This window comes from Hemiscyllium ocellatum, chromosome 2 (assembly GCF_020745735.1).
Source record: "Hemiscyllium ocellatum isolate sHemOce1 chromosome 2, sHemOce1.pat.X.cur, whole genome shotgun sequence".
In the NCBI taxonomy this organism is placed as follows: domain Eukaryota; kingdom Metazoa; phylum Chordata; class Chondrichthyes; order Orectolobiformes; family Hemiscylliidae; genus Hemiscyllium; species Hemiscyllium ocellatum.
This window is the reverse complement of record NC_083402.1, coordinates 117,297,978-117,544,945: the sequence shown is the minus strand read 5'-3', so window position 1 is coordinate 117,544,945 and position 246,968 is coordinate 117,297,978. Positions and strand designations below refer to the sequence as shown.

The 246,968-nt window shown below is 42.0% G+C and overlaps 1 protein-coding gene across 2 annotated transcripts; it reads right to left on the bottom strand.

Annotated features, from left to right (window-relative positions):
• Nucleotides 1-8,703: 8,703 nt before the first annotated feature.
• Nucleotides 8,704-202,566, bottom strand: palm2akap2 (PALM2 and AKAP2 fusion). 2 transcript variants are annotated; one of them, XM_060839270.1, is made up of 8 exons: nt 202,248-202,566; nt 161,900-161,980; nt 154,715-154,845; nt 75,585-75,699; nt 70,004-70,025; nt 53,964-54,701; nt 9,771-9,856; nt 8,704-8,778 (listed from the first exon to the last, which is right to left on the bottom strand). In XM_060839270.1, exons 1-8 carry the CDS (start codon nt 202,290-202,292, stop codon nt 8,743-8,745), a joined length of 1,254 nt encoding a protein of 417 aa, XP_060695253.1. In that variant the 5' UTR covers nt 202,293-202,566; the 3' UTR covers nt 8,704-8,742. The 2 variants fall into 2 exon arrangements, with proteins under 2 accessions (XP_060695253.1, XP_060695261.1); XM_060839278.1 differs by lacking the exons at nt 8,704-8,778; nt 9,771-9,856 and having other exon boundaries at nt 53,784-54,701.
• Nucleotides 202,567-246,968: the final 44,402 nt, after the last annotated feature.

The window sequence follows — 246,968 nt, the reverse complement described above, 5'->3', positions numbered from 1 at the left end:
ACCTGCATGTAAAAGGACTGCCTGAAAAATAGTTCTCTTAAAGGTACCTTTATCGATCAGTAACCTATGAAGCAGAATCTCCAAGAAGAAGAAAAGAAGACAGGAATACAGTGAAGAACCGAAAGCTGCCTAGTTTTGAAATAAAAAGTTTTGTTTTGTAAAATCTTAGTTGGGATTTTTATTAGACCAGTATTGTAGAGGGGAAAGTAAAAGGTAGATTAGAGGAATGAGTTGTAAATAGTTGTTAGTTAATTATTCTCAGTTATACCTTACGAAATAAAGTTGTTAATTTTTACTTTAAATAGTTCTTGGCCTTTCCACTTTTCACGGATTACTGCATGGGATAAATCCTTTCTGTGTTGCTGGTTTAAATTAAGCAGGAGGGTTTACCCCATGTTGTAACAGAATTTTACTGAGAGTGCAAAAGGTAAATGAAGGTGGGTGCTATAGTGATAAGTTGGAGAGGAGGGTGGAGCGGTTGATGGGAAGGAAGATGGACAGGTAGGACAGGTCATGAGGACAGTGCCGATTTGAAAGGTTGGATCTGAGATGAGTGAGGGGAGTGGAAATGAGGAAACTGATGAAATTCACATTGATTCGATGTGTTTGCAGGGTCCCAAAGTGGAAGATGAGGTGTTCTTCCTCCAGGCGTTGGTTGGTTAGAGTTTGGCGATGGAGGAGGCCCAGGACCTGCCTGTCCTTGGCGGAGTGGGAGGGGGAGTTGAAGTGCTCGGCCACAGGGTAGTGGAGTTAGTAGGTGTGGTAGAATTAAACCTAGTCCCCTGGTACTAACCGCTGAGCCATTGTGCTGCCCCAATCCCAGAATTCACCAGCATCACTTGTGACCATGCTATTTTTAAAAGGCCATTGTTCACCCAGATAAGGATTGCCAATCTGGAGCTACCTTGCACAGTTATCAATGATTACATTGGATGGAAATGGATGCCCCACTTTGTGGGCAAGTTCTGCTGAATGGTGTGGTGCCAATGTGGGACCTTTTACCACAGGACCAGTGGCTGGTCCAGTCTCAGGACTAACTCAGGTTAATGCTCTATCACTCTCAGTACTGCTGGCAATATCTTCCCCACCTGCTTTCACCCTGACACCATGAACTCTGTATGCCCTCTGCACTGCCAACTGACCCGACTTGGGATGCATCCCCAACAGTAACAGCTGTGCCACTCACTTTCATCCCCTCTAATGCCTGCCTCTCTTTCATTATTTGAGGAAAACAGTTACAATAGGGCAGAGAGAATCAATGTGGGTAGGTGCTGCATGACATTCAGTCCTCACGAGTTTGGAATGGCCCATTTAAGACAGAGATAAGGAGGAATTTTTTTTCTCTAAGATGGCAGTGAACTTGTGGAATTCTTTACTGCAGAAGGCGGACGAAGCTGGATCATTAAGTATTTTCAAGGGTGAGATAGAATGATTTCTAATCATTAAGGGAATTAAGGGTTATAAGGATAAGGCAAAAAAGTGATGTTGAGGATTAAAAGATAAATCATGATCTCAGATTGTTAGAGTGGACACAATGGGCCAAATGGCTGATTTAAGTTTCTATGTCTTATAATCTCATGAGGAGAGCATCCTGATGTTGAGAACTCTGAGCAAGGCCTGGATACCAAAGGCTGCCCTTGACCAACTCTTCAGGGAACCCTTGAGCGAAGACTATCTTGATTTGATTGCTGACAACCCTGACAGGCTAGGCAAAAGTGAGGACTGCAAATGCTGGAGATGAGAGTCAAGATTAGAGTGGTGCAGTAGGTCAGTCAGCATCCTGATGAAGGGCTTTTGCCCGAAACGTCGATTTTCCTGTTCTTCGGATGCTGCCTGACCTGCAGTGCTTTTCCAGCACCACACTAATTTTAACCCTGACAGGCTCCCTGGCTTTTTGTGTGCTAAACGTCAAGGCAAAACTGAAGTGTTATGAGTCTAATGTCTCTGGCTGAGGGAACAATGTGAGAAAAAAGCAAAGCAAGACCATACAAGATAGGAATACTGTGAACATTAAGGGAGGCTCAGAGTGAGAGAGCACTATGAGAGCAAGATACATTTTTGGAGATGTAGCCTGGTCCAGTCCATAAGCTGGGTGTGGGTCCCTGAGTGCACAGTGTCCTTGCTGTAGCATTATAATGTTAGTTGCAGGTGTAGCTGAAGTGCAGAAGCATCCTGGAAGTGGATGTGAGGTTTCTTAGTGGCTGGCATGTTCAGATGCCAATGTGCATGGATGTAGAGGCATGGAGCCAGCTGGTGCATGCCCTGAGATATTGGTGCTCAATGTCCAACATGGATATTGTTTGGAGCATGATAAGCTGGATCCACCAAGTGCTTGATCTGGTTTCCTTGTAGAGGTTTCCTAATACTGATAAGCACATCAGGAAGAATGGAATAGAAAGTTATTTAGATATTCATAGAATCCCTACAATGTAGAAATAGGCCATTTGGCCCAACAAGTCCACACCGACCCTCTGAAGAGTAACTCACCGAGACCCATTCCCCTATTCTATTACCCCTAACCTACATCCCCTGAACACTATGAACAATTTAGCACGACCAATTCACCTAAACTGTACATCTTTGGATTGTGGGAGGAAACTGGAGGAACTGAAGGAAACCCACTCTGACATGAGGAGAATATGCAATCTCCACACAGCTGCCTGAGGTTGGGATCAAACCTGGGTCCCTGGCACTGTGAGGCAGCTATGCTAGCCACTGTGTCACCTGCCACGGTGATTGGATAAGCTCAAGTAAGGTGGTAGGAGGCCTGTGTGAAGCACAAACGCTGCATTAACAAGCATGGTCAAGTGATCTATAAATTCAGGGCCACTTTTCCAAAATTTGCCAGATACATTGTCCTGAAGGCAGTGCCATTTAATGTTCAAAGTGCTCAGCCCTGTTTTCCAAAATTTATCCCCAGAATATCAGCTCACACCTTTACCAGTGAAATATGCTATTGATCTTACCTGAAAGGTAGTCCTGCCTTAAAAACCATATAAATCTGTGATTGTGCACCATGCCCTAGCCTACAGTTTTCACTGACCCTCAGAGGAATCGTTAAGCCCAGTACTGAGCATCAGTCCTTATCACATATTGGGCATATGTTGGGACAAATTGTTCACTGAGAGGTAAAATTGTCCTAGGTCACAGGTCATCTGGCAAGCTCGATTGCAAAATGATATTTAAACCAACTCCTTTATTCCCCTCATGATTTGCTGCCATGGAAATGACCATGATCCTTTACTGTCCTGATGTCATTGGTTTGATCTACCTTGCTGAAAGTTTCCAAGATGACGTTTTTTAGTTCTTGTTCCAAGATAGATGAATTGATCTGCAATACCTGCCTTGTTGAACTGTACTAGGATAGAGACAAAAAAAAACTGTAGTTGCTAGAATCCAAAATAGACAGACAGGAGGCTGGAAGAACACCTTAAGCCAGGCAGCATCAGGAGGTGTAGAAGTCGACATTTCGGGTGTAACTCTTCTTCAGGACTGGGGGTGGGTGTGGTGGGAGCTGCAGATAGAGAGGGTGGCGGTGGTAAGATGGTGTAGTGAGGATAGGTGAAGACAGGTAGAGGGTATGAACTGGTCGGTCAATGAGAGGAATGAATCCGGTTGGTGGCAGGGAGGAGTGGAAGGGAGGGGGAGGGATTGTTTCAGTCTCCTGCCTGTCTACTGTTGTTGAACTGCACAGCAGGCTCAAAGGGCCAAACTGCCGACTCTAGCACATATTTCATGTACTTACAAGATATGGCCAAACACTTGGTCTTAGATGGATGCCTTGAGGATGTGATGGGATCCTACATAAATACAAATTATTTTATTCCAATTGTTCACAATTTTACAGTTTATTGTGCACTGCGTATTATACATGGAGTTTCAGGATAGGCTGCCACCAACAGGAGTTGCAATACTTACTCATCATGCCCCTTCTCTACTCACATATTAGCACTGGGAGAAAGTGAGGACTGCAGATGCTGGAGATCACAGTCAACGTGTGTGGAGCCGGAAAGGCACAGCCAGTCAGGCAGCATCCGAGGTGCAGGAGATTCAATGTTTCGAGCAGAAGCCCACCTTCAACTACCCATCACAGTCCCAGCTATCTTCCTTCTAGCCCCACTCCCACCCCCTCCCATTTATCTCTCAGTACCCTTGGCCATAAGCCTTATTCCTGAGGAAAGACTTATGCTCAAAATGTCAATTCTCCTGCTCCTTGGATGCTGCCTGATCTGCTGTGCTTTTCCAGCACCACACTCTTCGACTCACATATTAGCATTGACTAATTTAATCAGGATTGATTCATCTTTACACTCCAGTCCCTTGACCATATCCTTTCTCAATTGCAGACCATCCCTAAATGTTAACTTTCTGTGATTGGACATACAGGGACAATTAGTTCCCTCTGAATCCTAACATGTTCCAGTCTCTCACCATACAAAAATTATTCTGCATTTTTAAATTTTTCCTACCAAAGTAGATAATGTCACCTATCCTTGCATACAATGTGAAGGTGTCAAAATGTTGTTTGTTTACGCTGCTGTGACTGTTTTTTAAAAGATTAGGACTTCTTTAAAAGGTTGTGTATGTGCAACTGTTGTCAGTACATCAGAAAACGCAACTGGTAATTTGTGCATAGCAAGTTCCCCCCAGCAATAAATGATCGATCATAATATGGGTGGAGAATTCCCCAGTTTTAATGTTCACCTTTACATGTATCTGGGGAATCTCCATTTAACATCTCCTCTGGAACCTGCCATCACTGACAGGTCAGCTTTTTGTTGGCACTGCTCTCTAGAGTGTGGAGTTTGACTCACGTTGAAAGTAAGCAGGAAGGTGGTTTTTGGTATAGCAATTATTGACCAAAGTGTGTAGTCTGATGTTGTATGAATACAAAATAACTTTAATAATGATTTTGTCTTGTGGTTAGCGAAGAGTCCAGATCTGAGTTTGGGCTGTTAAGCTTTTTATGTGTGGATTGGTAAAGTGTTCCAGACATGAGCAGGGTATTGCAGGTATAGAATAATGAGATTTTAAATACTTGTTCCTAGTCCAAGTTAATGGATGTTATACCTTAAGTCAAAGCTACACATACAAACGCTTAGATATTGTCTCCTTCCTGTATTGCCCATTGTATGTTCATCAAATAATCCTGTTGAGGTACCTGGAATATTGCTTGCAGCCTGGAGAACTGCACTGCCTCTTTACAGAAGACCACATGCCATTCAGACTCTCCCCTGGGATCAAACCCCAATGGTTGGCAGCATGACTGGAGGGGATGTGGCTGCTACTGGAAGACATGCTGGATGTCCCAGGATTGTGGAGTATAAGGGTAGTGGCAGGTTCATGTGGTAGGATGTTAAGAGAAAAGGAGAGCAGGGGCTTTGGAACTACGGTGGGGAGTGGGGAGTGGGGAAGCTCCCCAGTGACGTCCTCACACCTGGTGACCAGACCGTCAAGCAGGAACTGAGTGCCATGGATTAAGGGATTCCATAGATTAAGACACATCCTTGTTGTGAACCCTGAATAGGTGATAAGAAGGGGCTGCACAGTTTCAGCTGCTGCACAAAGGCTGTGTGGCCAAAGGTCCACCTTCATCTGGATTATTCGCTGCAGTGGCAGGATGAGGCCCTAACACAGTAATTTATTAGCCTCATCTGGGCATCAGTTGTGGTAGAATTGGATGGTTAACCATGGGCTATCCCGCCCAGAACATAATTCTGATTGGGATGGGAAAATGTTGCAGTGGGTCACTATCTCCCCTTCCTGCCTCCAAGCTCCAGCACAAGGTTTCAGCAACTGAATCGTACAGCCCTAAAGGAGGCCATTTGGGACGGTGGGCACTTTGAAAGTGCTAACCGGCTGTCCCATTCACCCGCTCAGTTTCCACATTGCTGCATTTTCTTTTTCCTTTTTGAAGATTTGTCCAATTTCCTTGTGTCAGTTGTGTTTGAGTTTGCTTCCACCATCATTTTTGGGCAGTGTTTTCCAGATTGTGACAGCTCACTGACTAAAAATGGTAGCTTGACTGTAATCCTGCTTCGAGCCATGAATGTAAAGTTAGTCACATGTAGAGATGGAGAAGACAAGGAGAATTGTTGAACTTGAAAGGCAGCAAATACAGTGATGGGGCAGGGCACGGTTGATATACAGCAGGTGAAATATTTGTTTTGTGTATCAAAGCCACATATAAAACTCAATCCCATATAAACTGAATACAGCCAAGAGGTCCATTTAAACATTCCCATTCATCTCCTCTGGGGAGGATGAGTGGGGAGCATGGTGGTTGGGGCACCAGTGCCTGAGTGAGGGTCTGGCCTTTGGGTGTGAGAATGTTACTAAGAGTAATCATAACATCACTAAACATGGGCTTGTAACAGGTATTTCAAATTTCATTACTACTATACTTGTAATGTATTGCCCTTGTACTTGTAATGAAACAATTTTCTCAATTGTGTTCTGACTGCCACCTGACCAGTGGTAATTAATTATTGAAGGGATGTCATCAAACATGTTTCACTTCAAATCATAAAAAATGGAACTCAACCCATTATCAAAAATAAATCAAGAATGCCTTGGTGGAAGCTAGGTTCCAGCATCTCCGTACGCTTATGGTAGGTTGTATGTAGATTTTAATTCTAAGGTTGCTGAAAACAATATTCCACTAAGTAATTCTGGTACCTGCATGCAAACTTATGAAATGGCTAACAGTAAGCAACAGCATTATGTGTACTACCCCTCTAAGCATACATATAAAATCTATACAGGTTATTTAAGAGTTATGGAACCAATTTCAAGTGAATGGTGTTGATGTGCAGATCAACTATGATATAAGTGAATGGTGGAACAGATTTAAGGGGCTGAATGGCCTTCTATGGGTAGCACGGTGGCTCAGTGGTTAGCCCTGCTGACTTATAGTGCCACCGAGTCAGCTTCAATTCCACCCTTTTTTGACTGTGTGGAGCTTGCACATTCTCCCAGTGTCTATGTGGGTTTCCTCCGAGTGCTCTGTTTCCTCTCACAGCCCAAAGATGTGCAGCTTAGGTGGATTGGCCACAATAAATTGCCCACTGTGACTAGGTGTTGCACGCTAGTTGGATTAGCTGTGGGAAATGCAAGGTCCAGAGGTGAGGGTGGGGTAGGTCTTGGCTGGATGCTCTTTGGACGGTTGGTGTGGACTCAGTGGGCTGAATGGCTTGCCTTCACACCATATGGATTCGATGATTCTTCTAGGATTCTCTGGTACCAAAGCTGCAGAATCCCTGCCATAGCTATATCCACAGCCATTTACATGACCCACATTTTAATAACCTAAATGTCTCTGAATGTATTTTTTCTTCCGTTTTTAAAGAACTTAATTTCAAAATTAGGGTTACAGTTTAAGGAAGCAGCACAGGCTATTTAGGATTGAGATGAGAAATTTATCCACTCAAAGTGGTGAGCTGATGGAATTCTGTGCCAGAGAAAGCAGTTGAGGCCAAAACATGTAATGTTTTCAAGAGGGAACTAAGTACAGTAGGGCTGAAAGGATGAAAGGGTACAGGGAGAAAACAGGAACAGAGTATTGAGTTGGACGATCAGCCATGATCATGCTGGATGGTGGAGCAGGCTTGAAGGGCTGAATGGTCTACTCCTGCTTCTATTTTCTATGTTTTAATGCAAAAGTGAAATTATTTAAGGACAGATGGGGCAAAGACCGGTGGGGGCCAGACCATAATATGGTGACTGTACCGTTTGAAAGGACCAGGGTAGCAGGCGCAAGGAAACACTATTCCCACAAGCTCCTCACCAAGACATATCCCATTGACTTCAAAATACACCATACGCTGACATCACTGCTGGGTCAAGAACCTGGAACACCTACCCCAGTGGTACAGCTGGGGCACCTACACCTCAGTGACAGCAGGGGTTTAAGACAGTCGCCCACCATCACCTCCTCTCAGGTCACTAGGCGTGGTCAATAATGATGGCTCAGCTGACAGAACCCACATCAAAGAATGAATTTTTAAAAAAATAAGCCATAGTCACACAACATTTCCAACACAAAGCATAACTTCAGGAGTAAGTAATGTTTTAAACAGAGATAAAATTTGATAGACATGGAAATTCACATTTGATTAAAAATACAGATTTCTTTTTATTCCATTCCCAGAATATTCATGGGTCAATGACTATCAGGTATGTGCAAATCCATCATATGGTCTGAGTACAATCAAATTTATTTGAAAGATAATCCAACCTGACCTATTTAATACAGGATCATTGGTGCGTGCTGGTTTTTTTAAATGTCCCAGTGGTTTCCTCTTGCTGATCTCAAATACATTATGCTTGAAATCTGTTAGTTGCTGTATTCTTCAAAGATTAAAAAACTGAGCTGTGAGATAGATTCAAAGGACAATCTGCTCCTGCACTCAAGTCAGCTGGCAACCTTGGAGCAGTTCTGTGAAGTAAGGATTGGTTACCTATCAGCCACATCAAAGGTTGCTGAATGAGTCTGCAAATGGGATATGATTAAAATTAAGTTGAATTAGGTTATATTTTGTGCAGTGCTCCAAATCAATTCCTTTGTCACCATGTAATTTTATTAAAAGGTGGGATAAGAGAATTTGATAGCTCCACTGGAAAAGAATCTGGTAGAAGTTTTAGGTAGCCTCCTTGAACCGATGCTTAGAATGAAATAACTCACAAGGAGGTCATTTGGCCCATTGTGCCTGTCCCACTTGCAGAAAGACCTTTCCAATTATCTCATTTCCTTGACAATCTCAGCAGGTCTGGCAGCATCTGTAAGGAGAGAAAAGAGCCGAAGTTTTGAGTCTAACTGACCCTAATTCAAAGCGGATTTGACAAAGGGTCAGTTAGACTCGAACTGTCAGCTCTTTTCTCTCCTTACAGATGCTGCCAGACCTGCTGAGATTTTCCAGCATTTTCTCTTTTGGTTTCAGATTCCTGCATCCGCAGTAATTTGCTTTTATCTCATTTCCTTACTCTTGATAAATATTCCTGTAAGAGTTTCCTTTTTAGGTGGACATAGTTTTGAAAGTTATTGTTGAATCTATTTCTATCATCCATTCAGACTGCACATTCCAGAGTGAAAAAAGTCTGCTTATGTTCCCTCAACTTTCTTCACAAACACCCCTAACACACACACACACAATTCTTTTTGCAAATTATCTTAAATCTCTGATCCCTGGTTACCAACCCTCCTGCTGTGGAAGTTGTTTTGCTATTTACCTTCTCTATCAACAATTTGCCATAATTCTAAATATCTCCTAAAACTTGCCTTAATCTTCGCTGCTGCAAGATTTAAGGGGAAAAGATTCTGAAGCCTAAATGTATCAGTCAGTTGGAGTGATAGTTTTGCTTTGTGTCCTAACTATGTTTGGTCTTTATTAGTATGATGAAAGGCTGGAGAAATTCAACAGGTCAGGCAGCACGTTTCAGGTCATTGACCTTTCATCAGAATTGAATTAAAATTTCAGATGGTTTTTATGCCACAGTACACAATGTTTAAAAAGAGCATCCTTTTTACTATAGGAAAATAAAAGCAGCAGTCAGACTCTTTGAAATTTTAATACCTAAAATGCCAAGATGCTTGACACCACATAACCTTCTGTAAACAGACATTATAAAATTAATACATGTCAGTCATAATTATCCATTAAGCTTGGGAGCAGGTGTTTCAGCTCTCTAATGGCTGTCTGCCTCCCTTTATCCCTTCAGTGATGTTAACAATAAAGAACTTCCGGTAGTTTATAAGGCAGGGATTGACTTACCATTGTGATTTTCTCCATTCCAGTGATGTCAAATACAGCCGATTCAGTTGGCTCTCTGGGTTGGGATGCGACTTTTATTTCTTCCCCTAGAAGACAACAATTTAGAACTTACAAACAAAAATACTCTGCTACAAGTGACACAAGTTGGATCATCTTTTGTGAGGTTGTATTACTTATCTATCTCCTCAGGCCTCAATTTTCCCCCTGCATTTAAGAAGGCAAGTGGGAATATTACATGGAGTCTTGTGGGGCTCTTGAGTCGAAGAACTTGGGCTGACTCACCTGCTAAATTGTGTTAGGGAGTTTCAATCTGCAGGATAGCTCCCTCTGTGTGGACTGCTGTTGCCCCACGTCACTCACCATGAGATTAATCACCATGATGAATAATGCTGGCTAAGGGGTTATTATTCAAATTTGAGCTTTTGTGCTAATATATTGTAAGCTGTTTAATGGAAGAAGCCATTATAGCAAAGCTTGATCCCACCCTTTATCACTTCCTTAATTTGGTTAGGAATATGGGAGTTGTTAAACAAATTGGGACAAAAATCCATCTAATTCTATCATCCTGCAACTTGTATGATATAATGACAATGGAACTGTTCGCCAATCATATCAATCAATTCTATTAAACAGCCCACAAAGACCCTGTCTCTATCTAATGCACTCTGTCAAATGTGCAGAGAACTCGCAACAAGGCCGATGACTTAAAAGCACAAAAAGATGTAAATGGAGATTGTGTAATTACTACTATGGGAACACGGCTGCAGTGTGACCAAGTCTGGGAATTGAATACACAAGGCTGTTCAGCATTTAGAAAGGACAGGGAGAAGGAAAAACAGCTGGTGTTGAGCTGAAACAAAGGATAAGATCAGTGCATTAGGAAGGGAGGGTCTTAGAGTGGAAGAATTAAATGTGAATCTGTTTTGGCTGAACAAAGAAAGTAGGAACAGTGGTAGAAATTTTTCGTAAGTCCCCAAACAGTTGTAATTGTGGAGGGCATTGTATTAATGAGGACACAAGTGAAACATATAGCATGGGTACTAGTATTCACAGGTGACTTTGATCTGCATGTGAACTGTATAAAGCTAATTAGCACAAAAGCTGTGACAGACTAGTCTCTGCAATATGTGCTAAAGATGTTTTTAGAGTCACACTGTCATACAGTGTGGGAACAGACTCTTCAGTCCAACTTGTCCATACTGACCAGATTTACTAAACTGAACTAGTCCTGTTTGTCCGCATTTGGCCCATTTCCCCCTAATTCTGGATCAGTGGTGCTGGAAGAGCACAGCAGTTCAGGCAGCATCCAACGAGCAGTGAAATCATCGTTTCGGGCAAAAGCCCTTCAGATGAAGGGCTTTTGCCCGAAACGTCGATTTCGCTGCTCGTTGGATGCTGCCTGAACTGCTGTGCTCTTCCAGCACCACTGATCCAGAATCTGGTTTCCAGCATCTGCAGTCATTGTTTTTACCCCATTTCCCCCAACCCTTTCCTATCCATGCACCTGTCGAAATGTCTTTCAAGTGTTAGCCATGATGTGGAGGTGCCAGTGTTAGACTAGGGTGGACAAAGTTCAAAATCACACAACACCAGGTTATCATTCAACAGGTTTACTTGGAAGTACAAGCTTTCAGAGCACTGCTCCTTCATCAAGTAGTTAGTGGAACAGGATCATAGGACACAGAATTTATAGCAAAACATCATAGAGTCATACAACTGATGCAGTATATCGAATAAACCTAGATTGCTGTTAAGTCTTTCATCTTTTAGAGTGGGTTGCAGGTTTCAATTCATTAATATGCAAATCCCAGAACTTCTTTTACTTTAGATAATGGAAATTGATGAATATCCTCCAAAATCCTATAGATTTGAGAATAGATCCTTCAGGTTATAAGGCAGCCAGTGTCACCACATTTTTAAGAAGCAAGGATAAAGGAGAACAATGGACCTGTTAGCCTTACTTCAATAGTAGGGAAATGGCAGCATCTATTGTTAATGATGTGACACATGGACACTTGAATAATAATGACCTGATAAGGTATAGCGTGATTTTGTGCAATGAAAATTGTGTTTGATGAAACTCTTGGAGTCTGTTGAGGATATTGCTATCAGAATTTTAGGGGTGTTGGTGGACATAGTATATTTAGATTTTCAGAAGGTTGTTGGTGAAGTCTCCCAGAGGAAGTGGTTAATAAAATTGAAGTACATGGCTGGGGGTTCATGAATTAAGGATTGGAAGAAAATAAAGTAGGAATAAATGGACATTTTCACACTGGCAGTCTGTGCCTGGTTCAACAGGGATCAACTTTTGGGCTCCAGTTGTCCACAATATGTATCAATGATTTGAAGAAGTGGACCATGTTTGTGCGTGACACAGAATGACACAAGAATGTGTACTGTGATAAAGATACAAAATGGCTTCAAGAAGATTTGAACAGACTGAGTGTGTGGGCAAGAACATGGCAGATGGAATATAATGTGAGCAAATATGAGGTTATCCATTTTGGTATGAGAAACAGATTGCGGAATATTTTTAAATGGTGAGAGTTTGGATAGTCTAAATGTACCAAGGGGACTAGGTGCTTTGTCAAAAGGTTACTGAAGGCTAACATGAAGGTACATTGAGCTATTTGGAAGACTAGTGGAATGTAAGCCTTTATCTCTAGATAATTTGAGTGCAAGGGTAGTGAGGTCTTGCTTCAGTTGCTTAGAACATTGGTTAGACTGCCTCTGGAATACTGGGTGCAGTTTGGTCCCTTTGTTATTAATGCCATTGAGAGAGTACAATGAAGGTTCACAGAACTTGACCCCAGGATGACGGGAGTGTTGCACGGAAAGAAACTGGGCAAACTGGCCCTGTATTTTTTCAAATTTTGAAGAATAAGAAGTGACTTCATCAAAACCTACAAAGTACTTAAAGGGATACACAGGCAGATGCAGGCAAGATGTTTCCCCCAGTTAGATGGCAAGAACCAATTAATACAATTTTAAAATAAGAGAAATTCACTTAGGAAAGGGATGATGAGAATTTATTTTATTCAGAATTGTGAACCATTGGAATTCTCGACCACAGAGAGCAGTACAAGCTTAATCTTTGAGTATGTTTGAAGTAGAGACTCAAACATTTCTAAAGACGAATGATGTATAGGGATAGTGGGAAACTGGCAATGAAATAATTGTTTGATCACTGTTGTATTGACTGGCAGAGCAGGTTCAACAAAGTGGGCGGCACGGTGGCACAGTGGTTAGCACTGCTGCCTCACAGCGCCTGAGACCCAGGTTCAATTCCCGACTCAGGCGACTAACTGTGTGGAGTTTGCACGTTCTCCCCGTGTCTGCGTGGGTTTCCTCCGGGTGCTCCGGTTTCCTCCCACAGTCCAAAGATGTGCAGGTCAGGTGAATTGGCCATGCTAAATTGCCCGTAGTGTTGGGTAAGGGGTAAATGTAGGGGTATGGGTGGGTTTCGCTTCGGCGGGTCGGTGTGGACTTGTTGGGCCGAAGGGCCTGTTTCCACACTGTAAGTCTAATCTAAAAAAAAACCTGACTGGCCTCCTTTTCCTGTATATCTCTGACCCAGACATGACGGGATGAAAACCCTAATCCGGAAAGATTTTGGGAGACATTGATATGCCTCAAATTACATGTGATGGTGCTGTGGTGTTACATATCCATCTGCGAGTCTGAGTTGCTGTGGCAACATGCACTTTTGCATATTTGCAATCTGGAACTATGCGTAGCAATGGCAAAGCATTGCTGGCCAAGAGTTTCTCCCACTCTTATCCTGCCAGTGGCATGTATTGGAGCGATTTGAAGGTGGATAATAAATCTGTTTGGCATGAACGTTGCTTTGCCATCACATTCTTGAGTGGGTCTTGAACCCCAGAGCTTCAGGCTCAGAAGCAGACACACTACCCACTTACCACAAGGTCTCCATATAATAATTCACATATCATATTGAAAAATGTAATTTTCTAAAAGAACTGCATCGGGGCCAGAACCCCAGCCTGGTATATGTCTTGCGGAATTGGTGACTACCAGCTAATGGTTGGGTTAGATTGCTGCCACTAATTCCCCATTTTATTTTCAATCAAAAGGTTTGTGTGATAAACAGTGATAGAGGATAAACTTAGTCAGTCTTAGTACAAAGATAAAAATCACACAACACCAGGTTATAGTCCAACAGATTTATTTGGAAACACTAGCTTTTGGAGCGCTGCTCCTTCATCAGGTAGCCGTGCAGTAGGACCGTAAGACACAAAATTTATAGCAAATGATTACAGTGTCATGCAACTGTAATGATATATTGAACAAATCTAGATTGGTGTTAAGTCTTTCATCTTTTAGAATGTGTTTCAGGTTTCGATTCATTAATATGTAAATCCCAGCACTTTTTTAAAGTCACATCCTTGAGATAAACTGAAGGTTTTATTAAAAAAGGTGACATCTCTGCTCAGACAATGCATTAAAGGTGTGAGATTAGAATCTATCTGTATCCCAATCTTGAGTCAGACTGGTTCTGTTTCCAAAGTGGAATTTATGAAGTATTATATGGATTGACTGCCTGCAGATTGTGCACTTTTTGAGCAGAATAGAATATATCTGCAAATATAATTTAGCAAATACAAATTCACCCCATAGACTTACATGTGTGTGTGCTTGCATGAAAGAGAGAGAGTGTAGTGTGTGTGTGTTTGTGAATGAGAGAGAGACAGTGTGTATGACAGAGGGTCTGTGGGAGTGTATGTGTGTATCTGTACTTGCGTGTGCCAAAGAGTGTATAGTGTAGTGCGGTCATCTGTAATGTACATGAACCCAAGGTTCTGGGTGAGGCCATCCTCATGGGTACTGAACTTGGCTATTAGCCTCTGCTCGTCCACTCTGCGTTGTTCCGTATCCTGAAGTCTGCCTTTAAGGATGGTCACCTGAAGATGCGAGGCCAAATGGCCCTGACCGCTGAAGTGTTCCCTGGTTGGGAGGGCACACCCTGTCTGGTGATTGTTGCATAGTGTCCATTCACCATTATCATAGCATCTGTTTGGTCTCACCAATGTACCACGTCTCTACGCATCCTTGCCTGCAGCATATGGGACAGACAACTTTGGCCGAGTCACATGAGTACCTGCCGTGTACATAGTGGGTGGTGTCCCCATGTGTAATGGTAGTATCCATTTCGACACTCTGACACGTATTGCAGTGGTTGCCATGACAGGGTTGTACAGTGCTGAAAATGTGTTGCTGGAAAAGCGTAGCAGGTCTGGCAGCATCCAAGGAACAGGAGATTCGATGTTTCGGGCATAAGCCCTTCTTCAGGGTTGTACAGTGTCGTACTCAGTGTTGTCCTGAAGGCTGGGCAGTTTGCTGCGAACAATGGTCTGTTTAAGGTTTGACGGTTGTTTAAAGGTGAGACGTGGGGACTTAGGGAGGCACTTGGTGAGGTGCTCATTCTCATAGATAATGTGTTGCAGCCTGTGAAAAACATGGCATTGTTTCTCCGCTCCTGGGAATTACTGGACAATGAAGGGTACCCTATCGGTTGCATCCCGTGTCTGTTTCCTGAGGAGGTCACTACGGTTTCTTGCTGTGGCACGTTGGAACTGGCGATCGATGAGTTGAGCATTGTACCCTGTTCTTATGAGGGCGTCCCTCAGCACCGTCAGGTGTCCTTCATGTGGCAGTGCACAAGGATGCCCCCATAAGAACAGGGTACATTGCTCAGTCATTGACTGCTAGTTTCGACGTGCCACAGTGAGAAATTGTAATGACCTCCTCAGGAGACAGACACTGGATGCAAACGATAGGGTGCCCTTCGTTGTCCAGTACTTTCTGGGAGCAGAGACACTACGCCATGTTCTTCGCAGTCTGCAACACATTATCAATGAGGATGAGCACCTTGCCAAGACCTTCCCTAATCCTCCACTTCTCGCCTTTAAACAACCACCAAACCTTAAACAGATCATTGTTCACAGCAAATGCCTAGCCTTCGGGACAACATCGACTACAACATTGTACAACCCTGTCATGGCAACCACTGCAAGATGTGTCAGAGTGTTTTTTAGATTTAGATTACTTACAGTGTGGAAACAAGCCCTTCGGCCCAACAAGTCCACACCGACCCGCCGAAGCGCAACCCACCCATACCCCTACATTATCCCTTACCACTATGGGCAATTTAGAATGGCCAATTCACCTGACCCGCACATCTTTGGACTGTGGGAGGAAACCGGAGCACCCGGAGGAAACCCACGCAGACACGGGGAGAACGTGCAAACTCCACACAGTCAGTCGCCTGAGTCGGGAATTGAACCCGGGTCTCCAGGCGCTGTGAGGCAGCAGTGCTAACCACTGTGCCACCGTGCCGCCCACGGTGTTGACATGGATACCACCATTATAAATGGGGGCACCACCCACCATGTACACAGCAGGCACTCGTGACTTGACCAAGGTTGTCTATCTCACACGCTGCAATTAAGGATGCCCTGAGTCATGGTACATTGGCAAGACCAGGCAGATGCTATAACAATGGATGAATGGATGCTGCGCAACAATCATCATACAGGGATGTTCCCTCCCAGTCGGGGAACACTTCAGCAGTCAGGGACACTCAGCTTCGGATCTTTGGGTGACCATTTTCCAAGGTGGACTTCAGGATACGCAACAATGTAGAGTGGACGAGCAGAGACTGATAGCCAAGTTCAGTACCCATGAAGATGGCCTCAACTGGGACCTTGGGTTCATGTCACACTGCCGGTGACCTTACTACACTATACACTCTCTTACACACACACAAATACACATGCTCATACACTCTTACATACTCACACACTCACGCAGATACACACACACACACACACACACACACACACAGTCTACACCCTCTCACAGGCTTATACTCCATCACACTTACACACACACTTTACCAAGCATGCACACACGCAAACACACACTTGCTCACATGCACACACACTCATACACACGCATATGCACACACTCATTCTCACTCTCTCTCTCTCTCATGCATGCGCACACATACACACACACATATCAGTCTATGGGTGAATTTGTATTTGCAGAATTATATTCACAGGTACGTTCTATTTTGTTCAAAAAATGCACAATCTGCAGGCAGTCAATGCAGACAGTCAATCCATGTAATATTTTATAAATTCCACTTTAGAAATAGAACCAGTCTGACTCAAGATTGGGATACAGACAGACTCTAACCTCACACCTTAAATGTATTGTCTGAGCTGAGATGTCACCTTTTTAATAAAACCTTAAGTTATCTAGAGAATGTGACTTAAAAGAAGTTCTGGGATTTACATATTAATGAACCGAAACCTATAAGCTATTTTAAAAGATGAAAGACTTAACAACAATCTAGGTTTGTTCAATATATAATTTCATTTGCATGACAATGTAATCGTTTACCATAAATTCCGTGTCTTATAGTCTTGCTCCACAGCAACCTGATGAAGGAGCAGCTAATGTTTCCAATTAGCTAATGTTTCCAATTAAACTTGTTGGACTATATCCTGGTGTTGTGTGATTTTTATCTTTGTCCATCCAGTCCAACACCAGCTCCTCCACATCATTAGTGCAAAGGGACTCTTGGCTTGACAATAAGATGTATTTTGTTACATGATAGCACGAAGGTACAACTTATATTGTTGTACTTAGTAGCAAATAATTAAGGAGACCATCAAAAGCCAGGGATGATCTATCTGATCCATCAGAATCTCAAAATTGACCCCTGGCTTTCCTCTCAAAACTGTATGACATCATCAGATTGGGTAGAGCCTAACATTAACCCTTTCAGAACCATTATCTCATACAATGCAGAAATTTACACTCTATCACCACCGAGGTTGTTGAGTGCAACATCTAGACAATGTTGCTGCATTGTTGTGATACCATCTTTCTGATGAGGCATGAACTAAAGCTATGTCTGTCATCTTAGATGGATGTGAGAAATTATATACCACATTATTTTGATGAGCAGGAGAGTTATCCTCAATGCCATAGTCAATATTTTCTCCTCAATCAACACCTAAAACAGATTATCAATTCATTCTCTTATTGCGGCTTGTGGCACTTTGCTTCCTGCACAGTGGCTACTGCATATACTATATTTGAACTCCAATCACATTTCAAAGGAATTTGACTTGGCATCGCAAAGCATTTTACTGAAAGTCAATGTATGAATAAAAGTCTTTCCTTCTCACAGTCTATCCTACATTTATTCACACCATCAAGCTCTAGGCTTTTTCCACTGTATATCTTGTAATTGTTCACACATTGGAAACTTCAACATTATGCCAAAATTGCTTCACAGGATGCAGATTTAGGATGAGATTTTTTTTCTAAAAATTACAAATTCCACTTTCAACGATAGATTGGAAAAGACGTGCGAAAAACTGAGTGAATCTCTTCCAAGCAGCAGCTCTGGAAGAGAGGGTAGAATATGGTGAGAAATGTGTTACTAAGTTAATGAGGTTTGAGCTCCTGCTTTACATAGGAAAGCAAAACTTGAGTGAGAGAGGTGGTGAATCAGAGCGGTATCCTGTATTTTGACTTCACCTGGGCCCAGAGGATTGTGGAGAAGAAAGCAGATGGGGCAGGTAACACCTGCACTTATTAATTCCTACCCCAGGATGTTGCTACTCAAGTTACACTCAACATTTATCTCCCACCCTCATTACAGAACAGCAGAGCTGAGAGCAGAATCCTGGACCATCTGTTCACTGGAGGCCGGAATTGCTTAAGATGAATGATGTGTTAAAGTGAACAAAGGTCTCTTTTGTTTTGTCTGGTTGCTGAAACCGGTTAATACCTGCTCTGGGATCTTTGTACTTCTGTTAGTTATGTAGTATATTGGTGAAAACATTTGTTTGACAGGTTCAAAGGAGAAACCTCCATCGAACCTATGCCAAAGAAGCATAGCAAACCTTCACATGAATTACACAGGTTTAACATTATATTAACAGAAAAGAAACTGACCATTTCACCCAACGGGTCTAAGCCTGTGTTTATATTCCACACAAGCCTCTCATTAAATCGTATCAGCATATTTCATTAACCTTTCTCTGTTAAATGCTATACATCTTTATTATACACCTCAGCCACTCCCTGCGATACCAAGTCCCATATTCTAATATTATGGGTGAAGAGATTTCCTCTGTATTCTGGAATGAATTTATTAGTGATCATTTTATATTAATTTTGTAACTCCCTGATAAATGGAAAAGTTTCCTTTCGGCTCACCTAAATGAATTCCCAAAAATTATCAAGACTTCTGACAAGTCATTTCCTCAGTCTTCTCTCTTTGACAAGAAAGAAGCTCCAATTTGTTCAATGTGAATGGGAAGGTCAGTGACAAAAAAAACTGCTGATGCTGGAATCCAAAGTAGACAGGGCAGGAGGCTGGAAGAACACAGCAAGCCAGGCAGCATCAGGAGGTGGAGAAGTCACCATTTTTGGTGTGACCCTTAACATTGACTTCTCTCACCTCCTGATGCTGTGTGGGGAGGTCAGTGAGGCTGAAAAATGAGGACAAGCTGCACTCGGATATAGGTTAAAGTCACACAGCACCAGGTTATAGTCCGATGGGGCTCCTGCATATTCTTTCCAGGTTGTCCTAAACCTTTCCTCATATTTTGTGACTTCTTCTGTGAGGTTTTTGACAGCAAGCTGTGACTTTTGTCCAATCGGTCTTATGCAGACGATACCCCAGTAACCAGTGTTTTATTGTTGTCCAGCCTGCTTTCAGCTCCTGCTCATACTCTCCAAGAGCACCTTTGATTGCCTCATGGAGGAGACGTCCTTTTCTTTCAGTAACAATCACATTCAAAATTTGTACCTCATCACAGGGATGGGGCACGTATACTCCCTTTAACCGGTCGAGGCTTTCCTACCTCCACATCATGTACTAGGATATGACATTGCTTGTTTCTGGAAGTCTTTGTGGAGACTGAAAGCTCCCCTCTAAAGTCTGCAGGTTAGATCCTAATGTTGTGTGATAGTGCATAAGAGTGATAATGAAGGTTTTACAGCTCGTGCCATTGAAGTCCATGGCAATAATGATAGGGAATGATGAAACATGGGCCTCCCAATCCATTCTCATTCATTCATGCCATGTCTCAAAATCAAGATCAACTCCAGGGAATCTCTTCAGGATTTTGGAGGATTAAAGCAGTGTTGCAAGGCAAATAAAACTGTCTTAGAGTCATGGAGTTTTAGAGATGTGCGTCATGGAAACAGACCCTTTGATCCAACTTGTCCATGCCACCCTGGTATCCTAACCTAATCTAGTCCCATTTGCCAGCACTTGGCCCAAATCCCTCCAAACCCTTCCTATTCATATACCCATCCAGATGCCTTTTAAATGTTGTAGTTGTTCCAGTCTCCACTAGCAGATCATTCCATACATGCACCACCCTTTGCATGAAAACGTTGCCCGTTAAGCCCCTTTTATATTTTTCTTCTTTCACCCTAAACCTATGCCCTCTAGTTCTGGATTCCCCCACCCCTAGAAGAGACTTTCTCTATTTGTCCTATCCATGCCCTTCATGAATCTATAAGGTCACCCCTCAGCCTCCGACGTCCAGGGAAAACAGCTTTAGCCTATTCAGCCTCTCCCTATAGCTTAAATCGTCCAACCCTGGCAACTTCTTTGTAAATCTTCTTTGAACCCTTTCAAGTTTCACAACATCGTTCTGACTTATATGATGTTATCACATAGAAACAACAAAATGGTCTAATGTCCTGTGTTCTCACTTTGTGAACCCATCCTCACCTCCATTAACAAGAGTAAGACCTCATGAATTACGTTATCACTACAACCCAGATCATCTGTTCAATCTCTTCTGCTGCTTGTTCAGCTTTTCCACTCAGCCAAGATTCCCCTCAAGCTCAGATTTACTGGAATGACACCATATCTTTGGACAATGAGGAGAGAAGTTGGGCTTACTTTTTTCAAGCAGAGAAGATTGAAGGGAAGTTTAATCATAGTGTTCTCTATCTCTAGGTATGTCCTGCTCCACTGCCAGGACGCAGCAGAGGTGGACACAGTGGTATACAGTTGAGAATGCCCTGGGCATCTTCAAATTTACTCTCGATGCCAAGAAGTCTTATGGCAAGAGGATAAAGAACATGGGCAAGAAAATCTCCTGCTGAATACAATGGATTACTCTCCTCAGTTGATGAGTCAATATTTCTTTATAATGAACACTACTTGGAGGACATACTGAGGGTGGAAAGAGTGTCGAATGTTTTCTCGGTGGGGAACTTCAAAGTCCATCATCAAGAATAGGATGAATAGTTAAGGTTTTTTTCCCCAGAGTAGGGGGAGTGCAAAACTAAAGGGCATAGTTTGAAGGAGTGAGGGGTAAGATTTAAAAGAGACCTAAGGGGCAGCTTTTTCACGCAGAGGATAGTGCATGTTTGGACTGAGCTGACAGAGTACATTTACAATATTTATATTCATAGAGTGCTTCAGCACAGAGACAGGCCCTTTGGTTCAAACCGGTCCATGCTGACCAAAATGTCTATCCCCGCCAACCCCATTTCCCTGCACTTGGCCAATATCCTTCTAACCCTTTCCTATCCATGTATTTTGTCCAAATGCCTTTAACAATATTTAAATGTACCCACGGAAACTTCTGCTGGCAGTTCATTCTGTATCCATACCATCCTCCGTGTAAAAACGTTGCTCCTCAGGTTCCCTTTTACTCTTTCCCCTCTAACCTTAAATGATGCCTTCTTGTCCTCAATTCACCAATCCTGAGAAAAAGACTGAGTGCATTCGCACTATCCATCCCTCTAATGATCTTATATATTTCTATAAGTTCCCCTCAGTAGTCAGCATGGCTCTGTGCATGGGAAATCATATCTTATGAACTTGATTGAGTCTTTTGAAGAAGTAACAAGGAGTATTGATGGGAGCAGAGTGGTAGAGGTGATCTATATGGATTTCAATAAGGCGTTCGACAAGGTTCCTCATGGGAGACTGTTCAGCAAGGTTAGATCTCATGGAATACAGGGAGAACTAGCCATTTGGATACAGAACTGGCTGGAAGGGAGAAGAGGTTGCTTTTTAGACCGAGATTTGTGACCAGTGGTGTGCCACAAGGATCGGTCCTGGGTCCACTGCTTTTTGTCATTTATATAAATGATTTGGATGTAACCATAGGTGGTACAGTTAGTAAGTTTGCAAATGACACCAAAATTAGAGGTATGGTGGACAGTGAAGAAGGTTACCTCAGAATACAACAGAATCTTGATCAAATGGGCCAATGGGCTGAAGAGTGGCAGATGGTGTTCAATTTAGATGAATGTGAGCTGCTGCATTTTGGAAAAGCAAATCAGAGCAGAACTTACACACTTAATGGTAAGGTCTTGGGGAATGTTGCTGAACAAAGAAACCTTCGAGAGCAGGTTCAAAGTTCCTTGAAAGTGGAGTCGTAGGTAGATAGGATACTTAAGAAAGTGTTTGGTATGCCTTCCTTTTTTGGTCAGAGCATTGAGTATAACAGTTGGGAGGTCATCTTGCATCTGTACAGGACATTGGTTAGGCCCCTTTTGGAATACCGCGTGTAATTCTGGTGTCCCTGCTATCGGAAGGATGTTGTGAAACTTGGAAGTATTCAGAAAAGATTTACAAAGATGTTGCCAGGGTTGGAGGATTTAAGCTATAGGGAGAGGCTGAGTAGGCTGGGGCTGTTTTCCCTGGAGCATCGGAGGCTAATGGATGATCTGACATAAGATCATGAGGGGGATGGATAACATAAATAGACAAGGTATTTTCCCTGGGGTGGGGAGACCAGAACTAGAATGCATAAGTTTAGAGTGAGAGGGGCAAGATATAAAAGGGACTTAAGGGGCAAATTTTTCACACAGAGGATGGTTTGTGTATGGAATGAGCTGCCAGAGAAAGTGGTGGAGGCTGGTACAAATATAGCGTTTAAAAGGCATCTAGATGGGTATGTGAATAGGAAGGGTTTACAGGGATATGGAGCAAGTGCTGGCAAATGGGACTAGATTAGGTTAGGATTTCTGGTCAGCATGGACGAGTTAGACCAAAGGGTATGTTTCTGTGCTGTACATCTTTATGGCTCTAAAGAAAGTAGTCCTAGCTTGTCCAACCTCTCCATATAACTCAGACCACTGAGTTCAGGCAACATCCTTCTAAATTTCTTCTGCACTCCTTCCAGTTTAATAACATCCTTCTTATAATAAGGCGACCAAAACTGAACATAAAATTCCAACTTCAGCCTCACCAATGTCCTGTATAACTGCAACATAACTTTCCCACTTCTATACTCAATGTTCTGACTGATGAAGGCCAGTGTGCCAAAAGCCTTCTTCACTGCCCTGTCTACCTGTGACCTCACTTTCAGAGAACCATGCACCTGAAGTCCAAGGTTCCTCTGTTCCATTACACTCCTTAAGGCTCTACCATTCACCATGAAATTTCTACCTTGATTTGACTTGCCAAAATGCAAGATCTCAAACTTACCATTTGCCATTTCTCGACCCATTTCCCCAGCTGACCAAGGTCTGCTGCAATTTCTGATAACCATCCTTATTGACCACGATTTTAGTGTCATCAGCAAACTTACTAATCAAGCCTTGTACATTCTCATCCAAATCATTGATATCGAAAACAAAGTGTAATGGGCCCAGCACTGACCCCTGAGGCACTCCACTAGTCACAGGCCTCCAGTCCAACAAGCATCCTTCCACTTTTACCCTCTGCTTCCTACCATCAAGCCAATCATGTATCCAATTTGCCAGCTCACCCTGGATTCCACGTGATCTAACCTTCCAGAGCAGCCTACCATGTGGAATCTGATCAAAGGGCTAATTGAAATCCATATGCACTACATCTACTGCCCTGCCCACATTAACCTTCCTGGTCACTTCATCAAAGAATGCTTAATAAATTTTTGAGGCAAGAACTCACATTCACAAAGCCATGCTAACTACACTCAACCAAACCCTGTTATCTCTTATCTCTCAGAATCTTCTCAAATAACTTCCCCACCACAGATGTTAAGCTCACTGGTCTATAGTTCCCTGGCATTTCATGAATAAGGGCATAACATTCACTACCCTTCTAGGCCCTTATCCGTGGCCAATGATGATGCAAAAATATCAGCCAGGGCTCCCGCAATTTCTTCTCTGGTCTCTTGCAGTTTTCTTGGATATATCTGGTCAGGACCAGGAGATTTCTCCACCTTCATACATTCTAATATGTCCAACACTTCCTCTACTGTGATATGGACTGTCTCCAAGATATCACCACTAACCTCCCCAAATTCCCAAGTCTTCATGTCTTTCCTCATGGTAAACATAGAGGAGAAATATTCATTGAGAACCTCACCCATCTCCTGCAGTCCTACATGTCCACTTTAGTCCTTGAGGAGCCCAATTCTCTCTCGAGTTATTCTTTTTCTTTAGTATGCTTAAAGTACCTTTTTGGATTCACCCTAATCTTCTCATCCAAGTCCATCTTGTAACTCCTTTTCACCCTTCTGATTTCCTACTTTAGTAAACTCCTGTATCCTGTATACCTCCAGGGATTCCCATGATCCCAGCTGCCTGGACCTGAGCCACATCTCCTTTTTTCTGGTCAAAGCCTCAATGTCTCTTGTCATCCAGGGTTCCCTATTCCTGCAACCTCATCCTTCACCCTCATCGGAACATGTAGACCTTGAATTCTAGCTATCTCACTTTTAAAGGCCTTCCACTTGCCAGAAGTCTCTTTGCCTGCAAACAAAGTATTCCAATCAACCCCTGCAAGCTCCTGTCTAATTCCATCAAAAATCACCTTGCCCCAGTTTAGTACTTGAACCTGTGGACCAGTTTTGTCCCTCTCCATAACTATTTTAAAATTAATAAAACTATGGTCACTGGTCCCAAAGTGCTCCACCACTGTCACCTCCATCACCTGTCCTTCCCTATTTCCCAAGAGTAGGTTGAGTTTTGCCCCTTCCCGAGTAGAACCCTCTATATATTGCTTGAGGAGCTTTGCTGATTGCAATTAACAAATTGCACCCCATCTAAGCCCTTAATCCTCCAGCAGTCCCAGACCATGTTAGGAAAATTAAAATCCCCTGCTATGACAACTCCATTGCTCCTGCAAGTTTCCCCAATCTCCCTGCATATTTGTTTCTCTAATTCCTGTCGACTATTTGGGGGCCTATAGTGCAACCACAATAATGTCACCACCCCCTTCTTATTTCTTGGCTCCACCCACAAAGCCTCACTGGATGATTCTTCCTTTTTTTTAGATTACCTACAGTGTGTAAACAGGCCCTTCGGCCCAATAAGTCCACACCTCCGAAGAGTAACCCACCTAGTCCCACTTCCCTCTAACTATTGCACCTAGCACTACGGGCAATTTAGCATGGCCAATTCACCTGACCTGCACATCTTTGGACTGTGGGAGGAAACCAGAGCACCCGGAGGAAACCCACGCAGACACAGGGAGAATGTGCAAACTCCACACAGACAGTTACCCAAGGTTTGGATCGAACCTGGGACCCTGGTGCTGTGAGGCAGCAGTGCTAACCACTGAGCCACCATGCTGCCCATCTCTGATTACTGCTGTGATACTCACCTTAATCAAAAATCAACTTCCCCTCCCCTCCTTCCACCACCTCTGTTCTGCCTAAAGCACATGTACCCTGGCACATTAAGCTGCCAGCCCTATCCCTCTGTTAGCCATGTTTCTGTAATGGCTTTAATACCCCAGTCCCACATAGCTATCCACACCCTGAGTTCAATGGTCTTACCTGTCAGCACTCCTGCATTGAAATAGATGCAGTTTCATCCAATTTAGAAGGCATCTGGATGGGTATATGAAAAGGAAGGGTTTAGAAGGATTTGGGCCAAATACTGGCAAATGGCACTAGATTAATGTAGAATATCTGGTTGGCATGGAAGAATGGGACTCGGGTCTGTTTCTGTGCAGTATATCTCTATGACTCCATAAGATTCACTTGGCAGCAGTACTACTGATTGAGCTCAGGGCACAAAAGATAGACTTGGTCTGTGGCAGGTGATCTGAGGCAAGTATACTTAACCTCATCCTGAATAAATTGCCTGCCAGAGATGCATCTGTCCATAGCAGCACTGGTAAAAGTGACAGTGACTGTGAAGATAAAATCATGTCTTCACATTGATACCACCTTACATCATATTGTGTGGTGCTATCAATGTGTTAAATGGTACAGATTTCAAACATACCTAGCATCTCAAGGCTGGTCATCATGAAGTGATGTGGTCCATTAGCAGCAGAACTGTACTCAAACACAATCTACAACCTCATTGCCTGGTATTTCCCCCACTCAACCATTCTTATCAAGCCAGCAGATCAAGCCTGGTTCAGTTAAGAGGCAAAAACATCACTAGGCACACTTAAAAATGAATTGTTAACCTGGTAAATTTACGAAACACGACTATTTGCATGCCTAGCAGCAACAAGTTGACTGACAAGACTGAGCAATTTCTCACCAATGGATCAGATCAAAACTCTGCTGTCCAGCTACATTCAGTTAAACAACTCATTGCAAGAGGACGATCCACAAACTTTGCAATCCTCCTTGATAGTGGAGCTCAATACATCCATGAAAACATTGCTAAAGCTGTTGGAACATACTACTGCCAAAGGTGCTAAGTGGATAATTCAACATGGCCTCCTCCAGATGTCCCTGGCATCACAGATGCCAGTCTTTGGCTAAATTGATTCATTTGGTTCAACACATGATAACAACAAATGGCTAGATGTACTGGATACTGCAAAGTGTCTGGGACCTGACCACATATTGGCAATAGTACTGCAGACATGCCTCCAGAACTCCCCATGCTCCTGGCCATGCTGTTCCAGTACAGCGACATGCACTCAACAATGTAGAAAATTGCCCAGCTGTGTCCTATACACAAAATGGAAGACTTGCTAGCCCAGCCAATCACTGCCCTGTAAGTCTACTCTTGATTATCATCAATGTGATGGAAGGGGTCACCAATGGTTCCATCAAGCAGCATTTACTTAGCAGTAATTTGCCCACTGATGCTCAGTTTGGGTTGTGCCAGAGCCCATCAGCTCCTATTACAGCCTTAATTATAAAAAAAAACAAAGGAGGTAACTTCCGGAGAAGAGGTCAAAGTGACCACCCTTGACATCAAGGCTTTACATGATTGAGTTGACTCAAAGGAGCCCTAGCAAAACTGGAGTTGATGGAAATTGGAGTGGGGCTGGGGGTGCGAGTCATACCTGGCACAAAGAAAAATAGTTGTATTTGAAGGTCAATCATCTCAGTCCCATGGCTCTCTTCAGGACTTCCTTAGAATAGGGACTTTTGGGCCAACGAACTTCAGCTATTTTTATAATGGTCTTTTCGTCATCATAATATCAGAAATGGGAATGTTTGTTGATTGTGTGTTATTCAGCTCTATTTGTAACTCCTTAGAAATTGAAGCAGTCTATGTCCAAATGCAGCAAGACCTGGACAATATCCAGGGCTTGGGCTAACATGGAGCAAGTAACATTTGTGCCATACATGTGCCAGGCAATGACCATCTCCAACAAGAAGGAATCTAATCATCATTTGATGACATTGAATAGTTTACCATTGCTGAATGCCCCAGTATCAATAACCTGGAGGCTACCATTAATCAGGAATGGAACTGGATTAATCATTTAGATAAAATTACATTAGCAAATCAGAGGCTTGGAATTCTGCAGCATGTTACTCATTCTCCAACCACAAGTCTCAAGAGTGTGATGGAATACTCTCTATTTACCTGGATTGGTGCAACTCCAACAACACTCCGGAAGCCTGACATTATCAAGGACAAACCAGCTTTCTTGATTAACACCACACCCACAAACATCCATTCTCTCTACCAATGACACTCAGTAGCAGTAGTGTGAACCATCTACAAGTTGTACTGCAGAAATTAACCAATATTCCTTAGACAACACCTTCCAAGCCTCTACCATCTAGAATGACAATGGCAGTGGATACATGGGTACACCACCCCTTTCAAATTCTCCTCCAAGGCACTCACCATCCAAACTTGGAAATTTATTACCATTTCTTCAGTGGCTTTGGGACAAAATGTTGGAAATCCCTCCCTATTAGCATTGTGGATCTGTCTGCACTAAATGGACTGATGTTTCAAGAAGGCAGCTCAGTATGACCTCCCTAAGGATGACCATGAATGAGCAACAAATACCCACTAAGCCAACGACACCCTCACTTCATGAATGAATAAAAAAGAAGGAAATTTGACAGAGTTAATTGGGAGACACTGTTTCAACAAAGGCAGGCTGGGAACCAAAGCACTTAAGTTTTAAATATTTGGCAAAAAACAAACAAGAATAAATAGAGAAAGACTTTTTTTTGACACATTATTATTATCCAAATGCACTGCCTGAAAGAGGAATTTGATAAATGCTTGAATGGGGAAACTTTTGCAGGGATATTGGGAAAGAACAGGCAAGTGAAATTAGTTGGAATACTCTTTCAATGAACCAGCACAGAAACTGTAGGTTGAGTGGCCGCTGCTGTCTTGTACAATTCAAAATGGAGGTAACACACAGCATTGATGTAGATTTAAATGTACATAGCTTTATTTAAAGGATTTGCAGATGTGCAATTAAATGTTTCTTAAGGTATGGTAATAAATCTAAGAGGCTCAGATGTGATGGTTGTCGTGGAAACAGAATCATATTTAGTCATGTGTGAACAACATGGAGAGTAGAAACTTTCCTGTGGACTTTTGTGCCCCACCTCAGGTGAAATATGGGTCAGAGGTGTGACAAGACTGTGCCTTTAAGAGAGGCATTCTGTACTGTTTCTCTTGCACAGAGTGTTGTCACAGTGGTGCTGAAATGTCTCCCTCAGACAGGCAGTTGGGAAATAGTTTTTGAGTTCTGCCTGGGTGTTACTTTTTAAAAGAGAGAGAAAAACAAATCATGAGTAGGCAGGGTCAGGACTCCCATGTTCATAGAAAGGCTTTTAGTTTTGACAAAGGGTCAGTTAGACTTAACTCCAAACGTCAGCTCTTTTCTCTCCTTACAGATGCTGCCAGACCTGCTGAGATTTTCCAGCATTTTCTCTTTTGCTTTTGGTTCGTTGACTGCAAGAGTGAAATCTTAAACTGTGAGGATTCCTCTTAAAAATCAAAGGGGGCAGATTGCTACTTTCTTCTGAACTGGAAAGAAATCGCACATGAGAATTATAGCTGTTTAGCTGAGTTTCCATTTTTTGCTAAGGGGTGTGCTTATTGGATACTGCCTGTGTTAGAACATGATTAAAGGTTAAACAGTACATTATTTGTTATGTCTTTCGATAGAGTAATGTTATGCCAGATCTTCCTTTTTTGTATTTTAACTGTGTTGTCAGGATAGAATGTGCTTTGATTAAACCCTAGTGGTGGACCAATTAAATCACATCTGGAACACAGCAACATTCACTTATCCTTAAATAAATATAAAAATTATGTTCTAGCCTATCTCCTCACAATGCTTTGGAGGGGCAGGGGTCTGGTCTGGTCCTTATATAAGAGATTTGTGCACGTCTCAGAAACAGTCATTTATTGTGATTTTCCACAGGGATCCACATTAATGGCCAAGTGGGCTTGTCATCTCATTGAAGGTGGCAGGCAGATTCATGGAAGACCAATCAGAGGCGCTTCCTCCATTAAAGGAGGAACGATATGCCGTGGAATGTATGTAAAGGAGAGGGAGCTTCAAAATGGAGGGCCTCTTCTCTCCATTCTCATTAAAGTTTAAATTAAAAAGAAAGTTATTGTGGGCCAACCCCTACTGTGACAGACAGAAAAGGCAGATAGTGTTGAGGTTGGAGAGCTTGAAAAGAAACTTGCAGTTGGTAGTATTTCCATTGTTGCCTTTGTCCTTCATGATGGTAGGGTTCTTGGGTTTGGAAGGTGCTATCTAAGGAGTTTTGGTGAATTTCTGCTGATGCAAACTATGATCACTTCTTCCACCACTAATGCTCAGTGACAATAGTGTGCACCTGCAGAAATTCGCCAAGACTCCTTTAGATAGCACCTTCCAAATCCATGACCGTTGCCACCTAGAAGGGCAAGGGCTACAATGGGAACACTACCTACTGCAAGTTTCTCTCCAAGCCACTCACTATCTGACTTGGCAATATATCACTGTACTTTCAGTGTAAAAGTCCTGCCAATACCTCCCTAATTGCATTGTGGATCTAAGTATTGCAGTGGTTGAAGTATACAGTTCACCACCAGCTCCTTGATGCCCACATCCTTTGACTGAATGAGAAAACATAAGTATTATTTCAGGTGAATTCTTTTTGCAATCTTAACCAATCCTTTGACCTACAATCCTAAAGATTTGTCCAAACTTGCCTGAAAGATCTGATGTAGGGAGATACCGCTTGTCTCGGTTTGTTGAGGAATTGAAATTATGTCCTCAAGACATGTCATGTCAGATTTGAAACATTAATTCTGTTTCTCTCCATGTGCCAGATTTGCTGAATTTCTCCAAAATTCTCTGTTTGTTTCAGATTTCTAGCATCTGCAGTATTTTGCTTTTAATTTGAATTCTGTCAGTTAAATAACTGCAAAATTGGCTAATAAAAAAAAGCAACCATCAGTAATGGTGACCTTGAAACTACCAGATTTTCTTAGAAACTAATTTTGTTCACTACTGATTTTTAGGGATATAGTCTGCTGCCCTTACCTCATCTGTCCTCTGTTTGTCTCCAGTTGCATAACAATATAGGTGTTGGATTTTAATTCTCCTCAGAAATGGCCGAGCAAACCACTCAGTTATATCAAACTCGACAACAACGTATAATCCCTGAGGGAATACTTTCAGCAGACAGATAGTTGCGGTTTAACAATGTGGCTCATCACAAACTTCTGAAGGGCATTTACAGGTGGATAATTTCTATTATGGTGCACGTAATAACTTAAAAGACTTTCAAAGACAGCGCTTTATTAATTCAGGCAAAAGACACATGTTTTATAGCAAGAAGGATCAGAAATTTCCAGACGTATGACCTCCCGAGATGTTCAGACATTGAATAAAAACCGAAAGAACTGCGGGATGCTGTAAATAAGAAACAAAAGCAGAAATTGATGGAAAAGCTCAGCAGGTATTGCAGCATCTGTGAAGAGAAATCAGAGTTAATGTTTAGGGTCTGGTGGCTCTTCCTCAGAACTGATATAGCTATGATAATGTTGGTTTATATGCAGACACATGGGGTGGGGGAGAGGCAAAGGAGTAAATGATAGGGATAGAGCCGAAGAGAAAGAAGAACAGTTGGACAGACAAAGGAGTGGATAATGATCTGGCTGGGAGGGTGAATAGCGGTTAATGGAGACTGTTAGTGGTTAATAAAGGATTGTGTGGAATAGCAGATGATGTGATAACAATAGTCACAGTGTGTAGGAGTGGGAGCTAGGAGATCGGAGAGTTCAAGCCCTAAAGTTATTGAACTCAATATTGTGTCCAGAAAGCTGCAGGGTTCCCAAGTGGAAAGTGAAGTGTTATTCTTCCAGTTTATACTGCAACAAACCTGAGACAGATATTTTGGCCAGGCATCAGGGAGGCGTGTTAACGTGGCAGGCAACTGGAAGCTCAGGGTCATTTTTGCAGGTAGAACGTAGGTGTTCTGTGAAGTGGTCACCCAGTCTATGCTTTGTTTCCCCAATGTACCAGAAGCCACATTGTGAGCAGTGAATGCAGTAGACTAGATTCTGAGATGTGCAGTAAAATGCTGCTTCACCTGGAAGATATGTTTGGGCCCTTGGATACTGAGGAGGGAGGAGGTAAATGGGCAGGTGTTACACTTTTGGCGATTGCAGGGGATGATGCTGTGGGGGAGGTGTTGGAGTGAAGGAAGAGTTGACCAGGGTGTCCCGGATGGTAACCATGGCTTACCAGAGCATGGATGGCTTACCTACCATTCCACCAGCATCCACATCCAGAAGATCATTAGATCCCTTTTCCACCATCTCCAGCTTGATGCCACCACTAGACACATATTCCCCTACCCTCCCTTGTCCACCTCTGCAGGGACTGTTCCCTCCAGGGCATCCTGGTCCACTCTTCCTTCACTCCCAACACCGGCATCTTCCCCTGCAGTCACCAAAGGTACAACACCTGCCCATATACCTCCTCCCTCCTCAGTATCCAAGGGCCCAAACATACCTTCCAGGTGAAGCAGCACTTCACCTGCACTTCTCACAATCTAGTCTACTTTGCAGCAAACTGCCCAGTCTTCAGGATAACATCGACCACAATACCGAACAACCCTGTCATGACAACCACTGCAAGACGTGTCAGAGTGTCAACATGCTTACTACCATTACATGTGGTGACATCTCCCACTAATTACGCTGCAGGTACTCATGTGACTCAGCGCTCATACGCTGCAGGCAAGGATGCTCCAAATTATGGTACATTGACAAGACCAAGCAGACGCTACGATAACGGATGAATGGACACCGTACAACAATTGCCAGACATGCATGTTCCATTCCAGTCAGGGAACACTTCAGCTTACAGGGACATTCGGCCTTGGATCTTCGGGTGACCATCCCAGAATTCAGGATATGCAACAATGCAGAATTGCTGAGCAGAGGCTGATAGCCAAGTTCGGTACCCATGAGGAAAGCCTCAACTGGGATCTTGGGTTCATGTCACACTACAGGTGACCCCGCTATACATTTCAAACAACAAAAGACAAAGAAATTACAACACAGGAATAGGCCCTTCTGCCCTCTAAGCCTGCCCTAGTCCAGATCCTCTATCTAAACTTGTCACCTATTTTCCAAGGATCAATATCCCTCTGCTCCCTGCCCATTCATGTATTTTAAATCTTAAATGATGCTATCTTGTCTGCCTCTACCACTTCCACTGGTGATGCATTCCAGGCACCTACCACCCTCTGTGTAAAGAACTTTCCATGCATACTTCTCTTAAACGTTTCCCCTTTCACCTTTAACTCATGACCCCTAGTAATTGACTCCCCCACTCTGGGGAAAAAAAGCCTCTTGCTATCCTCCCTGTCTATACCCCACATGATTTTGTTGACCTCAGTTAGGTCCCCCCTCAACCTCTGTCTTTCTAATGAAAATTATCCTAATCTACTCAACCTCTCCTCATGGCCAGCACCCTCCTTTCCAGACAACGTCCTGGTGAACTTCCTCTGCAACTTCTCCAAAGCATCCACTTCCTTCTTGTAATGTGGCAACCAGAACTGTACGCAGTATTCCAAATGTAGCCGAACCGAAGTCCTACACAACTGTAACATGGTCTGCCAACTCTTGGCCTCAATACCCCATCCGATGAAGGAAAGCATACCGTATGCCTTCTTGACCACTTTATCAACCTGCATTGTCACCTTCAGGGTACAATGGACCTGAACACACAGATCTCTCTGTACATCAATTTTCCCCAGGGCATTTCATGTAGTTCACTCCAGAATTAGATCTTCCAAAATGCATCACCTCACATTTGCCCAGATTGAACTCTATCTGCCATTTCTCTACTTAACTCTCCAATCTATCTATATTTTGCTGCATTCTCTGACTGTCCCTTTCACTATCTGCTACTCCATCAATCTTAGTATCGTTTGCAAATTTGCTAATCAGACCATCTATACCTTCCTCCAGATAATTTATGTATGTCACAATCAACAGTGTTCCCATCACAGATCCCTGTGGAACACCACTGGTCACAGTTCTCTATTTTGAGAAACTCCCTTCCACTACTATTCTCTGTTTCCTGTTGCCCAGCCAGTTCTCTATCCATCTAGCTAGTACGTCCTGGACCTTATGCAACTTCATTTTCTCCATCAGACTACCATGGGCAACCTTATCAAAGACCTCATTGAAGTCCATGTATATGACATCTACAGCCCTTCCCTCACCAATCGACTTTGTCACTTCCTCAAATAATTCTATTAAGTTGGTAAGACATGAGCTTCCCTGCACAAAACCATGCTGTGTATCACTGATAAGCCCATTTTCTTCCAAATGTAAATCGATCCTATCCCTTAATATCTTCTCCAGCAGCTTCCCTACCACTGACGTCAGGTTCACTTGTCTATAATTACCTGGATTATTCTTGCTATGCTTCTTAAACAAAGGGACAACATCAGCAATTTCCAGTCCTGTGGGACCTTGCCCACATTCAAGGATGCTGCAAAGATATCTGTTAAGGCCCTAGCTATTTCCTCTCTCGCTTCCCTCAGTAACCTGGGGTAGATCGCATCTGAACGTTGGGACTTGTACACCTTAATGCCTTTTTGAATACCCAACACTTCTTTCCTCCTTATGCTGACTTTACCTAGAGTAAGCAAACATCTAACCCCAACCTCAACCTCTCTCAGTGAATACTGACGCAAAGTACTCATTAAGAATCTCTCCCACTGTCTCTGACTCCATGCATAACTTCCCTCCTTTATCCTTGGGTGGCCCAACCCTTTCTCTCGTTATTCTCTTGCTCCTTATATATGAAGAAAAGGCTTTGGGATTTTCTTTAACCCTGTTAGCTAAAGATATTTCATGACCCCTTTTAGCCCTCTTAATTCCTCATTTCAGATTGGTCCTACTTTCCCGATATTCTTCCAAAGCATCATCTGTTTCCAGTCGCCTCGAGCTTAAGTATGCTTCCTTTTTCCTCTTTTTAGTCTCACAACTTTACCTGTCATCCATGCTTCCCTAAACTTCCCATTTCTATCCTTCATTTTCGCAGGGACACACCTGTCCTGCACTCTAATCAACCTCCCTTTAAAAGCCTCCCACATATCAAATATGATTTATCCTCAAAAAGCTGCTCCCAATCCACATTCCCCAGCTCCTGCCAAATTTTGCTATAGTTGGCCTTCCCCCAATTTAGCAATCTTCCTTTAGGACCACTCTCGTCTTTGTCCATGTGTATTCTAAAATTTACGGAGTTGTGATCACAATTCCTGAAGTAGCCCTACTGAAACTTCAACTACCTGGCCCGGCTCATTCTCCAACACCAGGTCCAGTATGGCCCCTTGCCAAGTTGGACTATTTATATACTGATCTATAAAACCCTCCTGGATACTTCGTACAAATTCTGCTCCATCTAAACCTCTAACAGTAAGTGAATCCCAGTCAATCTTGGAAAAATTAAAATCTCCCATCACTATCACCACACACACACACACACAATTACACTCACAGACTCACACAGACCCTTCCTCATAAACTGTCTCTCAGACATACAAACACTCATACTCATGCACACACCCTCTTACGGGTATATACTCCATCACACTCTTGTACACACTCTATCAAGCATGCACACACACCCTCGCATGCACACACACACACAGAGTCACATAGTCTCTCCCACACTCACACTCTTTTTCTCCCTCTTTCACATATGCGCGTGCTCACACACACATAAGGTGATTTTGTAGATACACTCTATTTTGTTGAAAAAGTACACTACCCGTAGGCAATCACTCCACATGACATTTTATAAATTCCTACTTTGGAAATAGAATCAGCTTGACTCAAGATTGGGATGCAGACAGACTCTAACCTCACACCTTTAATGAATTTTCTGAGCTGAGATGTCACTTTTTTTTATGAAAGCTGAAGTTATCTTGGGACTGTGACTTGAAAGAAGTTCTGGGATTTACATATTAATCATTTGAAACCTGCATCCCCATTCTGCATAATTAAAGACTTAACAGCGATCTAGGTTTGTTCAATACTTCTTATCAGTTGTATGACACTTTGAGCTTTTACTATAAGTTCTGTGTCCTATGATCCTGTCCTACTGGTTACCTGACGAAGGAGCAGTGCTCCGAAGCTTGCACTTGCAAATAAACCTGTGGAAGATAACCTGGTGTTGGTGTGCTTTTTAACTTGGTCTACTGTATTCACTGCTCACAATGTAGCCTCCGCTACATTGGGAAAATGAAGCGCAGACTGGGTGACCACTTCATAGAACACCTGCATTCTGCCTGCAAAAAAGACCCTGAGCTTCCTCTTGCTTGTCACCTTAACACACCGTCCTGTTGCGTGGCCAACGTCTCTGTCTCAAGCTTGCTGCACTGTGACAGATACGCTGAGCATAAGCTGGAAGAATAACACCTCATTGTCTGCTTGGGGTCGCTGTAGCTTTCTGGACTCAATATTGAGTTCAATAACTTTAGGGCTTGAACTCTCCTATGTCCTATGTCCTAGCACCCAGCCCCATACACCAGGCCTTGTTATCTCATAGTCTGCTATTACACACTACCCATTGTTAGCCACTAACAGTCTCCATTAACAGCTATTCACCTTCCCAGCCTGGTCATCACCCACTCCTTTGTCTATCTAACTGCCCTTCTCTTTCTTTAGGCTCTATCCCTGACTATTGTTTACTCCTTATCCCCTCCCCCCATCCTATCTTCTGCTTAAAACTGATATTTTTCTAGCGACCATTGGTTCTGAGGAAGTCACCAGATCTAAAACATTAACTCTGATGTCTCTCACTCTTGCTGCCAGACTTAGATTAGATTACTTACAGTGTGGAAACAGGCCCTTCGGCCCAACAAGTCCACAAGAGCAACCCACCCAGACCCATTCCCCTACACCTAACACTACAGGCAATTTACATGGCCAATTCACCTAACCTGCACATTTTTGGACAGTAGGAGGAAACCCATGCAGACATGGGGAAGAACGTGCAAACTCCACACAGACAGTTGCCTAGGCAGGAATTGAACCCGGGTCTCTGATGCTGTGAGTGCAGCAGTGCTAACCACTGTGCCACCGTGCTTGCTGAGCTTTTCCAGAAATTTCTGTTTACGTTCAGACAGTGGTTGCTTTAGTGATTCAAAAGCACAAATGTTTAATTGAATTTGCTGACACACAGCTTCTTTTGCATTTCCAACACCTTTTCTGGGATTCTTATACTTTTGTGAAAATTCCAAAGAAATCTAAATAATACTGTTAAATTTGATGTTGCTAATAGAGTGTTTCTTTACTTCAATGATTGGTATCAAATGAGCTGCACTTTCTTGCAGTTCAACTTTGGGTAGGCAGTATCTGGTCCTCCTGCTTTAAACTCTGTATCTATCTAATCCATTCCATCTCACTGTCTGCTCACTATCTCAGGCTGAACCTGGCTGTTTGCAGCCTCATCGTTCCATTTGGCCCAGAACCAAACTGAGCTTCCAACCACAGATCCTCTTTAGTATCAATTCTGCTAATTTTACCTTTGTAACATTCTTACTCTCTGCCTCTACCTCAGTTCATCAGCATTGTTAAAAAAAAGCTTTTATCATCTCCAGACTCGACATTTCAAATAGTTCAGAGCTCAACCACCCATCTTCCACCCTCTGGAAACTCCGCTCACTTGAAAGCTCTACCTCCTCAATGCTGTAATGCACTTAGTCCCAATTACCCATTTTCCTTGGTATCTCAATTCTTCAATTTCCATTCACAGGATGCAGGCATTGCTGGTATTACTGGCATTGTGTGCTCATGCCCTTGAGAAGGTGGGGTGGAAGGAGTGGGGGGGGGGGGGGGGGGGGGGTGGAAATGCCTTCTTTCATACAACTGAGTGGCTAACTTCTAAGGGTAGTTAAGAGTCAAACATGTTGCTGTTGGTCTGGTATCACACTTAGGTCAAACCTGGTAAAGATGGTTGAGGTTGTACAGGACATTGATGAAGCCATTTTAGGAGTGTTACGTGGAGCCTGGTCGCCCTGCTATCAGAAGGATATCATTACGTTGGAGACGATACAGACATGATTTACCAGGATGCTGCTGGGACTGGAGCGTTTGAGTTATAAGGAGATGCTGGATAGGCTAGGACTTTTCTCACTGGCGTGTAAGAGGTTGAGGGGTGACCTTATTGGGCTTTATAAAATCATGAGTGGCATAGATAAGGTTAATAAGCAGGACACTGGAAAAACACAGTAAACCAGGCAGCATCAGGAGGTGGAGAAGCCAATGTTTCAGGTATAAGCCTTCTTCCCAGTCTTGAAGGAGGGTTATACTTGAAATGTTGACTTCTCCACCTCCTGATGCTGCCTGGCTTGCTGTGTTCTTCCAGCCTCTTGCCTGTCTACTTTGGATTTTAGCATCTGCTATAGATAAGGTGAATAGCAAAGGTATTTTTCCCAGGGGTGGGGGAGTTCAAGACTAGGGGGCCTATTTTTAAGGTGAGAGGAGAGAGTTTTACAAGGGACCTGAACAGCTTTTTCACACAGAGGGTGGTTTGCATGTGGAATGAACTGCCAGAGGAAGTGGTAGATTCAGGTACAGTGATAGTATTTAAAAGACAATTGGGCAGGTACGTCAACAGGAAAGATTCAGAGGGAAATGGACTAAACACATGCAAGTGGGACTAGTTTAATTTGGGAAACTTGGTTGGCATGGATGAGTTGGACCAAAGAGTCTCTTTCCAAGCTGTATAACTTTACGCAAATTTCCCTCTCTAAAGGACAGGATGGGCTTTAACAACAAGCCCATTTTATGGTCATCACTATGGATATCAGACTTGTATTCAATAAACTGAATTTGAATTGTTTTGTTGAATTTAAATTGCCCAGTTGCCTTGGTGGGATTTGAACTTGCCTCTGAATTATAGGCATAAGTCTGGTCATTTAATCATTATGCTACCTTGTACCTCAATTTAAAGTTCTTTTTAAATTCGATCAAGTCTTTGCTCCTGATCATAAGACTGAAGTACACAATTTAATCGTTTAAACAAATTGTCTTTTTATGATTTGGAGTTGCTGGTGTTGGACTTGGGTGTATGAAGTTAAAAATCACACAATACCAGGTGATAGTCTAACAGGTTTTATTTGGAAGCACTAGCTTTCGGAGCGCTGCTGTTTCATCAGGATGAAGGAACAGCGTTCTGAAAGTCTGGTGTTATGTAATGTTTAACTTTGTCTTTTTATAATTGCTTTTTTTTAGTCCAATGTGAAATTGCAAAATTTGACGGTTAATCTTGTGCAGAAACCGTCAAAATGTGGTTGTTAAATAATCTGGTTAAACCACGTGTGGTTGTGAAATAACGTGGTTGAGTAAGCTGTGATAAAAAAAGACACAAGCATTAAGTATTTTGACAACTAAAACATGGGCCTTAATCTTCTGGGTGAGACAAACAGCGAAGGGATTGTTGCTCCGTCTCCTATGTTCTCCATCCTGATATAAAGCATTTCTGAAATGGAATTGCATCTCTCTAGCATTAGATCTTTGGGGAAGTCAAGCCAGCATTCCTTTCTAGGGTATTAATTAGTCTCCATATTTTGGTATGTTCAGTCGTCAAGCACATTGAGAAGCTCTGGGACATTTAAACAGCTCCTCGGTGTGGTAATAAATGTGTGTGGAAGGCAAGTGTATAAGTGGACAAGGTGGGTCAGGTACAGTGTGCAGATTGGCATATGGGCTGAGGTGGTGGGTAGAGTGGTAGGTAGGCTGAATGGTAAATGGCTAAGTTGGCAGCTGGGTGGGATATTGGTGGGTGGGTTAAGAGCAGACAGTGAGAATGTCAGGAGATTAGTGATGCAAAGCCTGAGGCCAACACTCTTGGTACATGAGGTCAGCCCAACTACAGCATCTGGAGGAATTTAAAATTCGAATAGGAGAATGTGGAATTGATAGCTAGTCTCAACAAAGGTGCACCATGCAACCATCATTAATTTTAAAAACCCATTTGGTTCACTAATATCATTTAGGGAAGGAAATCTGCCATCTTTATCTGATCTGGTCTACATGTGACTCAAGACACATACCAATGCAGTTAACTCTTAACTGACCTCGGAAATGGCCTAGAAAACTGTTCAGTTCAAGGAAAGTTAGGAATGGGCAACACTCACCAAATAACACCCACATCCCAAAGAAAAGAAAAAAAAAACAGAGATGGGTGACTGGGTAGTGGGTTATCAGGAGAGGTTGACAAATCAGGGACTAGTCAAGTTGGGTGGAGGGAGGGTTTGGTGTGTTAGAAACTGTCAGATAATTGGTGCAGGGGAGTCAGATGGTAGGGATCAGTTTGTTCCATGGCAGAGTCCAGGGGTCAGGGGTCAGGGAGCGAGGGAATTATCTACTGCAAGTTAAAATTTCCTGGAGAATTCCCATGGAGACAGTTCAATGTGGAGGACTTCGATCAAGGTTTTCTGTCTCTTATGCTGGTAGCAATTGCATAGTTTTGTGGCTTAAAATGTGTTGAAGTTTAAAGAACAAGCCATTATGCTGACAAGCTCATCAAAGATGTAACAAATATATTGCTGTTTATAAAATAAAATATGGTTAATTATCTTGTAAAATGTTTAGAATTGTTGTACTAGAAGACGCTTTGCAATATTATGCAGACTTACGACCTTGGGAATCTTTTGAAAGAACTGTTGAGATGAACAGGAAAACCTCTGAAGGCCTGTGGTCTAAAATGTAAACAGATTATAGATCAGACTAACTTAGATATAAAAGAGAGATTGGGATATGCCTGAACTCGGTAGACCACCAGAAAAGAGGATAAAAGGTAAAATGCTTCGAGACATTTCTACACACCCACAGATGTCAAAGGTAATCATGAATAGACAGAACATTTGAAGAGACGGAGCTACATTTATCTGGGAGGCAAGGACTGGAGTGGCAGAAGACTCGTCTATACACTGCTCCATATGTTACACATTGTCTAGTTTAACTTGTCCTGTTTAATAAATCTACGGCCAATCAATCACAGTCTGTACCCTTGCGGTTCTTCATCAGTCGTGAATCATTTTCAAACCTTTGAATTTAATAAAATTTATCCTAAATATAGTAAATTTTTATGATATCCCTTCAATTTTTAATCCTGCTGACGGGTTGAGATGAAGAGGGGTGGAGTAAACTGATGTGGAACCTAAATACTAGCAGGGGCCAATGGGACTGAATGGCTGTTTGTGCTATAAATGGTTTGTAATTTTGATTAGTATTTCCTTCTTTTCTCGTCCCCATGAGTTGTAAATACTCATTTTGCCAGATTCTTCTGGAATTTGGAAGGGTATTGAATTACTTCAATAGATGTTTGCCTTCAGCCTATTTACTATTGGCCATAACAACCCTTCCTTTCACCCTTCCCCTCAGCTTTTCAGTCCTATGTGCTCCATTCTGAGGAACTGCTGAGGGCCTGACCTTCTCACCCGGCTGTTCAATGGGAGTGACAGCCAAAATGATGAACTTGGATCCAACATCATAGCAATGTAAGGTAAGGCGAATCTCCTGACTGTACTTTTAGTGGACTCTTTTTGTGACAGCGCAGTGTGTTGTTCTATCTGAGTCCCAGTTCAAAGACGTGAGTGCATAATCCCTAAAGCACCTGAGCAGAACATAGGGATGGATACCTGGATCGCTCCCTTAGAGAGACAATGTAACTCGATGGATTTCTCCTGTGCTGTACTGACTCTTTGACTCTAGTTGGGTTGATCTATCAGAGGTCTGTCTCATGGCCATACTGTCAAAGTTGTCACCTTTCAGTGGTGACAGTAAACCTTAGCCCCAACTGCTCTCTGAGATGGATGGCAAAGATTTCCTCCATGATTGAAAAGAGGGCCATAGATACCTTCATAATGTCCTTGACCAACCAACATTATGACACATATTGCCTGGTTATTATCACACCGCTCACTCTATCACCTGACTGTGCAAATTCTGTGCTATGTTTTCCACATTTCAATATTTATGATGCTTCATTTGGGTGTCAAGTGCTTTTCGGCAGCCTAAAGTTGTAAAAGGTCACTGTAATGCTTCTGGTAAATGAACTTCGCTCAGTTTTCCCTGAATAAAATCCATATAAGCCAACATCCAAAAAAGAAAAATAAAACAAGCTCATCCTTAAGGCTGTTACAGTGATAATAGTGACAGTTGCTAGTGCAGAGTGGAAGTTAAGGAGGTTAGTAACCTTTTTAGTGACAGCTGTGATATCAGAGTGATGTGCCCGTCGTTTTCTTTGGAGTCTGGAGTGTTTGAAAAAGTGAGAGTTAGAAAGAAAAGTAGCAGAGACTGTCTTGTGTCGACATTGTGGAGAGCCAGTTTATTCATATTAATTCTGTACAGAAGAGCAGCTCAGGTTACAGCTTGGCCAGTGGCAGTTTCTTAGAACAGAACAGAACAGTACAAGTACACTTCAGGTTACAGAGTACAGCAGAAAATGCAGCAAGTCCTTACCAGTGTTAGCAATCTATTCCCAATCACTGAGCTCTTTTACATTTGTTTGGGTGTAGCACTTGTTAATAAAACCACCGTGTTTGCCTTCTTCGCCAAGCAGCCTTACTCCTCATTGTTTTGGGCATCAGCTTTTAAGTCTAGTTCATGTTTCGAAAACCTGGTTTGCATGGATGAGTTGGGCTGAAGGGAGTGTTTCTGTGCTGTATGACTCTATGACTCTTAAATCATTTACCCCATAGTTTACTTCTTAAAGTATTTTTAGGGAGCTAATGCTCATAAATACATTCACAGGCAAACAACTGAAAAGGTGTACATTTGAATACTATTAAAACACAGATCAATGCAACATTATCCACTTCTGAGGGGGAATGGCAGTAGGAATTATTTTGGGAATAAGACACAGGTAACAATTTGAACAGAATATCATTACTGTCATTTAGCATTGTTAATTAGAGAGGTTTCTTGTGTGGTAAGTTAGATGACATGAGAAGAGGCAGACAAAGGTAATTACTAGTCAAGAGTGTGGTGCTGGAAAAGCACAGCAGGTCAGGCAGCATCCAAGGAGCAGGAAAATCGACGTTTTGGGCACCTTTTCCTGATGAAGGGCTTTTGCCCAAAACATTGATTCTCCTGATCCTCGGATGCTGCCTGACCTGCTGTGCTTTTCCAGGTCAACATTTTCGACTCTAATCTCCAGCATCTGCAGTCCTCACTTTCACCTAAAGACAATTAGCACGTTGTCACTTTTAACCTGTTTATGTGGAATTTTAGAAACCTAAAAGGCAAATCAATAAGTTGCATCTTTTTCATTGTCTGGTACTGAGTGCTGCCCCTGCAGTGTTTGGCTGGAAAAATAAGGTGAAACGTTTCTTCCAGCACTGTTTCCTTATTGCACAAGGTTGAATTTCACTAGAGGAGCATGGCGCATGAAATGATCAAAAGGGAAGACAAGTTTCTCCTTAAATTCCTGGAGGATGACAATGGTAATGCTACCATCTTAAGATCTGTGATTCAAATATAATAGACAGGTTAGACATTATGAGGTCGCTTGCATGGCTGGGAAATCTAAAAAAAAAATCGACGTTTTGGGCAAAAGCCCTGCAGTGCTTTTCCAGCACCACACTCTCGACTCTAATTTCCAGCACCTCACTTTCGCCTGGGAAATCTAAAACACAGCTTCAGCATGAAATGTTTGTCATTTCAGACTGATATGAGGAGTCACTTCTTGACTCAGAGAGTTGTGAACCTTCAGAACTCTCCACCCCAGAGGATTATGCACAGTCTTGAAGACATTTAGATTAGATTAGATTACTTACAGTGTGGAAATAGGCTCTTTGGCCCAACAAGTCCACACCAACCCGCCGAAGCGCAACCCACCCACACCCATTCCCCTACATTTACCCCTTTGCCTAACACTACGGGCAATTTAGTATGGCCAATTCACCTAACCTGCACATTTTTGGACTGTGGGAGGAAACCGGAGCACCCGGAGGAAACCCACACAAACACGGGGAGCATGTGCAAACTCCACACAGTCAGTCACCTGAGGTGGGAATTGAACCCGGGTCTCTGGCGCTGTGAGGCAGCAGTGCTAACTACTGTGCCACCGTGCCGCCAAATGTTAATTTATGGTTAAGATTGAACACTTTTATGGATAGATTTTTCTCAGTGTTTCAAGAGACATGGGGAGTATTTGGACAAGTGGAGTGGAGGTAGACCAGAAATGATCAGATCAAATAGTGGAGCTATTTGAGGACCCAAATGATCTTATGCTTCAAAAGTTACAGAAGTAGCCAATGGTGTCCCATCTTGCTGGCTTTTGACCTCAAAGCCTGGTATAATTACACAATTGGATCAATGTAACATACATTGAAGGAAACCAATGTTACACTAATTATTGGTTGAACAAACAGAGTGATTTAAAATGACATGCATTTATTGGTAGGGAGCTTACTTTTGATTTGCTCCATAAGGGGACAGTAATGTGCTTGGCAAGGAAATGTTTGTTTCTCATTAAACTGAGCATACTTCCTTTCCTGTAATTTTGTCCTCTCCCCCCATTTGCTGCCTTACAATAGCTGGCCAAATTGCTTATCCTTCAGATATGGGCCTCATTGGAAAGTTAGGGTGGTCTATCCCACCATGCGAACCATCACAATGAACTCAATCCGATGGTCACCTGACATGTACACACCTGACTTTTGCAGCTACAGTCAATCGAATGTGATCAACAAACAGGAACTCTTAGTGACTGTTGTCTTGGTCCATTTTTACACTTCTCCTGCTTCCCTGGTTGAAGCTCACTGGCTTCCTGGGTTTGTCTGTCTCAACACTGTGCCATTGACAAACAACCTGAGTTTGTAGCTAATCTATCATCTAAGATGACACTCCAGGTGCTGTACTGACAGAGTGCAACACTGTCAGAGATACTATCTTTTGGAAGCAAAACTAAATTGAGGTCCCATCTGTCCTTTAAGGTACATTTAAAGATCTCATGACAGGAATTTAAAGAAGAATAGGGGAGTTTTCCCATTATCTCTGCCAATATTTATCCCTCAACCAACATCACTGAAATAAACTATTTGTTGCTGTTCGTGGGAACTTGCTGTGTGCAAATTGGCTGCCATATTGTAATGTTGATGATACTTCAAATATACTTTTATTGACTTTGAAGCACTTTGGAATGTCTTGAGGTTGTGAAAGGTGCTATAAAAATGCAAGCCTTTTGATTAATTTTTCTATCCTAGTTTGCAACGGTTTGAAAAGCTGAAAATGCTTGCTGCTAGTTGAATATAAATTAATATATTTTTTGAATGACTTTTATTTAATATGTGAAATTAGGGCTTTATAAAATTCAAAATGAAGATAAATATGTATTTATATTGTACATGTATTGGAATTCTGGCATGAACAAATATGGGGGTTTAGTACTTTAGTGATATAAATTAACAACAAAACTTGAAATATTCTGAAGCCTACGACAACTTTAGCTTTAGATCCAATGACTCGATTGTTAGCTCCAACAAGTATGGCCTTAGTCCCATCACTACAGCTCAGCTCTGCCTGCCACAGAGTTGGCACTGCCTACAACAGCTTTCACTACATTGACTACAATCCTAGTCCCACCCACTGCCACTTTACCATCATGTTATACATACTTAAGCTCATCCACTACCCCTTTACCTCCCACCTCTACTTAATAATTCCCAACCAGTCAAGACCCATTCACTTCCCCCATAGCTCCCACCTCTACTTAATAAATCCAAACCAGTCAAACCCCTTGGTTTTACACTTAAATCCCTGAAGGACCCACACCAACTATTACTGCTTTAGTACATGCTGGTTAAGACAAAGCCCTGGCAAAGGAAAATTATGCAAAGAGGCCATTATCATCAAGGCAAATCTCTTGAACAGGAGAGTTCAGGAGAAAATAGAGTAGGAACAGAAGTCCTATACTGATGCCACTTATTCTATGACTGTGGTTATAGGATAAAACAATGTTACTTAAATAAGGTTAAAAATCAAAATCTGAAATTTGAAGGAACAACACAAGCTCAAAATGCTAGGGCTTGTGTTATTGTAGCTTCTTACATGAACTCAAGCTATACCAAAGTGTTTGGAATTGCTGTGTATCTGGAGATTATGATAGATTTGCATTGACATCCATTCACTACTTGCCTTGGTCCTCCTGCATAAATAAATCATACCATTAAGGAACTTGATACATCTTGTCTTTACACTTCATCAACCATTTCACCACAAATTTCAGCTGGTTAACTATAACATTAATTCCACTGAACGTAACAGAGAAATATGGCAAAATATTCCAAGCAAACCTGAATGGGACAGTGTTAGAAGTTCCTGTGATGTAAGGGCAATGGTATATGTGCCATTGAAATGAAGCTCTCTATTCTCTCCCAGCCATCCCATCAACTAACTGATAACATATTAACCGATTGTGTGAATGTTACTTTTTGGCATTCTGGTAGAGAGTCACAGATATGTTAGGTATTGAATAATGAGGATATTCAATTGGGTATATACTCAAACCCTGGGACCATCTCTCTTTATCATATACTAACTTTAATTGTAAATTTAGACATGTAAATATCAAAGCAACTTGAATTCTAAATATTATTGTTCTGATGAATGACTTTTTGTAAATCAACATTAAAATTGGTAAAGAGTTGGATGGAAATAATTTTATACAATTCCAATTCGTAACATATTAGGAAATATTTATAATTGTACTGCACCCACAATTTTAAATCAAAGCTCTATCTAATGAGTCAAAATGGTCGAGACCAGATCTGAAGCCATTGGGCTCCTCTATAATTTTCACCAGTAATGTCCGAGAATAACAATTTAGCAGGAGATCAGCATCTTCTCTGGGATGATCCTTTATATATACAGTGAGATTTTACCTGCACTAGTCCATGGCTGGGTTATGTAGGAATCTTTGGATTACTTTCAAATGCTAATCTTATTCCTGGTGAGGGATGAGGGGAGGTAGTGAGAAGGCATTGCAATTTTACACAGAGATGTTCCCTTGTTAGGCATAGAGACAAGTTTGCATCAAATTAAGGAGGAGTGGCAGATGGCTCACACATGCAGAAAGTCAACCAGATTCCTCATAGATTGAAAAGAACAGCAGGTTGCAAGAACAGCAGGTAAAAGAGTGGGAGCTTTGATGCAGAGGCTTCCTCACCCTCCAACTGTTAAAAATTTCAGAGACTGGGCCAACACTGTGTTATAGGAGCATGGGGAAAGCCTGGGATGGCCTCTGGCTGCTTCTGTACCTCAGCAGGGAAGGAGAGTCTGGAGGCTGGCTGAAAGACTGCTCCCTTCCTCCCCGCAGGGAGGCCATCACCCAACATCTAAACTGGTGTCGGTCATATGCAAGTGGATACCCTCTCCTGCAGAAATGGCCCAGAGCTGGGATGGAGCTGAGGAACTAGCTTGCTGAGTGGCATAGGCATTTTTAATTCCTGAACCCCATCCCAGACCCATTGCAGGTCAAAGGTCCAGCCCATGGATTATGGTTTTCAAATTTTGTTTTGATCAAGTTTAAACAAGAATGCGTTGCCAGATTGGAGATGCAGTGACATCATTACATTTCAATCAATTGGGGTCACTTAAACTCCATAGCAGCAGAATGGTAATGCCGAGGAACACATGTTACATGGCTAGTGAGGCTCTATGGGACCATCAATCAAAGAGTCAAAGCCCTGAGATATTTTAAGAATGCACCTGTCTCCATTTCAGTGGTCTGCACGTTCCCTTGGGAGCATTAGGAAAAGCCTTTCAGTTCAAACAGTTCAGCAAAGCTATTTCTACTACAGGTGGTGGATCAAAGAACAAGGTTACACATCCCCCATATTTTTAGCACAAGAATTGGGCAGATGACTGAAATTTAATGGCCTGCCAAAAATAAATTACTTGTGGTAATCCATGTGTACATATGGAATTCGCAATGAGTTATATTAAGTCAAATTAGTATGTGCCTTGCTTGTGGTTTCTCCTGGTATGCAGGCTCTCAATGATCACTATCCTATCCATGAGTACACAGGGATTGACCAATAAAAACTGCATTGTCCTACTTCTTATGCATCTGAATAATTTTATATAGAATGGCTACAAACAATACAAAGTTACCCAATAAATCAAGATTTAGCATCTTAAAGCTCCTCGGTCCTTCATTCATGCAAATCTCATTTCATGCATAATATTGATGGTAGTGATTTACTTCTTATTGTCCTTAAAGAGTGGCACGGTGGCTCAGTGGGTAGCACTGCTGCCTCACAACACCAGGGACCCAGGTTTGATTCCAGCCTGTGTGGAGTTTGCACATTCTCTCCGTGTCTGCATGGTTTCCTCCGGGTGCTCCGGTTTCCTCCCACAGTCCAAAGATGTGCAGGTCAGGTGGATTGGCCATGCTAAATTGCCCATAGTGCTAGGTACATTAGTCAGAGGGAAAAAGGTCTGGGTGGGTTACTCTTCGGAGGGTTGGTGTGGACTTGTAGGGCCGAAGGGCCTATTTCTGCACTGTAGGGAATCTAATCTAATCTAAAAAAGAGCTCCATGAATTCAGACCTATTCCTCCTGAGGATGACCTCACTTTTTCTTTTGAGTCCAGATTCTGAGAGGCAAACCTTAATGCTCTTTAGTTGCTTCTTGGAATTCTGCTTGTGCAACCTTGTGAAAAATATCCTCTAATAATTATTTACCCTTCCTCATGCAAATAAATCAGGCTGCAAGTTCTGTCCTATAGGTAATCTTTGGGTGAGAATGCCAGTGGAAGATTGTGATTTGCACCTATTTGGAAGCAGTCTTTATTTTTTCAAATTTTTCAATTACATTATAATTTGTGAGGGAAAGTGTTTAGTAGACATCTGAAATGAATGACCCGAAAAGGTATTGGAAGCAGATTTGTGAGAGGAAGGGAAAACAGAAATATTTGCTATGCTACTGGGAAAGAGATTAATTGGATAGCTTTCTCAAACAGCCAGCACAAATACTATGGGATGAGTGACCTACTCAACATCAATATTCAATTGTTATGGCGCTAAAACCGATGTCACAATGCTTGTGGTATGTGTGTCCAAACAGCTATCTTCAGAATGACAGAAGAGTGGCCACCTAACAAATAATAAAGCAATTTGCAGTTTGCCTATAGACTTTATGATATGGTCATTTGAACGAGTAAAGATAGTCTCCAGAAGTTAAGTACAGGTATTTGCTACATGACATCAATGCAGAAGACCTCAGCTTTGCCCAAGTGGAGGGAGATACCCAGGAAAAAAAATCATTTGGGTTTTACACTGGTTTTCATAAATAACTAGGATTAGTCTCAATACCTGCCTCTTCAACAATAACAGGCTTGTGATATTATTTACTTTTGGTGCTTTAAGCCAGAAGGTGATGGATTCACGTCCTAGTCCAGAGATGTGAGTAGGCAACCTAGGCTGGCACTCCTAGTTCAGTGCTGATGTAGTAATGAGATATCACCTTTTGTTTGCAGGGTGGTAAACAGGATGGCCCAGTTTAAGCTTGTAGCTGGACACTTTGAAATGTGGTTGATTTTAAGACAAGCAAGGGAGTTATCCCTACTGTGCTCAACAATACTCATCCTTCAATTGACATCACAGAAACTGATGATCTTGTCATTAAGACATTACTGCCTATGGGAACTTACTGTGAAAATAATGGCTGCCTTTCCAACATAGAATGACTGACTACACATTAAAAAGTCTTTAAATGACTATTATCACTTTGGGATCTTGCAAAACAGGCAATAAAAATGCATGCCTTTTATTGAGGTATCAAAGATTGGTGATAAATTTTGATAGATGCAATTTGAAAAAGACAGAATTCTAATCTGGGAGAGGTTGGGATTAAATTAATTGAGGTAATTGCATCCTCAGCAGGGCATTCCTAACATTTTTATGTAGTGTAAGCCCTTCAGTGCACATTTTGGTGAGGAGTCTGTGAAAACTGCTTAGGTAGTAATGTTCTTGAGGAGTGAACTAACTGTTCTATACCCACATTTACAGTTGGCAGGTTGAAGTCAGAATTCCTTCAGCGTTTTTCCTCAGTTCTGCACTGTAGAGATTTAGGAGCTTCGATTACACTAATAATCCAGAAGAACTAGACGAGACATCTTTGTGACATCAGTTCAACTGCAGAGGAATGTGCATTAGACTAATTAAGTAATTTTGGAGCACCAAGCTTATATTAGTAATGGTAACCACAAAACTGCTGGGTTACTGCAGGAAGTGTATTTGGTACCTTAATGTCCTTCCAGAAAAGAAACCTACTACTCTCATTGGCTCTACTTGCACCTCTAGAACCACAGCAATGTGGTTAAATGTTAGCTGCACTTTGAAATGGCCAACCAAGCTACTCATCACCACCTTGGCATGTGCAAATACAGATGGGCCATAAAGGCTAGCATTGCCAATGATGATAATAAAAACAAAAACAAGTTTTAAAATTACATGAAATTTCATCTGATATTTTACATCAGAAGCCCAATATTTGAATGTTGGTAGGGTTCAAAGGAATAATTATTTGAGTCGGTTGGGAGAGTGTGGAATAAGCTGCTGTCACTGAACAGGATGGGATGCTTGCGAAAGTTGCAGTGGGTGCTTGGTGGTATTAAGGCTGAGTGTATGTAAAAGAGCTCTTTGGGATTGGCACTAAAAGGAAAAGAGCATAGAGAACAATAACTGTACATTGCGTCAAACCTTTAAGAACCAGCAAGAGTTACTATGTTATGCTCTGGAATATAATGCTTTCTTAAAAAAAGGAAAGAAATGAAAAGTAGAAATATCATATATAAACTGCAATAGAACAAGGTACAAAATGGTCACTTCAAAGACGCCCTTTAGATAAAACAACCATGTTAGTTGCTATGCAAATATGTTCCAGAAAAAAATGATCATACAGTAGAATCAGAATTGCGTTTAAAAGTAGGAAATTCACAACCTTTAGAGAGGTGAAGATGGGGAAAAGACCATCCTCATTAACAAGATATTAGTTGACAACCATTTTATAATATATAATTGTACATTCAAATACAGTGGTTACCTTAATAAAATTGAAACTTGGCAAAACCCTTTATCTTGTGAGGAAGGAAAGAAAATAGGCACAGTCACTAAAAGGCATCATAGAAAATCAATGGCTGCTTCTCATTGTTAGTTTTTCCTCAATTGTGCTCAGTAAAAGCTTCTGCAATCCAGACAGTGTGAACTGGGAGGGGCTCACAGGGAGAACCAACCATACTCTACAAGATGCCCTATATAAGCAGACTTATAAACCCCCATTCTACCTCTGCAGGCAGCTGATCCGATCTCAGTCACATTAGCCTTGCTGTCCATTCTCACTGATCCAGGACCCTGGGATCACACTGCAAAGCACTGCACACCAGTTGGCACAATTGAGGTCGGTGGAAAAAGGCACTATGATTCTAAAAAAAATGACTTTTTTCACTTCTTATCACTATAAAACCCTTACAAAATCAAGAGCAAGACTGATTCACAAATTGTTAAATGGAATCCAGAAAAGGGAAAAATAAAGGTTCAGACTATCCTTTTAGAAAACCCAAAATAACTTTTCGGATCGAGCAGCTTGCATAGAATGGTTGGATAGCTGGGATCTCAAGAACCCAATGGACTGGGATATTGAGATAGCAATGGTTGAGGGCAGGATGGAGATCAAGGGTAGATTTTGACTTTGTGCCAGAGCCTGAAGGGGCTGTTTTACATCTCGCCCCATTTTATGACAATGACTTTTCAATGGAAGCAGTCAATTTCCTATTACCGGATGTACAGGTTGCTCCCCCATCACTTTACACTGCATTGCAATTAAAAACCTCAAAGGCAGAGATAAGTATTTGTATTTATTGACGAGCTTAACCATGACAGACACTGTGTACTTTATGAAGAGAACTCTGTGCATAAACCCTCATTGTGATAGCTGGCTTCCCCTGTGGTTATGTTGTCTACATTTTAATATTCTTTCAAAATTTATTACCAAGTCACCAGATTTGAATGTCTTCCTCCTCAAACCTCTGTCCTATCAGCTGCTCTGACTCTGATCAAGTCCCATTTGCACATTGAAGGAGAATCTCCAACCTACTTTTCAACCCTCTTCTTATCCACCCTCTTTTTGTGGTCTCTGCACAATGGAATTATGTGACTCTACAGTTAAGTGTGTCAGAAATGTAGCTTGTAAAATGTTTTCGCTAATACGTTTCTGATATATTACTGCAGATATCCATCTAGTGGCTCTTAAGAATTAAACTTCAGTTGAATGTAGGACAGCTAGTGGCAGTTTTCTGAGGTTGCTGATGAATATATTAATTGTATAGTAATTACCCATAGGGACCTTATAACAAAATGTTCACTTTCCTAGGATTTTACCTGCAGGCTTTCTTTGATAATGGATAAAATTTGCAGCATATGTCACTTCTGGGTCTATTGCTAAAAGAGATTTTGGAACGGATTCTTCACGCCTGATAAACATATCTGGTGTGATTAATGCCCAGAGATGCTCCATTATTTGTGTCACATTATTTTGTATACAATAGGTAGTTTTTATAACATGATAGTGGCCGCAATGATCCAGCACATATATTTGGATTAGTTTAAGGATCGATAAGAAGTGGAGTGTTGTCAGTACACTGCTGTGCAACAGTTGATGCATTACGCATTACCTACTCACACTCAGTGAATGGTATTATTTGTGTAATAGTGTAAGATGCATGATATAGAATTGACAGCCTACTCTCTATCTCTCCTGACTGTTTTTATTCCCTTCAGCTGTTGACTCATGATTACCAGATTATAGTCAGACAAAGAGACGTGAATTAGTTACAGGGTCTGAACCCTAACGCACCACAGTACTCCTCAGCAGAGTCAGGAGAAAGTAACTGGATAGATTCATTCTTGTTCTTTGCCAACTGTAGCACGTCTAACAACATCAATGATGTTGGAGATCAGACAACTTGTTACTGAGATTTGTAACCCTCTGATCTGTAGTGCTTTATGTTGTGTTCGGCTATACACTCATCCGCCGAGGCCTGGGTAATAATGACTTGAGGAAGGAACTTGTCCTTCCCATTCCACCCTTATCCCACCCCATTCTTTCATTAAATTGGAAACAATCTCTATTGTATTCCCATGAGTTCATCAATGTCAGAGACGGGAGGGGACACAAGGGCTCAGAACAATATGCATACTTTAAAGATTTCTCAGGAAAATATAACATTTAAAGTAAATTGTGAAGTCTTTTGCATCTAACTGTTCTACACATTTCATCAGGAAGGAATTGAAATGAACCAGACCTTCAGGAGAAGAAATTTTCAAATTATGCAGGAAATATGAATGGGGTGGTATGAATGAACATTGGCCAGAATTGATTCTGACAAAGTGAGCACAGAAGGAATGAAATCCTAAATCTTGATGTTTGCAAAAGTAAGTATTATCCACGTTTTATCATGATGCAGGAATACGGTTAACAAGCTATTGCACTTCTGTCCTTGTCATTGGCAATTCTCAAATTCTCACACTTTGTAGCTGAAGTCATGTTCCCTTATCAAGGAAGCAAGGGTCATAAATATAAGGTGGTCACAAATAAATCCAGTAAATTAAGTGGAACATCTTTTACCCAGACTGGTTAGAATGTGGAATTTGAGGCAAAAAGGGAGACTGATTAAATGCAGAGGGAGAAAGGAATAGAACATGTGCTGGATAAAATTAGACGAAGTAAGAGAGAGGAAACTTGGGTGGGGCATAAACACCAGAATGGACTAGTTGGGCTGAATGGCCTGTTTCTATCAAGATTAGAGTGGTGCTGGAAAAGCACGGCAGGTCAGGCAGCATCTGAGGAACAGGAAAATCGATGTTTCAGGCAAAAGCCCTTCATCAGGAATGGCTTTTGTCCGAAATGTCGATTTTCCTGTTTCTCGGATGCTGCCTGACCTGTTGTACTTTTCCAGCACCACTCTAATCGTGACTCCAGCATCTGCAGTCCTCACTTTCGCCTGGCCTGTTTCTGTGTTGGAGAAAGTGAGGACTGCAGATGCTGGAGATCAGAGCTGAAAATGTGTTGCTGGAAAAGCACAGCAGGTCAGGCAGCATCCAAGGAGCAGGAGAATCAATGTTTCAGGCATGAGCCTTCCTGAAGAAGGGCTCCTGCCCGAAACGTTGATTCTCCTGCTCCTTGGATGCTGCCTGACCTGCTGCCCTTTTCCAGCAACACGTTTTCAGCTCTGTTTCTGTGTTGTAAAACTCAAACCGGTAAATGGATGGTGGTTATGCTACAGTTAGTCGAACATTAAAGGGAGAATTTACAGCAAAGTAAGGGAGGAGGGAGGAGACAGCTCCTCCCAGTTCACATTCTGACAGTGTGATTAGTAAAACGAGGTTAAAGTTAATAAGAGATAGCGTGACCGTGAAGGCTAGTGGGCTGGTCACATGACAGTACAGCACTTACAACGCTTTTTCTTGTCTGTACCTGTGGCTGGCTCTGTTCCAGTGTCCGTCCCTTCATTCTCCTCTGCTGAGAGTGTCTCTGAAGCCTCGGTTGTGGACTTGCCAGCCACCAGTTCGGCTGCGTTGCCATCTACTGTAGAGACGTCCGTCACCGTTTTCTCTCGCAGTGACTTCTCGTCGTCTTCGTCGATCAGGACCAGCTCTGCTTGGATGGCGCCCTCATAGCCCAGCAGTTTGTTTGTTTCCTCCTCATCCTCCACGTTCTGATAGCCCATGAAGATCATCGTCACTGGATGCTCAGCACTGGCCTTAGGGGCCTCTCCAGTTGGAATCTGATGGATTGCTTTCCCCACGTGAAGCGCTTTAGGGACCATTTCCAGTTTAGCTTCCTTGTGGATCATATCTTTCTTAAGTCCACTATCTCCAGGGCTCCTGGTATTGTCAGGGGATGCACTACTCTCCGATACAGTCAGCGATTCTGGCAAACATTTGTTGCCGCTCACATTTATTCTCCCCGCTCTGTGTATCAACTGATCTACTTCCGATGTAGTGAGGTGATGCACTCCATTCTCCACCACTGCACCTCCTGAACGTACCTCATACACAACTTTGCTGCCATCATCATATACCGCAACCCCTCTCTGATGAACTCCCTCAGGATTCAAAAGAGCAGCTGAGAGGATCTTGGTTTCTCCTGTCAGTTTGTCTTTCTGTACGTTGACCTCCATGGCATACATTGCTGGAATATCAAGAACATATATATTAAAGGATCTGATAGTCTTAAGTTGGAAAACTGATCAAGGATTATGCTCAAAGTTCTTGCAAAGCTTAAAAGTAGAGATTCCAGTTTTGATACAATCAACAATGCAGGCACAAATTTCGTTTGAAGTTGCACTCGTTTTAAGCAGTTCTGCTTTTTTGAGTTTCTACTCAAACTCATTTGCATATTGCAACACAAAATCTGCCATAAACCAGTGCAATTGGACAGTGTTTTAAACATAATTTTGACAAAAAAGGTTCCTCCTTTAAAATATATCCCTTGACATGTGTTGCTAAGGAAGTGATGCGAGGGCTCTACAAATCAATGGTCAGACCACACTTGGAGTCCTGTGTCCAGTTATAGAGTCATAGAGTCATAGAGATGTACAGCATGAAAACAGACCCTTCAGTCCAACCCTTCCATGCCGACTAGATGTCCCAACCCAATCTAGTCCCACCTGTCAGCACCTGGCCCATATCCCTCCAAACCCTTTCTATTCATATACCCATCCAAATGTCTCTTAAATGTTGCAATTATACCATCCTCCACCACTTCCTTTGGTAGCACATTCCATACGCGTACCTCTCTCTTTGTGAAAAAGTTGCCCTGCAGGTCTCTTTTATATCTTTCCCCTCTCACCCTAAATGCAGCACCTCTCATTTATCTGAACTAAACTCCATCTGCAACTTTTCAGCCCATTGACCCATCTGGTCAAGACCCTGTTGTAATCTGAGGTAACCCTCTTCGCTGTCCACTACACCTCCAATTTTTGTGTCATCTGCAAACTTACTAACTGTACCTCTTATGCTCGCATGCAAATCATTTATGTAAATGAGAAAAAGTAGAGGATCCAGCATGATCCTTGTGACACTCCACTGGTCACAGGTCTCCAGTCTGAAAAACAACCCTCCATCACCACCTTCTGTCTTCTACCTTTGAGCCAGTTCTGTATCCGAATGGTTAGTTCTCCCTGTATTCCGTGAGATCTAACCTTGCTAATCAGTCTCCCATGGGGAACCTTGTTGAATGCCTTACTGAAATCCATATAGATCACATCTACCACTCTGCTCTCATCAATCCTCTTTGTTGCTTCCTCAAAAAACTCAGTCAAGTTTGTGAGACATGATTTCCCAAACACAAAGCCATGTTGACTATCCCTAATCAATCCTTGCCTTTCCACACAGGTACATCCTGTCCCTCTGGATTCCCTCCAACAACTTGCCCACCACCAAGGTCAGGCTCACTGGTCTACAGTTCCCTCACTTGTCCTTACCACCCTTCTTAAACAGTGGCACCATGTTTGCCAACCTCCAGTCTTCTGGCACCTCACCTGTGACTATCGATAATACAAATATCTCAGCAAGAGACCCAGCAATCACTTCTCTAGCTTCCCACAGAGTTCTAAGGTACACCTGATCAGGCCCTGGGGATTTATCCACTTTTTTGCGTATCAAGACATCCAGCACTTCCTCCTCTGTAATATGGACATTTTGCAAGATGTTACCATCTATTTCCCATTGTCTTATATCATCCATATCCTTTTCCACAGTAAATACTGATGCAAAATACTCATTTAGTATCTCCCCCATTTTCTGCGGCTCCACACAAAGGCTGCCTTGCTGAACTTTGAGGGGCCATATTCTCTCCCTAGTTACCCTTTTGCCCTTAATGTATTTGTAAAAACTCTTTGGATTCTCTTTAATTCTATTTGCCAAAGCTATCTCATGTCCCCTTTTTGCCCTCCTGATTTCCCTCTTAAGTATACTCCTACTTCCTTTATACTCTTCTAAGGGTTCACACAATCTATCCTGTGTATACCTTACATATGCTTCCTTCTTTTTCTTAACCAAACCCTCAATTTTTTTTAGTCATCCAGCATTCCCTATACCTACCAGCCTTTCCTTCTGGGCATCTTATTTGAAGGAAAGATGGTGAAGTCCTGGAGAGAGTGCAAAGGGGATTTATTAGAGTGATACCATGAAGAGGGGCTTTAGATGCAAGGAAAGAGTGAAGAAATTGGGCTTATTCTCCTTGTAGCAAAGAAGATGAAGAGGTGAGCAGTTGAAAATTATGAACAATTTGACAGGTTAAAGAAGGATATTCTATTTCCGTTAGTTAGTAAGTCAGTAACTAAGGGTTACAATTTCAAGATTGTGAGCAAGAGAGCTAGGAGTGAGATGAGGAGAAACTTCTTTACTAAGAGAGTTGTCAGGATTTGGACTGCACTTCCTGAGAGAATGGTGGAGGTGTATTCCAGTGAAGAAAATGGGATATATTTTTGAAAGTGAAACAGCTGGAGGGGTACGGTGAAAGGATTGGAGAATGGGACGAGTTGGGTAGTTCTTTTGTGAGTCAGTGCAGACATGATGGGCTGAATGGCTCCCTTCAGTATTGTAAAATTCTATGATTCTATACTTAAGAATATTGACCTGGGGAAATTTGCTTAGTACAGTTGAAAATAGGCTTATCCCAAATAATAAGCATTTGGATCAGCACCTTGTCACCATCTGTAAGTAAACTAGTTTTAAGTAACTGAAAAAAAACTCCACAGAACCTTTTGTTCACTTTTTTCATGTACAACAGCCATCTCGTTTGTAAATTGGAAGGAAGTGTTCTATTCAAAATCTTTTAAATCATTCCTGCTAAAATCCTTGCATCAGAAAGAACCAGCATAATATTTAGAGTTTGTTTCAGGGATTGCAAACACAAATGACGAGCAAAGATTCACCATGGCGATTGATTTGATCTTGAGCCTTAGCAATTTTTGTAAGTGGGGCTAGTTACCAGCACAATACATTTTATATCAACGGTTAAATTGTGGGAGATGAGCTGATTTGTACATAAAATCCTGCAATCTTCGGTGCAGGTTTGAATGAATTTGGATGAATTGCATGGAAAAGAAAGAGCAACCTCTAAGTGCAGATTTTTTGTTTCATACTGATTTTCTTTGCTTTCTTAAAATTTCTTCATAGTCTCAGTATAAGCAGTGGCAAAGGATAATATGTTAAATGTAAGCCCTGCCTGTAATGAAAGCTCATTGAAGCACCCAGTGTTAAAATTGGTGGAGTTGATATCAAATTAAAGATGTGCCATGAGAGTAATATTACAACTAAATTATATGTTCCATTTTGGTTGTTCTGATGATAATTTATAAAGAGAAGCTTTCTACCACAGTGCTATTTCCATTAGTTTCTCATCTTTGTGGCAATGTTTGCATTTTGGAATTGTAGACATTTGACAGTGTGAGGGCTCTTTGGTGAACAGGGAACTGCCCTTGTTCTGGTATTTGTAAATTTTCAGTGGATCTGCAGTTTGCTGTCAGTGTGTCAACCCAACATTATATTGTAACACCCAGATGTGCTGATGAAGGCATCAATCCTTCCATCTAGTTGGCCGATACCAGTGGAAACCAAGGAGAAGTGAGATGTAGAGACGATATGGGAGGGAATTCTGAAGCTTAGAGCCTGAGCAGCTGAAGACATAACCACCAATGTGGAATGAAGGAAATTCAGCTGGAGTTAGAGGAACACAGATGTCTCAGAGGTTTGTCAGGCTGCAGGAGATTGCTAACTGAAGTGATTGTGAAGGGAGAGACCATGGAGAAATTAATATGAGTGTAAAATCAATGACCTACAAAGAAAGGTTAAAAGCAGCCTCGAGGGAAGGCATGTTGAATGATAGTGTTTTAATACTAAAGGTAGAACAAATGTTGTAGTGTAGCATATTATTACACTTCAATCATCCTCATCCTGACCATTAGTTTTAAATCATGCAAAAAATCAAGATGTTGGAAGTATATATACATTTCTGCATTAAGTGGTCCCTATGTCTGGGCCAAGAAGCCCAGGTTCAAGACTGCTCCAGGGATGTGTAAAAACATCTCTGAAAGATTGATTAGAAAATATCTACAGTAGAGAATTAGCCATTACACCCAATTTATCAGTGCTGATGTTTATATTGAATACAAGCCTCCTCCAACCTTAGTTGGGAATGAACTTTGAGCAAAGATTGATAAATGCCTTGAATCATCTGATAAAGTGGGAGAGAGGCAGGACAGTGGTCTATTTAGTGCCTAGATTGTTGTGCTGGAAAAGCACAGCAGGTCAGGCAGCATCCAAGGAACAGGAGAATTGACATTTTGGGCATAAGCCCTTCAACAGGAATTCCTGATGAAGGGCTTATGCCCGAAATGTCGATTCTTCTGCTCCTCGGATGCTGCCTGACCTGCTGTGCTTTGCCAGCACCACACTCTTGACTCTGATTTCCAGCATCTGCAATCCTCAGTTTCTCCTTCTATTCAGTGCCTATGTAGTTGAATATCAATAATTGCAAAAGGAACGCTACCTTCTTTTCAACGTACATTTTTCATGCAGTTAATTAGGAAGGGTTGTGACCAGATATAGAGAACCTAGATTGATAGTAAATTCAGGATATTTGTTCAGCAGCAGAGTATTCTTTTAATTCAGAATAATTAAAATTCCAATATGCACGATTTTAAACTGTGAGTCAATGAGCAGCATTCTTGATTTTGGATCAGGAGGTTGTAGGTTCATGTCCACCATGATTATTTGAGTGGTGAAGTCAAATCTGACACCACTGAGGGAATGCTGGACTGCCAGAGGTGCTGATTTCTGAATGAGATGTCAACCAAGGCTCCGTGGGCCTCTAAGGTGGATCCCATGCTGCTATTTTAAGCATGAGCAGGGAACTATCCCTAATATTTGGCAAATGTTTATTTCTCATTCAGCATCATAAAAACAGATGCCATGGCTTTTACCACATTTTTGTTCGAGGGAACTTATTGGGTTCAAATTGGCTGTTGTGATTCCCCCATTAGATGAAAAACTATAGTTCAAAACTGCTTCATTGACTGTAATGCGCTGTAATGTGGCTGTGGAAAGTACTGCATAAATGCAAATATTTCATTTTTCTTTCAGACTGCAGATCAGAGTTCCAGGCCTAGTGTCTGGTTAGTGTGGAATTGGCTAAGCATAGCTAGCATCCAATTATGGGAAGACTACAATTGGTTACAACAACCTCAGGTAAAAAGAGGAACAATCAACATTCAGCAGTGGCTGCTGGTCAATAAACAAGGTGCTCTTCTCGAAAAGACATTGGGTTAGAACACAATTGATGCTATGACTGGCACTTACTGAGTAAGGCTCACATACCTATCATGATCAGCGGACAAAGTTAAAAATCACACAACACCAGGTGTTATAGTCCAACAGGTTTATTTGGAAGCACTAGCTTTCGAGGTACTGCCTCATCATCAGGTGGACAATCTCCTGATGAAGAGGCAGCACCTCGAAAGCTCGTGCTTCCAAATAAACCTTTTGGACTATAACCTGCTGTTGTGAGATTTTTAACTTTGTCCACCCCAGTCCAATACCTGCACCTCCAAATCATGATCAGTGGAGACAGTTGGAAGGCTGGAAGAAACAAGTGCTTGCATCTTGGTCCATCAGGACATTGCAAGCCTTCCCATTTTCTCTGTTGTTTTATCACAGGATCTTACAGCACTGCAGCAGGCAGTTCAGCCAATTTGCCTGTGATAGCTCTTTGAACAAGTTATCCAATTAGTCCCACTCTTTCCCCACAGACCTGCAAAACTTTCTCCTCTTTAGTATTCATCTAATCCCTTGTTGAAAGGCATTATTGTATCTGCTTTCAGATGGTGCACAGTTCCGACTTAAAATGTTTCAGGAACAGGTCAAGATCCAAGTTAAAGATAGACACCTTAGTTTGTTGGAGAGCAAAGAACATATGTAGGCATCCAGGTGATGTGGTGAAATGCACAGAGTCTCATAGTCTATTGTGCCCAACCGTTTCTTAGTGCCGGGAATTGGCAATATGTTTGTCTGCAACTTTACCCTCTCCCAGGTTGCAGGTGCTGTTTGAGGCCCTAGGGGGGTCTATGGTTGTGCACTTTGGCTGGAGGAATAAACAAGCTGACTATTATTTGAATGGAGAAAGATTGTGGAAAGCTGCAGCACAGAAGGATTTGGGGCTTCTTGTGATTAAGTCACAAAAAGCTAGCATACAAGTTCAGCAGGAAGGTAGATGGTCTATTGGCCTCCATTTCAAAGAACATACAGTTTAAAAGTAGTGAATTCTTGCTAAAATTAAATAAAACACAAGTTAGATGATACCTAATAAACTGTGAACAGTCTTCATTCCCATTATCTAAGGAAAGATACATTCATATTGGTTGCCAAAGGTTTACTAGGCTGATCCTAGGTTTGTGAAAATTGTCTTACGAGAGAAAGTTGAATAGATTGGGCCTTCACTTGTTGGATTTTAGAAAAATGAGTGGCAACTTCATTGAAATGCGTAAGGTTCTTAAGGGAGTTTACAGGATAAATGCAGAAAGATGGTTTCCCCTTGTGGGAGAGTGTAGGACTGGGTAGGGCATAGTTTCAGAGTTAAGCAGAAGCCCAGTTAAGACAGATGACGAGGAATTGCTTCTCTCTGAGGATAGTGAATTTATGGAATGCTTTGTCACTGAAGTCTGTCGAGGTCAGGCCATGAAGTAACTGAAAGCAAATACAATAATGCCTTTCAAAAAGGAATTAGATGAATACGGAAGAGGAGAAAGTTTTGCAGGTCTGTGGGGAAAGAGTGGGACTAATTGGATAACTTGTTCAAAGAGCTATCACAGGCAAATTGGCTGAAGTCGACAGATTTTTGGAAGAGCAACTATTACGGGGAAAATGCAAGAAAGTGGATTAGGGGATTATCAGATGAACTGAGTGGCAGAACTGAATCAACAGGCTACTCCTACACCTTATGGATTTATAACAACTCTGTGTGTAAAAACAACCACTCATCATCTTGCCTCTGGTTCTTCTGCTCATTACATTAAAGCTATGCCTTCTGCCTCCTGATTCTCCTGCTCCTGGAAATAATTTCCCCTCCAATAAAAACCCTTCAAATGTTGAACATCTTGAGTAAATCTCCCTTTCACCTTCTCTGCTATAACAGTAACACCTTCAGTTTCTCCAGTCCTTCCAAGTCACTGAAGCGCCTCATTGTCTGGCGTCAGGAAATAGCATCCCCACGACTTGACAATTCTCCTTTAAGTTTGATGCTCAGAGTTTGATACCACATTATAACAGAGGCCAAGACCATGTTTCATAAATGGTTAGCATAACCCCTTTGCTTTTTTAACTGGATTCCTCAATTGGTGAATTGTGTCTTGGCTTTTAACAGCCTTTTCAACTTGCCCTTCCACCTTCAATGATCTCTGTACATAGATTCCCAAGTCTGTCTGCTTCAGCACATCCTTTAAATTTGTACTATTTCCTTTACATTGACACTCCTCTGTCACTTACCCTGCACCTTCTCTGTGCTGTCCTGCCCTTTCATCGACTCCATCCTTTGTGAGCAGAGAGTCGGAAGGTCGGGTATTCCAAGAAAAAACGTAATTCACTGCATCTGTTGGTGATGGTGGGGGTGGGATGTAGGGAAACAAAATGACGGGTGGCACTATAAGACTCGCTGCTGATACAGCAGAGTTCCCGGGAATGCTGTATTAAACCAGAACAATAAAAAGCAGCACCAGCACCAAGCTTTTTTTGCACTGAACAGCTGGATCAGAGGGAACAATGAGGCAGGCTCACAATCTCATGATTGGCGTTAAACAGAGTAGCTGAGGCAGGAAATATTGAGGCTTGCCTTCAAGCCGCTGAAAATTTAATTCAATCAGGGTTTTGCGATTTTGAAAGGGACTCCATGACACACCCACAACACAGTTCATTGATTACAGCAACATTTGGTGAGAGAGAAAGCACCAAAGTCTCAAAGTGCAAAGCCCTACACCACCATGGGAAATGGTACAGCTTACATCTCCGTTTTATAATTTCTCTTGTTTCATAATAGTTCCCCTTTACTTCTTTTACATGTTTGCAATCTTTATCATTTTTGTCATCTGAAAGCTTCACAGCAAATCAACTTAACACAAACCATTTGTCGTCAATGTCATTCAGCCACGATTGTGCCAGAAAACAATTGGAACTGACATCATTCCAAAACTATGAATTATTTTTAGAGATGCAGAATGCCATACTTCCTGCTGCTGTGCTCTGACAGAACAATGCAGCAAAGTATGTATGGCCCTCCTTCTTAATACAGTGGCATGATCCCATCACCAATGCTCCTAATGTCAGGGTGCTGCTGACTATGGAGTTAAGGTCTAATGATACAACAACCGTGCCCAATCTGGTTCACATTCCCACTCAATACATGCAAGCCTTAACAGCAAAATGTTGTTGACAACAACAACTTAGCTGAGTAAATCACCCTGAGACATTTTGCAGGATCACTATTGGACAAAATTCAACACTGAGTAACATGAGGTGACAAAAGCTTGGTCAAGGAGGCCAAGTGTATTAAAGGAGCAGAAAACCAGAGAGATTTAGAGTGGAAATTCTAAGCTTGGGGGCCTTTAGCACCGAAAAGCACAGTAGCCAATTGTGCAGGAAAGGGAATTAGGGATTTTCAAGAAGCTAGAATTGGAGGAGTGTAAAGTTATGGAATATAATTAATTACAGAAATGGTGCACATTGTTCTTAGTTGACATCTGCACATAATAGGGACCAGAGGTCAGGACATGGGCACATCAGGTCCTACTTTCAGGGCTGGAGGGAGCCCTTTATGCTTGGGTCCTGGAAAGGTTTGCTTTGCTCAGCTTTGTGGGCAGGAACAGCATTTGGGCCAAGAGCAGCACCAGAGCCAGGGTTTTCCATTACTGCCCATACAAGGACATAGTGCATTGCTCCTGACCACTTTTTATTCTCATGTTGAATTTGCAACTGCTGTTGAAGGAAGAGGAAAGTGGGAGGCATTCTTCGGGGCGCTCGGACTGAATTTGTTGGAAACATAAGGAGCACCAGCATGGAAGTGGGTGCATGCCCCAACCACATGGATTGCAGATTGCCAATAAATGGAACTTCATGAGATATTGAAGTGGAGTCTAATTCACAGTTTTGGGCTCTCTCATAGCAGCAAGAAATAAATACATTGATGTATACACCTGCTACAGCATAGGATTTGCACACTCAAAGTAACATAGCATATATTTACCACTCAACTTCCAACTCCTGATGCCAAGACAATACCACTACCTACTAAACCACAGGTGACTGCCCTGTTAGTTGCTGCTTTGTGCTATTTGGACATTGTGAGTCTACTTATTTGCAAAGACTGATAAGTGCTTTCACAAAGGTGGATAAACTCTAAAACAGTAGCCAAGAGCAATTAGTACCTCTACCCAAGATGCATGCAAATGAACAAGAAGTTGGATATAAACCTTATATTTAACCCTAAAGAGTCATGATGTGGCCTCCTTATTACCTATAGATTGAATATACTGATTATGGTATTCTACACTGCTATATAAGTCACTTCGTTATTTCCAAATTTAATTGGAGAGCCCCTTTTCTTGTAAAGCTTATAGAAAACCAGAACAAACTATACCATATATTTATTGAGGAGTGAGGGACCTTTTGAAGGACCCTTCTCCATTAAACAGCAACACATAACATCAACACAATCGACTGTACTAAATGTAATTGTGGCCATTAAGTTGCTTGACCCCTTTAAGCAGGCTCTTTGAATAAAATTATCTATTTTGACCTTTTAAGTACGAAGATAGCAAGTGAGTATAAAAATAGGCAATTAAAAAATTAGATTCAAGCATCCCTGATAGCTCCCACATACTTAACCTACTGTCCTTCAAAGAGTAATGTTTTATAATGTTCTCTCTTTGTTACAAATTTGCTGAAACATGCCTTTTTAAAAAAAATTAGAGATATTGCTAACAAGGCCAGTGTGAGAAGTTGAAGGTAACATTTCTTTAGGAATGCAGCATCATATTTATGCATGTAAGATCCCAGCTACATGTAGCTTTTCACTTCACATGATTATCAACAAAATTTGACACTGGGCCACATTAAAAGTATTAGATTAGATTAGACTTACAGTGTGGAAACAGGCCCTTCGGCCCAACAAGTCCACACCGACCTGCCGAAGCGCAACCCACCCATACCCCTACATTTTACCCCTTACCTAACACTACGGGCAATTTAGCTTGGCCAATTCACCTGACCCGCACATCTTTGTGACTGTGGGAGGAAACCGGAGCACCCGGAGGAAACCTACGCAGACACGGGGAGAACGTGCAAACTCCACACAGTCAGTCGCCTGAGTCGGGAATTGAACCCAGGTCTACAGGCGCTGTGAGGCAGCAGTGCTAACCACTGTGCCACCGTGCCGCCATCTGGTCAAAGAAGCAGTTTTTAAGGAACGCACTAAAAGAATAATGAGAGGAAAATGTTGGAAAAGATTTGAGAGTGAATTCCTTACTTTAGCATTTAGGCAGCTGAAAATCACAGCCATCAATGGTACAGGGAAAGAAATGGATTATGGGCCAGAGACTAGAACTTGCAGAGTGCATAGATCTCAGAGGCTGGATGAGTTTAAAAAGACAGAAAGGCACAAATAACTGCAGGGATTTGGAAGCAAGAGGAAGAATTTGAAATCAAGGTATTTCTGGACCATAATTCAATGTAGGTCAGTGAGCAAATGGATGATATCTACTTTTGTCCTTTAGGATGGAAATCTACTGTCCTTACTTGGTCTGATCAACATGTGACTGAAAACACATTTCAATGTAGTTGACTCAGAACTGTCCTACAGTCAATTCAGGAATGGCAAGAAATGCTGGCCTAGCCAGTGATACCCCCATCTATGAATGAATAAAAGACAAGTGGGATCTGGTGCAAGTTAGGATATAGCCAATTGAATTTTGGATGCCATGATATTCATAGAGAATGGAAGATGGGAGTTGGCCAATGAGTCAAGTCTCTGGAATGGGAGGAGGAGGAGGACAGGGGCGGTGGTGGACATGAATGCATGGAAGATCTTCATTGGCTGTTACTTTCACATTTACATTAAGGAGCTGTTTCTGCTTAGTTTATACAAGGCAAATTCCACGGCAGCACTGAAATAACTGTTTGGGAAACACTGTTTGAAAGCTGAAATACTCAGTTATACTTTACAGGAGAAGGAATGCAGGGAATAGTGAAGAAAGATTGGGATGTTGATAAGACCAAATAGGAGAGTTTGAGGCTTTTGAAGAAAAGATGCCAATATAGAGGGAAATAGGGAGAGAAGTCCAGGACTGGATGTACCCAATTTTAATTCACTCATGAGACATGGGCTGGCCAGTATTTATTGCCCATATCTAGCTGCCCTTGAGAAGGTGGTAACAAGGTGCCTTCCAAACTGCTGAAGTTCACATGCTGTTGGTTGACCCACAATGCCCGTAAAGAGGTATTTCCAGGATTTTGACACAGCGATAATGAAGTAAAGGTGATACATTTCCAAGTCAGGTTGGTTAGTGCTTTGGAGGGGAACTTGCAAGTGGTGGTGTTCGCATATGTCTGCCACCCCTGTCTTTTTAGGTGGAAATGTTTGTGGGTTTGGAAGGGGCTGTCTAAGGATTTTTGGTAAATTTCTGCAGTGCAGCTTGCAGGTAGTACACACTGCTATTACTGAATGTTCGTGGTGGAGGGAATGGATGTCTATGGGTGTACTGCCAATTAAGTGGGTTATTTTATCTTGGATGGCATCAAGCTTCTTGAGTGTGGTTGGAGTTGTATCTGTCCAGGCAAGTGGGAAGTATTCTATCACAGCCCTGACTGGTACCTTGTTGATAATGAACAGGACTTGGGCAGTCAGGAGGTGAGTTACTTGATGCAGCATTCCTGATTTTTGACCTACTCTTGTAGCTACTGTGTTTATGTGGTGGGTCCAGTTGAGTTTCTGGTTAATGGTAACCACTAGGATGTTGATAGTTAGGGATTCAGTGATGGTAACACCATTGAATGGTGTGATTATTACTAGCCACTTGTCAGCCCAGCTCTGAATATTGTTGCATTCAAACATGGACTGCTTCAGCATCTGAGGAGTCATGAATGGTGCTGAACATTGTGCAATCATCAGCGAACACCCTCATTTCTGACGTTATGATGGATGGTCATTGATGAAGCGACGGAAGATGTTTCAGCCTAGGCACAGCTTAGATCTGATCTGTTGGTTGTGGGTGTATCCGTTGGTCTATTGCTTGCTGCTTATGATGTTTGATAACACAAGTAGCCCTGTTTGGTAGCTTCACCAGGTTGACACCTCATTTTCAGGTATGCCAGGTGCTGCTCTTGGCATGACCCCTACTGCACTCTCCATTGAACCAGGGTTGATCCCTTGGTTTGATAGTAATCGTTGAGTGGGAACATGCTAGACCATGAGGTTGCAGGTTGTGTTGGAGTACAGTTCTGTGGTTGTTGATGGCCCCACAGTGTCACATAGGTGCCTAGTCTTGTGTTGCTAAATCTGTTCAAAGTCAGTCCCATTTAGCATGGTGTAGGTGGTAACAACAGGGTTTTCTCAAGGTGAAGGCAGGACTTTGTCTCCACAAGGACTGTGTGGTGGTCACTCTTACCGATATTGTCATGGACAGATGCATTTATAGCTGGCAGATTGATAACAATGAGGTCAAGTATGCTTTTCTTTCCTGTTGGTTCCTCCACCGTCTGCTGTAGACCCAGTATAGTAGCTACCCACTTTGGAACTCAAACAGTTTGATCAGTACTGCTGCTGCCAGGTTGCTGTTGATGGTGGACATTGAAATCCCCCCCAGAATACATTTTGCACCCTTGCTTCCCTCAGTGCTTCCTCCAAGTGCTTTTTAACATCATGATTCATCAGCCAAAGGAGGGCATTACGTGGTAATCAGCAGGAGATTTCCTTGCCCATGTTCAACCTAAAGCCATGAGATTTCATGAGGTTCAGTGTCAATGTTGAGGAATCCCAGGGTGACTCCCTCCTCACTGTATACCACTATGCTGCCATCTCTGCTGGTGGGACAGGACATACCCAGGGATAGTGATGGTGGGTCTGCTTCATTGTCTGTAAGGGATGATTCCATGAGTACATGGAGTCAGTACATGGAGTATATCAGGCTGTTGCTTGCGTAGTCTTTGAGACAGGTCTCCCAACTTCGGCACCAGCTCCCAGATGTTAGTAAGGAGACTTTTGCAAGGTCGACAGGGTTCTGTCTGATGTTGCCTTTTCTGATCCCACTGTCAATGCCAAGTGGTTCATCAGTTTCATTTCTTTATTGAGACTTAGTAGCAAATGCATAGTACTAAGTTAACCTGGAACAGCATTTTAAGAGCAATAAGACTATGCTATTTTCTGGGTCTGTACATTGTTAAAGTGAAAGGTGGCCTTTAGTAGAGTGATGTGCTCTTCCTGTCAGATGTGGGATATTAGGGAGAATTTCAATATTCCTGATGATTATGTCTGCAAGAAGTGTGTTTGATTGGAAATCCTATTGCATCACAAGGATCAGTTGGAGCAGCAGTTAGAGGTAATGGGGAATTTACAGGAGCTAAGGCGTGTGATGGATGGTAGTTTCAGGAAGGGAGAAAAATCGCAAATACAGTCACGTAGATTGGTTACCTTCAGGAAATGTGTGTGTGGGATTGGGAGAGGGTAGTGGGAAGCTGTAGACATTTGAACTGATGACATGGAAGAGGAAAAGATTGAGGTTCTGAGGAGCGAATATAGGAAATTAAGCAGGAATTTAAAAAACAGATCCTTGAAGGCAGTAATATCTAAATTACTCATGATGCCACGAGCTAGTGAGAGTAGGAATAAGGGGATAGAGAAGATGAATATGTGACTGAGGAACTGGTGCAGAGGAGAAAGATTCATATTTTTGGATCATTGGATCTCTTCTGGGGGAGAAGTGACATGTACAAGAAGAACGGGTTGCACCTGAATTAGAAGAGGACTAATATACTGGCAGGGGGATTTGCTCAGATGGTCAGGAGGATTTAGACCAGTAAGGGGTGGTGGGGTCAGTGGGGGGTGGTGGTAGTTGTGGTGGGACCCAGGAAGATAGTGAGGAAAGAGATCAGCTTGAGACTGGTGCAGTTGGAAAAAGGAGCAAGTCAAAGAGTCAGGGCAGATAGGAACAAAGCAGAGAATGAGTTAGGTCTGATAAATTAAACTACATTTATTTCAAAGTAGGAGGCCTAACAAGTAAGGCCTATAAGCTCAGGGAATGGTTGGGAAAATGACACTGGGATAGCATTGCAATTATAAAGACATGGCTCAGGGATAGACAGGATTGGCAGTGTAATGTTCCAGGGTATCGATGCTATAGGAAGGATAGAAAGGGAGGCAAGAGAGGAGAGGGAGTGATGTTTTTCATTAGGGATAACGTCATGGCTGTACTTAGAGAAGATATTTCTGTGTTTACTATGGAAATGGATATGGAACTTGGGGCAATAAATAGTGACATATTAAAACACGTCCATATTACAGAAGAGAATGTACTAGATGTCATAAAATGCATAAAGATGGATGAAATCTGATCAGGTGTACCCAAATATTTTGTGGGGAAGCTAGGTAAGAGATTGCTGAGCCCCTTGCTGAGATATTTGTATCATTGATAGTCACAGTTGAGGTGCTGGAGATTGGCTAATATGGTGCCACTATTAAAAAAAGGTGGTAAGGATAAGCCACCACCCCTCTCCCAGCTTCTCATGTGTAAAATGCAACCCCAGAGCACAGAGGAGATTAAACTTCCTGCCACCAATACGTTACATTATAAGAACATACAAAATGAGAGTAGCATTTGCCATCCAGCACCTTGAACTGTTCCACCACTCAAAGGCTGACCTTCTATATTACTCTAACTTTCCCGTATTAACCCATAGAACCTAATTCTCTTCGTGCACAGAAATCCATCAATCTCAGCCTTGAATATACTCAATAGCTGAGCATCACCATTTCGAGAATTTCAAAGATTCACACATTTCTGATTATATTATAACATCAAACCGAGAAGCAAAACAAATAAAACTGGTAAATGATACAGACTGGTCTGACTCGTCTTGTGTATTTCAAAACAAAGGTCAGTACTGACCAGTATTGGCTTTTCCCTCTGAGAAACATTGCAAGTACGTTAGAGTGTACTTAGAGGAGTCCTTCAGCATTTTTTTAAATTTTAGAATTGCTAATGCACAATAATAGGTTTTAGTTAGCAGCTCTTTTTTGATGCAGACTATTTCTCTTTAAGAGCGGTCATGTATAGGAGTGTTCACTCAGTGAAGGTGGCGCATGCAACTGCAGTCTTCATCTATGCCAGAGAGAAGCAAACAACCCTGCTAACCAGTCTATCTTAAACCCTGTATAAAATACGCACTTACCTCCATCAGGATTGGAGAAACCCTGTGAAGAAAAAAGAAAACGTGAACATACAAAACATTAATGCCAGACAAAACACAATGAATTGAGGGCACAGGGTCTCATTATAAGATTATCACCTGTGTAAATGCTGAGATTGAATTTCTAGGTTCTATTGCAAATATTATAAAGCACAATAACAGGACTCTTTATACAGACCTAAGCAGCCGAGCATCAGTGCGTAAAAGTCACATGATTGCATATTATCACTACGAATGCCAAGCACTCTGCTGCTTTTAAAAGGGAGCAAAGACTGACTGCTTTTTTTCTGAAGTAATGAATGGGAATGTACTGATTCTGAAATGATGGTGGCCTCCATCCATCAATTGACATTTAACACAGATTTGTGTGGCGTGGAGCTTTTAAAGAAATGTCATACAGTTGTTTTCATTCCTGCAGGGGAGCCATACTCAATTGTATTTTGGTGGGGCCCACTTGGTGAGGACGAAAGGTCATCGTTGAGCTCCAGGAACATTCTCTGTGACAACAATGCTGTGCCAATAGCTATTAACAAGGTCCTTTAAACACAAGGGCTGCAATACAAAAAAGGTGGAAGTCGTGCTGCAGCTCTCTGTACAGAACTCTGGTCAAACCCCGTTTGAAGCAGTGTATTGAGTTCTGTATGCTGCTAGGAGTGCACTGGTCAGGGTATAGCACAGAATAGTATGAGGAATCAACGGGATCAATTTGAGGGTATACTCTGGCCTTCTACTCCTTGAATATATTGCATCATGGGAACAATTTAACTCCCATGTTTAAGTTAATCAAAAGAGTTGATAGGTAGATAGAAAACACCACTATTACTTCCTGTTGGAGCATACAGGAGGGTATCCTTACACTTAGAGACAGGCTGTTTCTAGATGATGCCAGGAAATAGTTCTTTAAAAAGGGAAGTTGAATCTGGAAGCAAATCCCCAAAAGGCTGAAAACATTAAAACTGGGATTAATGGGTTTTTGTTGCAGGAGGATCTAATAGGCTATGGGACCAAGGCAGATATATATGTGTTGCGATACAGATTATTCATACCTAGAAAATAAGAACAGAAATAGGCCATTCGGCCCTTTGTGCCTGTTACACCATTCTACATGATTGTGGCTGATCATCCCACTCAGTACTCCGTTCCCAATTTTGTCCCACACCCTTTGATCCTAAGAACCTAATTTCATTCCATCTTGAAAATATGTAATATTTTAGCCTCAACCATATTCTGTGGTAGAGAATCAGGCTTCTCGTTCTCTGGGTGAAGGAATTTATTCTCACCTCGCTCCTAAATGACCTACCCTGTATCTTTAATTTGTGACCCTGGTTCTGGACAGGTTCATCATTTCAAGGGCTTTGTGCTCTGTTTCAATCCTTCAATTCAAGTCAAGCCTTTGTGAGAATATTTGTGAGCCTGGAAACTTTTAAACTACATTTGATAAGATATTGATGAAAATATGTCTTAGTTTCATTTGACACACAACTTACATTTATGGGTAGCATGGTGGTTCAGTGGTTATTACTGCTGCCTCACAGCACCAGGGATTTTGGTTCACTTCCAGCTTTGGACGACCGTCTGTGTGGAGTTTGCACATTCCCTCTGTGTCTAAATGGGTTCTTCAGTTTCCTCTGACAGTCCAATATGGTTTAGGTGGATTAGCCATGGGAAATGTAGGGTTACAGAGATAGGGCAGGGAATGGGTTTGGGTGGGATGCTGTTCACAGGATCAGTGTGGACTCGATGAGCCAAATAGCCAGCATCCACATTGTAAGGATTCTATGATTATATGGCACCTTTAATATAGTAAAACCGTTTAAGGCACTTCATAAAGAGTGCTATTAAATAAATTGAACTACAGAAGGAGTCATTAAGACAGCTGCATGGTCAAAGAGGTGAGTTTTAAAGAACGGGTGGTATGGTGACACAGTGGTTAGCACTGCTGCCTCACAGGACCAGAGACCCGGGTTCAAATCCCACCTTGGGCAACTGTCTGTGTGGAGTTTGCACATTCTCCCTGTGTCTGCGTGGGTTTCCTTCGGGTGCTCCGGTCTCCTCCCACAATCTAAAGATGTGCAGGTTAGTTGAATTGGCCATGCTAAATTGCCTGTAGTTTTAGGTGTAGGGGAATGGATCTGGGTGGGTTGCTCTTTGGAGGGTCGGTGTGGACTTGTTGGCCGAAGGGCCTGTTTCCACACTGTAAGTAATCTAATCTAAAAATAGATAGGGAGTAATTGGAGTAGAAAGAACAAAAATAACTTGGACCAACTGTATCTGAACTTGCAATAGAGATTTTATAAGATACAGTTTGAAATAAAACTATGTGTGCTGTAAATATTCCTCACAGAGTCATATTAAGCTTGAAACAGCTCCACAGATGCAGTCAGACCTGCTGAGTTTCTCCAACACTTTCTGTTTTTATTACAGATCTCCACCATTCTTGATATTTTGCTTTTATGTTCGGGTCTAAATCTTAAACACTGGTAGAGAAAATAAAGTTTTTCCCAATGTTGCTTCTGGTTCTTTAGCCAGTCACCTGAAATCTGGGCCCATGATTATTCTTCCCTCAGCAATGGTTTCTGTTTACTTACTCAATGGAGAGCCTTCACTCTTTTGAAAACGACATTCAAATCTTGTCTTAGCCTTTACTGCTAATAACCTTGGGCATCTGTCAGGCCACTCCTTGCCTCATTTTGCCAGCTGCAGATGAGCTTTTAAAACATCTGTGCTTCTGTGAACCTAGCTCTATTGAGAAGCCCATTAATATCTAGTGGCAGCAGATGCTACTTAGGCAGGACCTCCTTTAACCATGTGAGAAATATGACTGCACTTTATTCTGAGTAATAACTGCAACAGTGCTATGGCAACAGGGCCCTTTCAGGCAGTTGACCCAGTTTTTAATTATCAGTAAAACAAAAACTGAGGTGAGAACAGACTTTTTTAACATAGCGAGTATAAATATAATATTAATGATATTTTTAAGATATTAAGTCCCACCTCTTCCAGAGGTAAATCCTAACTTGTCTGAGCAGATGGATTAAAAATACCCAGAACATTGAAAAAGAGAGCCTGCTGGGACAGTGGGTCGTAGATGGGGAATAAAAAGATATAATGTTGCATTCTGTGAAAAGACTCATTATCATGAAAAGTATTATTGTTTTATATCTCACCAACTGGCTTGGGATCAATCTAACAACAAGTTACTGTGATCTGGAAAACACTGCCTGAAAGGGTAGTATGGGGCATTGGAATCTAAAATCAAGAATGGGGTAATTGAACATCTCGAACATTTTCAATTAATCAGCAGGAACCAGCATGGATTCATGACATGTAGGTCATACCTGACAGACCTCATTGAAGTTTTTGAAGAGGTTTTTAAAGTACACTGGAATGACTATGGATAGACGGTAAAGCATTTGGTAAAATCCCACCTGATAGACTAATAAATAGGGTAAAAGCCTGTGGAAATGCTTGCAAAATACCGACAAGGTTGGGAATTGGTTGGGTGGTGGAAGGCAGAAAGTAGAGATAATGAGTAGGTAGTCAAATTGGCAGGATGTGACCAGTAGTACAGGATATCTTTTGGCCTATCTCTGAGACAGGAGACCCAGGTTTGAGTCCCACTTCCTCCAGAGTGTGTAATAACATCTCTCTGAATAGGTTGATCAGGAAATATCTGTGACAAATGGTGTCCCACATGAATCTGTGTTAGGGCTGCAATTATTCACATTATTTATTAACATCTTTGATTGTAAGGTTATTTATCCAAAATTTCTGATGAATCAAAGTTAGATGGTATTCTATACCAAGTAGATGATGGCATAAATGTATAAAGGGCTATTGATATACTATGTGAGTGAGCAAAATCTGAGGCAGATGGAGTTCAGTGTAGTAGGTGTGAAGCAATCTATTTTAGACTGAAAATTGATAGTTCAGGGTGTTTTCTTGATGGTATGAAGTTAAATACAACAGATGTCCCAAAGATACTTGGGTTACCAGATGTATAGATCTTTAAAATGCCACAAACAGGTGCAGTAAAGATCAAGGAAGCTAATGAAATACTGATCTTTATACATAGAGTACTGGAGTATAAAAGTGCTGAGGTTATTCTGAAGTTATACAAAACCTTGTGTAGACCCTACTTGGAACACTGCGGGCAGAACTGGGCACCACACCTTGGGGAGGATAAATTGGCTTTGGAGGGAGTACAACATATATTACAACAATGATACTTGATCTTTCTCTATACCTTCTCTGTAGCTGTAACACTGTATTCTGCATTCTGTTCTCTTACCCTCATGTACTTATTTAAGGTATGATTTGTCTGGTTAGCACTCAAAAAAAATTTCACTATATCTCAGTACATGTGATAATAATAAAATCAAATCAAAAGCAACATGGTGGCTGAGTAGATAGCACTGCTGCCTCACAGTGCCAGGTACCCAGGTTCAATTTGCCCTTGGACAACTGTCTGTGTGGAGTTTGCACATTCTCCTTGTGTCTGTGTGGGTTTCCTCTGAGTGCTTCAGTTTCGTCCCACAGTCCAAAGATGTGTAGGTTAGGTAGATTGGCCATGCTAAATTGCCCACAGTGTCCAAGGGTTTGTAGGCTACATCAATTAACGGTGGGAAATGAAGTGTTACAGGGATAAGGTAGGGGGGATGGATTTGGGTGGGATGCTGTTCAGAGTGTCGGTGTGGACTCAATGGATCAAATGACCTGCTTCCATCATGTAAGGTTTCTATTCTATGATTATGAAGAGAGATTATACAAATTAGACCTGTTTTCTGTATAATTCAGAAGATAAAGGGGTGAACTGATTGAAGTCTTCATGATATTAATAGGAATAAACAGGATAGAGAAAGAGAAACTATTTCCACTGGTTGGGGATTCCAGAACTGAAATCTAGTCTAAACATTAAGGCCAAACTATTCAGGAGAGATGTTAGGAAGAACATCTGCACACAAACGTTGGTAGATATCTGGAACTCCCTTCCACAAATGGCAATGGATGCTGGATCAGTTGTTAATTTTAAAACTGAGATAGATAATTTTTTCCTAAGAAAAGGCATTAAGAGACACGGGCCAGAATACGAAGTTAACCCACAGATCAGCCATAATCTCATTGCATGGTGGACCAGGCTTACAGGGTGGAATGGCCTACTCCTGTTCCTATGTTCCTTATTTTCTACTTGGATAATTGCTCTTCATTTCATTCCCATTTTCAATCTGTCATAATAGTCCTCCTCTGTAGTGTTGGGATTAGAACCATATTATCACCAGGTGCCAAGAATGGTTCAGGAAAATGGTTGGAGTGATATCATGGGGTAATAATGCACTACCTGTGAAAACTCAAGACTTTCTTCTTGGTAATTTGCAACCAATTCTCTAGGCTCTTAAAACGTGCATGCTCATGTATATATTTTAAAGCATTGTTATCTTCTTGCTTTTTAAAGGGATTTTCTACTTTTGATTTGAAAGGTGACTTGGTTCCAACTCAAACTTTCAGCTGCCAAATGTGCGTCCAAACTATCCAGTAAATAATGCTCTGCTTCCTTGATATCTACCTTCTGCAAGTCCTCGATAGATTTCTCAGCTTCCCGTAGCTTTTCCCGAAGGATTTGCTCTTTGGCAGCGATTTGGGATTCTTCTGTCTCTAGTTGTTCTATTTCCACCTCGAGTCTGAAAGAAACAGAGGAATACATGATTGTGTACATGTATTTTCCCAGCCCATTCTTGGACACAAGATCATTTCTGTCCCTCTTAAATGAAAGGCATTATGGTGTTACAGCCAGTGCTCCACCATATATACAATGCAGCTTTGCTCTCTGCTACCTTTACTATTCTTCCAATGGCCAATACGTGCACCCCTTCCCACGCTCCCCCCCCCAATATTTCCTTCCTTCATCCTTCTTTCTGACCTTTACACATAGCCAAGTCCTAACTACTCCACTGTAATCTTCCCAAATGTAAAAACAACAGTGTATACTCTGACAAGCATCAGTTTGCTGTCCAGCCTAAGTCAAGTCTTATGGTTACAACCTGGGTTATTGAGGCTGGGAAAAGTATAAGTGCTCTTCGAGGTTCCATGAGATCCTCTGGGCAATTGGCACTACTGCTTTGGTTTGTATGTTTCAATAGCAATTAGAGCCTCCCCAGCTACATTAGACAATTAGACCATAAGAAATAGGAACAAGAGTTGGCCTTATGGCTCCTCGAGCCTACTCTGCTATTCGAAAGGATCATGGCTGATCTGACAACATTCCTCACATGTACTTGCCTGCTTTTTCCTCATAACCCGAGTGCCCGACTGATCAAGAGTCTATCTATCTCAGCCTTAAATAAACACAAGGATTCTGTCCCCACTGTTCTCTGCGGCAAGGAGTTCCAAAGACTAGGAACCCTTTGAGAGAAGAAATTCCTCCTCAGTCTATCTGGTTGGCATGATCTAGTTGGACCGAAGTGTCTGTTTCCTTGCTGTACATCTCTGTGACTCAGTCTTAAATTTGTGTTCCTTTATTCTGAGACTATGTCCTCTGGTCCTAGACTCCCCCATGAGGGTAAACATCCTCTCAACATTTAGCCGATCAAAGACCTTAAAGACGCTTTTTGTTTCAATGAAATCACTTCTCATTCTTCTGATCTCTGGCGAATAGAGTCCATTTAAGTAATACTGTTCTTTTGTTCTCTCTTCCGAAATGAACAATTGCACATTTTCCCACATAATACTCCATTTGCCAACTTTTTTGCCGAGTGACCTAACTTATCAATCTTTCTCCATAGACTGTTTGTATTCCTCTCGCAACTTGCCTTTCCATTAATTTATGTGTTGGCCGCAAATTTGGCAACAGTACTTTTGCTTCCTTCCTTGAAGTTATTATATGTACAGGGTGACCCCTGTATCCACAGGATCATTTTCAGCAGTTTCAGTTACCCGCGGTTTCCCGTGGCCCGAACATGTAAAAGGGAACGTTTCAGAACTAGGGACCAGGAAGCTGCTGGGAAGGTATCTTTCCCATATAAATGAATGAGTTCGCTCCTACCCATGGTTTTGGCCTTCTGCGGTAGGTCCTGGAATATATCCGCCGCAGGTATGGGGGTACTACTGTATTGTAAACAGTTGTGGGCCCTGCCCTGTTCCTTGTGGAACTCCACTGTTACAAGTTGCCAATATGAGAAAGAACCCCTTATTCCCACTTGCAGTTTCATCAATTAATTTATATCCATGCTATTATACTATAGGGTGGCACGGTGCCTCAGTGGTTAGCACTGCAGCCTCACAGCGCCAGGGTCCCAGGTTCGATTCCAGCCGCAGGCAACTGTCTGTGTGGAGTTTGCACATTCTCCCTGTGTCTGTGTGGATTTCCTTTGAGTGCTCCAGTTTCCTCCCACAGTCCAAAAATGTGCAGGTTAGGTGATTTGGTCATACTAAATTGCCCATAGTGCCAAAGGTGCATTAGTCAGAGGGAAATGGCTCTGGGAGGGTTGCTCTTTGGAGGGTCGGTGTGCACTGTTTGGGCCAAAGGGCCTGTTTCCACACTGTAGGGAATCTAATCTAATCTACCTCTAAGACTCTGAGCTCTTATGACTAAACGTTCTAGATACCTTCTGGAATTCCGAAGCCAACATATCTTCAGAATCCCCCCTGACCACTCTGGTTGAGATTTCCTTGAAAAACTCTAATAAATTAGTCAGACACGATGTCTCTTACATGAAGCCATGTTGGCTCTGTTTGATTAGCTTATAATTTCATAAATATGCTGCTATTACTTCTTTAATAATTGATTTCACTATTTTTCCAACAATAGATGTTGGGCTAAGTGATCTAATGCTTCCCTCTTTTCTTGATTAGGTGTGTCACATTGGCAACATGGCCCACTGCTTCTTCTGACCTGTCCAGGCACATTATTACTCAATGTCCCCGAAATAGGTTAGGCTATTGGAACACTGAAGACTACTTGGGATGGGTTAGAATGGGGGCAGGAAGGTGAAATCTATTCTTGTAATCTTTAATATGCTGAGAGCAACATTGCAGGAAATCCAAGTGTATTATATAACAGCCGTCACTGTTTAAAAAGATAGGGCTGCTCATTTCAGATTGGAATGAAGATTTTCTTCTCACTGAGGGTGGTGACTCTGTGGATCAATCTTTCTCAAAAGGCAGAGGAAGCCTTTTAAATATTTTAAAATAAAGATGGATAGATTATTGATAAGCAAGGTGACCAAAGGTTCTCAGAAGTAGGTGGGAATATGAAGTAATCAGATCAGCCATGACCTTATTAAATGGCAGTCCAGGTTCAAAGTGCTGAGTGGCATACTCTCCTCTTAACTCATATGTTTGTATATTCATTAAAATGTTGATGCACTGGGAATGAGCAGTAGATGTTTATTCAGCTTTGCATCCTGAGCCCAGGTCTATTCTAGACCAATGGCATGAAGTTACCTTTCTCTGTTGCTAGATTTTGGCCAATCCTGACCCAGTCCCTTATGTCTAAAGGGGCCATATGGTGCCATGTAGACCTATTGATGCAGAAACATTACAGTGGTCCCAATGCTCTCGTGAGATTGTTCAGCCGCATGAACCTTGATCGGGCTAATGGAGCTTTACTTAATTGAAGTGCAAAAGGCAAAAAAAAACCAGTAGGATGTAGGGGGGAATGGAGTTCAGCAGGAGATCTGCAATTAAGTCCAAGTGTTGACCTCTTCATAACAAACTCTCACTATTCGTCTCAATCTTGTTGTATACTGAATGACAGGAAGTTGCTATTGCTTCACTCAATACTTACTTCAGGAAGTTAAGTCATGCCTATCTTGGCCTGTGTACCCTTTAAATTAAATGATAAACACTAATTATTGTTATCCAAACTCTTTCATAATAAAAGTTATCCATTACATGTGTGAGGTCTCATTCCTTCAAATATTGATTGTTGGAGATTTAGAAGTATCTGTTTTTACTTTCCTCTTTTTTCTCCTTCTAAAGCTAATCTAACTAACCACAGATGTTAATACATGCCTTGGTATTGCATCACATCCACCCTGAATATTTTCAGTCCTTGCACTGGGTGTAGCAATTAGGAAAATGCTGAGATCTTGGATACCTCTAAAAGCATCAAAATATCCCAAAGTAAATAAATAAACAAAATACTGAAGCATTGCTGACTTCTGATTTATTTTAGGAGCCAAAGGATTTGTACAAAGTCATTGGAGATTAATTCAGGTGGATGTGATTCCTTTCTTATGCTAGTAAAAGATTACCCTTTAGTTATCAGAACAATTAGAACCACTAAAGGTTATTCATGTCTCATCTATTCAATTACTTCAAAAGAATAAATATATAAAATAATAAAGGGCATGCTGACCACATTTTAGCACGTCAATGCTAAACATTCACATTTCCTTTATAATCAATTAGCATATGTAAATAAGAAACATGCCAGCAGTGACAAGTTACTTATTTAGTTAATAGAATTCCATACCTTCAGCCAATTTGACTCACTCTATCAAGAAATAGCTCAAGGTGTTGGATACAGCAAAGGCCAAGGGGTCAGATAACATTCCGGAATATTATTGAAGACTCTTACTCTAGAACTTACTGTATCCCTGGCCAGGCTATTCCAGTACAGCTATAACATTGGAATCTCCCTGACCATGTGGAACATTGTCCGTGTATGTCCTGTATACAAAAGCAGGACAAATCTAACCCAGTCAATTAGTGCCCCATCAGTCTATTCTTGATCATCAGTAAAGTGATGGAGGGGGTCATCAACAGTGCAATAACACAGCATTTGTTTAGTAACAACCGACTCACTGACACCCAGTTTGGGTTTTGCCTGGGCTGCTCAGGTTCTGACCACATTACAGGATTGGCCCAAACATGAACAAAAGATCTGAATTCCAGAGGTGAGATTGACTAACCTTAACACCAAGAGCGCAATTGACCAAATATGGCATCAAAGGAGCTTGAGTAAAACTGAATCCAATGAAATCTTGTGGAAAATTCTCTGCTGGTGGGAGGTCAAGAACAAGATAACACCAATTGAGAGTGGTTTGCAAAAGAATCAAAGATGGCAAGAGGAGAAACCATTTTAACCCAGCTCGTGGCTATGGATCTGGAATGCACTACCAGAGACGGTTCTAAGGGCAGATTCAATCTTGACCTTCAAAAGAAATGATAATAATCTGAAGAGAAACAAATCACAGGACTATGTGCATATGTTGTGGATTGTGTCCAGCTGAGTATCTTGTCCTGAGCTCACTAGCACAGGCCTGATAGGCTGAACAGCCTCCTTCTGAGCTACAACCATTCTATGATTCATATTAAATAAAGCTTAACATTGAAGACAGAATCTAGCTGTGTTCAAATATGACAGTAGTTTCATATTCAACAAGGAAGTTCCAGAATGCATTCGAAGCCTGTCTGGTGTTTAACAAAACTCAGTAGAGTAGAATAAGATGTAATGGCTGAATATCTTCCTGACATGCTAAGGGTTACTTCAGGCCAGTTGCATAGCTCATAAACCCTGCTAGAAAGTGAACATCTGTCAGGTGGAGTGGGAACCAGTTTTGGTTCAGTTACAAAGCCTTTCACAGTAGATTGGCACACTGACCAGTCAATGTCACAAATGAAGTGGCCACTGAATCCCTCAAGTCAGTTGTCCGTGTGGTATTATCTGTGACATCTTGAATTTCTGAGTAATGTAAATTTGTAATCTTTGAACTGAATCCAGTAGTAGAAGCTGAGTCATTGTACTGGTCCTGGGGATTTCAAATCTTGCTGAAGTTCTCTTTCTGTGCGTTTTTTTAAATCTAACATTTGAAAATTGGCTGATTAGAAGCAAGTCCCTTAAGGCTATCCTAATAAAACAACACTTGGTAAATAAGCTTAATAAAGGCTAGAGTTTTAACAAGATCAGGATGACAGCATTTGTATGTGTACATTGACATAAATTCAAATTGTGTTGAGTATTTCTTTGGATATATTTAATTTTCTAACATGTTCCTCGTTGGAAGCATAGAATCAGAGAAGGCCCATTTTGTCTGTCAGTTTGGTAACAGGTAAGCATGTAGTCCACTGAACCTTGTTCTTTGTCATTCTTATTGATGCAATATGAGGTCTCTTGCCAGAGTGCACATTTTCTTACACACAAAATAGGTGAGGCAAGTAACATAAGCACTTTTAGGGAAAGCTAGATAAGCACAAAAGGAAGATAAGAATAAAGGATTGAGCTTATCAGAAAGAATTACTGAGAAAATAGATGTTATCGAAGGCACATTTTGTCCACAGAGTTCTGAAGGAGTCTTGATAGACTTGAAACATTAATTCAGTTTCTCTCTCCACAGATGCTGCCAGACCTGCTGAGTTTGTCCGTCACGTTTTGTTTTATTTCCAGCATCTGCAGTATTTTGCTTTAGCTTTAGGTGTTTGAGTTTGCAGGGTTAGATAAGGGAGGATGCAAAGAGTTAATATGGAGTGTAAGAACCTGAATTGATCAGTTGGGCTACACTCTGTTTCTATGCTGTAACATTCTATGGTATTCCATATAAAAACAATTTATTTCCTGTCAAACTGCTTTGTGAAGCACAGTCTGGCTAAAGTGTAGATGATTCTTTCACTGTGAGGGATGCTTTTGAGATAACAGCAATAACAAAACAATGGTTACTTCTTCAACAGAATATGTATGTAAGCAAATAGCCTTTGTAAACTGAAAGAGTTTTTAAAAATTATATAATTATTACCATTCAAATCAAATAATTTGGAGGCAGGCAGAGGTTTTAGAAATATCTTCTACAATTTCTCTGATGTACTGAGAGCAGGATAGTCAAAGACTAACAATGTTTCAATATGTTTAAAGAGACAGGATGATCTACTGTTTCTTATTCATTTACAGATTTTGATTGTTGTAGGCACGGCTGACATTTATTGCCTCTCTGTAATAAGCCTTGAATGAAGTTGCTGCAGAAATGTTCCTAAAATCAAACAAGAGGCCTTGTTAGACTATTCCCAGACAGAATAGAGATTGGGCAAGAAAGGCAGATTTCCTTTAGTGAAGGACATTAACAAACTGCTGGGGATTTTATGGCAATCATGTGATCACCATTACTTTTCTTTTATTTCAAATTTTGATTTGATTTGATTTGATTTATTACTGTCACCGAGGTACAGTGAAAATGTTGTCTTACGTGCTTTACAGGCAGTTCATACTATACAAGTACATCAGGTTAACAGAACAGAGTGCAGGATACACTAACAAGAAGGTGCAGAGAGAGATCAACATTAACATTAAAGAAGTCTATTCTAAAGTCTAAAAACAGCAGAGATGAAGCTGTTTTTGAATTTGTTTGTACATGTATACTTTTATATCTTCTGCCCAAGGGAAGAGGGTGCAAGAGAATATAACTGGCATTGGAGGGCTCTTTGCTTATGTTGTTTTCTTTCTTGATGTAGCGGGAAGTAAAGATGAAGTAAGTGGGTGGGAGGCTGGTTTGTGTGATGGACTGGGCTGCCTTCACAACTTTCTGTAGTTTCTTTTGATCTTGGGAAGAACAGTTACCATACCATGCTGTGCTGCATCTGGATAGGATGCTTTCTATAGTGCATCTATAAAAATTTGTATTGCATTTATTTCATGAATTGGGCTTATATGCCCAGCTCTCATAATGTGTTTCGAACACATGACACAGGGCCATCAGTTCAAGTCTCTAGATTATTTATCCAATAATGTAAACATTGTATGTTGCTGTTTTCTCAGATGAAGTACACATCTATTTTCCTCTCATGTGAACTTCCATTGAGCAGAAACTGAGCTGGACTAACTGTATAAGTACTATGACTAAACAGCAAGTCAAAGGCTAAGAATCCTATTGTGAGCACCTCACGTCAAGAATCCCCTAAGCTTGTCCATCATCTACAAAGCACAATTTAGGAATGTGATAGAACATTACCCCTTACCTGGATGGATACAGCCCTAACAAGATTCAAGAAACTTGACCCTATCCAGGATAGAGCAGCACATTTGATTGGCATCACACCAGCAAACATCCACTCTCTCCATCACTGATGCTTTGTAGTAGCAGTTTGTACCAAAGATATGATCCTCTGCAGAAATTCACCAAGACTTCTTAGACAGCAACTTCCAATCCTATGACCACTACCATCTAGAAGGACAAGGGCAGCAGATACATGGGAACAAGTTACTCTACAAACTACTCATTACCTGACTTGGAAATTTTTATCACCATTCTTTCAGTTACTGGATCAAAATTCTGGAAAACCCTTCTCAATGACACTGTATGTCTTTCTACAGCACATAAACTGCAGCAGTTCAAGAAGGTAGCTCACCACTTCCTCAAAGGCAACTAGAAATGGGCAATAAATGCTGGCTCAGCCAGAGACATCCACATCCTGCTAATGAGAAGAGCAAATGTTGTAACTTATATGAAGCATTCAGAGTATGGCCAGGGAAGCAGAAGATTCTAGCTTCCTGGTTCTTTTTAATAGATGTCATATCAAGCAAGAAGGAATTTTCAGGTAACACAGTTGAGGAAGTGAAGAATTTCAGTTGCTGAGGGAAAACGATAGAATCCAAACTAATTAACAGGTTGAAGTAAAAAGTCCATCTAATTCAGCGTTGATCCATGAGTGGATTGAGAATGAAACTCACTATTCAAATTGAGAAGTGATGCACACATCTCCATGGAAGACATCCTCAAACAGACAAGCAACGTCGAGAAATTCAAGACACTGCAAGTGAAAAGCAGCAACCGTAGCAGTGACAATGCCCTCTGTAAAATAATGACAGGAGATGAAATATTCTGCAGTTCTGAAGTGAACCTTACATCTGGGAGGCACTGATGGCTTCTCTCAAATGAACTCTTCCAAAAAAGCTTTACTTTTTTTGTGATCACTGGTCCTGTGTAAAGGAAGACAGTTCTTCTACCTAACAAACCACCATTCTTTCAATTCCAAAGAGAATATATTCAGTAGAAATAGAGAAATTTCCAGATGGTCTGAAAGATGTGAAAAAGGTAATGCAATTATACAAACACATATATAATTATAATAATTACCATAATAAAAAATTGGGGTGAGATTTTAGATTTGGGTCTGGAAGGAGCTAATTCCTGAAGAAGGGCTCATGCCCGAAACGTCGATAGTCCTGCTCCTTGGATGCTGCCTGACCTGCTGCGCTTTTCCAGCAACACATTTTCAGGTCTGATGTCCAGCATCTGCAGACCTCACTTTCTCCTCTGGAATGAGCTAGAAAGGTTAATATTTGATATTGCAATAAGTACTACCCACCGTAATGATGATATGAGGACTTGATGGGAGAATAACGTAGGATCATGGGGCGACAGACCTCAGGCTAGATCCTCATAACAGGCTTTATAGTAATAACTGGCTTATTCTTATATATATTTTCTAATCAACCTCTTTCAAGATGTTATTTAAAGACCTCTGGAGCAAGTGGGACTTGAACCTGGTGCTCCTAGCTCAGGATAGGGACATGACCACTGCAGCACTTACTCTTAAATTTAAACTTTAATAATTACAGAGATGCAATAAAGCGCATTGTGTTACTCTACAAGATTCTTCTGATTAAACCTGAAAGTGGCCACCCTTTGACACACTCTAGACCATATAAGCACGAATGTATAGATCACAGCAGCACAGTAAAAGCCACTGTATAAATATAAAAATGTTACTTCTAGGACCCAGAAAACATTTTGTTTGACACCTTCATTATTACTGTGAACAGCATAGAATTACTGGTCAATACCTCTTTAAGACAAAACATGTCCCATTAGGTTTCACTCATACTTCTTATTGGTATCACCAGTTTCAGTAAAACATTGTTCATTAGGTTTAAAAATGTTCTCAGTTATTCAGCAAATAAAATCCAAGTAACAAAGATGCAAAGTCAAATTCTGATCTGAGTCAAACATTATTCCAACTTTACACAGGACCAGTGATCACAAGAAAGTAAAGCATTTTCGTAAGAGTTCATTTGAGAGAAGACATCTGTGCCTCCCAGTAACATTCACAGACAAATTTCTGGGAACTCTGTCTCTCCACATCTTGGCCTCTTGTGTATTTACTGCCTTCATGTTAAGAATGCCCTCCATTATGTTGTGTGGCACTATCACTGTGCTAAACGGGCCAGACTTCAAATAGATCTAGCAACTCAAGAATGGGTATCCATGAGGCACTGCGGGCTATCAATAACAGCAGAACTGCACTCCAGCACAATCTGTAACCTCATGGCCTGGCATGTTTCCCACTCAACCATTACCACCAAGCCAAGGGATCAACCCTCTTTTAATGGAGAGTGCAGGAGGGCATGCTTGAAAACGAGGTGTCAACCTAGTGAAGCCAGAGGCTAGGAATACTGCGGTGAGTAACTTACCTCCTGACTCTCAAACGTCTGTCCACCATCTACAAGGTACAAGTCAGGAGTGTGATGGAATACTCCCCACTTGTCTTGGTGAATGCAGCCCCAAAAGCACTCAAGAAGCTTGCTTGATTGATTGAAAGCAGTTTGCTTGATTGGTACTGCATCCACACACTCCACCACCAATGCTAATTAACAGCAGTGTGTACTATCTACAAGATGCACTGCAGAAATTCACCAAAGATCCTCAGACAGCACCTTCCAAACCCACAACCACTTCCATCTAGAAGGACAGGGGCAGCAGATAAACAAGAACACCACCACAATCAACTTCCTCTCCAAGCTACTCACCAGCTTGACTTGGAAATATATTGCCATTGCTTCACTGTCACTGGTCAAAATCCAGGAATTCCCTCTCTAATGACATTGTGGGTCAACCCACAGGAGGTGAACTGCAGCAGTTCAAGATGGCAGCTCACCACCACCTTCTCAAGGGCAATTAGGGACGGGCAATAAATACTGGCTAGTGATGCTCACGACACGCATAAATGAATAAATTTTTAAGAATTTCCTTCACTCCATATTAACAGCAGTGCCCTCAGCGACCTGGACTAAAGGGAATATTTCCCTCCCTGAAGCATTCTATCTGTCATTCTTCAGGCAACATCTTTGACCAAGCTTTTGCTCATCTGGTTTAATATCTCACTTTTGATGTCAGTGTTTCGCTGAAGTCAATGTCCAGTGAAGCTCTTGGGGGAGATTTATGATATGAAAGGGGGCACAACTTAATTGGAACACCATTGCAGTGAAGCAGGTAGGTGAAAAGCTGACAGATAGTCATTTCTCAAACGTAGAATCAAAAGGTAATTGACAGTGCTCATCGCCAGAGGTCCCCTACTTGAGAATGAACCAATTCTCCTGGAGATAGTATCAAATAAAAATGATGTTAAGGTTTCAAATGCTGGCTTTATCTGCTGAGGACCAAAATGTCTGTACACCTGAGAGGTGAAAGAAAATTTGACACATCTCTGTTCATTTTTAACAAACCTCCCATTTTTACAGGGATGATATGTGGCTCACTGCAGTAATTCATGAAGCCTTACAAAACTTGCGTCTCCAAGAGGCGGAGGTTAATTTGGCAATTCAGAAAGAATTTCACAAACATTTCCAGCTTGTTGCAAGAATCAGGAAACCGCCAAACTTGAGGCTGTGCCTATTTCATCTCCACCTCTCTCAAAAATTTCCTGCTATTGTCAATGTCCCATGCAATGGCCAGCTCCCACAGAAAGAAGACTTGTGTTTTTATCGAACTCGTTAACATGAATGATAACATCAGGGACTCTACCTTCACAATAGCTGAATAAACAAATAGCAGTGCTGCATAACCCCATGAAACAAGACGTGGCCATTAATCTTTCTTAACCAACGTGATAATTTACTCCCAAAACATACTGAAACTCAGGGCTGGATTTTATAGTCTGTTCCATGGCTGGCAGGTTTGAAGGTGGGAAGGACACTCTTAAAAACGTATGGATGGCCACTTCACTCTTATGTGACTGGTCTTCTATTTTCCAGTTAGCAGGGAAGATATTAAGCAGACTGCCCAGCCTTGACTCTACTGAGATACTTAAATGGCCAATTCATGGGAGCAGGGAAAGATTGAGGGCAAGGTGGGCAATAGCTTTCACTGTGCGAGCTGCTGTCAGGCAAAGGGAATAGGGACGGTCACCTATTTTGGGGGTCCGCCATGCAGATTGGAGGCATGCCCCTTCCTTCAATTGCATCTGTTGTTTAACTGTCTTTTCATGTTGGTTGTGTCCACTTCATCATGGGAAAAGCCTTGTGTCAGTCTCCCACTGACAGGAGAACTTCCCCTGATTAAGTTAGAAAGTAGGAGGGACTCCAGTGTCCTTAAAAAGTTGTTTGTTTTCAATCAACCTGGTTAGAATTGTTCCAACACATCTCTGGAGCAAGTGGGACTTGAACCCATGTCTCCTGGCTTAGAAGTGGGAACACTACCATTGTGCTACATGACCCCTCTTCACTATGGTTGTGACTTAGACTCAGGAATACAACAATTGACACCTATGACACCCACTGCAACTTCATGGGAACTAAAGGGCTCACACTACCCAACAGATTTTAAACATTGGCCGGGCTTCTCTGACTGGATTTCACTTGAGAGGATCAAAGTCTTAATCCCAGCCTTCAGTGGGTTACTCACCTACTATTGGATCAGCAGCTATTTTGTCTTCACCAGAAGGGATCTAGCAGGCTGGTCAGAGAACCAGTGATCAAGTGCCAACTCTGTGCTATGATCCTTTTGAGGGCTAAACTGATGAAACTCACAAGTTGGAATCCTTACAGTCTATAGTGGATTCCTACATGATCAAAAGGCTGTCCAGAAAAGCCTGTGAGGGGTTTGCCAGTGACCTCCTGAGGGCAAAGTATTGTATGGGCTCCAACTGTGAGGAACTATATCTGATTGAAGGGCCCAGCATCAGAAAAGGGGGCTCGGCTGCTGAAAGTCAACCCCCACTCTTAACTTCTGACTCCCAGCCTCTGTCTCGGAGTCCACTCCCTCTTCACTCACACCTGTAGCCTGGTGTTTCCCTACCAGCCTAGGCCTCAGGCTTCCATTGCTGGTATCTTTTGCTGAGCAGCTGGTTGAAACTGGAGACCTTGATCAAGGGGGAGGCCCAGACATGGCCACTCACGACAATTCCAGCCCATCAAATCTACCACAGGGAACTGATAAGATTTCCTCACCAGTTCTCTGACCAGTTAGCAGGATCCCTGTTGGTCCACAGATTTTAAACATTGGTTGAGCTCATGTGACTGGACTTCACTTAAGGTGATCAAGGTTTTAATCCCAGCCTTAAGTGGGATTTTTTACATGATGAAAATTAAAAGTTTATTTTAAATGTGAATACTTCGCACTTACATAGCACCTTTCACAACCACATGGCATTCTAGAACATTTTACAGTTAAGAAGTGCTTTTAAAGTATAGTTGTTGTAATAATGGAGGAAACAGTAACACAGTTTGTGCACAGTAAGTTCCCATTATAGCCAGAAGACCTATCTTAGCCTTTTACTGTCCACTGTCCAAAGCACCCAACCTGAAATCTGGCAAATTTCACACTCTGACACGGCCTCGATGCTGAGGCTGCCAGTTTTGATACCTGTTTGAAATTGACCACGTGGAACTATCCTGTCCCAGGATACTCCTGATCCCTCTATTTCCCTGATCCCACCCCAACCACCACCCCAGCTCACCATCCAGGAACAATGGATATTCTACACGTGGAGTGCAGTGAGAAATTCCTCTCCTAGTGAAGATGTATCATTGGAGTGGTGTGGGCAGTTCAAAAGGTTTCTCCTGTAAACCAGGAAGGAAGCTGAAAGTCAGCGTGGGATATTTCCAAACCTTATTCATCACCAGGCCAAGGACAGAGACAGAATTATTCAACAGAGGGAGAAATTTCTCAGCAAAATGTAATATTTTAAAATGACTAATTCCAGTGATCAAAGAACCAGATTTCCTTCATATCAGCTGTAAGATCTCCTTGTCAAGACATTAAAGCTGCTCTTGGTAAATCTGCAAAAATCACTGACTCTTTTGTGCAGAGTGCTGGCAGCTGCTGTTAGTACTGACTTGCAGCTTAAAAAATCAACTAGAAATGCAACACTGCATTTTGTATCAATAGAGCCCTCCATATTGGAAAGCAATAAACGGTGTAGATGAATTTCTAGGCTCATTCAGAAGTGTTCAAGCAGCAATAATTTTCCACTCATGTTTAATTTTCCTAGAGTAGACCTTCTACCATATACTCTGATTGAACACTTGCACACATCCATTAGTCTTTACATATTTCACTAAAACAATTCATTTTCGCAACCATTACATAGTGCCATCTTTCTAACAGATGCTGATTGAAAATAAAATGAGCTTAATGTCATTTGCCTTTTCTTTGCAATTCTTGACATGGAGAAACTGCTTAATTTTAAATCAGTTCTGAATCTCATCTCCCTACCCGCTGAAAAAATACAGGCACACAATATCAGTGGACCCTTACCTTCTGCTGTTCTAATCAAAGCCTTTCTTCCAGCTAGATGGCTTTTCAGCTTTAAAATGCGAATGATTGAAAGCCAGAGAAAAATTCAGACCCCACATTCTGCCATGACTCTTTGCTGCTTTGTTGCAATTCTGCAGAATCTGAATCAGTGAAGGCAAAGTGATTGCGGTAAATTCTCCAGATACCCAGGTGTTAGAATCTGGGCTCAGCTGGGGATTCAGCAGCAAGTAGAACACAATCCTTACAACACTGCACAGAATTATGTGACAGCCTCGGAAATAAACTCCGTGATTGAAACTGAAGGTCATGCAGAGTGGTCTGGGTCCAGTTTTCTGTGTGCTGGTTCTTCAGGGAGCTGTGAAAGTGTAAATGAGCATTTGCCTGCATTAAGTTGTTATAGGTGCAAGTGATTCGGCATAAAGTAAGTGCGAGGTAGGGGCTTTAAGTCTCAGCGGTCAGCATTAGAAAGTCAGGAGTTTGAAGTCAAGGATTTGATGACTAAATCCAGGCTGACATCTGTGCCTTTCTAAAGGAGTGCTGCACCATTGGGTGGATGTAAAAAATCCCACAGCACTATTTAGATAGATGGCAAAGCGTTGATTTAATCCCAATCCACTGAAAGTGAGTTCTATCACAAATCACTATGCAATATTTTCCCTCACAATGCCTCTGGTGCTTTAATCAAATATCTAATTCCTTGAAGAAGCTTGTTTATCACTTTGGTCCAGTCTGTACTATTTTTGAGTGCTGCAAGCAGCTATAAAAGCTTTTCTTCACTATGTGTGTGTGTGTGGTTTTCTGTGCACTGCTTTATTTTCTTTGAAGATTACAAGAGAATTCAAAGAACTATTTCTCCTTACAGTGTCACCTCCGATTCTCGTCTCCAGTGACACTTACACAATGGCCTGTGCTTAATCCTATATTTTCTGACGCCACTCCTCCAGGTAGCTAGGATTCACTTATTCTACTTACATACGGCTTGAGTAGGACATCAAGTGGCAGCAATAGGTTATGCAGGTTTGTTCAGGCAATCAGCACTAAAACGAAAAAGAACTTGCATTTATTAGTGGTTTCCATGGCCTCAGGGTATCCCAGTGATTTAAGGCCAATGAAGCACTTATGAAGCGTGGCCACATTTATTAGGTCAGAAACACAGCAGCCAATTTGCAAGCTCCCACAACGTTTGTTGATGGTTAAATATTGACCAGGCCACCATCAAGTGTAGTACCGAATGGGAAAGTGCTAACCTTTATTAATATTGATTTGTACAAGACGTAATGACAATTAATACATGAGAACTGATGGCATACAATATATTTTCACTGTGTGATAACAGGTATTTCAGATCAATTTGCCATTTGAAATTGACATCAATCACTCATGTGCCTGATGTAAACATCTTAAATTGCTACATATATTCGTGTTCCATTCAGTCAAGTGTGAATGTTCTTTCTTTCCTGACCACTTGAGTTAGCAATTGCTCTGGTTTGCCTGTGGTTCATTTATGAGTTCATTTTCTTTTTATTTTGAAATTTACATGATCCTGTTTTGTGTGATGGAAGTGGCAGAGCTCTTTTTCAGTCCTTTTGGTGTGTTGAAGTCTCAATTGTATTCCTACTGTTATTGCTGTTGTGATTTATACATAAAATTTACAGCAAAGAAAAAAAGATTGGCCCAATTGGTCCATGCAGACATCTATATGCTGCAAAAGCATTTTCCCATCCCCGAACCCTACCAACATAACACTCCTTTCTCCCTCATGTATTTATATAGCTTCCCCTTAAGTGTACTTGTCCTATTCATCTAAACCACTAATCTGGGTGTGCGTTCCACATTCAGTTGGTCAAAGAGGTTCTTCCAAAATTCCTAGTTGGAGCTATCAGCTACAATCCTACCTTACAATCTGTATAATCATTACATGGATGAGGAGGTGATCACCTAGTGACCTTATCACCCAACTGTTAATGCAGAGACTAAGGTAATGTTCTGGAGACTCAATTTGAGTCCTGCCACAGTGGATGGTGGAATATGAATTCAATAAATATCTGGAATTAAGAGTCTAATGATGACCATGAATCCATTGTCAGGAAAAACCCATGTGGTTCATTAATGTCCTTTAGGAAAAGAAACAGCCATCCTTAGCATGTAACTCCAAACCCACAACTATGTGATTGACTCTTAATTGTTCTCTGCGCAAGTAGTGATAGACAATAAATGCTAGCTGAGCCAGCGATGCCCTCATCCCATGAAAGAATAAAAGGAAAAAAACAGTAGGTGTTGTTTCTAGGCCTCTACACAGTATAGGTAAGGTAAGTAGCACAGGGACTTGGATGGGGGCTGAGGTGGGGGTGCACCTCACAGCCTGGTAACTGTTCCCAAGACTCTTGGTGACCCAGTGTGCTTGGGTCAGGTTGGGGAGAGATATCTCACAGGAAGTTGGTCAGATAAAGTAAAGCACATAGGATAGGAGGTAATGTACTGGCATGTATTAAAGATTGGTTAACAGGCAGGAAACAGAGAGTACGAGTAAATAGATCATTCCTGTACTGGCAGGCTGTCACTAGTTTGGAACCACAAGGAGCAATACTTGGGCCCTGATAACACAATGTGTGCCATGAGGAAGATTCCAAGTGGCTTCAAGGGAAGATAAACAGATTGAGCAAAGGGACAAGAACATGACAGATGAAGTATAATGTTGAAAAATTTCAGGGTATCCACAAATGGACATCAACCATCATTTCATTGAATGGTGGAGCAGGTTTGGTGGACTGAATGGCCTATTCCTGCTCCTATTTTCCTATTAATGACCACTTTACATTCATGATTTCTGGTTTTGGATTCCTCAAATGGAAACGTTTTCTCCATGTTGGCTCCTTTTAAACCCCTCATAACTTTAAAGATCAATTCATATTCAGCTTCTCGTTTCTATGGAAAAGATAGAGAATTATAACCTCTCAGTTCTGGTATCATCTATATAAATGGCTTTGAATCGTCTGAAATGCTTCTAAACATTTTTTATAATGTGGAGATTCCCATTGGATTGAGTCTATTGAATCATTTTTTCAGACATATATTGCTCTGCAATTTATTCTTAGAAAATATAAACCAATAGAAAAAGGAGCAGATGACCCTTGTGTCTGGTCCGACATTGAAGACTTGGAATTATACAGTACAGAAGCGGCCATCGAGTCTGTATCGCCAAAATATACTTCCACCTACTCGAGTCCCACTTTCTTGCACTGGGCTTATAGCCTTGAGTTTTGTAACATTTCAAGTGCTCATCCACATACTTTTTAAAAGTTGTGAGGCTTCCCACCTCAACCACTCTACCAGGGAGTGCATTCCAAACCCTCACTACCTTCCTGGAGAAAAGGTTTCTCCTCAAATCCCTTTTTAACCTCATGCCTTTCACTTTAATATCATGCCCCCTTTTTATTGATCTTTCAATTAAAGTGAATAGCTGTTTCCTGTTCACCCTGTCCATGCCTCTCATAACCTTATCACTTCAGTTAGGTGCCCCTCCATCCCACCCCAACCTTCTCTGCTCAGGTTGCTCGAAGAATTTCATGTACTATTCATTCAGGGGATGTGGACATCACTGGCTGGGCCAGCATTTATTACCCATGCCTAACTGCCCTTGAGAAGGTGGTGGTGAGCTTCCTTCTTGAACTACTGCAGTCCATCAATATGCCATTCTCTGGTCGGTCAGCAAAAGGAGGTAAGAAGATTGACAAAAGTAAAAGAAAGATTGATACTGCAGCTGTTTACTTATTGGTCATTATTTTGGTTTTCCTGTGCTTTCATCTGTCAGTGTGTCATTTCCATGCCGAACTGATTTTACAGTCAAGTAAAAACCACAAGAGACTGAGTAAATGTTGAGGAATTTTTAGGCAGGCCACTGTTCTGAAGTGGTTTGGGAAGTGACTGACATCATAAATGTGTGATGCAGCGAGGATTGAGTCAGATAGCGAGCTTTCACTCAGCGAGGCTTAGATTTAGGCACTATTTCCTGTGTTCAGCAATGTTTTTCATGGGCTGTGCACATTCAGTTAATCTTTCCATATGGAGTTGTTAGAGTCATAGAGTTATAGAGATGTACAGCACGGAAACAGACCTTTCAGTCCAACTCATCCATGCCAACCAGATATCCTAATCTGATCTAATCCCATTTGCCAGCACTTGGCCCATATCCCTCTAAACTCTTGATTAGATTAGATTAGATTAGACTTACAGTGTGGAAACAGGCCCTTCGGCCCAACAAGTCCACACCGACCCGCCGAAGCGAAACCCACCCATACCCCTACATTACCCCTTACCTAACACTAGGGGCAATTTAGCATGGCCAATTCACCTGACCCGCACATCTTTGGACTGTGGGAGGAAACCGGAGCACCCGGAGGAAACCCACGCAGACACAGGGAGAACGTGCAAACTCCACACAGTCAGTCGCCTGAGTCGGGAATTGAACCCGGGTCTCTGGCGCTGTGAGGCAGCAGTGCTAACCACTGTGCCACCGATGTACCCATCCAAATGCCTTTTAAATGCTGCAATTGTACCAGCCTCTACCACTTCCTTTGGCAGCTCATTCCATACACGCACCACCCCCTGCATGAAAACTTTGCCCCTTGGGTCCCTTTTATATTTTTCTCCTTTCACCCTAAACCTATACCCTCTAGTTCTGGACTCCCCACCCCTGGAAAAGACTTTCTCTATTTGCCCTATCCATGCCCTTCATGATTTTATAAATTTCTATAAGGTCACTCATCAGCCTTCGATGTTCCAGGGAAAATAGCCCCAGCTTATTCACCCTCTCCCTATAGCTCAAATCCTCCAACCCTGGCAACATCCTTATAGATCTTTTCTGAATCCTTTCAAGTTTCACAACATCCTTCTGATAGGAGGGAGACCAGAATTGCATGCAATATTCCAAATGTGGTCTAACTGATGTCCTGTACAGCCACAACATGACTCCCAACTCATATACTCAATACTCTGACCAACAAAGGAAAGCATACCAAATGCCTTCTTCACCATCCTACCTACCTGCGACACTACTTTCAAGGAACTATGAACCTGTACTCCAAGGTCTCTTTGTTCAGAAACACTCTCCAGGACCTTACCATTAAGTGCATAAATTCTGCCCTGATTTGCTTTTCCAAAATGCAGCACCTTGCATTCATCTAAATTAAACTCCATCTGCTGCTCCAAAGTCCATTGGCCAATCTGATCAAGATCCCATTGTAGTCTGAGGTAACCTTCTTTGCTATCCACTACATCTCTAGTTTTGGTGTCATCTGCAAACTATGTTCACATCCAAATCATTTATATAAATGATGAAAGTTAGTAGACCCAACATCAATCCTTATGGCACTCCATTGGTCACAGGCGTCCAGTCTGAAAACAACCCTCCACCACCACCTTCTGTCTTCTACCTTCAAACCAGTTTTGTATCCAAATGGCTAGTTCTCCCTGTATTCCAAGAAATTGAACTTTGCTAACCAGTGTCCCATGAGGAACCTTGTCGAACACCTTATCGAAGTCCATATAGATCACGTCCACCGCTCTGTCCTCATCAATCTTCTTTGTTACTTCTTCAAAAATCTCAATCAAATTCGTGAGATATGATTTCCCACGTATAAAGCCATGTTGACTATCCCTAATCAGTCCTTGCTTTTCCAAATACATGTACATCCTGTCCCTCAGGATTCCCTCCAACAACTTGCCCACCACCGTCAGGCTCACCGGTCTCTAGTTCTTTGGCTTGTCTTTACCACCCTTCTTAAACAGTGGCACCATGTTTGCCAACCTCCAGTCTTCCGTTACCTCACCTGTGACTATTGATGATACAGTTTAAACTGTGAGCTCATTCCTTTCCCTCGAACCTCTCCTCACCCCACTCCTGGCATTGCCCCTCATTCCCACCTTTAGATCACTGCTTAAAATGCAAAAACTGATTCGCAACATATGACGGGTGCCAGCAGTTTACACTCATTAATGTTTCAAGGCATCTTTCATAGAACAATTTTAGATCTGCCCTTCAGCCTCACAACAGTGTTCTGATGGACCATTGGACTCTAAACTGAGTCATGACCAATTTTCACTTTACCTCAGTGAGTGTACTATCTATCCTGAGTGCTGTAGACTACGGTGAGATTTGTGGTAGATTTGGATGAGAAGTTAGTGAGGCTCATCTCAACATCAAGAGCATCTCACACAACCTTTTATTTGTTAGCCAAGGCTGCTTGATGAATTTCTTGCTATATTATGGCAAATTGCCAACTAAGGGACCAATTGCTTCTTTAACACCTTGTTAACAGTCTGCCTCATCTCATTAATATTCAGCCTCCCATCTTACCACACACACTGAATAAGCAGACATCAGTTGCAGCATTAAGACTTCTGATTTCTTTTAAATTCTTCCTATATTTTTTATATTGCTAAAAGAATTAAAAATACCTGCACCCGTTCAGACAAGTCGTTAAACTGAAGCCCTGTCTATGCTCTCAGGTGGGTATGAAAGTTGTATGGTAGCTTTCTTGACTTCAAAGCGTCCCAAAGTGATTTACTGCCAACCAAATATATTTTGAAGTGCTATCACTATTCGAAATGTTGCTGATGTGCAACCAAATTTTACACGGCAAGTTCCGACAAACCACAATGAGTTGATTAAAATAACTGCTCTATGGGATAAATATTCATGAGAATTCTGGACCTGCTATGTAACTGAAAGTCGGGGTTAGACTTCAACCACTGAGCTCAGACTGACACTTAAACATCGGAGTGTTGCACATGCAGATCACAGTCATAAACTCACACCCTGCTCCAAAAGGAGTATGTAAAAGTGCTGTTGGAAGGAAACATGCCTTCAAAAGATTTCTCCATTAGCGTCACAATTTATCATAGGGCGGCATGGTGGCTCAGTGGTTAGCACTGCCGCCTCATAGCACCAGGGACCTGGGTTCAATTCCCACCTCGGGCATCTGTCTGTGTGGAGTTTGCACATTCTCCCTGTGTCTGCGTGGGTTTCCTCTGAGTGCTCCGGTTTCCTCCCACAGTCCAAAGATGTGCGGGTTAGGTAAATTGGCTACTCTAAATTGCCCGTAGTGTTAGGTGTATTAGTCAGGGGTAAATATAGGGGGGTGGGTTTCTCTGCGGAGGGTTGGTGAAGACTTATGGGGCCGACGGCCTGTTTCCACACTGTAGGTAATCTAATCTAATCTAATCATGTTGGCCTGGTAACTAGAGAATTAAATCTCTCTGAAAGGTTACAGAAATGCTGTGATGTGCTGAGTAGGATGCATTCTGCAGATAAGAGACAGAATATGTTTACTTTGTGGCAGTCAGTCCAACTGAAGGCTGAGAATAAATTACAATTATAAGGCCAATGTGTTTTCACCTTTGTACAATGTAGGGGTTCAAAGAATGGAGAATGAGGTTTTGAGCCACCAGTGTTTCACCCGACTGACCAGGGTCTATTCTAACACTTGAATGATGAACTCAGGATAAAAGTCAAGAGACGGATACACACTCCCTGTCAAATGCCAAATGCTACTTCCTCAGTTTGGCTTCAAGTTGTTTTAATCAGGATTGCATATCCTCGAGACTATTAATGAAATGATTTGGATGTGAAAGATTATATAAATATTATTCCAATTAGCATTTGGGTGGGGTTTTTCAACTAAACCACCATAGAACCTTTTGTTGTTATCCTTTATCATTCATCAAGATTGGACTGAAAAATAATTGGAAACATGTATTTGCATCTTTGAGAAAGAACAATCAGCTGAGAATATTCCAGATCTTCTGTTATCTCAAGCCATCAGGACATCAATTTCCTCCCCACCCATTCTTTTCTGTGTTGGGGCTTGTCACGAATTAATGAGGTCACTCACTTGTGTCTTGTGGGAACACTGCTATCCAAACCCCTATTTGTTTTGAGTCCCATCTGTGATCCTTGAATACATCTGTGATTCTCATCAATGCATTTTCGGTGGTCGTGCCCTCAGATATCAAGGTGCTAAGCTCTCAACGTCCCTCCACAAGCCTCATCCCCTCTCCTCCTTTAAATTATACTTAAAACGGTTGAATCCTACTTTCAATCACTGGTCTGATTACCGTCTTTTGTGGTATGGTATCAACTTCTGTTTTTTAATTTCAGGGATTTTATGATTTTTAAAAAAAATGCTATATAAATAGATGTTCACGTTGTTGAAGTACATACTCAGGCTGATTGCTGAGTTCTAAAATACTCTCTGAACACAGAGGGCAACAATACTGAGTACAAACATGTCTTAATTTGACATCTACAATGGCAGGTTTTATCAGGTTAGTTATCCAATGGATAGGGGTAGATTTTCCTTCCCTTAACCCTAAAGTACTCAAGCCAGTTGTAGTTCAATCGCTGTGGGCTCTGAACATTTCGCAGTGGCAGGGGTTTAAATTGACAGCTATAGTCACTTGTTTGTGCTCAAGACAAGGCAGGTACTTTGCATGACTTTTATTCAACTCATAAGGAGCAACATATAAAAATTCCATTCAGTGGTTGAAATATATTGTTTTACGTTGACACTTCACTTTGATCCTGGGTCCATTCTTGAACTGGGTACATTCAATGCCAGTGATTTGGTTGAACATCTTTGTCAAGGTTCTAAAAGTGGCCTCTTAGTTGAATCTTACAGTTTCCATAAGTCAATGGTTATTTTATTCTACTTAAAATTGCTGGCCAGTTTTGCTAGCGATACTGTTGAGTACATGCTGATTCATCTTAACCTGAATGAATAGCTTTATAAAAAAAAAGCATCCAGAGTCATTGGATCTAACACTTATGCTTCCCACAAGGACTTGCATTTACAGAGGAACCTAAATTATCCGGAATTCGGTCTTCCGAATATCGATTATCCGGCAAGATTGCAAGGCCCTGATGCTTGCCCTGATCTGGCATTTGATTATCTGGAATTCAATTAAACCGAACAAAATACTTCCCGCCTGTGTCCTTCGGATAATCGAGGTTCCTTGGAATATAATATCTTTCACAACTTCAAGGCTCCCAAATTGTATTACGGCCAATTAAGTATTTTTTGAAGCATAGTCCCTCTACTAGTGTAGGAAACATGTAAAACATCTTGTCACCATGTCATTATAATGCTGCATTGATAAAAAGCATTACTTCAGGCTTTCTAAATAAGACTATTTCCTATCAGATTCTTATTTTGTAAGAAATAATTTCACTTCTAGGTATGAACACATTTTAAGGGCAATGTTTGAAGGTTCTGTCGCTTCTCTACCCACTGGGAGTTGGGATTTAGTTTTTGAAATTCCAAGGAAGTGAATAACTGGTCTGAGGAATGTTAGTTACTTAAGAATGTGGTTTTGCTAGATGCTTCACCAAGTGGAACAGGAAATATGAGTTGCAATCACACAATGAGTTGTCACTATTAAGGAAGGTGATAAGGGGTAAGGATGTAGGTGCACCAACTAGCCAATCACAGAAGTAACCAGTTATCACGAAGACCATTTAAGCTTCCAGGGAGACCTCTGAAATCAGATGGTTATAAATTGAAGGAGGATTTATAAACTCCTATTGTTTATCGGCGAGATCACACTTGTATGTAATGTAATTTTTGGGCATTGTGGTTGGAGACAATTTTCTTTGAAACAATGTTATTTTATAAATTGCAATTTCTATAGGTGATGGTGGGAATTCAGTGTGGGAGAGGTTCATTTGCTCTTTAAATCACACTGAACCTTCCCTGATTTTTCTATCAACACAATAATGGGAGATTAATAAATCTGTTTAAACATAAAGAAAGAATAAAAGAAACTTCCTTTGATATGGCACCTTTAACTATTACCAGACATCCCAAATCATTTGACAGCCAATGTAATTCTTGTTGAAATGTTGTCACCTTTGCAATATAGGAAACACAGCAGACAGGCTGAGTGCTACCATCTCCGACAAACAGCAATAAAGATAATGAGCAGGCTATTGGTTTTGTGAAGGTTAGGTCATGCCTAACAGTCCTCATTGAGTTATTTGAGATGGTGACCAAACAGGTGGATGAGGGTAAAGCAGTTGATGTGATATATAGGGATTTTAGTAAGGCATTTGACAAGGTTCCCCATGGTAGGCTATTGTGCAAAATATGGAGACATGGGATTGAAGGTGATTTAGTGGTTTGCATCAGATATTGGCTTGCTGAAAGAAGACAGAGGGTGGTGGTTGATGGGAAATATTCATCATGGAATTCAGTTACAAGTGGTGTACCACAAGGATCTGTTTTGGGGCCACTGCTGTTTGCCATTTTAATAAATGACCTGGATGAAGGCACAGAAGGATGGGTTAGTAAATTTGCAGATGACACCAAGGTCGTTGGAGATATGGATAGTGCTGAAGGATGTTGCAGGTTACAGAGGGACATAGATAAGCTGCAAAGCTGGGCTGAGAGGTGGCAAATGGAGTTTAATGTGGAAAAGTGTGAGGTGATTCACTTTGGAAGGAGTAACACTAATAAAACATATTGGGCTAATGGTAAGATTCTTGATAGGGTAGATGAGCAGAGACATCTCTCGGTATTCATGTGCATAGATCCCTGAAAGTTGCCACCTAGGTTATTAAGGTTGTTAAGAAGGCATACGGTATGTTAGCTTTTATTGGTAGAGGGATTGAGTTTCGGAACAATGCAGAGCTGTACAAAACTCTGGTGCAGCCACACTTGAAGTATTGCATACAGTTCTGGTCACCACATTGTCAGAAGCTTTGAAGAGGGTTCTAGGATGTTGCCTGGTATGGAGGGAAGGTGTTATGAGGAAACGCTGAGGGACTTGTGGCTATTTTCATTAGAGAATTAATTGACACATATGAGATAATCAGAGAGCTAAGTAGGGTGGACAGTGAAAGCCTTTTTCCCCAGATGGTGATGGCTAGCATGAAAGGACATAGCTTTAAATTGAGAGGTGATAGATATAGGACAGATGTCTGAGGTAGTTTATTTAGTCAGAAATTAGTAGGGGCCTTGGAATGCCCTGCCTGCAACAGTAGTAGATGCACCAAATTTAAGTGCACTTAAATGGTCATTGGATAGACATGGATGAAAATGGAATAGTGTAGGATAGATGGGCTTGGGATTGGTTCCACAGGTCGGTGCAACGCTGAGGGCTGAAGGGCATGTACCGCGCTGCAATGTTCTATGTTCTATGTTCTATATCAATTTTGTGATGTTGGTTGAGAAATAAATATTGACCAGAAAATCAGTAAGAATATCTCTGCTGTTCACCAAAATAGTGCTGTAACGTTCATCTGATGAAATCACTGTTTAACTCTTCGTTCAAAAAATAAGGCACCTCTTTTCATCATTAATGATGTAGAGAAATACTAGGCACAAATATATTAATTGTGGGGTAGCTGGTAACAGGCTCTCCACTGAATCTGAAAGTTGTGAACTCATGAGCTAACATTTCAATGCAGGCCTGAGGGAGTGCTGCACTGTTGGAATGCCATCTTTCAGTGAGATGTTACATCGAGGTTCTACCTGCCTTGATAGATAAAAGGGTAAAAGCTCATAGGAACAGTAAACTATTAAAGAGCAAGTTAAGTTTCCATTGTGTGGAGCTGGTTTGAAAGCAGCCCAGTGCATTGCATTCAAATCTGGGCACAATGTTTGGATGCTTATATTGTCTGAGGGATGCATTCAGAGAAAATTTATCAGAACGAGACTGGGGCTTAAAAAAACTGAGGACAGTTTGAATAGATGTCGCTTGTATTCCTTAAGTTCAAATGTTGAGGGGTGACCTGACTGAGTTGTTTGAGGCAATACAATAATTCAATATCCAGCAACACTTTTAACTTCTTCGGTCAAGAGATTTAACCAGGTAATGAAACTGAGTGAGAAAGAATGAGCAAGAATCAATAAAGAAACCTTTCAGAAACAGTGACAGTATAATTAGATGCAAGGTGCCAATAGGACAGGCAATAGAAAGGCAACATATACTGGACTGAAATACAGGAAATAAGAATGTGAGTCAAGTGACCCTTGCTTTGAGTGAAAGGAACTTGTAACAAATGGAATCATAAATCAGGAATAGGAAATATTTAAACAGGGAGTGGAAATATAAATGAACAAATCCAGGATGTTCCATGGAGGGGAAAAAGCTAGAGATCAGAAGTGGACTTCCATAGATCATTTGGAGAAAACCTGAAACTAAATAAAGAAAAAATACTTATTGCTATCATGTTACTTTTAAGAAAATGGTGAATGTGGAAATGGGATGTCTAGAGATAGAAGAATGGAAATAAGGCGATGAGAGAGGTGCTAAATAATGTGGCTTCCTGAGGTTTTCATATTGAAAGTGGGGATTGAAGTTACAGAAAGTAGTGTAGAAGAGCTGGCAGTGATTTTTATTCCAAGAGAACTGTTACTCATACAATTACTCCAGCTTAAAATAGCACTGGCAACAACAGATATACATCGAAGGATAAAATGGGAAGCTCAAGAATGACAATGAAGGAACAGATTTTAACCACTTCTCCCCAGCAGAGATTAGACAGCAGCGAGGTTAGTCTGGAGGTCAGCCCCTTCATTGCTATATTTGACAGAGCTGGAAAACTGAGATGCCCATCTGATTCAAGCAGACCCTCATTATTAGAAACAAAAACAGAAATTGCTCAAAAATTTCAAAAGGCCCGGCAGCATTTGTGGAGAAGCTTTCTGCAGAACTGATTGTAGCTAGGAAAAGGTTGGTATTTATGCTGAAGATGGGCTCAAGGGGAGTTGGGGAAGGAATAAATGATACGTGGGGATGGAGCCCAGAGAGTGAAAAAGACGATTGGATTGATAAAGGAGTGTGTAAAGGTCAGCCTGGGGGTGTCAATGGCTGCTAATGGGGACTATTCATAGCTGACAATGGGTTGTTTGTGGTAGCAACCCATGTAATGACAGGGCTTGGTTGTTGGGCTTTGGAATAAGAACATGGCAGAAGGTTAAAATTATTGATATCGAGTCCAGAGGCTACAGGGACCCCAAATGGAAAATGAGATGCCGTTCTTGCAGCTTGCGTTGAGCTTCACTGGAGCACTGCAGCAAGCGCAAGGTAAGAGATATTGGCCAGGAAACATGATGTGTTGAAATGGCAGACAACTGGAAGCTCAGGGTCATTTTTTGCAAACGGACCATAGGAGCTCTGCAAAGCCATTGTCCAGTCTGCATTTCATCTCCTCAGTGTAGAGGAGACCACATTGTGAGTAGTATCCTAAGTCATGTCCAACCCATCTCCTGCACTATGACTCTTACACTTCTGTTCCCTTCTACAACCTCAATAGGGTCCCCTTCTCTTCACCTGCCATCCCACCAGCATGCACATCCAAAGGATCATTACCTGCCATTTCCGCAAACTCTAACAGGATGCCACCACCAGACACATATTCTCCTCTCTTCCCTTTTCAGTCTTCTGCAAGTTCCATTCCCTTTGGTATGCTTTGGTCCACTCCCAACACTCCCCACATTCCTCCAGCACCTTCCCTTGCAATTGCAGAAGGTGTAACACCTGCTCATTTACTTCCTCTCTCCTCACTATCCAAGGCCCCAGACACACCTTTCAAGTGAAGCAGAGCTTTACCTACACTTCACTCAGTCTAATCTACTGTATTCACTGTTCACAAAGTGGGTCTCCTGTACATTGGGGAAACAAAGCGTAGAGTGGGATATTGCTTCACAGAACGCCTATATTCTGAGCGTAGAAATACCCTAAATCTCCTGTTGCCTGCCACTTCAACACACCATTATGTTTTCAGGCCCACATCTCTGTCTCAGGCTTGCTCTGTGCTCCAGTGAAGCTCAATGCAAGCTGGAAGAACAGCATCTCAATTCCCATTTGGGGACTCTGAAGCCTTCAGGACTCAATATTGAATTCAAAATTATAGGGTCTGAGCATCTTCTCCCATGACCTTAGCCCAAACCCAACACACGAGGCCCTGTCATCACATGGGCTGCATCCACTGTTGGCCAATAATGCACCCATTAGCAATTATTAATTCTTCCAGGCTGACCATTACCCATTCCTTTGACTGGCCAACTTCTCTCTCTCTCTCTCTCTTTCTTAGGGTTCTCTCTCTCTTTGGGCACCATCTCCACCTATTGTTTACTCCTCTTCCCTCTCCAACTCCATCTTTATTATTTATACCATCATTTTCCTCACTAGAATCAGTTCTGAAGAAGGGTCACTGGACCAGAAATGTTAAATTCTGCTTTTTCTCCACAGATAGGAAGAGTTTAGAGGGATATGAACAAAATGCTGGCAAATGACCCTTCACTCCAGCTTGTCCATGCCAAACAGATATCCTAATCTTGTCCCATTTGCCAGCATTTGGCCCATATCCCTCTAAACCCTTCCTATTCATGTACCCATCCAGTTGCCTTTTAAATGTTGTGGTTGTACCAACCTTCACTACTTCCTCTGGCAAACCATTCCATACATGTATCACCCTGTACGTGAAAAAGTTGCCCCTTGTGTCCCTTTTAAATCACCCTCACTTTCAACCTATGCCCTCTAGTTTTGGAGTCCCCTATGCTGAAGAAAAGACCTATTGACGCTCCACATGATTTTATAAATCTGAGTCACCCCTCAGTCTCCGATGTTCCAGGGAAAATAGCCTAAGCATATTCAGCTCTCCCTACAGCTCAAACCCTCTAACCCTGGCAACATTCTTGTGTATCTTTTCTGAACACTTTCAAGTTTCACAATATCCTTCCTATAGCAGAGAGAGGTCAGAGCTGAACACAGTATTCCAAAAATGGCCTAACCAATGTCCAGTACAGCCACAATATGACCTCCCAACTCTTATACTTAATGTCCTGACCAATAAAGGCAAACATACCACATGCCTTCTTCACTATCCTATGTTTATGCGACTCCATTTTCAAGGAAAAACTGGAAAAACTGTGTATGCTGTAAATCAGAAACAAAAAATGGATCTGAGGAAGGATCACTCGACCTGAAATGTTAACTCAGATTTTTCTCCACAAAGATCTGCTGAGCTTTTCCAGCAATTTCAGTTTTTGTTTCCAAGGAATTATGAATCTGCACTCCAAGAATTTTTTGTTCAGCAACACCACCCAGGACCTTACCAATACATGTTGAAGTCCTGCCCTGTTTTGCTTTTCCAAAATGCAGCATCTCACATTTATCTAAATTAAACTCCATCTGCCACTCCTCGGCCCATCTGATCAAGGTTCCGTTGTACTCTGAGGTAACTTTCTTTGCTTTCCACTACACCACCAATTTCGGTGTCATCTGCATACTTCTTAATCATACCTCCTAGGTTCACAACCAAATCATTCACATAAATGACAAAAATCAGTGGACCCAGCATCGATCCTTGTGGTACACCACAAGCCTCCAGTCTGAAAACAACCTCCACCACTACCCTCTGTCTCTTACTTTCCAGCCAGTTCTGCATCCAAATGGCTAGTTCACTCTGCATTCCATGTGATCAAACGATGTTAACTGTGTAACATGTAGAACTTTGTCAAACGCCTTACTAAATTCCATATAGATCACAAACACCGCTCTGCCCTAATCAATCCCTTTTGTTACATCTTCAAAAAACTCAGTCAAATTTGTGAGACACAATTTTCCACACATAAGGTTATATTGACTATTCCTAATCAGTCCTTGCCTTTGCAAATACATGTAAATCCTATCCCTCAGGATCCCCTCCAACAACTTGTTAGCTGAAAGAAGACAGAGGGTGGTGGTTGATGGGAAAAGTTTATCCTGGAGTTCAGTTACAAGAGGTGTACCTCAAGGATTTATTTTGAGACCATTTTAATAAATGACCTGGATGAGGGCATAGAAGTATGGGTTAGTAAAGTTACAGATGACACTAAAGTTGGTGGAGTTGTGAACAGTGCGGAAGGATGCTGCAGGTTACAGAGGGACATAGATAAGTTGCAGAGCTGGGCTGAGAGGTGGCAAATAGAGTTTATTGCAGAAAAGAGTGAGATGAATCACTTTGGAAGGAGTAACAGGAATACAGAGTACTGGGCGAATGGTAAAAGTCTTTGTAGTGTGGATGAGCGGAGAGATCTTGGTGTCCATGTGCATAGATCCCTGAATGTTGCCGCCCTGGTTGATAGGGTTGTTAAGAAGGCGTACGGTGTGTTAGCTTTTATTGGTAGATGGATTGAGTTTCAGAGCCGTGAGGTCATGTTGCAGCTATCCAACACTCTGGTGCGGCCACACTTGAAGTATTACGCACAGTTCCGGTCACTGCATTATGGGAAGGATATGGAAGCTTTGGAAAGAGTGCAGAGGAGACTTATTAGAATGTTGCCTGGTATGGAGGGAAGGTCTTATGAGGAAATGCTGAGGGACTTGTGGCTATTTTTGTTCGAGAGAAGAAGGTTAAGAGGTGACTTAATAGAGGCATACAAGATGATCAGAGGATTAGACAGCATGGATGATGCTGGCTAGCATGCGGGGACATAGTTTTATACTGAGGGTTGATAGATATAGGAGACATGTCAGAAGTAGGTTCTTTACTCAGAGAGTAGTGAGGGCATGGAATGCCCTGCCTGCAACAGTAGTAGATTTACCAACTTTAAGGGTATTTAAATGGTCATTGGATAAATATATGGATGATAATGAAATAGTGCAGGTTAGATGGGCTTTGAATTGGTTTCACATGTCAGCGCAACATTGAGGACTGAAGGGCCTGTACTATTTTGTTCTATGTTCTAACTCGTCCACCGTTGATGTCAGGCTCACCGGTTTATAGTTCCCTGGATTTTCCTTACCACCTTTCTTAAATAATGGCATCACATTTGCCAACCTTCAGTTTTCCAACACCTCACCTGTGACTATTGATGGTACAAGTATCTCAGCAAGGGGCCCAGCAATTACTTCCCTAGCTTCCCACAAAGTTCTAGGGTACACCTGATCAGATATGAACTATGAACTATGTATTCAATACTAGCAATTAGGGTGAGAAAGAGGCCAGTGATCAGGATGTAACATTATCAACTCAGCTCGCAGAAACCTATGCATTTGCACTATTAAAGGAAGGGCAAATTAGAGGTAGGATTAGGAATTGTATTAGGAATTATTAGGAATAAGGATTCTAAAAAGTGAAAGCATGCCTACTCAGAGAAGATAATTTGACACTCAGGAGAGCAACTGACTTGTGCAGAAGTGCTGAGGTGTGAATTAACAGCTCAAGCAAAATTCTGGCTGAACAGATCAGGTCTTGCTGAAGATGCTCCAGGCATAGAGGGCAGAAAATCCCAGGCAAAGGGCAGGATGAAAATACCGAAGAAGACATCACACAAAAGACAAGAAGGCACTTCCAATGTGGAGAAAACAGTTTTCGCACTGCAAAAGATCTGATCATTTTGCATGCATGAATATGGCTAAAGAGAATAATAACAGATAGCTTTTGGTGAGATATTGGCTGAAGGTTCTTTATAGACCGTATAATAGGTTGGTTCAGTGAAGTTAATACATGAGGCATGGTTTGTGACTGTTAGAATGAGGACTGTAGAGGGAGAATGTCATGTCATTCAGAATATCTGACAATATAAAATGTCAGATAGACACTGTTGTCTCTTGCAATAATATGACCTTTATAGACACCTGCAAAGTAATGGAACAATACAACCTGAAAATGAAACATTCAAAGGTAAGTTTAAGTCACTGTGATGGCACCATTCGCCTGATGATGTGGAGTTCCTGATCATAGACAACAAGCAAATGGCACTCATCTCAGCCAGAAATAAATCTAAAACTTGGATTGGTAACCCTCAACATGCCAAAAGAGATCTGCAAAATGTTGTAGCACATTAAACCACTGACTGTGAAGCACATTCTAGATCAGTACAATGTTATGTTTACAAGGTTAGGATGTCTTTCAGGAGAATATCGTCTTGAAATAAATGAGACTGCAGGACCTACTCAATATTTATAGCTTCCAAGGCCATTCTGAAAGATAAGATGGATGAGCCGGAAAAAAAAGAATAATCAAGAAAGTAACAACTCCTACAGACTGGATTAGCAGCATGATAGCAGTGAATCAGAATGGAAAGCTCAGAGTATGCATTGACCTAAATAATCTAAATAAAGTCCCAAATAAATCTTAATTATCCCCATGCTAATCATTGAAGGAAGTTTGTCACATGTTGCAAAGGCTGACATTTTCAGAGTACAAATATTCAACAGTCTCAGCAATAGCCGCCCACGTGGGAACTTGGGACCTGCATGGTTACTGGCAAGCGAAGCTGGATGAAAGCAGCAGTCTTTTAATTATATTCTTGAACTCCTGCAGGATGTAAGATGTTTGGAATATCGTGTGGCATTTCTACTGCTTCAGAAGAAGATCAGTGCAGTCAACACAAGTTAGTAGATGGTCTGCCTTGAGTGGACACTATAGTGGATGATCCCCTGGACCGATTGACTTCACTGACTACCACTGAGTTTGCCAAGTGCCTGAAAGTACACTTCTGTCATTATAGCATTCCCAACATTGCCATGAGTGATACAGGCTCTCAGTTCACAAGTGAAGAATTCAACTACTTCTTAAGAGATTGGGAAATCCAACACTAAACATCATCTCCACACTACCTCCAGTCAAATGGAAAGGCTGAGGTGGCAGTGAGAATTGCCAAAACAGTCAATGATATTGAGCAAATTCCCCTCAGGGGTATACAAGGCAATCCTCAAGTGAAGAAACACATCTTCTAAAGGCATGAAAAGTCATCCAGTATAGAGACTAACATCGCATTACACATAAACTACTCTTCTAATAGTAGAAAAGCTCCCAAAGCCAGAAGTAGTAACACTCATGAGTGAACAAATCAAGGTGAATGGGCAGAAACCCACATTTAATTTTGACAGGACTGCTAAATCATTGCCAGAGCTGAGTATTGGCAATCTGGTCAGAGTACAAATATTCAACAGTCTCAGCAAAGACCGGCCCAAGTGGGAACTTGGGACCTGCATGGGGCAGCTGCCACCTCAATCATATATGGAGAAGTGTGCCATCAGATATACCTTCACATCTGCCCAGCTCCAGAAGCAATTCCTCACCTGCAGGTGGCTAATCAGGAAGAATAGAGCTCACCGCCTCCACAGAACACACACCAACCATTAGACCTTGGGGTCAAAAGGAGCCCAACAACAGAAAGAGAACAACAATGGCTACCACAGCAGCAACAGATGACCATGAATGACTCTTCCTGGCAAAACAACATCATCCTGATGAACAGCCAATGACAACAACATGCAGAAATATAACTAGGAAATCTGCATGATTTACGGACAGTGTGTGAAATGCATTTTCAGAGATTGGTGGAAATAACAAACTGCTCAAACATGGGATCAATGGTGTGTAGAGTTAGCAAATTGTAACCAAAAATATGTATGATAATGCTTGCCTTTTTAACTTGTTTTTGTGTCAAAAGGGAACATTTAAAATGCAATTATGCATTCGTCTGCCTTAGTTATGTGACCTTTACCTTGAGTCAGACACCCTGTGGGCAGACATCTTAAGTTTCACTTCAGTAAACTACACATGTTGAACAAACATGTGTGTTGTACACTCAAAACAGCTCGTGTTGCTTAACAACATAAATGTGACCCTGAGGTCACTCTGCTGAAATTGCAGCTGGCATTTGATAAAGCTCCTGAAAATTCATACCCAACATTTGAGCACATTTGGCAAAACATAGAATAGACAAACACTAAATAGAATTGCACAGAATTTTCCAGTATGGAAACAAGTAGTTCCTAATGATCCATGCCAATGTTTAAAATTGCTATGAGCCTTCCTCCACCTTCTAACCATTGTATTCATATAATTCTATTTGTTTCTCCAACCACCACCACCCCCCCTCCCACTCCCCACCCACACACCACCATGTAATTATTCAGCTTTCCCTTAAATGCTTCAACATTAATCATTTCGTCCACCTCTTTGGTAATAATTCTGCATTCTCACCACTCTGGTGAAACAAGCTCCCCAGAAATCCTCATGACCTTATTGGTGCTTAACCTGTATTTACAGTCAACCAAGGAATTTTCGTTCACATTCCTTTGCTGCTTGATCTATCTAATTACTTTGAATAAGAGCAATCTCAATTACCTTTAAGTCAGTTAACTGCACTCAACAAAATGAGGGGCTTTGTCAGAATAACCATAGAAACTGATTTGCGTATAAAACTATTAAAAAGCAATAGTGTTTCAACAGGGTTATGTTTGAAATCTGCTGCCACTCTTATCACTTTCATATGGCAAAGCTGCTGCTATTGGAAAGAAGTTCTCAAATCAAACATCAGTACCAGAAAACGTATTTTTCAAAACTTGTGCAGCTGCCTTTTGTGCCCTATTTTAGCTGGTTCACTTTTGTTTCCACATCTACCTATCTGTAGATGGAGGCTATTTGGCCCATTGTGCCTAGATCAGCTTTTTGGTGGAGGTATCTAATCAATAGTCTTCCCTGTACTTTCCCCTGATCCTTCAAATTTTAATCAGTTCTCTTTTAAAAGTTATGATTGATTGTTATTGGTGATTCTATTGGAGTTTGTGCTATTTAAACCCAACAATACTTCCGTCTTTTAATGAAAATGAAAATTCAATGTTTTTGGGAAAGCCATTACTTTTAAGGGTGAGGAGACTACCTGGCGTACATGTCAGAATGTGCCATGTTTTCTGCCGTTGGATGAGGCATCTACTGGCAGTGGGTATGAATCACGAAAAATGAGAAACATTGAATGATTTTCTACAAACCTCACTTGTTTTCTTCGATCTGCCAAAGCTCACTCACACCAAGCTCAATGTTCCCATAGATGTCATGTTTCAAAGAGTCTTGGCCCACTATGGAAACTTACAGTCATAGTGGGAATTAGACTACCCAAAGTGGAATTCGACAGCTTAACCCAACAATTGTCCTGACTGAATTCAGCCGCAACTGCACGTGAATGATCCGTGTCTGTAGCGTGCTGGTTCAGGCAGCCCCGCTGGAACTATATTCAACATCACAGCCCAGTGCTGACTTCAGCTTACTGTGAGCTAAGTTCAGCCACATATTAACCTTCGTTACAAACAGGCATTCACTGAGGTAAAAAAGAAAACATTCATGTTTTTAATCTAAAGATATATCACAGTCTGTAGGTTGTAAATCTCAGCTTTATTAATTCAATATGACACTTTAAGAAGCTGTGGACTACTCCATGGTCTGAAAGTAACTACTTTAATTGTGGTTGACTTACGGTTAATATCTAATATCATAGGAAAATTGCCCACAAGGGAAATGATTCAGTTTTTGCTTTCTGTGCAGAATCTTACCTCTTCTTAACCATTGGAAGAAAGTTGAAAAGAAAATCTTGAATTTATATAGCTATGCCTGACAAATTTACTAGAATTTATTAAGGAGGTAAGAAGCAAGATAGATAAAGGGGAAGCAGTTGACAAGATAGTAACATAAGAGCTCATGGTGTTGGAGGTCGTATATTGGCCTGGATTGGCTAACTAATAGGAGACAGACAGTTGGGATAAGGGGCATTTACAGCATGGCAACCTGTAACAGATTTTTTCCATGGAATCCAGAATTAAAGGGCATAGGTCTATGATAAGAGGAGAAAAATTTAAAAGAGATGTAAGAGGCAACTTTTACTTGCAGAGGGTGGTGCATGCATGGAATGAGCTGCCAGAGGAAGAGGTGGAGGCTGATACAATTTCAACATTTAAAAGGCATCTGGATGGGTATAAGAATAGGAAGGGTTAGAGGGATATGGACCAAGTGCTGGCAAATGGGAGTAGATCAGGTTAGGATATCTGGTCAGCATGGACGAGTTGGATTGAGGGGTCTGTTTTCATGCTGTACAGCTCTATGACTATAAGTGGTGCACCACAGGGATCAGTGCAGGGACCACAATTATTTACAATGTATATTAATAACTTGGATGAGGAAAGTGAATGTACTATTTTACAGATGATACAAAAATAAGTGGGAAGACAATTGGTGAGGATGACACAAAAAGTCTGCTGAGGGATATGGACAAATTAAGTGAGTGGGCAAAAATTTTGAATGTAATGTGTGGAAATGTGGGGTTATGCATTTTGATAGGAAGAACATAGGAGCTGAATAGCAGTTAAATACATGAAAGGTGCAGAAAGCTACGGTACACTGGGGTTTGGGAGTCCTTGTGCATGAATCACAAAAAGCTAGCTTCTGTGAGTAACAGGGAAACTGGAACGGTGGGCTCTGTTTCAAAGAGAATAGAGTGTAAAAATAGATAGGTTTGCTAAAACTATAAAAGGCACTAGGCAGACCACAGCTGGAATACTGTGGACTATTTTGGGGCCCTTATTTAAGGGAAGATATACTAGTTCTGTAGGCAGTCCAGTGAAGGTTCACTGGGCTGCTCCTAAGTAGGGAGGGACAGATCTTTGATTAGAGGTTACGTAGATTGTGCCTGTCTCATTGTAATGTCGGAGAATGAAAGGTGATCTTATTGAAACATTTATAATTCTTTTGGGACTTGACAGAGGAGACGTAGAAAGACTCCCCCTTGTGGAAGAGTCTTGGACCAAAGTACATAATCTCAGAATAAATAGTTGCATATTCAAGACAAAGATAATGAGAAATTTCTTCTCTTAGTGAGTAGAACATAGGACATAGAACATTACAATGCAGTACAGGCCCTTCGGCCCTTGATGTTGCACTGACCTGTGGAACCAATCTGAAGCTCATCTAACCTACACGATTCCATTCTCATCCAAATGCCTCCTATCCAATGACCATTTAAAAGTCCTTGAAGTTGGCAAATCTACTACTGTTGCAGGCAGTGCATTCCATGCCCCTACGACTCTCTGAGTAAAGAACCTACCTCGGACATCTGTTCTATATCTATCACCCCTCAATTTTAAGCTATGCCCCCTCATGCTAGCCATTGCCATCTGAGTTAAAAGGCTCTCACTGCCCAACCTATCTAACCCTCTGATTATCTTATATATCTCAATTAAATCACCTCTCAACCATCTTCTCTTTAACGAAAACAGCCTGAAGTCCCTCAGCTTTTCCTTGTAAGACCTTCCCTCCATACCAGGCAACATCCTCTTAAATCTCCTCTACACCCTTTCCAAAGTTCCACATCCTTCTTATAATACAGTGACCAGCACTGTATGCAATACTGCAAATGTGGCCGCACCAGAGTTTTGTACAGCTGCAGCATGACCTCATGGTTCCGAAACTTAATCTCTCTCCCAATAAAAGCTAACACACTGTATGCCTTCTTAACAACTTTATCAACCTGGGTGGCAACTTTCAAGGACTTATGTACCTGGACACCGAGATCTCTGCTCATCTACACTATCAAGATTCTTACCATTAACCCAGTACTCTGCATTCCTGTTATTCCTTCCAAAGTGAATCACCTCATACCTTTCCACGTTAAACTCCATTTGCCACCTCTCAGCCCAGTTCTGCAGCTTATCTATGTCTCTCTGTTACCTACAACATCCTCCATCAATATCCACAATTCTACTGACCTTAGTGTCACCCGTACATTTACTAACCCATCTCTCTATGCCCTCATCCAGGTCATTTATATAAATGACAAACAGAAGTGGACCCAAAACAGATCCTTGTGGTACCCCACTAGTAACTGAACTCAAGGATGAATATTTCCCATCAGCCACCACTATCTGTCTTCTTTCAGTGAGCCAATTGCTGATCCAAACCGCTAAATCACTCTCAATCCCATGCCTACATATTTTGTGCAATAGCCTACCATGGGGAACTTTCTCAAATGCCTTACTGAAATTGATATATACCGCATCAACCACTTTACCCTTAGCCACTGTTTGGTCACCTTCTCAAAGGACTCAATAGGTTTTTGTGGCACGGCCTAACCTTCACAAAACCATGTTGACTATCCCTAATCCAACTTATTCTTCTCTAGATGATTATAAATCCTAATTCTTATAACCCTTGCCAACAATTTACCCACAACCGAAGTAAGGCTCACAGGTCTACAATTTCCAGGATTGTCTCTACTCCCCATCTTGAACAAGGGAATAACATTTGCTATCCTCCAGTCTTCTGGCACTATTCCTGTAGACATAAAGATCAAAGCCAAAGGCTTGGCAATCTCCTTGGCTTCCCAGAGAATCCTAGGATAAATTCCATCTGGCCCAGGGGATTTACCTATTTTTACACTTTCCAGAATTGCTAACGCCTCCTCCTAATGCACCTCAATTCCAGCTAGTCTAGTAGCTTGTGAATCTGCAGTGAATCTGTGGAATTTTGTTTACCACAAACAGCTGTAGAGGCTGGGTCAAAAGTATGTTAAAGGCTTAGTTAGACAGATTTTTAATCAGTAAGAGAATCAAAGGTTATGGGGAAGAGGATGAAAGTGGAGTTGAGGATTATTTGATCAGTGAATGTCTCTGAGCAGACCTGATGGATTGAATGACCTGTTTCTGCCCCTGCATCTATGGTCTTATTGTGTCCCGTAGAAGCTGCTGAAATGCACTGAGTTGCTTTGGAAACTCAATCTTTACTGATATAATCAATGGATGGACATTTAAAAAAAGACAGGATAAATAGTTAGATGAGTAAGATTACGCCACACAGTATAGAGAAAAAAATATTCAATGCAACCTTCCTAGCTCACATAAAAATAAGAAAGACTTTCATTAATATAACAACTTGCACTGCTTCAGATAGTCTAAAGTGTCTCAGAGCCAATTAAGTATTTTTTCAAGTGGTGTGAAGTAGGAAATACAGCAGTGAACAAGTGAGTAGCAAGCTCCTGCAAACAGCTTTTTAATTGTTATTGGATTATCTCTTTAGGTTGAGGCATAAATATAGGCAGAATTCAGGAAAAGAATTCCCGTAATCTTCTTCAAATCAATGCCATGGTATCTTGTTGGCGATGAAGTTTACCATGTCATCTGAAAGGTGACATCCTAATCAAGTGAAAAACAAAAAGGCTCAGTAAGTAGTGAGCAATCTCAGGCCGAAAAATAATGATTTGACTCATCGTGACATGCCTAATCTCGCAGCAAAATCTGCGGCAAGAATAGAATCTCAGTCCTTGCTTTCTCTGCAGGGTCTCAGCTGGATTGCAGCCCAGGAAACATTTGCAGCCAAGTTAAGTTGAATTTAGAGGAATTCAGTACCCACATAAAAATGAACTGGAAACAACCCCTTTCTATACACACATTACTCCTTTCGCGAACTTGACTGAAATGTACTGACGTCAGGCTGAGGTGACTGATGAAATACTGGAGATGTGTGTATTGCTGGCAATGCCAATATTTATTGTTCATGCTGAAATGCCCTTGAGAAGATGGTGGTGAGCTCTATTTTTGAACCCACTGCAGTCCGTTTAATTTGAGTACATCTACAATGCTGTGAGGTAGTGATGTCCAGGGTCTTGGCCCACTGACAATGAGTAATAGTGACGTATTTCCAAGTCAGGTTGGTGCTTGGCTTGGAGGAGAACTCGCTGGTGGTGGTGTTCCCAAATATCTGTTGCTGCTGTTGTTTTTCTAGATAGTAGTCATGGTTTTGGAAAGTGCTATTGGATACACCTTGCTGAGCTGCTGTCAACTGACCAATGGGTTAGCTGCCCCTCTCATTCTGTCAACATTGAAGGGTCAGATAAACTTCAAATAGTCATGGCCCTAAACCTGCAATGAAGCATAAAGTTTGTTCAATACTATAATGGATTGTTGCTACTGGAGTGAAAATATCTGCGCACATCTAAAGTGACAGAAGTAAAGTAATCCTCATCAGAGCATAAGGTATAAACAATATAAAATAATTTGCTTCAAAGCTTACTTTCCCTTATTATGCTTACTATATCAGCTTACTATATTGCTCCTATATATTGGTGGTACATAGTACAGTACTTGCTGGGAATTTAAAAAGTGTTGGTCTTTTTTATGATACTTCAGCAATTCCTACCTCTCCCAAACACACACAAATCAAAAAACATTAAGTGCTGATCATTATTATTAGAATCATAGAATCCCTATGCCTACAGTGTGAAAGCAGGCCAATCAGCCCATCGAATCTACACCAACACTCCAACAACCATTCCACCAAGACCCACTCTATCTCTACAATCCTGCATTTCCTATGCCCAAGGCACCTCATCTTGACTGAGGGAGGAAACTGGAGCAAACCCATGCAGACACGTGGAGAACTTATAAACTCCACACAGACAGTCACCTGATGGTGAAATTGAACTTCTGTCCCTGGCACTGTGAGGCAGCAGTGCTAACCACTGAGCCACAAGCAGGTTGAATGAAACTGTGTGGCAGAGACCCATGACTCTGCTGGTGCTTTTGCAGGCAAAGGGGCAGGTAAAATTCCCTGGATTGCCTTCCTACCACCCATTCTTATGCCCTGACTTATCTGAAATGTTATGCAACTGGGCAGGGCCTAGAGTGACCTGCCTGCCTTCAGCCCAGTTGCAATTGGTGACCTAAGGGCTGCCTCCTGCCTGCTCCAACTTTGAGCTGGCAGGGACTGGTCAGGGGCAGGTCACTTTGCTTTGGTTGTCAGGTATAAACATGGGTTACCTCCTTGAAGGTCCCCTTTTCCACACATTACAGCCCTGCCTTGAGAATCTGCCTCCATGGGTGATCCTGTGACCTTTAGTCTCTACTTCAAGAAGGCAAACCACCATTTCCATAATCCTCAAGACTCACTTCCCCGTCTCATGTTGGGATCTTTCCCCCCAACCCCCTACCACCCCCAGACCCTGGATCTGCTCCTGGACTGAGAATTGGGGGCACTGTTTGCATTGCTAGCCCTAGCCTGTGTTGCTATTGGCAGCCACTCCACAGATGCAGGACCAATCAATAAAATGAGTCCCAGATAGTTAAATGTTGACCAAAGCGCTCCTCCTGCCTGTATTTTTTTTCATCATGCAGTATAATCTTTGCAATGTTTGATTGGTCCTTGGTAATCCTCATCTTAAAAGATAGCACCTCCAGCAGTGCAAAATTTCTACTGTACCTTGTGCTCAAAGTCTCTAAATGGGACTTTAACCTATATATACCCAACTGAGAAGCACAAATATTAATCACTGATCCAAACCTGATGTAATGGAATCCTGAGTCTCCATTTTAGACAAGTCATTGAAAACCTTTTCATCTCTTGTTGAAGGGAAACTATAAAGTGCCTACCTGTAGATTAGCATGAGTAACACCAATTTATATTGTCAGCTGTGCACAGTATTGCTCTCAAATCATAGGAAATTAGAGCTCTTAGCAAGCTTGTTTAATGATACTTGTACTAGCCCTATAAACCACATACCAATGCCAGTGACATTCTCCAGAGCATGAGAATTAGAAAGTAGTTGACTACATCATTAGTTCTTTCAGGAACTTTGAAAATGTAAAGCATTCATTGTTCAAATCATTTGATCATACAGCATGAGTGAGGTCATTCACCTCATTGATTTTAAGCTGACTATACAATTAGTTCCTCTCCAATCCAGATAGGTACTTGATGAATAGCAAGGACATAATGGGCTGAGAAACCTCTTTCCATATTCTAAAATTCTATGATATTGCTGTGGGTCTGAAGTCACATAGAAACCAAACCAGGTAAGGACAGCAATGTCACCACTAGGTATACTTATAAATTCTTCTTGAATTTTAATTGCTGATCTTTATTAAATTCAAATTTCACCATCAGCCATGAAACCATAAGACATAGGAGCAGAAATTAGGCCATTTGGTCCATTCAGTCTGCTTCACTATTCAATCATGGTTGATATGTTTCTCATTCCCATTCTCCCGCTTTCTCCCCATCACCTTTGATCTCCTTAATAATCAAGAGCCTGTCTATTGCTGTCATAAATATACAGGGGAACCTCATTTATCCGAAGGACATGGGTGGGGAGTATTTTGTTCAGTTAATCTAATTCTGGATAATCAAATACCAGATAACATAGTTTCGCCAAGCATCAAGACCTTGTGATCTTGCCGGATAATCCGATACTCGGATAATTGAATGCTGGATAATTGAGGTTCCTCTATACTCAATGATCTGGCCTCCACAGTCTTCTGTGGCAATGAATTCCATAGGTTCACCACTCTCCGACTGAAGAAGTTTCTCTTCATCCTCATTCTAAAGTGTCTTCCCTTTACTCTAAGGCTGTGCCCTCAGGTCCTGGTCTCTCCTGCTAATGGAAACATCTTACCACTGTCCACTCTGTCCAGGCTATTCAGTATTCTGTAAGTTTCAATTAGATCCCCCCTCATCTTTCTAAACTCCATCGAGTATAGACCCAGATCTTCAAACATTCCTCATATGTTAAGTTTTCATTTCTGGGATCATTCTTGCAAACCTCCTCTCGACCCACTCCAGGGCCAGTAAATCCTTCCTGAGAAATGGGGCCTGAAATTGCTCACAATATCCTGGTCTGACTAGAGCGTTATACTGCCTTAGAAGTACATCCCTGCTTTTATATTCTAGTCCTCTTGAAATAAATGCCAACATTGTATTTGCCTTCCTAACTACCAACTCAACCTGAAAATTAACCTTCTGAGAATCTTGGGCTAGTACTTCAAAGTTGTCTTTGCACTTCAGATTTCTGAATTCTTTTCCCCATTTAGAAAATAATCAATGCCTCTATTCTTGCTACTAAAGTGCCATGTTGGAATCTACATTCTTGTCCTCAAAGCAATTGTCTGGGTTATTCACTGACTCAGTGATATTACCATGTGCCACCACTATCCAGACTTTAAGTTCTGCAATTAGCTCATTGACTATCTCTCTCCTCCTCAAAAATGGATTGTTTCTGTCTCTATTTTTTCAAGGATGCTCATCAAGAATTTAAAAATAAAGTCGCTTCCATTTTAGAATCCAATTCCAAAGTTGGAATTTACTCATTCTTAGCTACTCAAATTTTTGAATGTAAGGTTCAATTCAGAAAATTCTTATTTCTGTTTAGTATGCCTTAATTTGTCAAATATTCACTGAATTACAATGATTGTTCAGGCAATGCACTATTATTCACTTAATCCATTATCTGAGTTTAGAATCTCTATTCTTCTCAATGCTGGATAGATTAAATTAATTTTCCCAGCAGTTGGAGTATTTATTGGATTCTGAGGTTCTTAGCTGTTTTTGAGGCTGCTAATGGCCATTTGTCCATTTAAGTGGATCAGTCCATCATGATAATCTGCCTTCGAGTATCATTTAAGCACCAGCACTTTCAGTCATTTAGTCCCTTAATTGAGATCTGTAATATTTTAAGATTTTATTTTTCTCCGTCAGTATTCAGTGTTACTTCCACTTGTTTATTCTCTGCACATACAAATGACTGCAAATATGCAAAAACAGGGTCAGCAACCAATTGCTCAGGAGTCCCCTCTCATGAGGTTTACCCTATCGTTTGTGGGTACCAAACTTTTCCAGTTGGATTGCACGAACACGAAGGAAGCTTGCTGAGAGCAAGGCAGGAATTACAAGTAGGAATAAAATGCAAATCATTATGCTGCGCTGTACAATATAAAGCAATTATTTTAACTAAAAACATCTTTGTGCTCTGAATAAACATGTTTGAGTTGTGTGATGATGACATAATTATAGATGATCCCTTTGGTTTCAGGAACAGGTTATTGTTACAATAATGATTATTTATAATATAACTGAGGAGATAAATTATTCCGAATGTGCCAAAAAAGCTATTTTAACCATGAAAATCAGTAGCTGAAAACATCATCTTATTTTCACACATCTCAAGTTGAAGTTTATTTCAAGAACAATTTTGTTCACAATATTACAGGAAAAAAATTAAAAACATAATTTAGGGTTGGGATTATTTTAATTTTGATTAGTTCTATCAATGGATAAATGAATTCAACAGATATATTTTGCTTACTTATATACAAATTTTGCATCTACTAGAATTGTTTAGAAATACTTAATATTTGTTTTTAAGCTTGCAAATGCCTCTACTTCAGGTGATTTAAAAAAAAAATTCATGATTCATGGGACATTTTTAAAAAGGTTCATGAAAAGTATCTTTTTTTTGCACTGCAAAACTCTTCAGTTTTGAATATTCTTTCTTCGTTGCTGTGACTTCTCTCACCCTTTTGCCAGCCCTCTTGCTCAGTTTATACCACTCCCTTCGTCTCCTTATTCTGAAAGCTTCTCTGCCATCTTGATACTCATTCTGACCATATTTGGCTATTCTAAGGCTCTACCGATGGTCATCCGTCTTCCACCTAGAGTCATAGAGTCACAGAATTATACAGCATGGAAACAGACCCTTTGGACTAACTTGTCCATGCCGACCAGATGTCCTAAATTAATCTACTCCCATTTGCCAGCATTTAGCCCATATCCCTCTAAATCCTTCTTATTCATGTACTCACAGAGATGCCTTTTAAATGTTATAATTGTTACCCACCACCTCCACTTCCTCTAGCAGTTCTTTTAATACATGCACTACCCTCTGAGTGAAAAAAGTTGCCACTTAGGTCCCTTATATATCTTTCTCCTCTCATCTTAAATCTATGCCCTCTGGTTTTGGACTCCCCACCCTGGGAAAGAGACCTTGGCTATTCATGCTATCCATGCCTCACCTGCTTTTATAAATCTCGGTAAGGCCACCCTTCAGCCTCTGATGTTCCAGGGAAAAAGCCCCAGCCTATTCAGCCTCTCCCTATAGCTCAAACCCTCCAGTTCTGGCAACATCTTTGTAAATCTTTTCTGCACCTTTTCAAATTTACCAACATCCTTCCTAACGCAGGGAGACCAGATTGTTAAAAACTTGAGCTTATCCAAAACTCTGCTATTCATATCCTTTAACTGCACCAGGATGCATTCACATATCAGCCCTGTGCTAGATGACCTATTGACTCCCAGTCCAGCAACAACTTGATTTTAAAATTCGCCCCCCCGCCCCCGTTTTTCAAATCCTCTTTGCCCCAGGAGTTTGAAGTGATGACTCCTTCACTGACTTCTTTTGGCTAAGAGTATCTGAGTGTCCTTTCAGAAGGTACATTGCTATAAAGTTGGCATTGAGTGTTCACTCCTCATTTACTATTAATTTGAAGTTATTGTATTGTATTCCAGCACAGATGGTTTCTGAGTAATTATCTTCCAACATTGTGGGCACTGTCAGATTGTAACTGAATCATGGAGAAAGATACAGGGCGGTGTAAGGTTCACTGTCTGTAATAGCTTCATTATGATAGAAGCAGGAGTAGGCCCATCGTGCCTGCTCTGCCATTCATTAAGATCATCGCTGATCTATCCATTGTTTCAGTTCCTCCTATCTGCATTATCCCCTTAACTCCTCTACCATGTAAAAACCCATCCAACTGTGTCTTGAATATATTTAAGGAAGCTGTTTCTACTATTTCTTTGGGCAGAGAATTCCATAGACTCTCTGGTAAAAGCCTCCTCATCTCTGTCCTAAATATATTCCCCCTAATCTTGAGGCCTAGTTCTAGTCTCGTCCACCAGCAGAAACAAATTGCCTATCTTATCTATCCATTCCACAATTTTATATGTTTCAATCAGATCCCCTCTCATTCTTCCAAATTCTAGTGAGTACAGTCCCAGATGGCTCAACCTCTCCTCATAGGGTAACTCCCTCATCTCCAGAATCAATCTGATGAACCTCCTCTGCACCACCTCTAAAGCCAATATATCCTTTCTCAAGTATGGAGACCAGAACTGCGCACACTACTCCAGGTACGGCCTCACCAATACCTTGTACATTTGTTCAAAGTTTGTGGAAAGATTTGTAGCTCGGGAGCTCGTTGTTGTGGTTCTGTTCGCCGAGCTGGGAATTTGTGTTGCAGGCGTTTCGCCCCCTGTCTAGGTGATATCCTCAGTGCTTGAGAGCCTCCTGTGAAGGGCTTCTGTGATCTTTCCTCCGGCATTTGTAGTGGTTTGAATCTGCCATTTCCGGTTGTCAAGCTCCCAAGCACTGAGGATGTCACCTAGATAGGGGACGAAACGTCTGCAACACAAATTCCCAGCTCGGCAAACAGAACCACAACAACTTGTACAATTGCAGCAGAACGTCCCTCCTCTTAGATTCAATCCCTCTAGCAATGAAAGTCAATATTCCCTTTGCCTTCCTGATTACCTGTTGCTCCTGTAAATCAACTTTCAGCGATTCATGTATGAGCACTCCTAAGTCCCTTTGCACTACAGCATGCTGCCATCTTTCACCATTTAAATAATACTCTGACCTACTATTTTTACTTCCAAGCTGGATAACCTTACATTTACCAACATTGTACTTCATCTGCTGGACCCTTGCCCACTCACTTAACTGATCAAAATCTCTCTGCAGAACCTCCCCCTCCTCTGCACAATTTGCCTTTCCACTCAGTTTAGTGTCATCAGCAAATTTGGATATGTTACACTCAGTCTCCTCTTCCAAATCATTTATATATATCATGAACAGTTGCGGACCCCTGTGGCATACCCCTCACCACTGATCTCCAACCAGAGAAACACCCATTTATCCCAACTCTCTACTTTCTATTGGTTGATCAGTGCTCTCTCTGCTAATACATTCCCCACAACTCCTTGCATTTTTATCTTATGGATGAGTCTTTTTTGCAGCACCTTATTGAAAGTCTTCTGGAAATCCAAGTATACAACATCCACCTTTTCCCTCCATCCACCATGCTTGTTAATTCCTCAAAGAACTCCAGTAAGTTCGTCAAACATGACCTTCCCTTCCTGAATCCATGCTGTGGCTACCTGATGGAACCCTTTCCATCCAGATGTCTCACTATTTCTTCTTTAATGATAGCCTCCAGCATTTTCCCTACTACAGATGTATAAGCTAACTGGCCTATAGTTACCCATTACTCTTGGTAACTTTGTAAGCCTGCACTTTTGATTGGATGCCTTCTTTTATGTGCTTAGTTATCCAAGGCTGGCTCTTCCTACCCTTGCGATCCTTGCTTTTGACCAGAAAATACTTTCCTTGAGCACTATGAGAAACCTCTTCAAAAGTCCTCCACTTTTCCTCAACCGTTCCACCATATAACTTGTGTTACCAGTCTAATTTAGCTAACTCCTTCCTCATCCCATTATAGTCTCCCTTGTTTAAGCATAACACCCTGGTTTTAGGTCATATTATTTCACCCTCCATTTGTACCGACATTTGATCATACTGTGACCACTCTTTCCGAGAGGATCCATAACTACGAGATCATTAATTTTACTTGTCTCACCACACAACTACAGATCAATGATTGCACGCTTCCTTGTAGGTTTGGTAACATGCTGTTCAAGAAAGCTATCACGGATGAGTTCCATGAACTCCTCTTGAAGACTGCCTCTACCGACTTGATTCAGCCAATCAATGAACATGTTAAAGTCCCCCTTGACTACTGCCGTTCCATTCTTACATGCATCAGATATTTCTTGATTGATCGCCTGTGCCACTGTGGCATTATCATTTGGTGGGTTATAGACTACTCTTGTTGTGGTTCTGTTCGCCGAGCTGGGAATTTGTGTTGCAGACGTTTCGTCCCCTATCTAGGTGACATCCTCAGTGCTTTGGAGCCTCCCGTGAAGCACTTCTGTGATGTTTCCTCCAGCATTTATAGTGATTTGTATCTGCCGCTTCCAGTTGTCAGTTCCAGCTGTCCGCTGCAGTGGCCGATATATTGGGTCCAGGTCAATGTGCTTATTGATTGAATCTGTGGATGAGTGCCATGCCTAGAGGAAATCCAAGTATCACAGAAACATCACAGAAGCACTTCACAGGAGGCTCCCAAGCACTGAGGATGCCACCTAGACAGGGGAAGAAACATCTGCAACACAAATTCCCAGCTCGGCGAACAGAACCGCAACAACAACGAGCACCCAAGCTACAAATCTTCTCCCAAACTATAGACTACTCTCACCAGTAACTTCTTCCCCTTACTATTCCTGGTCTCCACCCAAATGGATTTAACATTTTGCTCCTTAGATCCTATATCATCTCGGCTCGTTGTCCGAATCTCATCCTTCATTAAAGTATGACCTGGTGTAGCTTGACATTTGACCTGCGGTTGAACTAAGATACAAAACTAACACTGAGAAGTTTCTGACACTGATCTAGCAATGCTTTTTGGAATTTAGAATCATAGAATTCCTACAGTACGGAGGAGGCCATTCAGCCCATTGAGTCTGCACCAACTCTCCAAAGAGCATCCAACCCAGACCCCACCTATCCCCAATGCCACATTTATCGTGGTTGATCCACCTAGCCTGCACATCCTCGGACACTAATGACAATTTAGCATGGCACATCAACTGTGGGAGGTAACTGGAGCACATGTAGAATGTGCAAACGCTACGCAGACGGTCACCCAAGGCTGGAATCAAATTCTGGTCCCTAGTGCGGTAAGGTAGCAGTGCTAACCACTGTGCCAACATGGATATTAAAGTCTGGTCTGACTTCCATCAGTTAGCAGATCATTTGCATATTCTTCCCATGTCTGCATGGGTTTCCTCTCGATGCTCCGGTTTCCTCCCACAGTCCACAGATGTGCAAATTAGGTGGATTGGCCATGCTAAATTGCCCAGATGTCCAGGTATGTGCAGGCTTGGTGGATTAGCCAGAGAAAATGCTGGGTGTTAGGGATAAGGTAGGGGGATGGGTCTGGATGGGATGCTTTTCAGAGGGTTGGTGAGACTTGTTGGGCTGAATGGCCTATTTCACACTGTCGGGAATCCATTATTCTATGATCTGTCTAGATTGCTTATACCGTTGTAAAGCTGAGGCAGGAATGGCTTTCCCTGAGGTGCCATAGTACTGTGGATTTCTTGTTATCTTCCAACAACAACTTGCATTCATATTGCACCTTCAGCATAAAGGTATCCTAAGGTGTATCACAGGAGCATGATAAAGCAAATTGTGAAACCAAGCATCGGGGGCAATTGAACAAAAGCTTGGCCCAAGAGCTAGATTTTAAGGAGTATCTTATAGGGAAGAAGAGAAGTTGTGATGAGCAATAGAGAGAAACCTCCAGAGTGTAGATTGAGGTAGTTGAAGGCAGGGTACCTCATTAGAGAGATTAAAATCAGGGAAGCTCAAGGATTGAAGGAGTGTGGCTGGAGGTGATTACAGAGATAGAGAGGGCAAAGGTCTTTGGGGGATTCAAAGACAAGTATGAGAAGTTAAAAACCAACATGTTACCTAACAAGGAGTTGATGTATTCCAGCAAGCACAGAGGGAATGAGTGAATGCAACTTGGTGTGAGTTAAAATACAGGCAGCAGAATTTTGGGTTTATTACAGGCAAGGCGGTCAGCTGTGCTTTTCCAGCTCCACACTCTCGACTCTAATCTCCAGCAATTGCAGTCCTCACTTTCGCCTAATGCATTGCAAGAGTCAGGGGTAGACATAAAACATTCAGTGTCCTCTCTGTTCTGAACATATTGCCTTGCACTGGTATACATTCTACTTGCACTGATCATGTTCAAACTAACATTCATTCCAATTGAGCTTAGTACATTGAAAGAGCGGAATAGAATTAGGCCATTCAGCTCCTCCAGTCCGTTGCAATATTAAATTGTTCAGGGTAGGTCTGAATCTCAATTCCATGAAATATCTATTAATCTGTTTTGAAATTTTCAATATTGATGCCAACCCTCAGCTGCTTTTAGCAGAGGAGATTTCCAGATTTCCACTTTCTTCTTGTGTGAAGAAATGCTTCCTGACAACACCCTGACAGTCTCACTCATATTTTTAAGATGATTTCCCTTTGTTCTGCGCTGTCCCACCAAAGGAAATTTCTGCCTATCTATCCAATCAACTCCCTTAATCATCTTAAACACCTCAATTAAATCATCCCCTTAATCTTCCATACTCATGGGAATATAAGTTTATGCAAACTGACCATGTAATTTAGCCCTCAAAAGATGAGTATCACTTTAGTGAATCATCTGCCCTGCCCTTTATTACACAGGGGATCAAAGGATATGGAACTACAGCTGGTAAATGAAGTTGAGGTATTGACCAGATTTGAGCAAATTGAACAAGAGAGCAGATTTCTTATTATCTGGCTGAATGTGCCAGTTAAAAGGAAAACTATACAATTGCACAAGTTGTCTGCAGCACCTCTGTGGTAAAAGGTTCTGTGAAAATTGAAGTAAGTGGTGAGATAGTGTTAAATTCATTGCTGGTTAATGCATTCCAAATGCCCCTTTATTCTTACTGCCATTCTGTCTGAGCCTGGATCAGGTCAAACACAGCTTAAGGGAAAAAGAGAAAAGTTTCTTCCAATGTGTACAGGTATTTGAATGTGGTTAGTCAGTGCTGGGAGATGTTACAAATTATTGAAAAAATAAGAGATAATTGGAAAATAATGAGCAAATGAAGACATTTTGAAACTCATTGGAGCAGCGAGTATGAGGGGGGCTGTTGTTTTCATCGGGTTAATGGTGAAATGGTGCACATCACCTAATGATATGTGGTGGTATAAAGTCATAGATAACATGTCTTCCCCACGCATTTCTTGATGGTTTGCACATTAAACCTTATTATTTTTAATTAGTGTCAAATTTCTGAGCAGTTATTTTGAGTGGGGAATGTGTAGAATTGTGGAGAGACAGCTGTCACTTGCAGGATCCCCAACAGAACTTAATTAGCTTTTCTAACTCAATCACTCCCTGAAGTCAGGAATGTGATCATTGGCTATAACTGGTCAGGCACAGAATAATACATGATCTAGTGCAGGGTGGCCACAAGACCTTACTACAATCAGTGCAACCGATAGGTTGATGAGTTAGGAGTAAAAGTCTCACCTAGAATAATCCTTCATCATATACACCACTGACAACATATCATAGCTGACAGCACAGAGATACAAAAGCAAATAAAATAGTTCAAGAGATTAGCAGTGATTTATATTGAAAACCAAGGCAGCAGTCCAAACCACAGATATGATCAAAGATTTAACAGCTTGAACTTCCCTTCATGCCTGATGACACCATTTGAATCCTAAGGTCACTGATTTACAAGCCTCTGCAGATATCCATCAAGCTTACTCTATTTTTCAACCACTGCTAAGGCACACTCACAGAATGAATGCGATTGGACAATTGCCACATCTTTTATCTTCATTCTCTTCCCCTCCCTGTCCCAGGCTGGGTTTAACATTTAAGTAAGAATGACAGATAAAACAGCAACCTTCTTCGCAGCCTACTCTCAGCTTTCACTGCAGGGGTGAGGGGTATGGGGGTGAGAGATGTCGAGAATTATTTAGCAGGAACCCTGGTCATTCCCAAGTCTTGTATCAACTGCAAAGCACTTTGCTGGTCAACCAAGGAGGAAACCGTTATCTATGAAGCTTTATACATCAAGAAAAATAATCACTTGCCCATTTATAACCTGATGCACAGTCTCAGGACATTCTACAGAGGTTTCTAGCCAAATAAAAGTATTTTTAAAATGTGGTCATGATTGTAATGTGGCAAACACAACAATTTGCAGACAGTGAGGTCCCAACAATGATGAATGTAAAGGTTGGATCATCGTTTTCAGCAATGTTGGTGAGGTCAGTGTGACCACCCCAACTCTTCTTCAACATAATGCCGTGGTGTCATTTACATCAGCCTGGGAAGGCTGATGGAGCCTCAGTGTAACATCCCGTGACCTCCCTAACACTCATGCTGGACTGCATTAGAGAGGCCTAGATTCTATGCTGAAGTCTGTGGAGGGAACTTTAATCCACAACCTCAGAGGGAAGAGTGCTATCCGCTGGCACCTAATTCGACACACATTAAACACCTTAGATTCATCTAGCTCCCATGGAGTTGCAAGAAAAGGCATAACGCTTGGAACTACTCCTTATGCTTGTGGATAAAAAGGTGCTTGAGTAGGATAGTGTGTCACTTCTGGCTAGCTGAAATGAGCCATGTTACAGAGCTTGATTGCTTACCTAAATAGGTTGCTAGTGCAGCTACCAGCACATTTTGTTTTGGTCACATGTACTCAAGTACAGGAGTACAATGAAAAGTGTATAATGTTGCCATTCCCAGCACCATCTTGGATACAAACTACCTAGGTATGAAATCTTAGGTACAAAAGTAGAAAAATAAAGAAGTAAGTTAAAAGGCTCATCACTACTGTTCTTCTTAGTATACAGTAGAAAAATAAAGAAATACAGTTGAGATTAGATTCCCTACAGTGTGGAAACAGGCCCTTCAGCCCGACTAGTCCGCAGTGACCTTCCGAAGAGTAACCCTCCCAGACCCATTTCACTCTAACCAATGCACCTAACACTATGGGCAATTCAGCATGGTCAATTCACCTGGCCTGCACATCTTTGGACTGTGGGAGGAAACCCGAGAACCCCACGCAGACATGGGGAGAATGTGCAAACTCCACACAGATAGTCACCTGAGACCAGAATCAAACCTGGGACCCTGGTGTGGTGAGGCAGCAGTGCTAACCACTGAGCCACTGTGCCACCCATATTTAAAAGTTAAACATTACAATCCTTTCTTAAGCTATGAGCCTGCATTTGCTCCATGCTGGGCTTTTCCCACAAGGGCTCTCTTGCCTCTTTACTGGGCAAAGTCTTGCCCAAACAGTTTTACAAATACATTAAGGACAAAAGGGTAATTAGGGAGAGAATAGGGCCCCTCAAAGATCAACAAGGCAGCCTTTGTGTGGAGCCGCAGAAAATGGGGGAGATACTAAATGAATATTTTGCATCAGTATTTACTGTGGAAAACGATATGGAAGATATAGACTGTAGGGAAATAGATGGTGACATCTTGCAAAATGTCCAGATTACAGAGGAAGAAATGCTGGATGTCGTGAGACAGGTAATGGTAGATATATCCCCAGGACCCGATCAGATGTACCCTAGAACTTTGTGGGAAGGTAGGGAAGAGATTTCTGGGCCTCTTGCTGAGATATTTGTATCAACGATAGCCACAGGTGAGGTGCCAGAAGACTGGAGGTTGGCTAACGTGGTGCCACTGTTTACGAAAAGTGGTAAGGACAAGCCAGGGAAATATAGACCAGTGAGGCTGACGTCGGTGGTGGGCAAGTTGTTGGAAGGAATCCTGAGGGACAGGATGTACAAGTATTTGAAAAGGCAAGGACTGATTAGGGATAGTCAACATGGCTTTGTGCGTGGGAAATCATGTCTCAAACTTGACTGAGTTTTTTGAGGAAGTAACAAAGAGGATTGATGAGGGCAGAGCAGTAGATGTGATCTATATGGATTTCAGTAAGGCATTCAACAAGATTCCCCATGGGAGACTGATTAGCAAGCTTAGATCTCATGGAATACAGGGAGAACTAGCCATTTGGATACAGAACTGGCTCAAAGGTGGAAGACAGAGGGTGGTGGTGGAGGGTTGTTTTTCAGATTGGAGGTCTGTGACCAATGGAGTGCCACAAGGATCAGTGCTGGGCCCTCTACTTTTTGTCATTTACATAAATGATTTGAATTTGAGCATAAGAGGTACAGTTAGTAAGTTTGCAGATGACACCAAAATTGTAGGTGTAGTGGACAGCGAAGAGGGTTCCCTCAGATTACAACAGGATCTTGACCAGATGGGCCAATGGGCAGAGAAGTGGCAGATGGAGTTCAATTCAAGGTTTACAAAATTATGAGGGGCATGGATAGGGTAAATAGGCAAAGTCTTTTCCCTGGGGTCAGGGAGTCCAGAACTAGAGGCATAGGTTTAGGGCGAGAGGGGAAAGACATAAAAGAGACCTACGGGGCAATTTTTTCACACAGAGGGTGGTATGTGTATGGAATGAGCTACCAGAGGATGTGGTACAATTGCAACATTTAAGAGGCATTTGGATGGGTATATGAATAGGAAGGGTTTGGAGGGATATGGGCTGGGTGCTGGCAGGTGGGACTAGATTGGGTTTGGACATCTGGTTGGCATGGACGGGTTGGACCGAAGGGTCTGTTTCCATGCTGTACATCTCTATGACTAAAGAACTGCTGCTGACCACCATCTGGGCTCACATTGTTCAGCAAGTATTACCAAACACAGAATCCCTTCTAGTTTCATTAGCATGTTTCCCATCCTTGAATAAACTGAAGTGAGCTTTCTTTTGGAGTGGTATGATGAGAGTGCAGCAAGTTTTTTAAAAAAATTAGATTACTAACAGTGTGGTAATAGGCCCTTCGGCCCAACAACTCCACACTGACCCACCGAAGCACAACCCACCCAGACCCATTCCCCTACATTTACCCCTTCACCTAACACTACGGGCAATTTAGCATGGCCAATTCACCTAACCTGCGCATTTTTGAATTGTGGGAGGAAACTGGAGCACCCGAAGGAAACCCACACAGACACAGGGAGACTGTGCAAACTCCACACAGAGAGTTGCCTGAGGCGAGAATTGAACCTGGGTCTCTGGTGCTGTGAGGCAGCAGTGCTAACCACCATGCCACCCACAATTGCTGGAATTACTTTCAGTAGCCACCATTTAATAAACTTTTAAGTTGCAGGCGCATCACAATAAAACATGTCAGCTGTGACTCAATGCATTTTCACACCAACTTGTGTTTCGGTCTCCATTTCAGGATTTGAGCACAACTATGTAGTTGATGTTACAGTACAGGACTGAAGGGGAGTTGTCTTTCAGCAGAGATATGAAGCTAAGTTCTCATATGTCATCACAGGTGGATACAAAAGATCCTATAGAACTATCCTCTTTACTTATCCCTCAATCAATCTCACTGCTGCAGATGATTTGGTTTGTAATTTTAGTCTTTTTGTGGGAGCTTGCTGTGTGCAAATTGGTGCCCAGCTTCTTGCATTACAATTGTGGTTACATTTTAACATGAACTTCATTGGCAGTGAAGTGCTTTGGGATATTCTGTGGTAGAGAAAAGGACAATCTAAATGAAATTTATTTTTCAATTATGTAGAGTTTGTTCTTTTTTTTTAAAAATGTCATCTTCCTCAAGTAACCGCAGTTCTCATGCTTGCTCTGCCAAATAAATAAAACTTTCAGGATAAACAAAGATCTTTTTGTATTGGACTTAAACTGTATGTTTGGCAAAACTTGCTGAGTCCTACAACAAAGCAAACTGTACTGAGAGGGCTTGCACTTTGTTCAAGAGAACCTGAATGGTAAGAATTGCCAGCAAGACTCCCAAGAAATTGTTCGGTTGTGACTTATGTCAGCTTGAAAAGTAATGAGAACTGAGACTCTAATTCTCCTGCCCATTTTGAAATAGTCTGCATTTTCTCTGAAGGAAGATAATTATTTGAAGCCAGGCAGAGCAAATGACCAGTTTACCCCAGGCAATTGCAAGTGGAGTACTGCACAATGATTTCGATTGTACCAGAGAACAGGTTGGCAGTGTAGAGGGGAAGTCAGATAAATAAGTAGTCCATTCAGAATTATTTTTATTTGGGGCTAAAATTACACCCAATTTAAAGAATTTAAGTAACGCCAACAGCACAACCTTATGAAACATGAAGAAGTAGCTGATTTTTGTAATTACCACAAACTATCATGAGAAATAAAAGTTTACAGGGGCACTTTTCACTGGCTTATAAAGGGTGTCTCATGAGCTCTTTAGAAACAAGCAGAGTTTTCCTGATTCCCTGAGCAAGCTCCCCTAATCCCACAAAATCAATAGCATTTTTAAAAATCAAAATGGCACAATTGTTTTGAAATAATGCAAGGGCTCAAAATTTCCATACATAATGGTGAAGGAGAGATTTAATAGAGGGGTTCGGAACTGTAGAGGGACGTCTTAGTAAATAAAGAGAAACTGTTTCCCCTTGCAGGAGGGTTGGCAACCAGAAGACATAGACTGAAGATAATTGGCAAAATAAAAGAAGAGAGATGAGGTGATGTGCAACCTGTTGCCATGATCTGGGAGAGGAATACGGCGAACAGGAGCAGGGGTAGGCCTTGAGTCCACCAAGCCTATCCTGCCACTTAACAAGGCTATGGCTGATGGAGTCATAGAGTCATAGAGATGTACAGCATGGAAACAGACCCTTCAGTCCAACACATCCATGCTGACCAGATATCCCAACCCAATCTAGTCCCACCTGCCAGCACCCGGCCCATATCCCTCCAAACCCTTCCTATTCATATACCCATCCTCTTAAATGTTGCAATTGTACCAGCCTCCATCACTTCCTCTGTCTGCTCATTCCATACCAGTACCACCCTCTGTGTGAAAAAAGTTGCCCCTTAGGTCTCTTTTATGTCTTTCCCCTCTCACCCTAAACCTATGCCCTCTAGTTCTGGACTTCCTGAACCCAGGGAAAAGACTTTGTCTATTTATCCTATCCATGCCCCTTATAATTTTGTAAACCTCTATAAGGTCACCCCTTAGCCTCTGACGCTCCGGGGAAAACAGCCCCAGCCTGTTCAGCCTCTACCTATAGCTCAAATCCTCCAACCCTGGCAACATCCTTGTAAATCTTTTCTGAACCCTTTCAAGTTTCAGACCATCTTTCCGATAGGAAGGAGACCAGAATTGCACGCAATATTCCAACAGTGGCCTAACCAATGTCCTGTACAGCCGCAACATGACCTCCCAACTCCTGTGTTCAATACTCTGACCAATAAAGGAAAGCATACCAAACACTTTCATCTCTATCCTATCTACCAGCGACTCCACTTTCAAGGAGTTACGAACCTGCACTCCATGGTCTCTTTGTTCAGCAACACCTTATCATCAAGTGTATAAGTCCTGCTAATATTTGCTTTCCCAAAATGCAGCACCTTGCATTTATCTGAATTAAACTCCATCTGCCACTTCTCAGCCCATTGGCCCATCTGGTCCAGATCCTGTTGTAATCTGAGGTAACCTTCTTCGCTGTCCACTACACCTCCAATTTTGGTGTCATTGGCAAACTTACTAACTGTACCTCTTATGCTCGCATGCAAATCATTTATGTAAATGACAGAAAGTAGAGGACCCAGTACCGATCCTTGTGGCACTCCACTGGTCACAGGCCTCCAGTCTGAAAAACAACCCTCCACCACCACCACCCTCTGTCTTCTACCTTTGAGCCAGTTCTGTATCCAAATGGCTAGTTCTCCCTGTATTCCATGAGATCTAACCTTGCTAATCAGTCTCCCATGACCATCGTGTACACCCCCACAGCTCACAGCCAAATGTCATGGGGAGGTTCAATGATATACAAGATATGCCTTAGATGGAGGAGGGGTATATTTGGGGCATTTTTTTTCACTAAGGAGGCTATTAATTTCAACTAAAGGCTGGGAAGCAAAGATGAAGAGAGAGATGGTGGGCAGAAGTCTGTGCAGGGCCATAAACTCAACTGAATGTAGTTATTTTAAACCATCTGTTCAGACATGTTTTGACACACTTCTGGAGCTGGTTGAAGTTGAATATTGTCCTCATGACTCAGAGATAGGGAAACCACAAGAGTCCTTTCTTCTTTGTTCTAGATATTTTCTCCTGTTTAGCCTGTTCAGAGATGTTGTTAGACACCTCTGGAGCAGATGGGACTTGAACCTGGGACTTCTAGTTCAGGGAGAGGGACAGCACCACTGCAGAGCAAAAGCCCTCCTTTGATTATATGTAGGTTTTATCACAAGCCGTTCTGCCTCCAACTGGTCAGCTTGGTCAAACCTTCATTGCTCCCCAACTCTGCAATATTTTGATAATTAACAAAAATGTTCAAAAGGAACATGATGGAGAAATATGCTATCTTGTTTAATGCTCCTTTTATTTTTATCTCTGGATTGCCTGAAATAATGTCTGGGAGATTAATCCTTAATTACTGAATACTTCAGGGCACTCCTGGAGGGTGGGAAGCCCTACAATGGGGGGGCTAGGTGTATAGCATTTACTAAATATCCTTTCCTTGAAGGAAGAGGTTATACAATGCCCACTTTTCATGTAGCCCAGGCTTTGACCCTGTTCAGATGGTCACTACACTCATAGATGGTTCCAGAAATTTGGCATGACGGTGAATGCCCTTGCCAGCAAGAGTATTCTGTCTGGATGTATCACTACCTGGAATGGCAACTGTACCATTCAGGATCAGAGACGGTTACAGAGAGTGGTGAACTTGGCCCGGACCATCACAAAGGTCAACCTCCCATTTATAGAATCGATCTACCAGACCCGCTGTTAAGGAAAGGCTGCCAGCATTCTCAAAGATCCATCCCAACCTGGCAATGTTTTTCTACAACCTCCACCATCGAGGAGAAGGTACAGAAGTCTGAACACGCGCACAGCCTGTTTTGCAACAGTTTCTACCCTACTGTTGTTAGGATACTGAATGGATTCATAAACTCTTAACATTTGCCTGTACCTGTATTTTTGTTTTTGCCACTGATTGCCTATTATTTACTATCTATGCTACCTAACTATGTGACCTGCCTGTATTGCTCGCAAAACAAAGCTTTTCACTGTGCCTCTGTACATGTGACAATAATTCAATTCAATTCAATTCAATAAATGATCCAGTGTTCCTATGCTGAGCTCTGCTGAATGGCAATACATAGGAAAGTTTGAAATGAAGGCCCTTGCTATTGGTCCTCACCCGACGCCCACGTGCCCCAGACTCTCCACTTTATATCAATGACCTTGATAGGCTAGGGTTTTTTTCCCCTGGAGCATCAGTAGTTGAGGGGTGACCTTATATACATTTATAAAATCATGACAGGTATAGATAAGGTGAATAGCTAAGGGCTTTTCCCCAGGGTTGGGGAGTCCAAAACTAGATGGCATAGGCTTAAGGTGAGAGGAGAAAGATTTAAAAGGGACCTGAGGGACAACCTTTCACACAGTGGATGGTGCACGAATGGTACACGCTGCCAGAGGAAATGGTAGAGGTGAGCACAATTACAACATTTGGACAGGTACATGGTTAGGAAAGTTTTAGAAGGAAATGGGCCAAACGCACGTAAATGAGACTAGTTTAGCTTAGAAAACTGGGTCTGCATGAACAAGATGGGTCGAATGGCCTGTGCCCACACTGTATGACTCTATGACTCAAAAAATAGTCAGATTTTCCCACCTTAATACATTTGACTTAAATTTAGAAACTGATGCATTTGTTGTGGCGATGTTATGCTTATGTCACTGAAATAGCAATCCAAAAGTATGGATTAATAATTCAGGTTCAAATGTAAGTACAAATACTCTGTTGTGCAGTTTGAGAATTTGAGTTCAGTTTTTAAAAAAAACTTTCACCTGTAAAAGTGATAAGAAAGAGTTAAATCCCAAGAAGGAAATCTCCAAGCTCTTAAGAGGCCTTACTCAGGGTATGTAGCAAAAAGGACCAGAAATCCAGAGGCCTGGATGAATGGCCTGGAGACATCAGTTCAAATCCTGTCGTGGCAATTTGAGACATTAAACTAAATTAAGTAAATAAATCTGGAACAGAAACCCTGCATCAGTTATGGTGACCATGAAACTAGTGATTTTTAAAAAATCTCATCCGGTTCACTGATATCCTTGAGGGAAGGAAATCTGCTTCCTTATCCGGCCTGGTATGTATGTGGCTCCAGACCCACCGCAATGTGGTTGCTGCTTAACTCATGTCTTCTGGAATGGCCAAGTGAGTCACCCAACTGTATTGAAATTCCACGAAAAACTCAAAGGAGAATAAAACTTGATGGATTGAGCATCACCCATGTCCAATGAATAAGTAATAAAATGAAAATGGCGAGGCGTACCTCTCAGTTTTTCAAAGCTGCTGTCACTTGGGCAATAGGCATGGATGCCAGCCTCATCAGTGATGTCCATATCCAGAGTTAGAATAACATATTGGCAGGAGTACATTGCATGAGGTCAGTAATTTTAGGAGCAATTATCCTTGTTTTTAAAAATACCGTTCCAAACTAATTACATTCGAGATGTGATTGTTTAATAGATGTGCTCCTTGTAACCCAAACCAGGTACAGAAAAATAACCTCTTCAACTAATTACCCCTCTGGGGAAGGCTGCAGAAGTTTATAGTTAAAGAACTTGTAACTATAAACACTGAAGTTGCTTTCCCAGTCACAATAGCCTAAATAGGATTTCTTTGATATATTACACAATGTTCATTGGAGTGGTTTTGACTTCTGCAAATAACAAACTGTGACTCAGGAAGCTGAACTGCACCACCAGTCCTCTTTTACAAGAAAATTAAATGCTACATTTTTGGCTTCATTTCTTAAAAACACAAGAGAGTTTCAAATGTATTTTACAGTGGGGCAAAGCCAACATTTCGTCATCAGAGTTAAAGTATTTCTCCCTTCGGTTCAGTCGTCAAGTCTCCTCATCTGGTTCTTTTTCCAGAGTCCGTAAATCTGTGTCCTCTTGACACTGGAAACAGTTTCTCTTTATTTGTTTTGAAGTCCTTCATGTTCTTAAAACGCCTCTGTTAAATATCTCCAGAGTTTTTGGAGAACAGCTCCTATATCTCAGTCTCTCTGCTATTATTCGATTGGTGTCCTGTGTCATGTGTCATGTCTCCAGGATCAGGCATAGCATGATGTGGCCCAGAAATGCCAATGATTGTCTGCATGGCAATTTCCTAACTGCTGTTAATGGCTATTTTGGCCAAGGAGGGGGCAGTGTCCAACAGGGCTAACCACTGAGCAGAGTGGAACAGTCAGTTATTCTCTTTGAGGGGGTTGTTAATCAGGAATAAATGAGTCTGAGTGGGATTTTCCAGGCAATCTCAAGTTTCCCAAAGCAGCAGGAGGCAGTTTAATTCATGTACCTGGTGGTAGTTGTTGGATGGAAGGGTGGATAGGGGATGATGTGTGAGGGTGCCTGATACTCCAGGCAGGCTTGCACACTGTTTCTGGCTGCCAGTGAGCTGGTACAAATAAAAGCTGCCCTCTAAATAAATTTAACATCACGCCCTATCAACCCTTCCCCACTACACCTCCTCCTCCTCCCCCTACCCCCAGCAACTATCACAGTGGTGGTCTAGCTGAATTTTCTTCCATTTACAAAAATCTGCTTCCTGTTCAAATTTGTTTTGATCAGATTGGCAAGAAGGTGTCTTCCATGTAAAAGCATCTTCTCTTTGTCACTTACCTGCTGTCGCTGGCCTTTGTGCCTTTCCAGCTGGGAAGGCCTTTGGGGTTTGCTCACCAGCCTTGAGAGCTCACCCCACCCCATTGGTCAGGGAGCCTGCCTAATGCCAATTATGGGGGCTTCACCAGTCAAAATACCAAAGAGTGACACTGTCCCTACAACCACTATGCCAACTCCTATAACAGTGACACGGTGGTCTAAATCTTACTTAGATTACTGCGACCATCCTGCCCTTGAATTAAAGTTTCAGCTCTTTGTTTCAAGCCATTAAAGGCTTGACATATTTTAAAAAAATATTTCCTCTATACTTGTTGTGTCTGGACTGTTTTCTGATTGCTGCAGTTGTATTGACTTCATACAGCAGACAGATGTGTACTCCCATTTGTTACTCGTACAAAAATGAACTCCTAATTATCCTCTGATTTTCTTTGCTACCACTTATTATGTTGACTATGGCCAGGGCAAAGCAGGTGGAACATGTCAGCTTTGCTGTTTGTGAAAGAATGATGGGTGCAAGCAATGGTATGTTTGATTTGTCTATTAACCAATTGAAGCAGAGAAGACTAAACATGTTTGTGCTTGCTCTGCTGTGAACAGTGTAAAATATGAAGAAATGTTAGACTAATTGCTTGAAATTGTTGAGTCTGTTCTTCAGTGTATACAACCAGGGTGTCTGATGTCAATGTTGATTGACATCTTTATACCAAGATCCTATCTGACAATGAAATTAATTGTGGATCTATTTCCCAGTTCCCCTCACAGTGTTCTGCCAGACTCATTAGAGAGTTAGTGGGAATTGGTTGCATACTAAATTTTGCATCAAGTGTAAAAGTTTAATTAGATTACATTACAGTGTGGAAACAGGCCCTTCGGCCCAATAAGTCCACACCGACCCACCGAAGCGCAACCCACCCATACCCCTACGTTTACCCCTAACCTAACACTACGGGCAATTTAGCATGGCCAATTCACCTGACCCGCACATCTTTGGACTGTGGGAGGAAACCGGAGCACCCGGAGGAAACCCACGCAGACACGGGGAGAACGTGCACACTCCACACAGTTTGCACGTTCTCCCCGTGTCTGCGTGGGTTTCCTCCGGGTGCTCCGGTTTCCTTCCACAGTAGGCCTTAAAGACATATCATTGCTTTTGAAATTAAAATTAAATTTCCACGCACTGGCAAAACCAGTTCTTTTCTCTTGCATTTGTTTTAGTTTTTTCTCTTAATAGACTTGTAATGCAAATTAGATTTACGTATATCTGTCAGTGTGCTACGTGACTATTATTTAGGGAGATCAAGAGTACCTAGTAATAATCCATAATATTCCCAGGGTGTATAGAAAGAATCATAGTGCCTGTCATCATTTTGGGACATCTCCAAACACTGAAAGTGTACTTACTGCTGCTATGTTAGAAAGAAAGACCAATTTATGCACAGCAAGCTCCCATAAACAACAATATAATAGTAATTAGGTAATTTGTTTTAGTGGTGCTGATTCAGAGATAAAAATTGGCCGGGACACCAGAATAATACTTGTGTACTTTTTCAAAATATGGAGTTTTTCATGTCCATCTGAAGAGTTGACAGGGTCTCCACTTAATTCCTCATTCAGAAGTTAGTATCTCTGATGCTGCCGCATGGCTGCTGTACTGCACAGTGTATAATAACATACATGCACAAGGCTTTGGAATGAGATTTGAACTCAAAGCGATTCTGTCTCAGAAGTGAGGACAGTATTCGCTGATGTCTAGGAGAAAAGGGAACGGAGGACACTATTTATTCCACCTTTCTGCATTTGCCACTGGAGTTAAATGTCAGGAGATAATTAATCTTCAAGCGTGATGAAAATAAAATGAAATTAACCAGGCCTAATTGGAAAACTTCTTAAAGTGAGCTACTGGAAGGTAACTGAAATAGAATTTTTCTCCTATGAATTACATTGCTTTCTCCACCTACTCACCTCTCCATTTAGGATGGACTAAATTTTATCTGTGGACCATATAAAGATTTGTACCCAACTTATTTCACTAGGGATTGGAATTAACTTAAGAAATCGAAGGAGTTTGAATGCAATTGAAGCAGTCAGATATTGGGTTAACTCTGGTTGTTTGAAGCATAGAAGAAAGCTGATTAAACTTTCCAAGAAATGATTTGAGTTGAGAGGAAAATTACAAATTTCAGGCAAAAATATTAAATTTATAAATCAAGACCTATTAAACCACTATCAGTTCAGTCATCCTCCAACTGAAGAAAACAGTTTTGGGAAGAAAAAGAACAATTTTACATGTGAAGAAAATTCCAAGTCAAATTTAGTGCGCTGAATGTTGTATAATTTGGAGTTCAGAATAACAATGACTTATATTTGTAGATCACCTTTAATATAATGGAATGTCTCAAGGTGCTTCATAGACACATTAGAAAACAACGAATAACACTGAGCTACATAAGAAGATATTAGATCAGGTGATCAACAGTTTGGTGAAAGAGGTAGGTTTTAAAGAGTGTCATCAAGGAAGAAAACAAAGTAGTGAGGCAGAAAGATGCAGGTAGGGAATTCCAGAGTTTCAGACTATTTAAGTGGATGTATATTCCCAATGATTGGGTGATTAAGGTTAAGGAGCTCAGGATTAGGGTTGTGAAGATAACACAGAGGTTTATGAGGCAAGAGGAAATTACAGAGATTGCAGAGGTGGTTGTCACAAGAGAATTTCAAAACAAGGATGAGAATTTTAACAAGAAAATGTTGTTTGACCTGGAGCCAGTGTAGGTCAGGCTTGACAGAGGAACACGACGATGCAAGTTAAACTTTGATCTTCAGGGTTTTGGATGACTTCAAGTTTACACAGGGGAAGCTAGCAAATAATACATTGGACTTGTCAAGCGAGGAAATAATGAAGATGTGAATCAGGATTTCAATAGCAGAAGAATCAAGAGAGGGGCGAGGTCAGGTGATGATAATGCGGAAGTTGTAATGGGCACTCTCTGTCATGGCTTGAGTATAAACGTGGAAGTTCATCTCAGGGTTAAATGTAATACAAGGTCATGAGCAAATGGACATAATCTGAGGTGATTGATAGCAAGAAGGATGGAGTCAGTAACTACAGAGCTGATTACGGAATGCCTTAGCTTTGGCCAGGAATTCTAGACAGCGGAAGTGACTGGGGAATTGCTTCAATTCTTTGGAATTTTAAGTTTGAGTCAGGCATGTGTCTACTTGGAATCAATTGTGGAACATCTTTTTGCTGCAGAATTTAACCTGCTGAGAAAGTGTAATAGATTCCAAAAGGGGGTCTCAGGCCTGAAGGAATTGTAGCCAACTGGTTTATTGACTTATTAAGACAGGTTTATTCAACAACATCTGAGGACTCAGCAGAAAGCTTGCTGACATGCTTTCTGATCTGCAGACTAAATATGCTCCATTGTTTATTTCTGCTGTTCCATGCACTTAATGTCAGCACAGGCTGTGGGCTCGGGCTCCGAAAATGACACTCTGCTCTCATCACTCTTCCTGGCACCTTTTCGGTTTAGTCTGGAGAGCTGAGGAATCCAGTCCCTCGGGAAACGTTTTTTTCCTCAGCAAAGGTTTGCAAAGTGAAGGCAACCTGCTGAGAATTTCTTCACTTGCAGATTCTGTCCTCCACTCTTGAAGATTATTTCAGATACGGGCCGCTCAAGAACCAGTGATTCAGTAAGTCTCCGATGTCCCAGTGTCACTGTATCTGAGTCATAATTTGGAGATGCCAGTACTGGACTGGGCTGTACAAAGTTAAGAATCACATGACACCCGGTTTAATTGGAAGCACTAGCTTTCAGAGCTTTGCTCCTTCATCAGGTGGTCACAACCATTGAGCACAACTGAAGACCCCATTGTTTGAAATTAGGAATTCAGAATGAGCGTTTTAAGTGAAAGGGTTTTATACCTCAAAACTTGCAAATCTTACAGTGTTCTGGAGCTATGGGTGGTGATTCTAAAGGCTCCAATAGTCTTTCCATCACACTATTGCTAGGAATCTCTCCATCTCCTTTTACTTGCCATTGGCCTGTATTGGATGGATTTGCAGGTTGACAAACAAACTGTTTGATCACATTATGGAAGTACCTTCCTTGGTTGTCAAGTCCTGCAGTGGAAATAAAACTCATTTTTTAATTCAAAAGTTAGGATGTTACCCGATCTGTCACAGGAATTCTGTGTTAAAACAAGTATAGAAAGAGAAGTGAAAAGTGGGAAAGTAAAATTTGATTGGAAAAGAAGAGAAAAAAATACTCGGTGAAATAAAATTTCCCGTTTATTCAAAATTTAAAATGTCACAACATAATTCAACTAATTAAAAGCATACAAAGGTTATCAATCTTTAGCTTGAACTTACTGTGGAAAATTTTGGTTGGCAATTAATGTGCAAATGCCTCAATTCAATGGAGATTATGAGGAGAATTGAAGGCAAATTACTGCCCTCGTGAAACTAATGCCAATGAGTTTAACAGTATTCACTGTTACGATGGTAAAAACAATGACTGCAAATGCTGGAAACCAGATTCTGGATTAGTGGTGCTGGAAGAGCACAGCAGTTCAGGCAGCATCCGAGGAGCAGTAAAATCGACGTTTCGGCAAAAGGCCTTCATCAGGAATAAAGGCAGAGAGCCTGAAGGGTGGAGAGATAAGCTAGAGGAGGGTGGGGGTGGGGAGAAAGTAGCATAGAATATAATAAATGAGTGGGGGAAGGGATGAAGGTGATAGGTCAGGGAGGAGGGTAGAGTTGATAGGTGGAAAAGAAGATAGGCAGGTAAGACAAGTCATGGGGACAGTGCTGAGCTGGAAGTTTGAACCAGGGTGAGGTGGGGATAGGGGAAATGAGGAAAATGTTGAAGTCCACATTGATGCCCTGGGGTTGAAGTGTTCTGAGGGGGAAGATAAGGCGTTCTTCCTCCAGGTGTCTGGTGGTGAGGGAACGGCGGTGAAGGAGGCCCAGGACCTCCATGTCCTCGGCAGTGTGAGAGGGGGAGTTGAAATGTTGGGCCACAGGGCAGTGTGGTTGATTGGTGTGGGTATCCCGGAGATGTTCCCTAAATCGCTCTGCTAGGAGCCATCCAGTCTCCCCAATGTAGAGGAGAACACATCGGGAGCAACGGATACAATAAGTGATATTGGTAGATGTGCAGGTAAAACTTTAATGGATGTGGAAGGCTCCTTTGGGGCCTTGGATGGAGGTGAGGGAGGAGGTGTGGGTGCAGATTTTGCAATTCCTGCAGTGGCAGGGGAAGATGCCAGCTTGGGAGGGTGGGTTGTAGGGGGGCGTGGACCTGACCAGGTAATCACGGAGGAAATGGTCTTTGCGGAAGGCAGAAAGGGTTGGGGAGGGAAATATATCTCTGGTGGTGGGGTCTTCTTGGAGGTGGCGGAAATGTCGGCGGATGATTTGGTTTATGCGAAGGTTGGTAGGGTGGAAGGTGAGCACCAGGAGCGTTCTGTCCTTGTTACGGTTAGAGGGGTGGGTCTGAGGGCGGAGGTGCGGGATGTGGACGAGATGCGTTGGAGGGCATCTTTAACCACGTGGGAAGGGAAATTGCAGTCTCTAAAGAAGGAGGCCATCTGGTGTGTTCTGTGGTGGAATTGGTCCTCCTGGGAGCAGATATGGTGGAGGCAGAGAATTGGGAATATGGGATGGCTTTTTTGCAAGAGGTAGGGTGGGAAGAGGTGTAATCCAGGTAGCTGTGGGAGTCGGTGTGTTTGGAAAAATTTCAGTGTCAAGTCGGTCGTCATTAATGGAGATGGAGAGGTCCAGGAAGGGGAGGGAGGTGTCAGAGATGGTCCAGGTAAATTTAAGGTCAGGGTGGAATGTGTTGGTGAAGTTGATGAATTGCTCAACCTCCTCGCGGGAGCATGAGGTGGCACCAATGCAGTCATCAACGTAACGGAGGAAGAGGTGGGGAGTGGTGCTGGTGTAATTACGGAAGATCGACTGTTCTACATAGTCAACAAAGAGACAGGCATAGCTGGGGCCCATACGTGCGCCCATGGCTACCCCTTTGGTCTGGAGGATTCGAAGGAGAAATTGTTAAGGGTGAGGACCAGTTTGGCCAAATGAATGAGAGTGTCGGTGAAAGGGTACTGTTGGGGACGTCGGGAGAGGAAAAAAACGGAGGGATTGAAGGTCATGGTGGATGGAGGTGCAGAAGGAATGGATATCTATGGTGAAGATGAGGCGTTGGGGGCCGGGGAAACGGAAGTTTTGAGGAGGTGGAGGGCATGGGTGGTGTGTGTGGGGAGTCCCTGGACTAGGGGGAATAGGACAGTGTCGAGGTAGGTAGAAATGAGTTCAGTGGGGCAGGAGTATTTTGAGACAATGGGTCGGCCAGGGTGGTCAGGCTTGTGGATCTTGGGAAGGAGGTAGAACCGGGCAGTGCGGGGTTCCTGGACTATGAGGTTCGATGCTGTGGGTGGGAGATCTCCTGAGGTGATGAGGTTCTGTATGGTCTGGGAGATGATGGTTTGGTGATGGAGGATGGGGTCATGGTCGAGGCGGCGGTAGGAAGAGGTATCCTCGAGTTGGCGTTTGGCTTCAGCGGTGAAGAGGTCAGTGCGCCAGACTATCACTGCGCCTCCCTTATCTGCTGGTTTGATGGTGAGGTCATGATTGGAGCAGAGGGATTGGAGGGCTGCATGTTGTGAGGGTGAGAGGTTGGAGTGGGGGAGGGGGGGTAGACAGGTTGAGGCAGTTAATGTACCGGTGGCAGTTGGAAATGAAGAGGTCGAGGGCAGGTAATAGGCCAGCACGGGGTGTCCAGGTGGATGCAGTGTGTTGGAGGTGGGTGAAGGGGTCCTCGGAACGTGGGCGGGAGTCCTGATTGTGAAAGTAAGCTTGGAGGCGGAGGCGGCGGGAGAAGTTTTCGATGTTATGGCGTGTATTAAATTCAGTGATGCATGGGTGGAGGGGGATGAAGGTGAGTCCTTTGCTGAGGACTGATCATTTGTCCTCAGTGAGGGGTAGGTCTGGAGGGATGGTGAAAACTCAGCAGGGCTGGGAGCTGGGACCTGGTGTGGGTATGGAGCTGGGAGTGGGGGCGGAGCTCGTAACTGGAGTGGGTGTGATGGAGGGGGGAATGGGGGCGGAGTCATGAGCAGGGCTGGTGTCCCCCTCAGGGTTCTGGGGGGGGGGCGAGGATGGTGACAGTGAGATCTGTGGGGGGCGTGTCAGCAGAATGCAGGTGAGTGGCGTTGGTGCGGGTGGAAGTGGTGGCAGACACGGCAGTAGGGGTGGCGGAAGTCACTAAGCGTGTGACATCAGCGATGATGTGAGGGGTGAGAGTGATGTCACGTGTGATGCATGAGGAATTGTGAGGGACGGAGGTGGCTGTGGGAGTGGCCATGATGGGGGTGGAGTGACAACATCAATCAGCGTGGAGGTCACAGCTGCACCAGCCGCATGGCTAATGGTATCTGAGCAGTTCCAGAGGCCGGGGGAGTCTTCTGGAATGTTTGAGGAGTGCTGGTTATGGACGTGGGTAGATAAAAGTTGTTGTACTTACAGTTTTTGATGTTTGAGATGGAGTTGAAATACTGTTTGTTGGGAGTATGAATTCTCCTGAGGATGTAGTACGGAGTGGGTCCTTTGCAATTCTGAGAGAGTGTGGCCCTCAGTTGAGGCAGGGCTGACAGTAGAGAGGTTAGGTGCCGGCGCATTGCTGCAAGTGTGGACTGTTACGATGTGCAAATCATACAGCTCTTACCTGCCACAAGTTATTTTTAAAAGGCAAGAGTCATATTCTATTTTAGGGAGGCGATGGCCTGGTGGTATTATCACTAGTAATTGGGAGAATCCTACCTTGGCAGATTGCTGAATATGAATTGAATTAAAAAGTCTGAGATTAAAGGTCTAATGATGACCATGAAACGACTGTCAAGGTAAAGCTGATCTCATTTTCTAATATCCTTCAGGGAAAGAAACTGCCATCTGTACCTGGTCTAGCCTACATGTGACTCCAGACCCACAGCAATGCAGTTGACTCTCAACTGCCTTCTTGGCAATAAATGTTAGCTAGCGATGCCCACATCTTGTAAATTGATTTTAAAAAGTTGCAAGTGTGCTGTTCTGTAAATTCTTACTGAACTTGCTCAACTTCTTTTCATTTTTCATTCCTACTTTCAAGAAAGAAAGCAAAGTTCATTCACAGGAACCTTTCAAACTTCAGTGCAACAGGGCTGACAGCCATCTGAAGGTTTTTCTCCCATGTTAGAACTCAGATTACAAATAATACAATAAAAATGCTTAAAACTATGAAATGATGGGGCAGGGTAGAAGAATGTAGATTGTTCCCAGTCTCACAAGGCTAAATATAAGGAAAATAAAACAGAACAAGTAATTCCTGTCAGGGAATTGTGACACTGTAAAATTCACTTGCAGGATTAGTGGTTTTGGAAACTCCATTCCAATACTCAAGGTTAAATTGGATCAGTGGCTGGAGGAAAAGGGATAATAGAATCTGCGTATTAGGTGGTTGATATAATTTGAATTCCCTGTTCATGTAGATAATAAAGGCCAACATTGAACCACTGGACCAAATAGCCTGTTTCTATCTTGTGACTTCATATATATTTATAAATAATCATGCATATTAACCAACTATGTCAAAGTAAGACAAGGAAATAGAAATAAAAGATAAACAATCAAACATATTATGGTACTTTGTTTTTTCATTCTTTGAAATCGTTATTTATAACTATTTAAAGCCTTTGCATCATGAACGTGCTTTGGAACTGAATGGATGTCAGTCCCTTTGAAGTAGCAATTTTCAGCAGACAGTTGGCAAGCATGTCTACTGCAGAGTTTCTGGTTAAGAATAGAACAGAAACCATTCATGGAATTCCAATTAAACTGCATAAACAATTAATACATCACTCGAGCCTGCATTTGTGGAGCTGAGGTTTGCAACCTGCTTTACCAGGACTTTCCTTTTTTTAGTCCCAATTCCTTATCAATCTGCAACTCATTATGTTCCTAAAAATAGACTGTTTCGACTGAGCAAGGCATTGTTCTTAAATTGGAAATTAAATGAAAGTACAATGAAACAAGCTTGATCAAAATATTTAATCAAACAACAAATGCATAGAGTAAAAATAGAACTGAAATGTTTTTGTTAAATTTAATTTCTCCACTTAGTTTATAATATTATTTTGACGTTAATATTAGTGGTCAAGATATTTAGGTATTTACTTGGAAAGTTGTCACACTGACCAATTATTCATCACAGTGACTTGCTTCTTTTTAAACTATCCCTCTAACCACTTATGACACCGATTACTTTTTTTTGTCATTCTGACTAATTATTCACAATACTGACGAGTTTTACATACTCCTGACAAGTGTTTTTATAACCAACCTGCATAGTTTTCACTATCCTATCTGGTATTTAGCCTGTGTTAGCCAGTTTTTCACTACCCTGATGGGGTTTTCAAAACACAATTGGTTGCTAGTTAATGTACAAGCAGTGCAGTACTTAATTTACTCAGTCTTTCCTGTGCAATATTAAGAAAATGTAGTGGGACAAAATCAGAGTACCCTGAGGGAGTCCATGCAGAGACTGGGAGAATGTGCAAACTCCCCACAGATAGTTACCCGAGGGTGGAATTGAACCTGGATTCCTGGTGCTGTGAAGGACCGCTGAGCCACTGTGCCACCCTATTATGAAGGTCATTTCAGGATTTTGACCCAGCAGGAATGAAAGGATGATAATCCAGTTGCAAGTTAGACGGTGTGTTGGAGGGGAGTTTGCTGCTGGTGGTGTTTCCAAGCATTTGCTGCCCTTCTACGACCTTCTGGGTCGTAGAGGTTGTGAGTTTGGAAGATGCTGTCAAAGGAAGTGTTGCTGAAGCCTATCTTGCTGTGGGTACACACTGCAGCCACTGTGCATTTGTGGTGGAGAGGCTGGATATTTTAGGTGGTGAATGGGGTGCAAATCAAGTGGGCTGCTTTGTCCTGGATAGTTATTAACTTCTTGTGTTCAAAGTTTGTGCGAAGATTTGTAGCTCGGGTGCTTGTTGTAGTAGTTCTGTTCGCCGAGCTGGAAGTTTTTGTTGCAAACGTTTCGCCGGAAGAAACATCAAAGAAGCGCTTCGCAGGAGGCTCCAGAGCACTGATGATGTCTCCTAGCCAGGGGACGAAACGTTTGCAACAAAAACTTCCAGCTCGGCGAACAGAACCACTACAACTTCTTGTGTGTTAGTTGGAACTGCACTCATCTACACAAGCAGAGAGTATTCTATCACCTACTTGATTTAATGGTGGAAATTAAGGAGGAGAATTATTTACCATAGAATTTTTAACCTCTTACCTGCTATCTGTTATTAGAGATGGTTATTGCCTGGCACTCATATGGCATGCATGTTACTTGTTGGTTAGGGATAGGGATATGGGGAATGAATAGGAGTGGCACTAACCAAATTGCTCTTCAAAAAAAAACTAATGCAGACTTAGTTCCAAGTTCCAACTGATGCAGATTTAGTTTCATGCTGCACTATTTTATGACTCTATGATTAACTAGCAAGCAGTAGTAATATTAAACTTATACTGTTTCAGGGAGAAACTTGTGAGGTGCAAGCTAAGTCCTTCCATATTGCTCTCCACACCAAAAAAAACCCACCATTTTCTAATAAAAATTTGTAAGCAAGTAACCTGTTTGGTGTTGGCAGCATTGTTGCCTCTAAGTCAGATGTTTGTGACTCCATTACTTTGAACTTAAAATCAAAGCTGACATTACAGTTCAGTACTGAAGGAGTGTTGCATTGTAGGAGGTGTCATTATTCAGATGGGACATTAAACTAATGCTCTCTGTTAGATATAAAAGATCTCAATATATAACTTCAAAAATAGTTATGGAATTCTTTCTGGTGCCCCAATCAATATTTATCATGCAACACAATACATGACAATAATAGAGCAGCTGGGCATTATCACACTGTGGGAGTTTGCTATGTACAAATTACCTGTATGTTGGTGTCATCACTAGACTATTAATTTAGCTAATGTTCTGGGGACCCAGGTTTGAATCCACCGTGGCAATTAGTGGAATTTGGATTCAATTAAAAACAGAACCTGAAATTAAGAATCTACTGATGACCATGAAACCATTGCCGATTGTTGGAAAATCCCATCGGGCTCACTAATGTCTTTCAGGGAAGGAAATCTGCCAATCTCATCTAGTCTGGCCTAAATGTGTCTCCAGTCCTACAGCAGTGTGGTTAACTCTCAACTGCTGTCTGAAATGGCTGAGCAAGCCATTCATTTCAAGGGCAGTTAGGGGCAGGCATTAAATGCTATCTTAGCCAGCAACGCCCAAATCACACAAGTGAACAAAAAAAATTACAGCATTTACTACAATGGTAAAGTGCTTCATTTGCTGCAATGTACTTTGGGATGGCCTGAAGTTATGGCAGGCAGAATATAAAAAAAAGCCACTTTTGGTTTATAGTGAATGTTTTGCAGATATCACAAAATGTTCATCCTCAAAGGTATGCACCAACTCCAGATGTTCTTCTCCCTAAGGGGCTGCCTCAGTTGATGAATACAGTACATCATGGAATTTTTTCTAGTGCCTTTGGTTGACATTACTATCATTCCTAAATGTGCTTCTGAAGAATGGCCTCTTTCAGCTGGTGTAACCCAGCGTTTCCGACCCCAGCTATCTTGTCTGATATTATGTGTCACTTCTCAAATCTCTATTGATACCAAAGAACACATCTAACTTTTCCATCTCAATGTTTTCTCCTTAAGGCATCACAACAGCACTCCCTCATTGGGAAGCTGGCACAGGCAGAATGCATGATCAAAAGTCTGATAGTACAAATTGAATATGCTGTTGGTGCCATTTTGACAAATTTATTACTTCCTATCGGTTATCCAGTAATCCAAAATCCTCTATGAAATTGTAGCTTTAAATCAGGCGACAGTGTTGTGTTGTCTGATGCCATGCACCAGAAGGGGTTAATGTCCCACAACTATTCCATGGCACTGTTTACTGGAATCATACTATATTCAGTAAGTATTGTTGGCAATTCCTTTCATAGACTGATGATTACTGGTTTCCTGTAATGGCTGGTAATGAAGTGCTGACAAGTGATTCCATAAACGCCTCACACAATCTGGTAAGATGTTATTCATTGTAGTACATCTGATTGAGTCAGATATGGTTTAGGGCTGGAGAGATTCAATCCATGACCTCTGGACGTCACCTGGGATTTGTCAAACCTAGTTTGACATATTCTTGGAGATTTTGTTGCATGCCCTCCCTGTTTCAACTGACCTGCATTCACATCCCCTGCTATTTCCCATAACTCAGAAAAGCTTTACCTGTATATTTCCAAGCCCCTTTCAACAATTACCACTGTATCTGCTTCAACCAGTCTTGTATTCTGGCGTGTGTCTATCCACTATATAAGTAACTCGCTTCATTTAAGTGAAAGTTAATTCAGCCCTAAATCCTGTGGATGCTGGAAATCTGAAACAAAAACAGAAATTGCTGGAGAAATCCAGCAGGACTGGCAGCGTCCGTGGAAGGAAACCAGAGTTAATATTTTGAGTGCAATGCTCTATTTGAATCCTGTTAGTCTTTTTTCTGCATAACAATAATTCCAATGATGCAGGCCAAAAAGGAATGGTGTCAGGGCAAAAAAATTATGAAATATTAAACTAGATTAGTTACAGTGTGGAAACGGACCCTTCAGCTCAACAAGTCCACACCGACCCGCCAAAGCACAACCCACCCACACCCATTCACCCAACAGTACGGTCAATTTTAGCTTGGCCAATTCACCTAACCTGTACATTTTTTTGGACTGTGGGAGGAAACTGGAGCACCAGGAGAAAACCCACTCAGACAATGTGCAAACTCCAGAGTCAGTCACCTGAGGCAGGAATTGAACCCAGGTCTCTGGCGCTGTGAGGCAGCAGTGCTAACCACTGTGCCACCCATAACTAGCTTGATAGCTTTTTATGTAATGATAAAATATGTTTGCACCTTTTGTTAAGGGTGGTGTACAAAATTAAGGACCATGAATATAAGATAGTTACTAATAACTTCAAGAAGAAATTCACAAGAAACTTCTTTATTCGGAGAGTGGCAGACTTGTAGAAATCATTACCAAACTGAACTAATGCATAATGCATTTAAAGGAGTGTTAGTTAGGTGCAAGAAGGAGAAAAAAAAATGGAAGGACACCTGATGATGGAGTGTAATAATGAGGAATGGGAAGCGGCACTGATGGAGCATAAACACCACGATAGGCCTGAATGACCTGTTACTGGGCTGTACACTTTACATAATGCTCTCTCATTTTGTGAGATGCAATTCCATGTTACTGTGTCGAAACAAGGTTAAATTAATTGACTGACAGAACAAGATAAAGGACAATTATTTAATAACAATGCCTAGGTTCAGTTGAGCTAGCACTCTCATACATGTATGGTATTCCCATCTGGAAAATGTAGCTGCTGTGTGGAAGTAACAGCTTCAAGAACTGAACAGGCTTGTGGTATGGCATGAAAGGATATGATCTTAGAAACCGAAGGTGGTGGTGTATTACGTTAATATTTCCCATGCCTGTTGTTGTCTAAAGTGATGGATGGTGATGGTATAGGCTCCAACCATCACATGGCTGACAAGGAATTTCTCCCAGTCTTATGGCCTGTCATTGTTGCATATTAGAAGTTATTTGAAGGTTGATACTCAAAACTTATTTGACCTCATAATGAATTCACTTTCCTTGGCATCAAATGCTGCAAATTCTGCCTTAGAGACAGGGACAACTATTCGCTACACCATAAGATTTCCTTGAAGTCCAGCTAGGGATGTTAATCTATGTCTTGGAACATAGTGGTTTCCTATGCGGGGAATACCACCATGGAAAACAGATGCAATCAGAAATAAGATATGGAACACTATAGCATTGATTCTTTTTCCACATTCCTCACAGGGAGCATGATTTACCAAAGCATTGTAAAGCTTCTCTTGACTATCTTTTGAAATAAAAGGGAATATTTGTTGAAGTTACCCTGGGAGGTGTCAGCTGTGGCTCTGTGAGTAGCACTCCCACCTCTGCGTCAAAAGGTCATGGCTTCATTTCTCACTCCTGAGACATAAGAAGATCACTTTAGGTTGCTGCTCTCATTCAGAACGAAAGGGATGATAATAAGGTGTTAAATCAAGGCTCCCTGCCTTTTCAAGATGGAATAAAAGATCCCATAGCATGACTTGAAGAAGAATAGGGGCAATTGTTTGGTGTCTTGGCCAACACTAATCCTCAACCAACATTTTAATGTTGTTGATGGGTCATTTGTCTACATTGCCCACAGTATCCAGGGATGAGCAGGCTAGGTGGATTAACCATGGGAAGTGAAGGGTTACGAAGATAGAGTAGGGGGATAGGTCTGGGTGGGATGCTGTTCAGAGGGTCGGTGTGGACTTGATGGGCCGAATGCCTGTTTCCACACTGTAGAAATCCTATGATTCATTTTATTGCTATCTGGAACTTGCTGAGTCCACATTGGCTGCTAAAAATGCTGGCTACACATCAAAAACACTTCATTGACTCTAAAGCCTTTTGGCACAACCTGAAATTGTGAAAGGTATGATATTGGTATGTAACGTCATGATTGAGCAGATACAAGAATTTTGGAAGAGATGTTCTGAGTGGGCTACTTTTTTGATGCTTTATGTTCTTTTGTTTAACTTTAAGTGAATTCTTTGTCTATTTTCATATGCAGGTATTCAATGGAATAAATAACCATAGAGCTAGTTCACCAGATCACGGAATTGTTATGGTCAAGAAGGGGCTATTTGGCCCATTATATCTATACTAGCTGTCTGAACACTTTAATCTACTGCCTTTTCCCAATAACAAACATCATAGAATCCCGACAGTGCTGAAACAGGCCAGTCGGCCCAACAGATCTGTGCCGACCATCTGAAGGACATCCCGCCCAGACCCGTACCCTACTTTTACCATGGCTAATCCACCTAATCTGCAAAGCATTGCACTGTGGGAGGAAACTGGAGCATCTAGAGAAAACCCACGCTGACACGAGGAGAACGTGTAAACTCCACACAGACAGTCACCCAAGGCTGGAATCGAATCCAGGTCCCTGGCGCTGTGAGGTAGCAGTTTTAACCACTGAGCCACCATGTTGCCCTAATCCTGAATATTATTTCTATTTAAACAATCATCTCATGCCCTCTTGAATGCCTCCACTGAATTTGTCTCCACCAGGCTTTGAAGCCAATTATTCCAGACTCAATCTACTTGATGTCTGATAATATTTTGTCTCATCTCACATTTTTTTGTTTGCAAATTACTTTATATTTGTGCCCTCTGGTTATGAATTCTTTACTGAAAGGGAATAGTTTCTTCCAAAACAGTTTATGCAAGAAAGGATCAGAATACCTTGACCCTACACTGCTGCTACGAGAAGAATCTATTAAGCTTAGCACTGGTCCTTCTAATCCAAATAAACCAAAACACCAAGCTAATTTATTTGAACTAATTATTGGTATCCAAATCTGTATTTAACAGGACTCTTAATGGACGAGAACCTTTTCATTTCTTCTGACTTATATAAACACATCCTCTGGACAGTCAGTTCTGTCCTGTCTCACTTAATATCCTGTAAAGCCTGACATACATTACAACTCTCATGGATTTTATAAATCCATTTATGGACTCCAGCTGTAGGCTCTCCCCATTTCATTATTAATTGTATCTTTGTGGTTAGAATATCATTATATATCAATGGGTGATTCATGTGATGGACTCTCACAAGACAGGCTCTGATCATATGTCTGCATAATGATGTGAAAGTGTATTAAAGGTGTGCACAATTAAAAAAGAGCCATTTGGCCCATTTAGAAGTTCCCTTCTGCCTTGCCTTTTCCACTAAAGCTCTGCATTTTTTTCCTCTCCATCTATTTATCCAACTTGTTCTTTGAAAGTTGCTTTTTAACCACTTCCATGACCTGATGAGGCAGTGAATTCCAGGTCAGAACATGTTACATCACAAAAAACATTCTCATTGTTCTCCTTTGTCTTATTGCAATTTCTATCAATCTGCATCCTCTAGTTACTAGCCATTCCACATTCATTTACTCAATGGAAACTTAAGGTGTTGCCTTTTCAGAAGTTAATTACCTTTCAGACTAGAATTTAGATATTTTTCTGGTTACCAATCGAAGCTCACCAAAGCAGCTCACTTTATCCACAATCATTTTGCTTCCAACTGTAGAACAAAAAGTTAACACTTGGCTATAGGAAAGGGCTTATGCCTGAAGAAGGACTTATGCCCGAAACGTCGATTCTCCTGCTCCTTGGATGCTGCCTGACCTGCTGCGCTTTTCCAGCAACACATTTTTCAGCTCTGATCTCCAGCATCTGCAGTCCTCACTTTCTCCTATAGGAAAGCTAAGTCAGTCATGAATAATAGATCACATGATGATGGTGAGTCTCTGAAGAGAGAGAAGCAAAAGTCTGGACCTTTTGCTAACTGTAATTGTACAGAGTTAGCATAATGTGAGTAAAGGTTGCTTTGAAAATGCCATAGCTTCCCGTGAGCTCTCTATCTTTTTCTACCTCACCTGACCTCCTCCAAGGCAAATCACAATGGAACAACCAGGTACCAGTTGGGACTCATTCAACATCTCAATGTGCCAATTCATTCACTGTGTGATTGGGCATATGTTTCTTCAACCTTATATTAGCATAGTGCAGAGACAGGGAAAAAAATGTTTCCTTTTCGTCAGGGCTTTTCATCAGATTAAGTCAACACCCATCCAACTCAATTGTCGTGACCCTGTGTTGTGCAGATGGATGTGGACTACAGTCAAATTTTTGGTTTCCTGTCTTTGTTGTTAGCTTCTGTGTCTCTGTCAATTTTCAGAATCTTTGGACTTAAACCACTATTTTAAAGTGATGATTTGGAGATGCCGGTGTTGGACTGGGGTGTACAAAGTTAAAAATCACATAACACTTCCCCACAATCACCTGAGAAAGGAGCAGCGCTCTGAAAGCCAGTGTTTTCACTAATAGTGCATGATGGAGCTTCTCCATTAACTGTACAGCTGTCATTAACAGAAGGCACCTGCTGATCGAGATAGGAATTTAAGAAATGTATTTAAAGTAATGTTTGTTGAGATTTTGGTCACTTTCCAAACAGAAGTAATGTGGGATTCCAATTCAAAACATAAACCACATTTTGGTGATAAATAGTGCTTTGGAATTGTTAAATGTGACACATTTAAGCCTTAGGGTTCTGATATTCAAACTATTCAGAGTTTGTACCGCTGAAAATATTTAATTCAATCAATTACTTCTCTTTTATTGCTGGCAGCTAGCTTAGGCCTACATGCATTGCCTCTACTTTGCTGATGAAGCTGACTGCTTCTCAAGGTTGTCACCACACACACAACAGCCCTCAGTTCCTCTTCTTTCCAGGTTGACCTGGTCCACAATTATTGCCATATGATTCCATCGGATGAGGCAGGAGAACATGGTCTTTATCGACCACTCATGAGTGTGTAAGTGCACTAAATGCCATTAGATGTATTGGCAGTGGGAAAAAACACAGGCTACTGTCACCTTCTGTCAGACAATGGATTCCAAGTTGTTATCTTTAGAGTATTGCACTTTACTACATAACTTTGGCAACTTTTAAAAACAAGACAGTTTTACCCTTTCTAGCACCAGGACAGTTTTACCCTTTCTTTTTACCAACATGGTATGGGCTGGGTATCAAACTAATCCTTTTGTCCTTGTCCCAACCGTTATGTTGCTCAAAATCTTGCTCATTTCTAACTTTCCCAGTTCTGATGAAAGGTCATCAACCTGCAAATTTAGCACTACTCCCCACCCAGCAGATCCTGCCTAAATTGGCTAAGTATTTCCAGCATTTTCTGTTGTTATTTCAGTAATTTCCAGCAACTGAGCTATCCTATTTGCCGTTCAGAGATCTTCCTTGTGTTTTTGGATCAGTTCAATCCTTGGGAGGGCTCCTTTTCAGTGAATCCACCAGCATGCAGGTGGTGAACCAGTCAGCCATTATTCTCATCACATTTCTACATCTCTCATGTAAATGCACCTCTTTTCTTAAACCAATCAGAACTGAGATTCTGATTTGTTGTTTCTAACAGGAAGTGGATCATGAACTGATAATGGTTTTTATTTGTTCACACCCATCTAACCTGCTAATGGCTTCCTCCAGTTTTTTTGCCTTGCTCTCATCCAATTGGAGTTGCTTACTTCTGGCGTCTTCCTCTTCAGCTGACACAGCAGGGATCCCTTGCAGCAGCCATCTCTCTCGCGTGGCTTTGGACTGATTGGAAGGGAAGAAAAATCCAATAAAAACTTTACTCTGTTAAATAGACAATTCAAAACCCAGTACCATTGAGTTCCAATTCCCATCTCTCCATCACTGGCATTTGTGCCAACAGCTCTAAACTCTGGAATTCCCTCCTTTAATAATGGCACGGTGGCTCAGTGGTTAGCACTGCTGCCTCACAGCACCAGGGTCCCAGGTTCGATTCCAGCCTCTGGTGACGGTCTGTGTGGAGTTTGCACATTCTCCCCGTGTTTGCTCCGGTTTCCTCCCACAGTCTAAAGATGTGTAGGTCAGCTGAATTGGCCATGCTAAATTGCCCATAGGTTAGGTGCGTTAGTCAGAGAGAAATATGTCTGAGTGGGTTACTCTTTGGATGGTCAGTGTGGACTTGTTAGGCTGAAGGACCTGTTTCCACACTATTGGGAATCTAATCTAAAACTTCAACATCACTCTAACCCCTCTCCACATTGAACATGCTCTTATGTCTTTGACCGCGCTTTTCGTCTCCTATCCTAAGCTGAAAATGTGTTGCTGGAAAAGCGCAGCAGGTCAGGCAGCATCCAAGGAGCAGGAGAATCGACGTTTCGGGCAAGAGCCCTTCTTCAGGAATGAGGAAAGTGTGTCCAGCAGATTGAGATAAAAGGTAGGGAGGAGGGACTTGGGGGAGGGGCGTTGGAATTCCAATAGGTGGAAGGAGGTCAAGGTGAGGGTGATAGGTCGGAGTGGGGGTGGGGGTGGGGGCGGAGAGGTCAGGAAGAAGATTGCAGGTTAGGAAGGTGGTGCTGAGTTCGAGAGACAAGGTGGGGGGAGAGGAAATGAGGAAACTTGAGAAATCTGAGTTCATCCCTTGTGGTTGGAGGGTTCCTAGGTCGAAGATGAGGTGCTCTTCCTCCAGCCGTCATGTTGCTATGGTCTGGCGATGGAAGAGTCCAAGGACCTGCATGTCCTTGGTGGAGTGGCAGGGGGAGTTGAAGTGTTGAGCCACGGGATGGTTGGGTTGGTTGGTCCGGGTGTCCCAGAGGTGTTCTCTGAAACGTTCCACAAATAGGCGGCCTGTCTCCCCAATATAGAGGAGGCCACATCGGGTGCAGCGGATGCAATAAATGATGTGTGTGGAAGTGCAGGAACCCCAACCTCAGTATCAAACTGGCAGACAAGGGAGGCGCGGTAGTAGTTTGGCGCACCGACCTTTCACCGCTGAGGCTAAATGCCAGCTCGCGGACACCTCCTCCTACTGCCCCCTTGACCATGACCCCACCTCCCATCACCAAACCATCATCTCCCAGACCATCCATAACCTCATCATCTCAAGGGATCTCCCATCCACGGCCTCCAATGTCATAGTCCCACAACCCCGCACCGCCCGTTTCTACCTCCTGCCCAAAATCCACAAACCTGACTGCCCCAGCCGACCCATTGTCTCAGCCTGCTCCTGCCTCACCGAACTCATCTCTGCATACCTCGACATGGTCCTGTCCCCCTTAGTCCAAGAACTTCCCACCTACGTTCGCGACACCACCCACGCCCTCCACCTCCTCTATGATTTTCGCTTCCCCGGTCCCCAACGCCTGATCTTCACCATGGACATCCAGTCCCTGTATACCTCCATCCCCCATCACGAAGGACTCAAAGCCCTCCTCTTCTTCCTTTCCCACCGTACCAACCAGTACCCTTCCACCGACACCCTCCTTCGACTGACTGAACTGGTCCTCACTCTGAACAACTTTTCTTTCCAATCCTCCCACTTCCTCCAAACCAAAGGAGTAGCCATGGGCACCCGCACGGGCCCCAGCTATGCATGCCTCTTCGTAGGTAATGTGGAACAGTCCATCTTCCGCAGCTAAACTGGCTTTTCCTCCTCTACATCGATGACTGTATCAGCGCTGCCTCGTGCTCCCACGAGGAGGTTGAACAGTTCATCCACTTTACCAACAACTTCCACCCCAACCTCAAATTTACCTGGACCGTCTCAGACTCCTCCCTCCCCTTCCTAGACCTTCCATTTCTATCTCGGGTGACTGAATCAACACGGACATTTACTATAAACCGAGACTCCCACAGTTACCTAGACTACACCTCCTCCCACCCTGCCCCCTGTAAAAACGCCATCCCATATTCCCAATTCCTTCATCTCTGCTGCATCTGCTCCCAGGAGGACCAGTTCCAATACTGTACAACCCAGATGGCCTCCTTCTTCAAAGACCGCAATTTCCCCCCAGACGTGATTAACGATGCCTTCCACCGCATCTCCTCCACTTCCCGCTCCTCCGCCCTTGAGCCCTGCCCCTCCAATCGCCACCAGGACAGAACCCCACTGGTCCTCACCTACCACCCCACCAACCTCCAGATGCATCGTATCATCCGCTGTCATTTCCGCCACCTCCAAACAGACCCCACCACCAGAGAGATATATTTCCCTCCCCTCCCCATCAGCGTTCCGAAAAGACCACTCCATCCATGACTCCCTCGTCAGGTCCACACTCCCCACCAACCCAACCTCCACTCCCGGCACCTTCCCCTGCAACAGCAAGAAATGCAAAACTTGCACCCACACCTTCCCCCTTACTTCGCTCCAAGGTCCCAAGGGATCCTTCTATATCCACAAATTCACCTGCACCTCCACACACATCACTTACTGCAACTGCTGCACCCGATGTGGCCTCCTTTATATTGGGGAGACAGGCTGCCTACTTGCGGAATGTTTCAGAGAACACCTCTGGGACACCCGGACAAATGAACCCAACCACCCAGTGGCTCAACACTTCAACTCCCCCTCCCACTCCACCAAGGACATGCAGGTCCTTGGACTCTTCCATCGCCAGACCATAACAACACGACGGCTGGAGGAAAAGCGCCTCATCTTCCGCCTAGGAACCCTCCATTTTCTCCAGTTTCCTCATTTCCCCTCCTCCTACCTTGTCTCAGTCAAATCCCTCAAACTCAGCACCACCTTCCTAACCTGCAATCTTCTTCCTGACCTCTCCGCCCCCACCCCCACTCCGGCCTATCACCCTCACCTTGACCTCCTTCCACCTATCGCATTTCCAACGCCCCTCCCCCAAGTCCCTCCTCCCTACCTTTTATCATAGCCTGGTGGACACACTTTCCTCATTCCTGAAGAAGGGCTCATGCCCGAAAAGTCGATTCTCCTGCTCCTTGGATGCTGCGCTTTTCCAGCAACACATTTTCAGCTCTGAAGTCCAGCATCTGCAGTCCTCACTTTCTCCTCTCCTATCCTAATACCTCCTCATTATGTTCAGTGTTAAATTTTGTCTGGTGACTTCCTTGTGAAAGATGTGTGATATTCTAATGCAATAACAGAGGGTTTGCGCAAATGAACATTGGTGTAATTCTAAAAAAATTCAATCATTCAGGGACTTGAAGTTCTTGATCAGAGCTTGGTTTCAGCTGTTTGAATGGGACGTGGAATCTATCTGAATGGTTCTGTGGATTTATCCACTGCTCAGCCACTGATACAGTAACAAGCAATGTTTCCATATCTGGGAGTTTCTGCGCAGAAGTGGGTAAAATAAAAACATCAATTACAAAGCCAATCTGCAGGGTAGATGCTTTAGCAGGCTACACATCTGCAAACATTTTTAGTTAATCTCACGTGCCTCATTTTAGAGTTATAGAGCTGTACAGCATGGAAACAGACCCTTCAGTCCAAATTGTCCATGCCAACCAGATATCCTAATTAATCCAGCTCCTTTAGTTTTCTTACAGTGAATAAAAGTTCTCCGCCACATTGATAGTGCAAACATTACCCTCCGCTCATTGCAGAAGTGGCTTGAATATTACTGAAAGTAATCGTTGAAACTTTTCAATCATCAGGAAAATTTGCAAGAAATACAAAGGGGAATCGCATGTAGTATTTTTGGTTGGTAAGTGGACTCTGATTGCTAGGGGCATTGCCATGGAGAGTGCACCCATTAGTGCCGATTAACAGTGTAGCTTTGTATTGACAATTAGATTGTTTAATATTTATTACTCAGGTCAAAATGTTTTCAGGAATAACCAAACAACAACTCACATTCATGCAGCACCTTTTACTTTATTGAAATGTCCTAAAAGATGAAAATAGAGGACAAAATTTTGTGTTCAGGGTTAGGATTCCAATACCTGGATCAATAGAGGATCCTTATCTCATGCTGTGCCAGGCGCAGACACATGGCTTCCATTTTGCCTACCTTAGAGGCTAGAGGGCACTCTCACCACCCCATTAAGGAAGGCAGGGGAACTTTCAGGGTTGGAGGGCCAATAGGAAGATGTTGAACAGAGAAGGGGCTGTACCCTGCTGTTTGAAGTAGGAGGAAATGTGTATGAGAGAGGGAGGGGTGATTCATCCTGAGATAGCCTTACAAGACTTGCGTTTCTGCATTCGAAAATGAGCACAGCTTTGAGGTCACAACTGTAGAGCTGTGGCCAAGTGTGTGATCGGGGGCAGGGGCTGAGGGGGAGAAATTCCTCCTCACCTCAGTTCTACAGGGTAATCCCTTCATTCTGAGGCTGTGCCCTTGGGTCTTAGTCTCTCCTACTGTTGGAAACATCTCCTTTACATCCACTCTATCCAGGCCTCTCAGTATTCAGTAAGTTTGAATCAGATCTCCCTCATCCTTCTAAACTCCAATCGAGTATAGATCCAGAACCCTCAACCTCTCCTCATAAAACAAGCCCTTCATCTGTGGAATCGTTCTTGAGAATGTCCTCCAGGCCCCTTCCAATACCAGCACATCATTCCTGAGATAAGGGGCTGAAAACTACTCACAATATCCCAATGTTGTCTGAACACTGCCTTATACAGCCTCAACAGTACATCCTTGGTCTTGTATTCTAGCCCTTTTGAAATGAATGCTAACATTGCATTTGCCTTTCTAACTGCCAACTGAACCTGCATGTTAATCATAAGAAAATACGGAACTAGAACACCCAAGTCCCTTTGTGCTTCAGATTTCCAAAGCCTTTCCCCATTTAGAAAGTAGTCTTCCCCTCTACTTTTCCTCCCAAAGTTCATTACCCTCACACTTATCCACATTGTTTTGTATTTGCCACTTCTTTGTCCCACTCTCCTAGCCTGCCCAAGTCCTTCTGTGGTCTCCCTGATTACTCAACATTACATTTGAAACAACGATTAAGGAATAATAAATGTATTTCAGTTTCTATGCCTGTCTAATCACTAACCTCAGCTGATATCAACTGACTTCAGCATCAAGGGTCCTAAACAGCTGCTGCCTGCACATGTCAATTAATGTTTTGGGGGAGCACGGTGGCTCAATGGTTAGCACTGCTGCCTCACAGCGCCAGGGATCTAGGCTTGATTCCAGCCTCGGGCAACTGTCTGTGTGGAGTTTGCACATTCGCCCAATGTATGCGTGGGTTTGCTCCAAGTGCTCCAGTTTCCTCACACAGTCCAAAGATGTGCAGTTTAGGTGAATTGGCCATGCTAAATTGCCCATAGTGTTCAGGGAGGAGTAGGTTAGGTGGAAATGTCAGGGAGGAGTAGTCAGGGGGAAATGTAGGGGAATGGGTCTGGGTGGGATACTCTTTGGAGGGTCGGTGTGCACTTGCTGGGCCAAAAGGCCTGTTTTCACATTGTGGGAATTCTAATTCTAACCCTAATATCTTTTACAAATTTGCACTTTATAAGAGGATGTTTCAGTATATGAACATACAGTGCTTCAGAGCTAATGGTTACAGATGTGGATTGGAATGGAAGGTGAAACCCATCCACGTGAATTGCCTGACACAGCAGCGGTAAGTAGTGGAAATTGTATTGAAGGAAACACTTTGTTGGCAGCTGGCGTGTGTAACAAACAAAACTCTCCACCACCTGAATTTAGCAAATTTCACAAGGAATTTCTCAGTTAAGACTTGACATCACTGAGGTTGACAGCAACAGCTTTCAGTGGCTCCTGTGATCTGTTCTGACTTGATCAGGCCTTTCACTGGACCAAAACTCCTTTTATAGTGGAATGGACCCTGTTGACAGTCGATGGACCATTGATTAAAAATCACTGCCACAACCCACAGTTGACATGCAAACGCTTTCCAGTTAACAAATTTATTACCATGTTTGTTGGACTTGAATTAAATCCATATTTTGCAGTAGTGCTCATTTTTTGTAACATATTTGTTTGGCAGTCACGTTCTTCTCCTGTGGCCTATAAAGTATAACTTCTGTTAAAAAGTGCCATGTGGAACCAGTTAAGAATGAAGAACAGGAGAAACAGGAGCAGGAGGTCACGTGGGCCTCATGCCTCCACTGCTGTTCAGTGAGATTATGGCTGATTTGGAATCATGATGTACTAAACTAGATCATCTTTATCAACTTAAAAATAGAACCTCTGCTTTTTCTTGGTCTCTGTAGCCATGATAGACTAACTCACCCTCTCTCCTTGGGTGTTGAAGATAAGGCCCAAGTGAAATGAGGCAATGTTATCCCAGTTCCATTTTGGCAGGGCAAGTGACAAAAGTCTTGGTGGAAGGTCAGTTTTAAAGGATTACTTGAAAGAGGAGACAATGTTTGGAGAGGCAGAGTGGTTGAGGGAAGGAATTTTTGCAGTTTACGGTTAGGCAGCTGAAGGCACAGCCCGAAATGGTGGAGTGATCGGTGATGCATAAAATGTTCAGGATTAGGGGTGCACAGGTGTCTACATAGTGATACAGAAAGGTCACTGCTATACAGAACTGAGCAGTTAGTAGTGCTGAGCATATTGACAAGGCTTAGTGGGAAAGACCTAATTTCCACGCTCATTACAGCAAGAAGAAATATTAACGTAAGGTTAAAAAGAAGTTCCTTTTTTTTGGAAGACTGCCAGTTCCAACACTCAAACATCAAATAAATCTCACCTTCCCACCTCCTCACCATGAAAATATTCAACATTGCAAGTAACGCAACAACTCAAACAAACATTTATAATGTCATCTGGATGGAGGACTTTGCCAGTGTTTAATGGTACAAAATAATTAGCCATAGGTGCAATGAATGAATATGATTGCATTGAGGTTGTGACACATTTATGCTGTGCTTTGCTATCAGTCTTCCTACCTTATGGTGCTGCAGCTGAAGTATTTTATCTTCGAGTTGGTGTCTTTTGTCTTCTATTTCCGTCTGCCTCCGCCTTTTCTCCTTTCGAGAGAGAGACAAAGCAAAAGTATAGATTAAACAGGTAGGTGATTACCAGTCTAATTCTTTTCTTTACATTTCTACGTGAGCCAATAGACATATTTTTAAAACAAACTTGTATTTTCTTTCTGGTGCACTTCAGCAAGGAATATAACAAACAATTCAATAGTGCAACACTGTGGTCAGTACTTTAAGTTATACCAGTTATGACACTAACAATGTCGGTATTTCTAATAATATGCATAGGAGATTGCAGTGCATTGGTGTTGTTCCTGTTGAGAAGGTTGACTTATGAGGGGGGATTGAGTAGACTGGGACTATACTCCTTGGAATGTAGAAGAATGAGGGGGGATTTTATAGAAATACATAAAATGACGAAGGGAATCGATAAGATAGAAGTAGGGAGGCTGTTTCCACTGGCAGGCGAAATTAGAACTTCGGGTCATAGCTTCAAAATAAGGGTGAGCAGATTTAGGACTGAGTTCAGGAGGAACTTCTTCACCCTCAACAAGCACACGGATGGCAGTAAATTAGGTTAATCTTAGATTAAGGTAAATGCTTGACACAACATCGTGGGCCGAAGGTCCTGCACTGTGCTGTACTGTTCTATGTTCTATTAAAGGTTTGTGAATCTGTGGAATTCCCTGCCCAGTGAAACAGTTGAGGATACCTCATTGAATCTTTTTTGGGCAAAGATAAATAGGTTTTGACCAGTAAAGGAATTAAGGGTTATAGTGAATTGGTGGAGTTGAGTCCATGGAAAGATCAACCATGATCTTATTGGATGGTGGAGTAGGCTCGATGGGCCAGATGGCCTACCCCTGCTTCTAGTTCTAATGTTCTTGTAACTCATAATCCAGTGATCCCCACCTAATTCTCACAAGTTCAAATCTCACCATGGCAGCTGGTGAAATTTAAATTTAACTGATAAAATCTAGAATGGAAAACAAATCTCAGTTGTGGTTACGAAAGAATTGATTGTTTAAAAATCACATCTGGTTCATTAATGTCCTTTTATGGAAGGAAATGTGCAATCCTTACATGGCCTGGAATACTTATGACTCCAGACTCACAGCAATGTAGTTGACTCTTAAATGCCCTCTGAAATAGCCTAGCAGCCCTCACAATTCAAGGATGGGTGACCAACAAATGGTGGCGTTCTCAGCAACATCTACATTCCAAAGAATGAAGAAAAGTCAAACTAGCTTAAAGAAGGAAAGGAATAGTTGCATTTTTATAGCACCTTTCACAACCTCTGGATATTGCAGTGTTTTACAGCCAAACGCATACTTATTGAAGTGTCGTCACCATAAGGAAAGTCATGGAAATAGCCATTTTGTGTACAGTCATCTCCCATAAACACCAAGGTGATAATGGTCTACTGTTAATAGAATCCCTACAGTGTGGAAGCAGACCATTCAGCCTACCAGGTCTATACTGACCCTCTGAAGAGCATCCCCCTCAGACCCACCAGCCTATCCCTGTAACCCTGCATTTCACAAGGCTAATCCCAGCTAGCCTGCCTGACCCTGGATGCCACGGACAATTTAATATGGCCAATCCACCTAACCCGCAAATCTAAAGGCAGTGGGATGAAACCAGAACACCAGGAGGAAACCCATGCAGACACTGGGAGGAAATGCAAACTCCACACAGACAGTTGCCCGAGGGTGGAACCAAACTTGAGTCCCTGGCACAATGAGGCAGCAGTGCTAACCACTGAGCCACCATGCCACCTTGTTGTTTTGTATCAGTCAATAACTAAATATGAGCCACAGCATCAGGGAAAGTTTCTTCAAAATAGTTTCAAATGGTTTATTCACGCTCACCAGAGACGGCCTCAGTTTTATCTTTCATCTGAAACAATGGCACATCTGACAGTGCGGCACATCTGTGTGTTGTATTGGAGTGCCAGCCTACATTCTGTGTTCAACCTTTGGAATATGGCTTGAACTCTCAAGTTCTGACTCATGGCAATGGTGCTGCCCACTGAGACAGGGCTGATAGCCAGACATCAATGTCAGTCGAAATAACATTGTGAAGCGATACAAACAAGCTACAAAGCTGCCTATTTTTCAATGTCTCATCATTTAACTCAAGTTTTACAAATAAAAATAACATCATAATATATAATTTTGACAGAGCTGTAAGGAGACATAAAGAAGAAGCTTTTCGTCTCAGGATTAGGAAGCAAGAAACAGACGTGAACAATGGGAGACTACTTTATACAGCAGAACAAGAGTATGCATTTTGGTTGGTACATCATGAAGATACAGCGGGAACAGTTAACTGTCAATCTCAGTTCTCAGACCGGGCAGATGGATTCTGGTTGGTCAGTGTGTTGCCATAGGAATGATGGCAATGTAGAGATTGGGAGTCTCCATGATCCATTTTCTCTGTGATGAAAAAAAGTGCAATGTATGTACAAGTTCCTTTAGCTCACATTAAACAGAGTCCTGCGTGTTAATACATTTGGCTTCATGAATGCTTGACACTGCAAGAACAATTGATAATTTTACATTGGTTTAAATTCTCTGGATTACTGTAGAACATGGTATTCTGTGGCTTGCAAGCATATTGGTTAAAAATGATTGGCACAACACCCACAGCGAATTGTCAGTATGAAGTGTTCTCCACTGGTTACTGACCCAAATGGCTGATATACCCAGCAGGGAGAAAGTGAGGGCTGCAGATGCTGGAGATTAGAGTCAAGGGTGTGGTGCTGGAAAAGCACAGCAGGTCAGGCAGCATCCGAGGAGCAGGAGAATCGACGTTTCGGGCAAGGAATGAGGCTTGTAGGCAGAGGGGGGTGCAGAGATAAATAGGAGGGGGATGGGGCTGGGGAGAAGGTAGCTGAGAGTGTGATAGGTAGACAGAGATGGGGGTAAAAGTGATAAGTTGGAAAGGAGGGTGGAGCAGATTGGTGGGAAGGAAGATGGACAGGTAGGAAAGGTCATGAGGGTGGTGCTGAGTTGGAAGGTTGGAACAGGGATAAGGTGGGTGGAGGGGAAATGAGGAAACCGGTGAAGTCCACATTGATGCTGTGAGGATGGAGGGTCCCAAGGTGGAAGATGAGGCATTCGTCTTCTAGGTGTTGTGTGGTTAGGGTGTGGCAATGGAGGAGGCCCAGGACCTGCATGTCCTTGGTGGAGTGGGAGGGGGAGTTGAAGTGTTCAGCCACGGAGTGGTGGGGTTTGTTGGTGCGGAGCTGTCCTGGAGATGTTCTTTGAAGTGTGCTGCAAGTAGGTGTCCTGTCTCCTCAGGGAGAGGAGACTGCATCAGGAGCAATCGATACAGTAAATGACATGGTGGAAGTGCAGGCAAAACTCTGATGGATGTGGAAGACTCCTTTGGGGCCTTGGATGGAGGTGAGGGGGGAGGTGTGGGCACAGGCTTTGCAATTCCTGTGGTGGCAGGGGAAAGTGCTGGGAGGGGAGGGTGGGTTGGGTGGGAGCATGGACCTGACAAGAAGAGTCACGGAGACAATGGTCTTTACGGAACATGGATAGGGCTGGGGGGAATATACCTTTGGTGATGGGATCCATTTGCAGGTGGCAGAAATGGCGGAGGATGATGCGATGAATACGGAGGTTTGTGGATTGGAAGGTGAGGATGGAGGGGGGTAGGGGCTCTATCCTTGCTCAGCATCACACTGCCACTGAAACTCATATATCACATTACTCATTTTGTATAGGAGGGCAAATGTCTTTTTGGATTGATCGCAGCATCCTGTTGGTGGAAATTAAAAGTGCTGTTAGGTTAACAAAGTAGCTTGCTTTTTCACAATTTGAAATGCTCCTATGAATGTACATTCTGTTAAAATGAAGAATTTTAAATGATTTCATCTTTGTCATGTTTGGCGTTACTTTGTGCCCTCTCACTAGCAAGCAAGGAAACCAAAAGAAAGGGATTTGTGATGTATAGTGCAGAATTTTATCATTTACTCCGTACCAAATGAGCTCCTGTTTAACATTCCGTCTAAAACCACTCTGTAGGGAACTCACTTCCAAACCTATGACCTTGTAAGGATAAGGGCAACAGTCACATGGGAGCATCACTTGAACCTGCAAGGTCTCCTTCAAACCTCACAGCAACCTGACTTGAGATCACATCACTACTCCTTCAGTGTTACTGGGGCAAGGTCCTGGAACGCACATCCCAGCAATGCTGTGGCATACCTTAGCTCCATGGACTGCAGCTGTTCAAGAAAGTAACTCAACACCACCTTCTCAAGGGCAATTGGGGATGGGCAAAAAATAGTGACTGAGCAAATGACACCCACATCCCATGAGTGAAGGGAAAAAGCACAAAGTTTCTCTTTGGATTGTGAAAATATGATTTTAAAGTGCTGGGAATTATTTTTAGCGAGTAAGCAATTCATCTGACTTCATGACTAAAAGGTCACAGTAGAACACCTGATAAATCTCTGACAGAAAACAGAACAAAAGTGCAAAATGTAAATCATAAAATAAACCAACCCGACCTTGCCAACATTTATATTATGAAGAAGAAACAATGTCAGAACATTGTCCAGATTCTCATTCCTTTTGCCAAGGCCTTGAAGTGTACAGAGATTTGGAGATAGCGGGCAATCAATCATTTGAAAATAGTAAATAATGTTACATTTAAAGCTTACTAGTAACAAAATATGATGGAGCAATTTTAATCCTAACCACCTGGTGAGAACTTGGTGGGTGGCCAAATGAAGCTTCTACCCTTGAGAAAGTTGTCTGAGAAATGTCGGTTCAGATTTCTGAACTGCCCTTAATGCTAGTGGCATCCTTCTGTAAAAATGGGAATTGGGTCCAAGAACACCATCAGGTTCTCTGTACAGTTGAACTTGTCTTGACAAATCAAAGAGCACTGGCTGTTGTCAAGCAGGCCTCAAACATTGTGGGGTCAGGAAGATGAGGGAATGCAGGTCTGACTGAGAACAATGCGGCTCTCCTGGTCCTGACTACCTTCACTTTCCATCTGTGAGAACCTTCCAGAAACTTCCTCCGCGAACCTTCCTTGGTGCTTGACTCTCCAGAAGTCACCAGTTACTTTCCATTCTTTGTGTGAACATAACTGCTGGGGAAGAAATCCCTGACTTGTAGTGCCATCTGTTGCTGTTGTACTTTGTCTTCGCTAAGAGCTTGTGTTCAAGAATCTGTACTTAGGTACCTTTGTACCTAAGATGGTGCTGTGGTTGGCAACTTACAAACTTTTAACTGTACTCAGGTGAATACCTGTGACAAGAAAGCTAATTTAATTCAACTTTTAACTCTAACCTTGCACTGCCTTTAAAAGTTAACTCATCCTGAAATCTGCTGCACATTTCCTAGCTTGCACCAAATCCTATTCACCCATTACCTCTGTGCGCATGATGTTTATTGGGTCTCAGTTTGGCAATACCTCCATTTTAAATTACTCATCCTTTTTTTTCTCCAAAACCTCCATGGTCTTGGCTCTCTCCATTTGTCTCCATCTTCTCCAAACCCACAAATCTCTGGGATATTGATGTTCTCCAAGTCCAACTATTTAGCTAGTCCTAATTTTCACTAATCTTCCCTTTATAGCCATGCTGTCAAGATTCTAAACACTGGAATTCTCACAGCACACCTCTTAATTTTGAGAAGCTCCTTGAAAGCACTTTCTTTGAGCGAGTGTTTTGGTCACTTGTTCCAGGACTTTACTGTATGGTTCAGTATCAGATTTTGTCTGAGAATTTCCCAAGATGCAGCTTGACAAGTTTTGGTATGTTAAAGGTAAAACAGAAATAAAAGTTGCCAACCAGCTAACAGCAAGCTGTCCCACAGTTAAAAGAGTGGCCAATAATTTCTGAAGTAATTATTTCTGCTGTGAAGCCAGTATTGAACTATGATAGAGCTGTCTTATTGAGTATATTCCAGTCTAGAAATACCTACTCTTTTAAGCCTGTCACGTGACATCACAACCACATGTGTTGTTCTGTTGTAAAGGCACTCACTTTGCCTGTAATCACCCAGTAATGCGATTAGACCATAAGGAATAGGAACAGCGGTAGACTATTTGTCACCTCTGCCATTCTATAGGGTCATGGCTGATTCAACAGTCCTCACATCCACCTTCCTGCCATTTCCCTGTATCCTTGATTTCCACCCCCCCTCCCCCACCACCCCACTGATCAAGAATCTAACTATCTTAGCATTTGATATACATAGGACTCTGCTGCCACCTCTCTTGATGGCAAAGAATTCCAAACATGCTCAAGTCAACGTAGCTTCGTGTGTGGGAAATCATATCTCATAAACTTGATAGAGTTTTTTGAAGAAGTAACAAAGCGGATTGATGAGGGCAGCGCAGTAGATATGGTCTATATGGACTTCAGCAAGGCGTTCGACAAGGTTCACCATGGGAGGCTGGTTAGCAAGGTTAGATCTCATGGAAGACAGGGTGAACCAGCCATTTAGATACGGAACTGGCTCAAACGTAGAAGACAGTGGGTGGTGGTGGAGGGTTGTTTTTCAGACTGGAGGTCTGTGACCAGTGGAGTGCCAAAGGATCGATGCTGGGTCTTCTACTTTTTGTCATTTACATAAATGATTTGGATGTGAGCATAAGAGGTATGGTTAGTAAGTTTGCAGATGACACCAACATTGGAGGTGTGGTGGACAGCGAAGAAGGTTCCCTCAGATTACAACAGGATTTTGATCAGATGGGCCCATAGGCTGAGAAGTGGCAGATGGAGTTTAATTCAGATAAATGCGAGGTGCTGCATCTTGGGAAAGCAAATCTTAGCAGGACTTATACTCATAATGGAGGGAGTGTTGCTGAACAAAGAGACCATGGAGTGCAGGTTCATAACTTCTTGAAAGTGGAGTCACAGGTAGATAGGATAGTGAATAACGCATTTGGTATGCTTTCCTTTCTTGGTCAGAGTATTCAGTACAGGAGTTGGGAGGTCATGTTGTGACTGTACAGGTCAATGGTTAGGCCACTGTTGGAATATTGTGTGCAATTCTGGTCTCCTTCCTATTGGAAAGATGTTGTGAAACTTGAAAGGGTTCAGAAAAGATTTACAAGAATGTTGCCAAGGTTGGAGGATTTGAGCTATAAGAAGAGGCTGAACAGGCTGGGGCTGTTTTCCCTGGAGCGTCGGAGGCTGAAGGGTGACCTTATAGAGGTTTACAAAATTATGAGGGGCATGGATAGGATGAATAGACAAAGTCTTTTCCCTGGGGTGGGGGAGTCCAGAACTCGAGGGCATAGGTTTAGGATGAGAGGGGAAAGACATAAAAGAGACATAAGGGACAACATTTTCACACAGAGGGTAGTACGTGTATGGAATGAGCTGCCGGAGGAAGTGGTGGAGGCTAGTACAATTGCAACATTTAAAAGGCATCTGGATGGATATATGAATAGGAAGGGTTTGGAGGGATATGGGCTGGGTGCTGGCAGTTGGGACTAGATTGGGTTCGGGTATCTGGTCGGCATGGACGGGTTGGACCGAAGGGTCTGTTTCCATGCTGTACATCTCTATGTGAAGAAATTCCTCCTTATCTCAGTCTTAAATTCGTGCCCCTTTATTCTGAGAGTACGCCCTTTGGTTCTAGACTCTCCAATGAGGGAAAACATCGTCTCAGCATTTACCCGTTAAGAATCCGATACATTTCATAGAGATCACCTCTCATTCTTCTGAACTCCAGGTCGAATGGAATCTCAACCTGTTCAGCTGTTGCTCATAAGACAACCTCTCCATTATAGGGATTATCCTAGTGAACTTTCTCTGAATTACCTCCAATGAAAGGACTTCTTTCCTTTTAAAAAGGGAACCAAAACCGTTCACAGTACTCCAGATCTGGTCTCACCAGTGTCTTCATCAGTCAGCTACACAATCTATAGTAACACCATTAGGCACAACATCCAGACTGTGTGTAAGTCATTGATATTACTGCCTTGTAAATAATAATTGCAAATAAATTTTAAGGTATCTGGCTCAACAAGATCCAATTCTCTGGGTATATATTATATAGACTAACATATAGAAAACCATCATGCTGGCCACACTAATTGCAGTAAGTGGACCTAAAAGTTAGTCATGATATTTAGTTAGGTGGATGCTAAAGGCTGAAAAGATGAGAGCAGCGTGGCAGCTGTTAAAATTTTGTTTCCAAACAGTCATTCATCACATGTCAAGTTTCGAGTTGAGCTTACAACTACCTCAAGATCAAAGTGGAATAAACTAAAAGCTACAAAACTGTACAGAAGCACGGTGACTACTCTAGCTCTCTCTTTTGGAAAAAAACTAGGCAGTTTATAAGAGGCCGAGATCAATTCCAATTTTCGAAAAAAGCAATTTAAATATACTGGAGGATAATCTAAGGGAGTTATCCTGGAACAAAGAACAAAAATAAAACACATAAAAGAATGCTTTGTATGCCAAAAAGGTGTAACCACTATCCAGACATCAGTCAATACTGCCATTCTATTTTTCCAACAATGCACAAGAATAAAAGAAAAAGCATGTGCGACATCATTACCACATCTTTTTTTGCCTGACTACCATCAAGTGGCACACGCCTGGAACATTTCAAGGTGCAGTGACTATTAAAGCTGCAATAACAGAGTAGAAGAGAGAAGCTTACAGAAAACAGAAACACACTGCAATATAAAATTTTGCTATTAATTTTTAAAGAACATAAATCTACACAAGGTGGAAGACAAATATCTTACCATGGACTGGTAATCCATGAATACTCTGTCAAACCTTTAGTTGTTTAAAGGAATAACCAGTCTCTCCTCTCTACATCAGCAGATAACTAGCAAAGAACAAAAGGGAGTCAACCACTGCTCACTTTGGTTGAGTTAAGAACAATAATATTCTCAGGTATTTCTAAAGTTAACTGCAAAGACCATGTCAAAATGTTTCAGATTTTCGAACATCACCTTCAAGTTTGAATCAATTTCAGGATACATAGGTTTGAATTCATGTCATGCAGACAATAGTCAGGTGAAAGGATTGACCAGTTCATAAGCAGATGTTAATGCAAAGGTATGGTTGTGATTATACTGAAGTTATCTTAACTGAAAGGCTTATGGCACAAATCATTCCCCCCACATCCATAATATCTTTCATAAAAGCACTTATGCATAAACCAAAACAAAATACTAGTTATGCTTTATTCAGATAAGGGTGCAAGCTCAAAGCAATTGTAGTAGGGCAACTACAAGGCTGGAAGGTATAGGGAGCACTGGATGACCAGAGAAATTGAGGCACTAGTCAAGAAGAAGGAGGCAAATGTCAGGTATAGACAGCTGGGATCAAGTGATTCCCTGGAGGAGTATAGGAAGAATAGGAGTACAGTTATTAGGAAAATCAGGAGGGTAAAAAGGGGACACGAGATAGCTTTGCCAAATAAGATTAAGGAGAATCCTAAGAGATTCTACAACTACATTAAGGGCAAAAGAGTTACCAGGGAGAGATTAGGGTTTCTTAAAAGATCAATGAGGCTCTCTATGTGTGGAGCCACAGGACATGAGTAAGATACTAAATGTATATTTCACCTCAGTATTTATGATGGAGAAAGATATGGATACTAGGAAAATTGGGGAAATGAATAGTAATGTCTTGAAAAGAGTTCAGATTACAGAAAATAAAGTGTTAGAGATCTTAAAACACACGAAGGTAGATAAATACTCAGGACCTGAACAGGTGTATCACAGGACATTGTGGGAAGCTAGGGAAGAGATGGTGGGCTCCTTTGCTGAGATATTTGTACTGCTGACAGATAAAGGTGAAGTGCCAGAAGACTGGAGGGTGGCTAATCTTTTGCCATTGTTTAAGAAAGACTGCAAGGAAAAGCCAGGCGAGCCTGATGAATAAGTTGTTGGAGGGGATTCTAAGAGATAGGATTTACTTGCATTTGGAAAGTCAAGGACTGGTTAGGGATAGTCAACATAGCTTTGTGTATGGGTGATTGAGTCTAGCAAATCTGACTGAGTTTTTTGAAGAGAGTATCAAATGGTTAGATGGAGGCAGTGATGGCCGTTGTCTACATGAGCTTTAGCAAGGTAGTTGACAAGGTCCTGTAGGGTAGACTAAGGTTAGATCACATGGGATTCAGGGAGAGAGAGCCAATTGGATACAAAATTGGCTTGATGGTAGAACGGAGGGTGGTGGTGGAGGTTGTTATTTGGAGTGGAGGCCTGTGACCAGTGGTGTGCTCAAAGATTGGTGCTGGATCTACTGCTTTTTCTCATTTATATAAATGGTTTGGATGTGAATATAGGAGGTATGGTTAGTAAGTTTGTGGATGGCAACAAAATTGGTGATTTAGATTAGATTACTTACAGTGTGGAAACAGGCCCTTTGGACTAACAGTCCACACCGACCCACCCCCCCTAACACCATGGGCAATTTAGCATGGCCAATTCACCTAACCTGCACATTTGGCTTGATGGTAGAACGGAGGGTGGTGGTGGAGGTTGTTATTTGGAGTGGAGGCCTGTGACCAGTGGTGTGCTCAAAGATTGGTGCTGGATCTACTGCTTTTTGTGTCAGGAAACCCTCCTGCACACATTGTACAAACACCGACCCATCTAATGAACTCGAGCTATAGCTCTCCCAGTCAATATCTGGGAAGTTAAAGTCCCCCATAACAACCACCCTGCTACCTTCACTCTTTTCCTGAATCATCCTCGCAATATTATCCTCTACTTCTCTAGGACTATTAGGAGGCCTGTAGAAAACACCTAACAGGGTGACACACCCCTGGGCTACACCTGAACCTGAGGGGCACCAGTGTCCTTGGGGGGAGGTTTGCTAGTGCTCTTTGGGAGGGTTTAACTAACTCCGCGGGGGCATGGGAACCAGGACTGTAGCTTTAGGGTACAGGACCTTGAGTGTAGGGACGTTAGGAATAATGCAGCGATCTCTAAGGAGGGTGCCTGTAACCAGAAAGGTGGATTGAAGTGTGTATACTTCAATGCCAGAAGTATAAGGAATAAGGTAGGTGAACTTGCAGCGTGGGTTGGTACCTGGGACTTCGATGTTGTGGCCATTACAGAGACGTGGGTAGAACAGGGACAAGAATGGCTGTTGCACGTTCCAGGGTTCAAATGTTTTAGTAGGATCAGACATGGGGGTAAAAAAGGGGGAGGCGTGGCATTACTTGTCAAAGACAGTATCACAGCAGTGGAATGGACGATGGAAGAGGACTTGCCATCTGAGGTAGTTTGGGCTGAGGTTAGAAATAGGAAAGGTGAGGTCACCCTGTTAGGTGTTTTCTACAGGCCTCCTAATAGTCCTAGAGAAGTAGAGGATAATATTGCGAGGATGATTCAGGAAAAGAGTGAAGGTAGCAGGGTGGTTGTTATGGGGGACTTTAACTTCCCAGATATTGACTGGGAGAGCTATAGCTCGAGTTCATTAGATGGGTCGGTGTTTGTACAATGTGTGCAGGAGGGTTTCCTGACACAATATGTCGACAGGCCAACAAGAGGGGAGGCTATATTGGATTTGGTTCTAGGTAATGAACCAGGCCAGGTGTTAGACTTGGAGGTAGGTGAGCACTTCGGGGACAGTGACCACAACTCGGTGACTTTTACTTTAGTGATGGAGAGGGATAATCGTGCGCCGCAGGGCAAGAGCTATAGCTGGGGGCAGGGAAATTATGATGCAGTGAGGTTGTGTGGATTGGAAAAACAGGCTTCAAGAGAAGAACACTAATGAGATGTGGGGATTGTTCAAGGAGCAGCTACTGCGTGTCCTCGATAGGTATGTACCAGTCAGGCATGGTGTAAAGGGCCTTGTGAGGCAGCCGTGGTTTAGTAAGGAATTGGAGTCCCTTGTGAAAGGGAAGAAGGCGGCATATGTAAAGATGAGGCGTGAAGGTTCAGTAGGGGCGATTGAGAGTTATAAGGTAGCCAGGAAGGAGCTAAAGAGGGAGCTAAGAGAAGCGAGAAGGGGACATGAAAAGTCTTTAGCTGGTAGGATTAGGGAAAACCCAAAGGCTTTCTATAGGTATGTCAAGAATAAAAGGATGACTAGGGTAGGTATCGGTCCAGTCAAGGATAGTAGTGGGAAGTTGTGTGTGGAGGCGGAGGAGATTGGAGAGACATTAAATCAGTACTTTTCATCAGTATTCACTCAGGAACAGGACACTGTTGCTGATGTGAATATGGAATCACAAATAATTAGAATGGATGCCCTGGAAATATGCAGGGAAGAGGTTTTGGGAATATTGGAAAGGATGAATATAGATAAGTCTCCTGGGCCTGATGGCATTTACCCCAGGATCCTATGGGAAGCTAGGGAGGAGATAGCAGAGCCATTGGCCTGGATTTTTATGTCGTCATTGTCAACGGGAACAGTACCAGAGGACTGGAGGATAGCGAATGTGGTCCCATTGTTCAAGAAAGGGAGTAGGGATAGCCCTAGTAACTATAGGCCAGTGAGTCTGACTTCAGTGGTGGGCAAAGTCTTAGAGAGAATGGTAAGGGATAAGATTTATGAACATCTGGGTAGGAATAACGTGATCAGGGATAGCCAGCATGGTTTTGTGAAGGGCAGGTCGTGCCTCACAAACCTTATTGAGTTCTTTGAGAAGGTGACTAAGGAAGTGGATGAGGGTAAAGCAGTAGATGTTGTGTATATGGATTTTAGTAAGGCGTTCGATAAGGTTCCCCATGGTAGGCTAATGCTAAAACTTCGGAGGTATGGCATTGAGGATACATTAGAGGTTTGGATTAGGAATTGGCTGGCTGGAAGGAGACAGAGGGTAGTAGTTGATGGATTATGTTCATCTTGGAGCGCAGTTACTAGCGGTGTACCACAAGGATCTGTTTTGGGACCATTGCTTTTTGTTATCTTTATAAATGATCTAGAGGAAGGACTTGAAAGCTGGGTAAGCAAGTTTGCGGATGACACGAAAGTCGGTGGAGTTGTGGATAGTGAGGAAGGAAGTGGTAGGTTACAGCGGGATATAGATAAGTTGCAGAGCTGGGCGGAAATGTGGCAAATGGAATTCAATGTAGCTAAGTGCGAAGTCGTTCACTTTGGTAGGAATAACAAGATGATGGATTACTGGGCTAATGGTAGGCTACTTGGTAGTGTGGATGAGCAGAGGGATCTTGGTGTCTATGTACACAGATCTCTGAAAGTTGCCACCCAGGTAAATAGTGCTGTGAGGAAGGCATATGGTGTACTGGGCTTTATTGGCAGAGGAATTGAGTTCTGGAGTCCTGAGGTCATGTTGCAGTTGTATAAGACTCTGGTGAGGCCTCATCTGGAGTATTGTGTGCAGTTTTGGTCGCCATACTATAGGAAGGATGTGGAAGCTTTAGAACGAGTGCAGAGGAGGTTTACCAGGATGTTGCCTGGAATGGTAGGAAAATCTTATGAGGAAAGGCTGAGGCACTTGGGGCTGTTCTCATTGGAGAAGAGAAGGTTTAGGGGAGATCTGATAGAAGTGTATAAGATGATTAGGGGTTTAGATAGGGTAGATACTAAGAACCTTTTACCGCTAATGGAGTCAGGTGTTACTAGGGGACATAGCTTTAAATTAAGAGGTGGTAGGTATAGGACAGATGTTAGGGGTAGATTCTTCACACAGCGGGTTGTGAGTTCATGGAATGCCCTGCCCGTATCAGTGGTGAACTCTCCTTCTTTATGTTCATTTAAGCGGGCATTGGATAGGCATTTGGAAGTTATTGGGCTAGTATAGGTTAGGTAGGACTCGGTCGGCGCAACATCGAGGGCCGAAGGGCCTGTACTGCGCTGTATCCTTCTATGTTCTATGTTCTATGTTCTATTTTTGGACTGTGGGAGGAAACTGGAGCACCTGGAGGAAACCCACGCAGACATGGGGACAATGCGCAAACGCCACACAGTCAGTCACCTGAAGCGGGAATTGAACCTGGGTTTTTGGCACTGTAAGGCAGCAGTGCTAACCACTGTGCCACCATGCCGCCCAGCGGATAGTGAAGGAAGTTATCTAATAGTACAAAGAAATTATGATCAGATGGGCCATTAGGCTGTGAAGTGGCAGATGGAGTTTAATTTTTATAAATGTGAGGTGTTGCAACTTGGTAAGGCAAACCAGGACAGGACTTAATTAATGGGAGGGTCGTGCAGAGTTTAGTTGACCAGAGGGTCCGAGAAGTGAAGGTTCATGAATGTGGCGTCACAGGTAGATAGGATGGTAAAGAAGGTGGTTAGCAAGCTAGCTTTCATTGGTAAGAGCATTGAGTATCAGAGTTGGGACATCATGTTATGGCTTTACAAGGCATTAATGAGGCAACTTTTGGAATACTGTGTACAATTCTGGTCATCCTGTTTTTGGAAGAATGTTGTTAAAGTAGAAAGTGTGCAGAAAAGATTTACATGGATATTGCCAGGACTTGAGGGTTTGAGTTATAAGGAAATATTGGATAGGTTGGAATTTCTTTTCACTGTGTGTAGGAAGTTGAGGGGTGACTTATGAGGTTAATAAAATCATGAGAGGCATGGATAACGTAAATAGCAAACGTCTTTTCCCTAGGATAGGGGAGTTCACAACTGGAGGGTGTAATTTTAAGGTGAGGGGGAAAGATTCAGAAGGGACCGGAGAGACAACTTTTTCATGCAGAGTGGTGCATATATGGAATGTGCTGCCAGAGAAAGTGACAGAGGCAGGTACAATTACATTGTTTAAAAGATATTTGGACAAGTAGAGGAATAGGAAAAGTTAACAGGGATACGGACCAAACACAAACAAATGGGACTAGTTCCGTTTGGAATACCTGAATGGTAGGGATGTGTTGGATCAAAGGGTCGGTTTCCATGCTGTATGACTCTGTGACTCAATGCTTGACTCTGGATCAACTATTGTAATTATCAATATGTTCAATGAAGTATCCAAATCATTTCTGAGTTGAGATTTCTCTCATCCACCAAGACACATTGTGACATGCACAGGCTACGTTCTCTATGAAGGCATTGGTCTCAAATGTGTAGGAATTTGAATTGCCTGGAGGAACACAGTGTACAACACAAGGCTCTACAGCAGCATGTGAAAAACAGCCATCCAAGGAACAAGACTGAAGAAACTTCCAAAGTTCCATCTATGGCACACAATCATGTCAACAAAGACCAAGAGATAACAGAAACCCTACTTTTTACAGACCCCAGTCAGACTGTACATATGGTCAACTTCACACTTTACATAGATATCATCAGAGAAACTGAAACCTTTCCCTCCATCCAAGTGTCATACCTCAAAAGAATTCAACAACATTCACTATATGCTGACAATGACACTGGTACCAGGGCAAATGTCATCTTTTTGTGTACTTCAAATGAGCTGTACTCAGGAAACAAGCACAGTGTGGTGTACTGCCCACAAGCTAAGCTAATTCTTCACAGCTGGCTCAACAGCCCATGTATTGTCAATGTCCATCTTCAATTCAGATATGATCCTTCAGAAGCTGGAAACTTTGGGACAGATTTTATGAAGAGTGGCCAATCTCATGTGGATTACCACTTCAATCCTTTTCTATGACAGCGGTGAACTCTGTTTTACTGACAGAACAATTTGCTCAGAGCTCCCTTAGAATTATAGAGCCGCACTTCCATTTTGGCAGTTCTGTCATGGTACAGGACTGTCAGAGGAGGGTAAACGTCACCCCCTTTTCACAGCAGGCAGCTACCATGTGCAGAAACTTAAAAGCCAGATGGCCACTTTGTGTGCAGGCGTGGGCACACAACCTAAGTGTGATAATTGGGTAGAGGGTCAGGTGCCAGGTAGGTAGGGTAGATGGTGTGCCAAATAAGTGTGTACCAAATGGGTGGTGTGTCAGGACAAGACCATGGAGTCGACCCATCATCAGAATAAACTTTAGACAAATAGGTTTAATGCTATCAGCAACTTTAAAGGCAATGCGGTTTTACATCTGAAAAAATAAATGCTCAATTCAGCCTTGACATTCCTCATAAGTTTAGCATTCACATTCAGGATAAGCTCAAACACGAATAAGATTCCATGGTAAAAAACAACATCCTTTTTATTGCAAAACAAGCATCATGCTAATTAATACAGCTCCATCACTCACGTTTTGAAGAAAGTTTATGGCTTGATCCAAGGTGTTTAAGTAATGCACTGAAACAACACCCAGACAAGTTTCCCTGGAAGAGCTAAATCCCAAGATCTCAGGTGCCAAACATTTTTCCAAGCTCAAAGCCAAGCATGGATATTCCTCCAAACATCTTTCCCCAGAATCACAGGAGTTGACTACTTTTAGAACGTCTTTCAGTTGATTGTGTTTCCTCAGATTGCCAATTGGATTATCCGTCAGCCAGGACACATTTCAATAACACCTGGATCATATCATTGGGAATCTACCAGGTTATCTCTGTATCATAGATGGCAAGCAGTTCTCAGAAAAACTAAACAAGAGTATAATACAACCTTTCAAGATAACAGTGACAAGTAAATGCCTTGTTTTCAACTGTAAAATATGTCAAATAAATATGAATCAAGTCAAGTTTATTCAATTCAATGTATGCATCAACCTCGGTATTTGATCTGACACTGCTAAAATACAAGTCATGCAAAAGATGCCTATGCCATTAGACAAAAGTGACCTATGAATGTGTCTTTGATTATTGAAGTTTTTATCTTGATATGTTCTGAATTTTACAACCAATTAGAATTTTAGAATTAGCTTTATTGTCACATGTGCTCATGTGTACAGTGAAAAGTTTACAATTTGCCACTTATGGTGCCAACTTAGCTATCAAGGTACAGATTTTTAGGACAAGTTCTTAGAAGAAAACATAAAAATAAAACATCCAGCAATAAATTAAAAAAATAGAGACATAAGAGTTCAGACTATCAGTCCCACCAATGCAGACTGTGCTAGGCTTCATCTTGAGACCTAGATCTGGAGTTTGAGTCCACACTGATGCTGGGAGCCTGACAGATTGTCTTCTTTTAGAGATCTTCTCACCAATATGTCCCATATATATGGTGGGGAGTTTCAATCTCTCAAAAATATCATTCCGCGTGTTCTTCAATATTATGATCCTTCCAAGCTCACCATGTTGGAAATAGGCACATCCCAGAAAGTCTTTGAAGCAAGTCTATTACAAGATTACAAATCTATTGCAATTGATTCTATGGTCCTGTGACAGTGTTGGTTAACACTCACTCTAGTTTTTGGGAAATAATGGTTTCAAATATATCTATTTAGCAAGTGCTTCATTGTTCATACCAACCACAAAATGTTAGCAATGATTTATCAAAAACATTTCACAAGCGCATCTCCACAACAACAACATCCACTTGTGAAGATCTACAAGGGCAATTTAGAATGACAAGACGAAGATTTCCAAACGACTATCTGTCATGTTCTTAGCCAATTTCCAAACCTCACTAAAAATGAAGATTTTTCTTTAGGCCTGGAGGTAAATATTATTCAATCTGGATTGGAAGATAGTCTTAAATTCAATTGCATAACCTTTGATTTGGTGAGCAGAGCAGATTCAGCAAGCAACGTCAGATAATGATCAATTGCAACAGCTGAAGGAGGTCACAGACATCTGGTCTGAATGCATCCACCAGGTCCCTGAGCAAGTATGTCTGTTCTGGTAATTTAACGATGAACTAGGACTGTCCAAGAATCTAATATTCATAGATAAATAAGCCATAATTCCATTTGTTCTACCAAGACGTGCTAAATCATACATTATAGTTCACAGGAAAACGTGAAATGATTGGCACATGAATGCATATATTACCATGAAAAAGAATATCAATCAACTCATCAAGTCATTTGAAACTTGTTAATCCCATCAACCTCAACAATCAAGAGAACCGCTCCTGCCAGACAAAATTCATTCTGAGCCATGGTACAAGGTTAAGACTGATATTTTCCATGTCAGTGGATATAATTACATTAACTGGAGTATTTCACCAATTCTTTTTTTGTATGACACAGAAGTGCAATGATAGTTGATCCATTGATTGTCATATTCAGCAAGCTCAGTGTGTTAAAAATTGTGTTCAACAGCAATCCATAGTATTCTAGTTCACTCTTCCAAGGCATGTGTAGAAAAAGTGTTTTTCAACATTGTACCTCCTCTCCTCACTACCCTCAGTTGGACTGTCTTACAGAACATTCTATTTGTACTGTTGAATCCATAACCATTAAATGTAAAGCAATACACTTACAGATAACTCTGTTAAATCTATATCCTGCTCCTCTTAGCAATGGTTTATCCTCACTGGCAGCTCTCTCTTTTTGCAATACAGATCCACAGAGTTCATCCCTCCCACACTCTCACCACCTAACTATTGTTTATATTGTTGGAAGAAAGGGAGAAACTGGTACAAGAGTGCGATCAGCAAGCATGTAGACAGTTATCCCAACTGGAAGCGGGAGGAAACATAAGAGTTTGAGATTTTAATATGAAGACATAGGTTGGCAGATAGTTGCCATGTGTTGTGTCCAGTCTAGGTCATGTGACACTGTAATGAGCAATAGTCAAGTCCTGTGAAGAAACAGACAACATGCCTGAACTGTGAATTGACGAGCTCTAATCCCACAGCATGATGACTCAGATACTGAAGATATCACATCAGCCGACAGCCACAATCTCTGAGAAATGATACACATCAGTCAAAGACAAGCACACTTCAGAGAGATGCTACACCACTGAGTGGCTGTAAGTATAAGGATCAGAACTGGTTGTGAAATACATCCACCAAGGTGTTGCTTAAATATAAGGAGACGATATATCTACATGTAACCTTGCACATGTTTATTTTAAAAAGGCTTCCCATATTTTAAAGTGAAAAGGGGAATGTTGTGTTTTAAAATAGATTCCAGCCCAGACAGATTTGTACTTTTAAGGCTATTACACAACCTCATGACATCTATGACTCTATGTATAAAGGTATCCATCTAACCTTCTCTATGTCATGGCGTCAGTGTAATGTCTTTAGTCAGTCAACTATGTGTATGTAATGTATAGTGACATCTGTAAGCCCAGAACTTAGACTGTATGTACGTCTGTGATATTGTAGCTGTATACATAATTAGTGTTATAAATAAACTTCCAGACAACTGTCTCAACAAAAACTGACTCTCTGTGGGATAGGTTGTGCACATTAACATGAAGAAGACCACAAATCACATCAGAAAGTTTTCTGACTATTGCTGTCATAAAGAAAACCATCTAAATTTCTTTACATGAATCATTTATCAGCATGCATGTTGTCATGAAATGAGTTAACAGCTTCTCATGGCAACTTAACTCTCTGTCTTCTGGGAAACCTCAATTCCACAATGAGCTGTGTGAAACTTTCATGAGGGCTTTACTCATCCATATTCAATCTGAATTTTCTGGGTTGTGTGTGGCAAGCTTGGAGGGAGACGGAGGGCTGGAAGTTTAGGGAGGAGCTGTGTTGAGGCAGCAGGTGTGATCATTGGTAACCTGGGAAACACGTTGGCTGCTGCACAGCAGAGGCTGTCAATTTGAATATTTAAGCCTCCAATTTGGGGCAATGTAGTGGACTCACTGACATTTTGCCAATGGTGGAACAATCCCATGCTATGATTGGAGATGCCCAGTAACTATAATTGATCTCTGCAGCTGCCCAGGAGGGTCATTGGAGTAGTGGGACAATACTGCACTAACAAATGACTCCAACCATGGGGATGTCATTACCTTGAGAGTTACTTTCTTACTCCTGTGCTCTTTTGGCCCTTTTTATGTTTCCCAGTTGTGGGAATGGAGATGTTTGGATTGCACAGTGGCTTAGTGGTTTGCACTGCTGCCTTACAGCACCAGGGACCTGGGTGTGGTTCCAGCCTTGGGCAACTGTCTGTGACAAGTTTGACTTGGAGGTGCCGGTGTTGGACTGGGGTGGACACAGTTAAAAATCACACAACAGCAGGTTATAGTCCAACAGGTGTATTTCAGAGCACTACTCCGTCATCAGGTGGTTGTGGAGGAATATATAGCTAAAGGAGTCCAGTGTCACGGAGATGTGATACAGTAAACAATCTTAGATTAAAACTTTCATCATAAGATTGTTTACTGTATCACATCTCAATGACACTTGACTCCTTTGGCTACAAATTCTGTGAGCATGATCTTAAACCCCACAACCACTTGATGAAGGAGCGGCGCTCTGAAAGTTAGTGCTTCTAAATAAACCTGTTGTACTATAACCTGTTGTACACACCTGTTGTGTGATTTTTAACTGTGTGGAGTTTGCACAATCTCCCCATGTCTGTGTGGGTTTCCTCCGGGTGCTCCGGTTTCCTCCCACAATCCGAAGATGTGAATTGGCATGCTAATTTGCCCATAATGTTCAGGGATGTGTAGGCTGGGTGCATTAGTCAAGAGAAATGTAAAGTAAAAGGGTAGGGAAATGGGTCTGGGTAGGATTGTCTTCGGAGGATCGGTGTGAACTTGTTGGTCCAAATGGCCTGTTTCCGCACTGATGAGATTCTATGATTCTATTATCTATGATTCTATGATCCTCGTAACTCCCTTAATATTGCTGTTCATCAATGATGACAGTGCTGCCAATCTTTCCACATTGGATGGTTTCTTGTTGGTCCTCCAGATTCAGGAACTTTCTTAAATCATCTTCAGTGGGATGGCAAACATGAAGATGGCTCAGTTGGGTTATGGGCGGGTCAACTGTTACCATTCTAACTACTCAAAAAATGATAGGGGAGCAAGAAGACTCAAGTATGACACTCAATGCATTCATGTGCCAAAATGCTAGTCTTCCTGCCTCCCAGCCTGTCCCCATAGAATTGGTAAATTTCAGTCCAGTTTCTCTGTGCTGTCCATGTAATTGATGTCCTTCATTCTGGCTACCTTTTGTTTAAATCTCCCCTGCATTCGCTCCAGAACATTGACATCAATTGTGGTAATGGTTTAGCCATATGTACGATCAATGGTTAACTGAACAGAATTTATATCCAGTTAGCAAACCAGTCAAATATCACTAGCCTGACAAAATGGTCTTGAAACATTGGTCATAATTCAGGCAGACTTGGGAGAGATTCTCTGTCCTAAGTATACACACTTTGGGATCAGGACTAGTCATACTCAGAGACACGTTTACATGGAGTCAGGGATAGACATTGAAGAAATGGCAGACAGCATCCATATGTGGAAATGCTGCCGACATGTGCAAGTTCTATATTTTGCCAGTCGGGGAGAGGGAGCATGGTCTGATTCACATTTTCGAGTTTAGTGCTGGGGTTCAACAGTCAGGGTTTTGATTATTACAAGGGCTTTAGCTGGTGATGTGGAAGTCATAGATTTAAGTAGCAAATGTAAACATTCCTGAAGAACAAATAACATCTGTCATAGTCTGGAGGTTTTCCTTTTAAAAGTCTACTCCTCTTTCAATTTTAACAAAAGAAAGGAACCAAGGCATTTAGTTTAAAGAATGAGGACTGTTTGATTGATAAGTCACCTACTCTAGATTAGTAAAAAGTAGTATCTTTATGTTTAAGAAAGTTCTTTATTGACATTCCTCCAAAGAAAATTATGTTATGAACATTTGACTGAGTTTCAAAAGTTATGACTTCAGCAGAGGTTTCTAAATGCACAGCTAATTAACAGTCAAAATTAAAGGATAAGCTTTTAATGTGGGGTCGGAATAGAGGTTTACTTGCCTTTATAAGAGTTTAACCACTTGAGATTTAAAGGCTTTGAATGGGTTGTATGAATGAGATTTTTTTCACTATATATAGTAATAAATGTTGATTCTTAGGATTTCTCTACATCACCTCATGGTTTTGGAGATCTGCCCATCAGGATACAGTGAGAGGCTATAGAGTTGGTGTGGATGGCATGAAGGTTAGAGGACCTAGCAATTTCTGAAACAACAGGGATGAAATCCCAGAGAACTGAAGTGGATCTCCTAATCAACTTACCTCCACACTCGCTGACCCCGGTGGGAGATTAAACTCTGCTTTCAGGGTTAACAGAATCAACTCCCTTCCATACCCACATTATTTGAGATGTTTTATTACCTGGATGGATCCAGTGAGTCAGGAAATTGCTGAGTTCAAGCTATCAACTTTGGTTATAAAAATCCAGCCTCAAGTTCCTGTCCCATTTGGAGCTTCATTGAACCTTCTTCAAGGAGTTTTTCCTTTGCTTTTTTATTACCAGATTATGGTTTTAGTCTATTTAGGCTCCCTAACATATTTGATGGGGTTAAATTCAACTTTGGCATATTGGATGTCAGATGATAGACCTTTGATTCAAAGTCATACCTCTCTGTCCCTCTGAAGTCGTTTTGTTTTTCTTTTGTTACAAGTTAATCTTCACTGTAATAAATAACAGAGTGCACCCTTTAGGAATTTGAGAACCTTCCTAACATTTGATTCAGTGAGGCCTATTATTTACAGTACCATGTTTTTGGATAACCTGCAATCTTCAGCTCTCGAGTGCCAGAATACAAGGGGGAGAAGTGTGCTTCAGAGTTACAAAGCCTTGGTTAGAGCACACCTGGAATCACTGCGAACATTTCTAGGTACCACATCTCAGGAAGCATATACTTACCCTGAAAGGAGTGCCGAACGGGTTTCACACTGTGACACATGGACTGCCAGGTGTCAAATTATGTGGAGAGATCACACCTGTATTCATGATATTTGGATGGTTCAGGTCTGATTTAGTCAAGAGTTTTCAAGCTATTAAGGAGAACTGATTAGGAGTGTAGAATTGGGCATAACTTGAAAGTTAGATCTGAATTTTACAGGAATGAAATGTGGAAATTTTTTTTCTACACAAAGGGCAATGGGTGCTTCGAACACTCTTTCACAAATGAAAATTGATGGCAGGTCAACTAATGATCAAAAATCTGGGACTCTCAGATTTTTATTTAATAATTGTATTAAAGAATCCATAGCAAAGGTGGATATATGGAATTGGGTGAACAGTGATGATCACCGTGAATGCCAGAACAGGTTTGAAGGATTAAATGTCATGACCCTGTTCCTCTGACCATAAGCATCTCCAGAGGGATGAGTACAGCAGGTTGCCTGGGAACGCCATTGTCTCTATATTCCCTTCCTACACCAAGTTGACTTGAACGTATATCAGCTGTTCCTTCATCATTGCTGGGTATCGATTCTGGTACTCTCTTCCCTTAACAACACTGTGAGAGCACGTCACCACAATAACAGCATTAACTCAAGAAGGCAACTCGCACAACATCAAAGGACAAAGGGCCTGTACTGCGCTATAATGTTCTTTGTTCAATATTCTATCAGCCTTATAAGGGCAATTAGGGGTGAGCAATGCATGTTGACCTTGCTAGGGCCACTTATATCCATAGCATGTTTAAAAAAATATAGAAAGAAGATCATCCAAATGAGAATAATAGGACAAACATTTTGACTGGATGATGCACTTTCAAATTTACAGAATCTTTGTGAAACCACAAATCAGTCACAACTACAGATATTACAAGTTGTGCGTTCAACATGATGCAAATTTTATACCTGAGACAGCATTTTAAACACTTGCATTATCTGTGTATGTCTGTGACTAGATTTGTGGTGTATAAGTTTTGTTTAGAAATTGTGAGATAGCAGTGTGTGTGTGTTTGTGTGGATGGGGGAGTAGCTGATGTGGTGGGGGAGCTGGGGGAAGATGGAGCTGTGTGGTGGGGAGTGCAGGAATTAGTGCATGCCTTCAACAGAGTGTGCCCCAACCGTTCTAAGAATACATCCTGCTCAAATTAGCTCTTGGGTTGTTTGAAAAATCCTGGAGCACACCTCCCTGAATAACCCAGTTCTGAAGAAGGGTCACTGGACCTGAAATGTTAACTCTGTTTTCTCTCCACAAATGGTCTCAGACCTGCTGAGTTTCTCCAGCAATTTCTGCTTATGTGTATTCTGATCTCCAGCATCCACAGTCCTTTGTTATATTAAATTACAAATGATCTAGCAATGATCACATTGCTGATTGTGGGAGTTTGCAGTACATAAATTGGCTGGTGTCTTCCCTATACTACCACAGGGGCTTCCCTTAAAAATCCTTCATTGGTTGTAAAATACTTTAGGGCACTTTGAGTTTATGAAAATCATTATATAAATGCATAGGTGGTACATCCATTCCTCACACATATTTTCATCATGACCCCTTTGTGAATTTTAACATTTTGTGGTGGTAAAAATAAACTACCAATTTGTGTTAGATTTATCACCAGTTACTGAAAGGTTAGTGAAACATTATTCTAATTCAGAATACAGAACAATTTAGAATTTATTAGGAAACTATACTCATGGTTTCACATGTGATGCTTCTATTGAGTGATTTGAGAATGATGCTAAATTTCAGTGAGCTCTGCACATCCAATATAAAGATTGCCTTTGTTTTGGAAACTGTGTTTTGTTTTGCTCTTCATCGTGTTTTGTATGTATGAGCTCAGCATTCCAGCACTTTCCTTTTGAATGCTCAGGTACAAGCTGAGCCACATCAGCTAAAATCCGAAATGTGCTAGCTTATGAATTTTGCATTACGCTGGTTTAGGAATAGACCCATCCTCCTTTCCATGGGTCATTCTCAAATGTGTATTCATTTCAACACCAGAAACAAAGTTGGGAAGTGACTGGTGCATCGATTCGAGCACCTGACAGTCCAGCCACCACCAACACCACCTAGAACACAGATGGCTGAAGAAGCTGTCACTTCCAAAGTCCATACTTGGATCTGAGTTGGCCAAGTGTGACCTGGTCAAAATCCTGAAACTCCCTCCCTAACAGCACTGTGGGTATATCTACATTCCTGACTGCAAACAGTTCAAGTAGGTACATCACCATCACTTTCTCAAGTGAAACTAAGGATGAGCAGTAACTATCGGCTTTGCCAGTTATGTATAGATCCTGAGAATGAATAAATAAGCATGTGTTAAGAGCCCAGCTGTGCCTGAATCTTACATTAAAGATTCCTTGTTTTAAACATTTCTTGAATGCCCTGTTGTTCCAACCTGGGGATGTGGTGTTGTGGAAGGAAACAACTATTGACTGAACATGTTTGGGTGGTTCAGCAGTTAGCACTTTGACATCACTGCGACAGGGACTCGGGTTTGATTCCATTCTCAGGCGACTGTGTCTGGCATTTGATGGTGGGTTTCCTCTGAGTGCTCCTATTTCTTCCCATGCTCCAAAGATGTGCAGATTAGGTGGATTGGCCAAGCTAAATTGCCCACAGTGTCCAGGAATGTACAGATTTGGTGGATAAGCCATGGAAATTGCAGGACTGGGGTGGGTCAGAGAGGGGTGCTCTTTGGAAGATCATTGTGTGCTCAATGGGCTAAATGACCTGCTTCACATGATGGGAATTCTAAGAATAAAGGGAAGGAGACTGTTTTGGTTCAGATCATGTTCAGCATTATCTGTGTCATATTAAATTTCAGAATTGTGGGAGTGACAATGTTTTCATAATATTCAGTACTGATTTCAATGGAGATGGGCTTACAGTAATATAAAATCGAACCAGGTTTCACCCATGACTTAAATTGCCACCACCAAATACAATGTTTACGTAATGCTATGAGCACCAGACGCGAGCATGTCATTCATCTTCTGCCAGCCATAATCTCTACTGGCCTGATTTTTTAAGATTAACACACTTGATATTTTAATAACGTTAGAGAAGAACAGAGATTTAAGGTAAAACCAACACTGCTGATGCTAGAAATCAAACAGAAATAGAGACAAAAGTAAGAAATTGCTGAAAAAGCTGAGCAGGTCTGGCAGCATCTGTGGAGAGAAAGCAGAATCAATGTTTCTGGTCCAGTGACACTTCGTCAGATCGGTTAAAGGGTCATTGAATTGGAAACATTAACTCTGATTTCTCTCCACACTGCCAGACTTGCTTATCTTTTCCAGCAATTTCTGTTTTTGTTCATGATTGAAAGTAATTGTCAGATGAACTAGAGGGGGAGCCGATGAAATATTTTTCTCAAGCATGTGGTTATGATCTGGAATGTGCTGCCTAAAGGGTAGAATCAATTGAAATTTTCAAAATGAAATTGGATCCATATTAGTGAGGGAAAAACTTGCAGTGATATAAGAGAAGGGGGCGTGGGTTAATCAGATAGCGGTTTCAAAGAATTTGCATGGGCCCTAAGGATCCAATAGTCTCCTTCTATGATTAGATTAGATTACATTACTCGCAGTGTGGAAACAGGCCCTTTGGCCCAGCAAGTCCAGACCGACCCTCTGAAGAACAACCCACCTAGACCCGTTCTCCTACATTTACCCTTCGCCTAACATGACAGGCAGTTTAGCACAGCCAATTCACCTAAACTGCACAACTTTGGACTGTGGGAGGAAACCAGAGCACCCAGAGGAAACCCACGCAGACACGGGGAGAATGTGCAAACTCCATACAAACAGTTGCCCGAGGTGGAGAATTGAACCCGGGTCTCTGGCGCTGTGGGGTAGCAGTGCTAACCACTGTGCCATTGAATCTATGAATAGATTCATAGGAATCTATTACCTTTGTGTCAAGTTACAAAAGCTGCTGCTAATTCATAAATATCCATCACATTAAATGGTCTCATGCGACCCTTTGTCTAGTTGTGGTTATGACTATTTATTAGTGACTACCTAGCAGGTAGAATTTGGGAGACCTTCAGAGAAAGGCACAGAGACAAATGTGCCCAGATTCTTCTGTTGCTTACTAACTTGTCCAGTCCTGCGTCCATGTCAGTTTATGAAGGCCAGCTCAGAGGCTGGACTGCTATCTGGCTGTAAGTGGCAGACTGCGGCCATGAAGGGGTTAATGGCAACTGGAGTTTTCTAGTCATGTAAAAGGGTTTCTCCTCCCCAGAAACAGTCAGTTAATGTGAATGCCATTATATTCGAAGATTTTAAGCACGCTGAGAAGGTGACTCCATCTTGAGAGGCCCTCCCTGTCCATTACCTGCAATAGGAGGCTGCCACACTCTCCAGGTTTTAGACCTTCCTTAGAGGGCCCAATGGCTTCATTAAATGAATAGTGAGCATACTTACTGGCTATTGATTTGGTCATCCAACAAAAGTTGGTTGGATATGTCACATGCACTGGGCCAGACCCACAAATTGAGGTACTGATCCCAAAGTGAAGCTTATCCCCATGATGTCTCTGCACTTGAATATTGGGTCAACATCAATCATTGGTTCTATTGACTTCAAAACTAATTACCATCACTCCAAAAATTACACTGTCATCCTTCCGTGAAGCTCATCCCCATGATGTCTCTGCACTTGAACGTTAGAGCAGCATCGATCATTGCAAGACCGTCACCAATAAATCCAGTAGGGAATTCAGGGGAAACCCCTTAAAGGGAATGAAATGTGGAATAATGTGCCAAAGAGAGGAGTTGGCATAAAATGCAAAGATCCCTTTAAATGGAAGCTTGGTAAGTATTGTATTATTGCATAGGTGCCAGAAAGTCAGTGTACCATCATACTGGAATGTTGCATGCTGTAATGTCTAACTGGCTTAAAGGGTCTTCACCTCAACTTCAGTGCAGTGTTGTCAGTGCAGATTATAGTCAGTCAGTCAGTCATGTGTCGTGCTACAGTCATAATGTAGCTGTAACACCAGCAAATATTGAACCTAGACTATTGAAATCTGAGATCTTGTAACAGTTAGTGTCTCTAATAAACTTCAAGATATCTGTCTCAAAGAGAATCCAGCCTTTGTATTAAGTTCCATATAGGGAGCATTCAGATCATATCATACTGGGAATGGTGCTTGACCAAAGAAATCACATCAATCAGTGCACATTGGAGAAACAAATAGAAGGATGTAATGTTAGGGTGAGATAGCAGAAGACATTTGTGGAACATAAGAACTGGTAATGGGCAATTTGCTTATTACTGTGCGGTAAGAGCAATGCAACTCCATGTAATTATTTATCTTTCTTTCACAACAAGCCATTGCAATTGACAGCCCATTACCTCATTCTGAACTTCAACTCAAGAAGCTCGACATTATTCTCTCCCACGTGTCCTTTTCTGTACTTCATTCTGATGGTTCTACTGTACATTTCGCTTACTGTTTTAGCAGAGATGTATACTCATTAAAACAAATTGAATTAAAGCTTGTGTTAAAACCTGGCCACCAATGTTGCTATTTCTATTTCCAAGTGATAGAATGGTGGATTTAGTGCCTGTACCGTAGCAGCAACCAGAACTATTTTTTGGCCATAGCACTGCTTGCTGAAAGTGTATCTTCACCTTAAATATTACACAGGTTTAGATCATTAGATCATGTTTTTATGGAAGCTATTTAAGACTGAGATCATGGCTGTAGTGTTTCTTCAAGCTTAACTAAAGGGAGTGATATATTGAGAACACATTTGTCTTAGTAGCACAACTATGTGCAGTATTGGAAACTGGGCTGACAGCTGTCTAGGAGTTTTCCTGGCTCCTGAGGCAGTGTCCTGAGGGAGACTCCACTATAGAAGGCTTTCGTTTGGAAAATAATGTGTCAATAAATCAGCTGAGACAGTATATGCCAATTACAATTGCTTAAAGGGACACTGTTAACTCTTAAAATGGCTCGCAAGACCTCTAGTATTACTTGTATTGCATATGTATCCCATATGTGGCACAAGAATTCAACTTTCAGCATCCCACTATCCCCAAAGATCGAAAAAAGAAACAAAGCAGAATTATTTTGGAATGGTGAGGGACTGGGAGATATTTACATTCAGAAGAACCTGAATGTCATTGTGCTAGAACTCCAGAAATTTAACTTGCAGGTACAACAAACAATTAAGAAGGTATATGATATTTTATATTTTGGAGATGTCAGAGCAGAAGTAAGCCATTCAGCCCATTGAGAGTGCTATACCATTCAATTGGTCATGGCCGATTGGATAATTGTTATTTCAACTTTTCTGACTTTATACCATTACCCATGATTCACTTACTGATTAAAAATCTATCTCAACCTTGAACATAATTAATGACCCAACCTCGACAGCCCTCTGCTATAAAGAATTTCACAGATTCACGACCCTCTGACAGAAAAAATTCTTCCACATCTTTGGCAACCCTTTCCTCTGAGATTTTATCCTCCGGTCCTGGAATCTCCCCCAAGGGGAAGCAATCTCTCAATATCTACACTATGGAAGCCCCCCCAGAACCTTACATGATTTAATATAGTCTCCTCTCATTATTTTAAACTTCATTGAGTGCAAGCCCAAATGTCATTGTGCTGATAATGCAGAACTCCAGGCTAATACTTTGGGAAGAGACAAAAAAAAACTGCAGATGCTGGAATCCAAAGTAGACAGGTAGGAGACTGGAAAAATACAGCAGGTCAGACAGCATCGGGAGGTGGAGAAGCCAACATTTTGGGTGTAACCCTTCTTCTGGACTACTTAATATTCTGGGGATGTCGGCTTGAATCCTACCATGGCAGATTTTGAAATTTGTATTCAATAAAAATTTGGGATGAAAATGCTGGTCTCATGGTCACTTTTACTGGTCTACATGTGACTCTAGACCATAGATCAGAGAGGTTTACTCTTAACTGCTTTCTGAGCAATTAGGAATAGGCAATAAATGCTGTGCCAGCAAGCAACACCCACATCCCATACTCAACCTCTCCTCATCAGACCTCTCCTCATTAGGGGCGGCACAATGGCTCAGCAGTTAGCACTTCTGTCTCACAGCGCCAGGGACTCAGGTTCGGTTCCAGCCTCAAGTGACTGTCTGTGTGGAGTTTGCACATTCTCCCCATGTCTGTGTGGGTTTTCTCTGGGTGCTTTGATTCCCTCCCACAATCCATAGATGTGCAGGTTAGGTGAATTGGCCATGCTAAATTGCACATAGTGTTCAGGGATGTGTAGATTAGGTGCATTAGTCAGAGTAAATATAGGATAGGGGAATGGGTCCAGGTGGGTCACTGTTCGAAGGTTGGTGTGGACTTGTTAGGCTGAAGAGCCTGTTTCCACACTGAAGGGATTCTAATTCTAAAAGTCAATCCCTCCATAAATTGTAGGCGGCACGCTGGCAAAGTGGTTAGCACCGCTGCCTCACAGCGCCAGAGACCCGGGTTCAATTCCCACCTCAGATGACTGATTGTGTGGAGCTTGCACATTCTCCCCGTGTCTGTGTGGGTTTCCTCTGGGTGCTCCGGTTTCCTCCAGATGCTCCGGTTTCCTCCCACAGTCCAAAGATGTGCAGGTTAGGTGAATTGGCCATGCTAAATTGCCCATAGTGTTAGGTGAAGGGGTATATGTATGGGTGGGGCTTGCACTTTGGCGGGTCGGTGTGGACTTGTTGGGCCAAAGGGCCAGTTTTCACACTGTAAGTAATCTAATCTAATAAACAGGATCAGCCAAGTTAACCTTCTCTGGTCTGCCTCCAATGCCGAGGTAAACCCCTCTGCTAAATTAAACCAGCAACACAGATAAGATTCACCCTGTCCTGTAATCTGTTAAAATTCGAGAGGCAAAGAACTACCCTAAAAGTCACTATGTATAGTAAAAATTGACAAGTTTATTTCCTTAATGTCTAATAGAGAATAATTAACAACCAAATATTTACACTCCCTTCTCTAAACCTATCTTTTACCTTCCCCTCTACCATACTGCTCCGATAAAAATTCCAATTCCAATTTACAAAAAATGTAATCACATTTCAAAACCAGGCAGCTTAGCCGAGTATCCTCTGTAGATTTTCCTCTGTCTTCTTTTCTTCTTCTTAGGGATTCTGCTTCACAGGTCTTTGATAGATAAAGGTCCCTTTACGAAAGCAGTTCTGCGGGCAGTCTGTATTGTTTTGTTTTTGTTAGTGATCTTTGCCGCTCTGGCTAACTATTCAAAATATCTGATATTTATACCCCAAAACATTGGGTCATTTCATTTGTTTTAATATTATCAAAATACTAAATTCAAACTCGATTTGAGTTTGGTATTTTGGGGCATAGTTTAAACTGATTGGCTAAATTCTAATTTGTTTTTGTATTCTGGCAACTCATCTTGTTGCTGTTTCAACCAAATGTTACATTGTTACTTTGTTCCAGACTCTCTGTGCTTCTCTGTGCTTTTCAACTATCTTAAAGGTACAGTATCCCTAAATCTTCATAACCCAAAACTTTCCTAGTTTTATACACCATTCCTTTTGAAATAAATGCCCATTTGTGCTCCTAATTAACTGCTGGTGATTTATGCACCAGGACCCCCAAATCTCTCTGTACTACAGCTTTCTGCAGTCTTTCTCCATTTAAATAATATTCAGCTGCTGTATTCTTGCCAAGGTATGTTACCTTATGCTTTCCCATCTGCCAAGATTTTGCATATTTATTTAACCTAGCTAAATCCTTCTGTAAACTCTTCATTTTGTTATGAAGGGATTACAATGTAAGAGTAAATTATCTTACCACAGTTATAGAGGACACGAGGGAGACAACACCTGAATACAATGAGTGGCTTTAGTCTCCTTAACTGAGGAAAGACTGATGTGCCTCAGAAGGACTGCAATGACGGATTCCTGTCATGAGGGGCATTCCAAAGAGGAGAGATAAGATTTACAAATTTCTGGAGAGGTGATTGAACCAAGGGGCTTTACAGGGTGGATATTGAGGAAATGTTCCCCTTGCTAACAGAGGAAGCTGGAACATGAGGTCATAGCCTCAGAATAAGGAATCAAACTGTTAGAGCTGACAAGAGGAGAAATTTCTGCACACAAAAGATTAAAACTCTGTGGGGTTCTCTGCCCCAGAGATTGCGGATGTTCACTCATTAAATATATTAACTAGTGAAGCTGATAGTTTTTGGGCACTAGGGGTTGTGTGGGTAATGGGGGAAGGTAGAGTTCAGGTAGAAGATCTGCCATAGCCTCATTGTGCAAAGAGCCATACTACCATACTATTTCTTATGTTTCAAAGCTCTTTGTGACCAGTCTTTGATTGGGTTTACATCTTCAGCAAAAGATGAGAGAAGAGGGATTCAACTTTTTTTCTCTGCTTGAGGTGGGTCTTGACTTCCACGCAAATGAAAATGGAGAGATGTAAAACTTGCTGTCAATTTGTTATTTCATTTTGTACTATCAAATCAAAAGTAAGTCTCATGGATTGTTTCCCTCTTATTTTATTTGCTTTAATACAATAGTATCTCAAGTTCCTTTTTTATGATTGTCTCCACCTCTATCTGTTGTGTCTGAGATACTGAAAGTGTAAATGCATTTCTCAGTTTGGACTGAACCTGGAAACATGGGAAGGGTGCAAATCTATGTCTTGGTCTATGTCAAATTAGCCGATCTAGGCTAAAGGGGTTGGGGGTGGGGGGAGGAGATGCAGATTGATAATTGTATTGGGGTGTCCTGATATTGAAGATAAATGATCAGTTTGATGCTAAAGGGAAATTGTTAAAATGCAAATAATTTCCTTTGAATTTATAATAGTTCAGGGTGTTGAGGAACTTCAGTTACATAGACATGAATAAACTGTTCCAATTGTTGGAAAGATCAAAAACAAAGGGCATGGAGTTAAGATAATTGGTGAAAAGAAGTGGTGATGACACGAGGTCAAATCTCTTCGTCTGGTGAGTAGCTAGGATCTGGAACGCATTGTTTAAGAGTCATAGAAGCAGGTTCAATAGAGGCCTTTGTAAAGGAATTGGACAATTATTGGAAAAGGGAGAGTGTGTAACACTATGAGGTAAAGGCAGGGGCATGACACTAAGTGAAATGCTCCTTTGGGGAGCTAATTCAGATACTATAGACTGAATAGCCTCCTGTGCTGTAATCATTCTATGATTTTGTGAGTTCATTTTCCAGTTGGTCATGGGAAGGATGGATAATGTAACAATGGTCATGTTGAGGAAGGAATGGTGGAAATGTAGGGGCAGCATAGTTGGAATTGGGAGGCCGTGGATAGAACATCCGAGGAGAATTAGTAGGATCAGTGGAAAGGTGTTAGGTTATAGTTTACCTTTGAGCCTGGGAGCTAGAGATGGAAAATGTAATCCAATCATCCCTTTCCTGACAGACACCTCCGAGCAAACACACTTGTAAATGTAAATATTCCTGTGTTTTTATAGGAGTGTCAGATCATGTGACATGCCTGTAAAATATGCTTTCAAAGAGAGAAGAAAACTAGGTTGACAAGATGAGCCACGGATTCAAATGGGCCTAAGAATTAGTCCACAAATCACCAGTTTTTCACACTCTGTATTAGATTAATTATGAGCATCAATATTCACATCTGTACATGTACTTTTTACCCTTCGTGAACTGGAAGGCATCATTCCAATGCAGCCTGCCTGATTGAGGATCTACAATATAAGACCAGTCAATAGACAGGTTGGTTGAGGTGATAGGTAGTATTTGAGGGAAGTGGTTTCATGGGGTACCAGTGGCTATAATTGAGTCAGAATGGGCTGTGGGGGTCACAACAAGGAAGAAGATTTCTAATGATTGTCTTGCTGTATTGTTGCAAAGTCTAGCAAAATATCGTTAGCAGCTATTTTTAGTTGTTTATGTAGTTATTTTGTAATCACTGGAGCAGAACTCCCTCATGGAAAATTGCAAATTCGAGTGAGAACAAAGGATTAGGTTAGTACATTTCAAAACCTGCATGCTCCCTGTCCAATTACCTTTGCACATATTAAAGCGATATACCTCAGTGAGGTGTTACTTAATAATTAAGCCTCAACCATGAACAGTCACTACCAACATATTCAGCAGCAGTATTCCAGAAAATGTACAGGTAGAAATTGCTGTTCATAGCAATAGACAACAAACAAACAAACTCCTTTGTAGGACATTCCTTTGTCTGCTATTTTGAGGGAGATATAAACACACCAATCAGCCTAGTTGACAGTGGCGTGGGTGGCATTTGTCATGCATGGGTCACAAGGAAAGGTTCAATTTGGGGTCCGTACATTTTACCAGACAAAAACATTTGATGCATCTAACTCAATCTGGTGCCAAAATCAGTTTTGCTTTGTTGCTTGTTTATTTATGAATCTTTTGTTTAGTTTGAAAAAAAAGACAAATAATCAAAGATGACGTGAGGAAACATATTCACCATCTCCATGAAATATTCATTTTTACACTGCATGTTTACATAGGACATACAGAATCAAAGCATTCAGTTAGTGTCTATGTTCTGCATATACCTCAATTTTTTTGCCTGACATCTCTTTGAATGCATATTCACTTCAGTCATTCAGTGGGGAAATTTTTCTTCCAAATACCCTGCTGCATTTATTCATGACAACTTCTCATTGACAGCCGGTTTTCGTCCTTTTCCCCACAAGTTGAAGCATTCTTTCATTATCCTCCCTATCAAAACATTTCCTAATGTAATTTAAGGATCTCCCTTAGATCACCCATCAAGAGAAACTACACCTGCATGTCAATCTTTTCCTGGGAAGTGTACTGGGAGATTTCACACATCCTTATTAATCTTCTACGCACTCTCCCCAGTATCCATATCCTTTTTATACTATGGCAAAAGGAACTGCATGCAGTATTGTGGTCTAACCAAAGTTGAATTGGGTATAGAACAACTTCTCTACTTTTCCACTCTATCTTTTTGTAACTAAGTCCAGTGCTAGTTCTTTTCTGAGCTAGCTAAGCACCTTTTAGTAATTGAGATATTTATACACTGGATCCCATTGATCTGCCCTTCCGAGTAAGTGACCTTCCTATGCTTCCAACCACATGGATTGGTGTGTTGAACTTCAACTTGCCAATTATTTCTTGTGATCGGATTATTCTGATTGAAAGCACAGTGCAAGTAGATATAATGATACCAAGCATTATATGGCCTGCATTTAGCCTTTTTATTCTAGCGTGAAATGTTGGGAACATTTAATCCATTTTCTTATCTAATGCCTGAATGTGTAATTGTTGTTTCTTAATATGTGGAAACATGAAGACATTTTTGTGGAAATACTCAACCTGATCTTGCTAGAGTAGGACAGATCATGACACATGCCATTAGATAAAAATTCTCCCTCAATCTTCATCTCAAATTTAGTTTGCTGGAAATGGGAGCTGATAAGGGTGCCTTGACAGCGTGAGACATAACAGAGCAGTAAGTGATGGGAACTACACATTATCGTTCAGAGAAGGAAAGTGAATATGAGTCAAATCAGATTCAGAAAGACCAGTAAAGAGAGGGAATTTAAGTTTAATTAAGAGATAGAAAAAAAGAAAAAGTAAGAAAAATGACAACACATAAAATTGAATGTTTTGAAGATCTCCAATTTACCCAATTCTTGAATGAGATTGCAGTTTAACTTGTCCCTTTTCTGGTCCATAAAAGTTGTATCAACATTATCAATGCATTAGCAAAGATCATAACGTTAACAGGCTACAAAATGCTGTTAAGTAATGGACCTAATTTTGAGTGCTGTATTTAATGCGCAATTAATTTGTACATCTAGAAAGATATAGAAGTAATGAACTTATGGGCAAAATGTTGCTTGAATGGAGCAGAGGTGTGAGTTGACCAGCAAGTTCCAGAGGTTTGTAACTCACAATGTATCTTTCAGCTTGCTGTCCACTTTGCACATTAATAGTTGCTTGTGTCTTGAACACAATATTATAGTCCAGGCATGATCTGTCCCAATCTATGACAGATCAGAGGATGCAGTAAGTCCATCACACAACACACCTTGTATGGGTTGAAATTGTTTTAGTGAATGAGATACAATTGAGATCCTGGAAGTCGAGGAGAAAGTGAGGTCTGCAGATGCTGGAGATCAGAGCTGAAAATGTGTTGCTGAAAAAGCGCAGCAGGTCAGGCAACATTCAAGGAACAGGAGATTCGACGTTTTGGGCATAAGCCCTTCTTCAGGAATGAGGCTCATAAAAACATAAGCCCTTCTTCAGGAATGAGGAAAGTATGTCCAGTAGGCTAAGATAAAAGGTAGTGAGGAGGGACTTGGGGGAGGGGCGTTGGAGATGCGATAGGTGGAAGGAAGTCAAGGTGAGGGTGATAGGCCGAAGTGTGGTGGGGGCAGAGAGGTCAGGAAGAAGATTGCAGGTTAGGAAGGTGGTGCTGAGTTCGAGGGATTTGACTGAGACAAGGTGGTGGGAGGGGAAATGAGGAAACTGGAGAAATCTGAGTTCATCCCTTGTGGTTGGAGGGTTCCTAGGCGGAAGATGAGGCACTCTTCCTCCAACTGTCGTGTTGTTATGGTCTGGCGATGGAGGAGTCTAAGGACCTGCATGTCCTTGGTGGAGTGGGAGGGGGAGTTAAAGTGTTGAGCCACGGGGTGGTTGGGTTGGTTGGTCCGGGTGTCCCAGAGGTGTTCTCTGAAACGTTCCGCAAGTAGGCGGCCTGTCTCCCCAATATGGAGGAGGCCACATCGGGTGCAGTGGATGCAATAGATGATATGTGTGGAGGTGCAGGTGAATTTGTGGCGGATATGGAAGGATCCCTTGGGGCCTTGGAGAGAAGTAAGGGAGGAGGTGTGGGCGCAAGTTTTGCATTTCTTGTGGTTGCAGGGGAAGGTGCCAGGAGTGAAGGTTGGATTGGTGGGGGGTGTGGACCTGACGAGGGAGTCATGGAGGGAGTGATAGGGGAGGGGAGGGAAATATATCCTTGGTGGTGGGGTCCGTTTTGAGGTGGCGGAAATGACGGCGGCTGATATGCTGTATGTGGAGGTTGGTGGGGTGGTAGGTGAGAACCAGTGGGGTTCTGTCCTGGTGGCGGTTGGAGGGGCGGGGCTCAAGGGCGGAGGAGCGGGAAGTGGAGAAGATGCTGTGGAGGGCATCATCGATCACGTCTGGGGGGAAACTGCCGTCCTTGAAGAAGGAGGCCATCTGGGCTGTACGGTATAGGAACTGGTCCTCCTGGACCTCCCTCAAACCTGAAGAAGGGCTTATGCCCGAAACGTCGAATCTCCGTCCCTTGGATGCTGCCTGACCTGCTGCGCTTTTCCAGCAACACATTTTCAGATCCTGGAAGTCTACTTGGGAAGAGGATTGGCAGAAAATAAAGTACATTCTTCAACTGGAAAGTGAGCGGGACAACAGATGAAAGCTGGGAATATTAAGCTCAGGAAGATGTGGTTCGAACATGCAATATTTATAATTGAGTGTCAGGCTGGAATGCAGAGTTTGTGGGTGGAACATGAACATTGAATTTCTGAAACCCCAGCAAAAATTTAAACTCAATTAAGAAAGGAGGCTACAAAAACATGCCGCAATGACAGACTAGAAAGGCTCCCTTGACTCAAGCATTAAAGTGTCACTCAGTTTGTGCTATCACCTGCATCTCAAAAAGTACACTCCGCACACCTCATATGAATACACATTAAAATATTTTGAAGGCAGAGGGAGATAGATTCTTAGTGACCAAGAGAATGAGAGATTATCAGGGATATGCAGAAATGTAGAGTTGAAGTTAAAATCAGATCAGCCATAATCCTCTTGAGTGACAGAGCAGGCTCAAAGGGCCATGGGGCCAATTCTTGTTCCTTGTTTGTATGTTCCAGAAATAATAAGGTACAAGCTTACTTCATCATCGTGTGACACAAACATTGTGATTTGAGATGCGAAAACTTGTTATTTGTGAAAATGGATTGTTGTTTGAATTCAAGTGGTATTAGGAAGGAGACATTTTTCAAGCAGTCTCCTGTTCTCAAACTCCACCTTAAATCATAAATTCCTCAGAAATGATGCTACTGAATTAAAGTGAAATGGTTCATCTTTGATAAACATTTATGCAAAAAATGCTCATGTAACAGTATCGAAATTTGTGCCTCAATATTTATCTTATTTTTTAACATTGTGCCGAAGAATTGGCTGAGACGAGATGGGTCAAAAGGCCTTTTCCTGTTCTGTGTTTTATGATTCTATTTATAAATTAGCATTTTGGAACTGCTCAGGACCATTGACTGGTTTACATATCTCATGCAGGAGGACAGGTTGCACAATCCTAACAGTGCCCTGGCACACAGCATTGAGAATACGTTAAGCATTTGATAATATTGCCGACAGCTTCTAGCCCACAATATCACCATACAATTCAGTTTTCACCATCTGTGTATGCATTTTTTTCTAAAATTGCGTTTCCTTCCTGTCATACATTTGTGTTAAAAATAACAGTAACAGTTCAGAGGCAACATTATTGATTATTATAAATCATAAGAATTTCATTGAGTTGGATTTGAAATTTTAATTGAATATCTGGGAGTTGGGTGAAGAAATGGCCATTTTTCTTTTACAGTGAGAACTGGAAACCGTTAGATTCTTGCAGCTGAGAGCAACTTTCATATACATGTCAAAAATGAGCCTGGCTTATGATATTCTAATACTCTTTCCACATTTGTCTGTCAAAGGAATTTCATGAGGCCTCCAGTGGACTGTTTCTGCTGGAAACCTTTGCCCCCATAGCCGAATTCTTAGAAACATGGGATACCATGTCTCCAAGCTGAGCAAATGTCACACAGCTGAAGCTTCAGGACATTTGGTCAGACTCTCAGTTTTACAACAGTTTGCCCTCAGTCTCCCGGCTTGCTAACTGGCTGTCCCAATCACAGAAGCAGCTATTCTTAGACATTCCCCAAGGCTCCTCCTACCCAACCGTTCTCTCTGCAGTAATATAAATCAGCCCAGCAAAGTAGCCGCGGTTTTAATTAAAATCATCTGTGTCAACATCTCAGGATGAAAATCAAACTCAAGCTGTTCTGCATTCTGGTGAAGGGGTGTAAGAAAAGTCTGCCCCTGTGCCCAATTCTTCTCTGAAAATACTAGCTCCAGTTCAGACTGTTTCCAGTCCCTCCTCAGTTGTTCATAAAGGCATGCCTTTCATATGCAAGGCCTTTCATATCAGACAGGAAAAATCCATCTTTCTCTTCCATTCATTTATCACCTAATAGCAACAAGTTTACTGCAGGCATACATGGCTGAAAGGGAAACTAAATCAGTTCCTTTCCAAATTTAGCTGACACAACAACTAGCATTGCTGTAGTGCCTTTTACATGATGACCCGAGGTACCTTAGCGGGAAAAATCAAGTTCCAAACCACTTCAGAAGATATTAGGACAGATGACCAACAGCTTGATTGAAAAGGTAGGTTTTAAGCAATGTCTTAAAGAGGAAGTGAGAGAGGGTTGAAAAGCAGTGAGATTTATGAAAGGAGTTCCAAAGGTTAGGGCTGACAGATGATGGCACAGCCGTTAATTGAAGAGCATTTGAGATTGGAGATGCAAAGAGGTCAGAGGGTACAGACGTTGGTGAAACAGGAAGTGTGGATATAAAGAAACCATTCAATATTTCATTGGTAAATATGCTGGATTTTCCATCATTTTAATTATTATTTTTTCTTGCCCTTGCTGAAATTCCTTGTACAATTATAGTGTATTGTGTTAGTGCTCAAACAAAAGAAATGCTTGAAGTACTGATATAAGAAAATCTCCAGTACCAGAGGACTACAGCAAACTGTGATAAACACGTGCAGTAAACCAACTTAAAGATCATTGGCCCTCAGCAGTCAGATCTTTGCACGAGGATTTTAACAACAAGTTCTTAGTTTTGGTTTATTTCAAGAGAGCAATGAACAAAAATTTAAAGAATCATACTTTGAAATGATGGCACTCCAGTTGAAGATGAAGAGTAAAAGAAAAATCAACGCTCCACATAAAATAAAACTGGTTTTCAACTTGGCAAGGCATTCCCATGATCAAAACTTTAATGCACATTCCATGGTCTCTGACATTAAAACCTAATCCCAGTCAGGCTATTACTGATTTGAGGGAACAATCCATTAACAGTGATAGTATCTGTATGCCCTCGATGGGTTAAACTCAAAGCTAAAACTGAAGTTTAGATTTGGGCTCTCAGCAGGGCAAGTTTTCAGAAATATTCCTTTACTTTTAATCACATACAACAATCCAGCTCAGAATTCAAGCTTTTGTAATAATCTCTCTTTTTTTTCAAAACAATTATGACATACTTCAGCCTTAAGCTTATTTTGCTTTCTTTTAAACTAGAACAGAATTTGATTACTGTTGGGGGAGGAACATCCTGAAGAAAACCATAACTAAACAGAAACAGTCAACCAGAACACCCAAATAACTGTCATGACCTGCTGCCGTTCAATACAGAAGACCATTGCACATATTAATGCAACGTTACTAGAGATTCTTATGACCTATCAGTGAAAGTGCCTCCAGAGTACAGGCAGATTTACACCCCATCTGGCTTCTTTTAATGGCCTGCCTCCTTATAACTGTCTCCAAAAAAGGTACACGACACATGAGCCAAAAAGTTACAAATCTGCACGAAAGAATAAAAGAGAGAATTGACTTACTGCTATGGCTTGGAGTCTTTGCTTCTGCAGATCAGCCTCTGCCATCCTAGAAGAGTGATACAGAACAGTGTAGTCACAATTAAGAGAGCGTGGTTATTGTACTCAGGTAGATTGAAGAAAGGGGAGGTAGTGGTTGGACGTGGGGGAGGTGAGCAGGAATACTTTCTGCTGGGGTGTTACTGCCAGTTCGATGTACTGTAAAAACTCATTTCAATCACAAGCCTTGCTTCAGCTGTATTCGAACAGCATTTTCTCCACACGCTGCTGTCACAAGCCTTGTACGTGCAGTAAAAAGGAGCTGAGTAGAGGGATAGCTGGCATGTCTATCATTTTTCAGCTTTGACGTGCCTCTGGGTGTTTGCTCCTCCTAGATTAGGGTCATGACAGAGGGGCCTCACCAACTGGGAGGATGTGTAGCAATGACCCGCATGTGGGAATGTGTTGCTGTACAGTTTGTGCAGCAGACAAGAGATTGCATCTATGGGGTGTGTGTGTGAAAGAAAGGGAGGGAACGTGCAAAATGCCAATGAGAAATTAAACTAAAAATAATTCAGGCAACACTTTATCTTTTCTGTTTGCTTTATTGGTCTGTTGCCAACTTCCACTTTAATAGTGGAACTCGTTCTATAAGGCTGTTATAAAGCAGTTGCCCCTTTCCAAAAACCGAAAGAGATGAGCAGCTCCTATTGGTGATATAGCTCATTATATTCAAAAGCCGAAAAGACTCTGTCATCCCTTGCCATCACTGAATTCTGCTGAAGATATCCAAGGGGATATTAGTAAGATATAGAAATTATTGAACAAACAATCAAGCAAGTTTCAAGATTGTAAAAAAATTAATAGAACCAGTTGGTGAAGGAAGTCGCTCAACTCCTGCTATTAGTGCTTGCTCTGTAGCAGTGTCATTCAATTAGTCGCACTCCCCTGGTCCTTCTCCATTTTCCTGCACTTGCTTCCTTTTTGAAAATTACCATTGGATATGCTTCCACCAGACTTTCAGGCAGTGCTTTCCACATCATAGTAACCCACTGGATACAATATTCTTAGTTCCCTTTGCTTCAGCTACCTGGTTGTGGAAATGGTTCTTCCTCATCTTCTCAGCAAAACACCTTCAAAATTTTGAACTTCTTTACAAAATCTCCCCTTAACTTTCCTATTCTAACTGAATTTGTTCCAAATTGTTTATAATGTTAATGAATTTGGGGTTGGTCTGTAAAGGTTTCTGCAGGAGACTTGCCTGAAGCAAACAATGTGAGCTATGTGGCGATTATACATTAAATAACAATCCTTTATACATGGCTGGTGTATTTTCTTTTGGTTTTCTTTATAGTGTGCAGTCACATAGCAAGTTAGAATGGCCCTTCACGTTGTTGACGTTACTAGTTAAATTTAGCTTTGCCCGACATTTCACTCTGCTAGTGCCATCTGGTGCTATCGGGTAATGGTTGGGATGTTTGAAAAGGTGGTGCCTCTCGTTGGAAATGGTGGGGAGGGCAGATAGCAGGGATGAGAAGGGAAGCTAGATAATGAATGAGATTGCCTCTAACTGGGCACAGCATTCTCGCTTTTCAATCTGATGGTTAAGAATTCAAGTCCCACTCCAAAATCTTGAGTGTATAATTCAAGGTGACCCTTTCACTGCAGTCCAAGAGGAATGCTGCACTTCCTGAGGTTTGTCCTATGGGTAAGACATTAATTCAAAGCTCAATATTCATCTCTAACTCAGCATTGCTTAAGCACATTATCAAGTTATTATTGTATTGCGATGGGTGGGACAAATAGACCGTCGCATTTCTTACATTCTCAGATTTCAAAAGCTCCCTGCTTTCTGTCTCACAGGTGAGGACAAATTACAACACTTCATTACAAGATGGCCTGTAATTTTCATACCTTGCTCAGAAATACTCGCCTGCTCCATGTCATACTATTTATCTGAGGCATGTTAGCAATGCAAATATAGAAAGGAGAACACTGCTAAGGCCACATGCCAGTACTGATATTCTTGTTAATATTTAGAGTGTGAGAAAGCAAGGAAACACTAAGGGGGGGGGGGGGGGGTTTCCATTGGGCTCATTTTGCCCCTGGAGCTGGTTTGGACTGAGACTTGCACCGCTGCGAAATCATAAAGCACACTACAGCACAGAAGGAGGCCCTTTGGCCCATCATGTCTGTACCATTTGACAAGCAGCCATTCAGCCTAATTTTACTTTCCAGCCTTTGGTTTGCTATTTTGTTGTTTGTAGGAGTTCCGGTTCAAATCCAAGTATGTCTTAAATGTTATGAGAGCTAAACATCTGCCTCTCCTGACTCTTAGGCAGAGAGTTCCAGATCCTTCCTGTCATGCTAATGAAAATGGTCTCATAATTCAATTGCTCCAGGAATCAATTAAATCTGTGGTTTCATTTGTTTAAAACTGTAAGACACTTTCTAAGTAATGAAGCATAAATTCCAACAACCAACTGATTTCTGTGTTTGCAGTTTGCAGACACAAAGCAGGCTCAGCAGCAGGCAGGTTGCAATAATGTATGCACACAACACATGGGGTCCTTAATGGAAAAGTCTCTTAAAAGCAAAGTACACATAGAACACTTATTGTTCTTTCGGTAAAAACACTTCTCCACAAAACCTTGTACATCACACCCTAAATCTTTGACTCTCCAAACAAGGAAATGGATCCCTCACACCCACACTATTTAGGCCCCTCATTATTTTATACACTTCAATTGAATCTCTCAGCCCTCTGTGTTCCAAAGAAGACAGATTTTTTTTGTCATAACAAAGGACATCGGAGTGCTTCTGGGAAAATTAACAACCAGTGAAATTCACAACTAATCTTGGAGGAACCAGTTTAGACAAAGTTCACAACACAGAATCATATAAGCTAATTGTTGTTTTAAGTATGTCCAAGAGAAAGGCTGTATTAATGAGTACAGTGGGTTCTTTCTTGATTACATGTGTTTGGAGATAAGTCTCTTGATTAAACTTAAAATATAAGCCATAGCTATTAATTTAACCTGGTGCATGTTTTGTAGAGGAATAAGACGATGTTATTTTCTGGGTCTGTAGATTGTGAAAGTGCAAAAATGGCCTTTGCAGTGATATGCACTTCTTGTCAGATGTGGGAGTTTAAAGACAGTTTAAGGGTTACTGAAGATTATATCTGCCATAAATGCTGTTGGATGCGAATCTTACAGATCGAATGGATCGGTTGGAGAGACAGATAGAAGCGATGAGAAATTTGCAAAAGCAACAGTATGTGATGCAGATATAGCAAGGGGGAAAAGTCTCAGATACAGTCACATAGATGGGTTAACTCCAGGAAGGGTAAGGGAGATAGGCAGCTAGTGCAGGAGTCTTCTGTGCATATACCCATTTCAAATAGGTATGCTGTCTTGGAAAATGTAGGGGGTGATGGATTCTCAGGGGAACGTAGCATGAACAGCCAAGTTTCTGGTATTGAGACTGGCTGTAATGCAATGAGGGGTAAGTTGGCTTTCAAGAGATCAAATGTGTTTGGGGATTTTGTAGTCCGAGGTACAGACTGATGTTTCTGTGGCCAGCAGAGAAAAAGCAGAATGGTGTGTTGTTTCCCTGGTGCCAAGAACAAGGATGTCTCAGAGAGGGTGCTGAACGTTCTCACGGAGGAGAGGGGCCAGCAAGAGGTCATTGTTCACATTGGAATCAACAATATAGGAAGGGAAAAGGTTGAGATTCTGAAGGGAGATTACAGAGAGTTAGGCAGAAATTTAAAAAGGAGGTCCTCAAGGGTAGTAATATCTGAATTACTCCCAGGGCTACGAGCTAGTGAGGGCAGGAATAGGAGGATAGAGCAGATGAATGCATGGCTGAGGAGCTGGTGTATGGGAGAAGGATTCACATTTTTGGATCATTGGAATCTTTTTTGGGGTAGAAGTGACCTGTACAAGAAGGACGGAGTGCACCTAAATTGGAAGGGGACTAATATACTGGCAGGGAAATTTGCTAGTACTGTGGGGTGGGTTGAGGGGTGGGGGAGATTGGTGTTACCTAGGGAGGTAGTGAGGAAAGAGATCAATCTGAGACTGGTACAGTTGAGAACAGAAGTGAGTCAAACAGTTAGGGCAGGCAGGGACATGGTAGGACTAATAAATTAAACTGCATTTATTTCAATGCAAGGGGCCTAACAGGGAAAGCAGATGAACTCAGGGCGTGGTTAGGAACATGGGACTGGGATATCATAGCAATTACAGAAACATGGCTCAGGGATGGGCAGGACTGGCAGCTGATTGTTCCAGGATACAAATGCTACAGGAAGGATAGAAAGGGAGGCAAGAGAGGAGGGGGAGTGGCATTTTTGATAAGGCATAGCATTATAGCTGTGCTGAAGGGGGATATTCCCAGAAATACATCCAGGGAAGTTATTTGGGTGGAGCTGAGAAATAAGAAAGGGATGATCACCTTATTGGGATTGTATTATAGTATAATATAATAGTCAGAGGGAAATTGAGAAACAAACTTGTTAGAAGATCTCAGCTATCTGTAAGAATAATAGGGTAGTTATGGTAGGGGACTTTAACTTTCCAAACATAGACCGGAACTGCCATAGTGTGAAAGGTTTAGATGGAGAGGAATTTTTTAAGTGCATACAAGACAATTTTCTGATTCGGTATGTGGATGTACCTACTAGAGAAGGTGCAAAGCGTGACCTACTCTTGGGAAATAAGGCAGGGCAGGTGACTGAGGTGTCAGGGGGGGAGCACTTTGGAGCCAGCAACAATAATTCTATTAGAGTTAAAATCGTGATGGAAAAGGATAGACCAGATCTAAAAGCTGAAGTTCTAAATTGGAGAAAGGCCAATTTTGATGGTATTAGGCAAGAACTTTCGAAAGCTGATTGGAGGCAGATGTTTGCAGGTAAAGGGACGGCTGGAAAATGGGAAGCTTTCAGAAATGGAATAACAAGAATCCAGAGTAAGTATATTCCTGTCAGGATAGATTGAGTGAATCCTTAGAAGAATATAAAGAAAGTAGGAGTATACTTAAGAGGGAAATCAGGAGGGCAAAATGGGGACATGGGTTATGGAGAATCCAGAGGGTTTTTACAAATATATAAAGGACAAAAGGGTAACTAGGGAGAGAATAGGGCCCCTCAAAGATCAGCAAGGCGGCCTTTGTGTGGAGCCACAGAAAATGGGGGAGACACTAAATGAATATTTTGCATCAGTATTTACTGTGGAAAAGGATATGGAAGATATAGACTTTAGGGAAATGGATGGTGACATCTTGCAAATTACAGATGAGGAAGTGCCGGATATCTTGAAAAGGTTTTGAGTTTTTTGAAGAAGTAACAAAGAAGATTGATGAGGGCAGAGCAGTAGATGTGATCTATATGGACTTCAGTAAGGCGTTCGGCAAGATTCCCCATGGGAGATTGATTAGCAAGGTTAGATCTCATGGAATAAACGGAGAACTAGCCACTTGGATACAGAACTAGCTCAAAGGTAGGAGACAGAGGGTGGTGGTGGTGGAGGGTTGTTTTTCAGACTGGAGGCCTGTGAACAGTGGAGTGCCACAAGGATCAGTGCTGGGCCCTCTACATTTTGTCATTTACATAAATGATTTGGATGACAGCATAAGAGGTACAGTTAGTAAGTTTGCAGGTGACACCAAACTTAGAAGTGTAATGGACAGCAAAGAGGGTTACCTCAGATTACAACAGGATCTTGACCAATGGGCTGAGAAGTGGCAGATGGAGTTTAATTCAGATAAATGCGAGGTGCTGCATTTTGGGAAAGCAAATCTTAGCAGGACTTATACACTTAATGGTAAGGTCCTAGGGAGTGTTGCTGAACAAGGAGATCTTGGAGTGCAGGTTCATATCTCCTTGAAAGTGGAGTCGCAGGTAGATAGGATAGTGAAAAAGATGTTTGGTATGCTTTCCTTTATTGGTCAAAGTGTTGAGTATAGGAGTTGGGAGGTCATATTGCGGCTGTACAGGACATTGGTTAGGCCACTGTTGGAATATTGCGTGCAGTTCTGGTCTCCTTTCTATCGGAAAGGTGTTGTGAAACTTGAAAGGGTTCAGAAAAGATTTACAAGGATGTTGCCAGGGTTGGAGGATTTGAGCTATAGGGAGAGGATGAACAGGCTGGGGTTGTTTTCCCTGCAGCGTCGGAGGCTGAGAGGTGACCTTATAGAGGTTTACAAAATAATGAGGGGCATGGATAGGGTAAACAGACAAAGTCTTTTCCCTGGGGTTGGGGAATCCAGAACAAGATTGCATAGGTTTAGGGTGAGAGGGGAAAGATATAAAAGAGACCTACGGGGCAGCTTTTTCACGCAGAGGATGGTAAGTGTATGGAATGAGCTGCCAGAGGATGTGGTGGAGGCTGGTACAATTGCAACATTTAAGAGGCATTTGGATGGGTATATAAATAGAAGGGTTTGGAGGGATATGGGCCAGGTGCTGACAGGTGGGACTAGATTGGGTTGGGATATCTGGTCGGCATGGACAGGTTGGACTGAAGGATCTGTTTCCATGCTGTACATCTATATGACTTTATGACTCTATACTTCAATCCAGACAACGTCCATGTAAATCTCCTTAGTATTGTGGATTCGCCCTGACTTCCGCAGGGTTCAGTGTTGGGGCCAATGCTGTTCACATTATATATCAATGATCTGGATGAAGGGACTGGGGGTATTCTAGCGAAGTTTGCCGATGATACGAAGTTAGGTGGACAGGCAGGTAGTATTGAGGAAGTGAGGAGGCTGCAGAAGGATCTAGACAGTTTGGGAGAGTGGTCCAGGAAATGGTTGATAGAATTCAACGTGAGCAAATGCGAGGCCTTGCACTTTGGAAAAAAGAATAAAAGCACAGACTACTTTCTAAACGGTGAGAAAATTCGTAAAGCCAAAGTACAAAGGGATCTGGGAGTGCTAGTCGAGGATTCTCTAAAGGTAAACATGCAGGTTGAGTCCGTGATTAAGAAAGCGAGTGCAATATTGTCATTTATCTCAAGAGGGTTGGAATATAAAAGCACTGTTGTGCTACTGAGACTTTATAAAGCTTTGGTTAGGCCCCATTTGGAGGACTGTGTCCAGTTTTGGTCCCCACATCTCAGGAAGGACATACTGGCACTGGAGCGTGTCCAGCGGAGATTCACATGGATGATCCCTGGAATGGTAGGCCTAACATACGAGGAACGGCTGTATTCATTGTATTCATTGGAGTTTCGAAGATTAAGGGGAGATTTAATAGAAACTTACAAGGTAATACATGGCTTGGAAAGGGTGGATGCTAGGAAATTGTTTCCGTTAGGCGAGGAGACTGGGACCCATGGACACAGCCTTAGAATTAGAGGGGGTCAATTCAGAACAGAAATGCGGAGACATTTCTTCAGCCAGAGAGTGGTGGGCCTGTGGAGTTCATTGCCGCAGAGTGCAGTGCAGTCTGGGACGCTACATGTCTTCAAGGCAGAGATTCATAAACTCTTGATGTCACAAGGAATTAATGGCTACGGGAAGAATGCTGGTAAGTGGAGTTGAAATGCCCATCAGCCATGATGGAATGACGGAGTGGACTCGATGGGCTGAATGGCCTTACTTCCACTCCTATGTCTTATGGTCTTATTGTCTGCAGTTTAATCAGATCCTTTTTACATTGTGGCAACTAGAACAGCACTCAGGTCCAGACTAATTTTCCATCTAGATGTCTGCTCTGTCAAAATTAATTGTAGCTGCAGGGAGATTTCTGCACGCATTTGTAATCTGTATTCTTGATAGAGAAACAAGAAAAAATAGTTGCATTCATCTTTCATGATCTCAAGGTATTTTAAAGTGCTTTACAGCCAATAAGATACCATTGAAGCACAGTCATTGTTGCACTGTGGCGGCTAATTTGAACAAAGCAAGCTCTCATGAACAATAATATAAATGATCAAATTGCCTGTCATACAGTCATAGAGATTTATAGCAAGCTAAAAGCTCTTTGGCCCTTCAAATTCATGCCAGTCAAAAACAACCACCTACCTATTCTAATTCCATTTCCTAGCACTTGGCCCATAGCTGTGTATGCCTTGGCATTGTGAGTGCACATCTAAATATTTTTTCAATGTTATGAGAGTTCCTGCTTCTACCAACCTTACAGGCAGTGAGTTCCAGTTTCCCAATATCCTCTGGATGAAAACGTTTCTCCTTATAAACCTCAATCTTCTGCCTATACCTTAATTCTAAGTCCCTGGTCACCTGCATTTTCCATTATACTGATGTATCCTGATCACAGGTCAAAATCCTGAAGTAAAATGGACATTTTAAACTTGTAATTCCAAAAAGGCATTTTTAAAACAGGGCTGATATAGCCAAAAACAGCTTCAGATGTAAATTAAGTGGCTATCTGGAGAGATATAGATCCATGGTATTTTACACCTACAGATATGAAGAGACCTTCGAATCAGTGATGTCAGTGGTAGGGAAGCTTCTGGAGAAGGTAGTGAGGGATAGGATCTATTCTCATTTGGAAGAAAATGGGTTTATCAGTAATGGGCAGCATGGATTTGTGTGGAAAGTCATGTCTTACAAACCTAATAGAATTCTTTGAGGAGGTGATAAAGTTGATTGATGGCGGAAGGGCTGTAGATGTCATATACATGCCCCTTATTGAGTTCCAGCATGTAGGGTGAGATAAAGAGTCTTTTTGTTGTCCTGTTATCTTTTTTCTGGTTTGCAGTATCAAAGTGAAAGAGGGTCCTCCTTTACCTCAAACATAGGAGTGACCAAGGGGTAGTTCTTCAATTGGGACCTTCACAGCACACTAACACTCAAACACAGGCTGGCATATACACGACCATTCAGTTCCACTAGCACACTCCAGTAGATTTGAAACTAGCTTTTTAGTTTCTGTCCTTATATCTTTTTCAAGGAAAGGTTTAGTTTGTTTTGACTTACTTCAGTCCCTTCTTTGAAGGGCTGTCAAAGAACAATGAACGAAGAATATTTCAGCACAGGAACAGACCCTTCAGCCCTCCAAGCCTGCGCAAATCCATATACTCTATCGAAACCTGCCGCCTATTCTCTAAAGATCTGTATCCCTTGTCAAGTAAAACAGGACAACAAAAAGACTCTTTCTCTCAACCTACATGCTGGAACTCAATAATAATTGAAAGGAATCAGAGATAGAGTCTCAACCAATCTATAAAACATAAAACCTATCAGTTTAACTGTCAGTGTCAACACGACCAATAACATCCACTGCTACATCCACAACATTTAACTTACCCCTCCTCACAAACAGGTTTAGAATGATCCTTTTTTTCAACTTCTTGTTGTTCGACTCACACCTTATTTGTAATGTGTGTTGTGGTTCTTCTCATGTGACAATTAGTAAACCTGCTTATTTTGTAAATTCAAGAAGGCCTGGCTGAATAGGCTCCTTTTAAAACATCAATTCATTTGGGTTTGGGAGAAAGGAATCCACAAGGGAAGGGAATCCGTTTAAAATTGTTGTGTTCAACCAAGGGGTCGGGTGAGTAAAGACGGGGAGTCAGTCAACCCCGCCTCACCCAGGACCCGGGTATCCCATCTGGAACTGGAACTGGAAACCTTGTCGGGAATTTGTGAATAACACAAATTAGGCTAATCGACTTGTAATTCCGCTTTCATCCTCCCTCCTTTTTTAAAATAACATGGTTAGATTTATGACTGTCCATCTGCTGGGACTGTTCCAGAACTTATAAAACTTTGGAAGATGAAAACCAACACATTCACTCTTTCCATGATCACTTCGTTTAGAATACTTTCTCTTTAAATTGAAAAAAAAAGTCAAAACACAGGAAGAAAGGGGTCAGGAGGATCAGAAAGCAAACAAAAGTTGGAGATAAGTTTAGTTGTGGGTCTATCAAACAGAAATTTGTAACAGGCCTTTTCACAACAACATCTTGTGTTAATTCACAGAGGCAATATTTAAAAGTGGCTGAATTCAAATAAAAGTGAATCATACTCAATTGTACAGAACAAACTTTTTTTTATTATGGATTTATCTGAAATTTAAAACTCTTTTTACCACTTTGCACAATTTTGTGTTTCTGCATACTGATCTTGATGGCTCCAGAAAATCAAGGCCCATGAAAAATGATGAAGCAATTTGATTTCCTCAATCTTGTTTCATAAATCTCATTAAATGACTTTCTGGATTTAAATCCAAACATGATTTTGCTGATTTGCGCTCAGTTTTCACTGAGGGACTATAGGGGTGGGGAAGGGAGTGATGGATGAATTTCCACATCTCATAATGGCCTAGTGCACATAACAGCGAGAGACACACATGCCCTCCAGTGCATAATGCATTTTCTGTAGTATTATTAGGAAATCTTTAAAGAAACATACAACTTGACAAGCTCCACTGTAGCATGAATAGAGGACATGAGGTGGACAGGAGAAGCTGTATCAATGTTATTGTATGGCCCACAGCTAAAATGACCAGCTTTGCATTATATCTGTGTCCTAAAAATGGTTGCTGCCATCTGGCATTCACTTCCCTAGAGCAAAGGAGGTGCCCAGTAGGTGATGACTTATGCCAAGTGACTCTGAATTCAACACATGCTATTTCTAAGGCATATTGTGAGCCCATAAGGATCACAAACCTTCCCATACCCTAGGAAATGACTGAAAAATACACTTTCATAGCACTAGCAAGGATGAATTATATTAATAAGATGAATTGTTCGTGCTTTTCCACACCCACAAAACATTCATATTGTTATAACTTGCACTCTCACTTTTGCATACTCAAACACCTAACAAATTTTACAAATTCCCTGATCAAATTGGTTAGAAATTACATTTTTTTTTCAGCTGCTATTAAATCACTCAACCTTTACGCAGGTTTAATTCAATTATGTGGGTTAAATGTCAATGCTGAAATATAGCAGAAAATGGTGGAAATGTTCAATGGGTTGTGTTGCATCTGTGGGGAGAGTTAATATTTAGACTGACAATCGTGCATTGGAATTTGTCTGGTGAAAATTCATTGATCTGTAATGTTAACGCTACTTCTCTCTCTACAGATGGATTTGAAGTTTGATCAGACAGTGATGATTCTGATGGCGGGCCAGAAAGCCGTGGGAAACACTGCCTCAGCTGTTTTGGGTCAGTAGCCAAGACTCCATTCTCTGGTTATCAGCCAATTAACTACTTGTCATCTGGGGTTCCAAGTCCTTCAGATCTGTGGCCAATCAGAGGGCCTCCTTACTCCCAGGAGTGCCACAGAGAGCTGAGATTACACCTAGAACAGTGCCAAGCTAGGAGCAACATTGTGGACACTGTCTTTGAAATGTGGGGGCTGGTGTCCCCCAGACCACTCAGGTAGTGCTGGCGAGTTGAGCATCATAATTGGTCGGGACAGGTGAGGTTTCTGTAGGGTCAGCCCTTGCTGCTGTGGATGGCCTCTGTGGAAAACAGAATACCCAATTAGTAGGGCTGCCTCCTCCTCCAGTCTGAGTGTTCAGAGAAACACTAGCCTTTACTGGCTTATTTCCTCATGAGGCAGAGACACTACTGCTAGTTAAGTGTTTACAGTAAGTGGGAAAAGGCCCTCAATTAGGCATCAAGTGAATTGTCTACCAGATGATGGATGGGAAGGACGAAATCTGAACAGCACTTTCTCTGCTGCTGACTGAATTCCAAGCTATCCAGAAGTCACTGTGCACTCTCTCCCCATCTTCCCTCCCACCTTTCCCTAGTAATACAGCTTAGGACTGTTTGCCACTTATAGCAAGCATGTTACATGCTCAATTGGTTATCTTAAATCGGTTGTCAGAGTGGCTCTTAGCACATTTAGAATTGTTCAGCAAGCGTTACCCAATTGTGGAAACTTATCTAATAGTAAATGTTTCTTTCATATATTCCAAGTGTGGGCTGGTTGAGTAAGGTCTGTACTCTGCTTATTATGACAAAGCAACATGCTGTGTTATCCAATCAGTCAATAGCTGGGACATACAGTCTAGTATCTAGCATCATACCTATACTGAAATTCAACAAGACATAGCTCAATTTATGGTGGCGAGTAGACAAGACAATATTTTTATTCATTAATAAAAAAAAATGGGTGGCACAGTGGTTAGCACTGCTGCCTCACAGCGCCGGAGACCCGGGTTCAATTCCCGCCTCAGGCGACTGTCTGTTTGGAGTTTGCACGTTCTCCCTGTGTCTGCGTGGGTTTCCTCCGGGTGCTCCAGTTTCCTCCCACATCATCCAAAGATGTAAAGGTTAGGTGAATTGGCCAGGCTAAATTGCCCATAGTGTTAGGTGAAGGGGTAAATGTAGGGGAATGTGTCTGGGTGAGTTGTACTTTGGCTGTCGGTGTGGACTTGTTGTGTCGAAGGGCCTGTTTCTGTAAGTAATCTAATCTAATCTAATCTAAAAGAACACCAATATCTAGCATCTCTGCAATGTAGCACTCCTTTAATACTGGCACTGATTGCCAGTATCGATCTTGTACTCATGTCTGTGGAGTGGGATAATGAACCCACACGCTCTTCAGTTGAAAGTATGACAAACTGAGCCGAGACTCCAATCTAGCCCTTAGCTTATGTCAAAGGAACAGCACTGACAGTAAGATTGGGTGTCAGTGTTTCTGTCTTGGGAGCAAAAACCATAGATCTATTACTGAATGATTTTGCTGGATGAGCTAGGGGAAGGCAATGTATGTGGTATTGATGAAGTGATTGAATTGCCTGCCAACAAGAGATAGTACATGAAGTCCAACATCAAAGCAGTAACCCCTGCACCCCTGATTATCATTATATATCATCCTTTCTGGAGTATAATTTTTGAAAGGGGGTTGGGCGATGTCCTTTGCAGAAAGCTGTTATTTTATCTTCGGAACATCTGGTTCAAATCTCCACCACCTATGGACCTCATTTAGTGAGGTTGCTATGACAATATAAACTGTATAAGCTTTGGGCATCCAGATTATGGGGCACTGACCACTTAAAACTAGATTGAGGGTGCTCATTTTAACTTGCTTTTTCTTTGAATACACAGAAAATAAAGACTTGCAGTTATATAGCCTCAGGATGTCTTAAAGTGTTTTGTTAGCAGTGCAGATACTGGGTAGAATCTGATACCTCTCCTGTAGTGAGTTTAGTGGCATGGCCATTTATTCAGGCAGGAGGGGAATCATTTTACATTTTGCAGCACTGGTTTGGTTTTCCAGATGCTGCTTGAGACCACATTACCTTCATAATATTTTGCCTACTGTTGCAATGGGGGAAATGCAGCAGCCAATTTGCATACAGAAGCTCACACACATAGCAAATTAAAAAGGATCAGACATTGCTTTTATGATGCTGCTTGAGGTTTGAGCATTGAACAGGAACCAGGGAAAATTAGAGTCATAGAGTCATTGGGATGTACAGCATGGAAACAGGCCCTTCAGTCAAAACGGTCCATGCCGACCAGATATCCCAACCCAATCTAGTCCCACCTGCCAGCACCTGGCCCATATCCCTCCAAACCCTTCCTATTCATATACCCATCCAAATGCCTCTTAAATGTTGCAACTGTACCAGCATCCAGCACTTCCTCTGGCAGCTCATTCCATAAATATATCACCCTCTGTGTGAAAAACTTGCCCCGTAGATCTCTTTTATATCTTTCTCCTCTCACCCTAAACCTATGCCCTCTAGTTCTGGACTCCCCGACCCCAGGAAAAAGACTTTGTCTATTTATCCTATCCATGCCCCTCATAATTTTGTAAACCTCTATAAGGTCACCCCTCAGCCTCCGACGCTACAGCAAAAACAGCCCCAGCCTGTTCAGCCTCTCCCTATAGCTCAATCCTCCAACCCTGGCAACATCCTTGTATATCTTTTCTGAACCCTTTCAAGTCTCAGACCATCTTTCCGATAGGAAGGAGACCAGAATTGCACGCAATATTCCAACAATGGTCTAACCAATGTCCAGTACAGCCGCAACATGACCTCCCAACTCCTGTACTCAATGCTCTGACCAATAAAGGAAAGCATACCACATGCTTTCTTCACTATCCTATCTACCTGTGACTCCACTTTCAAGGAGCTATGAACCTGCACTCCATGGTCTCTTTCTTCAGCAACACTCCCTAGGACCTTACCATTAAATGTATAAGTCCTTCTAAAATTTGCTTTCCCAAAATGAAGCACCTTGCATTTATCTGAATTAAACTCCATCTGCCACTTCTCAGCCCATTGGCCCATCTGGTTCAGATCCTGTTGTAATCTGAGGTAACCCTCTTCGCTGTCCACTACACCTCCAATTTTGGTGTCATCTGCAAACTTACTAACTGTACCTCTTATGCTCTCATCCAAATCATTTATGTAAATGACAAAAAGTAGAGGACCCAGCACCGATCCTTGTGGCACTCAACTGGTCACAGGCCTCCAGTCTGAAAAACAATCTTCCACCACCACCCTCTGTCTTCTACGTTTGAGCCAGTTCTGTATCCAAATGGCTAGTTCTCCCTGTATTCTGTGAGATCTAACCTTGATAATCAGTCTCCCATGGCAAACCTTCTGAGGAGCAGTAAAATCTACGTTTCAGGCAAAAGCCCTTCATCAGAATTTCCCACACAAGGCCATGTTGACTATTCCTAATCAGTCCTTGCCTTTCCAAATACATGTACATCCTGTCCCTCAGGATTCCCTCCAACATCTTGCCCAGCACCGATGTCAGGCTCACCGGTCTATTGTTCCCTGGCTTGTCCTTATCAGTAAGTAAAAAATGAGGTCTGCAGATGCTGGAGATCACAGCTGCAAATGTGTTGCTGGTCAAAGCACAGCAGGTTAGGCAGCATCTCAGGAATAGAGAATTCGACGTTTCGAGCATAAGCCCTTCATCAGGAATAAGAGAGAGAGAGCCAAGCCGGCTGAGATAAAAGGTAGGGAGGAGGGACTAGGGGGAGGGGCGATGGAGGTGGGATAGGTGGAAGGAGGTCAAGGTGAGGGTGATAGGCCGGAGTGGGGTGGGGGCGGAGAGGTCAGGAAGAGGATTGCAGGTTAGGAGGGCGGTGCTGAGTTGAGGGAACCGACTGAGACAAGGTGGGGGGAGGGGAAATGAGGCCTTAGGCAGGTGCTGAGGAAGGAGATGTGGCTGTGGTAACGGGTCTGTTTGAGAACGTGGCTGAAGAGCTTCTGTGCAGAGGAGATGACCTGGGGGGTGCAGTGAGAGAGAGACTCACTGAAATCCTTGTAGAGGGAGGAAGAGAGCTTCTTCAAGGAAGGCATCCTTGTAAGAGGATTCGCAGTAGGTTAAAATCTTCGAGTAAAAAATGAGGTCTGCAGATGCTGGAGATCACAGCTGCAAATGTGTTGCTGGTCAAAGCACAGCAGGTTAGGCAGCATCTCAGGAATAGAGAATTCGACGTTTCGAGCATAAGCCCTTCATCAGGAATAAGAGAGAGAGAGCCAAGCCGGCTGAGATAAAAGGTAGGGAGGAGGGACTAGGGGGAGGGGCGATGGAGGTGGGATAGGTGGAAGGAGGTCAAGGTGAGGGTGATAGGCCGGAGTGGGGTGGGGGCGGAGAGGTCAGGAGCCGGAGTGGGGTGGGGGCGGAGAGGTCAGGAGCCGGACACCCTTCTTAAACATTGGCACCATGTTAACTAACCTCCTGTCTTCCGGCACTTCACCTGTGACTACCGATGAAAGAAATATCTCAGCAAGAGGCCCAGCAATCACTTCTCTAGCTTCCCACAGAGCTCTAGGGTATACCTGATCAGTTCCTGGGGATTTATCACCTTTACCCATTTCAAGACATCCAGCACTTCCTCCTCTGTAATCTGGACATTTTGCAAGATGCCACCATCTATTTCCCTACAGTCTATATCTTCCATATCCTTTTCCACAGTAAATACTGATGCAAAATACTCATTTAGTATCTCCCCCATTTTCTGTGGGTCCACACAAAGACTGCCTTGCTGATCTTTGAGGCGCCCTATTCTCTCCCTAGTTACCCTTTTGTCCTGAATGTATTTGTAAAATCTCTTTGGTCTTTCCTCAATTCTATTTGCCAAAGCTATCTCATGTCCCCTTTTTGCCCTCCTGATTTCCCTCTTAAGTATACTCCTACTTCCTTTATACTCTTCTAAAAATTCACTCAATCTATCCTGCCTATACCTTACATATACTTCCTTCTTTTTCTTAACCAAACCCTCAATTTCTTTAGTCATCCAGCATTCCCTATACCTACCAGCCTTTCCTTTCACCCTGACAGGAATATACTTACTCTGGATCTCCTGCTGTTCTTTGAAATAGTGCCTTCAGATCTTCTCAGCAAACCTGAGCGGGCAGGTGGAGTTTTGGAATCAAAGGATGTCACTTTTGTCAGTGCAGTACTCCTCCAGAGCGTTAGGTGTGGCTCAGTTGTAGCACTTTTTCCTACATGTCAGAAGGTTGCAGGTTTAAGACTGAATGCAAAAATGAAGATTGACACTGCAGGGCAGTAGTGAGGGAGTGCTGCACTGTAAGAATTGCTATCTTTTGGATGAGTTGTTAAACTATGGTCCTTCTCAAACAAGATCACATGCTGCTGTTTTGAAAAGGAGAGGTGGCATTATTCCCAACATTTTGGTGAATGTGTATCCCTCAAACAATGTCTCAAAATCCGATTATCTGGTCATTATCATATTTGCTGTGTGCAAATTGGCTGCTACACATTCTCCATTACTGATATGTGGTTTTATATGTGTTAGCCCACATAGCATTTACCACAGAGCGTTGAGTTCTGTTGATATCTTGAAGTTTTTTTTACAATACTGACTACTTACAAGGCTCTGATATCACAGACTTACACACACAGTTTGGACTCTGCACTTACTGATGTTATTGTCCATCACACACACACACACATAACTAACTGACTATACAGACTGAAGGCTAAGCAGGTACCTTTATACTGGAACATCGCGTGTTGTGAAATAATGAACAGCGTTAAAGTTAAAGTGTCTGTTATGGTCTGGAATCTGTGCCATAACACAACAATTGCAATAGTGACTAGATTTTAAGTGTTTGAAAACATCCATTTATTATGAAAGACACTGTGCAAATACAATGTGCTTTCAGGTTGATAATGAGCAAAATTTGCAAACTATGGAATCATAGAATGTTTATGGCAGTCTGTGCTGGCTCTATGAAAGATAAATTCATGCACTGTCACTTTCCTGCCTTTTCTCTGTGGCTCACTATCTTTTCCTTTTCAGAAATTGATCCAATTCTCTTTTGAAAGCTTTGATTGAGCCTGCCTCTGCCACACTCTCAGGCAGATCCTAATTACTTGCTGTGTGAACACATTTTTTCTCATGTCTCCATTACATTGTTTCACAAATACTTTAAATTTATGTCCTCAGGTACTTTGCTACATCTACCAATGGGAACAGTCTCTCTGTATCTATTTTGTTCAGATCCCTCATGGTTAAGGACACTTCTGGCAACGATACTCTCAATCATAGCTTCTCAAGCAGAACAGCCCCAACTTCTCCAATCAATCTATCACCCGAAAGTTCTTTTAATCTGTGAACGTTTTTCTAACTTCTTTCTGCACTCTCTCCATTGCTTTCACATTTTTCCTAAAGTATGGAATGCAGAACTGGACACTATACTTCAGTTGAGGTGAACCAGTGTCCTAAATAAGCTTCTATAACCTCCTTGCTTTTATACTATAGGTCCCTATTAATAAAGTCTGGATTAGAGTGGTGCTGGAAAAGCACAGCAGGACCGGTAGCATCCGAGGAGCAGGAAAATCGATGCTTTGGCAAAAGCCCTTCATTAGGAATGAGGCTGGGAGCCTATGTGGTGGAGAGATAAATGGGATGGGGGTGGGGCTAGTGAGAAGGTAGCTAAGAGTGCAATAGGTGGATGGAGATGGCAATGAAGGTGATAGGCCAGAGAGGAGGATGGAATAGATATGTGGGAAGGAAGATTGGCAGGTAGGACAGGTCATGAGAATGGAGCTGAGCTGGAAGGTTGGAACTGGGGTGAGGTGGGGGGGGTGGGGGGTGGGGGAAGGGAATTGAGGCATCCACATCGATGCCCTGGGGTTGAAGTGTTCTGAAGCAGAAAATGAGGCGTTCTTCCTCCAGGTGTCGGGCAGTGAGGGAGTGACAGTGGAGGAGGCGCAGGATCTGCATGTCCTCGGCAGAGTGGGATGGGGAGTTGAAATGTTCGGCCACTGGGCAGTGGGGTTGTTTGGTGCTGGTGTCCTGGAGATGTTCCCTAAAGCACTCTGTGAGAAGGCTTCCAATCTACCCAATGTAAAGGAGACCGCATCGGGAGAAATGGATACAATAGATGACATTATGGATGTGGAAGGCTCCTTTGGGGCCTTGGATGCAGTTGAGGGGGGAGGTATGGGCACAGGTTTTGCAATTCCTGCGGTGGCAGGAGAAGGTGCCAGGAGGGAATGATGGGTTGTTGGGGACGTGGACCTGACCAGGTAGTCACGGAGGGAAAGGCCTTTGTGGAAAGTGGATAAGGGTGGGGAGGGAAATATATCTCTGGTGGTGGGATCCGTTTGTAAGTGGCAGAAATGTCAGCAGATGATGTGGTTTTTGCGGAGGTTGGTGGGGTGGAAGGTGAGGACCAGGTGGGTTCTGTCCTTGCTGCAGTTGGAGGGGTGGGGCTTGAGGGCAGAGGTGCTGGATGTGGATGAGATGCGTTGGAGGGCATCTTCAACCACGTGGGAGGGGAAGTTACTGTAAGAAGGAGGCCATCTGGTGTGTTCTGTGGTGGAACTTGTCCTCTTGTGAGCAGGTATGGTGGAGGCGGAAGAATTGGGAATACAAGATGGCATTTTTGCAGGAGGTAGGGTGGGAAGAGGTGTAATCCAGGTAGCTGTGGGAGTCGGTGGGTTCGTAAAAAATGTCAGTGTTGAGTCGGTCATCATTGATGGAGATGGAGAGGGAGAGGTCCAGGAAGGGGAGGGAGATGTCAGAGATAGTCCAGGTGAATTTAAGATGGAACGTGTTGGTGAACTTGATGAACTGCTCAACCTCCTCGTGGGAGCATGAGGTGGCGCCAATGCTGTCATCAATGTAGCGGAAGAAGAGATGGGGAGTGGTGCCGATGTAACTACGGAAGATGGATTGTTCTACATAGCCAAAAAAGAGACAGGCATAGCTTGGCCCATGTAGGTGCCCATGGCTAACCCTTTGGTCTGGAGGAAGTGGGAGGATTCAAAGGAGAAATTATTAAGGGTGAGGACCAGTTCAGCCAAACGAATGAGAGTGTCGGTGGAAGGTACTGTTGGGGATGTTGGGAGACGAAGAAATGGAGGGCTTGGAGGCCCTGGTCATGGAGCTGGAGGTGTAGAGGGATTGGATGTTCATGGTGAAGATGAGGCATTGGGGCAGGAAAACGAAAGTCTTGAAGGAGATGAAAGGCATGGGTGGTGTCTCGAACGTATATGGGGAGTTCCTGGACTAGGGAGGGTAGGACAGTGTCGAGGTAGGTAGAGATGAATATGGTGGGGCAGGAGCAGGCTGAGACAACAAGTCAGCCAGGGTGGTCAGGCTTGTGGATCTTGGCAAGAAGGTAGAATTAGGCAGTGCGGGTGTCCCAGACTACGAGGTTGGAAGCTGTGGGTGGGAGATCTCCTGAAGTGATGAGGTTCTGTATGGTCTAGGAGATGATGGTTTGGTGATGGGGGTGAGGTCATGGTCAAGAGGGCGGTAGGAAGAGGTGTCTTCAAGTTGGGTCTAGCTTCAGCGGTGTAGAGGTCAGTGCGCCAAACTACCACCATACCCCCTTTATCTGCTGGTTTGATGGTGAGGTTGGTATTGGAGCAGAGGGAGTGGAGGGCTGCGTGTTTTGAGGATGTGAGGTTGGAGTGGGGGAGGGGAGTAGACAGGTTGAGGTGGTTAATGTCTCGACGGCAGTTGGAAATGAAGGGATCGAGGGTGGGTAATAGGCCAGCAAGGGGTGTCAAGGTGGATGGAGTGTGTTGGAGGCGGGTGAAGGGGTCCTCGGAAGGTGGACGAGATTCTTGATGGAAAAAGTAAGCTCGGAAGTGGAGGTGGTGGAACAAGTGTTCGACGACATGACACGTATTGAATTCATTGAATTCATTGATGTGTGGATGGAGGGGGATGAAAGTAAGGCCTTTGCTGAGGACTAATCATTTGTCCTCAGTGCGGGGGAGGTCTGGGGGGATGGTGAAAACTCAGCAGGGCTGGGAGCTAGGACCTGGGTGTCGGTGTGGAGCTGGGTGTTGGGGCGGAGCCTGTAACTGAAGCGGGTGTGGTGGTAGGGGGAATGGGAATGGAGTCATTTGCAGAGGTGATGTTCCACTCAGGGTTCTGGGGGGCAGGGATGGTGACACTAGGATCTGTGGGGGCATGTCAGCAGTATGCAGGCCTCCTTCACCACCACTCCTTCACTGCCCGACGACTGGAGGAAGAATGCCTCATCTTCCACTTCGGAACACTTCAACCTCAGGGTATCAATGTGGACTTCATCAGTTTCCTCATTTCCCCTCCCCCACCTCATCCTAGTTCCAATCTGCCAGCTCAGCACCATCCTCATGACCTGTCCTACCTGCCAACCTTCCTTCCCACCAATCTGCTCCACCCTCCTCTCTGACCTATCACCTTTATCCCCACCTCCAACCACCTATTGCACTCTTAGCTACCTTCTCCCTAGCCCCACCCCCCTCTGATTTACCTCTCCACCCCACAAGCTCCCAGCCTCATTCTTGATGAAGGGCTTTTGCCCGAAAAGTCGATTTTCCTGCTCCTCGGATGCTGCCTGACCTGCTGTGCTTTTCCAGCGCTACTCTAATCTTGACTCTGATCTCCAGCATCTGCAGTCCTCACTTTTGCCATATTGATAAAGCCCAGGATGCTGTATGTTTGATTAACCATTCTCCAAACCTGTCTTCCTACCTTCGGTGACTCATGCGCATATACACCCAAGCTTCTCTGCTCCTGCACATCTTCAGAATTGTACATTTTTATTTTATATTGTCTGTGTTCTTCTTACCAAATGAATCATTTCACACTATTTTAAATTATCTTTTATCTGTTATCTGTATGCTCATTCCACTGACCTACCTGTGCCTTTTTAAAATTGTACACTATCACCCTCACAGTTCACAAAATTTTCAAGTTTTGTATCATCCCCAAGTTTTGAAAACGTGCCTTGTACACCACAAAGTATATGTCCTTAATATACATGAGCAAGAGCAGCTTTGGAAAATTCCACGATGAACCTTGACTGGTATGAATAACATGACCATTTTCTGGATGCTTTTGACAGATGAGGATTGGAAATATACTAGTGCAAGCTAATAAACTTTTATTAAGTATTTGCACTATTAACAGAGCCAAGATTCAGCAGGATTCAATTAAAACCATCTTCTCTCAGGTCCCATTTCATGTGACTTAACATTACTGATAATGCACTCGAGCTATTCGCCTAACAACTATCAATTCCTTATGTGAGCTGAAAATGTGTTGCTGGAAAAATGCAGCAGGTCAGGCAGCATCCAAGGAATAGGAGATTCGACATTTCGGGCATAAGCCCTTCTTTGATTCCTGAAGAAGGGCTTATGCCCGAAACGTCGAATCTCCTATTCCTTGGATGCTACCTGACCTGCTGCACTTTCCCAGCAACACATTTTCAGCTCTGATCTCCAGCATCTGCAGTCCTTACTTTCTCCTCAATTCCTTATGTTACAACTTCCCCAAATCCTTCATTCTACCCCTTAAGTATTTATATTTTCATCCTCCTCTCTTTGTCCCACTCCTGAGATGTCAAGCTCCAACTATTAGATTAGATTACTTACAGTGTGGAAACAGGCCCTCGGCCCAACAAGTCCACACCGACCCGCCGAAGCACAACCCACCGAATACCCCTACATTTGCCCCTTATCTAACACTATGGGCAATTTAGCATGGCCAATTCACCTGACCTGCACATCTTTGGACTGTGAGAGGAAACCAGAGTACCCGGAGGAAACCCACGCAGACACGGGGAGAATGTGCAAACTCCACACAGTCAGTCGCCTGAGTCGGGAATTGAACCCAGGTCTCTGGCGCTGCGAGGCAGCAGTGCTAACCACTGTGCCACCATGCCACCCGCAAGAACTATGTTCTTGTCTTTTATGGGGTATGGGTAGGAAAAACAAGCTTTACATTCTTTTCCTTGGAAGGACTAACATCAGGGCCTGAGACTCATATCCTTAATCGTTGAAGAAAGATGATGGACAGATATTTGCCTGTTTGCAGATTTATTTTAGTCTTCTTATCCTCTGGGGAAAGGCTAAACTTTTAGCTACTCTTCCTCGAAACTAATAATGCTCAATCAACACCTGAGGAATTGTACAGTTGCATCTTCTACTGCCAGCAATGAAGTAATAGCTCATCCACAAATAAATCAGATGAACAAAAAGAATAAAAGATTCTTGAAAATGAGTTATGTCTTTCCCGCTAATATGGTAGAACTTTCTCTTTCTGTTGGCAGCCTCTTCTCACACACTCTCTTTGGTGTGAATTTTCTCCTTGTCAGGCAATAGCTTCAATAGGAAATGTGCTATCAGTGAATGAAACCTGCAGATTCAGAAACATCGCTCCTTCTTGTACATATATAACACGATTAAGGTCTGTGATAAGCTCTTGTGTAATTTTCTGATCTCTGGACTTGATTGTAGGTTCAACAAAGGGTAAAAAATGAGGTCTGCAGATGCTGGAGATCACAGTTGAAAATGTGTTGCTGGTTAAAGCACAGCAGGTTAGGCAGCATCCAAGGAATAGGAAATTCGACGTTTCGGGCATAAGCCCTTCATCAGGAATCATTCCTGATGAAGGGCTTATGCCCGAAACGTCGAATTTCCTATTCCTTGGATGCTGCCTAACCTGCTGTGCTTTAACCAGCAACACATTGTCAACTGTAGGTTCAACAAAACCAGGTATTTGTTCCCCAACAGTTACTTTGGCAATAGGAAGACCTGTAGTTTCAGTACTTCTTCACGTATAGGGGTTGCTGCAGCCGGTTGCTGTCCCATGTCATTGGTGTCTTCAGCAGAATGAGCTGGCTTCATATGCATCTTTGTCATTTCTCTGAAAATCATGCTGAGTCTCCTCAGCAAAGGCATCAGAATTCTGCTTCACTGAGCTGTTTTCAAGGAGTAAAGCAAGGTTTAATATCTCTCGCTGTACAATGCCATTGATATTTGTGGTATTTTGTTTAACATTATCCTTCACTCTTTCCGAGAGAGCAAATTAAGGTCCAGAATATCCTCTGATCGTTAATCGTTTCTTGTAGTTTGTGCACTTCCCTTCTACTTCCTCTCGTCTCTCCTTAAAGAGAAATCAAAAATTTATGATATCCTCCTGTGGTCTTAGGCATGGAATTTCTTCACTGAAGACCATTTCAGTGCATGTTGATTCAAATGAAATTTCAACTGCATATGATTGATAAAGCTTCTATTTTCCAGTTATGAACAATACTAAGAAGGAATGAAGCAACACATGAGTGATCTCTCTCCCATTGTATCAAGATGTAATACATATCTACGTTCTGCCCAAGTGGAGTATCTTCTTTGGCACAATATTGAATAGAAGGGAAGTTTAGGCTTTAGTTATGGTGTGGCCTCTGAAAGAATAAACAGTCCTGCATCTTCATGCAATTTAAAATTTGTGCTCCTGTCTTTATCCATGATATCATAACTCTCCTGTGTATCTAACACTTCCCATAAGAAAAATACTTCTTGTGATTTTGTCTTATCTACCTCTTGGGCAATTGCAAATTGGAGTAGTCTAGTTTTAAATCTTTGTCCTACAGATGGAATTCTTCAGCTGCTGCAGCAAATCATCCAAAATGGGACTTTTGTTATGGCATGGATGGCATTCTCAATTAATGGCTGGGCAGGCTTGGCCACAATGATGCATTTTCCCCTCATATCACAAACATGAAGCAACAGTGCCCTCTTCCCACAGCTTTTTTTACTGGCACACTGACAACCCTCTGATTGATGAACTGGACTGAGCCAAAATTAGGAGCCTGGTCCCAGACAGCTTCCCATCCCTTCAGCAATAAAGACTGTGATGCTCAGCCTGTCTGGAAAACTGCACTGATGTGTCAATGTAAGGTCCTGTATGGACTGCATGAATTCAGATGAAGCTTCATCCAGTAACTGTACTATGATACAATCTCTTCTGAATTCATCTCTGGACATTCTATATTGGAAACATTTAATGAGCTGGCACAGGTCAATACTAAAGGACTAAACAGCCTCTTCTTCTTTCTGGCTGTGAATCACAGAATCCCTACAGTGTGGAAGCAGACCATTTGGCCCATCAAGTCCACACAGATTCTTCAAAGAGCATCCCACCCAGACCCATCCTATCTGTGTGACCCTGCATTTCTCATGGTTCATCCACATAGCCTGCTCATCCCTGCGCACTATGGGCAATTTTGCATGGCCAATCCACCTAACCTGCTCGTCTTTGGACTGTGGGAGGAAACCTGAGCACTGGAGGAAACCCAGGCTGACACAGGAGGATGTGCAAACTCCACACAGTCGCCCGAGGGTGAAATTGAACCCGAGTTCCTGGCACTGTGAGACAGCAGTGCCAATTACTGAGCCAGCATGCTGCCCATGCCCATTGAATTTCATCCAGTCTATTATAGAGTTGTATGTGAGCTAAAATAAGAATCAACGGTTTTGGTGACTTCTTCATATTTTGTTTATTCTTCGATCCCTTGTTAAAGCAGAACAGCATCAGCATTGTGTACAGCAGGAAACTAACCTGATCCCTGTCAGGTTTCTGAGTAAGACTGAAAGTGGTCTGGTATTGATCAAAGGAACAGCATCAATTAATCCAGTGCAGAGATTGGTCAAGTCCCTCCATGTGGTTGAGGGTCTAAGGAAAGCATAAGGCTTTTTCCATTGCTCTATTCAGCTGTGGTGGAGCTTCAGTAAGGATTAGTTGTTCTGATTACTACAATGAAAATTCTGTTGGGCCAATGGCTTTTCACATTTTCACTTTTGTCAATGTCAATGTCAATGTTGTTTTTGATAATTCTATTCCATGATATGTCTCTTTGCTCACAGGTCTCTTGAGTAACATTTTATCAAATGCTTTTTGAAAATCCATGGACACCATGTTAGATTAGATTACTTACAGAGAAACAGGCCCTTTGGCCTAACAAGTCCACACCGACCCGCTGAAGCGCAACCCACCCATTCCCCTACATTTACCCCTTCACCTAACACTATGGGCAATTTAGAATGACCAATTCACCTGACGTGCACATCTTTGGACTGTGGTCTGAGGAAACCGGAGCACCCAGAGGAAACCCACGCAGACACGGGGAGAATGTACAAACTCCACACAGTCAGTCGCCTGAGGCGGGAACTGAACCCAGGTCTCTGGCGCTGTGAGGCAGCAATGCTAACCACTGTGCTACCGTGCCGCCCACGAGAGCACTAACCTCACCAACCCTCTTTGTTATCTCAACAAAAAAAACGCAAGTCAGTTAATTAAATGCAATCAACCATTAAAAAAAATACATGCTGGCTTTTGTTAGTTAACCCAGAGTACCAATTTATTTTGTCCTAAGTTGTCTTCTCCAAAACAATCCCCATTGCTGAAGTTAACCTGACTGGCCTGTAGTTGCTGGGCTGATTTTTGACACTCTTTGCATAAGACGTAACATTTGTAATTCTGCAGTCACCTGACATCACCACTTAAAGTCTAAGGAAGATTAAATAATTATGGCCAATATCTCCATGAGATCTTCCATTCTCACATCCTTCAGCATTCTGAGATGAATCTCATCCAGTCATGGTGTCTTATTTTAAATTCAGATAGTCTATCTAATATTTCTCCTTTTCAACTTTAAATCATTCAAGAGTATGAATTACCTCCTGTTTCACTGTCATCTAAGTAGTTCTTCAACCTTGGTAAAGATAGATACAAAGTATTCATTTACTATTCCAGCCTTGTCCCTGAGTCCATCAAGTATAAATCCCCATTTTGGTCTCTGATCAATTCCCTCCTCTTCCTACCTCACTTTTAATATTAGTATGAAAGAGCATTGTTCCCCTGGAATAAATAGTACAAACTGGAATTATGTCATGCAATTTATTGGGGCAGCAGTTTGTGAGCTTGCAATTATTAATGTGAGCTTCTTCTGAGCAGTCATTAGTAGTAAATAGCTCAGACTCCTGTGGAGAAAATTGTTACACTCGTCTGCTGCTGCTAGAATTGACACTCTGTCTTGTTGTTGTTTTACTGTGGAGGAATTAAATTGCCTTATAAGGAAAAGCTCGAGAGGATTACTGGGGAGGCTGAAGTGTTTCACAGTGCGGGAGATCCTCTGGGAGTTCATTACATGCTCCTGGCAAAGAGGTAGCACATTTCACAGAACACTCAGACTGAAACAATATAGACTTTGTAGATTTAAATGCTCAGCTCTCACAGCCAATTCCACAGAAGCCACACTTTTCTTATTCTTTCATTTATACCTGCTCCTGGATTTAGTATGATCCTAAACATTGGCAATGTTGGATTGGAATACAGAAACAGGAGGATGCCCTTCAGTGTCATCACCTTACCCTGCCAAGTAATTAGATTATGGCTCATCACTATTTTAACTCCAGTTATCCACTATGCTTCTATAATCCATCATATCCTTGTCTAACAAAATCTAACAATCACAATCTTAAAATTCTTACCCCATCCCTCTCCCTTCAATCTCCTATGAAAGTCTAATAGCTTGTTTGGAAGGCCAGGATTTAAATTTACAGAGTCAAAAAAATAAGGTAAATCTAACTGGTTTGTAATGCCCCATCCATCTCCTCTCAATCATTTCTGAAATGATCAAAGATATCATCAAGAATGCTTTCAAGCAGCATTTACTGAGAAATAATCTTCTGAGTTAAGGTTCCGCCAGGGTTATTCAGGTCTTGAGCTCATTGTAGCCTTCGTTCAAACAGGGACAAAAGAGCTGAATGCTAGAAGGGAGGTGAGAGTGACTGCCCTTGACATCAAGGCAGTGTTTGACTGGGTGCGGCATCATCAAGACCTAGCAAAGCTGGAGTTAATGGGAATTAAAAGGGAGTTGGAGTCATAACTAACACACAGCAAGATTGCTGTGTTTGTTGTTTGTAAATTGTCTCAGTTCCAGGACATGTGTGCAGGAGTTCCTCATGGGAGCGATGTAGGCCCAACTACCTTCAGCTGCTTCACCAATGACCTTTCTTCCTTTATAGGATCAGACATCTGGATATTTAGTGTTTTTGCCCAAAATTCAGTACTATTTTCAACCTTTATAGATATGAGTCAGCAGTGTGCACAACCCAGACAACATCCAAATTTGGTCCAATTAGAAAGTGAACAGGAACATCTATATCCATAACTGCACTACAAGAGCAGGTGAGATGCTAGGAAGTCTGAAGTGAGTTACTCATCTTATAATTCCCCAGTGCCTATTCACTACCTTGAAGGCAAACATCAAGAGTGTAATGATGAATGGGGGAATTGCCATCCATCAGATTGGATCAAGTCAAAACACATCTGTATAGAATTATAGAAACTTATCAGGTTACTTAGCCTGCCATGCCTAAGGTTCTTTGAAAGCAGAGTCCTGCTGAATCCCATAATTATCCTCCATTTTAAATTTCTGTTACTAAGTCAACTTCTTGGTAGAGACATTTGACCATGATTGCTATCTCCTTATAAAGTCTGAAAGTTTGTGCAAATGATGCTGATGGACGAATCTGTTTTGTGGATGCAGCTACTTCTGCTTTTGTTTTACATGATGTTAGATTCAGTTCAAGCTGAATTAAAAATAACATCACTGCACCATCTTTCTGAGATGCCTTTGAGGAATTTTGTCTCAATAATTAATATACAGGTAGCCACTGGATACAATTGACTGCATTGTAATTATGCTTGTCAATTTATTTGATAAGAATGTCATGCCTAGAATGGACTTTTATTGCCTGTGAAACACAGGACTCATTGCAGAAAACATAGCCAAGGACTTGTTGCCGTAGGTTCCTCCACAGTGATTGCATCTTGATAGCTTACATCCACACAAACAAACTGACAAATTGTTCACATTAAAAATAAATGTGTTTAGTTAGCAATGATTTTGATCCATCATTAGGAAATTCATGGATGCTGTTTGTATTGTACAGTTTGGATTTTCCAGGAATTTTCTTTATCTCTTTGACCAGATCTTCAGTAACTACTCAAAGCTTTTCCACAAAGGCTATGGTGCATGTTTATTTCCTCTTCTGTGAAGTATTTCATGATGCTTTTATGTCTTAAAATGGTAAATAGTTTGAATTCTTTGACTGTTTTGCATGTCTCTTTTTATTCATGGCATGTGGGCATTGCAGGTTAGGCCAGCATTTGTTGTCCATCCCTAATTGCCCAGAGGGCAGTTAAGTCAACCACATGGATGTGGGTCTGCAGTCACATGCAAAGCAGACAAGGTAAGGATGGCAGATCTCCCTCCCTAAAGGACATTAATGAACCAGATGGGTTTTTCGGACAATCATTTCATGGTAATCGTTAGCCTCTTAATTCCAGATTTTTATTCAGTTCAAATCCCACCATTTTCCATGGTGGGATTCAAACCCAGGTCCCCAGAATGTTACCAGGGTCTCTAGATTAACAATCCAGCAATAATACCACTAGGCCATCACATCGCCATCACTATTTTTTTTATATAATCTGGTCTGTCTGGGTATTATGTAAACATAGATTAAAAAGTGAGGTCTGCAGATGCTGGAGATCAGAGCTGAAAATGTGTTGCTGGTTAAAGCGCAGCAGGTCAGGCAGCATCCAAGGAACAGGAAATTTGACGTTTCGGGCATAAGCCCTTCATCAGGATGAAGGGCTTATGCCTGAAACATCGAATGTCCTGTTCCTTGGATGCTGCCTGACCTGCTGCGCTTTAACCAGCAACACATTTTCAGCTATTATGTAAACATAGCCAGAGTTGGATGTAGAGAGGACTTTAGGTGGGTATGAAACACTCATTACAGAAACTGCCTGATTTCCCCTCCATTCATTTCAACACTGAATGGATTTTGCAAGACCTAAAATTCCAAGACTCCCAACTGTTGTTCTTGATACATCCTGGATGTTGATGTAAATGAGTAGAAGAAGCAACAGTATAAAAACAATTGGGCTACTAGATGATTCTCTAATTGGTCTTCCTCATCAAGGATAGCTTTGCTATTTTGGGACTTTATATTTCTTCAGCCAACTGACTCCCAAGATGGATCAGAGAAGATTTATTAACCAATATTTGCACAAAGACATTTTGGCTAAAGAGATAGGTTTCAAGTGGCATTATAACAGAGTGAGTTGGGGAAAGATTTCTGGAGATCAGGGCCCAGGCAGCTGAAGACATAGCTACTGATAGGAATTTCAAAGTCAGTGAGGTACCTCAATATGCCACATACATTACTGGAAGAAATGGATTTGTATTGTATTTTATACAATATCACTTTGAACAGTGATTTAATGCACTTACATAAGTATCATAAAAAAGTATGTTTTTGGAAAAAAAGATTGCAATAGTGGAGTGTTTAACATGAGGGATAACGTGAGGGATGTACAAGAGACCAGAAGTGGATCAGTGATCTTGGATATTGTTGAAAGTTACAGTGAAAGAGGGGTTACTTCCTGTGGTTAAATTAATTCTCTCTATTCTTAAAACATTGGAAAAATTGTTAAAAATCACACAAACCAGGTTATAGTCCAACAGGTTTAATTGGAAGCAGATTAGCTTTTGAAACGCCGCACCTTCATCAGGTGGTTGTCAAGAGCGGTGCTCCGAAAGCTAGTGCTTCCAATTAAACCTGTTGGACTATAACCTGATGTTGTGTGATTTTTAATGTTGTACACCCCAGTCCAACACCAGCGTCTCCAAATCACGGAAAAATTGTAATATTGAAGTAATCTCTTCTGAACTCAAATGAAATAGTTACAGATACACATCTGGGGCTGAACTCTGGAGCTAGGGTTGAATGAACCTGTTCATTTATGGGGTAAATTTCTGTCTGATCCAAATTAGGAGGCCAAGCTTGGTGACTCATTAGTATTCTAAGTGAACTGCAGCCGAGCTTCTCTGAACTTTTACAGTTCGAGCCAAATGTCCCAAATCATTAAGTTCTAGGGTAAGGAAGGATGAACTGGCTCCCTTTCATTATTTAGCCACCTTCTCAGTTGCTCACAATGAGGTTGATTTAAACAGGATCCTTCCCTTGTGAATATCGCAGTCCCAGCCCAACGCAATTTGTGTTTTAAAAGGAGCGAAATTAAACAGTCTTTCTTGACTTGACAAAAAGGGTGAGCTTATTACCTACTAGATGCAACATACACAGATTAGAAATAAGAATTGAGTCAAATAAATACATAAAAGTTAAAAGATAAATGAATGAGTCTCTTTGAGTAGATTGTGAAAAGTAAAGTGTGAAATGTGGGTAATTGATATCAATTTTGGGATTCTTGGCTTTTGCAGGTGAGTTGAAATCCTCTTATCCTGCTTCATTTTGCTGGTGTTTAGCCACGAGCACTCAGAGCGAGAGAATCCTTCAGGTGTCCTGTTACTTTTTGACAGTTTTGTTAGGTAGTTGGTTTCTAGCACTCAGCGAGAAAATCCTGCAATGCGGGTGTCATGAGTAGGTAGTTCTTTGACTGTGATCTTCACAGCACAGTAACAATTAGACCCAGGCTTATACATGTCCATGCTGACCAATGAACCCTATACTACACTCATCCCACTTACCTGTACTTTGCCCATATTATACCCTGATATTTTATGTACTCATCTAGATGCTTTTTAAAGGTTGGGAGACTATCATCTTTCACCATCCTCTTAGACAGCATGTTCCATATATGTAGAACCCTTTGGGTGAAAAAAAATCCTTCTCATATCTCGTCTAAACTCACCTTAAACCTTTATGCTCTTTGATCTTCAACACATCTGCCATGGGGAAAAGATACTCACAATCTACTCTGTTTACACCTCTCATAATTTGGTTTAGTTCAATCAGATTTCCCTTAGCCTCTTCTGCTCTGAGGAAATCAAACCCAGGCTATCCAGTCTCTCCTCATAACTGAGACTTTTCATCCCAGGCAATATTCTGGTGAATCTCCTCTGCATCCTCTCCAGTGCAAACCTGTCCTTCCAATAGTGTAGCAACCAGAATGGCACACAATATTTCATCTGTAGCATAACTAGCATTTTATAAAGTTTAACAAGACATCCTTGCTCCTATATTCTACACCCTGGCTAATGAAGGGAAGCAACCCTTATGTCTCCTTCACCATCCTGCTGACAACATTAGGGATCTGTGGACTTGTACTCCAAGATCTCTTTGTTCCTCAGCACTTCATGAGGACCTACCATTCATTGTATATGTCCTTCCATATTAGATCTCCAGAAATACATCACATCACACTTAATGATTTGGGACATTTGGCTTGAACTGTAAAAATTCAGAGAACCTCAGCTGCAGTCCACTTAGAATACTGATGAGTCACCAAGCTTGGCCTCCTAATTTGGATCAGACAGAAATTTACTCCATAAATGGACAGGTTCATTCAACCCTAGCTCCATCTGCCATTGGTGTGCCCAGATTATCAGTTGATGCTGACATGTGCGATCTCAGTTATGGGATTGGCACCAGGTGCACTTGGCACTCACTGGGGTAAATTAAAAAGTAAGACAAATAAACCCGTTCCATATTTAAAGGCTGATAAAATCCCTAAAGTTCTGGGCCATACTGTTGCAAAGGAAAGTGTGCTAATTTGTCCAGTTTTCTGACAGTCAATTCAATGGGCTGAACGCTGTACAGACAAAAGGGAAGAAGTCCTGACAGCTACCCTTGGCTAGCTTTGAAAGGAAATTACAAACCCAGAAGATAAACAAAGATGTATAGATATGGAGACTGTAGTGAGGATTTAAGCCATCGTTTTGTTTCAAGAAGCTTAGCATGCTAATGTACTGTTTATTTGGCAACCTACTTCATTGTGTGTGGCAAACTTACATTACCAGTTTCTATGGGCCTTGGCAAACTGCATCATGCTGAAGTCACATGTATGGTTGGAACCAAGGCTGTAAAGTGTCAAGGAGGATTATATATGTTAATTTAGACTGATTAACATGGAATCTCTACATTGCAGAAAGAGGGCATTCGGCCCATCGAGTCTGCACTGGGTGTTAACCAAATGTGAGGAAAGTAAACTAATGCTGAATGAGTGTTTTTGCTTCAGATACAAGGAAGGACTGGAAATACATTTTAGATTTTTACAATGGAGAAGGTGACCATTTGTCATTCCTTCTTCGCTTCTGAGTGATTTGTATATTCCAATCGTGGTGCCATGCAGCTGCATCATTGTTAACAGATCTTTAAGTGCTGTGACCTCAATACATTTCAAAGTATATACAACATTGACTACATTTCAAAGCTTTGCTTGTTGGCTGCTGAGGGATTTGCTGAGGTCAAGGAAGGTGCTTCACAAATGTAAATTTTTCCCTTTACATATAAGTACTGTAACTAATTTTAAATTCTTGAAATGCTGTCCATAATAATGCAAAATCGAGATTACAGCTGGTTTAGCAGAGATTATATTGTAATGAAAACAGAAAAAGGTAAAATAAAAACCCAGTAACTGTGGCATCATCTGTTGGGGGAGTGGGGGTGGGGTGGGGGGGGAAGAGGGTGTGGACGGGGGTGGTGGTGGTGGTGGAGGGGGGGAGGGGGGTGTAGTTAATATTTCAGGGTGATAACCTTTCATCTGAAGTGGACCAAGTTTGGGATGTTAGTGGTTGATAGCAAGTCCAAAGAGAGGAATGGAAGGAAAGGAGGGGAAGAAGTAAAGGGAAACATGGTAATAAAGTGGTAGACTGGAAAGTTTAAATGACAAAACAGATGATGATGCAAAGTGATAAAGGGAGACAATCAAGGGACACATAAAGAAGCAAAAGATGTTTCTTCAACAAGAGGCTAATGTGAATTGTAAAACTATTATCAACAGCAGCCATCCAATTAAAAGAGAGATTGTGATTGCAAATGTTATACTGCAGTACTCACTTCTATCATAGCTCTAAAACACTCCAATAACAGTTGCGAACTCTGACATGTAAATATTCAACACAAGGACCATCCACCACCTTAAATATTCCTTCCAACTCATGACAGCATGTTAACATACACTGCAACAACTCACTAAGGCTCCTTACCAAATATACAATCTTTACCATTGAGAAGGACAAGGGCTGAAAATGTGTTGCTGGAAAAGCGCAGCAGATCAGGCAGCATCCAAGGAGCAGGAGAATTGTCAATTCGGGCATGAGCCCTTCTTCAGGAATGAGGAAAGTGTGCCAAGCAGGCTAAGATAAAAGGTAGGGAGGAGGGGCGTTAGAAATCTGATAGGTGGAAGGAGGTTAAGGTGAGGGTGATAGGCCGGAGTGGGGGTGGGGACGGAGAGGTCAGGAAAAAGATTGCAGGTTAGGAAGGTGGTGCTGAGTTCGAGGGTTGGGACTGAGACAAGGTGGGGGGAGGGGAAATGAGGAAACTGGAGAAATCTGAGTTCATCCCTTGTGGTTGGAGGGTTCCTAGGCGGATGTTGAGGTGCTCTTCCTCCAACCGTCATGTTGCTATGGTCTGGCGATGGAGGAGTCTAAGGACCTGCATATCCTTGGTGGAGTGGGAGGGGGAGTTGAAATGTTGAGCCATGGGGTGGTTGGGTTGGTTGGTCCGGGTGTCCCAGAGGTGTTCTCTGAAATGTTCAGCAAGTAGGCGGCCTCTCTCCCCAATACAGAGGAGACAACATCGGTGCAGCGGATGCAGTAAATGATGTGTGTGGAAGTGCAGGTGAATTTTGGCGGATATGAAAAGATCCCTTGGGGCCTTGGAGGGAAGTGTGGGCGCAAGTTTTGCATTTCTTGCGGTTGCAGAGGAAAATGCCTGGAGTGGAGGTTGAGTTGGTGGAGGATGTGGACCTGACGAGGGAGTCATGGAGGGAGTGGTCTTTTCGGAACGCTGATAGGGGAGGGGAAGGAAATATATCCCTGGTGGTGGGGTCCGTTTGGAGGTGGCGGAAATGACGACTGATGATACGATGTATATGGAGGTTGGTGGGGTGGTAGGCGAGGACCAGTGGGGTTATGTCCTGGTGGTGATTGGAGGGGCGGGGCTCAAGGGCGGACGAGCGGCAAGTGGAGGAGATACGGTGGAGAGCATCGTTGATCACATCTGGGGGGAAGTTGCGGTCTTTGAAGAAGGAGGCCATCTGCTTTCAAATGATCTGATTTGCTAACTTTGTTTTTCTTTCTACAGAAGCTGCCTAACTTGCCAAGTCTATCCACCATTTTCTGCTTTTCTTTCCAGATTTCCACTTTTGTACCACTTTGTTCTGTGCCCTGCCAGTTCACATTCCTTGTGTTCAGTAATCCATGACGAGCTTATTCCTCCATCTACTCCTTCCTCGGTGAGCGCCAACCCTGACAACAGCACTTGTGAGATTTGGTGAAACCAAGGCAACGTCTTTCAGTAAGCTCAAGGCATGTGAACATGAAGTTACTTTGCGGTTGTGAATTCTGGATTGAGTCTAAGGTGTTCCCTTACTTTTGAATAAAGCGTTAGGTGAGCATTGCATTTTTGCTGTTCAGAAATCCAAGACTGTGATTACTTTAGATGGGGATAGTTTTATTACCTTTTATTCTCCTGAATGTTCCAGTTGTGATGATTTAAGAGATTGAATGTGTTGGGTGAAGGTTCCACCTGATCAAACTGTACAGGGGTGTGAAGCCAGTGGGCTTTTGTTTTTATTCATTTGTGGGATGAAGGTGTCACTGGCCAGGCTAGCACTTATTGCCTCAACCCTAACAGGTAAGATCCTGGAGTCACCTTTAGGCCGGACCAGGTAGAGTTGGCAGTTTCCTTTCCTAAAGAACATTAGTGAACCAGATGGGTTTTTGCTCACAATCAACAATGTATCAATGGTCATCATTGAGTCACAGAGTCATAGAGATGTACAGCTCAGAAACAGACCCTTCGGTCCAACTCATCCATGCCGACCAGATATCCCAACCAAATCTAGTCTCACCTACCAGTACCTGGCCAATAGCCCTCCAAACCCTTCCTATTCATATACCCATCCAGATGTCTTTTAAATGTTGCAATTGTACTTGCCTCCACTACTTCCTCTGGCAGCACATTCCATACCAGCACTGAGTGAAAATGTTGCCCCTTAGGTCTCTCTTATATCTTTCCCCTTTCACCCTAAACTTATGCCCTCTAGTTCTGGACTCCTCCACCCAAGGGAAGAGACTTTGTCTATTTATCCTATCCATGCCCCCTCTATAAGGTCACGCCTCAGCCTCCGACGCTCCAGGGAAAACAGCCCCAGCCTATTCAACCTCCTATAGCTCAAATCCTCCAATGCTGGCAATATCCTTATAAATCTTTTCTGAACCCTTTCAAGTTTCACAACATCCTTCCGATAGGAAGGAGACCAGAATTGCCTGCAATATTCCAACAGTGGCCTAAGCAATGTCCTGTACAGCCGCAACATGACCTCCCAACCTCTGTACTCAATACTCTGACCAATAAAGGAAAGCATACCAAATGCTTTCTTCACTATCCTATCACTTTCAAGGAGCCATGAACCCGCACTCCAAGGTCTCTTTGTTCAGCAACACTCCTGAGGATCTTACCATTAAGTGTATCAGTTCTGCTAAGATTTGCTTTCTCAAAATGCAGCACCTCACATTTATCTAAATTGAACTCCATCTGCCACTGCTCAGCCCATTGGCCTATCTGATCAAGATTCCATTGTAATCTGAGGTAACCTTCTTCGCTGTCCACCACACCTCCAATTTAGGTGTCATCCGCAAACTTAATAGCTATAATTCTTATGCTCACATCCAAATCATTTACATAAATGATGAAAAGTAGTGGAGCCAGCACCGATCCTTGTGATACTCCACTGGTCACTGGCCTCCAGTCTGAAAAATAACCCTCCACCAGCACCCTCTGTCTTCTACCTTTGAGCCAGTTCTGTATTCAAATGGCTAGTTCTCCCTGTATTCCGTGAGATCTAACTTTGCTAATCAGTCTCCCATGGGGAACCTTGTTGAACGCCTTACTGATGTCCATATAGATCACATCCACTTCTCTGCCCACTGGACTCCTCATTCCACATTTCAAAAAAATTCAGATTCCACCATTTGCTGGGGCAGGATTCAAACTCAGGTCCCCAAATACTGCCTGGTCTCTGGATTAACAGTCCTGCGATAATATCACTCGGCCATTGCCTCAGCTTGCTGAGCTGGAAGGATGCATGATACCAGGGTTGGGGGACTTCAGTGACATGGAGACACCAGAGAGTCAGGGAAAGTACTTCTCAGATGAGAGAGTGTTAACACAAAACTTAACTAGAGCTGTTGAAAATCACAATACACAAGGATATTACCATAGACGCTGTAAATCTGAAACAAAAATTGACACAAGGTCACTGATGAGAACCAGGCTGAGGTTTTTCACTGACGGTCAAGTCCTGACACCAGGAGCCAATCCTGCTTCTGCAGACCAGGGGTACTGGGCAGCATTGGGTTGGCGATGACCAATAAAAAGGCTGCATCCAGGGTTGATCTCCAGTTGAGGATTGGGCCAGCAGGAAACAGGGCACTATTAGTCAGCTGGAAACTTAGCTGACTTGGCATTGTCTCCATCAGCAGTGACCAATGCTGAGACTATATCTTTGTAATGAGGGTGTATTAATGGCAAGTTGCCCGTGGAGAGTGGGTTTGTGGGGCTGAGGGTTGATCAGGCAGGCACCAGTGATAAGATGTGAGTCTGGGGATATTGTGCTGCACTACTGGCACTGTTGATTTGGAGCTGGCCATTATCCTACTGGGATTCCCTCTGTTGATAATGGAGTGGCTAAAAGGAGACATTCATCCCACCAACTGGTCATCAGTCAAGAGTGGGTGGCAGCAGGTAACTCTTCATTCATCCACTGGTGGCCTATCTAACATTGGTTAAGATTTAAATGTTGGTTAGGACACCAGGGCTAACGTAATGTAGAATAATGAGACTTCAGCAGAATGGTATAATGACAAAATTATGTTGTTGGTATCACATTATTGTGTGGAGAGAACTTGAAGGGAACTGTGCCAAGGTCATGTGAGAATGTTTGCATCTTTTAAGCTGTAAGTGATGATTTCTGACAGAAAGTTCCACGCACTCAGGTAGCAGTACTTTGGAAGGTAATTACAGTTGGACCCCACACACTGGACAGCACAGTGTTGTTTTAGATCTCATGGCCGGTATATCTTTAAGGTCACGCTAATGATATCACCACTGCATCATAGCAAATGATCTGAAAGTACAAAGATCACGGCCATTATCTGAGCATAGATCACTTGAAGCATGATACTCTACTGGAACTCTGTTCCTCTATTGGAATCTAATAGCTTAATATTAGTCCAATCACTTAGGAAAGGTAAGAGTTTGTCTCCAACAGGGTGTTTTACATTTTGCAACAATGCTCATGTTATCTCCCATGATGTAAAACAAATTAGGCGTAGATATTGCGCTGTGAAGAATCTAACAGACATTATTACAACCGATTAATCTGGACAAACAAAAACTTCATTGGGCACTCAAGTGGCTGATCTAATATTAAGCTATTAGGTGGTGACAGAGGAAAGTTCTCCCATTAGAGTGTCATGCTCATTGTGATCAGAGATAAGATGGAGTCTTGGACCTTCATACCCTCACGTCACATGCTGTGTTGGTGATGATACTATGATTGAGTCATCTAAAGGCATACTGAAGGACCAAAAGGACCAGTCACTACATTACTGTATGTCATGGCTACCATTGCAAATGGTGTAGTGCAAGACAGGACATTGAGGAAGAAATATCGATGGATGTTCAATGCACAGTTCAGTGTGAGGAGAAATTTAATAATGGTATGCAAAGTTTACTTGGGATGAACAAAGGTTAAAGCACAGATGTATTCAAAGATAATATTTATTGGCTGGCAGAGAATTGCACAAGGTACAATTAATTTGCAAAAAGATTGGAGTTGGAGTTTCAGATGAGACCTTGTTTGGCCTTTTACAGACCAGGGAGGATTTGATGTGAGAACAATCAGTACTTATCACTGAGGAAACAGAACTTCAGAGACAGAACAAGATGTTTGTTGAGAAGCAAATGAAGAAGCATGAAAGAAATTGAGCGAGATACTTCAGTATGTAGGGAGAAGGGAAGAAAACACATTAGAAGTGCAGCTGCCAAAATGGAGAAGATACACCATTCACCATCTTTTCCAAGAATCCAAAATATAGAGGGAACAAGTCACACAATGGGACAATCATTCAGCAAGGAGAGCATAGTGCCACACCTGTGGAAAAGTGGGACATTTTGAGACAGTATGCCGACTTCCAGTGCAGATTATATTGAAGCAAATGGGAAAGTCCGTAAAATCAATGCACATTGATCAGTATTATCAGATAAGCTTAAATGGCTCAAAAAGATGAAATTGCAGCCATTTCACAAACTACAGGACCTAGACAAACCTCATTGAAAGTAAAAGGCCAATCACAGCAAAGGTCATGTACAGGAAAGAGAAATCATGGATACAAACAGAAAAAGGTGAAGCAACTCAGCAGAACTGGCAGCATCTGTGGAGAGCATCAGTTTCAAAGAAGAATCACATTTTACTTGACATTAACTTTGTTTCTCTCTTGACAGATGTTGCCAGACTTGCTAAGTACCTCCAGCACTTTAATTTTAATTTCAGATCTCCAGCATCTGCAGTATTTTGCTTTGCAAATAAGAGAAATCACAGAACCTGTTGTCATTTAGAATCATGGAAGTTGTCTATTAAACAGGAATGCATTGTTTGGGCTGAAAGTAATCTACAAATTCAATCACTGATGTAAAACAAGGAAGTGAATTTTGAACTGAATTTCCAAAATTGCTCACAGCTTTGGGTAAATTGGAGACAGAGAACCACATTACCCTCAGGGATAATGAACAATCAATCTGCAGTACAAAGAAAATGACAACTTCCTTGGGCATACATTGCGAGCTACTAGAATCAGAGTAGAGCCCTAGAAAACTAAGTATATTAGATAATTTTCACTGCTAAGGAAAATTACAAAGCTTCAGGTATTCCTTGGGATGGTAAATCAGATAAGAAAGTTTGTAAAAAATACGACAGAAACAAATAAGCCTTTTAGAGAACTACTACTCCAGTTAAAGAAAAATTTTTTTTTAATTCATTCACAGGATGAAGGCATCATTGGCCAACATTTACTGCCCAGAGGGACTTAAGAGTCAACCACATTGCTGTGAGTCTGGAGTCACATGGAGACCAGACCATGTAAAGATGGCAGTTCCTTCCGTAAAGGACATTAGCAAACCAGATGTTTTTTTTTCCCCTGATAATTAACATCTTTAGATTTTTAATTCCAGTTTTTTGTTCTTGAATTCGAATGGCAAGATTCAAACCCATTTCCCAGAACATTCCTGGTCTCTGGATTAACAGACCAGCAATAATATCACTGGGCCATTAACTCCTATTGTTGTTGTCTAGACTTCACTGGACTGGCCTAAATATGACACCAGATCCACAGCAATGTTATTGCCTCTTAACAATCCTCTGGGCAATTAGGGCTCAGCAACAAATGCTGGTCTAGCTAACGACATCTACATAACATGAAGGAATATAAAAAAACCAGAAACATTGCTGTTCTGAATGCAAAATATACAGCCAAGATGCCAACCAGAATTCAAAGGTTCTGCTGTAGGCTAATGAGCTATGACTCAATGACTGAATACATACATGGGAAGTACTGAACAACAGCAGACATACTGACAGTAAGTGCAACAGAGAATGCAGGTATAGATTTCATTGAAGAGGTTCAAGCCTACATGTCAGAGGTCACAAAACGTTTACTGGCTATACCAAGAAAATAATAAGAATTTTATGAAACATAATAACATGATGGAGAGTGTATCAATATAAAGAAATGATACCTGGAAGGTGACTGGGCTCTACTCCTAATACACCATACCACATAAGGGTTTCACAGTCAATGCAAGAAATGATCAATACATGCATCTTGTGTGTGGTGAGCATCCAAGAGAAGGAAAAAACCACTATTAGTATAACCTTTCCTGTCAAAATCATAGAGACAGCTGAGAATAGATTTATTCAAGTTCATGGGAAGATCTTCATCATTGTCATGGACTACTACTTGAGGTAGATTGAGGTAAGCAGTTTACACAAGACCATGGTAGATGCAGTGAGAGCATCACTCAAATTCTTGTCAACACATAGCATGCCAAACACCTTAATCTCAGACAATGGTTCACAATTTGCAAATGCGCATCTCAAGAGATTTGAAATATGAATACAATTTTACTCCTGTCACAAGGTCACCTCATTATCCTCAAGTGAAGGAACAAGAAGAGCAAGGCACTCATGCAATCATAAGTTATTGAGAAATGAAGATTTAAGTCTTCAACTATTGAACTACAGTTCATCATATGACAGAAGAGATTGCCACCCATGCTATTGTTGATAGGTAGGGGATTGAGAACACAATTTCCATCTCAAAAATCAAAGCATAGCCGGACACCATTGAGAATATCCAAAGCAGAGTGACACAGCATGAAGAAGAGCAAAGAGATAAAAAAACTAGAACTTTTAATGAAAGGATTGGACATGAGAGTTATCGGAGTTACAGTACAGGGAAAGAGTGTAAGGGGTCTACAGAGAGCAAGGATGATGACAAGTCAAAAATCATAGTGGCCCAAGATCCAGCAGGAATGAAACAATTCAAGGGGCAATAAGTTAAAATGGCGATACATTCACATCACTGGATTATGAAAAAAAGAAATTTGGAAGCATTTCCCAGGAGGACCAACAAGAAAACTTTACAAGCATCCAAGAATGAAATACTCACACTGAAGAAGGAAACATGCAGAACATCCTAGATTTCAGAATGAGATCAGAACCAGATCAGGCAAATGGGTCAAAACACCATAAAGACTCTTTGTGTTAAGTCTGAGACTTTGCAGGTGAATGTACATAAGGGAATAAGGAAATGGGGCGTGATATAGAGTGGTGAGACATCAGCAGAATGTACAATGATGATGATGTGACATTGTAATGAAAGTGTTAGTGTCACTTGATCATGTAGAGAGAATCAGAAGGAGCACAGAGTTGTGACAGATTGTATATGGTTATGAGGTTCTAAGAAAAGCATTTTACAGAAAGTACCTTGAAGCAGTAATTTGGGAGGCAAATTAGAATTAACCCCATACACATAACAAAACAGGCAACTCCACCAGAATAGTACCATGTTTTATGTCCACCTACAAATGTCGTCACAGCATTAGCTTTATCACTTAATTGAAAAGATGGTATTTCTGCCAGTGTGGCCCTCTTTCACTACTGTCCCATGGCAGGAATCTAGATTTCTGTGGTATTTCCGAAATGGAACTGGAACATTCCAATCAATCCAACATCCTCAGCTTTGGGAGGGAATTCCATTTCTCATTTGTGAGGAAGTGTTTGGTGATTTCACCTGTAAACAGCCTTTTTCCAATCTTCAAATTAGATCCTTTTATCAGATGTAATAATTCATATCTTTTTGAAATTGAAATATCAAAAGATTAATCCATCTCTGACCCTTTTGATGTTCAAATGAATACAGTGCCCAGTTTATAGCAGACTTTCCTGATAATTAAACTCATTAAGATTTGGTTTTGATCTGCTGAATTTGCACTGTTTACTATTTATCGGTTAGATCCTACTGTTTTCCCACATTCAAACTCTACATTCAAATGATGGTAATTCAGTCAATATATTTCTCAGGTCAGACCATGTGCTTTTGTCAGTGCCCTGACGATAGTGCAATAGTGAGTGATGTGGAACTCTGAACACTCATGTATGCATGTGCATGAACATATAGTTCCTCAATCATATTGAAAAACACATATATTGAGGTGCCGTATCTAAACATGAATACGTTACTCCAGATGAAACCTGAACCAAACCTCTGTGCAACTCTTCATTCACAGATTGAGAACACTGCTGGCAAATTCTTTACAAATGAAAGGCTCTCAAGACTACTTCAAAGGGCAGTTGTGAATTAATCACTTTACTTTGGGTCTGGGGTTACACATAGATGAGAGCAGAACAGTAAATCCCCCTAAAAGTCATTAGTGAATGAGATGGGTTATTGTGTTTACCATTATTGATGCTAACTTTTACTTTACAGATTTATTTAGTTAGCTGTATTTAAATTCTCCAGTTCTTGATGCAGGATTTGAGCTCAGGGTTTCTAGATTACTAATCCCTTAACATAACCACTATGCTGCCATAGACCTTCATAACTTTTTGCCCCTTTGTATTTCTAAACCTTTGAGAGAAACTGGCATATAATTAGCCTTTCTAATTACTTTCTATACCAATGTTTGAGTGATTTGTCTACCTGGACACCTAACTAGGAGACAAAGTGCCACTCCATTACCTATGACAGTGAGAGATTAATAAGATGTGTATGATCCTCATAGCCTGAGCTAACCATCAGCTAACTATTGAAGCCACCATTACTGAAGTACGAATATGCAGACCCTCTTCATTAATAAAGGGCATTCATTTTTGAAGGAGAGGGTGACTTTTCTCATTAAAGCAAGAAATGAACTTGAACTTCGTGAACTGCCAGTTGTGTATGAACTATAGATAGTTCAATCCCCAGTCTCTATTTTCCTGGCATGGAATAAATGATCTTTTGATCAAACCATGGCTTTTGCCTGGAGCTTAGTATTAAGACAAGGAGCCCAAAACCTGAAATATAGAAGTTTGATTGTGTGAGAGCTCAAAAGGTATTTGTTCAAATTTGATAATGAACAGAATTACGTTTTGTCCCCACAAATCAATGTTACAACATTTAGCATCAAGTGAGATATACTATGTATATTTTACGGTGTAACATTACTCCTGGTTTTGCTTGTTTATTTACCTACTTTTGTTTTATTAGATGGTCATTAATCATCTGTTTGCCATCTGTAAGTTGTTATGGCAGATATGGGATAAAAGAAAGGCATAGGAAGAAAGAAACTTGGATTTATATCACACTTATTACGAGTACGGGAGGTTCCAAAGCAGGAAATGCAGCTGTTTAGTTCTTTACACAGTAAATTCCTGGCAATGTGATGACCAGATATTCTGCTTTCATATGAGTGAAGGATAAATATTAACCAAGACATCAGGAATAGCAACATCTCATCTTTTATGTCTACCTGAGAGGGGAAGGGGCCTCACTTTAAAGTCTCTTTGAAAGCACTCTCTCAGTACTTCACTGGAGTGTCAGTCTAATGTTTTGTGCTGAAATCTAAGAGGGAGACTAGAAGATTGAAGAAGCCAAGAACATCTTTGATGCTTTGGAGTTACAATAATGATGAAGAGATGGGTGGAAAAGCATGAAGCCTGATTACTGCAGTCAGATGTCTCCCAATGCGCAGCAGATTGTAGCAATTGAGATTTGGCTGTACATTCCAGGACCACTAGCTTTCCCAAGCATTTGCATATTGACCTCACTGACCCATATTGTGATAATGCAATTCTGAATTTCCCACATTAGTTTATTTTCTGCAAGTTCTGTTAATGTTCATTTCTTCCATTATTATGCTATTGGCAAACAATATAATTTCCATAATGTTTCTCTAACTTTTTTCCTGACCGTACCAGTATAAAAGATTCCTTTTTAAGGGCAATTATTGAGTGGGAGGACAAAGTCAGAAGTCACTAAACAATAGGTTATTGTCCAACAGGCTAATTTCACATCACAAGCTTTCAAAGTGCTGCTCTTTCCTCAGGTGACAAAGGGTCAGTCCTCTGAAAGCTTGTGATTTCAAATAAACCTGTTGGACTATAGCGTGGTGTTGTGTGACTTCTGACTTTGTTCACCACAATCGAATTCCGGCACCTCCACATCATGAATGGAAGGGTGCAGAAGGTTCCACACCCGTTTATCTTCATGGGAATTAGATGATTTTCCCTTTTCTTAAATGGACTGAATGCTTTCTTGTAGCCATTGTCTATAAATTACATTCAACACAATGTGTTTCATAGGGATTTATGAAACAAAATTTGAGCAATACAAGGAGCTGTTAAAATAATGGTTCAAAAGTGCAAGTTTTGAAATGTTTAAATTTAAGGAGCTAAGAAAGAGGACGGGGATGAACTCTAAAGTTTTGGGCTCAGATAGTTGTAGGCACAGCCACTAATGTTGAAGTGATGAAAATTGGGGATGTGCAAGAGGCCAAAATTAGAAGAGAATTGATAAAAACAGTTATTCATTCATAAAATGAATGCTTTTTTGGAATAGTAGTATCAGACTCTGAAGGAACAAGTTTTTGAATCGGAATACCAAGATATTTGAACCAAACTTCAGACTTTTTCAAATATGTGCGTTCAGCCAAGTCTGAACTTGGGTTTGTCACTCATTATATTTATGTAATAAACTATTTCTTGCAGATCAGAAACTCATGTACATCCACATTTTAACATTGAAACTCTTGCGTTAAAGTCCTCCACCCTGTCCCTGTCTGTTAAGCCTTATCTACAACCTGCAAGATTTGCATAAATTTAGTTTTCTGGCTTCTTGTCCGTCCCTAATTTTCGGCTTGCCACACTGATAGCTGTGCCTTTAT

What these genes read in the sequence shown, in the direction of transcription:
- palm2akap2 (XM_060839270.1), bottom strand. Translation starts at nt 202,292, where the DNA reads ATGGCAGAGGCTGATCTGCAGAAGCAAAGACTCCAAGCCATAGCA. An exon ending in TTTCTCCAATCCTGATGGAG is followed by an intron (nt 54,702 to 70,003) that starts GTAAGTGCGTAT and finishes TTGATATTCCAG; the next exon opens with CAATGTATGCCATGGAGGTC. An exon ending in TACAGACAAGAAAAAGCGTT is followed by an intron (nt 9,857 to 53,963) that starts GTAAGTGCTGTA and finishes GTTGTCTTCTAG; the next exon opens with GGGAAGAAATAAAAGTCGCA.